This window comes from Schistocerca americana, chromosome 11 (genome assembly GCF_021461395.2).
Source record: "Schistocerca americana isolate TAMUIC-IGC-003095 chromosome 11, iqSchAmer2.1, whole genome shotgun sequence".
Lineage (NCBI taxonomy): Eukaryota > Metazoa > Arthropoda > Insecta > Orthoptera > Acrididae > Schistocerca > Schistocerca americana.
The window spans coordinates 149032962-149321319 of NC_060129.1; the positions used below are offsets into that span (position 1 = coordinate 149032962).

The 288358-nt window shown below is 40.8% G+C and overlaps 1 protein-coding gene across 1 annotated transcript; it reads right to left on the bottom strand.

The window, feature by feature from the left end:
* Positions 1 to 11109: 11109 nt before the first annotated feature.
* Positions 11110 to 158118, bottom strand: LOC124553824 (DEAD-box helicase Dbp80-like). The gene is made up of 10 exons (XM_047127811.1): positions 157818 to 158118; positions 143682 to 143938; positions 113639 to 113731; positions 91254 to 91356; positions 71749 to 71863; positions 55178 to 55355; positions 33991 to 34228; positions 28191 to 28353; positions 17170 to 17361; positions 11110 to 11532 (listed from the first exon to the last, which is right to left on the bottom strand). The coding sequence occupies exons 1-10, from the start codon at positions 157872 to 157874 to the stop codon at positions 11471 to 11473; spliced, it is 1458 nt and encodes a 485-aa protein (XP_046983767.1). The 5' UTR covers positions 157875 to 158118; the 3' UTR covers positions 11110 to 11470.
* Between the last annotated feature and the right edge of the window lie 130240 nt (positions 158119 to 288358).

Genomic DNA, 288358 nt, shown 5'->3' on the forward strand with positions numbered 1-288358 from the left:
CAAATGCAGGTTTGATTTCTGCCGAGTATTAACCAAGTGAAAGCCGCTTATTTGTGGGAATAAACTAACGGTGGTAACAAGAAATGACAAAAGGAATATACGTATTGAGAGGCCAATGTCAGAATACCCAGACTCGTGAACAGAGGTCGACAAGAGGTTCGTGAACTCACACCACTAATTGCCCGAACCACCCATTTCTGAGCCAAAAATATGCTTTTAGAATGGGAAGAGTTACCCCAAAATATAATACCATACGACAATAGCGAATACAAATAAGCAAAGTAGACTAATTTTCATGTCAAACCATCACTCACTTCTGATACCATTCGAATAGTAAAAATGACAGTATTAAGTCTTTGAACAAGATCCTCAACATAGGCTTTCCATGACAGCTTACTATCTATCTGAACACCTAGAAATTTGAACTGTTCAGTTTCACTAATCATATGTCCATTCTGTGAAATTAAAATGTCAGGTTTTGTTGAATTGTGCGTTAGAAACTGTAAAAACTGAGTCTTACTGTGATTTAGCATTGGTTTATTTTATACAAGCCATGAACTGATGTCATGTACTGCTCTATTTGAAACCAAGCCTGCCTGTGAGAGTGGAAGTTGCCATAAAGGCTAAGGTAGGCTAACACCATATTGAATACCAGCATTACTGATGGGGGGCGCCACGAACTTTTAATTCATTTTCAGCGAGGTGAACAGATACTTTCGATCACGTAGTGTATACCAGTGCAAATGAGATAGTAAAATTTTAATTAACGTCATAAATGCCTGGTCCACTGGGCCAGAAATTTTTCTAAATGGCTGCTCCTCAGTGTTAAGTCTTGAAAGAGAATCTAATGTATTGTGATTTAAGAAATTCAATGGCCGTTCTGACATGTAACATAATTCATCTTGTGTAAAAGGAAATTTACTTTCAAAGTAACTCTTCTCAAACTACCATTCGCATTACTTTTTCGCAACCTGTTACAACTGTAAACAGTTTCAATTTCACGCTCATAGAAATTAGGTCTACAAGAAACGCACATCAAAAGTATTTTGTTGGTATGAAGCATTGCATAGTCTTCAAACCAGTTTGCTGTCAGCAAAAGCTTGTGTGTTTTGATGATGTAAATGGTGCATTTTCAAGTTTCATTTCAATGTTATTCTCACACTTCTGTTTTATTGCTGCAGTATTAGTCTGCATTAGTGGGCTACTTCTTTGCCTGAGTATCAGTTCTTAACCCTGAATATTACACAAAAATTTAAATGGAAACTAAAACAATGAAACATCAACTAAATCCACTAATTCCCAGGTTTATCCCAGATTTCTATTGGATGAAAAAATTTCCGGCTTTCTCCCCGTTGTCCCCGTGTGTGTACCCCTTGTAAAATTACATTACACGGTGTATGCAATAAAGTTTCTTTTCATTTGCTCTTTAAAAGGTTGTTTTGCACTGTATTCTAATTTTTTATCACTATTACCGAAGCACTGAACATATGGTAATCCATCAAATACCTTCACCTGTTGTTTACCTTGTGTGTCTTACTCCGTACACTACTGTTTTTAGATGACATTCAGTAACATGGCATTTTAGTAGTGTGGCACTGTTAACATCTTGAAGGTACTGGGTTAGTGGGTTTCTACTGTACCTCTAGCTCTCACGCATGTAGCCACAATTATCTCCTGCCGCACAGGTGGTGCACACCTCTCACTGCCCAGCAGTAGTCAGTCTGAAGCATTTCCATGTGTATTCTAAGAACAAACACCTTATGGCAATACATAGGTTCTACAGGCTACAGAAAGGACAGCCATAATCTGATTCACTCATTGGGGGGCACTCGTAGGGGCTGGATGCAGTGCAGTGTTCTAGTACAGAAGGGTGTCCGGATCCACACCATTCGTAACAGCCTAAATATTCAGAAGAAAAAAGAATTGTTAATTCAAGCGTGTGAAGGAAACACCAGTTTAGTCTTGATGTCTTTGTAGAGGGTTCTCATTCTTTTTCTGATCTGAAAATTAGGGCCTATGAACGTACGCATTCTAAACAGAAAACAAAAGAGGCTGAAAATTTAAGATAAAATAAATTTTTACTAATACCACAGTTTTTTATTTTGCAAAACCAACTAAAAGGCATTATGAGTCACTTTAAAATATATATTTTATAAGTACATTTTATTTTATACACACACTGTACCACCATCAAAACACACATTAATTATAAATGTATATTGTAATTATTCTAATTTACTTTCACGTCTTTTAGCACTGATTCAATTTTAGTGTTTAGTCCTGTCAATTCTTCTTTTCCTTGCCTGATCTTCTGAAACTGTTTGATTGGAAAATATATTTCGTATCTCCCATATTTTCAGTTTTTTTCTACCAAATCATCAGCACATTTCTCTAGATCACTAATAGCAGCTTCTAAAGTTCTCTTTTTTGTTTTCAGTCCTGTTTCATTTACCAATGTTTTTCTTTTGGAATCTAGAATTTCAGTTTGTCTCAAATTTTTCTGTTCTTCAAGATACATTGTATATTTTTGCCTGGCAATAGCAGCACATAAACAAAGTTCCTTGCCGACTTCAAAATTAGCTAATCCCCAGGATGTTTTACGTGATCAGTTATTATACTCTTTGGGCAATAAATGTTTCACTTGTCATATTCTCCACTTATATTAATTTGTTTGATGAGAAACCTCTTTCTACATCTGGTTGAGCATGAGTTAAAATCAATACTTTTTGATGACATTGTGCAGCTTTAAAAAATTTGGAGTCAAGAACTTACTTTAAAAAAAATTTAAAATCAAGCCTTTCCTCTGAAGGACTGAAAACTTAAGAGAGATTCCTGCTCACTTAGAAATTTCACTAATGGAATCAAAAAATTACAATCATCAGATCTTAAATTAAAGATACCTTTCTCTGGGACTTCTTCCTCAAAAAGTAAATTTTCTGTTATTAACTTTCCTAAAAAGCCTAAACTAATTTTATGAATTTCTGCATGATTAGATTTATCTTCCAAAACAAAATTTTATTGTTTGCCGAGAGCAATTTACCTGTGCAAAAGAACCTTATATCTAGCAACAAAGTCATGGCAATTTATAGGATCTGGAAGAAACTCCTCATACATCAAATTTAAAACAGTTTTTATGGTATCTGTTAATGTGAATGTTCGATATATTTTGCTTACAGTGGAACATGTTGATCGATTGCTAGTTTGTTTACATTACTGCATTAACGAAAAGAGTGACAAATTAGGAAAAATATATTTCTATATAGTCTTTGTCAAAAAAAACCTGTGGAAAAGAAACTAGCATTTCCAGACAGAATACAAATTACTTCTTTAAATATTCCAGTTCTTTTCTTTTCTTTTTTGGTAATAGGGTGACTGACACGAGGAACGAGCGCCAAAATAATAATATCTTACACTTACACGAACCAGAAACTACGCAGATTGGTATTTTACATGGAAACAATGAGAATGATTCGACTTACTTTCCATGCGTTTTGTTACTCATCATATATTGCAATAATGTTTTCACTTACAAGCGAACGTCAGCGAGCTAGCACGAACCAATCAATACACGATATCACAAGCAGGATATCTCGATACCCTCGTTGTCTGTGGAAATACCTATAATGTTTGTAGCATCAAACAGAAGCGATATTTCGGGGTCTCTCTTCCTAATCTGGTATTATCTTAAGTCCTTAATCGGTGAGCACCAACCAATTCTGGATTTGAGAGGTTGTTCTGTATTAATAAATATTATCACAAACTTATTCTGCAGTAAAACATTATTCACCAAAACAACATATACATGTGGAAAAATATGTTGTTTTAAGGATGATTCTCCCATCTTTCCAAGCACAAAATCTTCGTTGCACACAATGCAATTTGCTTTGAATTTATTATCAGATGGTATATTGGAATTTTTAAATTAATATTTTTTTAACCAAAGACGATTAAAAACACATTTACACTTTATGGACACTTGGCAGTAACATTCAACAAACGACTCAGCGGAGGGGAGGAACTCTGGTTCCGCAAAATTCTGCCCTGACATCACATGCATAGATGGAGATTGAAGACACTGTGGGCATGCACATCTATTCTGTCTTGGCTGTAGTTAACATATAATCCGCAGTGCCCGCCAACAAAGAATAGGCACTGGTCTTTGTGACATCTTTGATCTCCCATGCAACTGATGCCCGGGCCGAGTCTCGTGTAGCTACCTAATGCTTCCGACTATCGACCCCGAGGATGATTAGAAACTCATTTGCCCATTATGGCATTTTTAAATTTTCACTCAAGGGCTGTAGCACTCAACAAAATCTGTGTAAAAGAGCTAAAAAAACACTAGCTCACAGAGTACTGATCAAAAGGACCGAACGGAAAGACATACATGATTCAGTACAACATTTATTCTTGTCATCACACATAAAATCTGTTGACTGTCAACTGAAAACACATGCCCTCCTTACTAGTCAAACTATGCCAGCAGTAGCAATACGAAGAAAACCACTGCAAATGGGCAAAAGAAATGCAGTGTCACGCATTCCAGCAATTCACCGTTGACTTCGGCACGTCCTCAACAGCTCAAGTACGGAAAGAAGGCGGTTTGTTCTTCGTATAATGTCAGCATGTTTAGTTGACTTCCTTGTCGTCTGTATTCTAGGCCCCATTGTAGCCATATGCCACACTCAGTGATCTAACAGTGGTGGATGTTTGAGATCGTTGAATTTCAACAGTCTTAATTTAGACTTTTTGCTACAAAAAAGTCCGATACTGCATCTGACACTCACCGTCTATATAAAGCGTGCGAACTCTTCTTACAACCGTGAGTACAATATATCGTAGGTACTGTACGGTACGAGGCGCACGCATCCGTAAGCTGCTAGCACTGGTCCTTCCACAGTGACCGTCTGTGCATCCCTTTTCCCCACACAGTATCCACCTGCCTTCTTTCCATAGACAAATTGTATATGGGCAGTAACCTTTTGCTTTCCTTCCTCACTTCTGTCTCATACACAAACGATTATTTCCACAAGTATACTGAGAGAAAAAGTAATGAAACTTTAAAAAAGGCTTTCATACAATTTTTGGGCTTAAACTTTAAAATTTGGCATTTTTAGAGGTCCCTACAAAGTATTTTGGAGATTATGGCCTTTTTAAGGTACTTGACAAACCTGTTGTAGTTTTGTGGTTTATACAGTGTGTTACAAAAAGGTACGGCCAAACTTTCAGGAAACATTCCTCACACACAAAGAAAGAAAATATATTATGTGGACATGTGTCCGGAAACGTTTACTTTCCATGTTAGAGCTCATTTTATTACTTCTCTTCAAATCACACTAATCATGGAATGGAAACACAACAACGGAACGTGACTTCAAACACTTTGTTACAGGAAATGTTCAAAATGTCCTCCGTTAGCGAGGATACGTGCATCCACCCTCCATCGCACGGAATCCCTGATGAGCTGATGCAGCCCTGGAGAATGGCCTGTTGTATCACAGCCGTCCACAATACGAGCATGAAGAGTCTCTACATTTGGTACCGGGGTTGCGAAGAAGAGAGCTTTCAAATGCCCCCATAAATGAAAGTCGAGAGGGTTGAGGTCAGGAGAGCGTGGAGGCCACGGAATTGGTCCGCCTCTACCAATCCGTCGGTCACCGGATCTGTTGTTGAGAAGCGTACGAACACTTCGACTGACATGTGCAGGAGCTCCATCGTGCATGAACCACATGTTGTGTCGTACTTGTAAAGGCACATGTCCTAGCAGCACAGGTAGAGTATCCCGTATGAAATCATGGCGGTGAATCGAGGATGTACAGTACATACTGACGAAACTGAAATAAGCTCTAACATGGAAATTAAGCGTTTCTGGACACATGTCCACATAACATCTTTTCTTTATTTCTTTGTGAGGAGCGTTTCCTGAAAGTTTGGCCGTACCTTTTTGTAACACCCTGTAAATGGAGATCAATTGTGTAATGTAGTTGCCAGTGTCAAATAGTGTAACTAAAGCAAAATCCGATAATACAGATATTCATATAAATAATCTCTCTCTCCATTCTTTGCATTATCTTTCCAATTTCAACTATTTCTCAGAGAATTTTTCTTCATTTAGTGGCTGAGCAGTTCTAGGCGCTTCAGTCCGGAACTGTGTGACTGCTACAGTCGCAGGTTCGAATCCTGCCTTGGGCATGGATGTGTGTGATGTCCTTAGGTTAGTTAGGTTTAAGTAGTTCTACGTTCTACGGGACCGATGACCTCAGATGTTAAGACCCATAGTGCTTACAACTGTTTGAAGTTTGATAAAAATACAGGTGCAGGGGGCAGTCCATTTATTCATATCAAGTAAATATCAAATTTATATTTAAATTTAAACAATTTGCAAGGCAATATTAATTTCATATTCCAATCAACATTGAATAACCTAAATGGTACAGGTACTTAAGTCACATAGCAACATAATAATTTAAAATATTAGAAAGTATGAAAAGTGATGCAATAAATTTACTAATATTAATGGTTTTCTGTGAGAAGACACTGACCATACAGAAAAAAAATGAAGTTAATGGAAGAGTGGAAATGGAGAATGTTCCTAGTGCTATTTTTTTCCCAAGAACACTTCTTCAGTGCTTTTTTGTTCTCAGTACTCCATCGCATGTTCCTAGATTTGTTTCAAGTGTCACATTATGGACAAAATGTTTCAAACATTTGTTACTACGGCCAAGTCCCTTTAAGAAGATCCCCGACAGTTGCAGTGGCAGCTTCAAGCAGGAGCTCAATAGATGGCTCCTGTTTTGTCTGCAGCCATTTGGGGCTCACAATCGTAGCTTGCAACAGAGTTGCCAGCTGCCAGGGATCAACATACGCTAACTCGAGTACGGAAGGTGCCGAGCAGTGCTTTGCTCAGGAGTTCCGAAAGCTACAGCTATGAAATCACTCCATGTAATTACAGTGCATAGAACTGACTACTCTGATTTTAAAGACACTACAGAAACACTGCTGTCAAAGCAGGCATGTAAGATCCCCAAATCCACTATGAATAAAGTGTCTCTTACTCATTCATCTCAAATAGCTATTAAAAATCCTTACTCTGAAATAGAGAAATGTCATTGTACCCAAAAGAGACAATCATGGCAGAGACATGCCGTGCTACTTCATGTGAAAGACCAGCACAGAAACCTTTATAGCAAACTTTGCAACATCTGATCTCAAGAACGGAGTTGTGTAAGGAACAGAAGTCAATACTGAGGGAATCTTTTTTCATGAATTGAATTTTGTTATTCACTTGTAAAAAGTGTCCGAAATGAGAAATGGTTTTTGTTGACTACACCTCTACTACACTCATGCTCATAAATCAAGGATAATGCTGATACATGGTGAAACAATGCTCTGGTGGGCAGTTTGTGGGTTTACATCACCCCGGGGTATGAGCATGCGGTGAATTTGACCTGCGGTCGTCGCACGGTGACGCTGGCAGCAGTCCACATACGCAGAGGTGTGTTGGTGCATGTCAGAGTACGGTGCAACGAGTAAGTGTGCAGACGTTTTCAGACATGCTAGTGCTGACTGTGTGTTGAAAATGGCTCAAAGAACACATATTGATGACTTTATTAGGGGTAGAATACTAGGGTGACTGGAGGCTCGTCAAACAGCAGGTCGTAGCACGGGCCCTCTGTGTGCCACAGAGTGTGATCTCAAGGTTATGGTAACGATTCCAGCAGACAGGAAACATGTCCAGGCGCTACAGTACGGGACGTCCACAGTGTACAGCACCACAAGAAGACCGATACCTCACCATCAGTGCTCGCAGACAGCCACGGAGTACTGCAGGTAGCCTCGCTCAGGACCTTACTGCAGGCACTGGAACAGTTGTCTCCAGACACAGAATCTACAGATGACTGAACAGACACGGTTTATTCAATCAGAGACCTGAAAGGTGCATTCCACTGACCCCTGGTCACAGGAGAGCCCATAAATCCTGGTGTCAAGAACACAGTACATGGTCAATGGAACAGTGGTCCCAGGTTATGTTCACGGACGAGTCCAGGTATGAAGTCTGAACAGTGATTCATGCCAGGTTTTCATCTGACATGAACTGGGAACCAGATGCCAACCCCTTAAGGTCCTTGAAAGGGACCTGATGGAGGTTGTGGTTTGATGGTGTGGGTGAGATTATGATTGGTGCACGTACACCCCTGCTTGTCTTTGACAGAGGAATTTTACAGGTCTGATGTATCGGGACGTCATTTTGCACCAGTATATCCGCCTTTTCGGGGGTGCAGTGGGTCCCACCTTCCTCCTGATGGATAACAACACCCGGCCCCACTGAGCTGCCAGCATGGAGGACTACCTTGAAACAGAAGATGGCAGGCGAATGGAGTGGCCTGCCTGTTCTCCAGACCTAAACCCCATCAAGCACGTCTGGGATGCTCTCGGTCGACGTATCGCTGCAAGTCTTCAAACCCCTAAGACACTTCAGGAGCTCCAACGGGCACTGGTGCAAGAATGGGAGGCTATACCCCAGTAGCTGCTCGACCACCTGATCCAGAGTATGCCAACCCGTTGTGTGGCCTGAGTACGTGTGAATGGTGATCATATCCAATATTGATGTTGGGGTACATGTGGAGGAAACAGTGGCGTTTTGTAGGACGTGTTTCAGGATGGTTTTCTCAACTTATCACCAATACTGTTCCGTATGTACCTATGCTATTAGTGCCAGTTTCGTGTAGTGCCGCATTGTGTGGCACCACATTCTGCAATTATCCTTAATTTATGAGCATGAGTGTAGTTAAAATAATACTGTGGTATTTTTGTAATTGCATTATCTCAAATAAAACTCTCAGTTTCCTTGTAGGGCTATTAGAACATTTTAACAAATTACTATATTTTCTAATCTGTGTCATTTCTTAGAGTACTGGAGAGTAATTCTGCCTTATGTGAGACACCTTTGTAGTTTTGTTTTCACCTAGACACATATAAAACTTGTCTGGGTGAAAAGAAAACTACCAAGGTGTCTTGTGTAAGACCAAATTCCTCCCCAATTTTCTTAGCATGCACAGACATATGAACTGCAAAATTCACAAGATGACTATTGTCTCATTACATTCTGCAGTGACGAGGTGGACAGCACAATTCTATGGCATCAGAATAGCTTCAGTTTTTTGGTTACAAATAAATTTTGCACAAGAAGAGAGAGAGAGATACTGTTTTTACCTTTTCCTGATTAATGTGAGCTTTGGCAGTTAGAATGTTTTGTATTTCCACTCTTCAAATGTCCTACGATATGGTAAATAATGTAAAATTGGTATAAATTAGCAAAATATTGCCGCTGTCAATTACCGAGTCAGAGTCTGGTTTGCTTAGTAACTATTGATGTAATGACAGTAACAGTTATCTTGCCTGGAGAAAATAAAATCAAATTTGGAAAAAAAAGTGTGTTGGATTATTATGAAATAAAAACCCAGGTCTTGTTAAATCTGCGTGTAAGATAGAGTATAAGCTATTGATGTGATAAGTGCTTTTCATTATTTGTCTAACAATGTCCACTTTATCACTGATGTGATGATGCAATTTAAATTTTGGAAGGAATTGCAAATGGTGGAGTTAGATTTTACGTTAAGAAGCACTGTAGGAAAACAAGTCTCACATTGTGGCCGTACTACGTCCCAGGAGAACACATCACAAGTGAGTAACTGTGCTGCTCATTTACACACCAGTGCAGGAACTGAATACCATCACTGCCCACATTTTACTTAAGTGGTAGCATAATTCAAATTGCAATAATCAGTCTGTACGTACGTAATACCATATTTACTCGAATCCAAGCCGCACTTTTTTTCTGATTTTTGTAATCCAAAAATCCGCCTACGGCTTAGAATCGAGTGCAAAGTAAGCAGAAGTTCTGAAAAATGTTGGTAGGTGGCAGCACAACTAACTTCTGCCGTCGAATATATGTAGCGCTTCACAGGCATGCATGCTTTGGAGGCACAAAGATAAATACTGACGCCAAAACCTCTGCGTCAGTAAATAAATTAAAAGAAAAGGTAGAAAAACATTGTGCCATGTATTCTTTCTTGTTTGCTGCTATCTCATTTAAATCCTGTATGCCTAATAAACTATGAAACTAGAGTGAGACAACAGCAAACGTGGAAGATTATACATATCATGTCATGTTTATATTCATATTATTCTTATGCTGAATAGTGATACAGTCAGAAATGAAGCATGGCAACTGACTAGATTTTTAAATCTAAGATGACTAATTTCTATGCAGAATGCAATGTACTAGAGAGGTGTCTGCAAAGATTTTCAAATGGAGAAAAATAATCAGTAAACTCTCGTTCAGAAGATCTTCTATCATATGCAGTCTATTATTTTTTGGTTGTTGATGATCATCAAAGAAAACAGCAGTGTAAGTAACAACAAATAGCAGTCTCTTGCCATTGTTTCGCTAATGAGACAATTCCTCTTTTTTTATTGTAAGTGCCGGTAGCGCGCACAAAAGCAAGCCACGCCGCAAGCGGCAACAGGTCGGAAACACTCATCATCGAAATGCGACAAACAATGCATAACACAGTACAATAATGCATTTTTAGCTTAGATGTGACGTAAACACCTGTAACAAAGAGAACGGCACTTATCAGATCAAAGCAAAATAAGCAATCGATTCGAACCAGATGAAGCACGTGAAAAAGGAATGTTACCCGTATAAATATGAACGGAGCGCCTGACACATAGCATTGGCAACTTGGTAAAGCTTAACTGTTAAGCTTACGAATCGAACCAAACTACTATTGCTGTATCTTCATCCATTCAACCTAAATTGTGTCTCATGTTACAATGGACCAACTTTGTTTCGATTTGGAGGTGCAGTCAAACTTTTCTCTCCCCTTGAATTTCCAGTCTCAAATTTCGGGTGCAGCTTAGATTCGAGTGCGGCTTATATTCGAGTAAATACGGTAGCTGAAAGACTATGGCACCATTTGTCGCCTGGACTGTACCGCTTCTCAACTGAGGACACTCCTCTGACAAGACTACAGGGAGCATGCTCAATTCTGCAAAAAGGTATTACTGCAGCAAGGAAAGCCACTTGAATAACTGTAAACAAAATTTATGCAAATAGCTTTATTTACATACATCATATCTTTACTACTCATTACAAGCTGAATGGTGAGAGCTGTGAAGCAACAATCCATAGAACGAATTGTTCACACGAGTCCAGAATAAAGAAGAAGGCATTACGGTGGGTGGAGCAGGAGAACATAGGAAGGTAGAGGGGACAGAGGAGCATATAAACATCACTGATACGTAAATGTCACTGACACAAAACACACTGTTCTGCTTCAATTCACTGTATTCCAAAATTTAAAAAAAAGTAACTTTTGCACGTTCAAATCACCCAGAACTGGCCACGTAATGCCACACCAGGCTCGTAAAGAGTCAGTCATTGTACAGCACACGTGGTGACTGCTCATTGGCCTAGCTTCTCAATCTCGTCGACATCCTCTGCGTCGAGCAGTGCTATCTTCTTGCCTGAAAGTGAGAATGAGACAGATGAGTGTGAAGTAAACAGTTGGTAAAATTCCACCAAACCACAAAATTCTGCTGACAGTAATATTACATTGCAATAGTAAGAATGTTTAAATAGCAGCTTTCCCCCCCCCCCCCCCAACAAACAAACACACAAGATCAAATCTAAATGGTGAGTGGCGTAACGTTTCGTTTGGTGTCATCTTTCCATAACATTTGTGCTTTTCTTGTCACATCCAAACCAAATTTTTTTTATCAGATCCCAATATAAAATTATAATGTCCCAAAAAGATACTTCAATATTATTCATATACATCTGATTGCATGTTATTAATTCCCCCCCCCCCCCCCTACATATGAACTACAAATTAATCACTTAAAAACTATTTTTCCTAAGCACACAGTTTGAAAGTTTGGCTTGTAGAAACCCCAATGTAAATTGTGGTATCTTTGGAAAGTGCATGTATCTCAAGCTGCAGCTTACATCTACGATGCCGGGAGTTAGTCATAGCTAGAAAAAAATGTATCGTAATATAATCAAAGAGAGTTCACAAAATTTAATCTTGAAGACAAAAATACAAGCGAAAGCTTCTTTGGCATGTGCAAATTATCCATTGTTTTGAAATAGCATGCACTCAATCTTTAATTTTGTTACAGTTAGATAAGAATGAGTAGTTTGTATCATAAAAAATACATTAAAACTGCTGTTTACACAGGAATCACTTCATTAATAAATTAAATGGCCTTGCCTCTACCATCAACATGATAACATAGTACGAAGTTAATGTCCTTTCAATCAGCTTTTAGACACAGTGTAATTTTCTAGGACAATTGTGACATATGAATCCTATTAATAATTCAATTTTCAAATAGTATTTAAAAATCTGAATAAAACGATAACCCACTTTTTGAAATTTTGTATTTTCTTATGTTCTGAACATAGGCAGAGAAATGACTTAGTGGTATAAAAATATAAAACTTCTCGTAGCATACTCTAGGGAGGTATTACAGCAAATCAGATGCGACATTCAGGCCATCCATACATATAGCAAAGCAGCAACTTTGTGATTGGGTGATTGGACAAATGAGTTTCAGGAAGTACGTGACACACTGAGCTCTAGGGAAGAGGAAGCAGAACATCAGATGCAGATTAAGGTGGGATGCAGAAAGGTAGTGAATGATGGAAAGGTATCCACCAAAGTTCAGCAACAAGACCAGGAAACTAAAGCAAAAGCAAACAGAGACGCAAAGCAATTTGATACAGAACGGAATACTCCCTGACAATCAAATGCTGAATGAAGTACAAAGAGGTCTAAGGACAACGATGATATGCATATAGCATATGTGTCAATAAAATGAAGACTGGAAAAAACGTCTGCCTTCTGAAGAGGATATGTCAAAGAAAATGACAAAGCATTTTCTACATTTGACCATGCAGATGTGAATATGATAGACAACGAAATGCGAGAGCTCAAATCACTCAATCATGGAGAAGATCATAGGACGCAATGGCATGCCTGTCACATTCTACACTTAATAAGGGATGGCAATGCCCATCTTCCAGCATCTGTTTACCAGTGGTCACTGGAATGACTGAAGTTGCCACACTGGAAAAAGGAACCAGGAAAGGAAGACTTGTGCACAGAACTGTATAGCTATTTAACTACAGAGTACTGGTGCGTGGCACACAAAAACATATAATAGAATGCAGTTAACACTAGCTTTTGAGTTCTTGCTCTTTTTCCATTAGAGCACACACACATTCACACCGAACAGGCACCCAAACGTATACACTCACGGAAATGGCGAGTTAACGCGATTGTGTACGTTTGGGTGTCTGTTGGTGTGAATGTGTGTACTGTTACAAAAAAAAGATAACGAGCTCAAAAGGTAAGGTTAACTGTCTTCTATTCAGTGTTTCTAAAAGTGCCACACACCACTCCTCTACAGGTAAGTCACAGACCAGACATATTTTTTGCAAAATCACAAAACAGACAGCAAAACTCCTATTATAGGAAACAACACTGCTTATGGGGGGGGGGGGGGGGTAAGAGAGAGAGAGAGAGAGAGAGAGAGAGAGAGAGGACGTTAAATCCATGGAACATCAGCACAGATACACGATTCAGTTGAGGTATTGCTCGTAGACACAACTGAGTGTGTTGTCATTAATCAGGTGGTGTCACCAGGGGCCCAGGCTGTGCCATTTGCAGGCAACACAGCTATGTGCAAGCAGCTGACCTGGTGCCATCAAAAATGCAGACAATCTGTGTCCAGTGCAGAGATCAGCAGTCGATAACTGCCAGAGTTAATGCACTTACACACTTCAGAAATAGCCTACTTTTTCCAGAGGACAAAATAAATTTGAACTGGTGAGACAACGATTCACTGGATGAAGTTAAACTGAGAACTTTCATTAACTTAATCAAAAATACAATTTGTGTAGCGTTTTTGAGAGTAATTACAAAAGTGAAGATAGAAGAAAATTAATTTTGTACATCTACGTCCATACTCTGTGAAATTCATGGCATGGCAGAGTTACTATTAGTTATAAGTCCTCTTCCTGCTCCATTCACGTAAAGTGTATGGAAAAAAAGGATTGCTTAAAATCCTCTGGGGCGCTGAAATTAGTTTAATCTTGTCATAGGAATCCCTATGGGAGTGATATGTACAGTAGTTTTAGTATATTCCTAGATTTGTCACTTACAGATGGTTCTTGAAACTTCAGTAGTAGGCTTTCTCTGCACCTACTTTGTGTCTGCCAGTTCAGTTTCTTCAGCATCTCCGGCTTAGCAAACATGCGACCGTTTGGGCTGCCCTCTTTTGTAAAAGTTCAGTATCCCTGTTAGCACTGTTTGGTATTTGAACAATATCCTGGATGGGTCACACCCTTTGTCGACTGGCTGCATTTTCTGAAACAGTACTGATGTGCCAGCAATTGGGCAGCCACTATGCACAAGATTTCTCATGCAGAATCCCTAGCACTACAACTACTGTGGTAATAATGGAGTTGTGCAACACAGTGGTCACATGGTGCATATGCTTTCAGTCAGGTGAAACAAGTCTGAATAACAAAGAACAAAATGGCAGACTGCCTCTGTGAAGAACTGGGAATCTCAAGAGAGGAGGGGCCTTTGTGTGTGTGTGTGTGTGTGTGTGTGTGTGTGTGTGTGTGTGTGTTTCAATCAAAGCGATAGTTCATAATATCACTTTACCGTAATATAACTTACGTAAGGTGGCCACAGTTTTTTTTTTTTAACCAGAGGGGCTCTGTCATAGGTTCACAAGTAGTGGGTTACAGTGTGAGATTTGCGACAAAATCGCATGATATCTAGCAACAATAAGTCAACAGAGGACCAGGAGTGTATGATCTGTGCCATTAAGGTGCAGTTAGAAAACATAAGGGAGGAGGTAGATAGGATGAGGAGGGACAAAGGGGCTGGGGAATGGTAACTGGCAGTTGGGAAGAAGGCTGCCAGGAGAAGGGTATATTTAGACAGTTTCATTTGGTGTATCCCCAACAGATATGACCAACTGTCACAGTTTAGAGGAGAGAGCTTTCTTGTAGCTGTAGATGTAGGAAACATGCAGCAGGCTACAACAGTTAAGAAACCAACATTAGCTGTAAATTGAAATAGAAAGAAGTAGTTTCTGCTGTTAGGTAGTTCTCGTGGCAGAGGCGTACGCCAACAGCTGCAGGATACATGGCCCGTATCTCAACAGCTATGGGCAGCGGATGTTGGTGACAGTGTAGTGGAGGATGGTGGGGCTCACTCATGGGAAAATTCTGTATGATAGCTGTTGTATTACATTGAAATCAGCTAATCAGTATCCCTCCTTATGAAAAATCTCTCTAACAAAGGAAACACCTTCAAAAAGGTCAGATATCTAAGTAGTCAAGGACTTAACATATTTCACCGAAGTATAAAAGGGATTACAGATGAAGATAGTGAACTGCTTGTTGGTATTAATGGACATTATTAGCATATTGGAGCACCACTTAAACAATGTGACCCTACTTCAGGGTACAGATTAGCTAGCCATTTTTCAAGAAGCTCTTTGCTGTATGGGGAATGGCCAGGTACATGAAAAATTGTATTCCATTTGAATCTAATGACATATCAACACACTGCACTGACTGCTGTGCATGAGTAGTTGAACTTAGTGGGTCTAAACTTTTAATTACAGTTATCTAGAGATCCCCGAACTGATTTCAGGACATTCCTTTTACAGGAAGTACAAATATTGGTTAATGAGGTGATTTTAATATAAGAGATTGTGTATGAAAAGAATGTTGGAAGATTTCTTAAATTCACACCATCTGTGCAAACTGTACTCTTTCCAAGTCGAGTAGTGCAACTATACACAAAATTTTTGTTTGTTCTTCCTTACTACACCAGCATTTTATTATTATAAGGGTAAATGGCTTTTCAGAACACGATACACATATTTTAATACAAAATGGACTTTTGCACATTTGCATACATATAGTTGATGTGTGGTATTACTTGTTTTTTAGTGCTGTCGTGTGTTCTTTGAATTTAATCTCAAATGATCTACTTGTCTGGCTTATGCAGACACAACACAGTCTAAATATTCAATTTTGTACTGTGAGTGTTTCTACTAGGGCCATACAGGTCGATCATTTGAGATTAGATTCAAAGAACACATGGCAGCAATGAAAAACAAAAATACCACATCAGCAATAGCCACCCACATGCATGAAACAAAACACAATGTCAACAACACAAGTATCAGCATTTTACATATCCAACCTGAAGGCAAAAATCTACACATCCTTGAAACATTTCAAATATACAGACAGCAAAGAAAACAACATGAATCCATCTTAAATGACAATATTTACACTAGTATTGTCTCTGTTCCCAATAACATACCTTATTACATTTTCAATGCGTGTGTGAACGACACCCCCCCCCCCCTCTCAAAAAAACAAAATACACACACACACACACACACACACACACACACACACACACACAAAGCCACCATCCCCATCATATTTACCATAAATAGTTATACCACCATGAATTTCCCCAAATGAGCAATGCAATGGTCTCATTTACAAATATACCATTGTACCAACAACTTGTACCTGAAGGGTATGCTAATTCCTGTGTTATATATGGTCATAGCTTGTCATCTGCATAGGATTTGAGTATGTTTTATTTTACCTATTATTATTCTTCTGCAGTTACTGACTTGTACTGACTCATTCCCTGACCATGGAGATTTGCTCATCAGTTTGGTCCTACGGAGCAAGACGTGTAAAAGACTACACACACACACACACACACACACACACACACACACACACACACACACCTGGAGGATGTCATCTGAAAATTAGCAACATTATCAGCCTCACCCACACATCTGTTGACTGTACTTTTCATCAATTACAGGGGACGTTGTTACCTCTGCCCCTTCCCTTATTTTTATTTCAACATTGACAGAACAGATTTATGAGCTCAGAATGTGGTGCAATCACACATCAAGTCAGAGGATAAAGCCTGAACACTGGAAACATCATTGCTCAGAACGAAGCTGTGTCTCCCCATTAATAGTCGCGAGTCGCTACCCTGCCACACGTGACAAACCAAACCACACATTCGTCCGTACCGAAGTGCTCCTCGATCTGCCGCAGCAACCCCATCGCCTCCTGTCCGTCAACCAGGTTGATAGCGATGCCAGCCTTGCCGAAGCGACCTGTCCGGCCGATCCTGTGGAGGTACGTCTCGCAATCCGCCCGCCGGTTCACCAGCACTGGCAGATCGAAGTTCACCACAATCGTCACCTGCTCGACGTCGATACCTGCAGAAAGGATAGTGTAACTTGAAACTACACACCTGTACACATAACGGCTATGTTTTCAATACAGACACAATGAGAGAATGCTTCTCAAAATCATTTGAATAATCAGCATAGTTTTTTACTGGCATTTGGTATTCATCCTAACAGTCAGCACGTTACCACACAAATTGTACATCTGGTGACAAAAAAATTGTGCAAGAACATACAGAGAATATAGCAGTTATAATAAACTGTAAGACTTATGTCCTGCTACCTACTACTACATACTGACCATCCAAAAAGATCCGGAACTTATTCTATTCCTGGAATAAAAGATATGTCAGAAACAATAATGGCTGCTTGAACTAACAAATGGAAACAACAGATTTGCATTTGACCCATCAGTTGTTAGCAGGCAATGGTAAATAGTAGCTGTGCAGCTCAACATTGTCGTGTCACAAATTTCAATAAAGCAACAAACTGACCACTTGTATCTCAACTGTTCAAGACATTCTCTAGAACATTTTGAAGATGACAAAAGTGTGTACCAAGTTAGTCCCACATACCTCAACTCCTAAACAAAAATGACAATGCATGGACACTTGCTGTGACCCCACTGAACAGAAAAACCCAGAAAATTCTTTTCTGGGAAAAAAAATCACCATGGGTGATGATGCTTTATGTTACTGACAAGAACCTATCACAAAATGAAAAAGTCCACAGTGGACCTCTCACAGTTTTCAAAGATCAACAAAGGTGTAAATGTGATGCTCAAGTTGAATGACATCCTAAAGGAGGACTTTTCTGACAGTTTCCCATGGTTGTATGAATGTCCTTTGTGTTGCACTCAACTGTGGGGAGATATATGTCTCCAGTCTTGAAACTTTATGGACAGATGGGGTATAGGGTAAGGTGGGATAAAACCGACTTAGTAATTTCTTGTGGCTATAAAACGCTTATCTAAGGTCGTATCTTTACTTTATATAGGTTAAATTATAGGTAATATAAAGGAACAACTGTTTGCAAAATATTTTTGTTATACGATCAATAGTTTTTGAAATTGTAAGAAACATCCATTTTTGCCATTTGCACAAATGGTGGGGTAAATCCAACCCCTATTTGATTGACTAATTTTGCACAGAAATAGTTTTAAATGAACGTTTTTCTTTTTCTTTTTCGGGGTGGGTTGGGGGGGAAATAATGATTAGTAATTTTGTTTTTTACATAAATGAACAAAATGTATTCAAAAAATAACAATGTTTAGAGTACTAAACGTACTGAAAGTTATGTGAATGTAAATTTTAATTGAAAAAAGATGATTTCATAGCACAGCAGTGCAACAGCAATCTCAATCTCGGAATGATACAATCACGAGGGATCGTAAAGACATTCCCATTTGCATTGCAGCAACTGCTCGGCGAATATCATTTTGATTACGTTTCGTCGTTTTTCGTTTGTAATTTTGTACCATTTTCCTAAAAATAAACAAAAACTCACTTTGTTTCCATAAATTAATAATTCCATACACAAACAATAAAAAATATGTGGTCGGATTTACCCCACCATTTAGTAGTAGGCTTTACCCCACCATGCCATTTTTCCATTTAATACACACAGAAACAAATTACACGAAATTTTAGACAAAAACGATACATACACTGATGGGTCACCAAATGCACAACAAAATCACTTACCGTTTGTTTTGCAATCGTTTTATTTAATAACGGGGTGTATACGTGGACAAGCAAAATAAATTCCTGGATTTTTCCTGGTTAAAAATACACTTTCTCCCAGATGAAAATACACCTTTTCCGTGTATACTCTTCCTCGGCACTGTAAAAGTCATCAATCCTTTGAATGTTAATGGTTTTATATACCGACATATAATTTCCCGGTACTTTAGAAAACGAAACTCAGGGGAAAAACACGTTTCGAAAGACCTTTGATGTGCAGCAACATGTACGCTGTATATTTTCGTATTATGAAGGTATGAATTTGAATACCACCAAATATCGCATGTCACTTTCCGAAGCATTGAAATTGAGATTGCGATGTGCTTTTGTAAGCGTCATAGCTCATTCACGTGATCTCGCCAGTTGATGACAGCAATAGGATACATGATGTAGTCAGCCAACAGCAAGATCACTCTTAAGTAGCGCGAATGCACAAATAAGAAAAGCTAATGGCTTAAATTAATACACATAGCATTCACATATAATATTGGTTTCGAAGATTAATAAGTTGGAAGAGAAGCTAAGCTTCCACATATAATGTTGATCTTTTTTGCGCGTGTTGCATTTAAGGTACACACACAAATGTGCCAGTAAAATTTTTAATAACGACGCAAATGTCTCATCATCTGGGCTTTAAATACTTCTAAATGGTCGTCCTCAAAGAGTTGATTTTTAAATGAGAGTCAAACGCTTTGTGATTTAAGAAATTCATCGTACATTCTCGCACGTAGTCCATCTTGCATAAAAGGAAATCTGCTTTGAATGTAATGCTTTTCAAACCACCATTCGCAATATTTTCCCGCGACCTGTTAGAAATAGGTTCGTTTCAGCAGCTGCAAGAAAGCGCCAGATAACAGGTGTCACCGCGCTCGCGCAGCTACGATGACGCAGGAAGACCATATGTTCGTATGTGTAAACCACTAAAAGATCTTACATTATATCATAAAAGAAAGAAGACATCAAAGGATACTTCAAGAGCGTCGGGATTTCGCAAACCATACTAAAGTGCACAACTCACCTTAAAATGCACATCCGTATGTAAATTTTCTTGGAGTACCAGTACTCATGTTTGGTTCTTTAATATAGCATAATACCATACGTGCACTTGAAATGCAGCGAACGGTTGAAACTAGCCAATAGTGTGAAATTAAACACTTGGTTTCAAATAAATTGACTGCCTCAGTAGAAAGGATTAATAAAAGCCAAGTCTCTTTAGCAAACCGGCAAAAATAACTTCATTGTTCTGTAAGGCGATTAATGCTTGACTGTCAAAGGAGAAAATAAAATCTGAAACTATTAACGTATTTTAGCCTTCCGTAATTATGCGAACGTATTTTAATTCATTTGATAGCTCCCGGCCACAAAAATCCATTTTGTTATCATTTAACGTGAGAACAATAAATGAAGAGGAAACAACTAAATCACTGAACGTAAACACAGACCACGTGGAGACGACCCACCTCCCCACCACAACTCGGACTGCTCTGTGCATCAGCCCCGAATCTACGATATTTCCGAACCGGGGCAATATTAAGTAGTGGTGCCCAGCCACACTTCGTAACCAGAAGCGGGAGAAGGTACTACTCATACGCGACTCAACTGCGCATGCGCAAGAGCCCGCCTGCAACTGCTCAAACGTATCTAATTTAAACAGTTGTCACGTCACGCTCATCGGAGGCAATTTGTTGTTATAAAGCATTGCATAGTGTTCCTAAAGCCTCTGACACACTTAACTGTTGGCAGACGCTTGTATGAACGCTGTTTTGTTGTTGTATACGGCGCATTTCCTTTGCAACTTAAATTTTATTTTCGTTTTCTTTTTCTCCCGTTCATGTTTTGTTGCTGCAGTATCATTCTGCAGTAGCGGGATACAATAATATCCTTTGTTAGAGTATTGGTTCTTACCAGTCAAAATCACAAAAGTTTAACTGAAAACTAAAACAATGAAAAATTCCTGGAATTCTAAACAATTCCCACTTTTCTCCTGGATGGAAAAATTCCCAGGTTTTTCCCGGATCTCCCGGCTGTCCCGGGTCGTATACACCCTGAATAAGGAAAATGTAGTAATGCAATTTGCACAAAAATGAAATTGAATCAATCAAAAACACACTTCTTGTCTTTTGAGTGTCTAAATATCAAATGCGGCAAAGCTGCCAAGGTGACATTTTCGTTATTTCGAATGCTCTATATAGTAACGCTAATGCTAAATAGTTCCGCTTTGCCGTTTCTCACAAACAGAGGGCGGTCGGGTTTACCCACCCGGCCGGATTTACCCCAAGTTACCCTACTATCTGTCATAGGAATTGTGGAACAAGCTTACATCTGCTTGACAGTAAACAGCTTAACCTTAGTCTTACAAAGATTAATATTATGCAGTTCCACAGAAAAGAAAAAGCCTTACAGGTACTGTCAGTGGATATTACTGGTGCACACTGGATGTGGCGCCACAAGTGAAGTTCTCCTGCATTCGGACAGATGATGAACTACAGTGGCACCCGCATGTGGGTAAATTAACCAAGCAGCTCAGTTCATCCTACTAAACACTCAGAAGCCACTCTCACTGCGTCGGCCTGCAGACACGGCTGCCAGCGTAGTTTGCATACTTTCACTTCTTACTCTCCTACAAAATAAAGGGGTTGGACAAAAATATGGAAACGCCACGAGGAATGCATTCTTGAACAAAATTCAGATGCCAGCCCGCCTGCAGGTTGTGCTGTCGTATTTGATCACAAACAGCATCTGTACAACATCTTCAATACGTTGCATCAGTTGTAGTCAGCGAAGTATTGTATGTAGCTGAGAGAGCATTATGTCAGAACCAAGTGATTTGGGAAGCATATAAACTGTTGGCATTCGTACAGTGGGTGCTTCTGTAACCAAGGTAGCTGAAGTGTTTAGCATTTCAAGAGGCACCATACCAAACATTTCTAACACATTCAGGGAAAGTCAAAAATCGTCACCCACTAAGTAACAACACGAACGAAAGTGTATGTCGAGTGATTGTGAAAGATGTCATTCAAGAAGATTAAAAAAAAATTATGAGGACAACAGCTGTAAAGGTCACAAAGGAATTGAATGCTGAACTCTGAAATCCTGTATGCAACAAAGCAACACAAAGGGAGCTGCACAAGCTGCGAATTACAGGGCGAGCTGGAATTGCAAAACCACACATCAATTATACAAATGCCTGGAACAGGGAAATGGGTACAAAGCCATAAAACCTGGACTCTGCAGCAATGGAAGAAAAAAAATGATTTTGATCGGCTGAGCCTCGGTTGACACTGGTTCCAACTTCTGCCCCAAGAGAGAAACACGGTAGGGATTTGGTGGTGATTTGAGCAACTGTTTCGCGACGTTCCACGGGCCCCACAGGTTCTATTTTGTCTCGTGGCAGTAAAGAGAGGAGCAGTTTCAGCCTCACTCGTATTCTCTCGGGAACACTCGGCTGGACAGCAGTCGGTGGTGCACAGGTACTCTGACAGACGAGCGAGTAGCAGTGCGGCTCAGCTGAATAGAACGATGTGCACATACTGCCGGCAAGTTGCCAGATTCCCTGTTAAGTAGGAATCTCAACACTGTAGGAAAAAGACAGATGGCTACTTATTAGATTAGATTTACTTTCATTCCAATTGATCCATAGTGAGGAGGTCCTCCACGATGTGGAACATGTCAGAAAAACAACAATACATGACAAATATTTACAATTAAAACAAATAAGCTAATGTACCATTCCACAGGTCCCAAGTGGAATGATCGTCATTTTTTAATGAACACTACATGAAAGTCATTTCACAAATACTAATGCACTGAATTTAAAATAAAAAAGTTTTTTATTTATTTATTTATTAGGTAATAAACATGTAATACAACTACTATAATACTTATTTACAACGAACACATTACTGCACTTAAATTGCACAAAAGTTATATATATATATATATATATATATATATATATATATATATATATATATATATATATATATATATATATATATTAAAAAAAACAAAGATGAGGTGACTTACCGAACAAAAGCGCTGGCAGGTCGATAGACACACAAACAAACACAAACATACACACAAAATTCAAGCTTTCGCAACAAACTGTTGCCTCATCAGGAAAGAGGGAAGGAGAGGGGAAGACGAAAGGAAGTGGGTTTTAAGGGAGAGGGTAAGGAGTCATTCCAATCCTGGGAGCGGAAAGACTTACCTTAGGGGGAAAAAGGGTCGGGTATACACTCGCGCGCGCGCGCACACACACACACACACACACACACACACACACACACATATCCATCCACACATATACAGAGACAGCAGACATATTTAAAGACAAAGAGTTTGGGCAGAGATGTCAGTCGAGGCAGAAGTGTAGAGGCAAAGAAGTTGTTGAAAGACAGGTGAGGTATGAGTGGCGGCAACTTGAAATTAGCGGAGATTGAGGCCTGGCGGATGACGAGAAGAGAGGATATACTGAAGGGCAAGTTCCCATCTCCGGAGTTCGGATAGGTTGGTGTTGGTGGGAAGTATCCAGATAACCCGGACGGTGTAACACTGTGCCAAGATGTGCTGGCTGTGCACCAAGGCATGTTTAGCCACAGGGTGATCCTCATTACCAACAAACACTGTCTGCCTGTGTCCATTCATGCGAATGGACAGTTTGTTGCTGGTCATTCCCACATAGATTGCATCACAGTGTAGGCAGGTCAGTTGGTAAATCACGTGGGTGCTTTGACACGTGGCTCTGCCTTTGATCGTGTACACCTTCCGGGTTACAGGACTGGAGTAGGTGGTGGTGGGAGGGTGCATGGGACAGGTTTTGCATCGGGGGCGGTTACAAGGATAGGAGCCAGACGGTAGGGAAGGTGGTTTGGGGATTTCATAGGGATGAACTAACAGGTTACGAAGGTTAGGTGGACGGCGGAAAGACACTTTTGGAGGAGTGGGGAGGATTTCATGAAGGATGGATCTCATTTCAGGGCAGGATTTGAGGAAGTCGTATCCCTGCTGGAGAGCCACATTCAGAGTCTGGTCCAGTCCCGGAAAGTATCCTGTCACAAGTGGGGCACTTTTGTGGTTCTTCTGTGGGGGATTCTGGGTTTGAGGGGACGAGGAAGTGGCTCTGGTTATTTGCTTCTGTACCAGGTCGGGAGGGTAGTTGCGGGATGCGAAAGCTGTTTTCAGGTTGTTGGTGTACTGATTCAGGGATTCCGGACTGGAGCAGATTCGTTTGCCACGAAGACCTAGGCTGTAGGGAAGGGACCGTTTGATGTGGAATGGGTGGCAGCTGTCATAATGGAGGTACTGTTGCTTGTTGGTGGGTTTGATGTGGACGGACGTGTGAAGTTGGCCATTGGACAGGTGGAGGTCAACGTCAAGGAAAGTGGCATGGGATTTGGAATAGGACCAGGTGAATCTGATGGAACCAAAGGAGTTGAGGTTGGAGAGGAAATTCTGGAGTTCTTCTTCACTGTGAGTCCAGATCATAAAGATGTCATCAATAAATCTGTACCAAACTTTGGGTTGGCAGACTTGGGTAACCAAGAAGGCTTCCTCTAAGCGACCCATGAATAGGTTGGCATACGAGGGGGCCATCCTGGTACCCATGGCTGTTCCCTTTAATTGTTGGTATGTCTGGCCTTCAAAAGTGAAGAAGTTGTGGGTCAGGATGAAGCTGGCTAAGGTAATGAGGAAAGAGGTTTTAGGTAGGGTGGTAGGTGATCGGCATGAAAGGAAATGCTCCATCGCAGCGAGGCCCTGGACGTGCGGAATATTTGTGTATAAGGACGTGGCATCAATGGTTACAAGGATGGTTTCCGGGGGTAACAGATTGGGTAAGGATTCCAGGCGTTCAAGAAAGTGGTTGGTGTCTTTGATGAAGGATGGGAGACTGCATGTAATGGGTTGAAGGTGTTGATCTACGTAGGCAGAGATACGTTCTGTGGGGGCTTGGTAACCAGCTACAATGGGGCGGCCGGGATGATTGGGTTTGTGGATTTTAGGAAGAAGGTAGAAGGTAGGGGTGCGGGGCGTCGGTGGGGTCAGGAGGTTGATGGAGTCAGGTGAAAGGTTTTGCAGGGGGCCTAAGGTTTTGAGGATTCCTTGAAGCTCCGCCTGGACATCGGGAATGGGGTTACCTTGGCAAACTTTGTATGTGGTGTTGTCTGAAAGCTGACGCAGTCCCTCAGCCACATACTCCCGACGATCAAGTACCACGGTTGTGGAACCCTTGTCCGCCGGAAGAATGACGATGGATCGGTCAGCCTTCAGATCACGGATAGCCTGGGCTTCAGCAGTGGTGATGTTGGGTGTAGGATTAAGGTTTTTTAAGAAGGATTGAGATGCACACCCGTACTCTCTGCTGGAAGTATCACTTTGCCACGAAGAAAAATGATCCTAATCCTACTCCTAATGATCCGACTTCTCAAGACACCATCCAAATTGAACCCTGCCTGGAACAGTTCCGTCCTCCGTCACAGCGGGACCCACCTCCTCTTCCTCAAAATCACCCTCTCCTTCCAGGAATTTCTGACTTCCAGCCTTGCATCTCAATCCTTCTTAAAAAACCTTAAGAAATGTGCAACTTCAGAGGATAGATGTGAAAGCATCCAAAACCGGTAACAGTCAGAGGAACAAAGTTTTTTGAATTACAAGACACTTTTGTTTTGTTTTAGGGCACAAAAAACAAATGGGGTCATACACACCCATATAGAGCACAAACACAGACCAGGGAAACGACTATGTCAGTCCCAATGGACAGAATAGGAGACAGCTAAAAATAGCATGTGGAAAAAGTGATTATATATACACACACAATGGAGGTCCAAAACTAAAAATTAAATGGTCTTCACCATATTGCATTGCACGTCATTCGCTAAGACAGCTGATAAATCTTACGGCAAACCCAAACTGGAACGTAAATTGCTAAAAAGAAAAAAAAAAAAAAAAAAAAAAGAAAGGGGCATTCCTGCAGGAAGTGGCGGACAGTTAAAATTTGGGTGCAATGCATACATAGTGGTGGGGTAACGCCACTAAGCAAATGATGATGGCTAAAAAGGCAGTGCCCAATACACATCCGTTAAAATAATCTCATCCCAGCGGGAGGGCCGAGGACGACGTCATCCAAGGCGCGGGGTGAGGCTTAATACGCCAAAGCTTATTCTCATGAAGGGAGGACTATTGGCAACGCCAAAGGGCAGCCCCTCCTGACAGACAGCAACGTAGAGATAATCAGAGGGAATATAGGTATTCACAGGTTGAGGTACGAGGATTGCAGCCTTGACAGCAGCATCAGCAGCCTCGTTTCCAGGCAGATCAACATGATCAGGGACCCACAGAAACATGACATTGGCTTTACCAAGAGTGAGCAAGTGACAGTTTTCCTGAACCCGCTGCACTATGTATGGGCGATGTACAGCGCACAGAGACTGTGAAGGGTGCTGAGAGTCTGAGCAGAGGACACAACTGAAAAGGCTGTGTCGCTGGATGTACTCTGTGGCCTGATACAGGGCGAAGAGCTCGGCTTTAAATACTGAGCAGTGTGCCAGAAGCTGATATCGAAAGACACAGGTGCCAATGGCGAAGGCATACCCGACCTGACTGTCAGTCTGAGAGCCATTAGTGTATACAAAGGTACCGTTGCAAAGTTCCATGCGAAGGTCGTGAAACTGGAGGCGATAGACCGAGGCTGGAGTAGTGTCCTTAGGAAGCGAATGAAGGCCGAAGTTAACATGGGCCGCATCACAAAGCCAAGATGGTGAAGGGTTCACACCCACTGGGAAAGTTGCAAGTAGCGTGAAGTTAGGCTGCCGTAGCAAGTGGCGAAAGCGGATTCCAGGAGGTAACAGAGGAGAGGGACGAGCCCCATAATGATGATCAAAGGAATCATCAAAGAAGGAGGCATAGAATGGGTGGCCAAGCAGGGCAGAAAAACGGCACGCATACCTGCCGACGAGAAAGTCACGGCTGTAGGACAGTGGTAGTTCAGCAGCTCCAGCATACAGACTGGTGTAAAAAGCGCCCGTGGCCAAACAGGTGCCATGATGATGGATAAGTGTTGAGATGACGTAAAAGGGATGGGCGTGCAAATGCATAAACAAAGCACACACAGTCGAGCTTCGATCACACAAGGGACCGGTACAAAAGGAGGAGGGTGGTTCATTCGGCACCCCAGGAAGTACTATTGAGGACATGTAGGACACTGAGGGACCGTATACAGCGGGCTATCAGGTAAGATACATGGGAGGACCAAGAGATTTTCCTACTAAGCACGAGCCCCAGGAATTTCATAGTGTGTGTCAACGAATGGAAGGGCAACAGGCCGAAAATTTAGAGATGGTGGGAGAAACCATTTGTGCCGCCAGAAATTCATACAGGCAGTTTTGTCAGTGGAAAAGCAAAAGCCACTGTCGATGCTCTAGGAGTGAACACGATCAGGACAGTGCTGAAGACGCCACTCCGTAAGACAGCTCAGTGGAGAACTGCAATAGACAGCAAAACCATCGGTACCATACCAACATTTATTAATAAACCACGATAATATGGGGCAGAAGACACCACTCTGTGAGACATGTCAGTAGAGAACTGCTATAGACAGCAAAACCTTTGGTACCATAACAACATTTATTAATAAACTACGATAATATGGGGTATCACACACAATTCCACACTGGATTGAGGATTTATTGCTAGAAAGGATGTAGCATATTATCTTGGACAGAGACTGATTGACAGATCTGGAAGTAACTTCACATGTGCCCCAGTAAGTTGTGTTCAAACCCTTGCTTCTCATGTTGTACATTTACAATTTCATAAACAATGTAACTAGTAATCCAAGAATTCTTGTAGACTGTTCAGTTACCTATAATTAAGTACTATACAAAGATAGCTATACAAATATCGTGTCACACTTTGGTAAGACTTCAAAGTGGTGCAAGGATTGGCACTTTGTTCTTCTCAAAACAAAGAAAAACAGGATTCAACGACTACAACTGCCAGGTGTCCCTCGGAGGTGCTCCCACGTGCCCACGCCTACGCAGACACAGACTTAGGCAATAAACAGGTCACTCGGCCGTATCCAAACCGATTAACTCGACACGAGATTAACGGCAGACTCACCCCTGGCGAGCACGTTGGTGGTGATCAGCACCTTCTCGATGCCTTCCCGGAAGCGATCTAGAACCGCAATCCTCTGCTCCACCGTCAGCTCTCCCGTCAGCAGTGCCACTGCGTGCCCATCTCTGGACATCTTCTCAGACAACCACGATGCGATCTTCCTTGTCTGAAACATTTACACGAGTGGCTACTGTTGAAAATAGCAAGACAAACACCTTATAATGTCCAAATAGGATGTATCCAAACAACTAAACACGTTGCAGTACTGCAATCGGGGTGTAATGATCATAGGAAGAAACTAAAATGAACATTTAATGTGACACACTGAAACTGACACCTTTGCCGTACGGACTCACGGTGATGCTGACCTGTTAAAATTCCCGGAATCTCTAAATACCTCCTGCCAATTAAAATTTCAAACAGTCCTATTCCGAATCCCACGCCATTTTCCTCTATGTCGATCTCGTCCTCACCGAAGGCCAGCTACACACTTCCGAAGACCCGCTAACAAACGACAGTACTTACATTTTGACAGTTGCCATCCTCCGTGTCAAATGTTCTCTCCCGCGCAGCCTCGGCATTCGACGCAAATGTATTTGTTCGGATGCAGACTCTCTACAGCAATACACTGCCACTCTCATTTCAGCCTTCACTTGACATAACTACCCAACAGCCTAGTCCAAAAGCAGATTTACCAGGCCATCACATCCCATCCTGGTACTGCTGATCCCTGCAAAAAACAACTTCGGAGCACACAACTTGTCACCCAGTATAATACTGGTCTCGAATGTATCAGTCAGCTACTTTGACAAGGCCACGATTTCCTAAAATCGTGCCCTGAAATGAGGCCCATTCTGTCAGATTTTGCCTACGACACCTAGAATCGGTTTTCGTCGCACTACCAATATCCACAATATTCTTGTCAGACGCTACGCTCCTTCTACACCCATCTCCCTACCCTATGGCTCCTACCCTGTGACCGTCCCCAGTGCAACCTCCTGCCACCACCTATTCCAGCCCTGCAACTGGCAAAACATATACTACCAAAGAGGGAGCTTGAAGCTACCGTGAAGTGACACGTATCATATACCAGCTGTTATGCATACACTGTTCAGCCTTTAACATTGGCATTACTATCACCCAGTTAACAGTCAGGTTGAATGGGCATAGGCAGAGGGTGTACACAGGCAACAAACAATATCCTGTTGCAGAGCACGCACTACAACACGACAGTCACGGCCTCTGTGCCAGTTTCACCACAAGCGCAATCTGGATTCTTCCCCCAACATGTCCTTTGTTCTCGTCACCCACCTGGCCTTAATATGCAGCAATTCCTTCTGTCTCAGCATTTATTCACAGTAACAACTTATTTCTTCACTCCATTTCTGTTTTCTACATCTTTCATTTTCTGACTTTCCTATTTTTTGCCCCCCCCCCACCTCTGTTATGTACAATGCACTTAGCTTTTCACTCTTACTACCTCAGTCCCCAAACATTCAGTCTTTCCGTCCTCACCGAAGGCCAGCTACACACTTCCTTCTCATCTTGTCTGGTAAATCTCCCGACTCGTGGTTCTGGATGACTTTTCTAAACTGTACCCCTTTCCCTAAACCTCTCCAGTCCTTTTCCTTCACTGCTCTTCCATCCCCTTCGAATCTTCTGCCAGAAGAAGGAGCCACTGGATCTGGAAGCTTGTGAAAGTTTAATCCTTTTGTCTGTATGTTCCCTCGCTTCCACGTGGTAAGTAGATTTGTGTCTCCATTTATATTATACTATCAATAACTGATTATTTTTGTTGTTATAAAATTAAGTTTTCGTTCGTCTCGATGCAATTCTGGTACACTCTGCAATCATTACGAACACAGTACCACACCACGCCACTAAAGGAGACAAAATAGAGTGGCACAACAGACTGATAAAGTCAGGTACTGTGGAGCAATTTGTTTTCATAATCAGGAGACATACATGAAATGTATTCCCAACTGCGAATATGGACAACTATCAGCTGTATAATGGAATGAGAACAATGAAAATGCAGACCACACCAGGAGTGGAACCAGAATTTCCCACTTACCGTGAGTAGTCACCTTATCATTAGAGTATCCGAGCACAGCATAGGGGAGTTATGTAGGAATTTTACGAAGGAGTATCAGGTAGTGATAGTGGGTGGAGCAGGGTACAGTCTTGATAGGGACCGTGAATATGATGTAGGTGGTGAACTGGTAAAGGTAACTACTCAAACTGGTGGCACTAATGTGGATTTCATCCAACTTTTACAGCATCATGATTCGTCTCATCTTAATGTGGCTGTTAGGTGCGTTAACATGGGGCAGGAGAAGGCACTGATGGCAGAGTGCACGAGTCACATTTCAGTGGTGCCAATTGAGTCTATCGGTAGATCAGGTTTCACTAGGCATGGCCTGCACCTCAATAGGTATGGGAATGGGAGGCTGGCAAAGCTTATAGGTGACAATGTAGTGGGCGGTGGTGGGATCACTCGTGGAAAAATTCCTGTAGTAGTTGGTGTTACAGTTGCACTTTTTTTAGATTGAAGTCAGCTGATATGTATACCTGCTTAAAGGAAGTCCCTCTAACTAAATGCTCACCTTCAGAGGATGTCATGTTTCCAAGTAGAGAAGGAATTAGCATATTTCATCAAAATATAAGAGGTATTGGAGATAAAGTTAGTGAACTGCTTATAGATGTTGACTCTGAAATTATTGATATATCGGAGCACCACTAAAATAAGTTGACAATTCAGAGGCTTCCTTTACCAGGACACAGATTAGCTGGCTGTTTTTCGAGGAGTTCCTTGTGGGGTGGGGAAGTGGCTACGTATGTAAAAAAAACAGTACTCCATCTGAGTCCACAGACTTATCACGGCACTGCACTGAACAGATATTTGAATGTTGTGCAGGGCAGTTGAATTTAGTGAAACTACACTTCTAATTATTGTTGTTTATTGGTCCCCTAATGCTGACTTCAGAGTATTTCTGCTCAAGCTAGAGAGGGTGCTTGATTCACTTTATAGGAAGTACAAAGTGAAATACCAGAAATTAGTTATATGTTGTCACTTCAATATAAAATATGTATATGATAGTGCAAGAAAAAGGTTGCTGGTAGAGCTCCTAAATTCATATGATCTGACGCAGACTGTGTTTTTTCCAAGAAGGGTGCAGGGGAACAGTAGCACAGCCATAGACAATATTTTTATTCATTCTTCATTACTAGATGGGCATTCTGTTAGTAAAAGGGTGAATGGCCTTTCAGACCATGACGCACAAATTTTAACACTAAAAGGCTTTTGTACTCTAACAAATGTCACGTATAATTACAAATTATGTAGGAAAGGTAATCCAACAGTAATAGAGTGTTTTTTAAACCACATCAAGGAACAAGAGTGGCAGGATGTTTATAGTACCGATAACATAAGATGATGGATATAATGCTTTCCTTAACACATTTCTCATGCTCTTTGAGAGTTTCTTTCTATTAGAATGTTCTAAATGGGGTACTAGCAGTAATAGGCAGCCCGAGTGGCTGACTAGTGGAGTAAGAATATCATGTAGAACAATGGGGGAAATATATCAAAATGTTAGAAGTAGTCACAATCAAGCGACAGCAGGCCCATTACAAACAGCATTGTAACATGCTTAAAAATGTTATTAGGAAGGCAAAGAGTATCTGGTATGCAAATAGAATAGCTAATTCACAGGAAAACATTAAAACCATGTGGTCAGTTGTGAAGGAAGTGTCTGGTTAGCAGCACAACGTTGACAATATATAGTCAGTACATAGTAAAAATGTATCTGTTACTGATAAATCGGGATTTAACAATAATTTTCTGAGTAATGGTGGTGAATTAAATAAAAATTTAGTTTCTACAGGGAATCATATAACTTTCTTGGCAAATACCTTTCCGAGGTTGATGTCTGAAATACTCCTCTGCGATACAGACGAGGGGGAGATTGAGTCAATAATTAAATCACTGAAGACTAAGGACCCTCATAGTTATGATGGAGTGTCTAGCAGAATATTAAAGTTAGCCCTGTATTTAGCCATATTTGTAATTTTTCCTTTAAGAATGATCAGTTTCCTTAACGATTAAAGTACTCATTATAAAGCTGCTTTATAAAAGGGGAGAAAGGGATAATGTAGACAATTTTAGACCTATTTCTATGCCATCAGTATTAGCTAAAGTTCTTGAAAAGGCTGTCTATGTAAGGATAATTGATCATTTTATATCACACGATTTGCTATCAGATGTACAGTTCGGCTTTAGAAGTCATTTAACAGTTGAAAATTCTCTTTTCTCTGTGAAGTGGTGGTTGGCTTAAACAAAGGCTAGGCATATTTTTTGATGAAACTAAGGCATTAGATTGTGTTGATCACAAAATATTGCTCCAGAAGTTGGACCATTACAGAATACAGGGAGTAGCTCACAATTGGGTCAGCTGTTACTTTAGCAACAGACAGCAAAAGGTCATTATTCACAATATTGATAATGGCTGTGATGTGGGGTCTGAGTGGAGTACGGTATTGCTGCATCCATTTTCAACAAGCTACTGCTAGAATTCAAAAATATTAGCAGTAATCAACATGCTTTCTAATTGAAACTGAAGAGTTTCCTCAGGGGTCACCCCTATTCTGTCGAGTTCCTTCAAAAATCGAGCCGATTCTTATGTTATTCGGTTGAGTGCGTGTACTTAAACTTATGGCTTGACCTTTTTTTCAGGTTCATAAACATTTTATTTTTATGTGTTATTACTTTTATATTGTAATTTCATGAACCGACACGTTCCACGACCTCCGAGATTTGTTCCTAAATTTGGTCCTACGGAACTTCACGTGTAAATAAATAAATTAAGTAAGCAACTTACGGCAAGACTAAAACTTCCATATGTCGTCAATTGTCTGACTACAACCTGCATTCTTACTCCATTCATTGTGTATATTCCTAGACAGGGGAGACATTTTAATTGAAAGCTGGATAAATAGGATAACTGTGTAGTTCAGAAATATAATGCAATGTTCCTTCAGACATGCACGCAATAACCGGAAAACCCGACACAAATTTTCTTTGTCATTCCATCTTACAGCCGACAGTTGGCCATACTCTCAACTGCAAACACATTTAACGGAAATAACGGCTGTACTCACTCCAGTGCCCGTTCCGTGCATCATTTTCCTGAACAACACGTGCACTCATCCAATAAAGCCTTTCACGACTGGATGTTTCAGCTGCTGAGAATTTTTGTGGGTTGTATGGCCGTGGTCCATGGAACTCTTCAATCCCTCAGTCAGCACAAACAGGAGTACCTCCGAAGATGTCCAACGTAGCCTTGGACGAAACGTCAGGGATTGAAGAGTTCCAGGGACCACGGCCATACAACCCGGAAAAATTCTCAGTAGCTAACACAGGCACTGCACTACCCAAGCAGGAGAAATGCTGTGATTTCTCAAGCGATTTGGATTTGTCTCACAGAGCTGTAAGAATCCTGCTGCTGGCGAAAATGAGTTACCGCACAACACTCTACTTTATCACAGGCTTCTACCATTTCATTTCGCCTCTTCTAGTGCCACGCTACAGTACTGCTGCAGTGCGAGGATTTCAATGTACACCAGGACTGCGGACAAACAAAAACTGTGTTATGCGATTCAAAATGACAATTATTACTTTATGACTATCCCCAATAAACTGAAGTCTCACAAAATTGGGCACATTTATCACTCGCCACAGTCGTCTATTTACAGAAGAATATGCAGTTGCAGCAGACGAGACACCACCCGCTGCAGAGCTCACCTGGCAGAAAATGATGGCCTGTCCGATAGTGACGACACCGTAGATGTTGCTGATGGCACGGTACTTCTCCTCGGCATTGCGGCAGTTGACGTAGTACTGCTTGATGTTGTCCAGGCTCTCCTCCTCGCGCTTCAGCCGGATGATCACCGGGTTACGCACAATCGCCTCTGCGAATGTCATCACGTCCTGCTCGTACGTCGCCGAGAAGAACATCATCTGGCACGACCGCTTCAGCATCCTGCACGTAATTGTGTCGGTGGGGTCAGAAATGGGCACAGAATGAATGGCTCTAGCTCGAAAACAGAATAAGGTAAGAATTAAGGTAATTTTAGAACAGAGGGGGCATCTGTCATACGCCATTACAAAAACACCCTTCAGACGATGGGAGCATAATTTCTCTTGAATGAAAATCAAGCCTTCCAGCCTAAACATGAAACACGGTAATACTTATTCTGATAAAACTTTAGAGACATATAGACATTCATTTTTCTCTCCCTCTAAGAAATGGCTAGTAGTGGTACAATGTATCCTCCACCACACACCATATACAGGCTGCTGAGTTTGTATATATGTATGTGAGTATGTAGATATAGAAACCAGCAGTCAGCAGTGGCTGATATTTGCAGTAATCATCATTCTGCAGATAAAAGCCTGTGATCACGCAGATATGCAGGGGTACATCTGCAATAGTAGTATTAGTATTAGTAGTAGTACAATAATCTGCCACTGCAGGGTTAGGCATAGGGCCTGTTCCGGCCTCACTATCTCATCTCAGCCTCAGTTTTCCCTTTGTTTCTCTTGCCCCACATTTTATAATCCATTGTCTTTATAGTGACGTACGAAGTACACATTCTCTCCTTTCTCTCTGTACCGGATTGCCTTTTGGGTGATTGGCTGCACCCCTGATTCTTCCTTTGTTACTTTGTTTCTAATTTTGTCTTCCCTAGTTCAGCCTGTGACAGATCCTAGAAATTTCATGTCTGATGTTCGTAACTGCCGTAAATCTTTATTTCTCAGGGTCCAGCTTTATGCTCCGTATAATAAAGTACGAATTGCCATGACTATACAAAATTTCAGTTGTTTGTCTTTCCTTTTCTTACCAATAGGTATTCTCCCTATTGTGCCAAATATACAATGGTACGTATCAATTTTTTCTCTGTAAGCATATCTCCATCACACGGGATGTCGTATTCTAAATATTTCAAATGGGTTATCTGTTTCATCGATTTACTATTGAGATCTATTGTTTGTACTGGTTGAATACCTAAAAAGACCATAGATTTAGTTTTATTTATAAATACAGTCAGACTGTAGCTTGCACTTACCTCACTTAGTTTACGTAATGCCATTTGTAATTTATCTTTGCTATCTCGTATGGTAATTTGATCATACACAAATAACATCGCGTTAATATATCTATTCCTCCCAACAGACGCACGATGGTGTTCTCTCTATTTTCCATACTCTGGACTGTCATCTAAGTAGATACTAAATAATTTTGGTGGCACGCTACACCCCCATTTTACTCCTCGATTTGTTTGTATATCAGGTTTTAATGTAGCAAATTATTACGAGTTGTTGTCCTGAGTTGAAAGCGTAGCTTGCCACAGAGTTGGGAGGAGAGCAGCTGTGTGGTTCTCACACTGGCCACTGGGTCGAGCAAGCTGTGTACTTGATTAATGCTGGGTGCAATTTGTTACACATACTTTCTATGAATCTGAAAAACTACCATATAAATTTTTTCCTAAAATACCCAATAATCATGCTGGCATTGGGAAACCGCGTTAGGGACTGCAATGTATTCATCTATAGTATCAATTGAAACTACAACCAAGAGGACAGTATCATATAATATAATTTTCTGGAATTTTCTTCAGTTTCGTTACCAGAGACTTACGATAAAATTAAAAATACACTGTAGAACTATTATTTCAGTGTGTTCTGGTTATGCGAGTGTTTTGGAGAGAAAGCGAATGAATGGAGCACATTCGTAAAGTGAGAATGTGATATTTTATTAAAATTATGTAAGTGTATGAGTGAGAAAGTTGTGCAATAGGGAAATTTGCGATGTACGTCACAGAGACCCCGATTTTGTAAAGGCAGCCAGAAGGGACACGGAGTATTACGTTTACAAGTAAATTATTTTGTGGACAGGAATTTTATTGTGTGTTTATTAAACTGTATTTAGTTTCAGAATTACTAGATTTCTAGCATAAATTACTTGTGGTAATCTGCTTGGAGGACATTAGAAATACCATGAGTATAGAAGTGCTCATGATGATCTGACTGGCTACTTAATATACGAGCCAATAGGAATTCAGCATTTCTCACGGTTTTCAGTAAGGCTTTGTGCCTCAGATCTATGACACGAGAGTTATCATGTCGCTGATGAAGAGTGACTACAGTATTGATCATTTTTGAAAGTTTGAGTCTTGTGAGTCAGTCATTTAAGGAGATATACACGTGTGAACACTTCATGCCATCCAAAAATTCCATTTGATGTGCTCTGTGCAGGTAACGATAAATTATGGTGAACACTTTCTCACAAGAAGCCTACTCAACAAATATATACATCAACTCACAAGTAGTCGTGACTGACTGGTAAGTTTAAAGTACCACATCATACTAAATATCTTCTGGCTGCTTTTGAGTATGAACCTGTTGAGAGACAGTGAGTAGCATTGCATAATTTATGTCGGGATATTAAATTGACTTTATAGCCATTTTCCTTGTTTTAAAAACAATAAACCAAATAAAAGAAAATTTTAGACTTTTTTTTTCAAACGACTCGTGCAAGGATTCTGAACGCTTGATAGTTTAACTAACTTTCAGCTACTACCGATAGACTGGAGTCATATGGCCTTTGCATGGTAAGTATTTAGTTGGTTTTTCATCAACGCTGCTTTTGTTGGCTAAACCAGCATATACCATCGCAGAGTGAAGGGTGAGACAACCTGAAGCCTATCCAGGTAGGTGGACAGATTGTTTGAAGGGTAATGACAAGCCAATGCACTACCACATTTGGTGTATTTAGCGGCCAGGAAAAGTAAAGTTCAGAGCTGAATGACCATTAATAGCAGCAGCATAAAACCTGTGTTAGAAGAACCCACATGTGTGCAGATATACTTCTGAACTGAAGAGATAGGAGGAGGATTTAAACCCAGTCCAGATATTGTGAACATTATTAACGGAGGGACAGGACACAGCAGGCAGAGAGGTCAGCGAACTACAGGAATGCCAACAGCGCACCGTGGAGCAGCGAGCAGTAGCAGACCAGCACAAGGAGCAGTTGGCTGCTGTGGGGTCCCAGAAACTGGACCAGTGTTGGCACCCTGTGGCAGACGGACTCACAGTAGCATCTCGGTGTACTGACAATGTGGAGAAAAAGCTAAGTAGTGTTTTTCTTCGTTTGGTGTGTGAGTGTGGATAGATTTAGTTTTAATGTGCGTCAAATTGAAGACGGTGGTTATCAAAATTCAGCATCCGATACTTATGGGTCAACTAATGAGCAAAACAAGGTGAAAGCTAATGTTAAGTTAGCACCGGGTCTAACGAAGGAAGTAATAAAAGGGACAGGATTTGAAGTTGATGAGAAAAATGTAAGTACTGCAGGTCAAGAAATAAGTAGGGAACAGACACCTGGTCTGAATGTTAAATTGGTACCATTTACTGTCACTGAAGTGAAAATAGAGCCAGCATTAGAGGCTGGTGAGCAGAAAGTTAGCATTGCAACAATGTTCCAAAACAATGGGGATATTGGCAGTATAATGAAGGGAATGAATACAAAAACAAATGAACTTCGGTCTGATGTGGATAGTAAAATAAGTGGGCTGGGTAATTAAACAAATAGTAAAATAAGTGGATTACTTTCTCAAATTAATCAGTAATTTATAGATCAGTAAGAACAGTCTGATAATAAATTGAAAAATTTTGAAGAGGAAATTCTGTAGGAAATTGATCACAGAATTTTCTGTGATTCTGTAAAAAATGAGTTATCACAACTTAACGAAAGCGTGAGAGGGCAAATATGCCATGCGTAACAAGAACATAAGAATTATATTGTCACAGTAAAAGGTGAGCTAACTACCCATATAAAGCAAGTTACTGAAGGTAATGAACATCTAGGTGAACAGTTAAGTGCTGACTTGAATAAAGTACATGCTCAAGTAGATCATGTTGATAAACAGTGTAACGAGGATCATAAATTCTGGCTATAAAATTGAGGAGGAAAGTGACAAAAAAGAACTGTTTGGAGGGCATGTGTGTGCATGAATAAATTATTTAGAAAGTAACTGGTCACAATTTAGTACAGTAGTAACTGATAACCTAGCATGACATTAGACTGACAAATGTAGAACAGAAAATTACTGACAGTAGTGGTCATGTAATGATAAATGGTGTTGCAGTGTCCTCAAACTGCCTTTGTTAACCACAGATAGTTTCTGAGCTCTGATCCCAACAAGATTGTGCATCCCAAAGCATTCTGGAGTGATTTTGAAGACGCTTTGTGTTATCTAATCTTATGGTAGACAAGGATGACAGCATGGAAAGTTTTAGACTTTCTTTGGGGAATACTGAGGGAAGAGAGAACAGATGGACGTATTAAACAGCTTTTGGTCAGGTGAAAGTTTAACCCAAAGAAATATACTATTATGAGGTTTGTCAGGAAGTGGTAACTATTTTGTATTACATGGCTACCAAGTTAGAAACGGAACAAATTATAATGGGATTAGAAAACGAATCACCTTTGTACTGGTGAAAGAAAGTAACTTCTGCGCCCAGAGGCGACATTAACAAGCTCATTTTATACTTGAAAAAGGGTAAAGAATATTTGGAAAGAAGAGGAAAATAATAGAGATTATAGGACTCCAACTACGCAAAAGTGAAGTGCAAGTAAAAAGGTGCGCAAAGATCCAACATCAGAGAGGAATGTCCAAAGGACAAGGGGGGTTTTACTGGCTGGAGAAATTATGGGTACATGAATGACAGTTATCAAAATCAGCACTCACTTGAGACAGCAGAACAGCATCCCAGACAGCCAAATTAATGGAATGCTATGGCTAATGGAAGAGTAGGCAATGAGGAAAACTAGCAGCAATCTGTAAGGAAGCTAGCATTTGCAGACTTCCAGAAATAGGTTAAATCCACTAGCAAAGCCCTTTGTAAGCCAGCAACCAATGAAACAACACATTAGTGGTACAGGTACTATAAACCTACCACAGGAAAGGGAGGAGATTCTGTCTGATAGTGATGGACCAGTTTCAAATGTCAAAGAAGGTGTCGGCAGAGTTCAAAATGGTTCAAATGGCTCTGAGCACTATGGGACTTAACATCTATGGTCATCAGTCCCCTAGAACTTAGAACTACTTAAACCTAACTAAACTAAGAACATCACACAACACCCAGTCATCACGAGGCAGAGAAAATCCCTGACCCCGCTGGGAATCGAACCCGGGAACCCGGGCGCGGGAAGCGAGAACGCTACCGCACGACCACGAGCTGCGGACGCCGGCAGAGTGGAAGAAAGCTCATTGAATAGTGATGCAGCAACAGAAGTAGATAAAGTTGGGGTTTTTTTTTAAATTCTGACAACATAAAAGGAAGTGTTGCAGAATCTGAGAGGATTAGAGAAGGTGAATGTTTCAAGAAATGTTTTGATTTGTCACTAGTAGACAAATTAATTAAAGCTGCCACAATTAAAAAAGAAGTAGGCCTCTAAATGTGTGTGTTATTTCCGTAGAAGGAATAGGATTCAACAGACATGAGGTAGTGCGGGATTTACTGGAAGAACCAGATCCTGGAACTGTTGAAGAATCATCAGGTGGACTGATAACAGAGGTTACAGTTTTTGGTGAAAAAGTTCCTTTCTTAATTGATAGTGGTTCAGATGAACGTGCAGTGTCAAAAAATTTTGTAGATGCTATTGCCAATTGGAAAAAAATAGTTATTATGCCCTCCTCAACAATAAAAATTTTAGTAGCACAGCTAAAAGTAAGAAAGCAGTAACTCATGAGGTAATGTTACCTGTAAAGATTCAGTGTGAGTAATTGTACCAGAATTTCCTGATAATTTTCAGGTTCAGTGTGGAGATGTTGCTTGGGGCACATTTTCTGCAAAAATACAAAGGGAAGATAGATTTTGGGAATAATGAAGCTGTCATTACTGTACATAGGAAGTGGCTGACTGCCATCTGCAGGAAGAAGCAGTCTCCAGCAGGTGAGCAATGTGGTGTACCTATACATTGCTGCAGGAAATAGGAGGGTATTGTGGGATACGATGAGTATGGAGAAAGGGAGGAAATAGGTCCTGATGAAATAAGAAACATCAGGGTCCGAATGGAACAAAAGGTAGTGGAGTTATCTAATTTGACAGAGATGCAGAAAAATGAGATAAAACGGGTTTTAAGTAAACACCAGGATGCATTTTTGGACCGGCCATGACTAATCAAAGATTACCAATGTTATCTAACAGTAAAAAATTATGCACAGTTAAAAAAACACTGTGATTGTGGAGGCGCATAAAGAAGCAATAAGGGAAATGCTCCAGAAAATGCTTAAATGGAACATAACCAAAAGGGGCATTAGTGTATATAATAATCTATTAGTTGTGGTCCGCAAAAAATACCTATTGGGCTTGTTTTGGATGCAAGAGCTTTGAAGAAAATAAAGTTATGAGCCCAAAAATATAGATGAACTATTACAGAAAATTAACGGCATGAAATTTTTCACCTCTATGGATATAATGGCAGAAGTACAAATCCTTTCTATTTGAGGGACAATATTACCAATGTAAAGTAGTTCCCTTTGGTTTGAATATCATTGTTTGTCCTTTCATCAGGGTGATGTCCCAAGTATTAGGTGATGAACTGTTGAAGTGAATAACTGTGTTTATGGATGATGTGTTAATTTCAACTAGCAGTTGGGTAGAACATTGCATGTTACTGGATCGAGTTTTGGAAACCACAGTAAGTGGTGGAATGAAGTTGAAATTAGACAACATTGAGAAAGAAATAAAATATTGTCAATGGAGAAGGGATAAAGCCAGATCCTGAAATAGTTGGCAGCACCTACAAATAGGAAAGTTTTACAGATTTAAAGGGAATATTCAGACTATTTGGTTTTATCAAAAATTCATGGCGTGACAATTATTCAACACAGCTTGTTTAAGAGATTTACTGAAAAAGAATGCAACGTAGGTGGACAAGGGAGTGTCAAAGACCCCTGAAGAACTTAATGCAGCTTTGATAAACAGTCAAATTTTGAATCATCCCAATTTCCCCAAGCCTTTCTGCCTAGCATCAGATGCATGTAAGTATAGTCTGGGGATGGAATTGTTTCAAACTGAAAATGAAGGAGAAGAGCAAGTCCACAAAACAATAGTGTTTGCTAGTAGATCTTTGTCACAGGCTGAGAAGAATCATGGTATATCCAAACTAGGAGCTCTCAACTTTATATTTGGGTTAAGGAAATTTCAACATTACTTATTAGGTCATAAAATAATCATATACAGTGACCACCTTTAGGCAAAATTTATGTAGAGCACCCAAGACTAACAAGGTGGGCATTGTATTTACAGAAGTCTGATATAGAAATTAAACGTATTAAGGGCTCTGAGAAGCAATAAGGGAAATGCTCCAGAAAATGCTTAAATGGAACATAACCAAAAGGGGCATTAGTGTATATAATAATCTATTAGTTGTGGTCCGCAAAAAATACCTATTGGGCTTGTTTTGGATGCAAGAGCTTTGAAGAAAATAAAGTTATGAGACCAAAAATATAGATGAACTATTACAGAAAATTAACGGCATGAAATTTTTCACCTCTTTGTTGTGTATTATAGAGGTAAACGAAGAGAAAATATAACCAACGCGAGATCATCTACATCTACATCTACATTTATACTCCGCAAGCCACCCAACGGTGTGTGGCGGAGGGCACTTTACGTGCCACTGTCATTACCTCCCTTTCCTGTTCCAGTCGCGTATGGTTCGCGGGAAGAACGACTGTCAGAAAGCCTCCGTGCGCGCTCTAATCTCTCTAATTTTACATTCATGATCTCCTCGGGAGGTATAAGTAGGGGGAAGCAATATATTCGATACCTCATCCAGAAACGCACCCTCTCGAAACATGGCGAGCAGGCTACACCGCGATGCAGAGCGCCTCTCTTGCAGAGTCTGCCACTTGAGTTCGCTAAACATCTCCGTAACGCTATCACGGTTACCAAATAACCCTGTGACGAAACGCGCCGCTCTTCTTTGGATCTTCTGTATCTCTTCCGTCAACCCGATCTGGTACGGATCCCACACTGATGAGCAATACTCAAGTATAGGTCGAACGAGTGTTTTGTAAGCCACCTCCCTTGTTGATGGACTACATTTTCTAAGGACTCTCCTAATGAATCTCAACCTGGTACCCACTTTACCCACAATTAATTTTATAAGATCATTCCACTTCAAATCGTTCCGCACGCATACTCCCAGATATTTTACAGAAGTAACTGCTACCAGTGTTTGTTGCGCTATCATATAATCATACAATAAAGGATCCTTCTTTCTATGTATTCGCAATACATTACATTTGTCTATGTTAAGGGTCAGTTGCCACTCCCTGCACCAAGTGGCTATCCGCTGCAGATCTTCCTGCATTTCGCTACAATTTTCTAATGCTGCAACTTCTCTGTATACTACAGCATCATCCGCGAAAAGCCGCATGGAACTTCCGACACTATCTGCTAGGTCATTTATATGTATTGTGAAAAGCAATGGTCCCATAACACTCCCCTGTGGCACGCCAGAGGTTACTTTAACGTCTGTAGACATCTGTCCATTGATAACAACATGCTGTGTTCTGTTTGCTAAAAACTCTTCAATCCAGCCACACAGCTGGTCTGATATTCCGTAGGCTCTTACTTTATCAGGCGACAGTGCGGAACTGTATCGAACGCCTTCCGGAAGTCAAGGAAAATAGCATCTACCTGGGAGCCTGTATCTAATATTTTCTGGGTCTCATGAACAAATAAAGCGAGTTGGGTCTCACACGATCGCTGTTTCCGGAATCCATGATGATTCCTACATAGTAGATTCTGGGTTTCCAAAAACGACATGATAGTTGAGCAAAAAACACGTTCTAAAATTCTACAACAAATCGACGTCAGAGATATAGGTCTATAGTTTTGCGCATCTGCTCGACAACCCTTCTTGAAGACTGGGACTACCTGTGCTCTTTTCCAATCATTTGAAACCTTCCGTTCCTCTAGAAACTTGTGGTACACGGCTGTTAGAAGGGGGGCAGGCAAGTTCTTTCGCATACTCTGTGTAGAATTAAATTGGTATCCCGTCAGGTCCAGTGGACTTTCCTCTGCTGAGTGATTCCAGTTGCTTTTCTATTCCTTGGACACTTATTTCGATGTCAGCCATTTTTTCGTTTGTGCGAGGATTTAGAGAAGGAACTGCAGTGCGGTCTTCCTCTGTGAAACAGCTTTGGAAAAAGGTGTTTAGTATTTCAGCTTTATGCGTGTCATCCTCTGTTTCAATGCCATCATCATCCCTGAGTGTCTGGATATGCTGTTTCGAGCCACTTACTGATTTAACGTAAGACCAGAACTTCCTAGGATTTTCTGTCAAGTCGGTACATAGAATTTTACTTTCTAATTCACTGAACGCTTCACGCATAGCCCTCCTTACGCTAACTTTGACATCGTTTAGCTTCTGTTTGTCCGAGAGGTTTTGGCTGCGTTTAAACTTAGTGTGAAGCTCTCTTTGCTTTCGCAGTAGTTTCCTAACTTTGCTGTTGTACCACGGTGGGTTTTTCCCGTCCCTCACAGTTTTACTCAGCACATACCTGTCTAAAACGCATTTTACGATTGCCTTGAACTTTTTCCATAAACACTCAACATTGTCAGTGTCGGAACAGAAATTTTCGTTTTGATCTGTTAGGTAGTCTGAAATCTGCCTTTTATTACTCTTGCTAAACAGATAAACCTTCCTCCTATTTTTTTTTTTTTTTTAATATTCCTATTAACTTCCATACTCAGGGATGCTGCAACGGCCTTATGATCACTGATTCCCTGTTCTGCACTTGTTGTTGTTGTGGTCTTCAGTCCTGAGACTGGTTTGATGCAGCTCTCCATGCTACTCTATCCTGTGCAAGCTTTTTCATCTCCCAGTACCTACTGCAACCTACATCCTTCTGAATCTGCTTAGTGTATTCATCTCTTGGTCTCCCTCTACGATTTTTACCCTCCACGCTGCCCTCCAATACTAAACTGGTGATCCCTTGATGCCTCAGAACATGTCCTACCAACCGATCCCTTCTTCTGGTCAAGTTGTGCCACAAACTTCTCTTTTCCCCAATCCTATTCAATACTTCCTCATTAGTTATGTGATCTACCCATCTAATCTTCAGCATTCTTCTGTAGCACCACATTTCGAAAGCTTCTATGCTCTTCTTGTCCAAACTATTTATCGTCCATGTTTCACTTCCATACATGGCTACACTCCATACAAATACTTTCAGAAATGACTTCCTGACACTTAAATCAATACTGGATGTTAACAAATTTCTCTTCTTCAGAAGCGCTTTCCTTGCCATTGCCAGCCTACATTTTATATCCTCTCTACTTCGACCATCATCAGTTATTTTGCTCCCCAAATAGCAAAACTCCTTTACTACTTTAAGTGCCTCATTTCCTAATCTAATTCCCTCAGCATCACCCGACTTAATTAGACTACATTCCATTATCCTTGTTTTGCTTTTGTTGATGTTCATCTTATATCCTCCTTTCAAGACACTGTCCATTCCATTCAACTGCTCTTCCAAGTCCTTTGCTGTCTCTGACAGAATTACAATGTCATCGGCGAACCTCAAAGTTTTTATTTCTTCTCCATGAATTTTCATACCTACTCCGAATTTTTCTTTTGTTTCCTTTACTGCTTGCTCAATATACAGATTGAACAACATCGGGGAGAGGCTACAACCCTGTCTTACTCCCTTCCCAACCACTGCTTCCCTTTCATGTCCCTCGACTCTTATAACTGCCATCTGGTTTCTGTACAAATTGTAAATAGCCTTTCGCTCCCTGTATTTTACCCCTGCCACCTTTAGAATTTGAAAGAGAGTATTCCAGTCAACATTGTCAAAAGCTTTCTCTAAGTCTACAAATGCTAGAAACGTAGGTTTGCCTTTCCTTAATATTTCTTCTAAGATAAGTCGTAAGGTCAGTATTTCCTCACGTGTTCCAGTGTTTCTACGGAATCCAAACTGATCTTCCCCGAGGTTGGCTTCTACTAGTTTTTCCATTCGTCTGTAAAGAATTCGTGTTAGTATTTTGCAGCTGTGACTTATTAAGCTGATAGTTCGGTAATTTTCACATCTGTCAACACCTGCTTTCTTTGGGATTGGAATTATTATATTCTTCTTGAAGTCTGAGGGTATTTCGCCTGTCTCATACATCTTCCTCACCAGATGGTAGAGTTTTGTCAGGACTGGCTCTCCCACGGCCGTCAGTAGTTCCAATGGAATATTGTCTACTCCGGGGGCTTTGTTTCGACTCAGGTCTTTCAGTGCTCTGTCAAACTCTTCACGCAGTATCATATCTCCCATTTCATCTTCATCTACATCCTCTTCCATTTCCATAATATTGTCCCCAAGTACATCGCCCTTGTATAGACCCTCTATATACTCCTTCCACCTTTCTGCTTTCCCTTCTTTGCTTAGAACTGGGCTTCCATCTGAGCTCTTGATATTCATACAAGTCGTTCTCTTATCTCCAAAGGTCTCTTTAATTTTCCTGTAGGCGGTATCTATCTTACCCCTAGTGAGATAGGCCTCTACATCCTTACATTTGTCCTCTAGCCATCCCTGCTTAGCCATTTTGCACTTCCTGTCGATCTCATTTTTGAGACGTTTGTATTCCTTTTTGCCTGTTTCACTTACTGCATTTTTATATTTTCTCCTTTCATCAATTAAATTCAATATTTCTTCTGTTACCCAAGGATTTCTACTAGCGCTCGTCTTTTTACCTACTTGATCCTCTGCTGCCTTCACTACTTCATCCCTCAAAGCTACCCATTCTTCTTCTACTGTATTTATTTCCCCCATTCCTGTCAATTGCTCCCTTATGCTCTCCCTGAATCTCTGTACAACCTCTGGTTCTTTTAGTTTATCCAGGTCCCATCTCCTTAAATTCCCACCTTTTTGCAGTTTCTTCAGTTTTAATCTACAGGTCATAACCAATAGATTGTGGTCAGAGTCCACATCTGCCCCTGGAAATGTCTTACAATTTAAAACCTGGTTCCTAAATCTCTGTCTTACCATTATATAATCTATCTGATACCTTTTAGTATCTCCAGGGTTCTTCCATGTATACAACCTTCTTTCATGATTCTTAAACCAAGTGTTAGTTATGATTATGTTGTGCTCTGTGCAAAATTCTACCAGGCGGCTTCCTCTTTCATTTCTGTCCCCCAATCCATATTCACCTACTATGTTTCCTTCTCTCCCTTTTCCTACACTCGAATTCCAGTCACCCATGACTATTAAATTTTCGTCTCCCTTCTCAATCTGAATAATTTCTTTTATTTCATCATACATTTCTTCAATTTCTTCGTCATCTGCAGAGCTAGTTGGCATATAAACTTTTACTACTGTAGTAGGTGTGGGCTTCGTATCTATCTTGGCCACAATAATGCGTTCACTATGCTGTTTGTAGTAGCTTATCCGCATTCCTATTTTCCTATTCATTATTAAACCTACTCCTGCATTACCCCTATTTGATTTTGTGTTTATAACCCTGTAGTCACCTGACCAGAAGTCTTGTTCCTCCTGCCACCGAACTTCACTAATTCCCACTATATCTAACTTCAACCTATCCATTTCCCTTTTTAAATTTTCTAACCTACCTGCCCGATAAAGGGATCTGACATTCCACGCTCCGATCCGTAGAACGCCAGTTTTCTTTCTCCTGGTAACGACATCCTCTTGAGTAGTCCCCGCCCGGAGATCCGAATGGGGGACTATTTTACCTCCGGAATATTTTACCCAAGAGGACGCCATCATCATGTAATCATACAGTAAAGCTGCATGCCCTCGGGAAAAATTACGGCTGTAGTTTCCCCTTGCACTTACAGAGTCGAAAAGTCTGTTTGTTATCAGTAGGTCCAAGATGTTATCTCCATGAGTTGGTTCTCTGTTTAATTGCTCCAGGTAATTTTCGGATAGTGCACTCAGTATGTCACTCTACGCTCTGTCCCTACCACCCGTCCTAAACATCAGAGTGTCCCAGTCTATATCTGGTAAATTGAAATCTCCACCTAAGACCATAACATGCTGAGAAAATTTATGTGAAATGTATTCCAAACTTTCTCTCAGTTGTTCTGCCACTAATGCTGCTGAGTCGGGAGGTCGGTAAAAGGAGCCAATTATTAACCTAGCTTGGTTGTTGAGTGTAACCTCCACCCATAATAATTCACAGGAACTATCCACTTCTATTTCACTACAGGATAAACTACTACTAACAGCGACGAACACTCCACCACCGGTTGCATGCAATCTATCCTTTCTAAACACCGTCCGTACCTTTGTAAAAATTTCGGCAGAATTTATCTTTGGCTTCAACCAGCTTTCTGTACCTATAACGATTTCGGCTTCGGTGCTTTCTATCAGTGCTTGAAGTTCCGGAACTTTACCAACGCAGCTTCGACAGAGGATGCCCACATTTTTAATATAACAATCCACACTGAAGAGGAGGGACAACTGAAGAGAATTTGTAAAGACATTAGGAGAGAATAAAACCAAGATGATAAGCTGAAATTACTTAAAAGCACATTAGGCCATCAAAATTTTCCAAAATTAGCAGCATATTACAGATTGCATCAAGGTGTACTATTTACTCAAAGAAAGATATTAAGGACTGGCAACTTTGCTTTCCAGAGCAACATGTTGATTTATTAACAGACTATATGCATCAACAATATGGCCATTATGGGGACAGAAAATGCATTCAAAAATTGAGTGAGAAGTGTTTGGCCAACTGCCTGCTTCAGGAAGGGGGAGGGGGGGGGTGGTAGGTGTTGTGAGTACATATTTTTACTAGTCGATGGGCTCACTAAGTATGTTACATTTTACCCGGATGAAAGACAAATCCCAGAGTAATGGAATAAACTGGAAAAAGGACTATTTTGTGACCATTGGTGTACCAAAAGCAACAATGGGCCACAATTTGTATCTAAGGGTTTGAAAAGTATCTGAGAAATAGAAATATTGAACATATAAAAGATTTCTGTGTATTTCCCTCGAGGTAATATGTGTGAACGAATAATGAAAGAGCTTAATCAACTTTGCAGGATATACTGTCATAAGAAGCACTCAGCTTGGGCCAACTATCTTCGATATTTTGAAGACGTGATTAATCACTTACAAGCATGAAGCCATTGGATTTCCACCAGTCGAATTGCTGTGCGGGATTAGACCTAATAATTTATTTTTCAAGCTGTTGGAATTCCCTAAACTAACAGAAGTGGCTATGGAGCACAAAAAGAAAATAGCAAAATAGAAAGAAGGCTTTGCATAGAAACAGAAGACATGATACTAGGGCGCCCCTCACAAGTTTTCAGATTGGAGACTTGGTACTGGTTACAATTATGGAAAAGTCAAAAAAACTATCTGCGGAAACCAAGAAATTCACAGACGAATGTCAGAGTTCCTTCATAATAGTGAACAAGCCTCAAGTGAAGGCCTATACGCTATAGTATTGTAAGACCCACAAACTGTTATGACTATACAACAACATTGACCTAAGGAAGTATATACAGAAAGAGGATGGTGACAGTGGTAACTAACTGGCCTCAGGAGACACACATTCTTTGCTACATCAGGTGTTTGGCAAACACCAGGCATCCTGAGTTGTTGGCAATATTTCATTTTAGTTTTCATACTGTCAACCTCTCTCCTTCATTCAGAAATTTTGCTTTCGTCTGTTCTTTCTTAACTATCTTGTGGGTATATAGTGTACATAGTGTGTTGTAGGATGTAAGAGTTATTAACAAACCATTTTTGAATGCATTTCAGTACTAAAGACTGTATGAACATACTGAACAGTGGATGAGGAATGAGTGAGGAGAACACGTGAAAGTTTTGTAGAATAACATAATGTAAAATGTAAGTGTGATGAAATGTGACTACACCTGTTTATGTATAAGTTTCAGAACAGAGGCAGTACTGTTATGGCCAACAATGTACAAAGCCAAGAGATTTTGTACATAAATGAAGATGAACATCATGTATACATTATGACAACTGCAAACTGAGGAGTTACTGTAAATATTTTCAGTGATTTTTTTCATTCGGAGTGTATTTGTATATATTATTTAATATTTTCTAAAAAGTTCAGAAATGTATCTACTAGTATTTCAGAAAGTAGTAAAAAATTTAAGATCAGAAACAAAGAACTTACATAGAAAAGAGAAATGTTTTTTAGCAGTAACTTGCTTGAGTGAATTTGTGTCTGACGTGCCTAATAATGACTGATGTCTGTAGTTTGAACTGGGTAAAGATAGGGACAATTAAGAGTAACATTTACTTTTTAATTAGCAGAGGTTAGTTTACTTTTTAGTGAAAATTATTTTTTTCTGAAGAAAAATTTACACTGAAAAATACTGCAGTGCAGTAATGTTACAACTAAATATGTACAATCATACCCAGAAAATTGTCTTTGTAAACATAACAATCATGATAAATGAACAGTGTACGTATTTGAAGCAAACAAGTTTAACATTCTTCTTTGTAGGAAGAAAAGTAATGATTGTTTGGCTTAGACTTAAGGTATTTTGCAGGTATGCCCATAATGAAAACTGGATATGAGACTCACTTCTATCTGACAGGCCTTCAACACATTTCACTGATGGCAGTCGCTTGTGTGTGCACAGTGTTTGTTGTTGTAAAAAGTGCATTTCAGTTGCAACTAAAATTTTATTTTGGTTTTGTGTCTCGTTTATGTTTTATTGCAGCAGTATTATTCTGCAGTAGCAGGATACAGTAGTATTCTTTGTAAGAGTATCAGTTCTTACCAGTCAAAATTTAAAAAATTAACTGAAAATTAAAACTATGAACAATTTCCCGAATTCTGAAAAATCCCTGGATTGTTCCAATTTTCTCCTGGATGAAAAAAATTCTCAGGTTTCTCCCGGATTTCCTGGTTGTCTCGGTGCGTATACACATCCGCCAGGCGGATTTGATCTGGGGTCAGCATGCCTACCCGAGTCCAGGAAGCAGCGGATTAGCGCTCTCAGCTAACCCGGTGAATGGACACACACACACACACACACACACACACACACACACACACACACACACACACACACATCAGATACCTTTTGAATAGTAAAAATGGCGGCATTAAGTCTTTGAACAAGATCCTGAATGTGGGCTTTCCACAACAGGTTACTATCTATCTGAGCAACTAGAAATATGAACTGTTCAGTTTCACTTATAATATGCCAATTCTGTGAAATTAAAATGTCAGGTTTTGGTTAACTGTGTGTTAGAAACCATGAAAACTGAGTCTTAACTGTGATGTAGCATTAGTTTATTTTCTACAAGCCATGAACTTAAGCCACGAACTGCGATGTTTAAAACTGAGCCAATGTTGCACACAACATCCTTTATTACCAAGCTAGTGTCATCAGCAAACACAAATATTTTAAAGTTACCCATAATACTAGAGTGTGTATCACTTATATAAATAAGCAACAGGAGTGGCCCCAACACTGATCCCTGAGGCACCCCCCCCTCCCCCCTTCACCCAATTGACTGTACCCCACTCAAACCCTACATCACAGCCATTCTCAACATTTTGGATAATGACCTTTTGCCGTCTGTTCCTCAAGTAAGAGGTGAACCAATTGTGAGCTACTGCCTGTATTCCGTAATGGTCGAACTTCTGGAGCAATATTTTGTGATAAACACAAACAAACACCTTAGGTAAATCAAAAATTATACTCGGCATTTGAAACCTTTTGTTTAACCCATCTACTACTACAGAGAGAAAAGAGAATATAGCATTTTCAGCTTTTAAATGACTTCTAAAGCCGACCTCTACATCTGATAGCAAATTGTGTGATATAAAATGATCAATTATCCTTCCATACACAGCCTTTTCAACAGCTTAGCAAACACTGATGGCATAGAAACAGGCCTAAAATTATCTACATTATCCCTTTCTCCCTTTTTATAAAGCAGCTTTGTACTGAGTACTTTAATTGTTCAGGAAACTGACCATTCCTAAAGGAAAAATTACAAATATGGCTAAATACAGGGCTAACTTGTGCAGCACAGAAATATTCTGATAGGCACTCCAACATATACGTGAGAGTCCTTAATCTTCAGTGACGTATTTAATTCTAAGGATGGACAAACAAGCTATTAAGCACGTGGTCATAGTGTTTTGGCTCATCTGTGTATGTTGTGGACTTTTTATCTCCAGATATATAGACAATACTTTTGCTGTCCAACCTCATGGCACTGAGAATCTGAATGACATTTTAGAACACCTGAATTCAAACCATCTGAATATTTCTTTCACAATAGAGGCGAAAAAGGATGGTTGAATTCCCTTAACCTTCCCCTTCCTTGATGTGCTGATCAGGACGAAGGTGGATGCTTTGTTGGTACATTCAGTTTATTAGAAGTCTTCTCACACCGACTTATCTACAGGCCCACAGCTGCCACCATCTGGCCCAGCACGAAAGGGATACCGTACTTTGTAAAGGGCCCAAATCATTTCAGATCCTGAGAGTTTGTCTGGCTGAGTTACCCATCTTGATGTCACCTTTCAGCCACCAAAGTCTATTTCTTTTCACTTTATGCAGGGATCATTTCAAACACGATAGCTTGAATTTTGCAGAAATTTGCGTTAAATGTGTTTTTTTGGCCACCGTCAAAGACCAGGGTCCTCTTAGGTTCACTAATGAATGATCGTGGCTTTCATCAGGTAGGTGTCTGCTTTATTCCTTGCAGTTGTGCCATGTCATATATAGGTTAAGTATCAGGACTGTGGAGGGTCAGTGTACTGAGTGTAAGTGGCACACACGCTTACAACAGCTGAGCAAATCCGCCAATGCAGAAAATTGTCTTGGCACGGGTCACCCTATGGAATATAGCAAAACAGAGATTCTGGCGTGCACTTCCATCTAATGGGATGGTGTTATTAAGGAAAAAGCTGAAATTAAATTAGCAAATAACCTTACAAACAGAGATGGCAGTTTTTGTTTATATTCTGCATGGAATCCTGCTCTCCCTCTTGTCGCAAAATGGGGGGTGGTGTTACAGCTATCTCACCCACCGATTATTAACTTCACTAGCAGTACTTCAGACACCATTTATCTTTGGTTTATGACAGTGAGGTTTAAAATTACCTTGTACAGCGTATACTTGCTGCAGTTATGCCTTGAAAATGGCAGGGTGAGCTGCTGTTGAAATATCAGTGGTTGTTGACAACATCACCTGGCTGCATTCCTGAAAGTTATTTGAGTAAGGCAACAGCTGTTTCCACAGGGCTGCACACATGCACATTCCCCATTTGACAAATACTCGAGCACCCTATCACACCTCGAACAGCCCACTAAATCACTCTATGTTACGCCTATAAAACATATCTGGAATTACCTGGAACTGTGGGTGAAACATGGCAACTAACATCGCCGCAGTTTGGTATCTACATGCAATCTGATCATTAATTAATGACTTCATCAGGATATTGCAGGCCTGAAGAAACCCTGAGACATGTCTCCTCACCCATCTCAAGCCATTACCAGTGCTGTTGGCGATGTTACATTGTATTATCATTATATTTCCTGCGGTGACTCACTATTTGTCCAGTGTGCTCCTGTAACGAACATACATAACACTTTGCAGACCAAGTGTGGAATGCCCTCTAGTTTGAAGGTCACATCAGAGGAATGAAACAGATACAATTAAACTGAAGGCTGTGAAACTGTCAAGAAGGAACAAACAATAACACAACTGCACAAAACAGTAAACTTTTATCACTGATGTGTCATTCACAAGGAGATGATCAGATTGTTACTGACGGATTTTAATGAGTCTTGGGTATTTTGTGGAGGGACGTGCCCCATATACCAACCTAGCAAATTTTACACAAAATTAGGGGATGGAGTTACTGCTACCTCACCCTAGAATATCGATGTCGAGGTTTTATGCACAGTTCCTATACCTGCACCATTAGCCAGATTTTCATAAAGTGAGCACAGCACAGCTGTTAAGGTTCACAGCTACCATGCTGGTGGTGAGGGTTCAAACTGTGCCTGTATATTGTCTTTCTGATTTCATCATTGAGAATATGATTAAATAATATATGTGGTGCCAGTGAGGGACAGTAGACAACGAGGTGAGGTCATGTCCAGCACATGCCAAACACTGACAAAATATTTGGAATTTTAACTATGAACCATAAATGGAATACACATTTAAAGAAAGCATGCCGTAACAATTGATTTATTAATGAAATTATTATAGCAAAAATGTCTATTTTTGAATAATTTTGTATGATATATGCTATTAAATGATATTCTATATGACTGGAGTGTGTATGTACACAGGCACAATTTGAACCCTTGCTGCCAGTGTGGTGGCTCTAAACTTTGGCCATTGTGTTACATTTATTTGAACATGACAGGTAAAGGAAATATTCATAAAATACAACATTGATTTTCTCAGAAACTAAGGGCCATCATCACACGAGAATCCACTGGCCAGATATTTGGGGCAGGTCCCTCTATAACATACCTAAAACTCATCACAATCAATGAGTAACGGGTCTGATGGATTCCTTATCAGACAGAACTAATGTTGAGATAACTACTTCCTGCAACAGCGAAACTCAGAATGTGCCAAACAACCAAACTTTAACATACAGCAAATAAATGCTATAGAAAGCTGTTTCTATTTAATAGGTTTTGGGTTTTGTAACTTTACATTGAGATTCTCTGTTTATGAGTTTTGTTGCACAGGACTGATTTATAATGGGGTTTCAGCTTTGAAACTCATTGAGACTGAAGAAATAAGGCAATATTATTTTTTAACTACCCGACTTGGCAAATTTTATCTCTCAGTTCAGGATACAACATCGTTATTAGAGTGATATTTTCACTCTGCAGTGGAGTGTGTGCTGATATGAAACTTCCTGGCAGATTAAAACTGTGTGACGAACTGAGACTCGAACTCAGGACCTTTGCCTTTCGCGGACAAGTGCTCTACCATCTGAGCCACCCAAGAACGACTCACGATCCGCCATCACAGCTTAAATTCTGCCAGTACCTCATCTCCTACATTCCAAACTCCACAGAAGCTCTTCTGCAAACCCTGCACAACTAGCACTCCTGGAACATTGTTATTGGTTTCTGTTGAAAGACTGTTTTGATGCACCTCTCAAGTTATTCCTGCCAAAGCTGCTGCGCTGTCAAAGAGGCTCCTCCTCTGAATAATAACAGCATTCTACAACCATTTGAACCTGCTTATTGTAGTCAACCGTGGTCTCCTCCTACAATTTTTATCTCCCCCATCCCCCTCACCCCCTTCCCCCCACCCCACTTCCCTTCACTACCAAACTGAAAATTCCTCGACACCTCAGACTATGTCCTAGTTACAGATCCCTTCTTTCAATCAAGTTCTCCCAAAAATTTATTTATTCCCCATTTGATTTCAGTATCCCATTAGTTTCTCGGTCTACCCATCTAATCTCCAGCATCGCTCTGTAGCACCACATTTCGAAAGCTTCTATTTTCTTCTTGCCCCGACTTTTTGGTGCCACATTTTACTTCTGTACAAATCTAGACCCACACAAATAAGTACAAAAGCTACACCCACAAAATATCTTCAATCTTTAAATTTAAAGACAATGGCAGATGATTTTTTTTTTTTTTTTTTTTTTTCCTGCTGTGCCAGTCTGCATTTTTCATCCTCTCTAGTTAAGCCCATGCCAGTTATTTTGCTGACCGTATGGCAAAAGCTCACTACCCAGCTGTTTTGCACTTCCTGAGCGCACAAGCTCACAGTACAGCCCGTGCCGATGCAGCACATACCATTTTGGCAGGCAGAAAATGCCACTGTCCTCTCTCCGCACTTCCTGCCGCACCACCAGACGTGCAGTCCCGACAGCTGCGGCACTCACTCACTTGTGTATCCGGAAGCTCTGGTCCTGGTGGCCCTGGGTGGCGATCATGATGTCCGCCTCGTCCAACACGAACACCGAAATGAGGCCCAGGTCGAAGAATTTGAACTTCACCCCCCAGTCCAGCACTTTGCCAGGTGTCCCGATGATTATGTGCTCCGTGATTTTGGTGCCCCTGGGAACTGAATAATGATGGCAGTTTGTAATTGCACTATAGTCAGGTCGCACTTACTGCAATAGTAAAGAGTTGCAGACAAGTCAGTATAAAATATTTAAAAACTTAATGTTCTCCAGACACGTGAAGTAGAATTGAATTTTGAGTCACTGGAAATGAAGTTCAATAACAGCAACTAACTGTAATAGCTAACTCAATTTGTAAAGGTCTGCTCTAGTTATGCTGTAATGTTCACTGTTCAAGTGTTGCTGGATTCCAGTTTCAATAAATTTCACAGTTCACAGTGAAGGTTTCCATGAAGAAAGTTCAAAATAATTTCAGAGTGAAGGAGACAACCCACCAAACAGGAGAAGAATTAAGTAGTTGGCAGAGACAGAAAAAACTGGACGAGTGGAAGTAGGACTCGCACACCGAGGGTTCCCAACCAACTTAATTATGTATACAGATAGTTTATCCATCCCAGGAGTCGAGAATTGCAACTATCATTTCCTGTTTATGACATTGATAGAGACAATATATCAGTCCCAGGAATTCCAAGAGCTTATCAAAATCTCTACAATAGTTCATGAGACTAGCCCCGACATATAAAAAGGAGTGGGGGGGACTTCAGTTTATATCCTTAGAGAGAAAAGACCTTGTAAAATGTTTTCATTTACTTACTAAAACATAACTACACCTTACATTTTACATTTCCATTCATAATATTTTTATTATGCTTTTGACAGATGATAAATGCATTAAGCTCTATTTTTTATGAAATATTATTACAATTTATCAATTTTCAGATTTTTCTTTTACTTTTACTGTGAAACCTTTTTCTCAACACATTTTACGATTCTAAGTCAACGGGATGCACCCTCTAGGTTGTGATGGGGCCTGCGAATACCAAAATATGTGGCATAAATCTCCATACAGTTTGACTGCATTAACTTTGAAGTTTAAATGTTTTACACGGCCAAGGGACTATAGATCTTAGTAAGTGACATAAATTTCAACTTGGTACGTCTTCTTGTTCCTAAGAAAAACTGTTCATAACAGACAGATTTTAATTTCGATATATTTACCTAAAGACATGTGGCACTTACACAAAAACCTCAAATTCTCATTTAGACTGGACTTTTCTATTCAGGTTATTGTCTCAACTGTTAACTGAAAATCTCAGGTTCCGGACTTTGATTACATACTATTAATGCCCTAATTTTTCTGTACAAAATGACATATACCACCAACTGATTAACTTAATAATTAAAAATGTAATATTAACAATATAAGGAAAAGATATATTGCTACTTAACATAAAGATGACACTAAGTTTCAGACAATGTTCAGTAACTTTTGACTTTTACTGGCACTTATGCAATAACAAATTTAATCAGTTGATGCATTTCTGAACCCTATGACAATATAGCAATTATATCTCATACTGAAATAACAATTTGCTGCCCCACGGTGAATTCTAGTCAGACAATTTAATAATTTTATCTCGTACTGAAATAATAATTTGCTGCTCCACGGTGGATTCTAAGTCGGAGACATACCAAAGGTACCTTCATTAGCAGAGAAGTGTTATTCACAGTCCAAAACTAGGATCTCTTGTTATTAGTAACAACACACTGACGGGAAAAAAAATTGAACACCAAAAGATAATTAATGTAGAGTACTGAAATTTCGGGAATAAATTGTCTTGGTAACATATTTAAGTGATCAACATTGCTACATCACAGGTTAATGCAAGCACCAGATAAGCCATTGCAAATGTGAAATGCTGGTACATTAATATCACTGTAACTGCTAAAACGTTGAATGCAAGCATGCAAAGGAGCATGCACTGTGTTGCATGGGTGCCAGGTGTCGGTTTGTGAGATGGAGTTGCACACCTATTGCACTTGGTCAGTCAATACAGGGACAGTTAATACTAGTTCTGGGTGACGGAGTTGTCATCCGAAGATGTTCCACATGTGCTAAACTGGAGACAGATCTAGTGATTAAGCGAGCCAATGCGACATGTCTACACACTGTACAGCATGTCGGGTTACGATAGTGGTATGTGAACGAGCATTATCCTGTTGGAAATTGCTGTCCGGAATGCTGTTCACGAATGGCAGTACGACAGGTCAAATCACGAAACTGACACACAAATTTGCAGTCAGGGTGTGTGGGATAACCACGAGTGTGCTTAGCTGTTGTCATACAAAATCACACCCCTGACCATAACTACAGTGTGTCTAGCACACAGATTGGCTGCAGGCTCTAAACTGGCCTCCTCCTAACACACACATGGCCATCACTGGCACCAAACCGGAACCAGCTTTCCCCACAAAAAACAACAGATGTCCAACCTGCCTCCAATGAGCTCTCGCTTGACACCACTGAATCTGCAAATGGCAGTGGTTTGGGGTCAGTGGAATGCACACTGTTGCGCATCTGGCTCAGAGTTGTCGTTGAAGTAACTGATTCGTAATATTGACAACGTCACAATGCTGCCAACTGCAGCTCAAATTGCTGCTGCAGATACGGTGCAAATATGCCAGAGCCATACGCTGAACACAATGGTCTTCCCTCTTGCTAGTGCCTTGATGCCGTCCATAATCTTGTCTTCTTGTGACCATACATTCACTAGACCACCGTTGCCACCGACTACGTATAGTGGCTACATTCCTGCAAAGTCTTTCTGCAATATTGCACAAGTAATATCCAGCTCCTCGTAGTCCTATTATACCAACTCATTCAAACTGTGTGGGGGTGTTGATAATAGCACCTCTGTTGCCTTCTAGATATTCTTGGCGAACATCAACTCCCCGTATCCAGTCTCTAAGGTAACTAACGAGCACAGCTGTTGACAACATGTATTTAAGCAAACCTGACCTGCATCCTCACAGTGGCGCTAATAGCACAACTTTCGATCTGTTACATACTATCTGACATAATGTAATCAGCACATTACGTGCACTCCTGTTCCAATGCTTCTGACAGCTGCTGTCACTGTAAATTACAAGCATTCAATACTAGACGGCGCGATACAAGGTGCCGACTTGCTAACATATTCTTGCTCAAATATAATGAGGTATCTTTAACGGAATGACCTCCACAATGCCAACCAGCACGGATTCTGAAAACTGTCTATCTTATGAAACCCAACTCGCACTTCTCTCACATGACATACTGAAAGCTTTGTATCAAGGCAATCAGGTAGATGCAGTATTTCTTTACTTAGTATGACACCTATGCTCATTGTTACAGGTATGATCATATGTGGGTATCAAGGGAAGTTTGTGACGATTGAGGACTTTCTGGCAGGCAGGATGCAGCATGTTATTCTGGATGGAGAGTCATCGCCAGATATAGGTTCAAATGGCTCTGAGCACTATGCGACTTAACTTCTGAGGTCATCAGTCGCCTAGAACTCAGAACTAATTAAACCTAACTAATCTAAGGACATCACACACATCCATGCCCGAGGCAGGATTCGAACCTGCGACCGTAGCTGCCACTCTGTTCCAGACTGTAGCGCATAGAACCGCACGGCCACTCCGGCCGGCCCAGATATATGAGTAGCTTCAATTGTACCCCAGGGAAGTGTATTGGGACATTTGCTGTTCATGTCGTATATTAGTTGAAGACAATATTAATAGCAATGCCAGCCTTTCTGCAGATGATGCACTTATCTATAATGAAGTACTATATAAAGAAGCTGTACAAATATTCAGTCAGATTTTAATCAGATTGCAAAGTTTGGTAACTTGTTTTAAATGTTCAGAAATGTAAAACTGTGCACTTTACAAAATGAAAAAAGATAATATCTTATGACTATAATATCAATAAGTCACTGTTGGTATCAGCCAACACATAAAAATACCTGGGTGTAACACTTTGTAAGGGTATGAAATGAAATGATCACATAGACTCAGTCGTTGGTAAAGCTTAGCAATCACTCGTGTGACTGGTTCTACAATAATGCTAAAGTGAGTGGGACCTGTAACAAATAGGACTAATGGGGGATACTGAATGTATACAAAGAAGGGCAGCACGAATGATCACAGGATTGTGTCGCAGAGATACTGAAGGAACTGAACAGTAAGAGATGACGATAAATGCGAACTATCCCGAGAAAGTCTTAAAGTTTCAAGAACCAGGTTTAAATGATGACTCTAGGAATATGCTACAACTCCCTAAGTATCACTCACATAGGTATCATGATGGTAAGACTAGAATAGATACTGCACATGCGTGCGCGCACTCGCTCACACACACACACACACACACACACACACACACACACACACACACACACACACACAATCATTCTTCCCGCACTCCATACGAAGAAACCCTAGTAACTGGTACAGTGGAATGTACCCTCTGTCATGACCTCATAGTGGATTGCAGAGTATAGACGTAGATAAAAATTCTTTTGTAGCATTTTCTATTCACATGTTGAAATAACAGGTTATCATAAATGATCACTTTTATGTCACATATCGTACAAGACCTTATGCACTTGTACCTCTTTACTTCCAAAATATTGAAGATGATGAAGTAGGTTACCTGTTTTCTATATAATGCATTATTATTGATTGTTAGCAATCAAGGTATCATCAAATTGGTATTTAGAGTTCCAACAAAACATTTATGTTACGCTGCATGAACTCCATGCCACTTTTGACTTACAACAGTGAAACAAAATAGGAAAGACTACTGTTCAATGCGTTACCACATTATGGAAAATATTTCACACCACCTGGGTCACTTCACTCATCACATACCACAAAAAGGTTAATAGATAATATAAAACATAAAGCAGCAGTATAACCCTGTCTAGTAACCGTAATCCGACACGACCAGGACACGCAGGCCAACTGGCCGAGGAAGTCAACGGTGAGTTGCCAAAACACACAGCAAGGCAACAGCTACGGATGGATACAGCACAATGTAAAGTCCGAAGAGTGAATCAAACTAAGCAAGATCAGGAACCAAAGAACGACGGGCACGACATGCAATACCAGAATGCAGTCGGAACATGCCTGATTTCTGAGCCCCTGCACTGCCGGCTTTGAACTTAGAATAATGATTCACTTTCCCAAAAAAATCCAGCAATGCCGGAAGATTTTGGGGCAAGGAAAGAAGTCAACAGCAGAAATGCTACGGTCAGTGGGCAGAATCCCATCTTCGGTGAGCGAGTGGCCAAGTTAGTCTGCTGTTCCTGGAAAAACTGGCATTTGTGCCAACATCACTTTAACTCTGCAGCACACAACATAGGAAAGAGGATACGGAGGTTATGCAGGAGGTTTTGCCGTGTAGTACTCGTGACACTTAAGTCATCATGGTAGTAGGTGCAAGCTGGGATGGACATTGTTAACTGTTCCAGGCATCTCCGGAAGATATGCTAGATCAGACTAGCTTCCAAAAGGCAAACACTTGTATCTGTATAAGCGAAACAGCCTATCGATGACAACAATGTATTACGATTTCTCATCTAGTGGAATCTGTAAGTAACCCTCAGCAAAGCCTATTTTGGAAAATAGCTATGAGAGGAGGTTCTCTCGATGGGGGTATGGGGTAGGTTTCCACCAGAGCTTGGGCACTGATCGTCGACTTAAAATCTCCACAAAGCTGGAGAGCACCATTCGGCTTCTGGAGCACGACCCGGGGTGTAGTCCAAGCACTAATTTTAACTGGTTCTATGACCCCAGCATTGTGAAGGTAACCAAGTTCATGTTTAACAGCCATCTGTAAGGAAACGGAAGAGGATGTGCTCAACAGAAATGGGGCACTGCATCTAGACATAAGGAAATGTGTGTCTCAAAATTGATGGCACACCCCAGGCCAGGCTCAGACAGACACACGAAAGAAGCACAAAGGACACCATGTTCCTGGAAGGGGGCTGTGTCTGAGATGACCTGAACTTCATCCACAATAGAGAACTTGAATAGAGAGAAAACATCCAGGCCGAAAATGTTGCCATACTGGTGAACTGACTTCTGAGGGGAATAGAGCTGTCACTATATGCAACCACCTTGCGAGAGGGCGGGACCGATGCCGGGTAACCCAGATGATTTTGTCACAAGACTGAACAGGGTAACAGTGACTTCCATGTCAACTTGGAAACGAATGGCCTGACAAGCAATCGTGAGATCAATCAACAACTTGGGGGCACAGTGATTGCCCTGGGAAACGATGGCCGCAAGTTCGTGCATCGGCCCATGACCCAAGTTAGGAGTGGGGTTAGAGTTACCCGACAGTTGATGGCAGACAATTCGGAGATGTCCATCCTTGCCACAACGGGTGCAGTGCACCCAATAATCAAGGCAGTCTGCCCACTGTTGCATCATGAAACGGTCAGGGCAAGAAGGCAGACCCTGCTGTTTGCACCGAGACAGCTGGACTGGCTACTCAGAGGTCACCGACACTTCCAAAAGTGATGAATCACAGCGACGCCATCAGGATAAAGGCTTGTGAGAATTCCATCCCCAGGGCCATGGTTGAGCCACAGCAATCTGGGGGCAGGCCATAAAAAGTTCATTTGCTTCCTGCACAATCTCATTATAGTGTACGATTTTCATTATGTCATCCAACGAAGGAGGGTTGAAGTGCGAACCCCTGATCGGGAGCCAACTGGACCACTACGTCACGGATCATGGAATCAGTATATGAGGTTTTGCGAGATGGGTTGACCCAGGTAAAATCATGTTGTCGACGATACAGACCTTGCATATCAGTCACCCACTGTCAATAAGACTAGCCCATTTGCTTGTGGTACTGATGGAACTCTAGGTGCTGTGCAACCATGTGGAACCATTGTGACTAACAGATTGACAGCAATGAACACATAAGGAGTGCAAACGGATTTGAGAGGGGAGCCAACTTCTTAAGTAAGAAAAATGTCTCCGAGGAAGTCCAAGAAAGGAAGAGCAACTGTTGGAGAGCGTCATCAAAAACCTAAAATGTGGCGAAATGCTGTTTCAGCTGTTGCAAATACGTGTCTCGATCCTCCTTGGTATCGTTAAATGGCGGAAATGTGGGTGGGCGGGACTCCGTCTGGGAGGTGACCACAACGTAGCACGTTGTGAACCTTGTACCGGTAATCGGTATGAACCAGCTGAATTTCCTGATGCAAAAGATCCATTTGCTGCTGGAATTGCTAATGGAACTGTTATTGCAATTACTGCTGCAGGAGCAGCTTTTGCTGTTGCTCTTGCATGAGCTGTCCAAGTCTCGCGTCCATAATGCACTGGTGACATCCCATCCTTATCGCCAATTCTAGTAAGCAGAATCCAACACAACGAGGAAATGCAGGCCGACTAGCCAACGGCATCAGTGGTGAGCTGCCAAGAAACACAGCTATGGATGGATATGGCAGAATGGAAAATCCGATGACTGAACCATATCGACAGCCTAGACGTCACAAGATCAGGAGCCAAAGAGCATCAGGTACAATGTACAATACAAGAGCACATTCAGAGCACAACTGACTTTTGAGCCCCTGGACTGCATGCTTCACAGAGACCACATAAGCACCAATAGGCTGGATGGCAAGCAAAATCTAGCATTCCAATGGTTTGAGGACTTGCTACAATCAACCCCATGGTACCATACAAGCAGCTTATTTGCCAAAAATGTAAAGGCCTAGCCATATTATTTGTACTGTACGATCACATCTGCAAAACACAAGTAACATGTGAAAATCAACACTAACCACTAATAAAAAGAAGTTTACATTTATGCCATAAATGAAATGTAGATTCAAATGTGTGTGTTCTTAATCGCAAAAATAGGAACACCTGATATTTGTCAATTACAGTGTCAGCTTCCACTAATGGGGATCAATGCTTTGAATAAAACATACATATGTTTTGGTGTAGAATCCAAATATGCAATAAAAATTGGGGTGGCAGGCAGGAGTTCCCTTAAAATACAAAGTTGAATCCGACCATGCGGAACAACGAAGAACTCCCAGAACCTTCCCAAAAACTCCCAGAACCTTCCCAAAAACTCCCAGAACCTTCCCAAAAACTCCCAGAACCTTCCCAAAAACTCCCAGAACCTTCCCAAAAACTCCCAGAACCTTCCCAAAAACTCCCAGAACCTTCCCAAAAACTCCCAGAACCTTCCCAAAAACTCCCAGAACCTTCCCAAAAACTCCCAGAACCTTCCCAAAAACTCCCAGAACCTTCCCAAAAACTCCCAGAACCTTCCCAAAAACTCCCAGAACCTTCCCAAAAACTCCCAGAACCTTCCCAAAAACTCCCAGAACCTTCCCAAAAACTCCCAGAACCTTCCCAAAAACTCCCAGAACCTTCCCAAAAACTCCCAGAACCTTCCCAAAAACTCCCAGAACCTTCCCAAAAACTCCCAGAACCTTCCCAAAAACTCCCAGAACCTTCCCAAAAACTCCCAGAACCTTCCCAAAAACTCCCAGAACCTTCCCAAAAACTCCCAGAACCTTCCCAAAAACTCCCAGAACCTTCCCAAAAACTCCCAGAACCTTCCCAAAAACTCCCAGAACCTTCCCAAAAACTCCCAGAACCTTCCCAAAAACTCCCAGAACCTTCCCAAAAACTCCCAGAACCTTCCCAAAAACTCCCAGAACCTTCCCAAAAACTCCCAGAACCTTCCCAAAAACTCCCAGAACCTTCCCAAAAACTCCCAGAACCTTCCCAAAAACTCCCAGAACCTTCCCAAAAACTCCCAGAACCTTCCCAAAAACTCCCAGAACCTTCCCAAAAACTCCCAGAACCTTCCCAAAAACTCCCGGTCTATTCCCAGTTTTCTCGTGGATGAAAAAATTCCCAGGTTTTTCCTGGATTTCCCAGTGTGTATTCACCCTGAATTATGAGAGTCTAGATTGTTAATATACGTTTATTCAAATTTGATCGATTTTGATCATTACATAATCATGCAGCAGTTCCTGCTCCATACACAGCCACTGCCCACCAAAGTGGCTAGGTCTGAAGATGATCATCTAGTGACTGAAACCAGTCACCTTTAAATAAATGTGCATTGGGTTCTAGACTGTTGTAATTATTTTCAAAAACTATAGCTGGAACACTGATACCACCAACAATGTTTTTGAAATAATAATAATAATAATAATAATAATAATAATAATAATGTAGAAGAAGAAGAAGAAGAATAAGTCTGATCTGTTTAGGGAAAAAATTTGAAGGAATTAAAGTCAACTGCCTGGCCTTTGCAGATGACTGTGCAATATTCTCAGAAAGCCCAGAGAAAGGGACTGCCCAGATCAGCTTCCTGCAAAGGATTGCCAGCAGAACAGGGCTGAGGATCACTACAGACTTGTGATAAATGGTAAATATGGACCAAATTTCCTTGAAACACTCATAGATCAGATTATAATGGCAAAGAAATTCAAGTCCCTTGGTTACACCATACCAGAAAATGGACTACAAAAAGCTGTGATAGATGACCAGATCTCAAAAATGGAGAGAGCATATGGACTGACAATCTTTTACAACAAAAAGGACATCTCCTACGACATCAAACTAAAACACTATAATACCGTGTATGCCTGTATGCCAGTGAATCCCTCACAAGCAAAAAGCTAAAGAAATTGGAGATGCTGGAAAGGAGGATCCCATCAAAGATCATGAATGCAATCTAGACTGAAGCCAGCTAGGAACTTTGGAGCAACAAAGAAGCCAAGCAGAATGTGGAGAAGATTTCTCCAAAACCATCAAGACAAGGATGCCAGAATTTCTTGGATACTGTACAGAATGGGAAAACATATACCATTCAAACATTTGATTACTTCTGGAACAAGAAGTGCACCACAATGTGAATTAAAGAAGCCCAGAAATACATAGAGAGGTCCAAAGCCCCAGAAGCCCTCATATAAGAATGGGACATGTTTTAAACAGAATACAAAGCCTGGATGGGTTTCAAGGCAAAATAAGAATACAAAGACTGGAAGAACAAGGGCAGAACAATAAAGAAAGAGCACAGGAACTGTATGAAGGAGTATCGGAAACAAGAAACTCTGGACAAATAAGAAAAAAAAAGTTGTAGCATGATCTTAAGTGATCAATTTGCAGATAAAAACATTAATACAAGCCTGCAATTTTTTCAGATGATTTCTCAAAAACAGATTTCTAGAATCAGTTTGTAATTCTGATTCTGAAAGTTTCTGTCATTTTGTTTTACCACATCCGAATTTTTCATAAGATGATCTCATTAGTTAAAGATTTAAGAAAGTGAAGCACAAATATTGAAACAAAATTTCAATTATTGTCTATATTTTCATAGCATTTGTTTTATCTTTTTTAGGTATATGAGGTCTGGTCCAAAAATTCCAGAACTTTGCCCACAAGATTTTTCTACGCTTACCTTTTAATTACTGTGTATGCCCTCCTTCGAAATACTCTCCTCCACAATTGATACACCACTCCCAACACAGTTTTCACTCCCGGAAGTCTCAGTACACCTCTTGCTGGACTGCACAAAGTGTCGTCTGCAAATTTTCTTTCTCTCATCTATTGTTACAAATCTTTGTCCTTACAATGGGATTTTCAACTTTGGAAAAAAAGAACAGTCTGAAGGGGTAAGGTATGGTGAGTACAGAGGATGAGGCAGCATAGCGATTTTGTTTCTTGTGCAATATTAACGCACTAACAGGAATGAATGTGCAGGTGTGTTATCGTGGACAACAGCCATAAAGTGTATCGTCACATTTCAGACATTTTCCTTCCCCTATTTTGTTGCAGGTGTCACATGTCCCAATAGAACTATCAATTAACAGTTCATCCCTGTGGCACAAATTCATGATGAACTAATCCTTCAAAGTCAAAGAAAACCAACAACTTGGCTTTGATATTTGATCTGACCTGCCAAGCTTTTTTTAGTCTCTGAAAACCTTTCCCGACCCACTGCAAAGATTGAATCTTGTTCTCAACATCACAATAGTAGACCCACCTATCACCACAGTAATGATTCTCTTAAGGAACATCTCATTTTCATTTGTGCGATATAACAGCTCTTCACAGATTGTGAGGCAATGCTCTTCCTGGTCTTTACTCATGAGCCGTGGGATGAACTAGGCGGCAACATGATGCATTCCAAGATGCTGTGTCAGGATATCATGACACAATTCAACTGAAATGTTACATTCCTCAGCAACCTATCAGTCAGTCCGTCTTCGATTGGCACACACAATTTTGTTGAGGTTCCTGATATGAGCATCATCAGTAGACATCGAAGGGCATCCTGAATGAGTCATCTTTAAACCATGTGAACCATTCGTAACACTGAGTACAGAATAAGCACTCATCACTGTAGGCTTCCTGCATCATTTGGTGTGTGTCTGTATAGGTTTTCTCGAGTTTCACATAAAATTTAATGGAGATGCATTGCTCCATCTCAAAATTGACAAACTATGCAAAACAATGCTGTACTCAGTACAGTAGTGAACAATAACTAACATGCGACAATGAAACTTTTGTCAGTTACACATTAAACACAGGCGTGAGCAGGAATGCCAAACAAATTCTCTTCAACACACCATTGGCACGAAATTGCAAATGTTCCGGAATTTTTAGAACAGACCTTGTATACTGAAAATATGAAGAAAGCTCTCTTAGTCACATTATACGGATACTGCTACACCTTTCAAACTTTTATCATTTTAGATTTCATGACAGGAACTTCATCTTCATTGCACTCTTCAACATCCAACACGTGTCACACAACATACTTTCTTCCATCTTCTCTGGTATCTCTTCTCCATCTCCGTAATGTCCTGGTGAAAGCATTCTCTTCACTTTTCAGAAAAATATCAGAGACTTTGTGGGAAATAGTCAACATGTGGGTGTCTGTTGTGAACTTCCACACCTGTGCAAAAACTGGGTTTTTGAAATTTCCCCATGTTTTTATTCACCAGAAAGTTTTTAGTAACAGACTTGAAGGCAGTCCTTTTATCTTTTTCTGTATCATTTACTACATTTATTGATCTATAATCCACCAATTTGCAAATCTGAGATCAATAAAAATTTCAGCTTACAATTTTTCCTTCACTGATAAAGGGAAATATCACAGAAGCTTTCTTAAAAACAGGATTGATGTTGCAGTAGCTCTCTTACAAACCATATCACATATCATTGAGCCCAATTTGATTGTTAGTGGCAGGTGCAATATTTTTTTGTGGTCTACAAGCAATTTGTGCAAGACATTTTTAGTCATGGGCACAAAAGTCACAAATTTGGCCAAACCTTTACATTCCCAACACTTTTGCTTTGCTCGGCTACCCAACTGACATAAAAATCATGTCATTGTCATGTAGACTGCTTGCTGTCCTAATAAGTTCCTACAACTAAATGTAAAATAAATGCTATTCCATTGTGGAAAAAACTGTACATGATAGATAAAAACTAAAATAGGCAATTAATAACATTTCTTTTCAATCAGCTGATATCCTGCAGACTGGTCTAATAATAATAATTTTCTTCTCCTTCTTCTTCTTCTTCTTCTTCTTCCTCTTATAATAATAATAATAATAATAATAATAATAATAAAGTGAAAATAGAAGGAAACAAAACCAAACATTCAACACAAACCAAAAGAAATTTTACCAGACAATAGATACACACACACACACATTAAAATAGGCAATCCACCAAACATAACAGACATGGAACACTTCTGGAGCAACATATGGTCAAACCCGGTACAACATAACAGGCATGCACGGTGGATACAAGCAGAAACAGACTCCTACACGATGATACCACAAATGCCTGAAGTGATAATTTTGCAACATGAAGTCACCCGAGCAATTAATTCTACGCACAATTGGAAAGCCCCTGGAAATGATAAAATAGCAAATTTCTGGCTAAAGAAGTTCACCTCAACACATTCACATCTAACTAAATTATTTAACAGTTACATTGCAGACCCATACACATTCCCTGATACACTTACACATGGAATAACCTATCTGAAACCTAAAGATCAAGCAGACACAGCAAACCCAGCTAAATATCGCCCCATAACATGCCTACCAACAATCTACAAAATATTAACTTCAGTCATTACACAGAAATTAATGACACATACAACACAGAACAAAATTATAAATGAAGAACAAAAAGGCTGCTGCAAAGGAGCACGAGGATGTAAAGAGCAACTGATAATAGATACAGAGGTGACATATCAAGCTAAAACTAAACAAAGGTCACTACACTACGCATACATTGATTACCAAAACGCTTTTGATAGTGTACCCCACCCATGGTTACTACAGAGATTGCAAATATACAAAGTAGATCCTAAATTGATACAGTTCCTAAACATAGTTATGAAAAACTGGAAAACCACACTTAATACCCAAACAAACTCTAATAATATCACATCACAGCCAATACAGATTAAGTGTGGAATATACCAAGGAGACTCATTAAGTCCTTTCTGGTTCTGTCTTGCTCTGAACCCACTATCCAACATGCTAAATAATACAAATTATGGATATAATATTACTGGAACATACCCACACAAAATCACACATTTGCTATACTAGGATGATCTAAAACTACTGGCAGCAACCAATCAACAACTCAACCAATTACTAAAGATAACAGAAGTATTCAGCAATGATATAAATATGGCTTTTGGAACAGACAAATGTAAGAAAAATAGCATAGTCAAGGGAAAACACACTAAACAAGAAGATTACACATTGAATAACCACAGTGACTCCATAGAAGCGATGGAAAAAACAGATGCCTATAAATATCTAGGATACAGACAAAAAATAGGAATAGATAATACAAATATTAAAGAAGAACTAAAAGAAAAATATAGACAAAGACTAACAAAAATACTGAAAACAGAATTGACAGCAAGAAACAAGACAAAAGCTATAAATACTTACGCTATACCAATATTGACCTACTCATTTGGAGTAGTGAAATGGAGTAACATAGACCTAGAAGCACTCAATACACTTACACGTTCACAATGCCACAAGTATAGAATACATCACATACATTCAGCAACAGAAAGATTCACATTAAGCAGAAAGGAAGGAGGACGGGGATTCATTGACATAAAAAACCTACATTATGGACAGGTAGACAATTTAAGAAAATTCTTTATAGCACGAGCAGAAACTAGCAAAATACACAAAGCAATCACTCATATAAATACATCGGCTACACCCCTACAATTTCATAACCACCTCTACAACCCTTTAGATCACATAACATCAACAGATACGAAGAAAGTAAATTGGAAAAAGAAAACACTACATGGCAAGCACCCGTATCATCTAACACAGCCACACATCGATCAAGACGCATCCAACACATGGCTAAGAAAAGGCAATATATACAGTGAGGCAGAAGGATTCATGATTGCAATACAGGATCAAACAATAAACACCAGATATTACAGCAAGCATATTATTAAAGATCCCAATACCACAACAGATAAATGCAGACTTTGCAAACAACAAATAGAAACGGTAGATCACATCACAAGTGGACGTACAATACTAGCAAATACAGATTACCCCAGAAGACATGACAATGTAGCAAAAATAATACATCAACAGCTTGCCTTACAACATAAACTCATAAAACAACACGTTCCCACATACATGTATGCACCACAAAATGTACTGGAGAATGATGAATACAAATTATACTGGAACAGAACCATTATAACAGATAAAACAACACCACATAACAAACCTGACATCATACTCACCAATAAAAAGAAGAAATTAACACAACTAATCAAAATATCCATACCCAATACAACAAATATACAAAAGAAAACAGGAGAAAAAATTGAAAAATACATCCAACTGGCTGAGGAAGTCAAGGACATGTGGCATCAGGATAAAGTTGACATTATACCAATTATACTATCAACTACAGGAGTCATACTACACAATATCCACCAGTACATCAATGCAGTACAGCTACATCCAAACTTATATATACAATTACAGAAATCCGTAATTATTGATACATGTTCAATTACCCGAAAGTTCCTAAATGCAATATAACATACACCGTACAGTTAAAAGGAAGTGACGCTTGATCAAGGTCCGCGTCACTTTCCATTTTTAACCAGACTTAACGCCTGAGGAAGTAAAGAAATAATAATAATAACAACAATAGGGTCACTCCAGAAGAAATGCAAAACATTTTTCAAAAATTCAACCTTTGTTCTACATATTTACTATTCCCACTTCTACTAAAATTTATTTCAGACCGTTTCCTCTATCATGCTGTTGCAGCATTCTGTCAAGATAGCTTCTAAACTCTATATTTGTCTGAAGCTATGTGCTGTTACACAGTTCCTGTTTTCTCGGAGTGAGACAGCCACAAACAGTCCCACGAGACTGGAGATGGTATACTGGGATGACACTGTCGATCACAGCACAGTAGCTGTTTGGCAAGAAGACTGCTGATAGTGAACGTGCCAATATTCAAGACCTCCTGCACAGCAATGGACCGAGCACAGAACAGGCTTCAGACATGGCTCTTTAAGATGAAAAAGTTATGCAAGAGGTCAGTTACAAGACTGTTGACAAATGATCACAAAGACACACACAAGACAAGGTGCTGCACGCTTTTGGAACAGGTCAAGAATTCTGCATTTGACTTCCTCGCAATAAAGTGTGACAGGAGATGAAAGCTGGTTGCGCCACTACAAACTGGAGATGAAAAGCAATCAGTGGAATGGCATCGTAGAAGCTCGCCAAAGAAGAAATTGAAGTGAGTGCCTTGAACAAGAAAGGTGGCGGTTACTGTGTTTATCGATTAGGAAGAACAGTTGCTCGGGCACATCATGCCATCACAGCCCTATCAATTCTGATGCATATGTGGCAACCCTTAAAGTTAACACTCTAATGTGTTGCATCTGACATTATCTGCAAAAAACACACTGCATGATAATGCCCAGCCACATTTCGGTCATTACAAAGCTTGGATGGGCAACACAAACACTGCCCTACATCAGTGATCTGCCACCTCTTTACCAAACTGAAGGAATTCCTTCACAGGGCAAGATTTGAAGGTGGTGACTCAGACTGCTAAACAATGGCTGAAACAAGCCGGTTCTGACTTCTACGTGCACGTATAAGAGGCCTAAGCTCATTGGTGGCATAAGGCAGATCAAAGGGTTGGAGATTATGGGGAAAAATAACATTTTGTCTTTCAAGACTGTATCAATATGCAGTAAAAATAACAAATGAATGTGAAATAAATGTGATGTTAAAAAAAAAAAAAAACACACAACACTGAATTTCTTTTCAACTTTTTCTTGTAGTAGTAGTAGTAGTAGTAGTAGTAGTAGTGAGTGTGTCATTTAATTCAGTTTCAAAAAGTTTTTGCACAACTTTAAACACAGGTGTGAATACATCAATCACGTATTTATATACTGACCTTCCTCGCCGCGGACAGCATAGCGCAACTTTATCTCCGGACAGTACTGCGCCATCTTCACAGCCACCTCACCCGTCTGGATTGCCAGTTCATACGTCGGAGAGAGGCACAGCACCTGAAACACAAATCACGAGGCTGAGCAGGCGACTTTTATTCTTCCCCATCACCCTCCTTTCCTTCTCATACGAGGACTCCAAAGTAGGGCACTGTACAACGGGGCAGCTGTACTGGTGGCTGCAGGGGCAATTATAGAAGACACTCCATCCACATCCTCTGCACGCTTCCAGAGTTGCATTCTCACCGTATGCACCAGTCATTACGAGTCGAAAGCACACGACAACCGGAGCCGGGAAAACTGTGGCGGCCTACACTGCTCTCTGGCACATGCATACACAGTGCATTAACACACACTCACATGAAAAATGACAGGATAATTGGAATCAGTAGATGGTACACCGCAATAAAAGTTTTATAACCAGAAGCGACAATTCCTTCTTTTAAACACATTTTTAAGGTTGCTAAATCGTACAACAACGCAATTTTTATAAAATATTACAGTGAGATAGCAGCCACACCTCTATCCATCGGCCTTCGAATATTTACCACTTCAGTTTTTACTACATTAACATTACAGCATTCCACAACTTTGCATATTAGTTCCAACCTCTTCACCAGTAATACTAACAAGACAGCACAGGCAGCAATATGCCCAGTTGTTGTTCTGCCTCATGCTGATGGAAGGAAAGAATAAAGATTAGTGTTTAACATCCTGTTGACAACAATGCCACTGAAGTGAACATCCACAAATTTGTTCTCAACAATTTGTGGGAAATCACAGAGTACCTAATCTGGATGGTCAGATGGGGATTTGAACCGTTATCCTCCTCAGTGCAAGTCCAGCATATTGACTATTGCACTCACTTCTCACAGTCATAGCCATGCATGTTTGGGAGGGGAGAGAAGTGGAAGAGGACAGGCAGTGGAGTGGAGTGGACAGAGGGAACAGCATTTACAACACTGGGGAGGGGACTGAACAAGAAACCACTGCCACCATCTTCATATCCTTCTAGCAAGCCAGCTACTGTGCTTATGAACAGTTTGTCTCCATTTTGCTCTACCTAGATATTCTTCTTGTGTTTATATTAGATCTGTTTTTGGAAAAGGTCCACCTTGAGCAAAACCCAATTTGTATTCCCCAGGCAGGTTTCCCTGAAGTTTAACCATCATCAGCGATTTTTTAATATGCTTCTATAAAACAGGAAAAATGCTCTTTACTACTTTTACACATATAAATTTGAGGTTTTAAGAAAGTACTTACACATTTGATAACCAGATGAAATTTTGTATGTTTACCTTGTTAGCACATGCTGTGGACTTCCTGGATTGTATGTTATTTAATGTAGTTATTTTGTTTCACAGTTTGTCACCAGCAACCATATAGAACTTGATGTAGAATAGTTATTTACTCCAAACTTTTATGACTGGGGATGTTATGGTTGCATCTACCATTACTAATATTATGTGAAAGAGTGTGTGGGGGTGTGGTGTGCGTTTTTTTTTTTCTCCCCCTCCTTCTTCTGTGCAGTTACAGACAACAAACTGTTATGAAACAAAACAACTGCATTAAATAACAAAAACCCAGGAAAACCACAACATGTGGCATACATACAAAACTGTCTTTTTTTCAAATACGTAAATAGTTTAAAACCTAACATTTGTGTGTGTACAAGTACTAAAGAGCATTTTTTCCTGTTTTATGGGAAGATAATAAGAAGTTTACTGACAGCCCTGAAACTTCAGTGAAACGTGTTTGGAAAATAAAAGGACAAATAAAAATTATGTTTTGTTCAAAGCAGGCCATCACCAGAAGCAAATCCATTTGTAAGCATACACTGACAGGAGAGCTTCGACCTCGGGATGGGTGGATGGATACAGTTGCTCAGTTCTCTCCTCTAAGCCACAAATGTTCCTTAATCTGATCCAGCCATCTTTTTCTGTATCACCCTATTGGTCTTTTCTCCTGTCCATTTTATACAGTTATTGTTTCAGCAGGCCGTTATCGTTCACCCCCTTTGCTGAGTAACTCCTACAAAACAGCATCCTGCAAACCTGAGACACACTTGCATCACACGGATGGCCGCACTTTAAGCATCATATGAAGCAACAGGCGCAGATGCCTGCAACCCAAAAAATGAACTGCACTCATCCCGCACGTCGCTAAATGTTCTCAACAACGATATCAACAACATGCCGATCTGCTGTCCCCCGAGTGTCTGGCAGCAAGCACAAGAGGCGCTGAGCCCGTTGTCAGTGGAGAATACTTCTATAATCACATTGCTGTCATCACAGACAATATTTTCCTGTCGCCAGCAGGGTGCAACAGTGTGCAACACGATCATGAGTTCGGTCTTAACTACTACACTAGTTATTCCTTCTAGCTCTCTGGGCCAGGTGGCAGCTGTATCTGTAGTCCACCAGTCAGAAGCTCACTAAGGTACACTATGTAATCAAAAGTATTCGGGGATATATGGCTGAAAATGACTTACAAGTTCGTGGCGTCCTCCATCGGTAATGCTAGAATTCAATATGGTGTTGGCCCACCCTTAGCCTTGATGATAGCTTTCACTCTCACAGGCATACGTTCAACCAGGTGCTGGAAGGTTTCATGGGAATAGCAGCCCATTCTTCATGGAGTGCTGCACTTAGGAGAGGTAGGGCCTGGCACAAAGTTTGTATTCCAAAACATCCCAAAGGTGCTTTATAAGATACAGGTCAGGACTCTTTGCAGGCCAGTCCATTAAAGGGATGTTATTTTTGTGAAACTACTGCACCACAGGCCATGCATTATGAACAGGTGCTCGGTTGTGCTGAAAGATGCAATCGCCATCCCCAAATTGCTCAACAACAGTGGGAAGAAAGAAGATGCTTAAAACATCAATGTGAGCCTGTGCTGTGACAGTGCCATGCAAAACAACAAGGGGTGCGAACCCCTTCCACAAAATACATGACCACACCATAACACCAACACCTTTGAATTTTACTGTTGGCACTACACACACTGACAGATGACATTCACTGGGCATTCACCATACCCACACCCTGCTATCGGATCGCCACATTGTGTACTGTGATTCGTCATTCCACACAACGGTTTTCCAATGTTCAATCGTCCAATGTTTACACTCCTTACACCAAGCGAGGCATCGTTTGGCATTTCCCAGTGTGATTTGTGGCTTATGAGCAGGCGCTCGAGCGTGAAATCCAAGTTTTCTCCCTTCCCGCCTAGTCATAGTACTTGCAGTGGATCCTGATGCAGTTTCAAATTCCTGTGTGATGGTCTAGATACATGTCTGCCTATTACGCATTACGACCCTCTTCAACTGTCGGTGGTCTCTGTCAGTCAACAGGCAAGGTCATCCTGTGCACTTTTGTGCTGTACTTGTCCCTTCACACTTCCCTATCATATTAGAAGCAGTGGATCTAGGGATGTTCAGGAGTGCGGAAATCTCATGTACAGGTGTATGACAACTGACACCAAATCACCTGACCACGTTCGAAGTCCGTGAGTTCCGTGGAGTGCCCCATTCTGCTCTCTTACGATGTGTAATGACTACTGAGGTCGCTGATATGGAGTACCTGGCAGTAGGTGGCAGCACAATGCACCGAATAAGAAAAACATATGTTTTTGGGTGTGTCCGGATACTTTTGATCACATAATGAATCACTGAGAGACAGTTGCTGTGCTGTGCTTATGAGCTTAAGAGCGATTTTATTTAAGACTTCGAGCTTATACTGATCGTATGATTAACTTCCGAACAGTTGCAAGTGGTAATCAGCACTTAACTTGCTCCAGTTGTTTATTAGTCAATCTAGAATTTAACCTTTTGTTACTCTAAGTCATTGTTTCTTTTCCTTGCAAATAACTTATTTCATGAAGGAACTTTTGTTCATGTTCTTTAATATTCAAATAAAGTCATTCTACACTGTTTACCTGAGCAGCATTCTCATTCCATCTCAACCAGCGCACAACACATCACTCTTCACACGCTCAAACCACTTGAGTTGTGCAGTGCTCTGGCTCTCTGCCACTGACAGAGCCACCTTTATTTCTCCTACGATGTCCTTATTCCTGATTTTCTCTCTTCTCGTGTTCTGCAAGGCTGATCGCAGAAACTATTTTGCACGTTCATAACTTGCACAAATCCACCTCGTTAATTACACGGCACTCCTAGCTGTAAGTCATAACCGATAGAAGAAGTTTTAAACACAGGAACGCCCTTATGCCTCACAAGGTTGTACACTTTATGAAAAAATTAGATCCTTTTCTTCCCCTGTTCCGTACATCTAGTTTGACAGTCCCATTCCTTGGTGCTGTTACAAAATAGGAATGTATTATGAGCAGATGTAAAATTTTCTCCAAGTCCTCTCCATCAAGCACCAAGACAATTCAAGCCAGGCCAATGACCCGTGTAACAATCAAAACAAAAAAACAGGCAAAATACTGACATTGCAGAAAGCAGAGCAAACCCCGAAGATATTGTCTCACCTCACACAAGCAAGAGTGTTTGAATTTTAAACACAGCAAAATGACATCAGCAACAGAAGACATCCTGTCATTCTCACAGCACAGTGTGATTTGGTGAGAGAGAGAGAGAGAGAGAGAGAGAGAGAGAGAGAGAGAGAGAGAGAGAGAGAGAGGAGTTAATTTTATAAGAACACTTATTAGATTGCTGCTGGCAGAAGGGCAACAAGCTGAAGCCCTGAAAGCTATTCTTTCAAAACAAAGAGATGGTGAAGACTGCTGATGAAACTGGAAAAGTATGCCCCATTTGGTACTGCCAGCCACATACGATGTATTGCTTCTGACATGAAGTCGTAAATACTCAGGATTCTGAGCCTCGGCCTCCATCTTTAAGTTGCAGTATACCAGTTATGAAGCAAAATCTGTGATATGCTGTTAACATTAGCCAAGATATCTTCCCCCTTCGAAGCGGCTACCCCTCTGGTCTGACGCACCAGGTCGCTGGGAGCTGTCGACCTTGAGGCCACTGGTGAGAAGACTCGGAGACTTCTACCTCCAGCTTGCTGAGCCGAACTGATTGTATCTGGAACATTATCCACCTGTCACAATATTTGGGAGGTGTGATAACCGCTGCTGCACCCGACTAGTATCCTTAAGCAGTCACTGACATCTCTAGCCTTCTTCGGTGGAAAAACTATGCCGTTGCTCATCTCCACACCGTGCAGAGCTGGTGAGAGATTACTCGAGCACACCTCTTCTTGTGTAAAAGCACGGTCTGTCGAGCAGCGAGGTTTATCGTACAGGCTAAGCCGATACCCAGTGTGACCTGCCACTTGCCCGACACCTCAGTTATTCCAGATTGACGGCTGCCAGTGACGGCTCAGACAGTGTCAGTGAGTCCCGAGGCTGTGCACCGCACTCCCACTGGCCCGAGTACCGACACAAAGAAGGATACACGATTGTAAAATTTACTTAATAAACTATTATTCTGCTAATGTTGTATCATTAGTGCCCAGTGCACTTTCCAGATACACACAGTTCTTCAGAATGGGGCAATTAAACAATAATAAATTGCATTAAATGTTAAATTCAGAATAGTGCAGTTGTGCCATTATTTTCTATTACATGTATGGATGTGATTTTAAAGGAAATTGAGGAGATAGGAAATGGTGATCTCCACGATTCTGTCTTTGCTAATGACATAGTTATTTTGGGAGAAACAGAAGTAGCTGTACAGGGGGATTAGAAGAAAGGAACTCCTCCACCACACTCCATATCCCAACACCGTAATGGTCTCAATATACGCTTCTGCAATATTGTACTTCCCAGGCAACTGAAAGCTCCCACACATTCAATTCTCTCTCCATATACTATCAGGTTGCCATCGGTAGGTGTTCTGCTCATAATCATTGCTACAGTTTTGCTCTTGATTACTGTCAGCTGTTACTCTCAAACTTTGAGTTCCTTTCTTCTAATCCCCCTGTACAGCTACTTCTGTTTCTCCCAAAATATCTGTGTAATTAACAAAGACAGAATCATGGAGATCACCATTTCCTATCTCCTCAATTTCCTTTAAAATCACATCCATACATGTAATAGAAAATAATGGCACAACTGCACTACTCTGAATGCAACATTTAATGCAATTTATTATTGTTTAACTGTCCCATTATGAAGAACTGTGTGTATCTGGAAAGTCAGTATCTAAGGAGTCAATGACAATGCTTTTGATAAAATTCTCTCTGGTACCTTGCTTCAGATGATCATTTCCCTGCAAATTTTCAGAATGGCATAAGCATTTAATCCAGACTTTCATAGTAAAGTCAATGGCTTTCTCAAGTAAATTTTGCACATCTTTCATTTTAAATGTGACCTTTCCTTTCACTAGTATCCACACATTTTCTATCGGGTTGTACTGGCAGTGATTAGGGGGTGGCTTCACACCTTTGTGGCCCATTTCTGCTGCTAAGCTGCCAAGTTCAAATTCACTGTAAATATCTTGCTTTCTTATACCAGCTCCAAATTAAAATAGTTTTCTCTTTTACCCGCTGCGCCGTTTATTCCTTCTTAGTATTTGAATTATAGAACTTCCACCCACATCCTCTGACTCCCACTGTGTAACTGCTGTTAACAACACTAATAAATCACAAAGTAAATCCAAAAACCAGTGTTCAAATACATCAGTGGCAGTCTCTTGATGATAACAGAAGGCTGTAAATTTAAGCTCTGCACTTTCGATAAAGCTATACTCTGACAATGAGTCAGTCTCCTCTACCAGTGCACTCTTTCAAATTCTGAATGCCAGGTGTGCTTCCTGGCACAGTTCTGAGTGAGCCAGGATTCAGCGAGATGAATAGAAGGACAATTTCCAAACAATGGAAAATCCAGGATGGAACTTAACAATGTTATGAAAGGGATAGCTGCTACTCACCACATAGCAGAGATGCTCACTCACAAACAGGCACAAGAGAAAGACTGTTAGAAAATGAGCTTTTGGTCAACAGAGCCTTCGTTGGAAATAAATAAATTCACACCGTGTGTGTGTGTGTGTGTGTGTGTGTGTGTGTGTCCACACGTGGCGCCCACTTGTCTATTTCCGACTAAGGTCGTGTTGCTCGAAAGTTCACTTTCAGAGAGTCTTTTGTTGTGCGTACCTGCACCTCAGCATCTCCAACAACAGTGAGTAGCAACTATCCTTTTCATAATATTAGGACAATAGTGTTCTTTTCTGAGAATGTGCATCTTTCTCAGCTGCTAGAACAACAGGGATTGCCATCACAATGCACCTTCCATTATTTTGTTTTCCGTACCTGAATGCTACGGATTCCAGAGTACTTCAATTCTACTGGCGACCCCATGTGAAAACAACCTATCCTGTAAAATTCTGCCACCTTTGCCTCATGGGATACTCACCAAAGGTGTCAAATTCCTATACAATACGACGAACACCACCTTTCTGGAAATCATCCAAATCTAACAGTTCTTCTCTCATTAATATCTTCTAATTGGAGATGGAAACTTCCTTTCTTGTCTACAGGTTTCCATTCCCATGACTCTCTACAAAATAGCTGTACTGTTTGGAGTGAGACACCATAAACCTTCTATGCAGCAGTCTGCAATGCCAATAAGATTTTCTCCCTTCTGGCATCGTCTTTCAACATCATGAAGAAATTTGCACACCTCATATGAATACCTTTGTGTCTCTTACCAGTCATCTTAACTTGCCAACAATAACAGTAATACTGTGCAAAGAAAATCACAGATCTCTTGATAAACTAACACCTGCACATAGCAGATACATACAAATGACACTGTGGTAACAGTCTGCACTCAGTGCAGCGGACAACTTGAACTGGGTCAAAATAAATGTTGCATTTTGCTGTATTGTCAATACTGGGCATCATAGGAAACAAAACTGATTTCGTTCTGACAGATAGTCAAAAGAAAATAAAAATAACAATATTATGAAAAGGATAGTTGTTACTCGGCACGTAGTGGAGACACCGAGTTGCACATAGGCACAACAAAAAGACTGTCACAAAATGAGCTTTCGGCCAACAATGTCTTTACCACTGCATACAGTACAGTTCCTTCTGACTCATGTTGGGTAACGCATTGTTTATCAACCAACGGGCTCTCTTCACAATTGGACACTTTTGAATGCAGTTAAGCATACTTCTTATCAAAATGTGCAGATTAGCCTGTAGGAATTGTCCCATTCATCCACAACAGTATCTACAATGTCCTGTAGTGTCTCTCATGGGACTGTATGGTTTCAAATCACTCTTTTTAGCTTGGCCCATGCATTCTCAATGAAGTTGGAATATGGAGAATAAGGGTGACATTCCATCTGACTGATTCTAGGAAGGTTTTCTGTGTTCACAAGATTGTGATGATGGGGCATGCGCTATCGTCCATATACGTGAATCCCGCACCAATGCGTTCCCCAAAAGGAGCCACAATGCGTGCCATCCTACGATGCAATCCAATGGGGTGGGGGGGGGGGGGGGGGGGTGGTTAGTACTGTCCGGGTCGAGACTGATACGGATTTCATCAGAAAAGACTGTCACGTCCCAGCGCTGTCTGGTCCAACAAGAATGGTTTCGTGCCCATTGAAAGTAGCCCCTCTCCAAACCTGATTTAGTGGAGGAGCTTTGAGATTTTTTTTTTTTGGCACTTTAATTCCTACTCATGATGGAGCCCATTTTGCACAGTTTTTTGTTGATACCTGCAGCCCTTTGGCTGTTCGGAACTGCCATCTTAAGATACAGAGCATTGTGCTGAGGCTGTTCTATGCGGATATCGGTCCTGCACACCTGTTGTTTTTCTTTAGCAGTCACTTCTGTGACAATTCTCAACAGCGGCCACTTCTGTGATGATCCTCAACTGGTCCTGTCACCAGAAACTTGCTCCATATTCTCGAGACATTCACTATGATGTTTGCCTGTCTCATTCCCTGATCTAGATGAGTGACTGTATGGATCCTCTCATATGGTACTGTTGTCCGGACGATCCTGAACCAACCCAACTCTCATAATGACACACAGCAGAAATATTTCAATGTTCACAGATGACAGGGGTGTCATATACTGCACATACTGCCGCCTAACTGTAGACACATGGATAGTTTCCGATAGAATTATGTTACAAAAAGACCAATGTATTGATATGGTACCATATTGCTGGATCACAACATTCCATATTAAAGTTTTGGCCATATGCAACATTTATTTTGATCACTGTATTTTAGTGGTTGTCACAAATTAAGGCAGGGCAGGCAGTTTTACTGCTCTCCAGTATAGAATGGGTGAAAGGAGCAATAATTACAATGTTTTTATTGTTTTACACTGTATGCCAAGTAAGCAGAGATGGGAAACGACACTGGTTCATATGACAGTAACCACGTCTTTAGAGAGACATTTAGCCGACTGCCAGCAACCAGAAGAAGATACCACAGTTTTGTTCTCATTTCTTGTGACCATTATTAACCTAACCTTAACTTGTGCCAGTAGAACTAGCACTGTGTGTGTTTTGTACAAACTTAATTACGTATATAGATACTTCACCTACATGTTTCAATGACGAGTTTTCACGTATCAAAATACGTGACAAATGGCCCTGTCTTGATTGCATTGACTCAGAAGCTCAAAACTTTTACTGCCAAGCAGACAGCAATCTTAGTATTTGGGGGGGGATCAACTATAACTATGCTTGTTCCTTTTAAAAAAGGTATCTTAGGAGACAGATTGACAGACAGGCAACAATGCAATCCTATAAGGTTTCGACTTTTACATGTAAAATATGTTTATATTTAATGCTCAGTCTTCACACTGCATCTCATAAAAACAGGCTGTCCAAAATATTATCAAACAGAAGCAAGCCAAAGTACCCTGTAAATGCTAAGTGTAGTAGTGCAGAGGCTAATAATAAACCATTTTCAGTGGAGAGAAAAAAAAAACAATAATTCAATCATGTGACTCAGTGTCTTTATCTGCTAAGGTCTAAAAATTTCATTGTAAGCGATTTTACAGTATTTTGTTAAACTACAAAATATGAGGTGTGATCAAAAAGTAATGAGAATTTTTGTTTTTCTTAAGGAATTTTTATTCATCAACATCAACTTTGTCCTTTTCACAATAATACCCTCCCCCAACCCGGATATAATACACTTGTGCCAGCACTTTTTCCAATCCCGGAAGCACTTTGGAACTCATTTTCATTATGGTGTTCAATTTCTTCAGCGATTCTGTTTTTATCTCATCAACAGCGTCAAAACAATGGACTTTCATTGTTCTCTTTGGGCTCGGGAATAGAAAGAAGTCACTGGGAGGCTACCTCTGGCTAATACGGTGGATGGGGCAACATAACAGTTCTGGTTTTTTTTAATGGTCAAAAAATCACAATCAAGTACTGAGGCATTCAGGAGCATTATTGTGATGCAATTACCACAAGTGATTTTGGCACAATTCTTGTCATTTTCATCGGATTGCTTCACATAAATTACACGTAACTTCCAGGTAGTATTCCTTATTGACCAAATGATTGTAAGGCAAGAATTCATGATGCATACCCCACTTTAATAAGAAAAAACACCGAGAAGAACCTTCACAAGTGATCGACCTTAAATTTTTTTGGGCCTTTGTTCTTCAGACAGCTTCCATTGGGGCAACTGAGCCTTGGTTTTGACGTCATACCCGTATACCTATGTGTCATCATCTGTTCTAACCATCAGGAAGTTCTGGATTGTTGTTGACATTATTCAGCAATTCCTGAGCAATGTCTACGTGACATTGTTTTTGGTTGAAATTCAACAATTTCTGAACAAACTTTGCTGCTACTCGATACATGCTCAGAACATCCAAAACAATTGCTTGGCACTAGCCAAAGGATATGCCGACACTATCAGGAACCTCAATGATAGTGATTCGGTGATTTTTCAGAACTATTTTCTTCACTACTTCCACATAGTCATCAATAATTGATGTGCTAGAGCATCCAGGGCAGTCATCATATCCAAAGTTTTCTCATCCCTCTTTGAAATGTTTATACCACTGAAACTTTTGTCTTACTCATAGTAGATTTGATGAAAGCCACAGTGAACATTTCAAATGTGCTGCTGCGCTTTATTCCATTTTTCAAGCAAAATTTAATGCAAATTCTTTGATTCACCTTTCTCAAAAGTAAAAATTCGCCGATCATTCAAAAACACATATCAGCTTTTCGATTGTCAACAATAAACTAAATATTCAAAACAGCTGAATATGCAACTGTACATCAGGAACGTGTGTGCCAACAAATATTTTTAAAAAATAAATTGAAAATCTGATATATAAAGCCCACAAAATATTGTTTGCATAAGCTTCCAAAGGTACAGTTCAGTTCTTTCAGTAGCTCTGGCACACTCTCCCGCAGATCAAACAAATGTGTGAACATTCAGGCTGCCCTTCTCTGCATACGTTCAATATCCGGTTAGTCCTATTTGGCACAGGACCCACATACTTTAGCAACATTCTAGAATTGTTCGTACGAGCGATTTGTACGCACCTACTTTGTAGGCTGATTGCACTAACCCAGTATTCTACTAATAAACCGAAGTCTACTACCTGCCTTACCCACTACTTGAGCCTATGAGATCATACCATTACATAATCCTACAAGTGTTACATCCAGGTATCTGTACAAGTTGGCCGATTCCAACAGTGACTCACTGATATTATAATCATACGATATTATGTTTTTTTTAATTTTGTGAAGTACACAGTTTTACACTTCTGAACATTTTAAGTGCGTTGCCAGCCTTCCAGCTGGTTGAAATCTTAAATCAAGATATGAATGAATATTTATGCAACTTCTTTCACCCAGTGCACCATAGATAATTCTATCACTTACTACAGGTCTGAGATTACTATTTATATCATCTGGAAGGTCATTAAGATATAACATGAGCTGCAAGGATCCCAACACACTGAAGTTACTTCTACATCTGACGACGAGTCTCCGTCCAAAGTAACATGTTGTATCTTCCCTACCAAAGTCCTCAATCCAGTCACAAATTTCACTTGATACCTCATATGACTCTACCTTCGATAATAAGTATACTTTTGTCCTGAGTCAAATGCTTTTCAGAAATCGAGAAATACTGCATCTACCCGACTGCCTCGATCCAAAGCTTTCAGTATTTCAAGTGAGAAAAGTGCGAGTTTTGTTTCACATATCGATGCTTTTGGAATCCATGATGGTTGGCACTGAGGTGGCCAGAATATGTTCCAAGATCCTACAACAAACTGATTTCAAGGACACTGGATGGTACGAGGGCAGTTCAATAAGTAATGCAACACATTTTTTTTCTCGGCCAATTTTGGTTGAAAAAACCACAAATTTCTTGTGGAATATTTTCAAACATTCCCGCTTCGTCTCGTATAGTTTCATTGACTTCCGACAGGTGGCAGTGCTGTACGGAGCTGTTAAAATGGCGTCTGTAACGGATGTGCGTTGCAAACAACGGGCAGTGATCGAGTTTCTTTCGGCGGAAAACCAGGGCATCTCAGATATTCCTAGGCGCTTGCAGAATGTCTACGGTGATCTGGCAGTGGACAAAAGCACGGTGAGTCGTTGGGCAAAGCGTGTGTCATCATCGCCGCAAGGTCAAGCAAGACTGTCTGATCTCCCGCGTGTGGGCCGGCCGTGCACAGCTGTGACTCCTGCAATGGCGGAGCGTGCGAACACACTCGTTCGAGATGATCGACGGATCACCATCAAACAACTCAGTGCTCAACTTGACATCTCTGTTGGTAGTGCTGTCACAATTGTTCACCAGTTGGGATATTCAAAGGTTTGTTCCCGCTGGGTCCCTCGTTGTCTAACCCAACACCATAAAGAGCAAAGGAGAACCATCTGTGCGGAATTGCTTGCTCGTCATGTGGCTGAGGGTGACAATTTCTTGTCAAAGATTGTTACAGGCGATGAAACATGGGTTCATCACTTCGAACCTGAAACAAACGGCAATCAATGGAGTAGCGCCACACCCACTCCCCTACCAAGAAAAAGTTTAAAGCCATACCCTCAGTCGGTAAAGTCATGGTTACAGTCTTCTGGGACGCTGAAGGGGTTATTCTGTTCGATGTCCTTCCCCGTGGTCAAACGATCAACTCTGAAGTGTATTGTGCTACTCTTCAGAAATTGAAGAAACGACTTCAGCGTGTTCGTAGGCACAAAAATCTGAACAAACTTCTCCTTCTTCGTGACAACGCAAGACCTCACACAAGTCTTCGCACCCGAGAGGAGCTCACAAAACTTCAGTGGACTGTTCTTCCTCATGCACCCTACAGCCCCGATCTCGCACCGTCGGATTTCCATATGTTTGGCCCAATGAAGGACGCAATCCGTGGGAGGCACTACGCGGATGATGAAGAAGCTATTGATGCAGTACGACGTTGGCTCCGACATCGACCAGTGGAATGGTACTGTGCAGGCATACAGGCCCTCATTTCAAGGTGGCGTAAGGCCGTAGCACTGAATGGAGATTACGTTGAAAAATAGTGTTGTGTAGCTAAAAGATTGGGGAATAACCTGGTGTATTTCAATGCTGAATAAAACAACCCCTGTTTCAGAAAAAAAATGTGTTGCATTACTTATTGAACTGCCCTCGTAGTTTTGTGGATCACTTCTACTGCCCTTCTTGTAGAAAGGTATAACCTGTGGTTTTTTCAAAGGGCTGGGGACAGTTTTTTGCTCGAAGGATATATGGTAAGATTATGGTTAGAAGAGGGTATAACACAGCCACAAATTCAGTAAAGAATGTGATAGGGATTTCATTGGGCCCTGGAGCTTTGTTCAATTTTAATGCTGTCTGCTGTTTCTCAACGCCACTGACACTAATACTTATTTCATTCATCTTTTCAATGGTACTATGATTAAACTGGGCAATTCTCCTGGGTTTTCCTTTGTCAAGGAACATTTGAAAACGGAGTTAAGCATTTCAGCTTTTGCTTTGTTACCCTAAATTTCAATTCCTGTCTCATTCATTAGGGACTGGATACTAACTTTGGTGCCACTAACATACAACCAGAATTTCTTTGTGTCTTGTGAAATATCATTTGACAGTATTCTGCTACGGTAATCATCGAAGACATCATCACACATTGCTCTCTTGGCAGTACATTTCTCTCAATCTTCTCAGTACTGACAGCTCACTTCCATGCACCACTAACGTTATAGCTGCTGTCCCAGTTCAAGTATTATCGGTGATTTTAATTTCTACTAGACCCTTTAATAACAGAATCTCAGCTACTACTTTTTGTAACAAGGACCAACTGGGTTCTGGAATTGATCAGCTGACATAGATGTTCTAAAAGAACTGCTACAGCATTAAAGATGTATAGTTAACAAATTCCAAGAAACAAACATGTGAAATATTAAACAATTACATGATTAACTATCTATTGTACTTCTTCCACTCTGGAGCTGCATTTACACAACTATGTAGGGTCCTGGGAACAAGCCGCTTAAGAACCACTTTCCAACCACTCTGGTAGAAGGAGAAGGTGCTACGCCATGTTAAGTCTCTGTCTCAGGGAGCTTGGGATTTGTAAGATTCCTTGCAAAAACAACTACACCGTCCAGCCTATCTGTACTGTTGCTAGCATCTGTGCATAACACTGTAGGGGGGCGGCAGGGGGGGGGGGGCGGTAAGAGAAGCTGAATAATTAAAGTTTCTAGGCACACTCTCAGAAATACACACAAAATAACATTTGATCAAACTGAAACCTTGCCTCAAACTTCCATATGATCTGATGAAAGTATCTGGACATGTATTAGTGGAAATTAATATGGTGTGTGTCCACCCATCACCTTTTGCCAGCCCGAACCTGCCTTTTGACAGTTCGAACTCCACTAGAGGTACTTTCAATACTGTGTCTGAATTTGTCTGGAGGAATGGCAGCTCCTCCTTCCTGAAGAGCCAAAACCAAAGAAGGTAACAATGTTGGATGCTGGGTTCTGGAGTGAAGTCGTGATTCTAATTCATCCCATAACTGTTTTATTGGATTCAGGTCATCACTTTGGAAAGGCCTGTCCATTTCAGGAATGTTATGGTCCACAAACTATTGCCTCACAGATGTTGCTTTATGGTAGACTGCAATGTCATGCCGATGCAATCTTACTCTCCAAACAGTTCCTTTCTGTACGCACTGCACATTGATGTATTTTTGTGTTCATATCCATCCACATTTTGTGTTTTCTTAAGCACAATAATGGGAACACACTAATTATGAAAATCATCTCTATACCATAACACTATCTCTTCCATACCTCACTGCTGGCACTATACACGATAGCACATTAACATCCTCCCAGCATGCAAATTCTCCAGGCATTCCCCAAACCCTTATATCAGATTGCAGGTGCAGGATACAGCACGATTCGTCATTCTGAATCATTTGTTTCCAGTCGTCCCTGTCCAATGGTGTCACTTTTTCCACCACCTACAGAATCACTTAGCAGTGACCAGAAATGTGTAGCTCATAAAGAGCTGCTCACTGTATTGGATTCTTTTTAAATCCCTACGCACAATCCTTGTGTTAAATGGGCTGCTGGTAGCACACTGGTACTAATGAGTCACTCCTTCCACTTACTGTGTGTAATTTATAACCACCCTTCACAATATTCCACAGTTCTTGTCAGAACATGAGTTTTCTGTTCAGCTGTGGTTATTTCTTTACATTTCCACTTCGCAATTACAGCAACAGTAAACTTGGGCACCTTTAGAAGGGTTCAAATGCCCCTAATGGATTTGTCACTCAGGTGACATCTAATTACTAGCTCACATTCGAAGTCACTGAGCTTTCCTGACTGACTCGTCTAGTTGTTACTGCTTTTCTACTGACAACACAATAATCTCATCTCGTTTTATACTGGCATGTCCACCTCTAGTGACATTCAGTGCTCAATCCTGCATCACATAGGGGAGGTCCAGATACTTTTGATCAAATAGTGTACATACTGGGTCGCTACAGTAGAAACTCGAATCTACGAGAACAACTTCAACCGATACAGTGTACCTCTCACCCGTCACGGTAACAGTTACAAAAACAGAATCACGCATTTCCTCTAAGAAAACAGGCCCGGTAACAGTAGATGTGGTAAATCCAACCCATACCGTGACTCTCTCGTCGTGCAGTGGAGTTTCCACGACAGTTATAGGATTTTTGGTAGCCCAAATTCTGCAGTTGTGGGCGTTGACAGACCCTCGGAGCATGAAATGAGCTTCGTTGGTCCACAACACGTTACTCAACCAATCCTCATCTTCCGCCATCTTTTGAAATGCCCACACCACAAATGCCCTGCACTTCACTAAATCGCCAGGTAACAGTTATGATGCCGATGGATTTTGTACGGATAGCATCGAAGGGTACGCATAAGTGCCAACCAATCAGTAGTGTATGGAATGCCGGTGCGACGTGCGACTGCACGAGCACTGACGAACCCGCTACAGTCTCCATTTCTTCCTGAACTATCTCAGCAGCATTACGCCTTGTGCTCGGTCGTCCACTACGAGGCCTACCGTCTGAACAACCCATGGCATCGAACTTCGAAAACATTCTCGCCACAGCTGCATTCGTCAACCGACCTTTACCCGTTCAAATCCCCTTCCTATGGCGATAGGATCGTAACGCTGATTTCTCTCTCTCGTTACAGCTCCTTTTATACATGACTGTCATGTGCAGCCACTGACTTTTGCTGTCCAGCGCCATATGTCGGACATTTTGTGAACTTCTCTCTATTTACATTATTCCATGGTTTATTAAGTTTTCAAATTTATACATACTTTCTGATCACCCAGTATATGAAGTTAAACACAAAAAAAGGCATCGTGTGGACACACCTTTAGGATTAAAGGTGGAAGGGAAAGAAACCTGGAGAAGTAACGGCACACCAAAGACACACCAAAGGCACACCAGAGACCAAAGACAGAAGGATACAGGGAAATGATAGCATGTCTCCGGTAGGGCAGGCAGGAGAAGAGAATACTGAAGAGCTATGAAGGAGAGTGCAATAGAAGAAGAGAAACGAAGAGGTTTTGGGAGGAGGATAAAGTGTAAGCCACAAAGGGGCTACCCATGATCGTGATGAAAGAAGAACAGTTCACTAGATCACTAGTTCCTAACCTTTCTGAGACCATTACTCCCGAGTTCAATGAGATAAAAACTACTACCCCTCCACCCCGACCATCATCACCATAAGCCTAAATAAACTTTAGAATGGAAAACCAATTTCCTTCAACACTCCCATTTTTAAAATGATAAAAGATAAATGATATTTTGTTTTTGTAGCTTTTTCTTAAAAAAACCGTGAACTATTGATCAATGAGATAATTGGAATTGTTTATTTCTAACAACACTTATTTATATAATGACAAAGCAATTCTCAGTGAATTCTCAAGGCATTTAAAATTAACGAAATTTAAATTCGTGCACTACATTTCTTGTTGTAAATCACTTGATCGCAGGACTCCTTACATCCAAACTGGCAGAAATTTGAAGTCTTCAAGCAGCGAATGCTTTGCATTTGACCACCACCACTACTAATAACAATTAGGACAATAATAATAATAATAATAATAATAATAATAATAGTATGTAGGCACTACTGCATTGTAGTAGCCATTACATACAATGAGGTGACAAAGTCAAGGACCTCCACCTAATATCATGCCAGACCTTCTTTAGCGTTAGTGCAGCAACTCGATATTGTACGGATCCAACAAGTCTGAAGTCCCCTGCAGAAATATTGAGCCATGTTGCCTCTAACTGTCCATAATTGCAGAGGTGTTGACTGTGCAGGATTTTGCACACAAACTGACCTTTAAATTATATACCATAAATGTCCGATGGGATTCATGTCAGGCAATCTGGATGGCCAAAGCATTCACTTTAACTGTCCAGAAAGTTCTTTAAACCAGTTGTGAATGATTGTGGTTCACTGAGACGGCACATTGTCATCCATAAAAATTCCATCATTGTTTGGGAATATTAAGTCCACGAATGACCGCAAATGGTCTCCCAGTAGCTGAACATAACCAGTGATCAGCTCAGTTGCACCAGAGGACCCAGCCCTTTCCATGTAAACCCAGCCCATACCATTACAGACCCACTAACAGCTTGCACAGTGCCTCTTGACAACTTGGGTCCATGGCTCCGTGGGGTCTACTCAACTGGAATCTGGGCTCATCTGAGCAGGCCACGGATTCTCAGTTGTCTACGGTCCAACTGTTACGGTCACGATCTGAGGAGAGGCACTGCAGGCGATGCCGCGCTGTTAGCAAAGGCACTCACGTCGGTCGTCTGCTGCCATAGCCCATTAACATCAAATTTCGCCACACGTTTGTCGTACGTTCCACATTGATTTCTGCAGTTATTTTACACACTGTTGCTTGTCTGTTTGTGGAAAATGGGAATCCCTGGAAGGCAGAAGGCATTCTTTTTGCAAAATAGTGCTGACTAAGTCTAGAGAACTGGCATTTGGGCCCGACTGCACAACATTCTACTGACAAGCGTACATCTCTTGTAGGGATTACGAAGACAAGATAGGGGAGAACAGGGTTCACATGTAGCATATACACACACTTGTTTTTCCCTCAGTTCATCTGCAAGTGGAACAGTAAAGGAAACTAATAGCAGATACCCTCCACCAACCACTGTACAATGGCTTGCAGTGTATGTATATAGATTTATAATAGAGGGAAACATTCCACGTGGGAAAAATATATCTAAAAACAAAAATGATTTGACTTACCAAACGAAAGCGCTGGCACGTCGATAGACACACAAACAAACACAAACACAAACATACACACTAAATTCTAGCTTTCGCAACCAACGGTTGCTTCGTCAGGAAAGAGGGAAGGAGATGGAAAGACGAAAGGATGTGGGTTTTAAGGGAGAGGGTAAGGAGTCATCCCAATCCTGGGAGTGGAAAGACTTACCTTAGGGGGAAAATAGGGACAGGTATACACTCGCACACACACCCATATCCAACCGCACATACACAGACACCCTTGTGTGTCTTTCCGCTCCCGGGATTGGAATAACTCCCTACCCTCCCCCTTAAAACCCACATCCTTTCGTCTTTCCCTCTCCTTCCCTCTTTCCTAATGAAGCAACCGTTGGTTGCGAAAGCTTGAATTTTGTGTGTACGTTTGTGTTTGTTTGTGTGTCTATTGACCTGCCAGCGCTTTCATTTCGTAAGTCACATCATCTTTGTTTTTAGATACATATAGATTTAGATTTATATACGTATTTTTGTTACTCACTGCCTCCACTGTATGATAAAAGTTTGTTCCTAGTATTGCACAATTTGTATTTCACTAATTTATGGGACAGTCCCCCTCAAACCAAGGGTAAGTATTGCTTACATCAAGAAGAACACCTACTGACACAGAGGCCACTACAGTTACAAAGGTGAGAGGGACGTGCTGCCGACTTACCTGAGGGTAGTTCTTAGAAGGGTCCACCCTGCTCAGCATCGCCAAGACGAATGCCGCCGTCTTCCCCGTACCGGACTGCGACTGTGCGATCATGTTCTGGGGGCTGAAACATGTACAGAAGCAAACTTTCAAAATGTTCTCCGAATGCTGTGAGTGTAAATCCTCAGCTTTGTAGAGAACTTCACACACTTACTGTTTACTACTGCCATTATTTTCACTATGCAGACGTAAATGTAATACATAAATAACAGAGGCCAGCTTCAATTTATTATTTTAGTTGATTCTGTCAGGTTTTGGACCCAACTCCTCAGTTTGCCACTGCTGCTGAGAGCCACCCTCACCCCGAGAGCAGTGAGAGCGCAAACCGGTCAGCCTGTGTGTTACAGGATACTTCCTGAGAAAGAGGGTCACTCTGGAATTGGAGGACAAGAGAGTAACTGACCGACATCACGTGTACAGGACAGGCAGCAAAAACTACTTTCTGATGTAAACAACAAATAGGTGGGAAGTGTAGTGACTGAGTAATGATACATTATGGAGTCCCTCAAGAATCTGTCCACGGTCCTTGCAACTTCTCATACACATTAAGGATCGGATTGGATTGTATGGGGGAGGAGACCGGACAGCGAGGTCATCGGTCTCGTCGGATTAGGGAAAGACAGGGAAGAAAGTCGGCCGTGCCCTTTCAAAGGAACCATCCCGGCGTTTGCCTGGAGCGATTTAGGGAAATCGTGGAAAACCCAAATCATTATGGCCGGAAACGGAATCGAACAGTCGTCCTCCCGAATTAGAGTCCGGTATACTAGCCACTGCGCCACCTCGCTCAGTCATACTCATTAACAATCCACTTCTGTCCGCTGGCAGAGTGAGCAACTTGACCACGTTTGCAGAAGTTACGAGAATTCCGATTTGCAATCAAATGTTTTGTGCTCCTAGAGACAGACGTCAACTAATTTGTTGCACATATTTGGATCTGGTTCACGGTACATTCACTAACAGTAAACCTTAGCAAAACCCACTACATCCAGCTCCATTCTAACGACAAAAGGGCGTGAGACTTTGTTATTACGAACAGACGTCAGTAGATACAGAGGGATATTGCTCAAAACTCTTATGCAGCAGGCTTAGTTGGGAACCTCACATCCTCCCTGTCTTGAAAGGGCTTCACTCAGCATTTGCCATCAGAATAACTCACAATATTGCAGGGAGCAGTATCTCAAAATCTGCATATTTAGGTCATTTCCATGCAATAAGTAAGTGCTAGGACATCTTGTTAATGTTCTGTTTTAATCTTGTCTTAAGTATAATAAAGTCTGAAAAAGTATTGATTGTACTCTGTTCTTTGAATGATCAAACTTGCACTGGCTTATTCATATTTATCAAATTACGTATGCAAAGAAAAATTTACAAACTTATTAACTCACAGGAAATTAACTTAGGACTTTACAAATAAAGAAATTGAATATCACAATTTGTAATAAAGCCCGATACCAAGAATTTTAATTGAAGCAAATTTATCTCATAACACCAATTCATCATCCCTACCCAACTGCTACAATACTTGCCAAAAAGGCATAAAGCAGGTGGCAGTGTTGCTGCCCTGAGGCAGAGCACACAGAAGAATACTTCATATTGTAGACTTTGTAAATGGGTGGATTAGTAGAAGGCTACACAAGGAAAACCATAATTGAATTTACCATGTATTTCACAAGTGAGATCTTTAGCAATGCAGTTGTAGCTGGCTAGTGCACTGTATCAATACAGTGATGTAATTCCTGCATGACTGCCTATTAAAACTTAGCAACCAAGTACAACTATTATTCAGGTCACAACAGTACATTCAAAAGACCACGACAGTGTATAGCTCGAGCCCCGACTGTCAACACATGAACCACCTATCGCTCAAAAACTGAACTTATTTCGTATGAGAACAATGTAGAGATTTCTCGCTACCTGCCCCTTCACAGGTGCTGCCTTCTTCTGTCAATTTCTTGAATTACTTTGAAAGGAAAACACTGCACACGTAAGAGAATTTGTCATGACTGTTTGAGCCAATGCACGTTTTCATAGTCTTAAATCTTGCCTGTGTACTTGTTAGGTTTTGCAGTTTGCGGTTATTCCGATACAAATATGTCACATCTGTAGAGTGACCAAGAAACGTACGAAGCTCAAGAGGAAGAATTCAATGATTCTGGATCGGCGGGAGGAATACCTCATTGGCATCAGGCTGGACAAAATTCATACCTAGGTATGCTGCAGTCTGTTACAATTATTTGTTGCTAATAGTGTTGCTACAGATACTGCTGCTGTAATTCTATTTGTTTTATTGGTCTTAAATAATCTTTTTTACAGGCAAATCTATTGATGAATCATCCAACACGGGTTTCAAAGACTTGTTCCAAGAAGACAAGACAATTCACTCACCAAACAAACAGGAAAAAAACTAAATGGTATCGCCCTGAATGCAACATACCTCTCTGCATGCCAGAATGCTTCAGCTTTATCCATACAAAAGCCAATTGTGCATAAAATTGGAGAACTCACCTCAAACCTTTTTGGCATTAAGGAGGGGGGGGGGGGGGCAGGGAGGCAATAATTGTATTTTTGACATCATTATAAAATTTTTAATCTATCAATGAACTACGATAAATATCAAAAATAATCCTCGGAGCTTGTATTTTTTTTGGCTACATTATTCTTTACGATAGATCGAATGCAAATGTGCCAGTAATGATTTAAATGACAGCACAAGTGCCTGGTTTTCTCAGGCCAAATTTTTCTATGCGGCTGGACCTCAAAGTATTGATGTTAGAATGTAGGCTTTCATAGCCAATGTTTACTTCAGTCAAAATGTCCATATCAAGAGGCCACGAATGATACACTTAACTATTCCCTCACATTTTGCCTCTGACTGCGAGAGAGATCTTCAGAGGGTAAATAGCAAGTGCAGTAAAGTCTTGATGGCGATGCTGAAATTTAGAGGGCCACATAGAGGCCACCACCATCTGTCACATAATGACAATTGCGTGATGATCTCTGGCTGGAACCATCGTTTTCAATTAAAGCACTCTACCCTCATCCTATTGGTACAAAATTGACACCCACATCTGATCTGACTTGATGTCTTCTACTTTTAAGTTAACACGTTCACTGCCACTGTAATTGGCCTTGCTTTGCCACGTAACCAATATTTTTCTTAATAGACTCTGAAAATATATTGCTAAAAGTAATATAACATGTATTTATTTTATAAGTACACAATCAAATTTACTCTCGTGAATCAAAGTTGTTTTGGGGCGCACTAAGGCGTCAGTGGCATATCAGGCCATATTCTGTAGCGGGTGGCCGTGGACGCGCCAATGCGTCTAGTGTATTGTTCCTGGTTAGTGTGACAGTTTAGGTTACTACAATTTCATTTTATATTCATAAATGAAACGAAACATCCTACTGACAAACGACATATTTATTGGACAAAAAATATAGTAGAAACATTCAAATACAAACACAAGATCTCGAAGAAACTTCTGAAATAAAATGTATGTCAAATCTAAGAAAAATACAATCTAGAGCTTTATCCATTACTCTCAAACAAATAAAATAAATACAAAGTTTAAGAATAGTACCGACACATAACTGTCGAAAAATAAATGAGCAACGAAAGTGCTATCTGCCTTTAGAGGTGGTGAATAACACAACAATTCAAACAATATCCTGCTTTATTTGGGCAATCTAGGCACTCGTAAATCGTGTCTGTTCGTTGTCCACGGCTGGCGCATGATCTGCACTTTTTTCGCGGTGTTTTTGATTTTCCATTTGATTCTCGTTTTACCACAACATGTTGGGGATTTCTGACTGGCCGTTCTACCTGCTTTCGTGGCAATAGTGCTCTTATAATACTGAGTCTAAATTCTTGGAGGGGCATTTTTGTGCCACAATATTTATTGTGTAGGGCATGTGCGTTTGTCAGTATCATTTCCACAACGTGGATAAAAAGTTTCTTGTACCAGCGTATGGTTTTGCGTTCCGAGAGGTAATATGATAACATCTGATCGTGCCGATCAACTCCCGCCATAAATTTATTGTAGTTTACAATGGCCAAGGGCTTAGATTTCTTCTCCTTTCTTTTGGTTTCAACCTCAACCATTTCATTTGTAAATGCATTAGAAATGTAGCAAACCTCCCTCTTATCACGCCACTTACCTATCATAACTCCTTCCGCAAATCTGGCAACGGCTTCACCTTTTCGTAGTTTTGCTTCCTGTATTTCCTTGGGTGTATCCTTCCTATTCGCCCTCAGAGTTCCCGTGCAGTGGGTCTTCTTATCCAGGAGCAGCTTTGCCAATGCGAAGCTGTTATAGTAATTGTCCATGTACACATGGTGACCAGCATTCAACTTTTCATCTAGTAAATGAAGAACAATTTTTTGCGCATGGCCTCTTCCTCCTAAATCGTCCAGCATGCCAGTGTATACCGCGAATTTTAGGACCATTCCAGTGGGAGTTGTCAAAATATATAGCTTTATGCCATATTTGTGCTTTTTGTTTTTGATGTATTGGCGGAAAAGTAATCGTCCACGCCAAAGGATCATTGATTCGTCCAGAGACAGTTCCCGTCCAGGGTAGTAAACTTGGCACATCCTTTCATTGAAAAAATTGATAACGGGACGTATTTTATACAACCTGTCGGATGGTGTTGGTTTGCCCTGTTTTGGATTTTCAGAAAAGTGTAATGCACGTAGTATTAGCAGAAAACGATTTCGTGAAATACTATCGGCAATTCCTTTCACGTTGAATAAAGCGTCCTTTTTCCAATAGTCCTGCAAATTCCTCATCTTTACATTTCCCATGTGCAGGAAAACTCCCAAGAACACTAACAATTCGCCAACAGTCACATCTTTCCAACAGTTTATTCGTGATTGTCCTTTGGTTCCCGCAGAAAGGAATAATTCAATCGCGTTTCGATTTGTTTCTTCTACAACTGTCAATAGAAATTCGTCCGTCAGCAAAAGACGAAAATAATCTAAGGGAGTGTTTTCCGTCGGTTGAATAAGCAGTCCCTCATTTTTTATAAATGGGCAATTTATCATTCCAACTGGCTCTCTTTCCCACGCAACAGTTGTATCAGCTGCGTTATCTCTTGTTACCACTCCTTCTGCCATTTCCCTGTCGCTAGGATTCACAGCCATTTCTACAGTCTCATCTAAAACAAACTCGGCTCCGTCAGACTCTTCACTGGATTCCACGCCGTCCTCCTCACTGGCCAGTTCCGTTTCCGAATCGCTTTCTTCTAATATTCGTAATAATTCCGCATCCGTTAGTTTTTGTACGTTTCTTGTGTCCTGTGTTTTACGTTTCTTAGGTTCTGAAGGGCCCGCCGTGTCACGATTGTCTTCCATTTTCAGTCCCACAACAGAGAAAAACTGTAGGGAAAACACACGAACCGCACCCGCAAAAATTGAAAACAATACGTTCTTAGAGTGCCTGCGCAATGAACCACACCGAATGGCTGTGCCCGACTAAACTGTGGCGCTGAGAAACAGCTGAGTGTCTCGCCGCGCAGGCGCGTCGACGGCATATGCACTAGTATCGGCCGGACGCGCTGGTGCGCCGATGGCAGTGAACGTGTTAAAATTACGATGTCAGTTAATTTCTATTTCCCCCTATATGCACACATGATAATGCACTGTCTTTGCTAATATGTCTGTCTCACTGCATTTTATTTTGTCTCCCCTATATCAGACAACAGGTTCTTTGTCACTACGTCCCAGAGCAGGTTCCTTTTGTGATCAACTAACTGGTTGTTAACACTTTGTCCAAGTTGATAATGTATATCCATCCAAAATCAAATTTTTTAAACCCCAGGTGTCATTAGTCAGGTGGTTCTGAAGATAATCTTAACTCCATACTTGGCCAATACTTTCCTGTTCCAATCTAGTTAATAAAACAGGAGAAAAACTTTCCCAGACGAAGGCTGCTGTTGCTTACGAGTCCTGGCTTCCACTCTTTGTGGACAGCGTGTTCGATCCATCTCGTTATTGGAGAGAGAATTGTTCTGAATACCTAATCTTGTAAGTTAACTGGCTCTTAAATTTTGTTAGACCTGTCCGCCAAGGTTCTTTTTTGTCTTGACAACAGTTGGATTTCTTACTGAGGTTTCAACCAGTGTGTGTTGCTATACAGTGCACCTCGTAGCTTGAAGTCCCATGCACTCATTTGATCACGGATACATCAATGCTCTCCTTCTCCATCGTAAGTTGAATTTCTGTATTGATATTGTTGAAATGTCCAAGAAAATACCCAAACACATCTTCACCCTGTGTCCACAGCACAAAGGAACCACCAGGGTTAGAAGTATGAAACCGGAATTTCCCTATATATTGTGCTAGCTGTCAGTGTAGGACCCGTACGATTGCATCTGCAGTGTCGTCTGCTTCCTGTAACAGCTGACGATGTATGTCAACACACAATAACCCAAGTTCCATAAACTGGTATCCGTTTCAAACCCGTAAACATGGCAAATTTCGTGCCCATGAACTACGTTTTGCAGACAGCATTGGTTTTCTGTTACCATTTGAAGAAAACTGCTGCAGAATCACATCGAATGCTTGTCGAAGCTTTCAGAAAACATGCTCTACAGAAAACGCAGTGTTTCAAGTGGTTCAAGAAATTCAGAAGTGGTGATTTTGACGTGAGAAATGAGCGCAGAAAACCATATTAAAGTTTGAAGACAACGAATTGCACATCTTATCGGATGAAGATGATACTCAAACTCAACAGGAACCTGTGGAGCAATTCATTGTGATCCAGAAAGCTGTTTCTCTTCAGTTGAAAGCTGTGGGAAAGGTGCAGAAAGTGGGAAAATGGGTTCCACATCAACTGAATGAAAGACAGCAAGCAAATCAATAAACCATTTGTGAAATGCTGCTCGCCAGATACAAATGAAAGTCGTTTCTCCATCGAAGAGTGACAGGTGATGAAAAATGGATATATTTACAGAACCCTAAGTGTCAATAATCATGGGTGAATTCAGGCAAACTATCAACATCCACTGCAAGACCAAATCGTTTTGGAAAGAAGACACTGCTATGTGTTCATTAGAATCAGAAGGGTGTCATCTATTGCGAGGTGCTAAAACCTGGTGAAACCATTAACACTGATCGCTACTAACAGCAAATGACCAATTTAAATCTAGCATTATGTGAAAAATGACCAGAATATGAAAAAAGGCAACACAAAGTCATATTGCTCCAGGACAACGCCCCATTACACACAGCAAAACGAGTCAGGGGAATGACTGAGGCATTCAGTTGGGAAATACTAGGACGTGCGCCTTATTCTCTGGACTTGGCTCCTTCTGATTATCATCTATTTGCATCATTGGGACACACTCTCTGAACAATGCTCCAATTTGTGTGACAATGTACAAAAATGGCTCGCTGACTGGTTCGCTTCAAAAGAAGAACATTTTTGGTGTGGCATTCATCACCTATCTGAAAGATGGGAGAAATACATACATAGCAAAGGAAATTATTTTGAATAAAATATTGTTTATCAGTTTCAAACAACAGATGTGTAATTATTGCAACCAAATTCCGGTTTCATACTTCCACACCTGGTATACACACAGCGGCGCCACTTAGCTAGTCTTTTATTGACTGTCTGTAGTGTCCACAAACAAACTGGCAACAGCTGGTAAAGGTCTGCCTGTGGCCACATCATCAATTTGGTCATCATGCTCATTGCTGTAGTTTGTAATGGGAGTGTCTAAATAAAGCTATTATAGGAATCAGAAAAAATATCTGCTGTGTATGAAGTAGCTTCATTCACAGTAATCATCATAAATATATTTTTCAACAGAACTCTCAGTTTTAACAAGGTACAGCTGCACCAATAAGGTCAGATATCTGTCCATCTCATGTGGGAGACTCTACAGCACTCTCAATTGACCACATAGGAACCTATGGCTTGTGCACTTTTTGTAAGCCATACATGCTAGGCATGTAAGATTCTGCTCTGCAGAGTTCTCTCTTGTCCAAAGAGAAATACCACACTTATAGCAATTGAGTGGTAACTTAAGACTTTCATTGTAGGACATTTCAGAAGCTTCTTACGAACTGTCAGTTCCAAATCATAATTAATCTTCTTATGAGCATCATCTTTCTTCTCATTACTTTTTTTCAGCGGTAACAACAATGGTATTATCCCCATCGATTATCTTCAGCAATGAATTTTATGAGCAAATTAATGAGGTGTCTATGAGCAGCCCTCCTAGTCCAGCTGTTGCAAAATTGTTTATAGACTTTTCAAACAGGCACTGCAGACAGCCAATGAAGGACCAGCTAGTTAGTACTGCTGTGTGTGACAGTTTTGTAGTTTGAGCACATGGCAACACCTAGTGTTTACAAAATTCCATGCAGTTGCAGGCAAGTACACACAAGTACTACAAGTGATAGTACCAACACTCGCTTAGCCAAACACAAAAAGAATTGCCGCCTGGGGCATATTGATAAATAGGCTGTAGCAGAACATTTCTTCACAGAGAGGCCGTGGAGATTCACAAACGCCATAATACTTTCACCATAAAGTAAGAAGGAAGGAGACATTAAGTTAGATAAAATATAGATGTCAACTTTGTGCCACTAGAATGAAGAGTGATTACTTTTAATTGAGAAAGATGTCACCAACCAGAGATAGACAAGCAATTGGCAACAAGTGACAAATGGTGTTGACCTCTATGCGGTTCTATAAATTCAGGCCCTGCCTCCACCCCTCCTCCCACAAAGTCCTCATTGCGGTTGCCATTTTACCTCCATAGATGTGTCCTGCAGTCAGAGATCAAACATTACGGAATAGTTTTACACAACCGTCAGGGCTTAGACTTAACTGAAATACCTTAATGTTTTCACAGTTTCTCTTTTTCACTGCACAGTGTTATGTTCAGCATAAAATCTGCTTCCTGAAACAACAACAACAACAACAACAACAATAATAACCTCGTATTGTTAATAGTTACAGCCATTCTTCCTTAGTTGCTCCTTCAGTGCTATTTCTTTAATATTAAGAATAAATTTTACTCCTCATTGCAACAGAATTTTTACTATCCTTTTTTACAAAGCATTTATCACCTAATCATATTAGGCATAATCCACAGGTATCCTATATAATTATGTGAAATGTTACTGAATAAAAACAATAGCAACAATTCAGTGGCAAAGGAAGGCAAAAATTATTCTCTTCCAGACGAACAGCAATAATGAGCTTCACGGACACAAAGTTCAAAATAAAATTTCAGCGACATTGCTCTTAACCCTTTCATGTCAAAACTGAAATTCAACAGGAAGGTGCACTCTCACCACTCTTCAAATCAGTATTTGGAAAAACAAAATATTAACAGGGCAGGAATTAGAATGTTGGAACCTGCTTCAAATTTTAAGCACTGAGAAAAATTGTGTCGACACTATTCTGTTCACTGGTTAGCTTCTCCAGAGGTTATAGCCATAGTGAGAGAGGACTTTGAAACATTGACACTATAAAATATACTGAAAAGAAAAATACGAGGGTTATTCCAAAAGTAAGGTCCGGTTATAAAAAAAAAAAAAAAAAAAAAAAAAAAAAAATCAAAACTAAAATGTTTTTTCAAAACAATTGTTTTATTTACATTCCTTACATCTTTATCTATTTTTCTACATAACTTCCATACTTATTTAAACATTTGTCACATCGTTCAACAAGCTTTTGAATGCCCATGTTATAGAAATCGGCCGCCTGTGACGATAACCAGTCCTTAACTGCTTCTTTCACTTCATCATCTGTGTCGAAGCGCTTGCCGCCGAGAAACTCCTTTAAGTAACGGAACAGGTGGAAATCACTTGGCGCCAGGTCCGGACTGTAAGGAGGATGGTCCATCTGTTCCCATCCAAATTTCTTGATCAGAGCTTGCGTTTCATTTGCAGTGTGGGGTCTGGCATTGTCATGCAACAACAAGATTCCAGACGACAAAAGACCACGTCGCTTATTCTGGATTGCACGTCGAAGTTTAGTCAGGGTAGCGCAGTAGGCGGCTTTATTAATCGTTGTTCCTCTCTCCATAAAGTCGACTAACAATACTCCACGTCTATCCCAGAACACAGTCGCCATAACCTTACGTGTTGAGATTGTCTGCTTTGCCTTGACCTTGACTGGCGATGACGTGTGACGCCATTGCGTTGACTGACGTTTAGACTCTGGAGTGATGTGAGAAACCCATGTCTCATCCCCTGTGACAACATTGTCTAAAAGACTGTCACCTTCCTTATGATATCGCTCCAAAAAATAAAGAGCAAAAGCCATTCTTTTCATTCGTTGGGGCTCAGTAAGCAGCCTGGGAACCCAACGGGCACACAATTTGTGAAACTTCAAATGTTCAGACACAATTCTGTACAAAGTTGTTCTCCTCACATTCGGAAAATGCATGTCTACGTCTGTAATAGTGAATCGGCGATCTTCACGAATTTTTTTTGTCAACCGCATTGACCAAATCGTCTGAAATCACTGATGGTCGGCCACACCGTGGTTCATCGTGCACATTATCCCGTCCTTCATTAAAAGCTCGCACCCACTTGCGCACTTTACTGTCGCTCATTATGTTAGGACCGTACACTTCAGTAATCTGCCGATGGATTTCCGCCGCTGAATTGTTTCTTGCAGACAAAAACCGTATCACTGCCCTTACTTCACAATCGGCGGGCTGATCAATTGTCTTAAACATTGTAAAGTGACACTGTGAACTACACTCAGCAACAGTAACAAAGCGAATGGCGGCGTTTGACGCGCAAGGCTTGCCGGGAGTCGGCGCGCATGCGTGTTTTGTCATTGGCGCCAAATTTCAATAGTTACGGCGAATCGGACCTTACTTTTGGAATAACCCTCGTAACATAACACATTTGCTTCCATTTGGGTGGGGAGGGGGGGGGGGAGAAGAAGCAGAACCAATTTCAATATCCAGGATCAATTTAACCCAGTTAAACACCAGATACACACCAACACAACTAATGAGTGGCTTCCAATATGTGGGTGAATGGGTTACAGTGGAAATGAGCTAGGTACAGAAGTCCCACAAGCAAGAGCCACATAAATGGAAACAATTTTCATAACACACAAAACATTTGGATCCAAACAGTGCTTTACCATGGATACGAGGCGTGTCCGGATAGTACCACTTCGTTCTACCATCGCCACAGCACACGTCACAGTTCTGCACATTACCACTCATCTATGGTTCACCGTCTTTCCACCGACACCATGACAGCTGAATTGTGTTTTGTTTATATCTATCAGTGATCACTCAAATCGTCTAAGGTAATCTCCCAGCCCACTGACTGAAATGCATTCTGTAATACGGTCTTTGAATCAAAGAATGTTAAGCAAGCTCAAATTCGAGGTCAACTTTTAGAGATTTATGAGAAAAATGTAATGACTGATGCAATGGTGAAAAAAATGGGTGAGACAATTCAATGAGGAATGTTCATGATGAAGCACAGAGTGGGCAGCCTTCTGTTGTCATTGAGAGCTCATTAACAATAAGAATGCCTTGTGATGATTCCCACAAATTTCAGAAACAGTTTTGCACAACTTTGTCACAAATCACTTAAATATTCACAAACTGTGTTCACGTCGGGTCCGAATACACTCACGGATGTCCACAAAACAAAGAAATTTTGCTGTGATTGTGGACATTTCTTAACACAATACAGTAATGAGGGAGAAAAGTTCTTAAACTATATGTGACCAGTGATGAAACTTTGGTTTGTCATGTCACTCCACAATCAGAACAGTCTGAGTGGAGGCACTTGTGACCCCCACAAAAAACAAAAATTCAAAGCAACATTTTTCAGGGCCCACAAAAAACAAAAATTCAAAGCAACATTTTTCAGCACAAAAAAATCGTGTTCACTGCCTTTTGGGACAGACAGGGCATCCTGCTTGTTGAATGAAACCACCAACGCAGTACAATATTGTGAAACATTGAGAAAACCTTGGCACACAATTCAAATAAATGGTGTGAAATGCTCCGTTGAGGCATTGTGTTGCTTCCTGACAACACACCTCCCGATTCTGCTGCTGACACTCAAATATTTACTCAACAATTCTGGAATTGGGAACAGTTTGATCACCCACTGTACAGACCCGATCTCACATTTTCTGACAAACTCGTAACTGAACTTTAAGCACGATTTTGGAGTAAGGTGCTTTGACAGCAATGACGACTCAAAAAGAACAGTGTTCCTCGGTGGCTGTCTTCACTGGCGTTAGCTTTCTATGAAGAAGAGACAGATAAGTGGGTCTCCCATTACGATAAATGTCTGAGCAATGGTGTCAACTATGTAGAAAAATTGATTAAGAAATGCTCTTCCTTGTAAAAATAAATTTTGGTTTGAAAGAAATATTTTTCTGAATCTTTTTTCTCAAAATGGTACTTACTTTCCAGACGTGCCTCATACCAACAATGTTGACTGGAATACTCTCTTTCAAATTTTGAATGTGGCAGGGGTAAAATACAGGGAGCGAAAGGCTATTTACAATTTGTACAGAAACCAGATGGCAGTTATAAGAGTCGAGGGGTATGAAAGGGAAGCAGTAGTTGGGAAGGGAGTGAGACAGGGTTGTAGCCTATTCCTGATGTTATTGAATCTGTATATTGAGCAAGCAGTAAAGGAAACAAAAGAAAAATTCGGAGTAGGTATTAAAATCCACGGAGAAGAAATAAAAACTTTGAGGTTCACCGATGACATTGCAATTCTGTCAGAGACAGCAAAGGACCTGGAAGCTTAGCTGAATGGAATGTACAGTGTCTTGAAAGGAGGATATAAGATGAAGATCAACAAAAGCAAAACGAGGATAATGGAATGTAGTCGATTTAAGTTGGGTGATGCTGAGGGAATTAGATTAGGAAATGAGGCACTTAAAGTAGTAAAGGAGTTTTGCTATTTGGGGAGCAAAATAACTGATGATGGTCGAAGTAGAGAGGATATAAAATGTAGACTGGCAATGGCAAGGAAAGCGTTTCTGAAGAAGAGAAATTTGTTAATATCGAGTATAGATTTAAGTGTCAGGAAAAGTCATTTCTGAAAAGTATTGGTATGGAGTGTAGCCATGTATGGAAGGGAAACGTGGATGATAAATAGTTTGGACAAAAAGAGAATAGAAGCTTTCGAAATGTGGTGCTACAGAATAATGCTGAAGATTAGATGGGTTGACCACATAACTGATGGGGAGGTATTGAATAGAATTGGAGAGAAGATAAATTTGTGGCACAACTTGACTAGAAGAAGGGATCAATTGGTAGGACATGTTCCGAGGCATCAAGGGATCACCAATTTGGTACTGGAGGGCAGCATGGAGGGTAAAAATCGTAGAGGGAGACCAAGAGATGAATACACTAAGCAGATTAAGAAGGACGTAGGTTGCAGTAGGTACTGGGAGATGAAGCTCGCACAGGATATAGCAGCATGGAGAGCTGCATCAAACCAGCCTCTGGACTGAAGGCCACAATAACAACATTCAAAAACACTGACAAGGCATATACAGAGTTGCTGCAAAACATTACGACCACCTGTTTAATAGCATATTCAACTACTTTTGGATTGCAATACAACAGTGGTTTTGCCCAGTACAGATCTGTAAAGTCGTCGGTAGGTTTCACAGAGGTATGTGGCACCACACGTCAACACACAGGTCATGCATTTTCTGTAAATTATGGGCACAGCATCCAAGATGGGTTCCATCAGGTTAAAAATCAGGCGAATTTGGTGGCAAGGCATCAACATAAGTTCATTACTCTGCTTCTTAAACTACTTTATCACAATTCTGTGTCTTGTGACATGAAGAGTTGTCCTGCTGGAAGATACAACCACTGTTAGAGAAGACTCAGTGTGAGAGGATACAGGTTGTCCACTATGATGTTCACATAGTCTGGAGCAGTCACAGTGCCTTTGAGGGCTGCCAAGAGTACTACAGAAGACCAAGTGAATGTCACCCATAACTTAGTACTGGCCCCCAGCCCACAGCTGTGGCACAGCACCTTTTTCGAGCAGCCGTTCACCGGGATGATAATATCCCGACACGATTGTCAGCCTGGTGTAACAAGAAATACAATTCGTCAGACTACAGTTTTCCGTCGGTACCCACTCAAATTTCAATTATTCTATGTCCTTTTAATTCTAATTTATCATATTTAGTCAGAGGGTTGTGTGCTGCAGACCACACGTTCATAATGACACTGACAGTGTGCTCTGAAATGCTTGTGACTGCTCCAACATTTTACTGCTCATCAGACCTGTCACAAATTGCTGCCTATCCTACTTTACAGAGCAGTCAAGCCACTGACACCTACATTCTGGGATGAGGTACAGAAATCCTACAACTTGTCACTTATTCACAGTTTCATTGTCCTTCCACCATTTTCCAAAGATGCTCGCAACAGTAGCTTGCTAACTGCTGGCCAGATTTGCAATTTCCATGATGCTCCACAGGCCATTAAAAAGTCACTTATGTCACCAGATTTCCCCTTTCTGAGGCCCATATCACCACTAGACTGATTCCCCATTTCTCTCTGTTCTACTTATATATGAGGGCAAATCAAATATAAATATGATTTTTGTTCTGGAGCATTTAAGATTAGTAGGACTGGGGCCATATTTCTAATATGCTTGGGAGGTGGCAGGCAGGGGTGTAGGTTGGCATTAGGAGTGGGGGCCACTGGCAATTTCACACTCACAACCAGTTTGTCAATAGTGTTCATGATGTTTGAGCAGCAAGCGCACCATTCTGTTGTGCAGTACATAATTTTAAATTTTGCACTCGAGAATGAGTTTGAGTGATGGAAATTTTTCAGAGATTCTCTCCACAGTTTGTGGTGTTTGCCTGGCAAACACAGTCTGAGGAAGGGAAAAAAAAAAAAAAAAAAAAAAAAAAATGAAATCAGGAACACGATCGCCGTCATCAGATCAACATTTTGGACTACAACATTCACGCTTTTTAAGACATTCTGGAAGAAGATCAATTGGTGAGCATATTTGAAACTGCAGGACGTGTCAGGCAAGTTAAGGAAGCTACCAAGCAATCATCGCAAATGAACTTCAGTTCTGTTAAGCGTGTGTCAAGATAGGTCTTTGTCTTCTAACTGCAGATCAGAAGCCAAGATGTTTGGAGGTCTGTCAGAAGCTTACAGTAAGATCTGCGACAAAGTGCTGAATTTTTGAGTGGAATTGTCAGCTGCAATGAAGTGTGGATCCATCACTGCATTCCCAAGTTAAAAGAAGCTAGTCTACAGTGGCGGAGGAAAGGCGAGAACCCTAGTGAAAGCCAAGAACCGACTGTCAACTGCCAAGGTCCTTTCAACCATTTTCTTTGGCCAACAAGGCATTTTTCTCACAGATTTTTTTGCGCGAGCAACACACAATCGACACTGCTTACTACTGCGAGCTGTCAAACAAGGTGAGGGCTGCGAATTGCCGAGAACGACGAGACTGACCAAATCGAGAGGTCAACCTCCTCCATAACCGTGTTGGGTCCTGTATTGAAGCTCCAACAGTCCCAAAACTTGAAGAATTGCACTAGATTCAATTTTATCATTCTCCCTAGACTTCAGACATATCACCCTGTGATTTTCTTTTATTTGGCTAACTTAAAGGAACTCTAAGAGGGCAATGATTTGAAGGTGAAGAAAGTGGAGAGATCTGTACTCAATCTGTTCTCGAGGCAACCAGCTTAACTATGGCGCTGGTATAAGAAAAAAAAAACTTCCTTCTCACTGGGAAAATTGTATTTCAAAAGGAGAAAACTAAGTAGAAAAATTAATTATATTTGTTTTGAATTAAAAACAGTCTTGGCTGCAATGTATACTTTTTATAAACAACATGTTTCAACTTTGTGGGGCATCTCTAGTTTATCTATAGGGATAGTAAAGTAAGCAAGTATTAGGGTACAGTCCTAGCATGGATGATTCTAAATGTAAATATGTAATTGTTACTAACCTTAAAATTATCCTTCTACAGCTTTTTAAAAACCATGAAAAAATTGTGTCAGGACTTCCTGTTTTAAGAATTTTTTCATCCCTGGTTACTGGGATGACACCCATATTTGTTGGTTATTTTACAGTTTTATTTAGTTGTAGTTGGTGTTACTATTTTATACATTTGGAATAATTTTAAGCTTTCTTCATGTGTGACAACATTCTGATTAATTGTAACCACTTAATTTTATTATACTCATTCAATCAGTTTTAGGTGTTTTTAGTGAACATTAAATATGCTTTGAATGCTGTATAGGTGTGTCCTCTGCAGTCGCTGTATGCCTGCCTCATTCCATAGCGCATCAGTGTCAGCAGCTGACACTCCTGCCTTGGTGAAGTTGCAGCGGTACCTCTGTGTATTAGGTTTAAACGATTATACTTCTTTGCAAGTGTGGTCCTAACATTGCACCATTCTTGTCTACTGGTAAAACTTTATGAAGGTATGTTTTATTCATTTTGATTATTTATTTAACATTCTATCTCACAGTTACCCAATATTACATTAGTTGTTTTTCTCATCTGATTCCATGCAAGCTTCAATCCAGCACAGAGCCGTTTTATGGTTTTTAAAATGTTGTGGAAAGAAAATTTTAAGTTTAGTACAAATTCCTTACTCACTTTCAGAACTGAGCATGCTAGGACCATTCCCTAATTTTTGCTAGTTTTGTTATCCCTATAGACCCAATTTGAAGATGCCTCACAAAGGCAAAACAAGTTGTTAATAAAAGAACAAATTGCAACCAACACCAATTTAATTCAAATATTCTGCATATTGTTGCTGTAGCAGATGACGTAATGGAATGGGAGATGTATTTGCCTTTTATTTTTCAATAAATAATTATTTTAAGTAAAATCCCATTTGTGTGATTCGCCCTCACACTTCCATGCCAGCAATACCATCACGTGGCTTTAAATTGCAAGGCCAACAGTCAATGTTTTGGCTAATAGTACAAATTGTGGATACATGTTTAAACACAGAGTACAATTTGATAGCCACATACAAAGTGTCAGCGGCAACTAATGAACAAGATGCATCTTCAACATAGTTGCCTCTAAACCCTAAACAAGAATATCTGTGCAAATGAACATCAAAAAAGAACTACAGTAAATGAGCATATAAGCAAAAGACACACCAAACTGGAAATCTTCAAAACAACTACATTGTGATTGATAAGGGAATAAGCTCAGTGGTAGGAGACACCCACGAGCCACTCACAGATCTTTCTCGAGTGCCACATGCTCGTTGTACAGCCTATTTTGCATATACAAGCACAGAGCCTCATTGGGCACGCCTGCCTGCATATCGCCAACACTGTCTCCCCACCTACTGACCACAAAGTTATTCTATTAAGCGCAATTTGGGACTTTCTGACAGGAGAAATGGCCAATTGGTGCCAAGTGCTCAGATGTACACAATGCTATACAAAGTGAACTGATGAAAAATATTTGCCTTAATAAAAAAAAAAAAAAAAAAAATAAACGAGATCAAGCTGTTATTACGGCAGTAGCAAGCTTACTGTAATCCTTAGATGGCCTACAAATAAAATAATTAAATAACACACATTGTAGTACTAAATTCTACATTTATTGAGTTAATATTTATTTTGTACAACATTACTGGCCAGGAGACCCCATTTGCACTAGTTTGGCTACCTAGTCAAGTCTTTTCACTTAACGCCACTTTGGCGATTTGCACATCAATGACAACAAAATGATGAAGAGGACAACACAACACCCAGCTGCCAAGCAGATCAAATTGATCCTGGGATCTAGAGCAGTTATTCCTAACTTTTATTGAGACCATTACCCCTGGGTGCAATCAGATATTACCTAGTACACCCCCCCCCCCCCCCCCCCATCCTTCCCAGAGATCACCAACATTAGTGATCAACAAAACTTTAGAAAGAATTTTCTTTGAACACTTACTTTCAAAATGACAAAACATAAATAATATTTACTCTTTATAGGCATTTTATTAAACAACGAACTAATGAGTCAACACAATTGGTACTGTTTATTTCCACCAACATTCTTAACAGAATGATATAGCTTTTCTCAGTGCATCACAAGTGGTACCTACAGCTCCTTTTCACAAAAGGAAGCTATCTATCTACATTTAGGGTTGTTACAAAACCGAGCAAAGTGGCGCAGCGGTTAGCACATTGGACTCACATTCGGGATGACGATGGTTCAAACTCATTTGGCCGTCCTGATTCAGGTTTTCCACGATTTCCCAAATCCCTTCAGGCAAATGCCGCGATGGATCCTTCAAAAGGGCCCAGCCAACTTACTTCCCCATCCTTCCCTAATCTGTTGGGACCGATGACCTGTTTGGTCCCAATCAACCAACAGGCTTGTTACAAAACATGTTTTCTCTATAGCATGCCTCTCCCTCTCAACACTTGGTTCATCCCTGTGTACAGGCAATCCAGTTAAAAACCATGCACTATACTTACTGTTTGTAAATCACTCAACTGCTGGACTCTTACTTCTGAACTGGCAGAAAGTGAAAGACTTCACTCTGCCAGTGATTTGTGTCTGACCAGATGCCACTAATAATAATAATAATAATAATAATAATGCGGACACCTTACAGAAGTGGAGTAGCAATTATAGAGTTACTGTCTAGTTAACTGTCAGTTACTTCACTTATTCTTGTGAAGCTAATAATGAAATTACTGGTGTACTGCAGCAATTTTCATGAGCTATTTACACTGAAGAGCCAAACAAACTGGTACATCTGCCTAATATTGTGTGAGGCCCCCGCGGGCACACGACGTGGAATGGACTCGACTAATGTTGGAAGTAGTGCTGGAGGGGACTGACATCGTGATTCCTGCACGGCTGTCCATAAATCTATAAGAGTATGAGGGGATGGAGGTCTCATCTGAACAGCACATTGCAAGGCATCCCAGATATGCTCAATAATGTTCATGTCTAGGGAGTCTGGTGGCCAGAGGTGGTGTTTAAACTCAGAAGAGTGTTCCTGGAGCCACTCTGTAGCAATTCTGGACGTGTGGGGAATCGCACTATCCTGCTGGAATTGCCCAAGTCTCTCGAAATGCACACTGGGCACGAATGGATGCAGGTAATAAGACAGGGTGCTTATGTATGTGTCACCTGTCAGAGTCGTATCTAGACGTATCAGGGGTCCCATATCATTCCAACTGCACACGCCCCACACCATTACAGATCCACCACCAGCTTGAACAGTCCCCTGCTGACATGCAGGGTCCATGGATTCATGAGGCTGTCTCCATACCTGTATACGTCCATCCCCTTGATACAATTTGAACTGAGACTCGTCCAACAAGGCAACATGTTTCCAGTCATCAACAATCCAATGTTGGTGTTCAGGGGCCAGTGCAAGGTGTAAAACTTGGGCCGTGCAGTCGTCAAGGGTACACAAGTAGGCCTGCGGCTCCTAAAGCCCATATCGATGAGGTTTTGTTGACTGGTTCACATGCTGACACTTGTCGATGGCCCAGCACTGAAATCTGCACCAATTTGTGGAAGGGTTGTACTTCTGTCACATTGAACAATTCTCTTCAGTCATCACTGGTCCCATTCTTGGTGGATTTTTCCTGGCCACAGCAATGTCAGAGATTTGATGTTTTCCACAATTCCTAATATTCACGGTACACTTGTGAAATTATCGTACTGGAAAATCCCCACTTCATCGCTACCTCAGAAATGATGCATCTCATCGCTCATGTGCTGATTATAACACCACATTCAAACTCACTTAAATCTTGATAACCTGCCATCATAACAGCAGTAATCGATTCAACAACAGCGCCAAACACTTGTTGTCTTATATAGATGTTGCAGACGGCTGCACTGTATTCTGTCTGTTTACATATCCCTGTATTTGAATACACATGCATATACCCATTTCTTTGGCACTTCAGTGTAAGTGTGTGTTTTGTAAATGTCTCAATTTTACTATCACGGGTGCACGGTACAAAGTATGTGTGTAGCATGTGGACTAAGCGAGGAAGATATTGTGCTTACATTCATTTCACCAGCTGTAATCTTCATCACATTGCGTCATGCATTATTGCTGATATTTGAAAAAAAAAAAATTAATGTTAATTTATGTAATCAATAATACGTCTTGGGAAATAGATAGATTGATGTTAGATAAAGTGGGAATTAGTGAAGATCGGTGGCAGGAAGAACAGACCTTCTGGTCAGGTGAATACAGGGTTATAAATACAAAGTTAAATAAGGGTAATGCACAAGTGTGTTTAATAATGAATAAACATAGGAATGCAGTTACGCTACTACGAAATGCACAGTAAACGCATTATTGTGACCAAGATAGACACGAAGCTCACACCCAACACAGTAGTACAAGTTTATATGCCGACTATCTCTGCAGATTATGAAGAGATTGTCGAAAGTGTGAGACAAAATAAATTATTCAGACAGTTAAGAGTGACAAAAATTTAATTTTGATGGGTAGGAAAAGGAAGAGTCGGAATAATAGGTGAATTGGACTGGGGGAGAGGAATAAAGAAGCAGTTGCCTGGTAGAATTTTGTGCTGAGCATAATTTAATTGTTAGAACTTGGTTGAAGACTCACGAAGGTTGAATATCTGTAAGAGATCTGGAGACACCAGAAAGCTTCAGACTGATTATATAATGGTAAGACAGGGATTTCAGAACCAAATTTTAAACAGCAGGACATTTCCAAGGGCAGATGCTGAATGACCACAATTGACTGGTTACGAAATGAAGAGTAAACCTGCAGAAATTGCAAAAAAGGTTAGAAATTAAAGAGATCGGAGCTGCACAAGTTGAACAAACCAGAGATTGTTAAGTTTCAGAGGGGCATTTGGTAACAATTGACAAGAATAGGAGAAAGGAATACAGTAGAAGAAGAAGAAGAAGAATGGGTAGCTTTAAAAGATGAAATAGTGAAGGCAGCAGAGGATCAAATAGGTAAAAAGACAAGGGTCCAGGCCTAATACAAATCCCTCGAAAACACAGGAGATACTGAATATAATTGATGAAAGGATAAAATATAAAAATGCAGCAAATGAAGCAGGCAAAAGGAAATTAACATATAAATAATGATATTGGCAGGAAGTGTAAAATGGCTAGTATGGAATGGCTCGAGGACAAGTATTTAAAAGCATATTTCACTAGGGGACAGATATGTCAACAAGAGAGAAATTTATCCTCTGTGGCACTACTGAAGCTGACATTCATACAAACTATAAATGAGAAGAATAAACAAACACTAAAATTAGCTCTGCAAAGTTCTCACTACACTATAGATGCATAATCTGCAAGCTATTGAAACAAAAACAAATCACGCTACTGACAACAGATTTATCACCAGTTTTTTCCACAAGGAAGTCCCTCACATAAAAACCAACATATGAAATAAATATGCAAGCTCTTAGAAAATGTAGACACACACTAGTCAATCATATGAAAAGACATAATATTGACGTCTTCATAGGAGTTATTGAGAAAAGCACTAAACTAAACATTGTGCACTAACACAAAGCACTTCTGCTGCTGCTGCTTGCTGCTCCCTCCTGCTCGGCTGGACCTATAAATTAACACGAAGTTTCATACCGAGGTGATAATTCATAGCATATGTATGTAATGCACCATCAAACTATTCAGAAAAAATATAGCAAGCAAACACCCTCCACAAAAATCTGAAAGCTCAGCAAATTTCATGTGCACCAACTCTTCAGTAAATGCTACATGGCAATGACCGTCTTTACACAATAAAGTGTGAAAATAGCAAGAACGCAGAGCTACTCGAGGTTCTCCATACCTTGCACGCAATTTTTACATTTTACAAGTAATGTGTACAAAGATGCCAAAGAAACAAACACTAACATTTTCTGATATTAACAACTTTCATTAACTGGGAAAATTCAGTTCCGGGTCAAGATTGTATTTGTACTCCAAGCTTCCCTCCTTGCATTGGACAGATGACCTAGTCATATGCTAACGTACTGAAAATAACTTTTCTTTACACTGGTCTCACGCATCCCCTGGGAAATCTCTCTCTTGCAGCAGAGTCAAAATCACGAAGGATCTGCACGGGAAATAACTAACAACTGCTTTACTCTAATTTCACACAAATGCAATTTGTCCCTCACGAGGAGACTAATATCTAACTGCTATTTAAAATTATGCCTTTCTAGAGCAAATGCAGTCACTGATCTCCATTTCCTCTACCCAGAAAACAGCAGTGTGCCATTTAATAAAAACCTAATGTAGAAAAGATAAAATGTTGCATATTTAGCTGCAATTAAACTCTGTAGAGGACAGAAGAGACCCTCCAAATTGAAAAAGAGACTTACGGTTCTGCAAGCAGGATCGGCAGGGCAGCTTCTTGTATTCTGGAAGGAGCATTGAAGCCCATTGCGTACACACCCTTCAGAAGGTTTGGCTTGCTGCAACAAACGCAAAATTTAGCAATACCCATCACAGACAATGACAACAGAAGTCTACTTCATACAAACAACAATAAAATTACATGCAGAAATATGGGTTATGACATGTCTCAAATGCAAAGTTATGAAATGGCTGAAAAAGAAAATATGCTAAAGAATAAGGGGGACAGTTAACAAAACTGGCTAAATGACCTGTGCTAAAATACTGGGTGCATCATAAGTCAGTTAACCACTGGGCATTTCTGTCCATTGTCAAATGGTTCAAATGGCTCTGAGCACTATGGGACTTAACTTCTGAGGTCATCAGTCCCCTAGACTTACAACTACTTAAAGCTAACTAACCTAAGGACATCACACACATCCATGCCCGAGGCAGGATTCAAACCTGCGACCATTGCGGTCGTGCGGTTCCAGACTGGAGCGCCTAGAACAGCTCGGCCACTCTGGCCGGCTGTCCATCGTCAAATTTTAGCTGATTAATATCACACACACTGAAAAATCTTTAAATCTGTGGGCAGTAAGATTGATTTAAAGAGGTTGGTTTGTTATTAACAAGTGACAATCTGATCCTTGACGCCATTTGAGGGTTCAATACAAATGTAAAATCTGTACATTAGAAACCGAAAATTGTCTATAGAACAGTGTGTGTGTGTGCTTTACAGATGTGGTGGAGATTTGGATGAAGTTATGGAGATGTAAGATGGTAAGATGGTCTCTTACTAAAAAGTGAATCTTGCTGCTTACGAGACTGCAGCAAGTGGCGAAAGATGGCATTTGCGTGCCCCTGAGTGAAAACAAGCCACCTTTTCACACAAATCACATTTTATTATCCTTCCAGCACACAGCCATTAGCGTGTACAGCCCTGCAACGATGTCTCAAGGGTCCAGGCCAGAGGACGGAGACTAAAGGGTGTGGGTAATCTTTTCATGGCATTCCCTGCATGATCTCATCATTCTGGAATGCACAATGGATCGACACAAGAATGCCTGTACTCTTGGGGACTATGTCGTACATTCAGTTTGTTTTCCTCGGCACAGCAGACAATGTAACACGTCAACCAGCTTAGAGTGCACGCGCATGGTTCGAAGAGCACCAGGACGATTTTATTATACTCCCCTGGGCACCAAACTCACAGATATAAACCCCGTTGAGAATAAGTGGGCCCACGTCGATCAGGCTGTTTGCGCCCTATATTCTCAAAGGAGAAACCTAGTGCAGCTGGTCATGGCAATGAAGTTGGCATAGCTCCACATCCCTGATGGTAACTTCCATAAACTCACTGACACACTTCCTGCACTGCAGAAGGCGGTTTTCAGGCTTTTGGCGGGTGGTCACATTAAGGTGATTGGACCGTGTCTTTTGCTAGCCCCTTCTAGCGTGGCATGTCACTTGACCGTTAAGCAATGAAATGCATTATAATAACTCATCATCACAATACTGTTATCAACAAAGTGGTTCTCCGATTCACTTGTGACCTGTTTACAGTAACGAGTGAAATAGCAAAAGGGCTTAGTACTATGGTGTGTGTACATGTAATAACACTTGACACAAAACCAAGCACACAGTTGATCATTTATATTAAAAAATTCTTTGAACACCAGCAAATTGATATCTGACTGTAAACAGTAGGACATGGACATGGTAATGTCAATAAAGGAAGCATCCATTTCAAATGAAAATGCAGAAGCCATCTGCTTCATAGTTCTCCAAAAGAATCTAGACTTCAGATATTTTAAGAATATTTTACCTGTGTATTTCCTAAATCTGCAGCCGCATACATGGTCTACACTGTGAACCACTGAAGTGTGTGGCAGAAGGTACTTAGCATGGCACCCCATTCATTCTAATCCATACTACTATATACAGACAAGCTGATGTTTAATGTTGTTACCAAAAATCTCGAAAAGTTCTTTGCCGATTAACTTCAAATTTTTACACAATACTCCAATAAATGTTTGGATGGACACAGGCTGCATATCTTTATGAAACAAAGGTTTTCTTTTAAAGCCGACTGCCACGCTATATTTTCTTTATTGCAGTCTGGTTTAACTATGAAAGAAGAGAATTTAAACCATTGCAAAAACTGTTTCTCTCATATTTCCTCTTTCTCCTTATAAATAATTTTAAACAATTATATACACAGATATGAGCTGTTTTGTTTTTCCTCATAGTCGTTTCTAACAGAAAACAAAGTTGTATTTACTGCTTACGGGTTTATGATTAGAATACCACTAGAATCTAAATTTTCTGAAACTTTGTAATGCTACCCTTCACAGACAAAGTAAACAAAAAAGCTGTCACTGAAGCTACTACCCTTACAGATCCAGGATCAGGATAGCTCTCTTATCCTGTATACCAATAACATTCATCGATTTACCCATTTACTTCAATCCTCAGTTGCCAATCAGGTTTCATCCGGAATAACAAAGCTTTACATCTGTTTAAGACTCTCCGTCCCAGATAACTCGTTATGTCCTCCCTGCCGTACCTCCTCAATCCAGTCTCAAATTATGTCCGATACTTCAAATGGTCGTATTTTGTTAATAAATGTTGGTATAGTTCCAGTTTTACAATAAATCAGTCTCTTTCAAGATGTAAAATAAAACTCATGCTAACACTGACTTGCAATATTTGCAAAGTAAATCTGTCCTGTTGATGTGATTGCATTGCACTGCACAGAAATCAAGCATTCTCATACATTTATTACATGCTGCACGGGTCAAACAGAACAACCGTGGAAATAAAAATTAAGTAATGACCCAGAAACCACTCACTTTTTTTGTTTTGGGTTTTGGGTATTTTCACATCTACCTTCTGCAGTGGTGCGTTTCTTACCACATCCTAATGCATTTTATATGTACTGAAATATTCGTTACTGTCTACCACTATTAGTCACTGCTTCTTCATCTTCATAAAAACTGCAGCTCTTTTCTTAACCTTTCTGCAAGCACCTGTGATTTCATGCACTGGAAATGTAAAGTAGCATATAAAATTTTGGAACAGCTGCAGCGATTGCACGCTTAATACGACATCTGCCGCACATACAGTAATGTTTACTGTCGTGTCAGGCCACACCACAGCGTCAGGTGCAAGCTCAGTTGTGCAGACTTGTTTGAAGCTTTGCATTGTCACGGAGAATGAGAAGTTCGATTGCATTTTTGTGGCGACAAACATGCCGAATTCGTTTCTTCAGCTTCCCGAGGGTCTTCTGTTTGGCGGCAAGCAAACCAGCGGGCAAACACCTTCGAATACTCCAACTGCCAGCGGCAGCCTCTTGGCAGCCAATGTGTTAAACATTAAGTTAACAGTGACAGCTGCATTTGCATAGTGTTAATATTTAGTACTCCACTGTAAAGTCGGAAATGTGATGGCAGTGTTCACGTGTCACACTCTTACTCCTCTGAGTCGCACTGCCACTCATTCCTCTGCCCTAGTACCTGTCTGCACTGCCAACTTCAGCTCAGCCAAGCGCTCTCGAGACAACTTGGGGGACATCGTATCTACGTCTACATCTATACTCCACAAACCACCAGACGGTGTGTGGCGGAGGGTACTTTGAGTAGCTGCTCCTCACTTTACTGCCCCGAGACAAGTCTGCTCCACATCCCTGTCCGAACCTTCCACAACCCCACTGACACTCTTTCTCCACATTTCAGTTGTCCACAGAGCAAACGATGGATATTCAGGCTTCTGACGGGTGGTTACATTAAAGTGACTGAATAATCTATTAACATGCCAATTGTCTGCAGCCACAGGCAGTGTGTTGTTGTACAGTGGCAGTTGCAGTACTGTTTAATACTGACAGAACTTTCCTAAATACAACATTAATAGTCTAAGGAGATGAAAGAGAACCGGTATAGGAAATCGAGGAGAAATGTACTAAAGGCTATTAAAGTTAGTGGATGAGAAACAAAAACATTGAGGATCGCCAATGACCTTTTAATTCTATTGGAAGCAGCAAAGGACTTTGGAGAGTGGCTGAATGGAACAGATAGGATCGAAAAGAGATTATAAAATTAACATCAGCAAAGTACAGCCATGGTAATGGAATACAGTCAAATTAAATCATGCAATGTTGAGTAAATTACAGTAGTCATTCAATAAGTAATGGAACTTTTTTTTTCTGAGATCGGATTGGTTTTATACTGGATTCTAATACACCAAATTATTCCCCGCTCTTTAGGCAAGAAAACCCTCATTTTCAATATAATCTCCATTCAATACAATGGCCTTAAGTCACCTTACTGGAAAGAGTGTATGCCCACACGGTATCACTCTACTGGTCGACATCGGAGCCAGCATTTTGTTGCATCAATAACCTCTCCATCGTCCACGTACTGCTTTCCACGGAGTGCCATCCTTCATCGGTCCAAACAGGTGGAAGTCAGAAGATGGGAGATCCGGGCTGTAGGATGGATGAGGAAGAACAGTCTAATGAAGTTTTGTGAGCTCCTCTTAGTTGCGCAGGGTCGTTCGAGCCCTCGTTTTGTCTACGTAGGAGGAGAACGTTTGCGTTATTGTGATGACAGGCACAGTGAAGTCATTTCTTCAATTTCCTGAGGATCTTCTGTTAGAGGTAGGTGCCCACTGGGTTACTCGCTGCCTGACTAACACAACTAGTGGATAAGTGTGTCAGCACTACCAACAGAGGCATTCAGTTGTGCAGCAAGATGTTCGATTGTGATCTGTTGATCATCTCAAAAGAGTGTCTCCATGTTCCAACATAGGAAGAGTCACAGCTGTGTGTCTTCTGCGAGATCTGACAGGTTTACACAACCTTGTTGAGATGATGACAGACACCTTGCCCAACAACTCACCGTGCTTTTGTTCACCACCAAGTGTCCGTAAGACATTAGTCAAGTGCCTACGAATATATGCAGTGTTCCGATTTTCCACCATAAGAAAGCCATTTTGAAGGCTACGCATAGTGCCGCCAGCTATCTGAGCTTCGTGAAACTATAGGGGCTGACACGGGAATATTGCACCATGTTCCATAGCAAATTCTGCATTTTTTCAACAGATATTGGCCAAGAAAAATAAATGTGTTGCATTACTTATTGAGTGCCCCTGGTACATTAGGAAAAAAGATACACTGGAAGTAGACGGATTTAATGCAGATTGGCAAGAGCAACAAAAGCATTTCTGAAAAAGTGTAATTTCTCAACATCTAATGTCAATTTTTAAGTATTAGGAAGTCTTTTCTGAAGGTATCTGTCTGTAATATCACCTTACGCAGAAGTGAAATGTGTGGGATAAACAGTTCATACAATACGAGAACAGAAGCTTGTGAAATGTGCTGTTCCAGCCAATTAGACGGTCAGACTGAATAATACCGTAACTGAAAAGGTACTGAACTGAATACTGGAGAAAAAAGTGTTATGACAGAACTTGACTAATGAAGTGACCTGTTGGTAGGACACACCCTGATGCATTGAGGAAATTAAGAAATTGATAATGTGGTAATAGAAGGAGGCATGCAGGGAAGGGGTAAAAAATGTAGAGGGATATCAAAACAGTCAGGAGGTCCAAGTGGACATACCTTGCAGTAGTTATGCAGAGAAGCCGCACAAGCACAAACTGAGGAAAAATGAGTGACAAATTCTGTTACTTTTTCTAAATTAACTATCTTCACATTTGCCTGGTCCAATATAGGAAAATGTAAATCTGCACACCCGAACGGGATTTAAACCACCACCACCCAGTATGCGAGTCCAGCATCTCGCTGCTGCACCACCTCACTCTGTATTTGAAAAGGAAACTGAGCTGTGTCCAAAATGTTTGTAGCAACCCGTAGCTTCAAGGAAAGTGGACATACATTATCTGTTCAGAAGTATCTGGACACCCCTATGTAACGTGGAATTCACCACCGCGAGTATGAAAGGAGGCAGTAGAGAAGCAATAACAGCTGAATGTGACGCTCGGTAGAGCTCGGCAGCTTCGAAAGTGGACTAGTCACTGGACGTCACCCGAGCAAGAAATACACCAGGGAAATATCAACTATTCTAAAGCGTCCAAGTCAACTGTTTGTGTTGTGTCTGAGAAGTAGATATACAAAGGAAGAACCACATGCGACCAGTGGAGGAATCGCTAGAGTTCCAAAGTTCTATCAGCAGTCTACCTAACAGAATGACTGTGTTGTTGCTGTGGTCTTCAGTCCAGAGACTGGTTTGATGCAGCTCTCCATGCCACTCTATCCTGTGCAAGCTTCTTCATCTCCCAGTACCTACTGCAACCTACATCCTTCTGAATCTGCTTAGTGTATTCATCTCTTTGTCTCCCTCTACGATTTTTACACTCCACGCTGCCCTCCAATACTAAATTGGTGATCCCTTGATGCCTCAGAACATGTCCAACCAACCGGTCCCTTCTTGTCAAGTTGTGCCACAAATTTCTCTTCTCCCCAATTCTATTCAATACCTCCTCATTAATTATCTACCCATCTAATCTTCAGCATTCTTCCGTAGCACCACATTTCGAAAGCTTCTATTCTCTTCCTGTCCAAACTATTTATCGTCCACGTTTCACTTCCATACATGGCTACACTCCATACTAATACTTTCAGAAATTAATAAATTCCTCTTCTTCAGAAACGCTTTCCTTGCCATTGCCAGTCTACATTTTATATCCTCTCTACTTCGACCATCATTAGTTATTTTGCTCCCCAAATAGCAAAACTCCTTTACTACTTTAAGTGTCTCATTTCCTAATCTAATTCCCTCAGCATCACCCAACTTAAATAGACTACATTCCATTATCCTCGTTTTGCTTTTGTTGATGTTCATCTTATATCCTCCTTTCAAGACACTGTCCATTCCGTTCAACTGCTCATCCAAGTCCTTTGCTGTTTCTGACAGAATTACAATGTCATCGGCGAACCTCGAAGTTATTTCTTCTCCGTGGATTTTAATACCTACTCCAAATTTTTCTTTTGTTTCCTTTACTGCTTGCTCAGTATACAGATTGAATAACATTGGGGAGAGGCTACAACCCTGTCTCACTCCCTTCCCAACCACTGCTTCCCTTTCATGCCCCTCGACTCTTGTAACTGCCATCTGGTTTCTGTGTGTAGGAGTTAAAAGTAATGGGGTGCAACTGTCATAAACCACACATTTCTGTACTGCTAAGTGACACTACTGAACAATTGATGATGAAAAGAACAACTGAGTGATAAATTGTGGTATATCCTGTGTCAATCTGATGTAAGGGTCTGAGTGCGACAAATGCCTGGAGAACATTACTGTACGATGTAAACTATTACTTAGCATAAGGTTTAGTGGGAAGTTATGAGATACAGAACCAAGTACCACTTGGAGGACACCAGACTTTGTTCACACAGTTGTGCTGCTGCCAAGAAGTGAGCAACCACAATGACAAAAGGCAAACACCAGTCGAGAGGTCAGCCGGAGACACTGGCACGGGACTGCACAGCTGAGCAATGCGGTTTTAGGGAGTGACCATTCACACCACACAATCCAAGCCAAACAGGCGATGCAGCTGGATCCTGTGGATACCCTGCAGATGGTACATCTGCACCTATTTCTGCACAGATACTCCGCAAACCACACTGAAGTGCCTGGCAGGGTTCATCGAACCACCCTCGCAATAATTCTGTATTATTCCATTCTCAAATAGTGCCACAGAAAAAAAAAACCACCTAATATTTCTGTGCAAGCTCTGATTTCCTTTATTTTATAATGATGATTGTTTCTCACTATGTAGGTCTGAGTCAACAAAATATTTTAGCACTTGGAGGAAAAGTTGGCAACTGAAATTTTGTGAGGCGATTCTCCCGTAACTAACGCCTTTGTCTAAATTATGTCCAGCCCAAATCCTGTATCATATCAGTGACACTATCTCCCCTATTTTGCGATGATACAAAACGTGCTGCTCTTCGTTCTTGGTGTACTGTGTTAATCCAATCTGGTAAGGATCCCAGACTGTGCAGCAGTACTCCAAAAGAGGACGGACAAGTGAAGTGTAGGCAGTCGCTTTAGTAGATCTGTTACATTTTTTAAGTGTTCTGGCAATAAAACACAAGTCTTTGGTTTGCCTTCCCCACATTTTTCTGTGCATGCTTTCCAATTTAAATTCTTCGTAATTGTAATTCCCAGGTATTTAGTAAAATTTATGGCCTTAAAATTGCGTAACCCAAGTTTTAACAGATTCCTCATAACACTCGTGTGGATGACCCCCACACTTTTCGTTATTTACGGTCAACTGCCAATTTTTGCACCATTCAGATACCTTTTCTAAATAGTTTTGCAATTTGTTTTGATCTTCTTATTTTATTAGACAGTAAAAGACAGCATCATCTGCAAATAACCTAAGACTGCTTCTGAGATTGTCTCCTAAATCATTTACATAGATAAAAATCACGAATCCAGCCACATAACAGGCGATGTTGCATAAGCATGCAATTTCACTACACGCCGTTTTTGTGGTACAGTATCAAAAGCCTTTTGGAAATCTAGAAATACATAATAAATTTGAAAGCCCTTGCAGAGTGTATACGCAGACAAAGGAAAAAATCCCGGATTTCCCGGCTAAAAATACGTTTTCTCCCAGGTGAAAACACGCGTTTTCCGTTTAAGTGACTATATTTTCCTTTATCAAACCTCTGAATGGTTATGGTTTTATACACGGGGATAGACTTTCCCGGCACTTTAGAAAATGAAGCTCAGGGGAAAAAAAGACACCGTTTTGGAAATATCTTTGATGTGCAGCAACATGTACGCTGCGTATTTTCGTATTACGAAAGTATAGATTGGAATTCCACCAAGCACCCCGTGTTACTTTCCGAATCACTAAAACAGAGATGGCGATGCGCGTTTGTAAGCCAGTCATAGCTCATGTCACGTGATCTCGCCAGCCGATGGCAGAGGATATTCAGAGCATAGGACACGTGATGTAGTCAGCCGACAGCAACATCACTGTTGAGTAGCACGAACACACAAAAGGGAAAGTTAATAGTTTAAATTAATATACATAGTGTTGCTACAATAAAAGCAAAGCTTTCACACATAATATTGGTCTCTAAGGCTAAAAAGCTGCAAGAGAAGCTAAGCTTTCGCAAATAATGTTTATCTTTTCTCCGCGTGTTACACTTAAAGATATCACACAAATGTGCCAGTAAAATTTTTAGTAATGTCTGATCTTCGGGGTTCGAAATTCTTCTGCATGGCTCGTAGTCAAAGAGTTGATTATGAGAGTCAAACGCTCTGTGATTTAATAAATTCATGGTACATACTCGCGCACTGTTCATCTTGCGTGAAAGTATATTTACTTTGAAAGTAACGCTTTTCAAACCACCATTCGCAATATTTTACCGCGACCTGTTAGAGATAGGTTCGTTTCTACAGCTGCCAGAGAGCGCAGGTAACAGGCGACACCGCGCTTGCGCAGCTATCATGACGTAGGAAGCCCGTATGTACGTACTTGAAAAACATTAAAAGATCTTACATTATGTCAATAGAAACAAGACATCAGAGGATACTCCAAGAGCATCGGAATTTCGTGAACCATACTAAAATGTGCACATTTAAAGTGCATTCTTAAAGTGCACGTTCGTATGTCCAGATTCCCAATGCAGTAGACCTTGATCTGATATCAAGCTTTTCAGTGTGGTTTTCCAGACGTCAATTTTCTTGGAGCACCAGTACTGTATCATATCATGTTTGGTTCTTTATTATGACAAAATGCCATATGTGCTAGAAGTTGAAAACGTGCACTTGAAATGCACTGAACAGTTGAAACTAGCCAGTACTGTGGAATTAAACATTTGGTTTCAAATACATTGACCGCCTCTGCGGAAAAAGTTCATAAAAGTCAAATTTCTTTAGCAAAACAGACAAAAATAACTTCATTGTTCCGCAAGGTGATTGATGCTTGACTATCAGAAAAGTGGAAATAAATTAAAATCTGAAACTAATGAAAATTTTAGCCTTCCGTAATTATGTGAATGCATTTTAATTCACTTGATAGCTCCCGGCCACAGATATCAGTTTTGTTTTCATTTGACGTGATAGCAAACGAGGGGGAAACAGCAAAATCAGTAATTGTAAACACGGGTCACGTGGAGACACCCACTATAACTCAGACTGCTCTGCGCATCAGCCTCGGATCTACGATATTTGCGAACCGGGTCAATACTAAAAGAATCGAATTTTCAAAAATATGTTCATCTTGTAGCGCATATCTTTCTGAAAAGTCTGAAACAAAACATATGTGTTCGATGAGATGTTAAGACATATTATTTGGTCTTAAGTGAGCCAAAGTGCACGCATGTTCATAAAGCATTCATCTACCGCACGTCACTGTATTTCGCTCTGTGGAATTTAAACGTGTCTATTTTGGAATGGATGCCATCAAACTATATTCAGGACACTGGAAATTGAAATGCCTGTGGTGCCTCTCCTGCTCCCACTCGGCCGGTTTGACAGCCAGCTCCTCTTTAAAACATATCTCGTAATTAATAGCGGATGGGATTATTTGTAATCAGGAGAACAAGAACTCTTCAGAAAATTTGCACTCTTTATTGCCTATTAACTTCTGTGTGATATAAAATTAAATATAGGATACATAAAACCAATAAAGACATAAGCAAGGAAGTACACATTTGTTCAATCCTTAGCTCCTAGCATTTTTTCCTCTCTGATCTTGCTACAGCTTTACATGGAGTGCTTTCCTTTCTGCGAAAGAATCTATTACCTCATCAAAGTTCGTCAAACGGTTTGCTACATGAAAAATCGAAATGTCGTTGTCTAATACTGAAAAAAAGCTGTTAACCTAAATAATACCCAAGACTGGTGTTGTTTCTCGATCTGATTATGTCTATTTTGTCACTGTCTGCTAGATAAAACAAAACAGGCCTTTCTAATAGTGCAGCACTTATGTAACACACACCAAATAAACGAGACAAATTTGGCACATATGGCCATTTTTATAATTTATATAATTCACGAAGTACCAATACCAAATGCCTATTAGGCCTACTACAAGCAAAAAGCTTTTTGTTAGGAAATAGTTTCACATTTCATTCATACGCACCGGCTTCTCAAGCACGAGATCGAAAAGTAGTATTACGAAAATTTTATATAAATTTTGAATCGTTTTGTTCTTCCATAATTTGTGTGGTGTCCCCGTTTCTTCTCCTTCCAAGTTCTAACGAACAACCTTGTCATCACTAACTCTGTAGCTATTCCTGCCACTGTCCAAATTTCTTCGCCGATTAACTTAACTATCCCTGCCAGAATCACAGGTGATTATTTTCCGGTTAGGCCCTGCTACGTGTTCGTACAACACATTTCCCGCGTTACTTCCAAAATAGAACTTAAGCGGCTGCTAGCCGGGGACTGTACAACTGGTCCTTACTAGTATAGCGATCTGGCCAAAAATTTTCTGTCAAAATTTCACTTTCTTGGATAAAAATGGCTCTGAGCACTATGGGACTTAACATCTATGGTCAAAAGTCCCCTAGAACTTAGAACTACTTAAACCTTACTAACCTAAGGACAGCACACAACACCCAGTCATCACGAGACAGAGAAAATCCCTGACCCCGCCGGGAAACGAACCCGGGAACCCGGGCGTGGGAAGCGAGAACGCTTTCTTGGATACACCGAGAAGATGATACGTAATCTTTCTCATCCGTTACTCCTGTCAGTAGTTTATTTCCACTCTGGTAGTCTGAATCTATAGATTTCGCTAGTAATTATAACAACGCTATCATTCGCAAACCCTATCAACCACATAATCAGACAACGATTCGCATTCATCCGTTCGGCTTCACTCCGCTCAGCTCGTATAGCCCCGTCTCCTTTTGTCTGCGGGAAGTTTATTTCTAGATGCGACGAGAATCCTCCTGACAGAGACATCACGTATTCAAAAATCAACTTATCATTCAGAAATCAACTTAAAATGTGTTCAAAAATGTTCAAAAACCAACAGGGCAGCGTTTCAAAATCATATGAATAATCGACAGACAAACGTGCGCTGGATGCTAGGCGCTTTGTGAAACAAGTTCTTTTCCTCAAGAATATGAATTTGGTGCCCCCTTTTCCCGGTAGCACTTAGCTGCTTGCTGCGACTGCTTGCACAGCCAACAGCTGTAGCCACAAGCGGGAGAATCTACCCACTCCAACGCGACTCGACTGCGCATGCGCACGAGCCCGCTCGTAACTCTAAAACGAATCTAATGTAAACAGTAGTGACTTCACGCTCATCGGAGCAATTTGTTGTTATGAAGCACTGCATAGTCTTCCTAAAGTCACCGACACATTTTGCTGTTGGCACACGCTTGCATAAGCACTGTGTGTCGTCGTTGTATATGGCGCATTTCCTTTCCAATTTGTTATTTTCGTTTTTTCCTCGTTTATGTTTTATTGTTGAAGTATTATTTTGCAGTAGCGGGATACAGTAACATCCTTTATTAGAGTATCGGTCTTTACCAGTCAAAATTACAAAAGATTTAACCGAAAACTAAAACAATGATAAAATCCCAGAATTCAAAAAAATTCCCGAGTTTTGCCCTGTTTTCTACAGGATGAAAAAATTCCCGGGTTTTTCCCGGATCTCCCGGTTGTCCCGGGTAGTATATAACCTGCCTTGTCAAAACAGCTTGTTGTGTTTCACAAGAATGTTGTTTTCTAAAATTCGTGTTGACTGTGTGCCAATAGACCGTTTTCTTCCAGGTAATTCATAATGTTTGAACACAATATATGTTCCAAAACCTTGCACTGTGCAATTTTCAACTATTTGGGTATGAATATTTCTCCGAGGAAGTGGTTGTATATGGTTGTTAAGTATGGAGCTATTCCATCAGCATACTCTGAAAGGAACTAAGTTGGTATAAAGCGTACATCAAAAGACTTTTTTTTATTACACGAGTCAAGTTGCTAAACTACTTCACGGATATTTACTTCTACACTACTTGTGTTGGCAGCTGTTCTTGATTAGATATCTGCAATATTTATTTCGTCTTCTTTGCTGAAGGAATTTTGAAAGGCTGCATTTAGTAACTCTGCTTTCATGGTACTGTCGTCGATAGTATTTCAATAGCGATCACGCAGAGAAGCATTGACTGTGTCTTGCCGCTAGCATACTTTACATATGACCACGATCTCCTTGGATTTTCTGCCAGGTTTACAAAGTTTCGTTCGGGAAACTGTTATAAGACTTTCTGTAAAAGATCGCCAATATTTGAGATTTTGCGTTCGTTTTAAATTTGTCACGCTTTTTTTTTGTTGGTCTGCAACAGTGTACATTACAGCAGCAGTGAAAGTCGCAAAGTAGGTGTGATTGGAATGATTTTCCCGGTTTGAGCTCTGCCTATCAGGTTTTGGTGATGGTAAAATGAGTGCATGTTTTCCACAGGCAGTTTACAAATTACTGCAACACCAGTTTGAAATCTGGTATTTTTTATAACACAATGAAGCACCTGACCAGAAAGTGATAACCATTGCACCAGTTGAAAAATCAGCTATTTTCCCACACTTCAGGCAGAATAGAAACAAATTCAGCTTTCACAGAGAGTAAGAACTTTGTAGACAGCCTCCCACAAAATGCTGGCCGGAAATGGAGATTTTACATGCCAATAGTTACATGGCTGATTACCTTGAGCCAGAGCCAAAACAATGTCTGAAAACTTTTGGACACAGTGTACTGTAACATATTAGAATGGATTGAAAAATGCAGCACCTATTCTTTGCAAAATCAACGTCTCTCTCTTTTTTTTTTTTTTTTTTTTGCAAAATTATAGGCAGAAATGACAAGGCACTTAGCATAGAAACAGAACCGAAAATAACTCTAATCAAACATTGGGCAATGAACTTCAACACAGTCGAAAAATGCGACTTTTTTTCCCAATCATTATAGTGCCAAGTACAGACACATTATAGAGGCAACTTGACATAAGCGTAAATAAACTAGAATTTTTAGCACCCGAGGGGGAGTAGCAGCACAGGGAAGCAAGCCCTGTCTCCTTCAGGGCTGCAGCCTACACCTGTATCCTGCAAAAGTAGAACTGACACACTGTCACAGGGATTGCCAATCCATTCTTGGGTTGTTAGGATCCCAATCGAAATGCATGACGGACCAGAATTAGTCACGTCATTCTTTTCAAAATAAGAATAGAAAGTAATGAGCAACACACAACACAAAGCATTCAGGAAAGTCTAATGCACAATTGCTGGTTGATGTTGGCAGAGTATTGGTGACGAAGCAGTTCAGGTTCGACATCTAGCAGTATTCGACATAATCACCATTCAAAACATCCGACTAATTTGCCAACATTTAAAGTGTCCACATTACACCAACATTTGAACTTAAGCTAGCAAACATAAGTATTTCTTTGTTATAAAATACTAGGTCCCACAGCTGAGTACTATGTTGCATTGCACAGTATGTATCTTATAAACAGACCACTCAACAACCCACAATTGGGATGGCACTAGAGAATCAATTCATTGATGTGTTATTGTGTTTGTGCACTTTTTTTATTTTGCAAACGGGTTCTACGGTACATTATCTTTCCACACCGGCTTTGCCAAATGTTATATAACACCAGTAACTGAAAATTAATTCAATTTTTGATATTGATATGCCAAAAATAAAGCTATTTCAAACTCTCTTTGATAAAATAGTTTCTCGGGATACAATTTGCTATTAAATAACACCTTTTAGGTAATTTTGGCATTTCGCATTTTGAGGCAGAATTCACGTCTCTCTTGCATTTATTGCAAAATCCGAATTTTCCTGTCCCTACACATTAGTGTTGGGACATCTGTCTTTTCCATAAAAATTACAGAGAATGTAAAAGGAAGTTCCAAATTTTTACCAATGTGCAAGCAATGAAAATTAGAAGCCGGCACATGTGCGGGAACAAACAACTGAAAGTTACATGCTGCAAGAGAAAATGCAGTTCCCATAAACAAGGCATTTGGCACAATAGATTTTTAACAACTGTTGTTCTGCAATCAAGATGCAGAGACAATTTCATCAGCAATACAATAGAGCACTTCCAAATGCTAAAGTTCACACGCGGCATCGGCAGTTCGAATTAACAGGATGTTTGTGCAAAAGAGAAAGCACTAGCCAGCCATGCATATCACAGCACAAAATGTTGAAAGAATTCCTCTTTCTGCTGAATGTAGTCCACAGAAATTGACATACAAAGCCAGCAGACAGCTACAAGTGCCAAAGACAATGATTTCACACATCCTCAAAATGAAGCCAAAAATGAAACAGTATATAATTCATATTCTAGCAACAAGGCAATTTTCCATGTAAGTGGCAAAGTTAACTAGCACAACACTCAAATGTGAGTACACTTGTAATTCAACATCAGCTTGACTCATCGAAAGATAATGTATCCTGTGCAATGACAGCACAAAAACTGTATGGCCCATTTTTTTCGGCACTGAGCTAAGTGGACATGGCTGAGCAATCTTTGATGCCACAGCTCAATACAGGTACTGTTAATTACACATTTCACCAAGATAGGACAACCTCCTTCCCCCCCCTTTCGGACGTCTGCATGTTTTTAAATAGGCATTTTCCAAACTATTGGGTATGACAATGCTGTGTTCTGATCCTAGTCACTTAGCTCTCCAGATCTAAAACCCACGGATTTTTTTTTTTTATGAGATCATGTGAAAGACCTTGGGAAAACAGTTTTTTTGCCGAAAAATCCCAGATCTCAAAATGCACAATTCTAATGTCCCCGCCTTTGGTGAATCCACATGCACTTCAAAATGTATTGTGTGAAATCAGCTGTTACTTAAATTCTGTGTGTGACCAAGGGAAGTTATACAGAATGCCAGAACACTTTTTTTTTTTTTTTTTTTTTTTTTTTTTACGAAAAACAATTTTCTTTAACGTACTCCTTGATTCTTAACAGTGTATTGCCATGCATTGCATTTGTAATCATTATATCCATTTTCAATTTCCCTGTTTGTATGATATATTTCTTTGTAATGTACAGTATTCACTGTACTGCAAACCTATGGTTTTTTCCCTTTTCCTTTGTTTCATGTGGGGTTGCTGAGTGTGTCACATTTCTCATTTGAGGCAGTCCTTTACCATGCTAGACAATGCATCTCTTAATGGGCAGTCACTCATTGCAAGAAGATGGCAATATCTTTGCCACAATATCTTATGCTCTTCATTGTAAAAATGAACGGAAAGAAATCATCACTCCTTGTTGAACTTTTCAATATGATGTACAAAAGTGTTGGCACATTTCATATTACAAAAGTTACAAATCATGCCTTATATTGTATTGTATTGCAATGTAAGTTATTGAAGCTGGTCAATTTTTTGAAGAAATTACTTTACAGAACTGAAAACTGAACTGCCAGAGTTTCAAAGAAACTATGATCCACAGAGTACTATTGGCACAAATTTATTCTACAGAGTGCAGACTGCAACATATATGAACAATTATTAATATTTTCCAATGACAAAGTATATTCATTCCAGGATATTTTCTTTATCAAACCACTTGAAATGAACCTGCAGTTCAGGAGGAAAAAAGCAAAAAACTGGTAATAGGTACAAGTGCAATTTATTTTAGTGGTTAACACAAAGAAGGAAAAGCTGTCAAACCACAGGTTGTTTTGAACATTACAGTACTTAATTAGGGGCAGTACTACTATAGGTTTTATGCCTCTGCGTTCCTACAATCTCCGAGTTGATTTATGCAGCCAGTTATAGGGGGACATACAGTATGATGCCAGGCCAGTCAGCACCTTGGCATTTTATACATTGTAAAATCAATTCCACATGGGAAATAATGAGAGTCATAAAAATTGTAGGACTTACAGTGGAATATCAACTAAAATTACTGTTATTTTCTTAGTATTAGCTACAAAGTCTACAAGAGGTGTAGTCTGCCTTCAGAAAACAGTATTAAACCCTTACACAGAGTGTCACATATTTCTACAGGAGGTATTATTGGTCACAAATGTACAGAAACCAACAACTGTTGAGATATAGGACATTTTACTTCTGAGGAACAAAGTTTATTTATAGGTGAGGCAGGCTTCATAACAGATGGCGTAATTGTTTGTTTGTTTGGTTTTAGGGCGCAAAAAACAACTGAGGTCATACGCGCCCAAGTCAAAACTAAAGAACGAAAACAAAGAGAGAAGGGAAACGACTATATGTCATTCACAATGGAAAGAATAGGAGACATCCAAACAAGGCATGCAGAAAAAGGGCTTAAAAAACCATACAAAAATGGAGATCCAAAACTAAAAATTAAATGGCCTTCACCATATTGCTTCAGCAGATACAAAGTAAACCTCAGGCAACAGCCTGCGTGTCATTTGCTAAAACAACTGATAAATCAGATGGCAAACCCAAGATGGAACATAAATTAGTAAAAAGAAAAAGGCATGCCAGCACGTAGTGGCGGACAGTTAAAATTCGGGCGCAATGCGTACAAAGTGGTGGGACAGCACCATTGAGCAAATTACAATGGCTAAAAAAACACAGTGCCCAATATGCAGCCGAGTTAAAATAATCTTCTCCCGGTGGGGAGGGTCGAGAGTTGGTCATCAAAAGTGCCGGGAGAGGCTCGAGAATCCGAAGCTTATTCCCGTGAAAGGAGGACCACTTACGATGCCAAAGGGACACCACCGCGTGGCAGACGACAACGCAGAGATCATCGGAGGGAATAGAGGTCGTGGGCTGAGGTAAGAGGACTGTGATGGCATAATTAATTACCATAATATGCATGTGAGGGCAGATGAAAGTCCTCGAGTAATCGTGGAGGTGGAGCATCGGGATAACTTCGATATCAATGTATGGGCAGGAATTGTAGGTGACAGACTCTTAGGGCCATATATTTTACCAAACAGATTAACAGATGTTGTATATCACCAATTTCTGCACAATTAATTACCAGCACTGTTAGACAACATCACCGTTGCAGAAAGGCAATACCTAGTTTATGCACAAAGAAGCACCACACCATTTTCTATGGAACATGCTACTATGAGTCAAACGAAAACTAAACACTCAACACATTAGTATGGTGCAGTTAGACTCAAACCTCAACATCTAAAATAAAAGTTTCCTTCCCGCTCCAAACTGTTCTATACAGTCCACATATTGTTTGGTAAAAAGTTACATCATTTTAAGTGGGGGGGGAGACGTTGGTAAATTAGTAGTTTTTCTTAAATATTTCAAAAACTATGTGGCTTGGTGCAAATAGTACCCTATAAAAAATAATCTACATTTTTTAATGTGAACAAAAATGGCCCTATGCATAATCTTGCTAAAGTGAGTGGTTCCAGAGTTATGGAGGTTTTGAATAAATATGACATTATCACTAAGGAAACAAATTTCTTTTTATACATGATTGTGTTTTGTAAAAGCAAACTGTGATTTTAGAGGCCATGATACGTTAGTGATAGGTCCTTGTAGGAATGACAACTCCACCACCTTCTCAAGGGGCGCTAGTTTTGAAGGGAAAAGAGGCTTGTGAAAAGAGGATTCTGTTCCTCAAGCCCATAAATAAAAGTTTACAAGTCCTTGCAATTTCTTTTCTGCCTTGCCTCTCTTAGCTCCACGTGCTGCTCTGGTTAGACACTGCACACACCTGCAAATTCTTCCATTGCTTCACACACCCGAGAACAAGCTGGCATGGAGTTCATCTACATCTACATCCATACTCCGCAAGCCACCTGACGGTGTGTGGCGGAGGGTACCCTGAGTAACTATCGGTTCTCCCTTCTATTCCAGTCTCGTATTGTTCGTGGAAAGAAGGATTGTCAGTATGCCTCTGTGTGGGCTCTAATCTCTCCGATTTTATCCTCAAGGTCTCTTTGCGAGATATACGTAGGAGGGAGCAATATACTGCTTGACTCTTCGGTGAAGGTATGTTCTCGAATCTTTAACAAAAGCCCTTACCGAGCTAGTGGGCGTCTCTGTCTTCCACTGGAGTTTATCTATCATCTCCGTAACGCTTTTGCGATTACTAAATGATCCTGTAATGAAGCGTGCTGCTCTCCGTTGGATCTTCTCTATCTCTTCTATCAACCCTATCCGGTACGGATCCCACACTGCTGAGCAGTATTCAAGCACTGGGCGAACAAGCGTACTGTAACCTACTTCCTTTGTTTTCGGATTGCATTTCCTTAGGATTCTTCCAACGAATCTCAGTCTGGCATCTGCTTTACCGACGATCAACTTTATATGATAATTCCATTTTAAATCACTCCTAATGTGTACTCCCAGATAATTTATGGAATTAACCGCTTCCAGTTGCTGACCTATTTTGTAGTAAATGATAAAGGATCTATTTTTCTATGTATTCGCAGCACATTACACTTGTCCACATTGAGATTCAATTACCATTCCCTGCACCATGTGTCAATTTGCTGCAGATCCTCCTGCATTTCAGTTGCAATAATAGTTGCTGCTGTTATTGATGTGCGTCCGGTCATTCCACCAATGCTACTCAAGAATCTCATCAAAACCTATTCGAAGGTCATGTCACTCCAGACCAAAACTTTTCAGTATGTCGGATGGTGAAACAACCACAATTAATGAACAAATTGTTTTTTGGGCTCACTGAGCTGAAAAGTTCCAGCAAGTCTTGCACATAAACACGTGTAGATTTACCATAGTTTAAGTGACCACATGCGCAGAAAATGGGAGCATTTGATGGACACAGTGAAGGTGAAGGTGAAGGTGAAGGAGAAAGTCCCCACTCCTCTCAGCTCTAACAAACATTCAAATAAGCTCAATCATTTCTATGAAGTGAATCCACCATTTTCGTGTCTGTCCCGATTCTTTTGAACATTGAAGATGGTTTTCCAAAATTTGTACAGAGCTCTTCACTGTACATGACTATGTAATCTTATCACAAGATGCATTACCACGCTTGAAAGTTGGATAGACAGAACTGAGCTCATCAGGATTGCCAGAAGTGTCTCCAAGTGAAATTCCCCGATATCCAGACAAGTTTTCGCATTTTTCCCTGGCCAATTTTGTGATCTCAAGGGTAAGTAAAGACATAAGTTGACAAAAAAAATGTAATGACTTCTGTATTTTTCCCCTATGTGAATAAAAATCTTAAGTACTAACATCTTTTGTAATGAACTGTTTTTAGACGTAGAAAGGAACCCAAATGTATGCATGTTCCATTAAGACCACTGTTATTTTATTTCAATAAAACAAAACACATCAGGTGGGGTGGGGGGGAAGCATTTCCTTGGAGTCACAAGACAGATTTAAAATACCCTACAGAAATAACCTCAGAAAAAAAGTTGGCCTCTTGAAAGAAGTGTATAAGGCAGAGAAGAGTTGTGTAAACCAACCCTATAGGTGACCGCCAATAAAATATTTGTTCTACTACGTTCGTTATTGTCTGTTATTACCCACTGTGTTACGTCTATTATTTTACAAGTATTGTGAGATTTTTTTCCGAGAAATCTATGAGTATATAGCATACAAATTACCAGCAACTGCCACAATTTTCTTCTTCTTCCGATTGTCCGTACTTTCTGAAGTGTCAAATGTACTACAATAAAAAATATCTATACAATGCCACACTGTACAATGTGCTTGCGGTGTGACAGTCACAATTCCTGGAATCCATTACCCACGGCCTCTGATCTCCCAGGGCGCATCTCTGTCCTGGATCCACGGACAAACCCCGAAAATCTACCACATTACGCCACGGGCAGATCGGTGATCCAATGAGCAGGGCCTGACATTAGCTTCAGATCAGCAGATCCGATCCATTAGAGACGCCCGCAGTTTTGGCCACTCGTGTGCCCACTTATTCACACGTCACAGACAGCATGTTGATGAAATAAGACTGTGGTGATCAATCCATGCAACATGTAACTTGCACAGATACTCTGAGAATCAATACTAATGAGGATAGGCAGCAACTCCCAGTAAAGATGATCGCTGAGCCACAGACAGGCACGTAGAAAAGACGATCACAATCTCACAACTAAATCTTTGGCCACAGCATTTGTCAGAAAATGAGAGCACACACACATTCACAAAATCGCACAGACAAAACTCATGCACACACGACCACCGTCTCCAGCCGCTGCATCTACAATCTCTGATAATTAGATCCAAACACACCACTCCTCATGCCTCCCTGCCTCTCATCGGCAGCTGCTAGCCAAGTGGCAAGAAATGGTGGCATCACTGACTGCAAGCGACAAGAAGTGGTTGGAAGGGGAGAAGCAGTAAGAATGAGGGAGCAGGGAAACGGCACATCTTCTCAGCTGCACACAGCAAGCGACGATGCACGACATCTTAGTAAACAAACCATTTCATCTACTGTGACAAATACCAGATTCTTTGAGTGTCTCTCCCCCCCCCCCCTTCTTCTTCAAATTTCCCCGTTTTCCCTGACATGTTTGAAATTCCCTGATTTCCAAACTTGTGGCAACCCCGCTCACCTTTATCCACACTAATGACAGCTTTACTAGTTTTCAAAATTACAGTAATGAGTGCCTCTTCGAGTAAAAAGAGAGAACGACTGACCATGGAATACGCTTTCCCGTTCGTCATTTGTTGAACACTGTTTTTGGCATAGACAGTACTATATAACTCCTTCATACCATTTCCTGCCAATGGCTGACAAAAAGGAAAACCTCCTAGTCGAATGAAGAGTGACTTCAATAGGTGTCATCAGGTGCTCCTGCTGCTACTGCGATTTCATGAGCTTTAATGTACGAAGGCTGATCAAAAGTCACCACTGTTATTCTTTGTCCATTGCTGGTCCCTTTTGTGGCACCTTGAAGAAGAACTGTATAAATTGTTGATGGATTTCAAGGAGCCAAGTTGATGCATGGAAGAGGGACTATAGCGGAAGTATGGAACATTCTCGTTGCATACAGCATTTCCATGCAGCAATTTCCAACCAGATTTACATTCTTCTGGGCCCTCCAACCAGGTACCACTCAACCAAAACAAATTAAATGTTTGGCCATGTTCATGTGACAGTGGTTTTATTTTCAGGGAAGCCATTTGTGTAGCAACTATTTTGGAACAGCCAGATGTACTAGGGGCTCTGTAAGGTTGCAAATCAAACAGGTCTCGTTTTTCAACAGCAAGAGCAGTAACATTCTTTCAAAGACATCGTCCTCTACCTGAAAAGTGGCTTTAGGTGTTATGCAAGCAGTTCTACCCACGACACGAAATGTGTTATGTCAGGGGCGGGCAGGAATCCTGCACGTGTGCGGTGCACTTGCACGCGTGCAGTTAACAGGTGTTCTGCGTGCACACAGGGGCAAGCTGGCCACCCGCTTATCTCCCCTCCCCACCATAACTTCTGTCCGCTCCTTCCTCTGCAATGCGCTTTGTTTTCTATCTTGCTTTATTGAATGAAGGAATAAGGTTAGTAGGAATGCTTGAAAGATATCGTGGTTTGAAAGAGTACCTATTACCTACGATACGTTTTATTTAATTATCGTAGGTGGAGTGGAACAAAATTTCTACATACAGACAAACGCAAACAGTTACTTAATGTTTCATCACTGATATCTGCTCTTAACCGAGACTTACTAATTCAGCAAATGGTTTTCCACCTCTCGCTATATAAGTGCAATCTCGTAACTTGCACGTACTGCTGGGCTATTATTGTTGTCGTCCTGAAAAATTGAAAACAGTGCTCCATAAAATGTTAAATCAGTTAGATGAAAGGCATGACGAAAGAAAGTCGCAGATCTCTCGTGACAACAGCAACTACGACAGATTCATTTAGTATCGTCAGATCGCTCTTCTTAAGCTCAGTCAATTTCCCCATCCGCTCAGAATCCGACAATAAATTGTACTCGTCCTTGTGAAATTTGTTATAATGGCCTTCAATACTAAACTTCCACTGACCAGCAAGAATACTACCACATACTAAACATTTCGAATTTTCACGTTTTTGCACAAAGAAAAAATGATTCTCCCATTACTTTTTAAAAGATAGCAAATCTCCACTTCTCCATTTCCTTGTTTCACTCTGCATTTTCCGGTTCTTGAAATACAACGTTCACTAAGTAGTGGTCGCTTCGTATCAACGTCCACAGCTTAGCCTGGCACTACACTGCCGCAACCTGCCGGCTGTCGCCACTGTCCCAGTGGACGATTGCACGCGAGCAGCACAATGCAGCGCTGTGTGTTCATGAGCCGCGTGCAAGGTTTGCCCGCTCCTGTGTTATGTCCATCCACATTGTGGACACTGAAGTCCGCATCACCGAAAACAACTTTGCTTCCACTGTTTGCCGATAGGTGGCGACAACAGTAAGCAGCAGTCGAAAGAAACCAATCGCAGATTTCAGGCACTTAGCTTTGACCTCGGTCAACATTAATCTCATTCAAACACTACTCGATTTGTGTCTACATCAAAGTTGTTCTTGATTGAAAAAGTCTGTTTACGAGCCTAATTCTTGTCATTTGCAGGAGGTGTTACTGTTTTGTTTCAATATGAAGAAAACAGCAGCTGAGTCTCATTGAATGCTCTCAAGTACGTATGGTAAGAACACTATTAGTGAAAGAATGTGTCGTGAGTGGTTTCAACGCTTCAAGAACAGTGATTTTAACATCATAGTCTGGCATAGTTGTGGAAAAGAGAATGTTTTCTAAGATGCAGAACTGGAGGCATTGCTAAGTGAAGACTCTCGTCAGACTTAAGAAGAATTGGCACGTTTAGTGGGAGTGTCACAGCAAGCCATTTCAAAACGTCTCAAGGCTATGGGAATGATTCAGAAAGAAGGAACACGGGTCCCTTGTGAGCTGACACCAAGAAACATTTAACGGTGTGTGTGTGTGTTTGTGAACAGGTGCCTCAGAGGCAAAAACGGAAGGGATTTCTGCATCGCATTGTGACCGGGGACGAAACATGGCTTCATTAAAATAACCCTAAATGCAAAAAATCATGGGGACATCCCGGCCATGCTTCCACATTGACGGCCAAAACGAATATTCATGTCTCCGAGACCATGCTCTGCATTTGGTGGGACCAGCTCGGCATCATGTACTATGAGATGTTAAAACCGAGTGAAACAATCACAGGTGCTCATTATCGAATGCCATTAATGCGTTTGAGCAGAGCACTAAAAGAGAAACTGCCACAATACAGCGAGAGACACAATAAAGTGATTTTGCAGCACGAGAACGCTCGACCCCACGTTGCAAAAGAGGTCAAAACGTACTTGGAAACGTTAAAATGGGAAGTCCTACCCCAGCCGCCGTATTCTCCAGACATTGCTCCCTCTGACTCAGCTGTTTAGATCAATGGCGCATAGCCTGGCTGGCCAACACTCATAAACTGGATTGATTCATGGATCGCTTCAGAAGATGAACAATTTTTTCGACATGGGATTCATCCACTGCCCAAAAGATGGGAGAAAGTAGTGGCCAGTGATGGAAAATACTTTGAATGATACTACATGTGTGACAAAATTGTTTCATTAAAGCTTTAAATGTTGGGGAAAAAACGGCGGAAGCAAAGTTGTACGCCTCATATCTGTTCTCCTTGGGAAGTGATTAATCTCTTATCTTTTAAAAATTCCTTGTAAGGTACACAAACACCCAAATTGCACAAAATATTGATCAATCTCTTTGAACCAAATTTTCTGTGCAATGAAATACCCATTACAAGTTGGACAAGGGACAAAAGTGATCTTAGATGTGCAGCACTTATTATGCTGTGACATATTGAAGTTTTTTCCTTCAGTAATTTGTTTTGTCCTTTGAATTTTTTCCGGTGTTTGACTTTTAGAAGCTGGCTGTATGATTCCAGTTATCAAGACACTGAGCATTTCATGTACCAGTTCAGTGCCTCCCTTACAAATTTCTTCAATCGTTGGAAACAGAATAGTAGTAGCTTTTGGACTTGACCTCATGTTCAATAACAGCTGCTGCAGTTTTGATCACATTCAATTCCTCCAGAGCTTCGTTATCAGAGTTCCGATTTCTATATCAGTTGTCTGATAAAATATTAGTAGTTGCTCCAGAAAAACGAACCACACTTCTTTTCCCCTGGTAAAACTGTAAAATTCAAATTATTACCATAGTGCTGGATAAGTTTTCTTTTCAAATGTATATCAGGATATGGCTCAACTTTGGGACTCAGTTGAAGGAACATATTTTGTAATTCTTCGAAAGCCTACTGACATTCCTCATTTTCCTTCAAATAATCACACAGATTTTCAAAAGCATCTTCTCTTTTGGCATCAGCACTTGATCCACCTTTGGTTGTTGCTGCTCTCTTTTCGGGCCATGATGATCCTGGCTTTTGAAATGTCTGGTAACAATGCCAGTGATATCTCCCATCAGAACTGACAAGATCTACGACCAGAGAGAGCCTCACACTTACCTCATCTCCCAACTTTTTGTGCCTGTTATTTGCTTCCTTTTGGATGTTTTCAATCACTTCAAGTTCCTAGACTAAACTTGTACTTTTCTTTAGCTGGATTCCTATACATACTACATCTACATACATACTCTGCAATCCATCATACGGTGCGTGGCGAAGGGTACCTCGTACCACAACTAGCATCTTCTCTCCCTGTTCCACTCCCAAACAGAACGAGGGAGAAATGACTGCCTATGTGTCTCTGTACGAGCCCTAATCGCTCTTATCTTTGTGGTCTTTCCGCGAAATATAAGTTGGCAGCAGTAAAATTGTACTGGAGTCAGCCTCAAATGCTGGTTCTCTAAATTTCCTCAGTAGCGATTCACGAAAAGAACGCCTCCTTTCCGCTACAGACTCCCACCTGAGTTCCTGAAGCATTTCCGTAACACTCGGGTGATGATCAAACCTACCAGTAAGAAATCTAGCAGCCCACCTCTGAATTGCTTCTATGTCTTCCCTCAATCCAACCTGATAGGGATCCCAAATGCTCAAGCAGTAATCAAAAAGAGGTCTGTGTGTTTCATAAGCCGTCTCCTTTACAGATGAACCACATCTTCCCAAAATTCAACCAATGAACCGAAGACGACTATCCGCCTTCCCCACAACTGCCATTACATGCTTGTCCCACTTCATATCGCTCTGCAATGTTACGCCCCAATATTTAATCGACGTGACTGTGTCAAGCGCTACACTACTAATGGAGTATTCAAACATAACGGGATTCTTTTTCCTATTCATCTGCATTAATTTACATTTATCTATATTTAGAGTTAGCTGCATGTTCGAGAATCCTGCAACAAACCGATGTTAAGGATATTGGTCTGTAATTTTGAGGATCTGTCCTTCTACCCTTCTTACATTTGCAACCACAAAGAAAACATACGGTTTTAAAATCAAATGATTCACATGGAATCTTTTCTGGAGGTTCCTTTTCTTTTCGAGGTGACTTTGGACATAACCTATACGTTTGTCGACACTCACCATGTACTTGAAGCGAGTCATTCTGCAGGAACTTTTCTAACAGCATCTTTACAAATTTCACTGCACTTAATTATTTTGTTCACCGCTCTTCTAGTCAGAGTAATTAGTTCACCACCCACATCCAGCCTGCTGCTGCGACTGACGGCGTAGCGGGGGTCCGGGCCCATCAGCAGCCAGAGACACCACACGAGCAACGGTCGGCCAGCCGCACCGACTGTCGCTGCGTCAGCAGTTATACTGTGGAAGGGACCGAACCCCATTATTAAGCTTGCATGCGTAGCGCGATTGTCTTGGTGTTAGACGATTTGGAAGCTTCACACGGGACACGTTATCTTTGTGTGAATTCATTTTTAGTGCAGAAATGAGTAGCTCAGACTAAGAAGAACTCCTCCTCGTACTAGCGATACGAAATGGCACCAAGATGAGGTGGTGTTGGGTGCACGGCATTAATAGCAAGAGAGAAGCTTAGGAGAATACCATCGTCTGCATATTGAACTAGTGTCTGACGAAGGTAGGTTCTTCAAATATTTTTGTATGTCGCGAGGAACTGCATTGCCTGATAAAAACGTAGCACCGAGAAATGCACAACGAACTGGAGAAAGTCAACTGATACAAGGCATAGACTAGCCATTTGTTTGGGGTAAGTTTTACCATTTGTGGCCTCTTTGTGCTTCATACAGAACTCATATAAATTATTCCGTTTCAATTTTGCTGTATCATATGAAAGGTTTGGCAGAAAAAAGTGCTATCCCACAATTTAGTTACAAGTGGAGTGATAAATTTATCTGCAATGTTTACGAATACAGCAAACGATAGTAACATCTAGTTCTGTATGTCCTGCTAGAGAGAACTTCCTACTAAATAAATTGTTTTGTTTCATTGTATTCATAAAATTGTCATTGAATTTAAACAAACATATCTTTGTTCATTAACTTATCTATTCGTTCTATTGGTATAATTTATTTTAATCTTTTCCAGGTACTTGGCTACAGCGACAGTCACCAGACCATAGCTTTTTCTTTTCAGTTAGGACATTCAACAGTCTCAGAAATCGTGAAAGAAGTGTGCCAGGCAATATTGGACTGTTCTACAGCCCAACTATTTACCTAATCCTACAACACAGATGAGATGTGGAAGAAATCTGAAAAAGGATTTCTAGAACGTTGGGGGTTTCCGAACTGCCTTGGAAGCACAGACAGAAAGCATATCAGATTAAAATGCCGGAAGGATAGTGGATCCCAGTTGTTCTGTTATAAACAATTCTTTTTGCTAGTTCTCCTGGCGATCATTGGTCCATACGAACATCACAGTGACAACACTATTTTCGAGAATTCAGCTTGCTACCAAGAGCATATCAAGGACAAAAGTATTCTACCTCCAAATCAGGATTGCATGTATCATACACAAAGTTGTACTCTCTCACCTCCTCTTTAAGTCTTTCTGTGTCCATGATGCACGCACTATGAGCTGCAAGACAAAAACTGCCTGCTGCTTTCAGTGTGACAGCACAGCAGTTGAATGCACCAACAGAGGCAAGCAGCTGCTCCGGCCTGCGGCGAATCCGTGACAACCCGGCAGCGGCCGGTGCGTCAAAGCCGCACGCCGGAGCGTCAAAGCCACACTCTGTGTGACCTTTGCCATACAATAACAAGCGATTCAACAGTGCGGCCTGCCGGCTGCGGTTCAAGGCCACAGGCCAGACGGCCAGGACGCATTCTGTATGGCCAGGCCTTAAAACTGTTTAGTTATTTCTGCATAATTTCATTTTTCCAAAAAAAATCTAAAAAACGCAAAAAAGTTCTACTTTTACGCTTTCCATAACACTAGAACCGTTCACTTTAACAAGATTATGCACAGGGTCATTTTTGTCCACAATTTAATGTAGATTATTATTGTATATGGCACTTTTGGTACTAAACCGTATAGTTCTCAAAATATTTAAGAAAAACAGATAAAAAAACACTTGCCCCCTCCCCCAGACCTGACGCTTAAGATGATGTAACTTTCTACCAAACAATATGTAGACTGTATAGAACAATTTGGAGTTGGGGGGAAACTTTTACTTTGGATGTTGAGGTTAGGCCACTTTAGGACTAATTGCACTGCACTACATTGGGGCCACTAAATGGCTCCATTCAAAAGTACTCACCACACACATTAAGACATTTATCCCACTGGGAGATGAGACAAATTCCTGTTTCGTAGAAAGTGGTCGATCGCTGATGTACCCACAATCACATCTACTCTTGCACTTCCTAGTCCAACGCACGTATTTCTTCAGGTCGCCAAACATGTGAAAATCACACAGTGAAAGATCCACACCGTACAGAGTATGTTGCAGTGTTTCCCAACCAAACTGTTGATGCAAAACCTTTATCCAATTGGCAGTGTGGGAGTACGTGTTATCGTGCAACAGAGTGATTCCATCTGACAGCATTCAATCAGCCTGTGGGCAAACTGCAAACCCAACAATGGAAAAATCGTGCATCTCCCCCACCAAAGAAATTCAAAGCTGTTCACACAAGTTCCAGTAAGGTCACGATAACCTCTTTCTCATACCATATGAGCCCTACGCTCAGAGTTTGTCAAGGGTGAAACCACAGTCAACGCACAGTGCTACAAACACACTGTGCAGAAACTGTGATGTGCCATAAAGTCAAAATGTCTGGAATGACGTCTGACAGAATCATCCTGTTGCACAATAACACCTGCCTCCACACTGCCAATCGGACCACGGCTGGGAAGCACTGCAATGTCCTCCATACAGTCCGGATCATTCACACTGTGATTTTTCACATCTTTGGCCACCTGAAGAAAGACATGTGGGTGTGATGAAGGAAAGCAAAACTGGGTGCACACGTGTGGACCGTCAGCAGGCGGCCACATTCTATAAAACAGGAATTGATCGTCTCGTCTCCCAGCTGAATAAATGTCTTAAAGTGTTTGGTGATTACTTTTGTATGAAAACATTCCACGGTCCCATTGTGGCAGGTGTTCCGTTTTCATTTGACTGTCCCTTATACTTCACTACAATGTTTTGTGGGCAATGGACAGGTCGAGGAGTCCAGTAATGTGGCCTCCCCATTCACTGGACCTGAATCCATCGGATTTCTGGCTATGCAGACATTAATAGGCACCGGTGTATCCCAACCCATCAACAGCACGCAAACATTTAAGGAGCATGTGACCAATGCAAATTGAGCTAGCTGTATCTGAAAGTGTACGACATTGCAAAGAAGGGTTGAAGAAAGTGTCAAAGATTGGTAATCATTTACAGCAGTGCCTACAGTGTCTACTTATACGTAACAGGCAGATGGAACGTTAGGACATACTGGTCCATATCTCGACAGGTATTGTTGGTATCTGGACGCATCATTATCCAAAGTTCTAGTTTTGACCAATACTATATCTTATTGGAATATGTGACACATATTTTAAACACCCTGTACATATAAGGAGAGAAGGATTCTGACATCAACAGGTAAGAACACAAAAGGCTTACTATCTTCTGACATTTCTCCTTCAACAGTGTTTAATACAGTGTAAATGACAATACTGATAAGAAAAGTAGAACAATCCCTACTTACAGGTGAAGGGCTTCAAAAGATTTGATGGAGAAGAGAGGCGACGACGGATCCTTTCTCTGAATCTCAATGTCATTCTTATTTTCAACGAGCCCCCTCCGTATGATCTTCTGCAGCAAGGAGCGCTCGGCAGGCGTTATCTGCTCGTCTCCCTCGTCGTTAGGAGCGTCAGGTGCTGGCGATTTAGAATCGCCGCTCCTCTCTGTGGCAGGGGACACATTATTGGCAGGCGGCTCTTTCTTGATTTCCACACTCTTCAACTGAAACAAAACCAAGCAGACCAGTTGTAATTCCAGCAGATCATTAACGAACACAAGAAGAGACACCAGATTGTCAAGTTTCAAATAAGTTCCATAGGAAATTATGACACTGTACAGAGTAATTATTACTAAAATACAACATTTACTTAGTAAATTCTTTAGAATTAAATTTTATTTGCTCTTCTTGTACACAATTGTATTGTGTCATCCCGCAAACTATAAATGCGAGTCCTTTAAATCAGAAGGGGCATTTTATGCACATTCCACCTTGGACTTCATAGTTTATGTGAATCCAAAGTCTAAAAGCCTAAGTTAATGGAATAAAAAATAATTTAACAGCCAACTATTGGATCTAACTAATAACAGAACCTGGACACGTAGGAGTCAAATTTACCACAGATGATACTATAGTTTGGGTTACTGAGGCAGGTTGAAGGCTAGTGAAAGGTGAGTGTTTGTGAAGTAACTGTAATGATCCACAAAGAAGACATTCTAATACTTCACTGGATAGGACCAAGTTTGGGTCTCAAGAGGAATTAAAACGAGATGGCATTAATAGCATCTATAAAGAGGTACACCTTACCTTACCTCTCCCCCCCCCCCCCCCCCCCATGAAACATGGACCTTGCCATTGGTGGGGAGGCTTGCGTGCCTCAGCGATACAGATAGCCGTACCATAGGTGCAACCACAACGGAGGGGTATCTGTTGAGAGGCCAGACAAACGTCTGGTTCCTGAAGAGGGGCAGCAGCCTTTTCAGTAGTTGCAGGGGCAACAGTCTGGATGATTGACTGACCTGGCCTTGTAACACTAACCAAATCGGCCTCGCTGTGCTGGTACTGCGAACGGCTGAAAGCAAGGGGAAACTACGGGCGTAATTTTTTCCCCGAGGGCATGCAGCTTTACTGTATGGTTAAATGATGATGGCGTCCTCTTGGGTAAAATATTCCGGAGGTAAAATAGTCCCCCTTTTGGATCTCCGGGCGGGGACTACTCAAGAGGACGTTGTTATCAGGAGAAAGAAAACTGGCGTTCTACGGAGCGGAGCGTGGAATGTCAGATCCCTTAATCGAGCAGGTATGTTAGAAAACTTAAAGAGGGAAATGGATACGTTAAAGCTAGATATAGTAGGAATTAGTGAAGTTTGCTGGCAGGAGGAGCAAGATTTTTGGTCAGGCGAATACAGGGTTATAAATACAAAATCAAATAGGGGTAATGCAGGAGTAGGTTTAATAATGAATAAAAAAAATAGGAGTGTGGGTAAGCTACTACAAACAGCATAGTGAACGCATTATTGCGGCCAAGATAGACACGAAGCCCACGCCTACTGCAGTAGTACAAGTTTATATGCCAACTAGCTCTGCAGATGAAGGAATTGATGAAACGTATGATGAGATAAAAGAAATTATTCAGGTAGTGAAGGGGGACGAAAATATAATAGTCATGGGTGACTGGAATTCGAGAGTAGGAAAAGGGAGAGAAGGAAACATAGTAGGTGAATATGGATTGGGGGTAAGAAATGAAAGAGGAAGCCGTCTAGTAGAATTTTTCACAGAGCATAACTTAATCATAGCTAACACTTGGTTAAAGAATCACAAGAAAAGGTTGTATACATGGAGGAATCCTGGAGATACTAGAAGGTATCAGATAGATTATATAATGATAAGACAGATATTTAGGAACCAGGTTTTAAATTGTAAGACATTTTCAGGGGCAGATGTGGACTCTGGCCACAATCTATTCGTTATGAACTGTAGATTAAAACTGAAGAAACTGCAAAAAGGTGGGAATTTAAGGAGATGGAACCTGGATAAACTGACGAAACCAGAGGGTGTACAGAGTTTCAGGGAGAGCATACGGGAACAATTGACAGGAATGGGGGAAGAAAATACAGTAGAAAAGAATGGGTAGCTCTGAGGGATGAAGTAGTGAAGGCAGCAAAGGATCAAGTAGGTAAAAAGACGAGGGCTAGTAGAAATCCTCGGGAAACAGAAGAAATATTGAATTTAATTGATGAAAGGAGAAAATATAAAAATGCAGTAAATGGAGCAGGCAAAAAGGAATACAAACGTCTCAAAAATGAGATCGACAGGAAGTGCAAAATGGCTAAGCAGGGATGGCTAGAGGACAAACGTAAGGTTGTAGAGGCTTATCTCACTAGGGGTAAGATAGATACTGCCTACAGGAAAATTAAAGAGACCTTCAGAGAAAAGAGAACCACTTGTATGAATATCAAAAGCTCAGATGGAAACCCAGTTCTAAGCAAAGAAGGGAAAGCAGACAGGTGGAAGGAGTATATAGAGGGTCTATACAAGGGTGATGTACTTGAGGTCAATATTATGGAAATGGAAGAGGATGTAGATGAAGATGAAATGAGAGATGATATACTGCGTGAAGAGTTTGACAGTGCACTGAAAGACCTGAGTCAAAACAAGGCCCTGGGAGTAGACACCATTCCATTAGAACTACTGACAGCCTTGGGACAGCCAGTCCTGACGAAACTCTACCATCTGGTGAGCAAGATGTATGAAACAGGCGAAATACCCTCAGACTTAAAGAAGAATATAATAATTCAAATCCCAAAGAAATCAGGTGTTGACAGATGTGAAAATTACCGAACTATCAGTTTAATAAGTCACGGCTGCAAAATACTAACGCGGATTCTTTACAGACGAATGGAAAAACTAGTAGAAGCCGACCTTGGGGAAGACCAGTTTGGATTCCGTAGAAATGTTGGGACATGTGAGGCAATACTGACCCTACGACTTATCTTAGAAGCTAGATTAAGGAAAGGCAAACCTACGTTTCTAGCATTTGTAGACTTAGAGAAAGCTTTTGACAATGTTGACTGGAATACTCTCTTTCAAATTCTAAAGGTGGGTGGGGTAAAATACAGGGAGCGAAAGGCTATTTGCAATTTGTACAGAAACCAGATGGCAGTTATAAGAGTCGAGAGGCATGAAAGGGAAGCAGTGGTTGGGAAGGGAGTGAGACAGGGTTGTAGTCTCTCCCCGATGTTATTCAATCTGTATATTGAGCAAGCAGTAAAGGAAACAAAAGAAAAATTCAGAGTAGGTATTAAAATCCATGGAGAAGAAATAAAAACTTTGAGGTTCACTGATGACATTGTAATTCTGTCAGAGACAGCAAAGGACTTGGAAGAGCAGTTGAATGGAATGGATAGTGTCTTGAAAGGAGGGTATAAGATGAACATCAACAAAAGCAAAACGAGGATAATGGAATGTAGTCTTATTAAGTCGGGTGATGCTGAGGGAATTAGATTAGGAAATGAGACACTTAAAGTAGTAAAGGAATTTTGCTATTTGGGGAGCAAAATAACTGATGATGGTCGAAGTAGAGAGGATATAAAATGTAGACTGGCAATGGCAAGGAAAGCGTTTCTGAAGAAGAGAAATTTGTTAACATCGAGTATAGATTTAAGCGTAAGCAAGTCGTTTCTGAAAATATTTGTATGGGATGTAGCCACGTATGGAAGTGAAACATGGACAATAAATAGTTTGGACAGGAAGAGAATAGAAGCTTTTGAAATGTGGTGCTACAGAAGAATGCTGAAGATTAGATGGGTAGATCACATAACTAATGAGGAAGTATTGAATAGGATTGGGGAGAAGAGAAGTTTGTGGCACAATTTGACCAGAAGAAGGGATCGGTTGGTAGTACATGTGTTGAGGCATCAAGGGATCACCAATTTAGTATTGGAGGGCAGCGTGTAGGGTAAAAATCGTAGAGGGAGACCAAGAGATGAATACAGTAAGCAGATTCAGAAGGATGTAGGTTGCAGTAGGTACTGGGAGATGAAGAAGCTTGCACAGGATACAGTAGCATGGAGAGCTGCATCAAACCAGTCTCAGGACTGAAGACCACAACAACAACAACAACAACAACAACAAAGAAGTACAGATAAGTTATCTGAATATGTTAATCATCTCATGTTGTGCCCTTTAATAAAAAGACTGGTTAGCTGTAGCTCTCCACACTAATGTATCCTTTGCAAGCCTCTTCATCTCTGCATAACTACTACAACCTGCTCCCATTTGAACATGCTTACCGTTTTCAAGCATTGGTCACCCTCTACAATTTTTACCTCCCATACATCCATCCATTACCAAATCAAAACAATTTCTCAATCCCTCGCGTGAATGGAGCCCTCGATTCAGTCAGATTCTGCCGTAAATTTCATTTTACTCAGGTTCAGTACCTTCCTCTTTCTTATTCAACTACCCATCAAAGCCGTGTTTTTTAAGACCACGTGCAGTACGCGTCAATCTTAGTTTCACGAGTTTTTATCCCATCTGTCACAATAAAATTAGTTACGGGAGCTGCCTTTAGCTCTTTGTTTTGTGTGTTCTCAGAATGTGACAGTGTGCTTTATGATTTGTGATGGCGTACTTTATGATTTGTGATGGTGCACGTGACAAGGCTGGCAAGTCATAGAGCCTTACATCATTTTTATTCTCTGTACTATCTTAGTGCCCACTGCTTCACTCACATAGACTGAACGGTCTGCACAGATTTTGTTTAGTTTTCCTTTAATCGAATTTTTATGGTTTTTCACAGATTGCAATACCTTCTAAACTTTTCATGTTGATTAAGACCGAAGCACTATTTTTTTCAGATGTGCTTCTGACCGAAAGGCAATTCTGGTAGCTGGAGCCTGAGGTTTTTGTTAATCTTACCTTTTCTGTTCTTGCGGTGATACTGCCATAGAAACTTTCATCGCTAAATACATACTTCTTTATTTCTAATCGAGAAGTGAATATCAATTTTCACGAATTTAACTTTAAAAATGTTTTAATATAACCAAATATTTTTTTTAAATATAATAGAGGGAAACATTCCACGTGGGAAAAATATATCTAAAAACAAAGATTATGTAACTTACCAAAAGAAAGCGTTGGTACATTGATAGAGACAATAACAAACACACACAAATTTCAAGCTTTCGCAACCCACGGTAGCTTCATCAGGAAAGAGGGAAGGAGAGGGAAAGACAGAAGGAAGTGGGTTTTAAGGGAGAGGGTAACGAGTCATTCCAATCCCGGGAGCGGAAAGACTTACCTTAGGGGAGGGAAAAAGGACAGGTATACACTTGCGCGCGCGCGCGCGCGCGCGCGCGCGCACACACACACACACACACACACACACACACACACACACACACACACACACACACACACACACACACACACACACACTCTCTCCTGGGATTGGAATGACTCCTTACCCTCTCCCTTGAAACCCACATCCTTTCGTCTTTCCCTATCCTTCCCTATTTCCTGATGAAGCAACCGTGGGTTGTGAAAGCTTGAAATTTGTGTGTGTGTTTGTTATTGTCTCTATCAACGTACCAACACTTTCATTTGGTAAGTTACAGAATCTTTATTTTACAAATATCTTTTAAAATTTTTTAAGACCCATTTCACCCCCTTAGGGGCTGAATTTCAAAAAACACTGTACTGTGTATTTTTTTATTTTCAACCAAGAAGTCAAAAACTATTCAGTTATCAACCTGACCACAAGCTCAGGATGTGGAATGATTTTAAAAAAGATCAGCAAATACCGCCCATTCCAAGAAATGGAGTAGAGTTATTTAATATACGAGCAACAAAAAAATACCGAACTACATTCTAAGCTCTTTCAATTTCAACACTAAACACACTGTCTCCCTATGATTACATAAAACTGTCCAACTGTTGGCTGACTACATGAGCAACCCCTTTAATCCCAAACCACAATCTAATTCCACTACACGAGACTGCAGAAATCCCTCATTGCATCTGAGAATATAGCTTCAGATGGCAAGAACACCAAAGAAATCCCAATACCATAACAACAAGAGAAAGTGACTACAATGAAATGTTTTTACAAGCTGCTCACTTTTTTTAACAAAAGTTGCACTAGTAATCAAATAGTAGGAGCAGTCAAAAGTTGTAACTATCGCCTTACAAATATAAAGTTATGTAATTAATAACGCTGCATCAGTTTCCAGTAGACCCATTCCAGAAAACAATTCTAAATTGGTGGTGCTTCAGGTAAAAGTTACATAGTGGTATCCGCATGCATTTTTTTGCAGTTTATGTACGATATAAGTACAAAGGGCGTTCAAAAAGTTTTACACAGTCATCTTTTTTTTTTAAGGAGGAGAATGACATTGTCTGTGAACATACTTGGAACATTTAGCTACAAGTTGGCATATAAAAGTATTTTCTTTTATTTACAGGTGAGCCATAATGGACCGCGAAGCAGATGTCAGGTTGCGACAATGGTCAGTGATGGAGTTCCCCTTCAAGCCCGGCATCATTACCCAGGATGAAACATGGTTATTTCTGGGTTCCCCTAGGAAGAAGAAAGCAAGACTTTCACAAACAGCAGGCCGAAAGATGAAAGCCTCCTCCTCCTCCTCCTTCTGGGATCAGTGTGATGTAATTTTCATTGACTTTTGGAACCTGGCTCCACAATTGACGGGGACCGTTACTGTTTGTCACTGGACAAGCCGCGACGTGCCATCAAGAACCACAGACCACAGCTTCAGGGTCAGTTGATCAGACTACACCATGACAATGCCAAACCCCACTCAGCCCTTATGACACAGGAGGAAATCAGGAAAATGGCTTGGAAAGCTTTTCCTCATCCTGCCTACAGTCCGGACTTGGCTCCGTCTGATTTTTATCTCTCTGGTAATCTGAAGGCCCACCTGCACGGTAAACATTTGATAGTGAGAAAGATCTTATTTCCTGTGTCAAGCGATGGCATAAAAGTCAATCCCCAGAATTTTACCAAAGTGCATTTACATCATTGAAAGAACATTTGGCCAGATGCATCACAGCTGATTGAGGCTACATTGAGTAGGCTCAATATATAGCAAAATGTTCCAAGTACGTCCGCAAAAAATTTCATTCTCCTCCTGCAAAAAATAATCAAATTATAAATGACTGTGCACAACTTTTTGAACATCCTTTGTACATACTATGCTCCAAAGCTTTACAGGGGACTTCTATATTATCTAATACACTGAGGTGACAAAAATCATATGATAGAAATATGTACATATTTAGTTGGTGGTAGTATCGAGTATGCAAGGTATAAAAGGGCAGTGCATTGGCAGAGCCATCATTTGTACTGAGGTGATTCACATGGAAATGCACAATAGCAATTAACAGAATTTGAACATGGAATGGTAGTTGGAGCTAGATGCATGGGACAGTCCATTTGGAAATTGTTACGGGATTCAACACTCCAAGATCCACTGTCTCAAAAGTGTGCTCAGAACACCAAATTTCAGGCATTACCTCTCACTACGGACAACGCAATGGCTGAGTGCCTTCACTTAATGACCGAGAGCAGTGCCATTTGCGCCGGGTTGTCAGTGTTAATAGACAAGTAACACTGTGTGAAACAACTGTAGAAATCACTGTGGGTTGTACGATGAACGTACCCGTTACGATAGTGGAGCAAAGTTGGTATTAATGGGCTACAGCAGCAGACATCCAAAGCGAGTGCCTTTGCTAACAGCATATCACCTGCAGTGCCTCTCCGGAGCTCATGACCATATCAGTTAAACCCTAGATGACTGGAAAACTGTGGCCTGCTCGGATGAGTCCCATTTTCAGTTGGTAAGAACTGGTGGTAGGGTCTGAATGTGGCACAGACCCTATGAAGCCACGAACCCAAGTTGTCAACAAGGCACTGTGGAATTTGGTGGTGGCTCCATAATAGTATGGGCTGTGTTTATACAGAACGGACTGGAAGTGGTTTAAGTTCGGCTACTTAGTGCCAATACATTGTGTCACCAGACCACAATTTTTCACAACTAGTTTGAAGAACATTCTGGACAATTTGAATGAATGATTTGGCCACCCAGATTGCCTGAAATGAATACCACGGAACACTTATGGGACATAATCAAGACATCAGTTTGTGCACAAAATGCTGCACTGACAACAGTTTCATAATTATGGATGGCTGTAAAGGCAGCACAGATCAAAATTTCTGCAGGGGACTTCCAACAACTTGTGCAGTCCATGCCACATCAAGCTGCTGCATTACTCCAGAGAACAAGATCTCCGTCACAATATTAGGAAGCATCCTGTAACTTGTCACCTCAGTGCAAAATGCAGATTGTCAATAGCAGGAAAAACTTTTCTGATAAAGAGAAATGTGGTAACAATGAATATAGATTAAAATGTTGGGAGTCTTCTCTGAAAGTATTTGTATGGAGCACAGCCTCGCATGGAGGCAAAATTTGGGTAATAAATAGTGCAGACAAAGAGACTCAAACTACCTCAGATATAGAGCTATAGATGAATACTGAAGATTAGATTGGTAAATCGAGTAATTAATGAGGAGGTATTGATTCAAATTGGGAAGAAAAGAGCTTTATGATGAGTAAAAGAAGGGAACAGTTGATAGGACACATACTTAGGCATCAAGGAATTATAATTTTAGTATTGGTTGGAAGTATGGGGAGTAAAAGTTGTAGAGGGACAGCAAGAGATGAATACAAGTAACAGGTTCCAACGGATGTAGGTTGCAGTACGGTAGTTATGTAGACATGAAGAAGCTTGCACAGGATGCATTGCTTTGAGAGCTGCATCATTTCAATCTTTGGACTGAATACTGGAACAACAACATGTTTTCATCCCCATGTATATTGTGGACCCTGAGCATGTAACTGAAATTGGTGCATAGAAAGCATACAATCATTTTACATTCTTGTGCCTGAAATTTCAGTTGACACAAATCGTTCAAACAAAGTTCACGATACCACAAAGCTACATATCGTTCCAAAACACAGATACTGAAAAATTCACTTGACTTATACAGCTCACAAAGTCCACAATACCAAAAAATGAAAACTCACTAATATAATTATTATCAAAAACCTACACATAGGCTACAGTACCTACAAGTAGTAAAGGAAAGCATCCCAAAGGATGAACCAAAAATGGTAGAAGAGGAATGGGGTTGATTCAAGGGAACATTAGGAAGTGTGGCGGAAACAATATGTGGGAGGACAAGCAACAAAAAGCGATGGAAAAAAAAACACCCTGATGGAATGATAAAACAAGATACAGTACAGAAGAAGAATAGAGCCTTCAGGGCATGGTTCCAGAAGAGAACAGTAGAGACAAGAGAAGAGTATCAGGCAAGAAAGAAAGAAGCAAAAAGATTGGTAGTGGAGGAAAGAAGAAAGTGGATGGAACAGTGCACCAGAATGATGGAGGAGGATAGTGAAGATTCAAAAAAGGTGTTATATGGGATGATTAAAAAGTAAGAGGAAGAATGGTATGACAGATTATGCTCGAATGGTGAACAAAAGTGGACAAGAAGTAGAGAATACAGAGGAACTCAAGAATGTGTGGAAGGAGTATTTTGAAGAACTCCTGAACCCGAATGGAGACCTGGATGAGGAGGAACAAGCCGAGGAGAAAAAAAGAGGAGGAACAGCAAATAGAAAAAGACCTTACATGGGGAGAAGTGGAAGAGGCATCAGGAAAGATGACGGGAGGGAAGTCACCAGGTCTGGATGAGCTAAGTGTAGACAAGGTGAGAGCAGCAGCAGGAGAGGTTGGGATACAATGGCTATATTGAGTAATGAAAATTGTGTGGGGACAGAAGATGACCCCAGAAGACTGGAAGAAGGGAATAATTGTCCCAATCTTTAAGAAGGGAAACAGAAAAGAGTGCAAGAACTATAGGAGGATAAAACTGACGAGTCATTGTGCAAAGATTTTTGAGAAAATTTTGGAAGCATGAATTCGGACAAAATTAGAAGGAAGAATGAGAGAAGAGCTACATGGCTTCAGAACAGGAAGGTCCACGGTGGATCTAATTTTTACTGCAAGACAACTTCAGGAACAGCACTATGAATATGGAACAGACGAAAGCTATGGTGTTTGCAGATGATCTGATGCTTTGGAGGAATAGGGAGGAAGAAGTACAAGAGCGTTGGACATATGGGAACGAACAGTACAAGAATACGGGTTGAAATTTAGTATAAGTAAGAGTGAGGTGATTATCACAACAAGAAAGGAGAGAGGAACAACTGGAACAACAACTGGTGGGGAAAGATTGAGGAGAGTGGAGAGTTTCCAGTACCTAAGAAGCCCGATACAGGAAGATGGAAAAAACGACAGAAATAAACAAGCAGGGGAGAAAAGCAAAAGCATTTCGGAAGAGAGTCAGAAGCCCGATATGGAGCAAGGATGTACCCCATATCAGTAAAAAAGGTTATATACTGGACAAACTATGTCTCTATCCGGACATATGCCTCAGAACGCTGGGCTATGAAAGGAAGAGAAAAAAAGCAAAGTACAAGCTAGAGAGACAAAATTCTTGAGAAACAGTATTGAGTGACAAAGATGGACAGGTTAAGAAAGGTGAGGATCAGAGAGTTAATGAAAGTGGAACCACTACAGGAGGAAATAGAGAAATCAAGGCTGAGATGGTACGTACATGTTAACAGAATGGAGGAGAAGAGAATAACCAGGAGGATACACGAGATGAAACTGGAAGGAGAGAGACCAAGAGGAAGACCGAGAAACAGCTGGTTGAAAGGAGTAAAGGTATGTGTCCAGAAGGAAGGAGAAGACTGGAACAAGGTGGAGATGGAGAGATGGTGGCATGACAACAGAAGACGATGGGGAGGCCAATGTTCCATACACACTCGGGCAGAGGCTGGAAACTGTCCAAGATGATGATTGATGATCAAAAACTTACAGTGACAGAAATAGCTAGAACAAACCCCAAGATACCCACTAATCCATTAGTTACTATTACCATCAACCAACAACACAATGAAGAGTTCATAAAAAATTATACTGATGATTTAATTACACAATTAACAATTACACACAAACCATAAAATACTACAAAAAATAAAACCATATTTCCAACCCCAATGAGCCAACGCACAAATCTAGGGTGTCACATGCACACTATAAACCTAAAACAATTAAAGTCTCGCATTTCTCACACACTAGGACCACCTCTAAATAGTTCGCCAAAAACTATCATGTCAATGTCATACAATCATTCACGCTCAGACACAGCAACTTTAGTTAATCTGCTAACTTTGCCAGAAACATGGCATTCACCTACTCAGCAATCAATCCACACAACTGCAAATACTTGAAAGTTGTCGTCACACCAATTGGCACTGCAGCACAGTGACCTGTTGGTGAACTTTGTAATCATGCCCGTAACTAACAACAAGCAAAAAACAAATTTAATCTTCAAATGTGGACACCACATCGAACTACTAATTCCAAAGCCAAAACGGAAGCTGTAATCAACAACCACGGACATTAAAATAACACACTCACAAGTCATCAAACACACAATTCACACACAATTCCAATACAATTCCTAGCAAACAGCACTCCAGTCCTAAGACTCAATAACATCACTCAAAAACATTTTCCAAACATCAATGCTCAACACGGACTATGAAATGCCCTCTAAAAAAATCATCCACATCAAATATTTTAAATCACTGATTGCTGTTATCCCATAAGACATTATGTCTGTTTTTGCAAAGCACATCAAATATGCCATGCAACCATGGCGTCATATAACACAATACTGTTGTAACAAGTCAAAGCCGATGGCCAGTATCATACATTTTGAATGACTCATTTTCTTCTGCAGAATCAGTATCTGTGATATGCTCCACCAGAAAAATTTACCACACAGATTCAAAGTAACTATAATATGCAATGTTTTGCGTATCATTTTGATAGGAATTCAAAGTGCGTTGGCAGATTAAATTCCTGCCTAAATTTAATCTGAGGCATTTGACGAAATTGACTACTTCATTATAAGAATTATTATTGGTCTTGTATTTTCTTATTTTAATTATTAAAAACATCTTATTTGAACTGAGAATAACTTGGGAAATGTTTATGTCAAGTGATATGCAATGAAGAGTGGTGTACTGCGCACGCACACACAGCAATCAGATTCTATGCTCTAATTAAAATTACTTTGTGTTTCATGCTTCAGCGAGTCGAGTGATGGTGGCCAGCTGACAACCAACCATAGGCTTGCTGTGTTGCTTGTTTTGTAGGTACGTGCAGTGCCTTGTGAAGCGTGTTAGCCGCATGACAGTAACACTGCCCCCTGCCACTGCAATCTGTCGATTACAAGGTAATTTTAATCAGAGTATGAACATACCAATAAAGAAAACAAACTCTTTTTTTTTTTTTTTTTTTTTAAATGGCTGTGTGTATGACTACAGTCACAGTAGGGTGCGACCACCACTGCATGGACCGCAACAGACTTGCTTCCACTAAGACATGAAGCATCAATACAGTACACAAACATCTGTTGGCGTACACTGTAAAATTCGAGCAACTGCACATGCAAACAGAGCATTGTGAGAAGATTCAAAACCTGATAGGTCAAAAGAGCTACAGAGGATTAAATCTCTAACATTTGCTATCTGATGCTTAACAACTCAGCTGCCACAACCCCTTCATTGCAATTTCACCTACTTTACTTAGAAGATTAGCTTAACTACTTTTTTAAAAATCTGTTAGTACTTATGAACAGTGTTTCCAAATGATGTGGTCTTAACACTGCTACTATGGAATAATCTACAAAAAAAATTGTAAATGTAATGCTTTCACTCAACTTGACCACAAAAGGTATATATGGAAAAGAATAACCAGCAGTCTTTACCAGGTAACAATTAATCATGATTACACAGTGAAAAATTACACATCAGCAGCTCGTAATACACATAGCTTCCATCACAGATTCCTACACAGTGCACTCAAAGAGAAAAAAAATATTTTCCCAGCAAGTACTGCACGTCCTATCTTCAGTCTTTTCATATGAGATGTGAGGTTTTACTTTTCACTACAGTTTCCATCATTTAACCTAAGTCTGAAATTCCATAGGATATGATATGTATATATAGTACTGACTGACAGCATTCCCAACGGCAGAAAGTAACCGTGATATGTGGTTGGTTTGTTTGGGGAAGGAGACCAGACAGCGTGGTCGTCGGTCTCATCGGAATAGGGAAGAATGGGGAAGGAAGTCGGCCGTGCCCTTTCAGAGGAACCATCCCGGCATTTGCCTGGAGTGATTTAGGGAAATCACGGAAAACCTAAATCAGGGTGTCCGGACGCGGGATTGAATCGTCGTCCTTCCGAATGCGAGTCCAGTGTCTAACCACTGCGCCACCTCGCTCGGTCGTGATATGTGCCACAATAGAAAAAGTGAAATGACGAAATATATTACCCCTCCCCCCTTCTATATGAAGATCTGAAGAATTTTCTGTTCAGTGAAACCCAAATTGTGTGTGACACAGTTACTGTACACAACAGCATTACTACAAAGTACTACTACGCACGAATTTCACTCTTCTTAATACTTCATAAAGCAATTTCAGACAGGCAGGTGGTTATTCGGTCGGTCGTTGTGGACTATATGCACTGGACTGACCCTCGCTTACAATCTATTTAAATTACTTGATGGGCTACTGTTGTGTACGTGATGTTTACTGCAACGTATCAAGAGGTCGTGTGGCCAACACGTAACAATACTCTATATAATTCAACAACATTAGAGAGAAAAAATGAAGACTAAACTGCAGCGTACAAATAGTGAACTTATTTCGGTGTTCCTTTGACATTAGTCACACCTATACTTGCAGTAACACACAAATTTACGAATGGATTGCAGGTTATGTTGTTCACATACCGTCCACCTGTTAGAAGCAAAAAACTACGATAGTCCTGTTATTGAACTATCACAGTTGGCTGAGAAGAACGAAGTGCCATGATCTGAGCGGATTCTTCCAATTACTATGTAAATACAAAAACACACGTGAAACCTTGTGACATTCTTACCTTCTCCGCCAACTTTAATTCTTCCTCTGTTGCTTCCTCCCAGCTTACTTTACTCATAGTTAACTCCTGTGTGAATAATGCAATTACTTTTTTGTATTTTTTCGACTGATTTATCACCTTCGCGCTTCATGTACCACAGTTGCACATGAATGTCTATCATACATCTCTGCTTTTTCCATCTGCCATTTTTATGTCGAAGTATGTAAGGCCAAAAGCGTTGTATCCACAGAACTGGATGCAGTTGTTCACAATTCGTTCAATATTTAATAATTGTTCTGATAGCCAGAAAACAAACTATGTTCTTGAAGCATTTCCTGAAAAACCAAGTCAGTGTTTACACTATTTTTTACAAATCAGTTCGTATTAATTATTCGCTTAACAGTCGATAACATCAATATCTCTGATTTCCTACCAGAGCGGCAGGTAGAAACAAAACAAAGGTGAAAGTCGTAAACACCAAATGCACTTGCAAGTTTGGTTGTAGTGTAGATGTTATTGATTTGACCAATATATTTAATCAACGAGAGTTTGTAGCTGTTAAATATAATTGTGAATACAGTCTTCTTTTTCTCTTTTAAATTTATCTTTCAATATTGAACAGTATAACTATTCTCGGCTTCCGCCAACGAAAATATTTCTTCGTTTTCTGTGTACTTTTATTCCCTTCCCGAAAATCAGTCGTCCGAAATAACAGTCTTAAGTCATCGTGAATATCATACAAGCATGCATTCAACCGATCTCGTCCAAACCCCCAATTTCACAATTTAGGTATACGTAGACAAAATAATTAACGTCTATATGCGTTATACCTCCTGACCCATATTATTCACTTCTTTCCAAAAATAAACTGTGCAAACTTTCAGAAGAATTGTATTATGTGTCTGAAACTTTAACAGCCTCCTCCTTTTCTATCCTATTCGACAACAGTTTGTGCTAAATCGTATTTCATTCTTTTGTGTGCCACATCAGTGTTTAATATAACACAAATCTTGCTGTTTCTTAACGTGTCTCGATTATCCATTATTATTAACATCGTTAACAATTACTGTGTATTTCATTAGAAGTATGCTGTACTGCTGGTTTTGTGTCTCATTCTTACATGTCCACCCTTTCTCAATGAGATGGACTATTTTCTGTGTTATACACTTTTCATTTGTCTCTACTTTCATTGTACCTATGTAAGTCTACCCTGCTGTAAGTATTTACTTTGTTATCACATTCTGTCCATCTTCTAGTGAACTAGTCTTCATGATTTTGCTTAGCTCGTTGCTCATTCTCTTGCTGAATTTCCATTTTACGTTTTAAATATTGTACATCACTTTGTTAGGTGCTCCTTGTCTTTATTCTTCTGTCTTGAAACCCACTGACCAGCAAGCTATTGTTGGAATCTATAATTTCAATTTAGTATGCTTTACGGTCCAGTATTTGGTTCCTACATTTTTGTGCAATCGTTATGCAAACAATTTAAAATATTTCATCAGAGTCTGTCTTTTCCAAGTATGCCTCCTCGACTACATATTTTCACTTGTTTAATCTCTGCTTGGAATCCTGCTCTCTCCCTTGTCAAAAAAACAAAAGGACAGAGTCAATGTTACCTCACCTGCTAGTTCGTAGTACAATTCCTGTGAGTTGTTTGAAAATTGTATACACCAGGAGAAACTCAGGTCTCACATTTCTAGGTTTCACATTCTCAGGAGAGGAAGAACAAACAGCTACAGAATCTAGTCCTTTGTTAACAAAAAACATGTCTAGCTTTGACATTTGACCCAACACTTCCTTTTCCATCTCCTCTTTTTTTCAACTTACTTTCTGTATCTGCACATTCCTTACCATTCATATTGATGTTTGCCTTATATCAGAACTTCACGACTTTAATAAAACAGGGGCAAATGTGCACAAACATTAATAAAAGCACCAAGCTGATAACACCCAACATTTTTCCCGCCCTCAAAAATTTGTCACCCCTATAATTTGCTATCCTGGGCCCAGGCCCATGCATAAATATGAGGTTGCATGCATAGGTTGAGCAAGAAATTAGTATAAATAATCCATACAGTAATAACACATGTATTTATCTTCATATATTACATGTTGCAATAGAGATCCTGTAGCTTACAATTCACTGAGTGACTACAAACACTTACGTAATTGGGAAACATTTTATCTCCTTGTGGAACAGTTTTGTTTCACAAGTTCTCAAACTATGTGGTAGTTTGTTTAACCACATTTTACCGTTAATGTAAGGACTATTGACAATTATTTTTAATTTTGTCCTCCACCTGAAGTAGCTGCCCTTAATTCTAGCATCTAATTATATGTGTCGCTACACTTGTTTACACTGTTTTTACTACACACACAAGTTATAAGTTTATACAAATATAAAGAATATATTACACTGTTTAACCTACACGCAAAAATTGTAATAAGTTTATACAAATATAAATAATACATTTTTAAATATTTATGCTGCGCAAAGGTTTCATGATGCATTAATCTAACTGCTATTTTCAGTAATAATATTCTATTCAGGTGTAGGTCTACTGTACAGCCCCACAGCTCAATATCATAACTAAGAAATGGATAAATTGTTCCACTGAACACAACCTTTAAGGTTTGACTTGGAACTATTTTTGCCAGTTGGCCTATCAGGTATAAGCGATTGCTGTTTTCCCTCACTCTCAATTAATGTGATTTAGACAAGGAAGATTCTTTTGTCCAGGTGAATATCAAGAAATTTAATGTTACCTGTTTCACCTGATGTAATGCAACATACTTGTACGTGTTTACGTTGAGGTGACAAAAGTCATGGGATAGTGATATGCACATGTACAGATGGCAGTATTATCACATAGACATGGTATGAAAGGCAGTGCACTGTGGAGCTGTAACTTGTACTCAGATGATTCATGTGAAAAGGTTTTTAATGTGATTATGGCTGCACAGCAGGAACTAACAGACTTGGAATGCAGAATGGTAATTGGAGCTAGACGCATGGGACATTTCAATTTTGAAACCAATATTCAGAGATCTATACTGTCAAAATTGTGCCAAGAATACCATCTTTCGAGCATTACCTCCCGCCATGGACAACATAGTGGCCAACAGCCTTCACTTAACGCCTGAGAGCAGTGGCATTTGTGTGGAGTTGTCATTGCTAACAGACAAGCAACACTGTTTGAAATAACAACAGAAATCAATGTGAGATTTATGACGGACATATCAGTTAGGACAGTGTGACAAACTGTGACATTAATGGGCTATGGAAGCAGACACGCGTGCCTTTGGTAACAGTGTGACAACACCTACAGTGCCTCTCCTGGGCTCGTGACCATGTAGGTTGGACGCTAGATGACTGGAAAACTGTGGCCTGATCAGGTGAGTCCGATTTCAATTGGTAAAAGCTGATGGTAGGGTTTGAGTGTGGTGCAGATCCCATGAAGCCATGAGCCCAAGTTGTCAACAAGGCTCTGCACAAGCATTTACATGAAATGCACTGGATCCTCTGGTCCAACTGAACCAATCATTGAGTGGAAATGGTTATGTTTGGCAACTTGGAGAACATCTGCAGCCATTCACAGATTACATGTTCCCAAACTCCGAATCCATGTCACTGGGCCACAACTGCTCTCAGTCGGTTTGAAGAACAACAGTTTTGAAATTACAGACGGCTACAGAGGCAGCATTTATCAATATTTCTGCAGGGGACATCCAATAACTTCTTGAGTCCATGTCACATATCACATTTTGCACTATGCCATGCAAAAGGAGGTCCAGAATGATACGTGGGTAATCCCAAAAGTAAGGTCTCCTATTTTTTTATAAGTAAAGAATTCTATGTGTGTGGCAGGTGGTCACACTGTTATGAAGAGTGCTTCACATGCTTGATGTAAACATATGCACACCACGCTGAGGTGCTCAGTCTTGGCTTGGCAGCCATTGAGAGTGGAGCTCCCGTCGGATGTTACCGCCAAGTGCGAATTGCATGCAGTTATTCGGTTTTTGAACGCAAAGGGCACTGCGCCGATTGAAATCCATCGCCAATTGACGGAAATGTAGAGTGAGTCATGCATGGCTGTCAAAAATGTTCGTAAGTGATGTAGAGCGTTTGCAGCTGGTTGGACCGAAATTCACGACGAACAAAGGAGCAGGAGACTGTCAATTTCTAAGGAGATAGTGTTGAAGGTTGAGCAAAGCATAAATGAAGATCGGCGGATCACCCTGGGTGATCTATGCATGTTGGTTCCTGAGGTTTCCTGAAGCATCGCTCACAGAATGGTAACGGAAACATTGAACTACCGGAAGGTGTGCGCAAGATGGGTGCCACACATGCTGACTGAGGACCACATACGGCAACAAGTTGATGGTTTCCACGCATTTTTCCATCGCCTTGCAGCCGAACAAGAAAACTTTCTGGGTTCAATTGTCAAGGGTGACAAAACCTGGGCATACCACTTTACACCTGAGACCAAGCAACAATCACACCAGTGGTGGCATCCTTCACCAAAGCCGTGGAGCTGGCGGTTAGCTGGTATGACGTAGGCATACAAAAACTGCCACACCGTCTACAAAAATGCATCGACAGAAATGGTGATTTTGTCGACAAATAGCTAAATGTTCAAGCTGTAAACTGATGTAAACCATTGTAGAAATAAACAGGTCTATGTACTTATAAAAAAAATAGGAGACCTTACTTTTGGGATTACCCTCGTATTAGTTGGCATCCCATGACTTTTATCACCTCAGTGTATTTCAATCTCATGAGAGCTGACTGTTTTAAATGATAGTAGCTGGGATTTATTGATATCAGTGTTTAGGCCTTGGTGTATAAAATACATGGTTACTTCCATTACATCCTTAGTTGCAACTGACTGTAATGCCTCAGAGTCCTTATCATAAAACAGAAGGAAGGCATCATCAGCATAGCTTACTAGATGGGAGTTGAAAGGTCATGTTGTGTCATTGGCATAAAGAAAGATACATCATTGACATAAACAAGGATTGACCCCTGTGACACCACCATGGATTACTATATCTCTAGAAGACTGCAAATCCATGACCTTATTACCTATTTGGGATGAAAGTTTAGTGCACTACTTATGATTTGTTAGGTATGTGGACAATAACTGCATAGAATATTCATTGACGTTGCATGCCTTCAGTTTCTTAATGGGCAGCCAACAGCTGATTGAGTCAAAGGCTTTGGAAAGATCTAGAATATGCCTGTCATCCTTCCTTCATCCAAGAGGGTGTACACTTTATACATAAATTCAGTAACTGCAGGTTTTGTACAGCAATCTTTCCTAAAGCCATTACCTTTTTGTAAAATAAGAAGAGATCTGAGACGAGATCATTCCTTTTATCCACATCATATTCTCCAGAGACACCGTTTTCCCCTTATTTTCCCTAATACCGCATTCAATCATCCAAAAGTAGTAAAATTTCACCACCCTTCATATATTTTATCAGTTTCTCAATTTTCCCATATTATTGTTGTTGTAGTCTTCAGTTTAAAAACTGGTTTGATGCGGCTCCCAATACTAGTGTATCCTACTTAGTGTGTTTAAGCCTTAGTGTCTCTCTAACATTTTTATCATCCACACTTCTTTCCATTTCAAAATTGACAATTCTTTGATGTCTCATGATGTAACCTATCAACCAATTCCATCTCTCAGTCAAATTGTGCCAAAAGTTTCTTATTTCCCAAATTCATTTCAGTAACTCTTCAGCTGTTACTTGATCTATCTACTTAGTCTTCAGCATTCTTCTGTAGTACCTTATTTCAAATGCTTCTTTTCTCTTACTGTCTGGACTGCTTATTGTCCACAATTCGGTATGAGACTAGACTCCATATAAATACCTTAAAAATACTCCCTAACACTTAAATTGATGTTAGATGTAACAAAGTCCTTTTTTTCATAAATGATTTTCTTGCTATTGCCTGTCTGCATTTTAATCCTTTCTTCTTCAGCTACCATCAATCTACAACTTAGTTTCTCATTATGTATTATCCTGCTTTAAATGCTTACATGCCATTACCTTGTTTTACTTTTGTTCATGTCCATCTTATAAACTCTTTCCAAGATGCTATCCATTCTGATCAGCTAACAATTCTTCCAAATCCATTGCCATCTCTGACAGAATTACAATGTCACCAGAAAACCTAAAAGTTTTTACCTCTTCTCCATGAACTTTAATTCTCTTTCAAAATTTCTCCTTGGTTTCCTTTACTGCTTGCTCAGTGTGCACTGGGGATAGGCTCCAGCTCTGTTTCTGTCCAATCTTACCACTGCACTCTTTGACTTCCTTTGAATCTTTACAATTGCATTCGGCTTTCTGTACATGTTGGAAATAACCTTTCCCTCCCTGTATTTTATACCCGCTGTCTTCAGAATTTCAAAGAGTATACCGTAGTCCCATCAACAAGTTGTAAAAACATTGCTTAAATTTACAAATGCCGTAAACATAGTTTTGCCTTTCTTCTACCTGTCTTCTAAGACAGGGGTTCCTAGACGGTAATGCGTTCCTCTGGTGGTAGCAGGGACATTTCAGGCGGTACACACACAAGTAAATAAAACATATACGGATACAAGTCAAATTATTCTTTTACATTACAGTAGAGCGTCGATTATCCGAACGTCAGTCAACCGAACGACCGCTTAACCGAACTGTGTGCTCGCTCGCACCTGTTACTCTCCCACCCTACCGTCCATCATCCCCCTCACTCCCAAACCAAGTTTCCCACAGTAGTCGCCGCACTGGGCCACTGCTGGCGGAACATTGATTCTAATGGGGCCTTCACAAGGCACTGCAGAACGGCCAAGCCGACAGTCGCTGTGTTTCAACAATCAGCACACTTCTGTCGGATTGGCACTGGCAGGAGAAGTAGCGGAGTATCAAAGCAACAGCTGCGCTGGCTTAGAGTTGAGGTGTGCCGCTCCGCGCAGTTTGAAGGATTGCGTGTCCCCAAAAAGAGCAAACAGTCACCTTCTGTTCTCTGTTACGACCACTTGTGTGCTGCTGCGTGAAGAAGTGAACTTGACGATACAAAATGCTTGAACGTAAACATGTTGTCCTTTCTATGAGGGACAAGTACGAGATAATTAAAAAGTTAGAAGAAGGTGAATCTGCAACCACTTTATCCAATTTTAATTTTGTATACTGTGTGTATTGTTCATGCAAAATGCGTATATTATATGTATATATTTTTGTTTAATAAACTGTGCCACATACTATATATTCCTACTGAAGTTGCCTTTGTATGTTACTTTGTAATACGAAAATAAATACTGTACAGTAGTTCTTTTTGGCAAATAAACATGTATAGTTCGATTATCCCAACAAACCAGTTTTCCGAACACCCATGCCCCCCAATTACTTCGGATAATCGACGCTCTACTGTATTTTATTTTTAAAGCAAAATTATAGTGAGAAAAATGACTGCTACGTAGCATCTGTATAACGTTAAAAAACGTATTTACTGCAGAATGTTCCAGACTGTATGCAGGACACAGGAAGCTTGTATTGTACTTTCCCCACCACTACCTTCATTAGTCATTTGGTCATGAATGATTCATCTTGATTTCATCAGGTCTTGTCATTGATTATTCGAAAGTTTTCCAACCACTTTACAATTGCTGCCAACTTATGTGGTGAACCAATGTGTGGCGCTGCAGTAGTTGATTTGATTTGATTTTTTATTTGGTCCAGTTGATTACATATTGTACAAAATAGTGTACTACTATTATAGGACAAGTCACGTGAAATAATACAGTATTACAAGAACATTTGATATATCACATATATACCATTTTACTTATTTTCTAAGAACAATTCGTTTCTTATAATATTAAACCCTTCAGTTTACTGGTATAAGTTTAAGTGAATGGTTGAAATAATAAAAAAGATGAAAGTACATATTTCATCCTAATCACTTACATAAATAAAAAATTTACATTTTTCAAATTAAAATATGAAATTTATCCTGAGGGGACATATTTTTATTCTAATTACATAAATAAATTTATATTTTATCACTAGAAACCAAGTTAAAATACAAAATATTGTCTTCGTGGCATAAATATCACTTTTTTTTTCTTTTAAGACTGTGTTTTCACCTAAAGTGGTTTCCTCTGCTGTTACAATAAAGGATGCCTTATAGCTCTAAGTATTCATTCATTTCATAAAAATTTTCTTCTATGTGTGAACAGTTTATTGTTGCTATTGTCGCTTTGTTGGGTAATACGTTAAATGGCATATTGATACAAAGGACATTTGGGTCTGGAACAGGAGTATGCGTACTAAAGTGAGCTAATTCTTACCTTGAGGGGCAGTCAAATGAAAACCGAACACCCATCACAATGGGGCCGTGGAATGGTTCTGTTCAAAACTAATCACCACATGCATTAAGACATTTGTCACACTGGGAGGCGAGATGATCTCTTCCAGTTTCACAGGACATGATTGACCCCTGACAGATTAACAACTGCACCCACTCTTCCACCTCCTCATTCGACATCCACACATCTTTCTCCTCTTTGCCTAAGATGTGAAAATCACCCAGTGAAAAATTAGATTCATGCTGTACAGAGGTGGTGCAGTGGTTCCCAACCAAATCACTGAATCGCAGCCTTCATCTCATTGGCACTGTGGGGGCGGGTGTTATCATGCAACAGGATGATTCTGTCCAACAGCATTCCTGGGAATTTCGAATTTACGGTATGTCACAGTTTCTGAAAAGTGTGTTCATAGTGCTGCACATTGATTGTGGTTCCATGTTCAAGGAATTCAATGAGCAAATGACCCCTGCAGTCAAAGAATAAGGTCATTGTGACCTTACCCGAACTTATATGAATACCATCGAATTTCTTTGTCAGGGGAGATGTGGGATTTTTCCATTACCGACTTTGCCATTTGCCCTCCAGCTCGAAATGGTGGCACTACATTTCGTCTCCTATAATGATACGGAACAGAAATGCATGCTCTTCCTCATGGTACCACAGCAGATGACTCAGTCTTGAGCAACTCTGTCCATCTTTTGTCCCTAACTCACTTGGCGCGGCACCTACTGTACGCAAATGTTATGGTATTGCAAGTGGACTTTGATGACGGCATGCATAGTGACATGGCTAATGCCGACCTGAACACAGATTTCCTGCTCCGTGATTCGTCAGGCTCCTCGGATAAAGCCATAAATTCGCCTCATCACATCAGAGATAATGGCTCGACGGGCCTGTCCTGAATGCAGATTACCTTGCAACGGTGTGCGCCTTTTCTGGAATCTCCTCTGCCACTCATGCACACACATCAGGAACATGCAACATTCACTGTACACCTCTCTGAGAAACAGCTGGACAAACACACTAAACCACTCCATCAACAATGGTCATAAACCAACAACTGCGTGCATCTGTGATGTGGCACTACGCCGTTCCCTACCACAGTGGTGACAGTATCAAAATGTAACAACGTGGGGGGGGGATGACCTGTGGACTGTGTATTATGGCAGGTGTTTGGTTTTCATTTGATTGTGCCTTATACTGTAAATTGTGATGTGAAGTTTAATGTGACTATGTGAGTTATTAATGACATGTGTTTTAAGTTAACCAAGAAGCTATTTTTAAGCCAGAAAGCTCCTTCTATGTTCAATAATGTAGTTAAAAAATCTTAACATCTCCTAACTCAAATATGATGAAAGCTACTTACTACTTGGCTTTATAGTATACAGAAACTAGAGATAAGCTATTTCCCCAATGCATTGTATGCTTAGAAATGCTTTTAAGTCAAAGCAGGCAGCCTTCTTTGTTAAAAAATCATCAATGTTCTAAGCACTCTGAGTTAGGTGGTAAACTTTTTGACTTGTTAGATAGGAAATCTGAGGTTTTTAAAAAAGAATCCAAATGTGTGGCAAATTTTATTAAGACTGATATGAACTCGATAAAAGCCTCAAACCTGGCTAGTTTTAGAATTGCAAAGGACAGAAAATGTCACACAACTGGTGAGTGTGTCTTGCTGTCCGTGGCTAGAATCATGGTCTAAGCAGTTTGGGGATAAAGCAGCCAAAGAAATATAGAAAGTTCCATTATCCACCAATTTTGTAAAAAGGAAGTATTCAAGATGCAACTTTCATTACTGAAGAAACACTGTCATTGCTATTGCAGCAGTGCAATTATTTCACTCTTCAAATAGACAAGGGTACAGATGCTGCGGCTTCTAAGGATAAGCCCAAAGTCTTCATATTGTATTCGCAGACACTGTAAAAGTTATTAACTGCATCAGGGAAAGGGCTCTAAACTCACAGCCATTAGCACTGTTGTGTTAAGATATGGAAGGTAAACTTAAAAAGTGTGTTTCTTCACACTGGTGTAAGATGGCTCTCTCATGGTAAGATTTCAGACTGAATATTTGAACTGAGGTTTGATGTTTTTATTTTTATCGTTGACAAAAAGAATGACACACAGAATTTTTTTGTTGATGGCCAGCGTTGTGTTCTACCCACTCATCTAATATTGGGTGCCTAGTAAAGCTGCTTTCTCAGATCACTAGACAACAATTCAAGCAAATCGTATTAATGACATTTATTACAGTATGATAAATTGCTTATTCACAAAGGTGTGTTGCAAGCAGATGGCGACATGCAAGTAATCAATGTCCTTTGGTATATACAATTCCTATGCAAGCAAAACAATACAGTTCATAAGTCACTGCTGTAGCGTTCGGAGGACGGTTCTTCTTCAACTCCGGCTGCGGCTGGGCAGTGCGGCGCTTATATTCTCTTCGTGTAGAGACCACTCCTGTCTCAGTGTCACGCTAGAGGAGGAGTCCGTGAGCATACTATTGGCTGAGGTCACCTCACAACCCCCTCTGCCATCCCTTTCTTGCTCGACGTGCCGGTGCTTGACATTATGCCGGAAAAGTCAGTGGTTTTCAAGATTGGGCTGATATCTTTGAAAGATTTTACATTTTTAATATGGGCCTACAAGAAGGAGGCACAACAGCTTTTTAGCGGATAATAAAACATTTTCTTTCACATAAAGTTACTCTTTTTAGTTTGCAAATGCTGAACACTAACTTTTTCGCATTCCCAATTGTTGCAACAACGGGAACTGTCGTCACTTTGTGTGCAGAGGGCTGAGCACAGAGTGTGGGAGAGATGCCCAGAGTTGCTAGAAACACTGCAATATTTGTAATGACACTTATTTGCAGTGATGGGCAGGCATACAGAGTAACGAAGCTGCTCAGTGTGTCGTACAGTGGCTCTGCCTCAGTGCATGCTGTGAATAAACACTCGTGTGTCTCCTTAGCAAGTAGTGCTGTGAGAGCTGAAAGTCAGTGTGCCACTGCCAGTGTGTTTTTGTGCAGGCAGCAGTGTGCAGTTGATATATGTTATCTGCTCCTGACAATCTGTGGTGCAGTGTGGCCCTACACCTCAGCAATCTTGTAGGCAGCCTGTCACACACTTAGATAAGGATAACATTTCACTCAGTACCACACCCATACTTACAGTCAAAAGTGCAGGGTGAGCACAAAGTCTTGCCCTGATTACAAAAATTTGTAACAGAATAACTGTTTGACATAATAATTTACAGTTGATGCCGTTACATAGGTTAGTGTTACTAGGTTTTTTTTTTTTTTTTTTTTTTTTTTAACCTCAACGTGTGCTCCCTCGGTAGCTCGGAGAATGTCGAGGCGATATTCCAGTTCCCGCCAGGTGTTTCGCAACATGTGTTCTGTCACAGTACCCACAGCAGCTTGTATCCTAGCCTTCAGTTCATCATCAGCAGCAACTGGTGTGATGAAGACACTGTTCTTGATATAGCGCCAGAAAAAAAAAGGTCAAGGGGCGTTTCCGGATTGGTGGATTGGAAGGAACAGACCAACACCCTGGCCACCCCGCTCTCCAGACATTACACCCCTTGATTTTTTTTTCTGGCACTATATCAAGGACAGAGTCTTCGTCACACCAGTTGCTGACATTGATGAACTGAAAGCTAGGATACAAGCTGCTGTGGGTACTGTGACAGAACACATGTTGCGAAACACCTGCCTGGAACTGGAATACCGCCTCGACATTCTCCGAGCTACCGAGGGAGCACACATTGAGCTTTACTAAAGTAAGTAATCTTAGAAAAAACTAGTAACACTAACCTATGTAACAGCATCAAATGTAAATTATTATGTCACATGGTTGTTCTGTTATAAATTGTTATAATAGGGGCAAGACTTGCTGCTCACCCCGTACAATTATATGGGGTCTTAAGTGAAATTTGTGACTTGATTGACGACTTTTTTGGTAGGGACGATGCAGCATGTTATCTTGGTTGGAGAGTCATTGTCAGACATAAAAGTAACTTCGGCTGGGGGCCCTTTCTCTTAATGTTGTAATCAATGACTTTGCAGACAATATTATTAGCAACCTAAGATTTTTTTCAGATGATGTAGTTACCTATGATGAAGTAGTGTCTGAAAGAAGCTGCATAAATTTGCAGTTAGATCTTGATAAGATTTCAAAGTGGTACAGAGATTGGCAAGTTGCATAAAATATTCAGAAATGTAAAACTGCGCACTTCACAATGTGAAATAACATATTATCCCATGACTATAATATCAATGAGTCACTGTTGGAATCAGCTAACTCGTACAAATACCTGGGTGTAACACTTTGTAGGGATGTGAAATGGAATGACCACATGGGCTCAGTTGCGGGTAAAGCAGGTATATCGGTAGAATACTAGGGAGATTGCTTACAAATCACTTGTGTGACCCATCCTCAAATATTGCTGAAGTGTATGGGATCGGTATTAAACGGGAATAACAGGGGATACTGAATGTATACAGCAAAGGGCAGCATGAATGGTCCCAGGTTTGGCTGATCCAAGGGTAGTGTCACAGAGATACTGAAGGAACTGAACTGGAAGACTCTTGAAGACAGATGTAAACTATCCCGAGAAAGTCTATTAACAAAGTTTCAAGAACCAGCTTTAAATGACGACTCTAGGAACGTACTGCAACTCCCTATGTATCACTCATATACAGATGTGAGGATAAGATTAGAATTATTACTACATGTACAGGGACATTCAAACAGTCATTCTTCCCACACTCCATATGTGAATGAAACGAGAAGAAACCATAACAACTTGTACAATGGTATGTACCCTTTGCCATGCACCTCATGGTGGTTTGCAGAGTAGGGCCTATAGACGTAGATGCAATGTGGTCCAGGATATGTTTGTTGTGAAGATTAGGTCCTGGTCACCCACCACAGGTCGACTGAGACTGCAGCAGATGTTTACAAGTCAGCCAGGGCCCTGCGCAAACACGCCACACCTAGATTGGGAGATGACAGCTGGCAGGTCATCCGCAAATGGGAGGGCTGGCAGCACACCAATCCACACCTCATCCATGATGTCCCAGAATGTGGCAACAGCAAACCACGGGTATTTTTATCAGGTTGGCTGTATCTCAGCATCGAAATCGGCAACTCGGTAGCAGGCAGACCATCACCAATTGGATTGTTACGGTTTCACTGGAACTCAACAACCATCATTCTCTCTGTCTCTGGCGACACGGACAGAAAGGTGGCATAACTGAATGTGTCTTTGAGCTTTGAGAGCCCAGTTATTTAAAGAGCTGAACCCACACCTGTGACATAGTATATAACGTAGCAAGCAGCTAGTTTGACTGCCCCAGGACAGACTGAATCTGAAACGTCAGCTATTGGCCAGCGTGAATGTTTGTTGGGGCTGCCAGCTGTCAGACGGACTGTGACAGGCGAGCTGAGTGCAAGTAGAGGTGGCTAGTGAGACATGAGGCCCAGAGGTCATTCCAGGCAGAAAGAGGGGTGTGTTCCAGCAGCAGGACGAGCTAGATGCAGGGGACTGTGACTTGGAATTTCGTCAATAATATAATTTTAACAAAAATATGTAAAATTTGTTATAAGCATTTTGGAGAAAACCCAACAACAGTTATGGAACCGCAGTAATAGGATGAGCTCACTGACAATAAATCCATGTCCAAAGCCTTAATAATTAAAAAGTTATTAACATTATTACAATTATTTTTTATTATAAATTGTAAGACATGAACCCATCATGAAAGTCACACTTGTGAAACCAGATGAAAGAGGATAATGCTTGCAAAATAATGAACAGATTATTTAGCTCATAAAACAAATATAAAACATGTTACAAACATCTTACTTTCTTTATGTAAATAGTGCCGTAACTATGGAATCCTGCACGCAGACACAGATGATCTTAACAGCATGAGTTTCCTTCTTTAATATTCCAGTAAATTATGACGTGTATTTAATTTTATTTGCAATTTTTAAAATGGGTCAAATTAGTGCCTCAATTCGAGTGCTGGACATCTGACATTTGTTAAAAATTGCTGAAGTAACATATGAGTGAGTTTACTAAGAGGTTGCAAAATGACTGCAAAGATTTCTCTATGTTTTATGATAAGTATTTATGTGAAACCATTGTTAAAATCACGAATGGTGGTCAGGATGAAATTATCTGCACTGAATAAATAAGTGTTCGGGGCACAGTTTGTGGTGTTTTGTCTGTTGTCCTGGATCTGGAGTTTTGGTGAGGTATTTAGTGTCTCGGTTTCATGTTGAGTCGGTAAAGTTCTGGGCGGTATGTACGCCACAAATATTATTTTTGTGTGGTGGGACTTGTGTGTTATTATTTAGCACATGATGCTGGATGTAAATGCTATGTTTGCACAAAGTAATTCCAAATTTTGCGCTGCTGATAGGTACTGAATAGTTGAATTTTCAATTTGAGAAGACAGAAGGAGTGATCTGTTTAACTTGCTAAAATAATAATTTAAAGGCCATGTTATAGCAAGAACAAACACGGTGTATGGAACATAGTACTTTATAGAGCAACATGTAAGATATAAATTGACAGGACAACAGCAATACACCATAAGCAATAGGCTGAGCACTCATTTGTGGTCACTTAAATAATGCTGTTTCTTCGGCAGCTCACCAGAGCATGCAAGGGGGCCGAGCCAGGTGCTCTCTAACAGTGGACCTGTGAACTGTCTGGGCATGCACTCTCTGAAATTGATGAAGGTACATCACTTCTCCCTGGGGTGGGAAAACCACATGCATACTTACATAAAAACCACTGCATGGTACAGAAAAAAAGCACTGGTACCAGAAAAGTATTGGTACCATGAAAAAAAAAAACCACTGATCTCCCAAGGCACTGAGATTACCAGTCACAGAAAACTCCAATGATGGCACTGACGTCCATTTCATTGCCCAATGATGGTGTCTGCTATAGCATCCCCCCCCCCCCCCCCCCCTTGCTTGTGAGAGGCCACAGGGCAGGACTGGGGACAGCGTAACCATAGTGAAGTCCTTATCAGGATCAGCAGTCAGTGCCAAACACATCAGCAGAGGTGTCAGATACGACCACCTCACAGACCCAGCAATGGAGGTGGCAGAGGCTGCAGTGTTGGGGCAGCAGGGGCTGCACCAGTGACAGCGGTTGAGGAGTGGGGCCGGAGGCAGGAACCCCACAGCCGTCTCTCTCTCTCTCTCTCTCTCTCTCTCTCTCTCTCTCTCTCTCTCTCTCTCTCTCTCCCCCCCCCCCCCCCCTCTCTCCCTCTCCCTCCCTCTCTCCTCTCTCACCATCTCTCTGCTATATGGTTAGTAACAATCTATGCTTTTCATAATACATAGTAGTTGTTCGGCATGACACAAGACACGTGTGTGCGTAGTCAGCACTGAGCAAGATAGTAAAAATTATAAATTATTCCTCCCTCATCCTGTTCCTCTCCCCCGTCACAGTTGTCGTTCAACACCTCCACACCTCCCTCACCCCCGTCCACTCCCCTGCCATAATACACATCTCAGTGTTCATTAAGAAGTGAACAAGCTATAGTGGTACACCCAAATTTCCAAAAATATCAATGGTATGCCATGACAAAAAGTCTGGGAAGCCCTATTCTAGGATAAGGATAACTCTGTTCAGAGATTTTACTATAATTAACATGAACATTTTGTGAAAAAAGATGATATTAAATGAAAATCAGTATGTACACTACTATGACTAGACACTTATGAAGGATTGACAACTACAGAATAACAGTAATAACAAGAAAACTTCTTCATATTCAAATAATTGCTCCTCTTTCTCCAGACATCTCTCTAATTTTCCTATGGGTGGCACGTATATTTCCCCTAGTTATGCATGCTTCTACAACCTTGCATTTTTCCTCTAGCTACTCCTACTTAGCCATTTTGCATTTTATGTCACTCTCCTTTTACCTGTCTCATTTGCTGTGTTTTTATATTTTCACCTTTCATCGATTAAATTTAATATCCTGTGTTATCCAAGGATTTCTACTAGACCTTGTCCTTTTACCTGTATTATCTTCTGCAGTCAATCATCCAGACTATTGACACTGAAACCACTGGAAAGGCTACTGCCCCTCTTCAGGAAACACGTTTATCTGTACTCACCGATTTGTGATATTGATGTGTTGGTTTTTGATTTTTCTTGTTCTGATGCTCCCTCTGACACTATTGACATCATTTGGTTATTTCTATTTTTTTCTCCCATCTCTTTAATTTTCTCATTTTTTGCAGTTTGTTGTTCAGTTTTAATCTGTGGATCATAACCAGTAAATTATGGTCAAAATCCATATCTGTCCCTGGAATCATCCTACAGTTTAAAATTTGATTTCAAAATCTTAGTCTTGGCATTATATTATCAACTTGAAACTTCCCAGTCCCCAGGTGGCCTCCCTGTACAAAGATTCTTAAACCAAGTGTTAGCAATGACTAAATAATATTCCATGCAAAATTAACCAGGTGGTTTCTTCTGTTATTCACTTCCCCCACTTGATGTTCTCCTACTATATCTCCTTCTCTTCCGTTTCTTATTACTGAATTCCAGTCACCTATCACAATTAAATTTTAATACTCTTTCATTATCTGAATAATTTCCTTTCTCTAACCATAAATTCTTTCAATCTCTTCGTCATCTGCAGAGATAGTTGGCATATAAACTTGTGCTACTGTGGTAGGTATTGTGTCTATCTTGGCTATAGTAATGTGCTGAAAGTAGCTTACTTGCATTCCTATTTTCTTATTAATTATTAAATCTACTCTTTCATTACCTCGATTTGATTTTTTGTTGATAACTTCTACCTAGTTACCCAAGTAATGTTATCTAACATACCAGACTGCTCCTTAGAATGTCAGCCGCACTCCCACCCCCTCCCCCTTCCCCCATTGTCAGTATCCCCCTGAATTGACCCTGTCTGGATATTCAAATAGGGGCTATTTTACCTCTGGAATATTTTACCGAAAAGGATGTAATCAGTTTTTACAGCACAGTAGAACTGCATGCACTGAGGAAAAAGTAAAGGCTGTAGCTTTGCCCTGGCTTCAACCATTCGCATGATCAGCACAGTAACGCCATACAAGCTAATGTTACAAGGCCAGATCAGTCAGTCATCCAGACACTCCTACTACTGAAGAGGCGCTGCCCCTCTTCGTGAACCACATGTTTGTCTGGCATTGCCATAGATTCCCCTCCATTGTGAATGCACCTATGATACATCTGTCTGTATTGTCGAGCCATGCAAGCCTTCCCACTTCAGCAAGGTCCACGGTTCGTGCAGAGATTTTCTCATATAGCCCCTCTATATTTTGTGATGTGGACACGTAAACTTGTATAATGGTGCTTGGCATTGGCTTTCATTTTATCGCTAATGGAAACTTGTTCAATGTGATTAAACTAATTAAGAGGTTCAGTTCAGTTAAGCATTCTTTATGCCAAGAAGCAACTCCAATTGTGTAGACCTGTGGATGGGGGTGTTTGCTTATTTTGCATATTTTCACTCTCTTATGGAGTCATCTTCTGGGGCAGGGCAGCTAGAGTATTTGCTTGGTGCAATTTTGTTTTACAATTTGATATTTCAATTGATGTGGGTTTATTAATCAATTGTCATTTTTTATTTGTAGTTCACTGTTGTTATCTCAGTTTAAATATTGCCGTTTGGTTATTTGGAGATAGTAAATGTAGCTATGGATGCTATAAAATGGAATGCCAACTGGAGAAATCAGACCACTTGCAACATATTCTTCTGTCTGAGTTCAATAGAAGGGTGACAGAAGCCGAGGCAGCCATTTACACTGTGTTATGAGATAATGCCACTGGACAGGGCTCTGGAAGGAAATGATTTTTTTCATTTTAAGGAGGATCATTTTGACATAAGTGACTCACCACATTCAGGATGACCTTTGGGGTTTGATGAAGATTGTTTAAGCACATCAATCCACAATGATTCACATCAGTGTACTCAAGAACTGCCAAACGTGAAAAACTGTGTCCATTCCACCATTCTGTGACATTTGGACCCAATGGGTAAGGTTGAAAAATCAGATGTATGGGTACTGCGTGCTCAAAGCCATGAGTGGTCACATGTGAATCTCTGCTAGCTCGTCATAAATTGGCTCATGAAATGCACTGAACATTCCTATCATGTATCGCTACTGGTGACAAGAAATGATGTCTTTGTGCTAACATAAGGAAAAGAAAAGAATGATCGAGCCTAAACAAAGCAGCAATTCCCTGTACAAAGACTTTCATCCATCTACAAAAGATAATGTTATGCATCTTGTGGAACAGCAACGGTGTGGTGTACTATGAATTTCTTTCCTGAGGTGTAGCCATCACTGCTGACATTTATTGTCAACAACTGAGATGTTGTGCAGATACAATTCAAGAACAATGACCAGAAAGACAGCTATTCCATAATAACGCCCTCCTGCATTCTCCTAGACTAACAAAAAAACACCATACATGAGTTGGGTTGGCATGTCAGTCTGCACCCATCTTATTCACCTGATTTTGTGCTCTCAGATTTTCACCTCTTCCACTTTCTGCCGAACAACCTTTGAAGAATTATCTTTCCAGATGAAAATGGACTGCGAACAACACTCAATGAGTCATTCACCTCAAAACCACACGAGTTCTACAGCTGCGGAGCTGGAAAGTTTCCTCACTGTTGACAGAGTGTTGTAAATAGTGAACAATACATTATTGATGACTAGAGTTATTGCTATGTGTATTTGTTGTGTTTATTACTCATATGGAAAAATGTAATGGAATTATGCACCAACCCAATAAACAGTTTTTATAGATATGATGCAAGATGCAGAGATAGTAACCATATTCTGCCTGCGTATCTAGGGTTCAGAGTGCAGTTACGTCATCTACTCTGATGCAAAGTACTACAAGCCCCCATCTAAAATAAAGCAAGGAACTGGGAATCTCTTATCAGTTTGAAAGAAAATTAAGAACATCAGTATAAGTGTTTTATTTGTCCATGGTTCATTTTACAATGGTATAGGGTCTGTCATCTTAATACAAGGAAAAGATGTTGTTGTTGTTGTGGTCTTCAGTCCTGAGACTGGTTTGATAAGATAAGTCATACATATAAACATACACTATGTGATCAAAAGTATCCGGACACCTGGCTGAAAATGACTTACAAGTTCGTAGCACCCTCTATTGGTAAAGCTGGAATTCAGTATGGTGTTGGCCCACCCTTAGCCTTGATGGCGCCGATAGAAGAGTGTTGTGACACATCTCAGTCCTCAAAAAAGGTTAAATTAAATAGTTCATCGTGTAGGGAATGTTCGAAACGCGTCATGAAAGGCATCTTTTGTGTGAAGTGTAACTACTGGTTTCATGAAAAATGCGCGAAAGTGAATTTAAAACTCATAAAAGACGAGTTTCCATGGTCGTGTCGACATTGTTTGCGTATGGAGACGGCCGAACTCGTAAGTACCGTGAACTCAAAAGAAGAAATTATTAAATTGCTTCAAAGTGACATTGAAGCGCTGAAGGCGGAAATTTTAGCATTGAAACAAGAAAATTCTGAACTGGTTATTGAAAGAAAATCCTGCGTGTGTAGAAATCAACCCATTACTGAACAAAGTGGCAAACATCCGCATTTGTGTAATACGGCAAATAATACAACAGAGAACTCTGTCAGTGAAACAAGTGATAAGTATAAATGGAAAACAGTTTCCTATAATAAGAAGGGCAAACGTAAAAGTGCAACGAACAAAGAAGATGACAAAAACGATTTTCTGTTAATAGGTGATTCTATATTAAAAAATGTTATTGTGCCGGACTGCAAGGTCGATGTTCGACCTGGAATCCGATCGCATCAGCTCAACAAACACTTTAAGAATGCATTGTCCACGAAAAGAAACACGGGCGAAACTGGTAACAAAACTTTAAGTACCGACGATTACAGAGGTGTCTTAATCCACGTGGGCACAAACTCCATCCGCAGTAACAGTGAGGAAGAAATCGTGAATGAACCGCGGAATCTGATTAGATCGGCGAAAACTGTATACCCAACAGCCAGGCTGGTAATTAGTGGAATCATTCATCGAAGATCGGTAAGTGATACTTACATCAACAGGATAAATACCGGCATTAGGGAACAGTGCAACAGACTCGGTGCAGTATTCATTGACCCAAACAAATTCTTAAACTGCAAGTGTCTGGGAAAAGACGGCCTGCACTTGAATAGATTAGGCTCTGTGAACCTTAGTAAAATGTTCATAGACGTGTGTAAAGTCCTAAGAAGCAAGGGAAACTAATTCATTGTGATAGGGGTGACAAAGAAAAAATTCAAACTGAAAATAAAAAGTTTAGGTACCAAACAAAGGATGCACGCGAAATAACTAAAAGAAAAAATGATCTATTGATGCACTTGAATATAAATGGCTTAGGGGCAGAACTACCAAATCGTAAATTCTCAAAAATCGACGAACTAAAAATTCTGCTTTCAGAATCCGTAAATATTAAAATAATCTGCCTAAATGAACACTGGTTAACAGAAGATAGTATAAAAGTACTAAATAGTATTAATAATTATAAGGTAGCTGCTAGCTTTTGTAGAATAAGCAAATCTCGTGGAGGCTCCTGCATTCTTGTCAATTCTTCCATAAGTTATACAGTAAGAGATAGTTTTAATTATTTAAATGAAGAGAGCGTGTTTGAAAGTTGCTCTGTAGAGCTGAGTGATCTGAATACATTGGTTATAGCAATCTACAGAATTCCTGGATGTGCGGTAACAAAAGTGTTTTTAACCAAATTCGAATGCCTCCTGGAAAAACTCCAGAAAGAAAGTAAGAAAAAAGTTGTTATAGCAGCAGACTTCAACTTAAATGTCTTAGTTGAAAGCAATGATTCCACAAAATTTCGTGACTCAATTCAGAAATCTGGTTTCAAGCTAAATTTTTCTGAAGGCACTAGGGAAAACAGCAGATCAGTGACCTGCATTGATAATATTATTACTAACTACATATTTGACAGTGGAAATAAGCACAAATACTGCTTAGACTTGGGTATTTCAGATCACTCAGCTCTGTTTATTGAGCTCCCAAAAGCAAATAACCTAAAGTCTCCAGAAGTGTGTATAAAAAGGGATCTCAGTAAAAGTAAAATGGATTTATTCCGCAGTAAATTAAGTATAATAAGCTGGCCTGTAGACTACAATAGTTCAAGCTCGATTAACTATGACAAATTCTTAAATTGTTTCTTAGAGGTATTTAATGAATCATTTCCTCGTAGATATAAGCAAAAGAAGGTTAATGGTAAACTCAAATGGATTACAACAGGACTAAAGATCTCTAGTGCCAGAAAGAGAGAGCTCCACAATGAGTTAAAATCAAACAGAAATCCAGATTTTGTCATTTATGTCAAACAGTATAAAGCTGTATTTAGGAAAGTTGTAGCGGCAGCTAAAAAAATGGCAAATAATAAATTCATACGAGAACACAGTAATAAGACAAAAGCAGTGTGGTCAGTTGTTCAGTCTGAACTAGGAGCCAAAGTAAAAATTCATGAGATTTTGAAAATTAGACATGAAAATGAAATTATAGTAAACCCTGTTCAGATGTCAAGTTGTTTCAATGAATTCTTCCTAAACGTAGTAAGATCGGATGTGGATATGACATTCTATCAGGGCATCACAAATTTGGAAAACAGCCAGAACACATCTTTTAAACAATTTGAAAAAATAACCCAAAGGGATGTGGAAAAGGAAATATTGTCTCTAAAAAACAAAACCTCACATGGGTGGGATGAAATAACAACATCTGTAATCAAGTATGTGTATGATATTATTTCCCAACCACTGTCAACTATTATAAATCAATCTTATGAACAGGGATGCTTTCCAGAGGTATTGAAATATGGTGAGATCAAACCTCTATTCAAGAAAGGATCGACAGAAGATATGGGGAATTACCGCCCTATCTCTCTCTTGCCGGTCTTCTCTAAAGTGTTTGAAAAGATTGCAGCAAAACAAATTAATAACTTTCTTACTGTAAATGATATAATTTTTAAAAACCAGTTCGGATTCCAACAGGGTAAAAGCACTGCGAATGCTATAAATGAGTTTATCCAAAAAATATGCTCCACGTTAGATAAAGGTAGAAAGGTCACAGGTATTTTCTGTGATCTGACTAAAGCTTTTGATTCAGTGAACCATGCATTACTCCTCCACAAATTACAGATGTATGGAATCAGAGACACTGCTTTAAAATGGTTTAGCTCTTACCTGTCAGGTAGGAAACAAAAAGTAATTTTAACTTCAAATGGAACCAATTATTCATCAGACTGGAAAACAGTTCCCCAAGGAGTCCCACAAGGTTCGATATTGGGTCCCTATCTGTTTCTTTTTTACGTAAATGACCTACCACTTGCTATTGATGTTCATTCAGTCTTATTTGCTGATGATACATCAGTTCTAATTGAAAATGAGGTATCTGAAAATATTCCAGAAAAAGCCAAAAACACTTTAGAAAAACTTGAATCTTGGTTCTATCAAAATGGACTAAAACTAAATGTAACTAAAACCAAAATGATGCAATTTGAAGCTAAATCAGTAGAAAGGAGTGAAATAAAGATAACTTGCAATGATCAGGATATCACAGAAGCAAATCACGCGAAATTCTTAGGCCTAAATCTTGACAAAAATTTAAATTGGAAGGTACACATAGATTACTTAGCAAATCAACTGAACAACTTAGCATTTGCAATGTGTATTTTGTCAGGTGCCACAAACATAGATACCAGAAAGATAGTTTATCACTGCTACTTTGAGTCAGTTATTCGTTATGGCATAATCTTCTGGGGAAATTCAGCAAATGTCACTAGGCTCCTAGTATTACAAAAGAAAGTAATTAGAAACATGTGTGTTGCAAAAAAACGGGAATCCTGTCGACCACTGTTAAAAAATTTAAAAGTACTATCTATCCCCTCATTTTACATATATGAGATGGTGGTGTTCCTATATAGAAATCAACATACACTAGACAATTTCCGTTTTGACCACAGCTACAGCACTCACCACAGAGATAACTTCAAACTTCCAACACATCGTTTAAAACTTTATGCCCAAACGCCAGAGTATATGGGGTTAAAAATTTTCAATAAAATAAAAGGCAGTAATATATTTAAAATGGAGATTGGTTCACTGAAAAGATTGCTCTTTACTCTCCTGGTGGAAAAGTGTTATTATTCTGTCGATGAATTCATTGAGGACAGCTTCACAATCTGAACACAGGGATTGTAATACATTTATTATTTTATGTACATGTGTAGCTGTAACTTAGAAATGTAAAATATAATGTAAACTTTTGTAGTTCTCTTGAAAAAGTGAAAAAAGTTTCTTTTGTAAACCTTGACATGTCTCCTGTACATCAAATCAAATGATTTGAAAATTGTATGTAATGAGATGAATAAACCACATAACATAACATAACATAACAGGCATACATTCAATCAGGTGCTGGAAGGTTTCTTGGGGAATGGCAGCCCATTCTTCCTGGAGTGCTGATTGAGGAGAGATGTCAATGTCGGTCGGTGAGGCCTGGCAAGGAAGTCGGCGTTCCAAAACATCCCAAAGGTGTTCGATAAGATTCAGGTCAGGACTCTGTACAGGCCACTCCAATACAGGGATGTTATTGTCACGTAACCACTCTGCGACAGGCCATGCATTACGAACAGATGCTCAAATGCGTTGAAAGATGCAATCGCCATCCCCGAACTGTAGTGTCCTGCGGTCGGCAGGAAAGAACTATCCGTCAACTTGAACACACTTTATTACAATTAAAGAAAATAATGCCTTCTTGGCATACACTAAGTTGTAAATGCAAAACTCACAACACTGTGGTAGCAAACAGATACAGAAACCAAGACAATGAAAGAAAAACACGGACCAAAACTATTCTACAAAATAGAACTTGCTACAACAAGACTACGGCGAGTGAGTACACAGTTAGGGCTGGTGTAAGTACTGGTGAGAGCTGTTCCTAGTGGTTGGTAAACACTGACGGTCTGACTGTTTAGGCGTGCTTATAAAGCCAGGTCAGCGGAGTGCTACAGCGGTCATATGAGTTCAGATTGGTGGAACACTTGTCACATGTTGACCAGCGAAGTAGTTCCATGTTTATTTTGAAAGGCTGTTACTGTTTTTGTCTGCTGGCGATGTTTCTCTCCGCGCTGCTGATAAGGGGTTAGCAACCCATCTTGCGCGTCGGTTCTGCGGGCCCTCTGACAATAAGGGGCCGCTATGACACAAACTGCTCTTCAACAGTGGAAAGGAAGAAGGTGCTTAAAACATCATTGTAGGCCTGTGCTGGGATGGTGCCATGCAAAACAACAAGAGGGTTGCAAGCCCCCTCCATGAAAAACATGACCACACTATAACATCACTGCCTCCGAATTTTACTGTTGGCACTACACACACTGGCTGATGACGTTTACCGGGCATTCGCCATACCCACACCCTGCCATCGGATTGCCACATTGTGTACCCTGATTATCACTCCACACAACATTTTTCCACTGTTCAGTCATCCAATGGTTACACTCCTTACACCAAGTGAGGTGTCATTTGGCATTTACCGGTGTGATGTGTGACTTACGAGCAGCTGCTCAACCACGAAATCCACGTTGTCTCACCTACCACGTAACTGTATAGTACTTGCAATGGATCCTGATGCAGTTTGGAATTCCCATGTGATGGTCTGGATAGATGTCTGCCTGTTACACATTATTACGCTCTGCAACTGTCAGCAGTCTCTGTCAGTCAACAGACGAGGTTGGCCTGTATGTTTTTGTGCTGTAAGTGTCCCTTCACATTTCCACTTCAAAATCACATTGGAAACAGTGGACCTAGGGATGTTTAGAAACGTGGAAATCTTGTGTAGAGGCAAGTGACACCCAATCACCTGACCAAGTTCAAAGTCCTAGAGTTCTGCAGAGCACCCCATTCTGCTCTCTCACAATGTCTAATGACTACTGAGGTCACTGATATGAAGTAACTGGCAGCACAATGCACCCAATATGAAAAATTTATGTTCCTTGGGGGGGGGTTCCGGATACTTTGGATCACACAGTGTATGAATACATATGTGTTTAACGAGAAGAGGATGGGACAAGTAGTTGGCAGTAGCCTTGTTAAAGGAACCATCCTGTTATCTGCCCAAGGGGATTCAGGAAAACCACGGAATACCTAAATCGGGGTGGCTGGACACTGCAAGCAATTGCATTCCCTCAGTTTATACTGGCCACCTCTGGACCACATTATTTTAGTTGCACTCTTCCTTGTCTTTGCAGCACAATGTCTTTAACTCTAGCCCATTACTCCCTGCATTTATTTTCTATGCCATTCCTTCCTTGCTTCAGTATGTAAGGAATCCCTTCTATTCAGGTCACATTTTGTTTCCTGATTTTGCAGTTTTATATTTTCGTATCGCATCTACAGATATAGTATAGCATTCTGTGAGTAATGCTGCACTGCAGAATGCACAGTCGGGAGTAAGACTTCCATTCCCACACTGGCTGAAGGAGCCGGTGGACAATAAGGCATTGTCAGGTGTCGGTGATGTGAGGCACTGTGGCTAGACGTGAGAATGTCTGTTACATCAGCAGTGAGGTACGTTGGGAAAGCTCAGTTATTACAGCAGGAAGGAAGTCATCTTGCTTAATAAATATTTGCTAATGAAAGTCATTTTTTTTTCAATACAGATGTAAGGAAAAGCTTACAAGTCATAAGTAAAATAACATTACAATGCCAGAAATTGATCATCTTAATAAATAAATGAATAATGTTTAAGCTAATGAAAATGTACAAATGTCTACAAAATATCATCAGTTTATGGCGTTTAGTAAATACATCATAATGGCATATCTTTTGAATGTTATTCCAAATAATATAGCTTCCCACTTCATCACTTAGAATCACAGAAATTAGAATTGCACTTTACAGAGAATCTGGTGGCACTGATACTGCATCTGTGAGGGACATAAACTTCGAGAGCTTCTTGGCGAAACAGGGACACAATGGTTCACTAAGGTAATATGAGGAGGGATTGTCTTAATCTCTGCAAAAACCAGATGGAAAACATGGCCAGTCACACTGTACGCCTCATACCATTCTCTATGGACTCAATGGCTAAACTGAAACATTTCTGGAGGTTTAGTACAAGTGGGGATTCTTGAAGTAAATGTTTTGCCAGTTTTTGGTTTTGGCTTTTCTTGGAAACAGGTGCTCTTGTAGTTTCTTTTTGAGCTAAAGGCATTTATGGATATCCTCCCGAGTTATATTCACTTGCAGGTCTTTTCCTACCTCAGTGAAGCACGGCTCCTTTGTTTTCTCATTGCTCAACATTGTAGCACTCGTATGGGCAATGTGGCTGTAGAAAGCAATCTAGTACCCATGAACAGCATCTGGGGTATTTCTCACAAGTGTATAGTGTTTGTGGTTGTGATGTCTCCTGAGTTCACCATTTTCCTTCAGATATGCCTTCACCTTATTTCTAATTTCTCGATTAGGCCTCTTCCATTCATAGTGAGGCATTTTGTGCCGTACAGGGTCTCCAGTTGTAACAGAGCTAGGCGGGGTCATCTTGCTTGCTCTTATACCACTCCTGACATGATTTTTTTTCTATTTATTTAATCTCATTTTGTTAATAGCACACATACCACAGTTACATAATATAACTACGTTCTTGTTCATGAATTATTTAACTGAATGTTACTACTAACTCAACTACTGATGAAATTATTATAGTTACTTCACATGGAAATAGATATTCATCTAAACACCACAGTGGGGATTGTAACAGAAACTCTTCAATCCACACCAGTACCATGGATGTCAATACTCACCAATATTGCCCCATCAATTCTCTAATGACAACAAGCAATAACACATGAATGGAAGATACTCAAAATACCCAAAGATTTACCAATTTACCATGCACCCAACTAAAACCCGGAGAACCCATCTGGGTAAACAGTGGCCAACTTGCCCCAGAAAACTACGATCTAAGAGAAGGATGGAGAAATCAGTAGACATCTTGCCACACTCATGAGAAGATTGGTATGATAAATCTGACCATCCAGCTCCCAGGAGCCAACTAACCATGAAAAATAGAGCTCCCGTAACCATTCCAAAACTGCTGTAAATGGGATATGATTGATGATGATCATGGAATTATGGAACATTAGAACAAACACTGGACCACATTCTGCATGAGTTCCCTATACAAAAATGCAATGACACCTAGAAAGACTTTGCAGACAAAACACCTGCAGCAATCAAGTGGCTGGAGTCTTTAGATTCCACTTTGATGGGAAATGGCTCAATTTCTTATCTTGTATCAATTAATGTATGTTCTTGTAAATTGTAATTGTGTAAGTCACATACTAAATAAATAAATAAATAAAATTGGAAGTATTTTTTCTAAGAAAATACCCATAACTTATGATCCATAACATACACATGGAGGTGAAATTTTCTCTGGACAAATAGCTGTTTGTTTCTAAATTGATAGAGATCATTTAAAAGGCCCCCCTTCTCTTTTCAACAAATGTTTAACTTTTTCCAATAATTTCCTGCTTGAAAAGTTATTTACATTCAAAAATTGTGTATTCCAGAAACTTTGAATCCCAAATATTGATTACCTCCAGAATCCAGTACTACAGTTTTGTAGCCCACATTTTTCTGATTTCATAAATACCAACTTTCATTAAAATAATTTATTATTAGTTTGCTAATTATTCAATTTGCAAAGTTTCAGCTTCTACAAACATTTTAGCAGGTTTTGCAAAGCCCCACAAGTAGAAATATTTTTCCTAAAATACTATATATAATTTTGCCTTTTTTTGGGTTATGCTGTTTATACTCAAACAGTCCTGCTCTTTAGCTTATTATAATTTTGTGTACACTAATTTTTTTATCTTTTATGTTAATATGTATCAAAATAATAAGCAGTCAGTTGCATAAAAGAAAGTTAATATGAGGGTCACTCCAAAAGAAATGCACACTATTTTTGTAAAAATGCAGTTTTCATTCTGCGTGTGTGAAAGTTTTACAGTGTGTAGATACATCCTTCCTGCTTGTTTTCAAGCTTAGTTCAACCTGTTCCCATGAGTGGCGCTGTTACAGCACATCTTCAAGATGGCTGCTACACTTGACGTTCGTCGGAAGTAACGTGCTGACACAGAATTCCTGTGCTGTGAAAACGAGACAGTGGGAAACATCCACAAGAGATTGAAAAAGGTTACAGAGATGCTGCTGTTGATCACAGTACAGTTAGTCGGTGGGCAAGCAGGTTACGTGATGAAAGCGGGCACGGCAATATTGGGGATTGTCCTCGCAGCGGCAGGCCTCGTACTGCACACACTCCAGACAATGTGCAGAGTGTTAACGAATTGGTGGCTGCTGGCAGACGCATCACAGTGAATGGATTGTCACGCTGCATTGGGATAGGGGAAGGAAGTGTTTGCAGAATACTGAAAGTATTGCCGTTAAAAAAGGTTCATACCAGGTGGGTTCGCAGGATGTTGACAGTGGCTCACAAAGAAATGAGAAAAACTGTATGCAGCGAACTTTTGGAACAGTACGAGAATAGTGGAGATGAATTTCTTGGAAGAATTGTGACAGGTGATGAAACATGGCTCCATCATTTTTCACCAGAGGCGAAGAGGCAATCAATGGAATGGCATCATGCAAATTCACCCAAAAAAAATAATTCAAAACCACACCTTCTGCTGGAAAAGTTATGGCTATGGTGGTTTTCGATTCTGAAGGACTCTTGCTTGTGGACATCAAGCCAAATGGAACCACCATAAATTCTGATGCATATGTGATGACACTGAAGAAACTTCAAGCTCGACTGAGTCGTGTTCAACCACATCGGCAAAAGCAGGATGTTTTGCTGTTGCATGACAATGTGTGGCCAAATGTCAGTCAGAAAACCGTGGAAGCGATCATAAAACTCGGATGGACAACACTGGCATGGCTCCATGTGTCTATCATCTCTTTAGGAAACTGAAAGACTCTCTTCGTGGAACAAGGTTTGAAGATGATGACTCCCTTGTGGATGTCGCCAAACAGTGGCTCCAACAGGTTGGTCCAGAATTTTACCATGCAGGTATACAGGCGCTGGTTCCAAGATGGTGTAAGGCGGTTGAGAGGTATGGAAATTATGTGGAGAAATGAAAATATTGTTCGTAAGGGATGTATCTACACACTGTAAAACTTTCAAACATGTACAATAAAAGATGGATTTAAAAAAAATAGTGTGCATTTCTTTTGGAGTTTCAGGCACTTGGTGCCCTTCTTCAGAAGGTTATAACTATCACATTATTTGCGAGTGTCAACAATAAGATGCATGCATCACATTGCTGTTGTCATGAGGTTCATAATGGTTATGTTAATATTAAAAATATAATAATTTTATTTTTAATCATGTGTACATCTATGAAAATAGCTACACAGGGCAATGATTAACTCAGTTCTAGGTTAGTCGTCAAAATGTATAGTTACTCTGTGAGAGTCAGTCAATGGTAAAGTAATGTAAACTTCCTTGTAAATCAGTCAGAGCCAACATCTACACATAGCTACGCACCAGTTAGTTTGTGTCCAACTATTAAAATGTTAACTTGCTTTGTCACTTAGCCATAAAAAATGTAGAGTTTATGTTCAGTAGAAGTGAATCTACATGCCACTGTATAAGTGAGTAATATAGTGTCTGCAGATGCAATCATTCACATGGTTCATATCTACAAGGGTCGTTCAGTAAGTGATGAAACACATCTTTTTCTGAAGGTAGTTTAGTTTTATTCGGGATTCCAATACGCCATATTATTCCCCATTCTTTTGCCTCCAAAACCATATTTTTCAACATAATCTCCATTCAGTGTGTGGTATACCACCTTACTGGGAGGGCTCGTATGCCCTCATATTATCACCGTACTGGTTAAGGGAAGGTTTACTATCTTTGCCCCGAAAAAAGCATGTTGTTCTAGAATTTTTTTCTTGGGATGTGTTATAGATATCAATGTCAAATTTGGTCAAAATGTTTACTAATATTTCCTCTACAAACTGGAATTTTTTCAACCGGAAATGTCAAAGAGCAAAGGCGGAAGTGCCGTCGGAACGAAACAAAATTTTGATGTAGACCTCCACGTGCGGCATGTCACAGGTCATCCGGCTCGTCTGAAATCAAAATTGAATTGACATTGGCGAAGTATATAAGATTCTTTACGAGTTGTACCTCGCTTAATTTATTTAGACCATAGGAAACAAAATGGCGGCCATTTGAAACAAAATAGGTTTTTTTTAAATCGATTTTTCAACTTCATGAGCCAAGAAAAAATATTTATTGTTGGAAACAAAGAATCATGCCAATCAATTCCGTAGATCTGAAGTTACCATACCATGTGATAAAAGAAAGGTCATTTCGAGAAAAACGCGTTTAAGTTTTGACTACATATAAATGCAATATTATGCAACTTACATTCAATCTGCCATTCCAGGTCCATAAACTAGTCCTTCCTCTTCCTCACAGAGGGCGTTCAGCTCAATCTGGGCCATCCTGCACTGCTCCAGAGTCGCTCGTACAGCCAGTGACAAGCGGTTGACAGCCGCTCAAATCCGGTGGTCGTCCGAATGCTTGTCGAACTGCGTCGAATAGAGTCCCAGGGCGACGTCCATCGTTGTCATGTTCTTCAGAATTTCTGAATACCCTTCATTGAAGCTGCTCACTTCCAGGAAAGTCACAATCTCCACAGTCTTCACACCAGAATGCAAGTGCTTGGGGGGCTAACTTCCAAACACCCACGTTCAAACTTTCATTTGAATATTTGTGTTTCCTCCCAAGCATCAGTACAATAACACGTCCTCCGAAAGGGCCTCGTAGATCAGATGAATCACTTTTTGGACTTCTTTGAAGAGCGGCTGGTCGTGTTGGTATTCCTCCAGATATCCGGTAGCCTCTGCAATGCACCACTTGCACCAATTAGTTTCCCCAGCCAGACAATTTTGGAGTTGTGGGTGGTTATCCGTCGAACACTTGTGGAAATACATTGCTCAAATTGCCTTCTTCATCTGTTCCACTGAATTGGAATGCCATCAGATTGCCAAGCCATAGTATGTTGTAAGCTCCTTGATCACTTGATACTTGGGCAAGCACATAGAATAATTTTTTGTGGCTACAAAGTCGAAATTCCCGAAAAAAAACTGGTGCGTGAAAAAGGCCAATTTCAGGCAGGTGCATTTTTTTGCTCAACCATGAATTACAAACATTTCTGTTCTGTATTCAGAAAGATCTGGTTGGTTTTGGGGGAAGAGACCAAACAGCGAGGTCATTGGTCTCATCGGATTTGGGAAGGACAGGGAAGGAAGTCAGCCGTGCCCTTTCAGAGGAACCATCCCAGTATTTGCCTGGAGCGATTTAGGGAAATCACGGAAAACCTAAATCAGGATGGCTGGACGTGGGATTGAACCGTCCTCCTCCCGAATGCGAGTCTTCAGAAAGATCGTTTCAGGGATGGGTTCTAAACACTTTTGTGGATCCAAAAATGCAATTTTAAAAAATCTATTTTTTGAAACAAAAGATAGTAAACCTCCCCTTAACGTCAAAGGCAGTATCTTCCTGCTTCAATAACCAATCAGCCATTTACTGCTTCCTGGCAGAGTGCGTACTTCATTGGGCCTAACAGACAGAAGTTGGAAGGTGCAAGATCTGGGTCGTAGTGCAGTTGACGAAGAACAGCCCAATAAAGTTTTGTGAACTCCTCTCAGGTGCACAGACTCGTGTGAGGTCTCGTGTTGTCATGGAGAAGGAGAAGTTTGTTTACATTTTCATGGGAACAGACATGCATGTTCCAATACTACAGCCGTCACAGCTGTGTGCGGCCAGCCGTCATGTGGGAGATCGGACAGGTTTGTGCAACCTTGTTGCAGTGATGCAGATGCCTTGCCCAATGACTCCTGTGCTTTTGTTCACTGCCAGGTCTCCAAAGACATTCTGCAGTTGTCTATGAATATCTGTGATGCTATCGTTTTAACAAAGGAAACTCAATGACAGCTTTCTGCTTGGAATGCACCTCCAATACAGACACCACTTTGAAGGTTACGTATAGAGCTGCCACCTATTGGAACTTCATGAAATTATAGGGGCTCCAGCGGGAATATTCAACTACGTCCCACAATTAATTCCGCCCTTTTTCAACCAAAACTGGCCGAGGAAATAAATGTGTTGCATTATTTATTGAATGCCCCTTGTACATAACTAAATGTGTAAACGAGGGCACAGTCATCCTGTCACATTTACATCTACATCTACATCTATACTCTTCAAACCACTGTGATGTGCATGGAAGAGGGTACATCCCACTGTACCAGCCCATTCACATATGAAGTGTGGAAAGAACGACTGTTTGAATGACTCTGTGTGTGCAGTAATTATTCTAATCGTATCCTCATGATTCTTATGTGAGCAATGCATAGGGAGTTAAAGAAATCCCTAGTGTAATAATTTAAAGCGGGCTCTTGAAAGTCTGTCAATAGATTTTCTCTTGGTAGTTTACATCTATCTTCAAGATTCTTCCAGTTCAGTTCCTTCAGTTTCTCTATGAGGCTGTCCTGTGAATTAAACAAACCTGTGACCATTCATGCTGCCCTTCTCTGTATATGTTCAGTATTCCCTGTTTGTTAGTCCTATCTGGTATGGGTCCCACATACTTGAGCAATATTCTAGAACCAGTCTCACGAGTGATTTGCAAGTAATCTCCCTCATAGAATTATTGCACTTCCCCAGTATTCTAACAATAAGCTAAACCCCTGCTTTACCCACAACTGAACCTATATGATCATTCCATTTCATATTCCTACAAAGTGTTACACCCAGGTGTTTGTATGAGTTGGCTGACTCCAACAGTGACTCATAGATAGTATAGTCATAGGATACTAAGTTGTTTTTGTTTTGTGAGGTGCATAATTTTACATTTCTGAACATTTACAGCAAGTTGCCAATCACTGCACCACATTAAAATGTTATCAAGAGCTGACTAAATATTTATACATCTTCTTTCAGTTAATACTTCATTATAGATAACTGCATCATCTGCAAAAAGATGATGGAGGATGGAGAGGGTTGTATGGGCGCACGACGGCAAGGTCTTCAGTGCCCGCACAGTAACAGATTGAGACGGGTGTCAAGAAAAGACTCAGAACAGTAAGATAAAACAGAACGTAAAACACAGGTAACAAGTGTGGAAAAATATGTGCCTACCCACACTGAAGCGTGGGACGAAGCATGCCGCCAGCAGTAAAACATGGACAACCGAGGAAGAAACTGGTAGAGGGAGCTAAAACAATATAGCAGATGGAAGTGGCTGGCTGACTGCAAGGAAAAAAAAGGAGGAGCCAGCCACTCTGCAATACACTAAAACCTCCAGCCTAAAAGTTTAGGCCAGAGTCCAGACACATCACAAAACTTTAAGAACCTAGACACACGTCTCGTCATTAGCTAAAACACAGGACAGATCCCTATCAACTTTTCCTTCTGCCCCTGCATCACGGTATAAAATGCAGTCTGTTAAAATGTGGTGGACAGAGATGTGCACACCACAAGCATCACAAAATGGGGGAGCCTCTTGCCATAGTAAAAAGCTATGTTTGAGAGGTAAGTGCCCAATTCGAAGATGTGTGACGGTCACTTCATCCCACCTGAGCATCTGGCAGGAGGAACATCAAGGCCAGGTTGTTGACTTCACCAACCGCAGGTTATTGGGCGTAACCGCCAGCCAAGCACTTCCTGTGTAGTGCAGAAACGTCAGCCTGCATGGGAATAGGACACTGTGCCACATCCTGTCCTCTACAGGCCTCCTTGGCATCCCAATCGGCTCCTTCATTTCCCCAGATCTCTACACAACCTGGCACCCAGCAAAATGAAATCTGCTTACCCCACCGTTGGAGGGAGTATAGTTGGTCATATATCAGCTGGGCCAACAGGTTCTGTAATGATTGTAAAGCACTAAGGGATTCAGAGCAGATGAGAAACCGTTCGTCCCGAATACGAAGCATCTGCTCCGGTGCCTTCAGGATCGTGTGGAGCTTCACTGCGAAAACAGTATACCGTATTTACTCGAATCTAAGCCGCACTTTTTTCCCGGTTTTTGTAATCGAAAAAACTGCCTGCGGCTTAGAATCGAGTGCGAAGTAAGCGGAAGTTCTGAAAATTGTTGGTAGGTGTCGCCACAACTAACTTCTGCCGTCAAATATATGGCGCGCTACACAGGTGTGCTTTGCAAGCACAAAGATAAATACTGGCGCCGAAACCTCTGCGTCAGTAAATAAGTTAAAAGGGACAAGAATGTAAACATTATGCCATGTATTCTTTCGTGTTTGCTGCTATTTCATTTAAATCCTGTCTGCCTAATAAACTACGAAACTAGAACAGCAAACGCGGATGAATATACGTATCATGTCATATTTATATTCGTATTATTCTTATGCTGAATAGTGAAACAGTCAGAAACTAAGCACGGCAACTGACTAGATTTTTAAATCTAAGATGACCCTAATTTCTGTCCAGAATGTAATGTACTAAAGAGTCGTCTGCAAAGATTTTCAAACGGAGAAAAATTTTCGCTAAACTCTTGTTCAGAACATCTTCTATCATACGCAGTCTATTATTTGGTTCTTGTTGATCATTATCAAAGAAAGCAGCAGTTTAAGTAACAACAAATAGCAGACTCTCGCCATTGTTTCGCTTATGAGACAATGCCTCTCTTTTTTTTTTTTACTTTTTTTTTAAATTGTAAGCCGCGGTAGCGCGCACAAAAGCAAGCCTCGCTGCGAGCGGCGACAGGTCGTAAACACGTATTATCAGAATGTAACAAACAATGCATGACACAGTACAATAATGTATTTTCAGCTTAGAGTGACATAAACACCTGTAACGAAGAGAACGGCACTTATCAGATCAAAGCAAAATAAGCAATCGATTCAAACCAGACGAAGCACGCGAAACAGGAAGGGTACCCGTATAAATACGGATGGAGTGCCTGACACATAGCAATGGCTACCTGGTAAAGCTTAACTGTTAAGCTTACGACTCGAACCAAACTACTGTAGCTGTATCTTCATCCATTCGACCTCAATTGTGTTTCACGTTACAATGGACCAACTGTTTTTCGATTTGGAGGAGCGGTCTAAAACTTTTCTCTCACCTTGAATTTTGATTCTCAAATTTCAGGAGCGGCTTAGATTCGGGAAAATTTTTTTTCCTTGATTTCGAGTCTCATTTTTCGGGTGCGGCTTAGATTCGAGTGCGGCTTAGATTCGAGTAAATACGGTACTCGTCAGGAAGCCGAATCTTGGTGACATGATCAGGGAACACTACAGAACAGCCAAGGGAATTCCCTTGTTTGGAGCCATCAGTGGAAACTACTGTGAAACCATGATGTGCATCTAAAATGTTAGAAAACAGAGACTGGAATGTAAAATCAGGAAAACTATCATTATTCAAATGAGTCACGTCTAAAATAAGTCTGGATCTCTGGAGGAGCCAAGGTGGAAATTGCTCCAACCTCAACACATTAAGGGCACCCACAGCCCTCTCTAAAAGGCAATCCTTTGTGCTAATCCCATAGGGCGTCATTGCTTTTTGCTGGTTACAAAAAAGCCATGCCAATGGAGACCAAGCAACAATATGGTATGCAGATGTGTATGGTGTAGACAGTGTTTTATATTCCTGGTGCATCATAAGTAACCGTTGCCTGACGTGAAGTGGTGGTTCACCAGCCTACACACAGAGGCTTGGTATGGGGCTTGTTCTGAATGACCCAATGGCCAACCGAATCCCTTCATCGTGTGCCACATCCGACATCTTTACACAAGAGTGTCTCGTAGACCCATACACAGTGTACTCATAATTGAGCTGAGATTGTACAAATGCCCTGAAAAGCAGAGCAGACAAATTCTGCCTGCTCCCCATGTACTGTGGCTAAGACATTTTAAAATACTTAGAGCCTTAAGTGACCATTTTTTCAGGTCCTTAAGATGTGGAAACCATGTGGGTTTATAGTCAAGTATAAGACCCAAGAAACCTCACAATGTCTTTAAAAGTAAGAATAGTGTCCCTCATCTGCAACTCAGGCAAGGTTAAAATGGAATGAGAATGGATAAAAAGAAAACACACAGGCTTCTCAGTTGAAAACTCAAAACCCTTGTACTGTGCCCATGCATACAAATGTTGAAGAGTTAGTTGTAACTGGGGCATTGTTGTTCCAAGGCTTGAAGAAGAGCTATACACAGAGATGTCATTCACAAACAAAGGACACTGGATAGAACTTTTCATTACTGATGTGATGCTATTAATAGCTATGGCAAAGACAGTCACACTTAAGACACTATCCTGAGGGACACCATTCTCCTACTCGAAGCAATCAGCCATGACACCACTGACTTGGTATCAAAAATACTGCAGCGAGAGAAAGAACCAAATAAAAATGAAAAGACATCCACAAAAACCCCATTCGTGAAGCTGCTCAAGATAAGATGCCTTCAAGTAGTATCGTAGGCCTTCTTGATATCAAAAAACACACCTAAAAGGTGAAGCCAGCACAGGAAAGCCTGTTGCATATCTGCCTCCAGGAGGGCCAGGTTATCGAAGGGGGAGCAATACCTCCGGAACCCACACTGAAAGCGACTAAGGAGTTGCCTGGATTCTAAGATCCAGACAAGGTGCCAGTTACCCATCCACTCCAGAGTCTTTCCAACACAGCTAGTGAGGGCAACACTACGGTAACTACTCTGGAATGTACAGTTTTCCCCAGATTTTAAAAGTAAAAGAGGAATTAAAATTGCTTCAAGCCACGGCTTGGGAAAGTGACCTGATGCCCAACTGACATTTTCTATATCTCTGTTTTGTCTTGTGAGATACCATAAAGGATTCTGTCATGACCAGGGGTTGTGTCACAAGCCACATACAATGCAGAATCCGGCTCCCACGTGGAAAACAGGCAGTTGCAATTTTCATGAGTGGTGGACCAGAAGTCCAAACTGCTTCTCTCAGCATCCACTTTAAGGTGCTGGAAACCTGTATCCTAACTGGCAGTTGCAGTAACTGTGGCAAAATAGCCCTCCGTAGTCTGGGCAATGTCTCGTGGAATGGTTTGGAGAGTGCCATTCCCCACTACAGCAGCCATGGGGCACCTCCTTCCTCTCCCAGAAATGGTCCTGATGGACTCCCATACAACAGAGCTCTTTGTGGAACGATTAATGGTGTTCGGGAACTGTCGCCCCGACCTCTTCTCGCCCTCTCAAATAATCCGGCAACACTTTGCCCTCACCACCCAAAAGGCAGCAAGATTCTCTGCAGTTGGCCGGCACTCAAACCTACGTGAACCGCACACCTAGTCCTGATTGCAGAGTAGCATTCATCTCTCCGCCAAGGGCAGGCTGCCTCTTCAGTTGTCCTGAGGAGTGCGGAATGGATGCTTCGGTGTTGTGGTGGATCATTTTGGTAATGTTGTTGTTGTTGTTGTTGTTATTGTTGTTGTTGTGGTCTTCAGTCCTGAGACTGGTTTGATGCAGCTCTCCATGCTAATCTATCCTGTGCAAGCTTCTTCATCTCCCAGTACCTACTGCAACCTACATCCTTCTGAATCTGCTTAGTGTATTCATCTCTTGGTCTCCCTCTACGATTTTTACCCTCCACGCTGCCCTCCAATGCTAAATTTGTGATCCCTTGATGCCTCAGGACATGTCCTACCAACCGATCCCTTCTTCTAGTCAAGTTGTGCCACAAACTTCTCTTCTCCCCAATCCTATGCAATACCTACTCATTAGTTACGTTATCTACCCACCTAATCTTCACCGAGCAAGGTGGCGCAGTGGTAGCACACTGGACTCGCATTCGGGAGGACAACGGTTCAATCCCGCGTCCGGCCATCCTGATTTAGGTTTTCCGTGATTTCCCGAAATCGCTCCAGGCAAATGCTGGGATGGTTCCTTTGAAAGGGCACGGCCGACTTCCTTCCCCATCCTTCCCTAGTCCGATGAGACCGATGACCTCGCAGTTTGGTCTCTTCCCCCAAACAATCCAATCCAATCCACCTAATCTTCAACATTCTTCTGTAGCACCACATTTCGGAAGCTTCTATTCTCTTCTTGTCCAAACTATTTATTGTCCATGTTTCACTTCCATACATGGCTACACTCCATACAAATACTTTCAGAAACGACTTCCTGACACTTAAATCTGTACTCGATGTTAACAAATTTCTCTTCTTCAGAAACGATTTCCTTGCCATTGCCAGTCAACATTTTATATCCTCTCTACTTCGACCATCATCAGTTATTTTGCTCCCCAAATAGCAAAACTCCTTTACTACTTTAAGTGTCTCATTTCCTAATCTAATTCCCTCAGCATCACCAGACTTAATTCGACTACATTTCATTATCCTCGTTTTGCTTTTGTATATGTTCATCTTATATCCTCCTTTCATGACACTGTCCATTCTGTTCAACTACTCTTCCAAGTCCTTTGAGGTCTCTGACAGAATTACAATGTCATCAGCAAACCTCAAAGTTTTTATTTCTTCTCCCTGGATTTTAATACTTACTACAAATTTTTCTTTTGTTTCCTTTACTGCTTGCTCAATATACAGATTGAATAACACATCATGGAGAGGCTACAACCCTGTCTTACTCCCTTCCCAACCACTGCTTCCCTTTCATGCCCCTTGACTCTTATAATTGCCATGTGGTTTCTGTACAAATTGTAAATAGCCTTTCGCTCCCTGTATTTTACCCCTGCCATGTTCAGAATTTGAAAGAGAGTATTCCAGTCAACACTGTCAAAAGCTTTTTCTAAGTCTACAAATGCTAGAAACGTAGGTTTGCCTTTCCTTAATCTTTCTTCTAAGATAAGTCGTAAGGTTAGTATTTTGGTAATATGCTCCACATATGCCTCCACATTGGCACAATGGTCAAACTAGGCTAGGTGACCCCAAACTGGGGTGTACGGATTATTCGAAACATTGTTGGTACTGCTCCGCCTCCAACAATACATCCCATTATACTGTTGCATTGTTGCCGCCTCAGTCTGTGATGCATCAGTAACACGTTAGGAATGAAGTATTAATGTCTTCAAACTTGTTAATTATGTCTACAAGTTCTCGTTATCACTTGTACACTGCTAAAGAAAAAGTGAAAATTATTGAAGAAGCCGAGAATATTGGAAATCGTGCAGCAGGAATAAAGTATGATGTGAATGAGAGTTGTATTCACGACTGGTGAAAAAATAAAATGCAGCTTCAAGAAACTAATAGTAATCGCCGGGCATTTCACGGCCAAAAAGCGAAGCATCCGGACCTCGAGAAAAGGCTCTGCAATTATGTAGATGAGAAGCGACAATACGAATGTGCGGTGACGAGTAAAATGTGCCAACTTAAAGCATTGTCTTTAGCCAAAGAAGGAGGCATTACCAGTTTCAAAGCTAGCTGGGGGTGGCTATCAAGATTTTTCAACTGAAATGGTTTAGGATTTTTGAGGAAAACTACTATCGCTCAGCGGCTTCCAGGCGATTACGAGGAAAAAATATTGAATTTTCATCGTTATGTGATAAATCTGCGCCATAAACAGTCCTAGATATTATCGCAAATTGGTAATGCGGATCAAACGCCAGTCTATTTTGAGATGCCGCGCGGACAACACAGTGAATAGGAAAGGAGAATCCAGCATCATGATACGAACTGGCAGCAGTGAGAAACTAAGATGTACAGTGATGTTGTGTGTGTAACTGGCGATGGACAAAAGATACCACCTTAAATGATATTTAAAAGGAAAACTATTCCGAAAATATCAGTAAAAGGCATACCGGTATTAGTGAGAGTGAATCCGAAAGGACGGATGGACAATGAACTGATAATTGCCTGGGTGATACACGTTTGGCAATGTCATCCTGGTGCGTTACTGAATTTAAGCAACCTGTCAGTCCTGGACAGCTTCCGCGGACATACAACTAAGGAACTGCGAGACAAATTACAAAAAGGGAAAACTGACTTGGTCATTATTCTTGGAGGCCTAACATCCATCCTACAACCACTAGATGTGTTATAAATCGGCCATTCAAAGCTGCACTTAAACAGCAATACACGCAATGGATGGCTGATGAAAACCATAAGTTCACACCTAGTGTAAAAATCAAACGGCCGGATCTGTCCCAGATTTGTGAATGGGTGAAAAGTGCGTGGGACTCCATTCCGCAAGCACTGGTGGAAAAATCCTTCAAAAAATGTGGAATCACAAATTCACTGGATGGAACAGAGGACGATGTTCTATGGGAAGATGGTGAAGACGACAATGATTCTCCTGCCAGTGATGACGATGATGAAAGTGATGAATAAAGTGGTAAGAAAGGAAACGTACCAGTATTGACTAAAATATTTTATTGCATGTACCATATTAACAAATTCTTAAACAAGATAATTCACATTTCTTTTTCTGCTATTGTAGGTACGTGTAGAGTCCCGGCTGGCGGTGATAATGTTCCCCGGCCGCCCGCCCGTCTAATGGGCAAGGCGGCCGACTGCACGCCGCTGAATCGGTTGCGTTTTAACAATGTATCAACCTGTACAGTGTGTTAACTGCAAGACGACAGAGTTGTGAGGGGAGTGCGGGGAGAGGAGGAAGCAAGCATTGGCTGGCGAGGGGTGAGGAGCCGTTGGAGGGAGGGGGGGGGGGGGGGGGGGACAAGGCACGCCTACCAGTTGCAGTGCTGGCACTACAAATTGCGCGTCATGCTTACACGAAAGCAGACGAAAGGCTTGGAAGTAAAACTCGCTTTAAATGTTGTTCGTAAACGAAATTGAAATCATCATGTACATTAAAATCTATAAATGAATGTATGTATGTTTGTCTACTATGCGCTCACAAACCATTCATCCGATAATTTTGCGAGCATCGCTACGTAATACTGGTTTCCTTCTAACCGTAGGCCTACCGGTAGGGGTTGTTGGTGACTCCCGAGATGGGCCAGCAACTGCCTCTTCACCCATTTTGATAATGTTTAGCACAACTGCACAATAAAAACACGCAGAACAGAACAGCGCAAAACAATAACGAAGCAGACGACAATGGCTACCTTGTAAAACACAGTCAGCTACGTAATATTGGCAGCAGTCGAAACTGCGTGCCTACCGAAGCCTCCCGACGTTTACCGATTTCTACCGATTCAGGACTAGGGAGAGATCTGCCATCTAAAAGTTTACACACTGTACAGCAGTGTTGCTTCAAACCAGTAGATATTATACATACTTTTGAACACATTATAACGTCGGAACAATTTTTTTGTAAATAAATAAATTAAAGCAAAAAATATTTTTTTTCCCCCTCTTCCTCAAAATTGGGGTGCACGGATTATTTGAGGGTGCGGATTACTCGAGTATATACGGTAAAGAGAAGGGCAGCTCAAATGGTCACACATCTGTTTGAGGCATGGGAAAGTGTCATAAACATGGTGCAGACACTCAACTGGCAGATTCTTGAAGATAGATGTAAACTAATCTGAGAATGTTTACTAGCAGAGTTCAAGAAATGGCCTTGAATGATGATTCTACAAATATATTACAACCCCATATGTATCACTCATACAGGGACTGTGAGGGCAAGATTAGAATAATTACAGCACACACAAAGGCATTCGAAGAGTCATTCTTCACACACTCCACACGTGAAAGGATTGGAATGAAACTTTAACAACTGGTACAATGGAACATACCCTCTGCCATGCACTTCATGGTGGTTTGCAGAGTACCGATGTAGATGTAGGCAGGTTGAGAAGTTCCACGGATCCTCAACCTCTCACACTGTATGTAGGCTGTCTGCTTCCAATTGAGCTGGCAGCACTTCGTGCAACATAATGCCAATTATAGCGTGGCAGAGCATATTTGGATGATCATTGCACAAACTGAAGGTTATCGTCAGGAGTGAATCACCTAGTGCCAAGTACCTGAAAACATCAATTTATCAGGAATAAAGTACCATACAGAAAAAACTATCTATCACAAAAAAAATTATGAATCTTAAACTCCAAGAACATGTTGCTAAATTTTACAGAACATGACAGACAAAAATATACAGGTGTTCATTCAATTAAAGTTTTAAAAACTTTTCCAAGTCTTGTATTTCCAATTCAGAGAGAATCATTAATCTACAGTGTAGTGTATGACAGTGTACCATATAGCAGATAAAATTGACATTAAATTACATGTCTATTCTTCCACATCAGTAAAATAATTATAAAAATTTGTGGTTGGTTGAACACACTGATACCAGACATCAGATTTGGCCTGTAACATAATGATACTGTGGCACGTGACAGACTTTTGTGCAAGAAAATAGAAAGAATAAAACACAGAAAATAATTATTTTTTTAGAATGTTGGTCACAGAGAACACTGCAAATGTGAATACGAAATATTAGCTGAGGTAAGATACTGACATGCAGTGTAGCCTCATATCAAGGTTAGACTGAATGGTGAAAGTTTAGTTGCAAGCTGGTAAAGCCAGTGAATAAATACATTAAAATGTCATACAATTACAGTTGTTATAATCCTTATCGGCCAATATATTTAATCACAACATTCTTGAATAAGTGGTTTATCTCTACCATTTTGATAACATCACGGCACAGAGCAGGAAAGCGGTTAGCAGTTGATTAAATATTCCTGAAAGTTGCTTCAGATACAGATATGCAATACTTGATCATAAGTTTAAAGCTGATTAAGATATAGCCATGTGCTTAAAGCCATCCACTCATAACACATATTCAGGAACATCAGTATTGTACTGGCAAAAAACTGTTACACAGTGTGAAAGTATTCCCCTTTGCCCACAATTGTGAAGAATGTCTTAATACACTCCTGGAAATGGGAAAAAGAACACATTGACACCGGTGTGTCAGACCCACCATACTTGCTCCGGACACTGCGAGAGGGCTGTACAAGCAATGATCACACTCACGGCACAGCGGACACACCAGGAACCGCGGTGTTGGCTGTCGAATGGCGCTAGCTGCGCAGCATTTGTGCACCGCCGCCGTCAGTGTCAGTTGACGGACTTTTAGCGAGGGCGTATAGTGGGCATGCGGGAGGCCGGGTGGACGTACCGCCGAATTGCTCAACACGTGGGGTGTGAGGTCTCCACAGTACATCGATGTTGTCGCCAGTGGTCGGCGGAAGGTGCACGTCCCCGTCGACCTGGGACCGGACTGCAGCGACGCACGGATGCACGCCAAGGCCGTAGGATCCTACGCAGTGCCGTAGGGGACCGCACCGCCACTTCCCAGCAAATTAGGGACACTGTTGCTCCTGGGGTATCAGCGAGGACCATTCGCAACCGTCTCCATCAAGCTGGGCTACGGTCCCGCACACCGTTAGGCCGTCTTCCGCTCACGCCCCAACATCGTGCAGCCCGCCTCCAGTGGTGTCGCGACAGGCGTGAATGGAGGGACGAATGGAGACGTGTCGTCTTCAGCGATGAGAGTCGCTTCTGCCTTGGTGCCAATGATGGTCGTATGCGTGTTTGGCGCCGTGCAGGTGAGCGCCACAATCAGGACTGCATACGACCGAGGCACACAGGGCCAACACCCGGCATCATGGTGTGGGGAGCGATCTCCTACACTGGCCGTACACCACTGGTGATCGTCGAGGGGACACTGAATAGTGCACGGTACATCCAAACCGTCATCGAACCCATCGTTCTACCATTCCTAGACCGGCAAGGGAACTTGCTGTTCCAACAGGACAATGCACGTCCGCATGTATCCTGTGCCACCCAACGTGCTCTAGAAGGTGTAAGTCAACTACCCTGGCCAGCAAGATCTCCGGATCTGTCCCCCATTGAGCATGTTTGGGACTGGATGAAGCGTCGTCTCACGCGGTCTGCACGTCCAGCACGAACGCTGGTCCAACTGAGGTGCCAGGTGGAAATGGCATGGCAAGCCGTTCCACAGGACTACATCCAGCATCTCTACGATCGTCTCCATGGGAGAATAGCAGCCTGCATTGCACTGTACTAGTGCCGACATTGTGCATGCTCTGTCGCCTGTGTCTATGTGCCTGTGGTTCTGTCAGTGTGATCATGTGATGTATCTGACCCCAGGAATGTGTCAATAAAGTTTCCCCTTCCAGGGACAATGAATTCACGGTGTTCTTATTTCAATTTCCAGGAGTGTATATACTGGAAAGCAATACTGATTTACAGTATTTTATTTGACTTTCTTATCAGTCAACACTGAAGGAATACATTGCAGAAAGAAAGAAAACATATCTTGTTGCATGTGTTTTACTTACAATTTTTCATATGGAAAAGTGCAAAGACAAACTGAGAGTAAAGCTGATGTGGCATGCAGGAGTTAAAATTAAGATTCATGATACAAATTTGCAGTGTCGTCAAGTATTCGTAGCAGTGAAAGAAATATTGACCACTGCAGAGATACTGTGCAGCTAAGTGGTATCACGAGGCACCAGTGATATGCTAGGAAGAAGCCGTGCCTCCCGTATTTCCGATGTGCCACCACCGTACCTTTGCCCTGAAATAGTGTCACCAGAGGTCAGGAGGGCAGTTCTGTTCGAGGTCGGATTCTGCTCACTCTCAGGATGTTCCTGTCGGAGTAAAGTCACTGTGCCGCCTGCTCGCCATGACACCACCCGTGTCAACCGTCACACACCAAAGAGACTTCCGTCTCCTGTGAACTGTACCTACGCACCAATACTATCAGAATCGTGTCAGCAAGTCTCTACAAAACTGTGTTTTCTAGTGACTAGTGAAGCCACAGTACAGCCATCCTGAACTTGTATCAATTCACCACACTCAGTAATTGTAGCTTATTTAGTGTGTTCTGAACTGCATGTCCACATATGCAGTTTCACAGCTACAGCTGAGCCTGGCGAGCAAAGATAAGCTTTGTTGCAATTAATAAAGTATTACTGATTCTGAGTGTTCTAATTAACTGTATTATTACTAAGCACACGAGTGTCCAATAAGTCAGACACAGCCAAATTTACGACAGACAGCAGGTAGCAGAAGAATGGGCAAATACAGTTCAATCGCTTAAAAACTTCCCAACTCAACTTACGTTATGTACACCATTAGCTTCTGTCGTGGTGATATTGGATACGTAATAATCTTGCATTTCTTTACATATTTCTTGTTTCTAAGGAATGCAATTGGTAAAGAAATTTTACTAAGATATTCTAAAATATCAGGAGGAGCATGATTTCCACTCTCCCAGCTCCATGTTTGTGGAACCCTCCTTCTCAGTCACGATGTTTTAAGACCTTGCCGAACCCTGCCCTGCATTCTTCTTCCTCTGCACTGTTGCCCAGCAATGTTTGTACTCTATGGCAATAAATTTCCAGGCCACAAGTGTTTACAAGTAAAGTATGACCCAGGGTGAAATAATGACAATATTATGAAAAGGGCAGATTGCTATTTGCCATATAGAGCAGATGTTGAGTCACAGACAGGCACAACAAAGACACTGCAATCTTCGTTGATCCATTATGGACCGTGGGACAACGGCTGGCATGTATTTCTTGATGCAGTAGTTTACCAACAGCCATACGTATTGTAGAAATTTATTTTATGAACTTCTTATGTGCTACCAGTTTCGGCATTACATTGATGCCACCTTCGGGCCCCACACGTCATAGTCGTAAAATCGTTACACACGGAAGGAGCCTTATAACTGGATCCGTGAATGAAATCGTTATGCAACAGCTCTTTGAGTCTGTATCGCCTGCCAACCGAGAGCTGTTGCATAACGATTTGATTCACGGATCCAGCTATATCGTTCCTTCCGTGTATAGCGATTTTATGACTATGACATGTGGGGCCCGAAGATGTCATCAATGTAATGCCGAAACTGGTAGCACATAAAAAGTTCATAAAATAAATTTCTACAATAAATACAGCTGTTGGTAAATTATTGCATCAAGTAAAACACTGCAGTGCATGGCCTCAGTGGCGACAGACATTGGTCACGTGTGTGCGAGTTCTGCTTGTGAGAATGTGTGCGTGGTTTCTACATTAGAAAATGGTCTTTTAGGCAAAATCTCATGGGTATAACAGTCATTTTGATGTGTCTCTTCATGACAGAATCTCCTCTATATGGTATCGATCTATCCTTTCATTGATAATGTGGTGACAAAGGTCGATGTGACCGTGGTCACACAGTGGGAATTAATAATGGAATGGAATGCAATGGTAGTTGGAGCTAGACACCTGGGAATTTCATTTTGAAAATCATTAGGAAATTCAGTATTCCGAGATGTACAGTCTCAATAGTGTGTCGAGAACACCAAATTTCAAGTATTAGCTCTCACCACAGACAACACAATGGCTGACGGCTTTCACTTAACGACTGAGAGCAGCAGTTTTTGCATAGAGTAGTCACTGCCAACAGACAAGCAACACTGTGTGGAATAAATATAGAAATCAATGTCGGACATATGAGGAACATATCTATTAGGAGAGTGCAGCAAAATTTTGGCATTAATGGGCTATGACAGCAGGCAACCTATGTGAGGGCCTTTCAGCACAACATCACCTGCAGTGCCTCTCCTGGGCTCCTGACCTTATCAGTTGGATCCCAGATGACTGGAAAATCGTGACCTGGTCAAGTGAGTCGCAATTTCAGTTGGTAAGAGCTGACTATAGAGTTAAAATGTGGAGAAGAGTCCATGAAGCCACGGGCCCAAATTGTCAACCAGGTACTGTGCAAGAGTGGCTTCTCTATAACGGTATGGGCTGTATTCACATGGGTCCTCTGGTCCAACTGAACCGATCATTAACTGGAAAGGTTGCATTCAGCTGCTTGGAGACCATCTGCAGCCATTCGTGGGCTTCACGTTCCCAAACAATGATATCATGTCACAGGGCCACAACTGTTTGTTAATGGTTTGAAGAACATTCTGGATAATTGAAGTGAAAGGTTTGGCCATCCAGATCACGGGACAATAATCGCACTGAACATTTAAGGGCCATAACTGAAAGGTCAGTTTATGCACAACAAGCTGCACTGGCAGCAATTTTGCAATTACAGACAGCTGTAGAGACAGCATGGGTCAATGTTTCTGCAGGGAACTTCCAACGACTCGTCACATCCGTGCCGCATCAAGTTGCTGCAGTATGGCAGGTGAAAGGAGGTCCAAGATAACAACAGGGGGTATCCCATGTCTTTTGTCACCTCAGGGCCTTATTTGTTGAAGGAAGTGTACAAATCACCAGTACATATTTAGTGTGTCTGTAGCACATAAAGGAGAAATGGCTACGGTCAAATATTGAGAAAGTGTGTTTTCCGACATGCCGTGGCCATATTCGTAATTCAAAACAAGCAGTTTTTAATGTACTTTCATTTACTGCAGTGAAAAGTAACAGTTATATGCTATATACAGTTCTTGTTACACAAACTGTATGAAGCAAAATGGAGGTGGATAAACAGTTCATGCAATCCATTTTAGTTGCTATAGCTCCAAAATAAGATCTGACAAGCTGTTTTTCTATAGTATCTTGAATACGGTAAGTTGGGGTTACTTTGGCCCTTTACTGGCAACTGTGGCCCACTCGCTGAAAAAAGTTTAAAACGCTTTACATCATTAGTGGGGAGAAAACAGTGCAGTACGCATTCACAACCTGTGAAGAATTATCTGGAAGATTGTGAATTCCATGCAGTACTACTGTGTTGGCAGCATTGGACTTAATGTTGATCATAAAAATGTTTTAGCAACTAAATAACTTCCACCTGGAGGGTTCACATCAGTTAAGCTGAGAATATGGTGAGTGTAATTTTGTATTCTGTCAGTATTAGGTAATAAGATGAGAACCTGACATTTGTGTGAAACACAATTTAGACAATATATTTAACACTTCTGTAAAATGGTGCACATTTCTGCAAAACATAGGGATTACTTTAGCCTGAGCGAACGTAACCAAAATGGAGATGAAATGGTGCTAGAATATGATGGTTATTCTGAAAGTTTTTCTGATGTACAAGATGATGTCCAACACCAAAAAACGTTTAAAGATAAATTAGCACTTAGGAAATATGTTACAGTTTTATACAACAACAAAGGAAATTCCACAACTGGTACTCTGTTGAGTGACAAGGCTCCTAATTGAACCATGTGAGAAAGACAAATTGCTACTGTAAATGGCCAGAACAAAAGGGTAAACTATTTTACTTTTCAGAGGATTTAATAAGAATTATTAGTCCAATACACCTACCAAAATGTGTTTATTTTAAAGTACCAAAGCCTTAGTAATTTGCATAATAAGGGCCATACCATACTCTACAGTATCCTTGACATATGTTCTCTTTCCAAATATTTGCCAACTTGGTGAAATATACTAAACTTGTATATTTACTGTATCATTATCTGCATTAAGTTCAATATTTCCTGCTCTTGCCTTCAAAAGTTAGTGTTTTATTTGTTCCTCATACTCCTGGATGCCTACTCTAGAGATATCTACTGAGTTTACTTTATCCCAAGACTCCATTACCACTTTTTGTGAACACATGACTGAGTGGGTCAATTAGCCTTGACTGCAGGTGGCATTGGGTCAGTTTTTGAAATGGTATCATAGCAAGAGATGTGATTTATTTTGTTTAATATCTTTTTCATTGTGTTACAAGTCTCTGAGAATAAAAGATATTTATTTGAAATTTTCTATCTGTCCCTATCCTTTGTTTTCTTGCCACAAATAAAAAGACAAGCAAAAATAGTGCCAAAGCAACCACAGTTTATGGTCCTGATTATGGCTTGAACACCAGGGGGGGGGGGGGGGGGGGGGGTAAGAAAAGAGGGAAAACATGGCAGAAGTTAGAGACAAAGCAGAAAAAGTTACTTTAGAGGACTGTGAACGGAAGAAGAGCAATGTAAATGGTATTAATGGCAGATGCAAAGGAGAGGGAGTGGTGGCGGAAGGAGGCCATACTTCTTTCTATGCATACATGTCACTTAATCATGTCTCAGTTCACAACACCATTGCACGTAATTGGCAGTGCATATTTTTCTTCTTCTTTATTTATTTATTACAAAGTGCTTTCCTCAGTGATACTCTGATAGATATTTGGAATTGTTAGGCCATCATATACTGCCATTTATAATTATTTCTTTATTATAAAGTTTTTAGCTTCTGTAGGGGCTTTCAAGCTGATGTAGGTACACTTCAAGAGTTATGTCGGCAACACTACCAGTGGCAATTAAAATACGGCTGAGGTGACCGACTCCAGTGCTTCCTTTGTCATCTGTTGCACAAGATCATAGACTAGGTTTTATGAATGATTTGTATTTCCAACTTATTGTCACACTTCTTCAGTTATACTAAAGCTGCCTCCAAAAACCTGCCACTCTGAGCAATGGCACACTTCACCACCCCTCTACCCCCCCAAAAGCCGACCCTGCTTTTGATTCATAAAGAAGTTTGATGTACCTCTTTAAAGTGTGCTTCTTATTGACATACCTCTTGGTACCAGGTATTTGTAATGCTTTGGTGGAAGGACTCAAGAAATTAATTTATGCAGTTTGAAAAACAATTAAATATTTATATTCTTATTTTATAGTGGTTCAACAGGAAAATGGTATACCTACGAATGGGTTATTCCATGTCAAACAATGGAAAATCCAGGATGGAATGTAACAATATTGTGAAAAGGAAACTTGCTACTCGCCCTATGGTGGAGATGCTGAGTCCCACGTAGGCACAACAAAAAGACTGTCCCAGATGTAGCTTTTGGCCAGTAAGGCCTTTGACAAAATTAGACAACAAACACACACATACACACTCTTTTCTGACAAAAGATGCTCAACAATGTAAAAAAAAAAAGGAAATTGGATTTTTGACACACAGAACAATATTGATTTGTTCACAACCTGTGTTCTAATTAAACTAGAACAATGCAATTGGTTCATTTGAAGGCTCTTTTAAAGAGTTTTTGTATGACATAAAACCTAACTATTTGAACACACATTGAAAACACACACACACACACACACACACACACACACACACACACACACACACACACACACACACACACATTTTTTTAATTTATTGAATTATGACACACTGTAGTTTTAAAATTCTAAAAAAAAAGTCAAGGATACTGTTTTCCTCTACATAATCTGAAAGTTTCAACTTAGGATGAGTATGGGTCCACTATCAAAAGTAATTTTGTGTTCATCACAGTTCTGTAAATGTCATTCAGGTCACGATTTGTTATTGTTTTTATTTTGCTACCTATGACAATTTGACAAAATCATAGTTGGATTTATTGTCTGGTCTACGAAATTGTAGTTTTATACAAATAAATGTGTGTTAAAGCATAGTAATAGCTACATTAATAACGCAAAATATACAGGATGTACAAAAATTGTGCCCAAAATGACAGGAATGACAGAGTAAAAAACAAAGATATTTCATAAAGCAACTGTGTCTTGGAAATGCATATTGTTGGAGTACTGATTATGCAGGAGGCTACTGTGTGTGGTTGAGAACATAACAGTGTTAAATGCTTTTCATTGCTTTATGGTTCTGGTAATTATTACATTACAATACATGAACACCATTAACCTCAGTGCAGAGTCAGTATCACTGTAGCAGAAAGACCCATGTTCACTGGAAAATGTGTGCTGTGTGCTGTATCTGTATAGCTGTTGCAAGAATTCGTGCAACCAATTCTGCCTCCGAGTCAACAGGGTTGAATACACCTCGGTTTACATGTGGCCCCAGAGAAAGAAGTCTAATTGGGTGAGGTCCAGGGATCTAGCAGACCAATGTACAGGTCCTCCTGGGCCAACCCACTGATTGACAAACGTACTGGTTATTACTGTTCTGGCTGGTTCTGTTAAGCGTCTCACTGTGTGGGAACTACATCATCCTCCTGATATCTAGGAGTACCTCCTCTAATAATGTCAGCAGGTGGACTCCCGAAAACACTCTACACATCAGCCACCTTTGTCGAGCAGGCAATATGCAAGGCCCAAGAAAGTAGTCACTCACAATAACGGCCCACACGTTAACTGCAAATGTCTCCTGCGACCTCACACAACAGTAATACGTGAGTTTTCATCTGACCATACATGTGAATTGTGAGTACTGTAAATGCGTTCCCGAGTAAATTGAGCCTCATCTATTAACATAACTTCCAGAAAACAAGGGTGTTCACTAGCCTATTACAGGCACCAGTGTACATACTCATGATGAGGTGGACAGTCATCTGGTCTCACGGTCTGTACTCTAATAGGGCGATAAGGATGAAGCAGCTGTTCGCAACACGTCCCACACTAAACTACGGTGACTATCGAGCACAGCAGCAATTGCTCATGTACTTGTCACTGGATTGTACTCAAAGTGTAACGATGTCAAAGTTAGCGTAAGGAGGGCTATGCGTGAAGCGTTCAGTGAATTCGAAAGTAAAATTCTATGTACCGACTTGACAGAAAAGCCTAGGAAGTTTTGGTCGTACGTTAAATCAGTAAGTGGCTCGAAACAGCATATCCAGACACTCCGGGATGATGATGGCATTGAAACAGAGGATGACACGCGTAAAGCTGAAATACTAAACACCTTTTTCCAAAGCTGTTTCACAGAGGAAGACCGCACTGCAGTTCCTTCTCTAAATCCTCGCACAAGCGAAAAAATGGCTGACATCGAAATAAGTGTCCAAGGAATAGAAAATCAACTGGAATCACTCAATAGAGGAAAGTCCACTGGACCTGATGGGATACCAATTCGATTCTACACAGAGTACGCGAAAGAACTTGCCCCCCTTCTAACAGCCGTGTACCGCAAGTCTCTAGAGGAACGGAGGGTTCCAAATGATTGGAAAAGAGCACAGGTAGTCCCAGTCTTCAAGAAGGGTCGTCGAGCAGATGCGCAAAACTATAGACCTATATCTCTGACGTCGATCTGTTGTAGAATTTTAGAACATGTTTTTTGCTCGAGTATCATGTCGTTTTTGGAAACCCAGAATCTACTATGTAGGAATCAACATGGATTCCGGAAACAGCGATCGTGTGAGACCCAACTCGCTTTATTTGTTCATGATACCCAGAAAATATTAGATACAGGCTCCCAGGTAGATGCTATTTTTCTTGACTTCCGGAATGCGTTCGATACAGTTCCGCACTGTCGCCTGATAAACAAAGTAAGAGCCTACGGAATATCAGACCAGCTGTGTGGCTGGATTGAAGAGTTTTTAGCAAACAGAACACAGCATGTTGTTATCAATGGAGAGACGTCTAAAGACGTTAAAGTAACCTCTGGCGTGCCACAGGGGAGTGTTATGGGACCATTGCTTTTCACAATATATATAAATGACCTAGTAGATAGTGTCGGAAGTTCCATGCGGCTTTTCGCGGACGATGCTGTAGTATACAGAGAAGTTGCAGCATTAGAAAATTGTAGCGAAATGCAGGAAGATCTGCAGCGGATAGGCACTTGGTGCAGGGAGTGGCAACTGACCCTTAACATAGACAAATGTAATGTATTGCGAATACATAGAAAGAAGGATCCTTTATTGTATGATTATATGATAGTGGAACAAACACTGGTAGCAGTTACTTCTGTAAAATATCTGGGAGTATGCGTGCGGAACGATTTGAAGTGGAATGATCATATAAAATTAATTGTTGGTAAGGCGGGTACCAGGTTGAGATTCATTGGGAGAGTGCTTAGAAAATGTAGTCCATCAACAAAGGAGGTGGCTTACAAAACACTCGTTCGACCTATACTTGAGTATTGCTCATCAGTGTGGGATCCGTACCAGATCGGTTTGACGGAGGAGATAGAGAAGATCCAAAGAAGAGCAGCGCGTTTCGTCACAGGGTTATTTGGTAACCGTGATAGCGTTACAGAGATGTTTAATAAACTCAAGTGGCAGACTCTGCAAGAGAGGCGCTCTGCATCGCGGTGTAGCTTGCTCTCCAGGTTTCGAGAGGGTGCGTTTCTGGATGAGATATCAAATATATTGCTTCCTCCTACTTATACCTCCCGAGGAGATCACGAATGTAAAATTAGAGAGATTAGAGCGCGCACGGAGGCTTTCAGACAGTCGTTCTTCCCGCGAACCATACGCGACTGGAACAGGAAAGGGAGGTAATGACAGTGGCACGTAAAGTGCCGTCCGCCACACACCGTTGGGTGGCTTGCGGAGTATAAATGTAGATGTAGATGTAGACTTCTTCCTTAACATTAGGTAGCCACACCATCTGTGGTCGGCCCTACATTGGCCCTGCTTACTGTCAATGCACCGGTATTTCACTCTCGAGCGTGGATTGTACTAAATGTGTGACAAAGTAGACAGTTGCGTGCAGGGAAATGTTCGCCATACTTTTGCCGGGCTGTTCGACTATTGCCTTCTGCCGCATCATAAACAAAGTGCCCAGCTCACAGTTCTCCCCATGTTTAGTGCCCGTGTTGACACCAACTGTCACACATGTATTTGTGCTACCTGCTATTTACTGGCTCAGTGTCGAAGAGCATGATATCACAACATACTGCATACCTCAAACTAACATTTGGTCCAGCAACATCAGACACAATCACTTTTATCTGCTCCACTAGTGTATTACCAACTCATGCTCAGTGCTCATGCAACATGAGTTTCCAACACTCAGTTGCCTTGCAAAATATATTTGTTTTTGTCTCCTTAAAATTGTCGCCTAGTCGTAGATATTGCTATAATTGCACTATTTCACTCCCATTAACGGAGCTTGTTAGCACTTGATCTTAGGTTGGCGCCATTAAAATGCATTGTGGTAATCGCTGCTGCTTGCTGGGTCACTGATGTGTCTCGATGCTAATGCTGGCTCTAAATCTCATTGTCTAGGGGTAAAAAGATTAGGTCCTATGTTTTTGATGTGCTTTTGATGATAAATAATGAGCAAAACCAACAAATATTTAAACTTCAAATATTTATTACTCTGGTGGCCATCTTAATTCCACTGTCCACCAATGATAATGACGCAACACAAAGTAGCACTTCTTTTACATGTTCTCTGCAATGTTTATCCACCTCGAACAATAACACACATACACTTTACCAAAGTGACATTCAGACTCCGCTCCCGACCCTTCTTACTGCTTGTATTTATAACCCTGTCAAAGAACTACTAAAAAGAGATATAGTTTATAAGTCACACGTACATATGTTATCGTAATTTGTGCAGAAAAGTTATTAATTTATATCGAGTGACATAATTTAACAGGTTATTAAAATGACAGACAGATTTGTTGACTTGACAGAATAATTCTTTGCTACTAAAAGGCCGTTTTTTAGAAGTTTGTCAATTGACTTCTCTAATTTGCATAAATAAGTAAATAACATGAATTATTAAGAATTACATTGGTTTTCATCTAAAATAGGAGTGTTTACGTGAATACTGAGTGAAAACGGTCCTAGTGAACAAATAGGTTTCACTGGGTGATTTTTATTTAAGGAGGTCCAAAATCCGTAAGTTGGCCACTATTTTTCGTACTTCATATTAATTATTTAAGATGAACTTAGTGTTTTTACATGATGACATTTGCTGTATCAGTGATCAAGTGATATTAACTTTTGTGTGGGTCAGTTATTCAGTATAATTTAATGGGTTGACTGTTTATGGAGACATGTTATGCAATCATTGTTAACATACACAATAACTTTCCTATAATCATAAATACTAGTTGAACTGGTTGAATTTGGAGGATATCACATACTTTGGTAAAGCAAAGCCTTTAATAGGTTCCGTTACATCCTGTGTCACCCCTGTTAGTTTGGGTGCTGAATTTTTGAACAACCCGTATATCTTAATACAAGTGAAAAATCCTCATTTTAAAGGCAGTATACAAAATGGTTGGTTGGTGTGACTGTCTCCCATCCCTTTAGTATTTCGTCACTGGATAATACTCATTCATCTGTAGTCAGTCGTTGGTGAAAGTAACGTGTACATTTTCCTTAGGTGTGATATAGACTATAAAGTGAGGTAATGATTAATACTGAAATGTGTCTCAAAATTAGCTTAAAGACACTTTTGTACAATACTTACATAAGCATAGATGTTTATATGCTTATTGCAGGATGTGAAAAAATGGAAAAGTAATATTTTGTATTACTAAATACAGCAAGCTGGCTGGTGCACTGGACTTTGAAAACATTTCATAAAAATTACACAGTTAATTTGAGAATGATACACAATGCCTCAAATTTCAGCTTTGTGCTGTAACATTTATAATGAAAAGGATCACAATAACCACGAGCATAACTTGCATCCGGTTTCTCAATTGATGACAGAAAGAAAATCTTTCTTACCATTAAGTTAGAAAGTATGTGACAAGTGCTGGAAAAAAATTTCACAAGTAGAAGTTTCGATATGTCTTGCACAGAAAATGATGATGATCTAGTGTGTTCTGAGGTCAAACAAAAAACTGAAAAGATGTTAAGCTGTAGTGATGAACAAAACATTGGTGCATGTGCAGCCCTAGAAACTTTGAATGCTTCTTTGCAGTCTGTTGATGAATCACCAGCTAAGAAAAAAACGACTATGTGAGGCAAAATATCTAAAAAGCAAAACTAATAAAAGTAGCTTCAGAAATTCAAAAAGAGGTACTCTTGCTGTCTTCTGGTGAAAAGAGTTATATGATCACTCACAATCAGAGATGACTGTTCAGGTGAAAGAGAAACTTAGTACTTCCACGGCCTGAGGTAAACAGACGGAAATTCTCACCATTTTACCTAAAAGATGGAGTGTTAAGAAGATTTAGGAGGAATTTAATATAATTAACAATATGGCTAGAAAAGTAGATTTAGTGATGGCTAGGGGTATTTTGTCTTCTCCCAATCCAAAACCTGGCTGCACTCTTAATGAAATGACTGCTGATTTTGTAAAAAAAAAACTTTTGTTTTTCTGATGAGTTAAGCTGGTCAATGGTGGTAAAGCAGATTTTGTACTCATAAGAATTGAATGAGAGAAAACTCAAATTCAAAAACTATTAGTTTTACGTAATGTGAAAGAAATTTATACTCACTTCAAAGACAGCTACAGAGGGCTCCACATGGGATGTTCAAAGTTTGTTGCGCTATGACAGAAAAATTACATTTTAGCTGGAAGCAAGGGTAAACATAATGTTTATGTGTGTACTACTCACCAAAACTTCCAACTTTCACTGGCTCAGTGTAAGTGTCCTCAGCTGACAATGAATGATGATACTTCAATGAAAACCTACAAAGACCGCTTTGCAAGAGGTGCATAACTCATGGTTAACAGCCTGTCACTTTGGTGAATACAAAATTGTTAAGGCTTTCGTGGCCACTTGTTGACAAGCTGCCTATTTGCTTGTGTCTCGGGTTCGGTCGAAGAACCTGAGATAGAAGCAAATAGGCACTTTGGTGAATGTCAGTTCTGTCCAGGAGCAAAAACACTTAAAAAGTATAAATAATTCAAAAGCCAAGATCGCTTAAGTACCCTTTACTGGATAACCGGTTTCAACAGACTGAAGGTGCCATCATCAGATGTGAATGTACATTAACATTTATAAACCATTTGGATATAACGATACATGACGCAGACCAACTGATACAAAATCAGTCACAAAAAATGAAAAACAACTGCTCTCACGGTCATTATTTTCCATAAGATATGTAAAACCGAAGATAAAACTATTTGGTACATGACCGCTGCTCGACTGACAACGGTCGGTATTGTTGTCAAACTTGAGCACATAAGTCTTGTCATCATATCAAAATTCTTCACACAATACTGTTGCTGTGCATCTGTTCCAGTCCTGCTCCACTGTCTTCCTACAAAAAAATTTAATAAAAAATCAAGTAAAATATACACATAAAAAAAAAGTTTTGCATCGCCTCACTGCCGAGAGTTCCAAAACCTGTACAGAAAATTGGAACAGAGATACACATAAACATCATTTCCGCCCTTTTTATTGCACATGAAAACCACACATTGAATGTTGTACCACCATACTGCGAGACCTTCAGAGGTGGTGGTCCAGATTGCTCTACACACCGGTAACTCTAATACCCAGTAGCACATCCTCTTGCGCCAATGCATGCCTGTATTCACCACAGCATACTATCCACAAGTTCATCAAGGCATTGTTCGTCCAGATTGTCCCACTCCTCAATGGCGATTCGGCGTAGATCCCTCAGACTGGTTTGTAGGTCACGCCGTCCATAAATAGCCCTTTTCAATCTATCCCAGGCATGGCCAATAGGGTTCATGTCTGGAGAACATGTTTGCCACCCTAGTCGAGTGATATTATCCCGATTGAAGTCATTCACAAGATGCGCAAGATGGAGGCACAAATTGTTGTCCGTGAAGATGAATGCCTCACCAATATGCTGCCGATATGGTTGCACTATCAGTCGGAGGATGGCATTCATGTATCATACAGCTGTTATGGCGCCTCCCATGACCTCCATTGGTGTACGTCAGCCCCACATAATACCACCCCAAAACATCAGGGAACCTACACCTTGCTGTACTCACTGGACAGTGTGTCTAAGGCATTCAGCCCGACCGGGTTGCCTCCAAACACGTCTCCAATGTTTGTCTGGTTGAATGCACATGCGACACTCATCGGTGAAGAGAATGTGATGCCAATTTTCAGCAGCTCATTTGGCATGTTGTTGGGACCATCTGTACCACGCTGCATGGTGTCGGGGCTGCAAATAATGATCTTGCCATGGATGTTGGGAGTGAAGCTGTGCATCCTGCAGCCTATTTTGCACAGTTTGAGTTGTAACACAATGTCCTGTGGCTGCATTAAACGCATTATTCAACTTGGTGGCTTTGCCGTCAGGGTTCCTCAGAGCCATAATCCATAGATAGCGGTCACCCACTGCAGTAGTAGCCCTCGGGCGGCCTGAGCGAGGCATGTCATTGACAGTTCCTGTGTCTCTGTATCTCCTCCATGTCCGAACACATAGCTTTGGTTCATTCCGAAACGCCTGGATACTTCTCTTGTTGAGAGAGCTTCCTGGCACAAAGTAACAATGTGGACGCGATCGAACTGCGATATTGACCATCTAGGCGTGGTTGAACTACGGAGAACACGAGCCATGTACCTCCTTCTTGATGGAATGACTGGAACTGATCGGCTGTTCAGCCCCCTCCATCTAATAGGCACTGCTTGTGCATGGATGTTTACATCTTTGGGCAGGTTTAGTGACATCTCTGAACAGTCAAATGGACTGTGTCTGTGATACAATATCCACAGTCAACGTCTACCTTAACAAGTTCTGGGGATCGGGGTAGGCCCATGCATAACTTTTTTCGATGTGTGTGTATTATTTCTCTGATGGAGCAGCAGCTCAGTATACAAATAGAATATACTTCATCAACCTGCACTATTGTGCAGTGGCATTTCTCAGACAACTCTCACGGTAAACGAGCTAGCGACGGGTGTTGGTGGAACAGTCAAGCAACTGGCTGTCCGAATTCATCTGTAGTGCCTATACACTGACCAAATGATGATAGCCCACACCTTTATGCGCTTGCCACAGATAATGTAGAAGGGATCAACTATGAGTATGCCACTATGGAAGATCACGAAAATGGAGAATTGAAACTTACAGAGAGATTTGAGGAATGCTGCACAATTGCAGAGACACAAAAGCTTCACATCCTTATTCCCCTAAGCGATAGAAAAAGTGCTTTCGGATGCTAGTGAAAGCAAAATTGGACTGATGACAGTTGCTAACACGGATCCAGTATTGTCTGATGAGATCAAAGCATATACTAATCGTGAATATAATGGACACTGTTTGGGATACTCTGTACTTGGAAAAAAAAAAAATCAGGAAAAGGCTGAATTCAAAATTAGTTTCTTACATCCACATGGACCTTCCACAGCTTTCATATTCCCCAGTCATGCAGGCATTGTTCCTGTAAGCAGCATGGAAGTAAAGGCAGCCTTGAACCTTCAAACTGCTACTGGGTGAACATACACATTATCCCATGCAGAAATGATGATGTGCAACAAACTGATTGGCTACAAGCATGATGAACTGGACTGATGACTCAGCTCAGTAACAAGAATTAATAACTACTTGATTTGAAGCCTCTCTCTTGCATTCAGCTGTACTATTTTTTTAAAAAAAAGTTTGCAACTTTTTAAAATTAAACAATAATACAGGAATTAACGGTTTTTCGACTACCTATTATCAGCTGTTTTATTTTGATGTCCATATTTAGTTATATGGTAACACATAACTGATTAGAAATATACCTGATATTTGAAGCAGATTATTTTTGTTGTTTTACAGCACCATATTAAACATAAAATTACTTTTGATAGTGATCCCAACGCTCATTCTAAGTTGCAACTTTCAGAATATGCAGAGAAAAATGATATTTTGAGAATTTTGAAATAGTTTTTCAAAATTCAATAAGTTCAATACTGTAACGATTTTGCACTCAATACTCTGATAGCCTTTCGCCAGATAGATACAGAAAAACAGTTTTGATTTACTATTTAGGAATTGTAATACCATGGAATGGCCCGACTTTCATATATGCGATACATCTACGACCAGAGTTATGGGACGTAAAAAAAAACACAGAGCAAAAACTTTATTATGTCGTACGAACCTTTACAGAATAAAATTTTTTCTAACTACTGTAGATCTTCCACTAATAAGGTAGCAGCAAAAATTTGATTTTAGTCTTTGTACATATTAATTTCTATGTTCTATACGTAAACGCGCTATCTTTCGAACTGAACAGATATAATCAGTGTTGCCAAACGAATATAAGCTAGATTATATGGATATTTCATCACATTTATCGGTGTTAAACGGCGTGCAATTAAGCGATACTTGTAGGAAACACATTATTTATCTACCACACATTATTAATAGCATACAAGTTAACAAAAGTGCTGATTACCTTAATTAAATTTAGAATTCTGTAGAATCATCAGGTTCAAATTCGTGTACTACGATCGACAGAATTAAATGTGCGCCAGCAGTCGTGTTCGAAATATATTTAACTCTCGAAGATACAGTTGAAGCTGTTGGCGGAGTATCTCAGTCACATCGCTCTTGTATGTAGCCTTAGTTCCTATTATGCATAATACTTCTCTTGAATATTTGTAGCTTTACAATACGGTCTCATCCGACTACTGACGGGTACCTCATGCCAGAAACGGAGGGTCTCAGAACTTTCTTTACATTTAACAAATGCTAAACTTTGCCAACGATTTCCTGTTTTCGTGATCGTTTCACTGGAGACTTGGCAGATGTTTCATTATTGTTAAAAGTGATTCTTTGACTACTGCGAAGAATTGAAAAGTGACAACAGTGACATATTTTTCGAAACTGCTGCAGCTTTTATTAAACCCAGTTTCTTCCTCAGTAGAGGCGAGGATAAAATGATAATTGGCTCCTTCTAGACTCATTTCCAGATAATCGAAAACTTTAGAGAAAACCTCACTTCAATTGAACGCAAGTTCCCCCAATATGCCGTAATCACATCCAACAAGTAATTGGAAAAATTACAGCATTGTTAGTGGTGGGTGTAATAAGACATCCTATGAGACATTACTAAATGCCTTCTCTGAGAACTACTTCGAACAAGATAGTTCGGGACCTCACTCATGACGGAAATGCATTAGCTCTAATGGCAACAAATAGACCTGACCTCCTTGAAGATGTCTGCATCGAAACTGGTATCAGTGACAATGCCGCGCTCGTGATAACAATGCTCACCAAATTGAAAAGGACAGCTGAAACAAGCAGAAATATATGCATTATGTTCAGTCAACTAGATAAAAAAAATAAAGTCATACATCAGTGAGGAAATTGAAACTTTCATCAGAACGCAGGAGCATGTAGAATTATGGATCAAGCTTAAAAAATAGTTGACCATCCATAGGTACAGAAATGTACCCAGTACATAATGGGAGGGAAATCTCCATGGTATAGACACTGTAAGGCAACTTCTAAAGAAACCGAGATTACTGCATAATAGGTGTAAAATGGTCAAATGGTCTTTTCAGAAGCCAAAGAAATTCTGGTGGTATGTAAAGGCAGTTAGTGGCACCAAAGTTAGTGTCCAGTCCCTAGCGAATGAGAAAGAAACTGAAACTGATGGCAACAAAGCAAATGCTGAAATGCTTCATTCCGTTTAAAAACGAAAACACAGGAGAAATGGCGCAATTTAATCCTTGTACCCATGACAAGATGAATGAAATAAGCATTAGTATCTCTGGTGTTGAGAAACAGCTGAAATCGTTAACATAGAACGAAGCTCCAGGGTCTGATAGAATCCCTGTCAGATTCTATACTCAATTTATGGCTGAGTTACCCCTCTTGTAACTATAACCCATCGTAGAGCCCTTGAACAAAAAATTGTGCTCCATTCTTGAAAAAAAGGCACAGGTCACATACGTCTACAAGAAGGGTAGGAGAAGTGATCCACAAACCTACTGTCCAGTATCCTTGAATCGATTAGTTGTAGAATCTTAGAACATATTCTGAGGTGAAACGTAATGAGTTATGTCGAACAATTCTGTTCTCCTCAATGCCAACCAGTATGGACTTCGGAAACATCGATGATGTGAAACCCAACTCACACTTTCCCGCCAAGATATCTGAAAGATTCGATTAAGGCAGTCACGTATATCCAGTATTTCTCGATTTCTGAATAGTACCACACCAAAGCTTATTGTCAAAAGTACTATCACATGGGGTATCAAGTGAAATTTGTGACTAGATTGAGGACATTTGGTAGGGAGGACGTGGCATTTTATCTTGAATGGAGAGTCATCATCAGATATGGATGTAACTTTGGGTGTGCCCCAGGGAAGTGCGTTGGGATCTATGCTGTTCATATTGTATATTAATGAATTTGTGGATAATATTAACTGTAAAATCAAGCTTTTTGTATCTATCTACACTGAAGAGCCAAAGAAATTGGTACACCTGCCTAATATCGTGTAGGGCCTTCGCGAGCATGTAGGAGTGTCACTAATGTCTGAAGTTGTGCTGGAGGGAGTGGACACGATGAATCCTGGAGGGCTGTCCACAAATCTGTAAGAGTACGAGAGGGTGCAGATCTCTCATGAACAGCACGTTGCAGTGCATCCCAGATATGCTCAATAATTCGTACACTGCCCGAAGGATGGGAGAAAGTAGTGGCCAGCAATGGAAAATACTTTGAATGATACATGTGTAACCAACTTGTTTCATTAAAGCCTCAAATGTTGGGGAAAAAACGGTGGAAGCCAAGTAGTACACCTTTTAATATTCATTAAATTATATAAAAACCGTTATTTTTACAGAACTTGTGGGAATAAGAACACCGTTGCAGGTGATCTGATTACAGTGATAACTCAGTCTCCATCTGGAAGAAGTACACTCGTAAGACAAGTGTTAAAAGGACAGCTGGCACAATCTATACCCAGCATGCCTGACGCGGATGAGATGTTTCTCATGTCGCAGCTTCCTGTGATTAGGATACTGAAACTGCAGGTCAAACTTGACTTTCAGTTTAAATTTATTCAGCTTTTAAAATCTTATGTAATGCCCAAGCCTTCCTCTTGACTGTTACGAAGTCAGCGCTGGCACGCCAGTCGGGAGTGACAGGGAAGAGAGGGCTACGAGAAGAGGAGAGCCAATCGCAGGCTGACCGACCTCCCTTCAGGACAACAATGCTACAGCAGCGGCTCCTATGTGAAGGGGACATAAGCACCGCGCCCGACTGGTGGGAGCCCACTGCGATAGCAGCTTCTACGTTAGCCACTTTGTTAGGAATCTCTGTGTAGCACAGACTTCTGTTTGTCTATTCCGAAGAAGACTGATTATTTTGTATGCCGCCCTTTGCTTGTGGCACATCTATCAAAGTTAAGTATTGTATTTGTTTTGTTGCAATAAAACTCTTTAATACGAGTTGTTTGATTGTTTATCTAGCGAACCGAGTATGCAGGATTTCTAGACACAACATTCACCATATTCACCAAGTGGCACCACAGTTAAAAAGCATGCAGTACGACAGTAAGGAAGCAGTGTATGAAATTGTACTGAACAAGGTGAAGATGAATGTTTTGTTACTCTTTTTGAGCATTAATTGAGCTTTAATTATATTCTGTAAATTCTTTGGGTTTGTGTACTTTAACATTATGCACTAATATTAACTAAAATAATTTTAGCAATCATAGACACAATGATTAAAAAATAAAAAATGAGACATACCTTAAAGTAACTGCGAGTGTTTCTTGTGCACTGATACATCGTCTCATAGATGTAGATGTGTTCCTTTTAAATTCCATCTCTTACCATGCTCAGAAGCATTTCAAATCAGTTAAGAGACATGCTGTAGTATTCGAAAAATTTGTCTGGATTTGCCTTCAGTTTTCTGTGTAGAAGCACAAATTTTCCCTTTGTCGATCTCTCGCTTAGCATAGGATGAATCCAGTGGTTTTTCTCATTTCGTCGTTTCCGGCGCCTGTGGACAACTATTACAGCACATCGTGCGAGAACCACATTTTTATTCGATCAAATTCCACTCATAGTTCCAGGAGATGTTTCCGCAGCTTGCACCGACGCACTGCTGATGGGATTTCCCTAGGCTTCACACTGCGTGAGAAGTGCGCCCTGCGGCTAGCACTGAATAGTCTTTCGTACTGCGTGAATTACGTCACAGACGCGGGTGAAAAACACGTTCGTGTGGCCGTAGCCTTAAGCCTAGTTTACACGACGACACTAGGTTGCAGGCAAATGCACGCCGCGCGTTTGCGCAACTCGTCGGATAAACTAAACAGTTTCGGCGTGTTCCAACTTTGGCGACACTAGCTGTGTTCGTACAGTGTAGACAATCTGAAATATGAAGTGGAGAACGCAGAATAATTTTCGGTTTTTCGATATGTATGCTTTGCATAGGTGTTTGTGGAATTTCAGTGATGCTGGTTCCAAAAATAAGCAACATATTGCTGCTCCTGAGACCGTCACGTGCGATCAGAACTTAGATAGTTTGACAATAGCTGCAAGGCAAAATTTATTGAATTAGGAGCACATATACAACTGAATTAAGAAAAATACAAGCAAGTGTAATTCTAGCTGTAGAAATGCTCGGGTCTACAAGACTAAAATGCCATCATTCGATTTGGCCCACTCTATTTTTTTAAGGAATATTCTTGACAGGAGGGAAGGCTAAACAAATCAAGAAGCTACATTCTTTACTCAATATTCATCTATTTAAAGCGTCGCTGCAGTGTTCGTCACTCACAATGTTTGAGTTTTGAAATATTGCCACTGTACATAGAGTAGTTTGCAAATAATTATCTTCTTAATGCGGCCCGCTTCGAAAAATTACTGTTAATAATTATTGGTGTTAATGAAAAAGCGTCATCACCAACTAAAACCGCATCTTACAGCACGCCGAGTGTTCTCGATTGTAATGCATGCAATGTGATATGAAATTTCAGGTCTCCCGAGAGTGCTTCATGCATTACAATATCTGTATTACTTATCGCATAATTAAATCTATTTAGAAGAAACGTTAACAGTTCTGGTGACATTTATGAAACGTCCCCTTAGAAAAATTAATTAATTACTGTGCTGATAAACCTCTTACATTATTTGATTTTCAGACAGCTGAGCAGAACTGAACGCACTCAGACATTTCGCTCTTTACCTATTCTGATCAACCCTAAACCGACATACAATATTTTTAGCGCAACGCAATCTGACTTTCAATAATCTCTACAAAAGAATAGCCCTGACTAACATTAACCTATACCTTTCACGAATCACTCACCTCACAAAAATCTTCGTTACTCGAATAAGTGCAATACAGCGAGCGCCAATACTGCCAGCTAAATAAAAGATTCTAACTACTGAAGGCACTAACTACTGATAGGCATAGTTAGCAAATGAAAGATTTTGATGGAGAACAAACAATGTATTTACCTTAATAGTGTTCTAAAGTCATAATGTATATAGATAGCACTTCATGACACCCAGTCTTACAAATTTCAAAACTCCGCCATTTCTCTCCCCACATCTACCACTGCTGGCGGCTCACCTCGAACTGCGAAACGCTATTCGCTGTTAACAGCCAACTTCCCAACACTACAATGGCCAACAACAATGCAAACCAGCCACAGACTGCACACAGCACAGCCAGAGATTTTCATACAGAGCGCTACGTGGCGTTACCAATATAAAATCCTAAACAGCCAACTTACACATTCTAAGATAATTAAAAGAACTACTTGGGTCTTCAATTACAAATTATTTGAGCAAGGATGCTCAGCAACCGAGCTGACGTCTTTTCTTCATCCAGTAACGAGTCGAAACATGTTTCTTATTCTTTTCTCATGCAGCGATTCCACGCAACAAGCTTTAACTCTGTCACAACTCGTGCAACGTGCAGCTGCCAAAACTTTGATTTCGGACACGACTCAGGAACCTACAAAACGGCGAAACTGAAGTATATACTGCTTTCGCTGCGTCTACAGTCAAATACGAAACCAACTCAGTCCACGCAACGAGTGGCGCAACCCAATGCCGTCGTGTTGGTTGTTTTGGGGAAGGAGACCAGACAGCGTGGTCATCGGTCTCATCGGATTAGGGAAGGATGGGGAGGGAAGTCGGCCGTGCCCTTTCAGGGGAACCATCCCGGCATTTGCCTGGAGTGATTTAGGGAAATCACGGAAAACCTAAATCAGGATGGCCGGACGCGGGATTGAACCGTCGTCCTCCCGAATGCGAGTCCAGTCCGTCGTGTAAACTGGGCTTTAGAGCCTACCATTTTCCTCAATAGTTTTCTCTCTTCTTTCTCTAGTTGTTATACACCATTTCTTCTTAGTGTTGCGTCTCAGCAGCGTATTCCAATGTTTCAATTTTTACCCCATTTTTGTGCTATGTGATTTACTATTCGCAATCTCTTAGCTGCAAGTTCGTTGATTAACGTTGTAGGTACATATCTACACCTACATCTACATGGATACTCTACAAATCACATTTAAGTGTCTTGCAGAGGGTTCATCGAACAATCTTCACAATTCTCTATTACTCCAATCTCATATATCGCGCGGAAAGAACGAACACCTGTATCTTTCCGTACGAGCTCTGATTCCCTTAATTTTATTATGGTGATCGTTTCTCCATACTCGTAGGTCGGCGTCAACAAAATATTTTCGCATTCGGAGCAGAAAGTTGGTGATTGAAATTCCGTGAGAAGATTCCGCCGCAATGAAAACGCCCAAATCCTATATCGTTTCAGTGACACTCTCTCCCCTATTTCGGGATAATACAAAACTTACTGCCCTTCTTTGAACTTTTTCGATGTACTCCATCAGTCCCATCTGGTAAGGATCCCACACCGCGCAGCAGTATTCCAAAAGAGGACAAACAACCGTAGTGTAGGCAGTCTCTTTAATAGATCTGTTATGTTTTCTATAAAGAGCAGTCTTCGGTTAGCCTTCCCCACAACATTTTATACGTGTTCCTTCCAATTTAAGTTGTTCGTAACTGTAATTTCTAGGTATTTGGTTGAATTTACAGCCTTTAGATTCGACTGATCTATCGTGTAACCGAAGTTTTAGGGATTCCTTTCAGCACTCATGTGGATGACCTCACACTTTTCATTATTTAGGGTCAATTGTCAATTATCGCACCATACAGATATCTATTCTAAATCGTTTGGCAATTTGTTTTGATCTTCAGATGACTTTATTAGTCGGTAAACGACAGCGTCATCTGCAAACAATTAAGACGGCTGCTCAGACTGTCTCCCAAATCCTTTATACAGATAAGGAACAGCAAATGGCCTATAACATTACCTTGGGGAACGACAGAAATCACTTCTGCTTTTTCTCAATGACATTCCGTCAATTGCTATGAACTGTGACCTCTCTGACAGGAAATCACGAATCCAATCACATAACTGAGACGATATTCCATAAGCATGCAGCGTCAAAAGTCTTCTGGAAATCTGGAAATACGATATCAATTTGAAATCCCTTATCAATAGCACTCAGTACTTCATGCGAGTAAAGAGCTAGTTGTGTTTTAATATTACTAAGAATTGCAAATAAAAATGTGTCAAAAAGAAGGAAAATCCAGGAATGTTGAGTTCAAAACACTAGACAGAAGTATCATTCAGGTTTCGACCCAAATTTGGATGCGTTCGAACCTGTGGGTGGGAGACGAGCGGGGGGGGGGGGGGGGGGGGGCGAGATAAGTACCCTCCCCCCCACCCACCCACCCACCCTCCGCAAGCGCGCCGGCAGAGAGGGGGCCCAAAAGCTGACCGCCAAATATTAATACTAACAAGACTGTTTAGCCGTGCAGTACTGCACCTATGCGCAATCCTCCTGAACTGGAGAACAGTATATCCTAACTATAAGAATCATTAAATATTAAGGAAATGCAGTTGCAAATTGCGAATGCGATTGTACAATTACTGTCGTCTTCGTCTGCTTCGTTTGCTTCGTTGCATCCACATTCGTCTCGTCCTCCAGCGTCACTTTCGTCGTTACAAAAAAAGTCGGTCGAGAATCTACTCGTACGGTAACTTTTTCACAGCCATTTGCAGCGAAACTGTTTGATAAAATAAAGAAAACTCTATCATTCACCCCTTGGACTTGTGTAAGTTATAATTATTAAAAGTTCCTCAGCTTTGCACTTTGGACTTATCTTTTAAATTCGTTCCTATTGAGTTCTTGGGTATGAAGTTATGTGCACTGATTTTCTGCTTGTACATGTAATAGTCAGTAGGTCAACTCCGACTTATGTAAAGTCACTTCGGGTGTCAACTTGGCAACGTATTTTAGATTGTCGGATTCTGTTGACGATGTGGAGGATTTTCTTGGTCAAGCGAGTCATCCACTCTTGCTGTATGACCGTAGAATTCTATGCGTCTTTTCGGTGCAAGTGAGGTGAACAACTCAGTCAGCGAATACAGTTCTTCCGAGCTTTTGCGTTCCCTGATATCATTTGAATTTTGGGTCTAAATATTTCCTATTTTGTCGTTTTATTTCCGTGTCTTTGACATCGGTAGGCGTCTCCGTCGCGTGGAGCACTTTCGTGAGGCCGACCGTGTGGTGGTGACAAAGGTTGGCTTTGATGGGTAGCGACTTCTTTTTGTACATATACCACGTAACTGTGCAGGCTTGCGCAGTTTTTGTACACTTGTTTTGTAAGATACTGTTTCGTTGCTAGTGTTTCCAGCATTTCCCTCCAGGTACTTGAAGTGTTCAACATGTGTGGTGTTACCATACTTGGCTGCAAGTCGTGAGAAATTTGGGCTCTTGGAGTCTATGTATTGCGTTTTTTCGTAAGAGATTTGGAGTCCGGTCTTGATGGCAGTCTCACAGCGTGGCTGGCTTCCTTGTTAGATCGACAACAAAAACAAGGCACTTGATGTTCATTTGTTTACCTTCCGTTCCCATATTTATTCCTGGTGTTTATCTCTCCCGAGTTTGACGATCTTATTGAGTACTGCTGAATAGGAGTGGAGATAGTCCAGCTCTAATTTGAAAAGCTTCGAATATGTCGCCCATGAATTTTACTCTAGAGATGTATCTGTCAAGGCCTGTTCTGTTAAAGTAGTCGTCTCGTTATCCACACCGTATTCACGAAGTGTATTAAACAGGGTGATGCGGTCGAACGAGCCGTATGCTTTTTTGAATCTAAAAAAGTGGGAACTTTGCGGTTTGACTTTCGGTGTTGCAGTCTCGTCTTGAGGTTCCAGATCTGTTGTGCACGTAGTCGGCCAGGTCGGAAGCCTGCCTATCAAGTGGTCTGTCTGTTGCTCCAGTCTGGTAAGCTGGGCACGTGAGAAAATTGGTAGAAGTGAAATACACTCCTGGAAATTGAAATAAGAACACCGTGAATTCGTTGTCCCAGGAAGGGGAAACTTTATTGACACATTCCTGGGGTCAGATACATCACATGATCACACTGACAGAACCACAGGCACATAGACACAGGCAACAGAGCATGCACAATGTCGGCACTAGTACAGTGTATATCCACCTTTCGCAGCAATGCAGGCTGCTATTCTCCCATGGAGACGATCGTAGAGATGCTGGATGTAGTCCTGTGGAACGGCTTGCCATGCCATTTCCACCTGGCGCCTCAGTTGGACCAGCGTTCGTGCTGGACGTGCAGACCGCGTGAGACGACGCTTCATCCAGTCCCAAACATGCTCAATGGGGGACAGATCCGGAGATCTTGCTGGCCAGGGTAGTTGACTTACACCTTCTAGAGCACGTTGGGTGGCACGGGATACATGCGGACGTGCATTGTCCTGTTGGAACAGCAAGTTCCCTTGCCGGTCTAGGAATGGTAGAACGATGGGTTCGATGACGGTTTGGATGTACCGTGCACTATTCAGTGTCCCCTCGACGATCACCAGTGGTGTACGGCCAGTGTAGGAGATCGCTCCCCACACCATGATGCCGGGTGTTGGCCCTGTGTGCCTCGGTCGTATGCAGTCCTGATTGTGGCGCTCACCTGCACGGCACCAAACACGCATACGACCATCATTGGCACCAAGGCAGAAGCGACTCTCATCGCTGAAGACGACACGTCTCCATTTGTCCCTCCATTCACGCCTGTCGCGACACCACTGGAGGCGGGCTGCACGATGTTGGGGCGTGAGCGGAAGACGGCCTAACGGTGTGCGGGACCGTACCCCAGCTTCATGGAGACGGTTGCGAATGGTCCTCGCCGATACCCCAGGAGCAACAGTGTCCCTAATTTGCTGGGAAGTGGCGGTGCGGTCCGCTACGGCACTGCGTAGGATCCTACGGTCTTGGCGTGCATCCGTGCGTCGCTGCGGTCCGGTCCCAGGTCGACGGGCACGTGCACCTTCCGCCGACCACTGACGACAACATCGATGTACTGTGGAGACCTCACGCCCACGTGTTGAGCAATTCGGCGGTACGTCCACCCGGCCTCCCGCATGCCCACTATACGCCCTCGCTCAAAGTCCGTCAACTGCACATACGGTTCACGTCCACGCTGTCGCGGCATGCTACCAGTGTTACAGACTGCGATGGAGCTCCGTATGCCACGGAAAGCTGGCTGACACTGACGGCGGCGGTGCACAAATGCTGCGCAGCTAGCGCCATTCGACGGCCAACACCGCGGTTCCTGGTGTGTCCGCTGTGCCGTGCGTGTGATCATTGCTTGTACAGCCCTCTCGCAGTGTCCGGAGCAAGTATGGTGGGTCTGACACACCGGTGTCAATGTGTTCTTTTTTCCATTTCCAGGAGTGTACCTCGGTAATTGTTTGGGTCTGTATCATCCACCTTTTTGTGTAGTGGGTGGATCAAAGCAGTTTTACAAAGCTGATATGATGCTGTTTTCCCATATATTCGCAATGATGGCTGGTAGTCTGTAAACCAAGAGTTCGCTTGCGATCTTGAGCATTATTATTATTATTATTATTATTATTCCAGAATGAGATTTTCACTCTGCAGCGGAGTGTGCACTGATATGAAACTTCCTGGCAGATTAAAACTGTGTGCCGGACCGAGACACGAACTCGGGAACAGGTCCCGAGTTCGAGTCTCGGTCCGGCACACAGTTTTAATCTGCCAGGAAGTTTCATTATTATTATTATTATTATTATTATTACACATGTTACAGGCCTTTATCAGACCACGCGAAGCATTTATCACTAATTGTACTCCGGTTCTTCCAGTACTCTTTCATTCGTTCCCTAAAGGGCCTTTTCCTTTCTTCGGTCCACTTTGGTCTCTGGGCTTTAGGTGCTCTCTTCTCTGACATTACTTCTCACTTGTGTATTTTGTGTCTATAGACGCTTTTGTCTATGATGTCCGCTGAATCTAACTGTGCTTTTTCCAGATCAATTTTGACTTGTGCCATCCAGGGTGCAGTGGTTTTGAGCCTCTGTATGTATCTGAGTATTCTGTTGGTGAGTCTGTTCTGTGGGAGTCTGTTGATGAGGCCGTAAAATTTTAGTCACCTTTTTCTGATGTCTGCTGTGAGGTTGGAGAATTTCTCTGTGGTGTCTCTGGAGTGTAGCCTGTATCCTTTGTCTGTGAGTTTCGGTCCAATAATTTTTCTGATAATTTTTCTTTCCTCTGTGAGTATCTTCTCTAGGTCGCCTTTTGTGTGTAGCGTCAGTGTGTCGCAGACGTATAGCACCTCAGGTTTGATTACAGTATTGTAGTGACGAATTTTGATGGAGGTTGGACAGGCATTTTCTCTTGTAGATACCCATGTTATGTATAAGGCTCTCTTCATCTGCAGTAACTTGGTGTTCTGCGTGATTTTCTCTTTTCCTGTCGGTTGGAGCACTTTCCATAGGTATTTAAAATGTGTTACTCTGTTGATCTTGCCATATTTTGTGCTTCAATTCAGTATGTTGGCTTTCGTGCAGAAGAACTCTGTTTTTTGGAAGGATATCTGTAGCCCTACTTTTTCCGCGCACTCTTTGGGTACTTCTTGCTGCCCGATTGCTGTGGTCTCGTTGTCTGCAAGTAGTGCCAGGTCGTCCGCGAAAGCTAAACAGCCAACTTCCAGTTCATCCTTGGGTCGTCCTAGTCGCACCGGTTTCCAGTATCCTTATAATTTCAGGTCTTTCTCCCATTCCTTAATGACTTTGTCCAACACTAGGTTGAAGAGGGGTGGTGAGAGACCATCACCTTGACACACGCCTGTCCTGATCTCAAACAATTCAGAGATTTCCGCCCTAAATTTCACTTTTGATGTCGCGTTTGTCAGTGTCTGCTTGACCAGTCACAGTGTCTTGTTGTCCAAACGTTGTTCGTACAGGATTTTGAATAATGACTGGCGGTCAACGGAGTCGTACGCTTTCTTAACGAAAGTGCATATGACTGGCGTATTTCTGAGGGCTTCCATTTTCAGCGTGGTTTTCAAATTGAAGATTTGTTCTGCACAGGAGCGACCAGGCCGGAAGCCCGCCTGATACTGGCCGATCTTGTGTTCCAGCTGGTCCTGTGTCCCTCTGGGTAGGAATTCTGAAAGGATCTTGTATGTGACTTGTAGCAGGGAAATGGCCCTGTAATTGGTTACGTCTGTGTGGTCACCTTTTTATGTAATGGATGAGTCAGGGCGCATTTCCAGTCATCTGGCAGCTTTTCTGATGTCCAGATGTCTGTGATAATCTGTGTGAGCTCTCTAAGTGCGTTTGGTCCGAGGTTATTCAATAGTTGGGCCACTATACCGCCTTCACCAGATGCTCTGTTGTTTTTGAGTTTGAGGATGTGTCTGTGGACATCCTCTTGTGTCGGGGGTAGTGAGTCTGTGTGCTTCTCTGTCGGTTCTTCCTCTATGAATCTCTATGTGGGTTCTGGGCAATTCAGAAGTTCTCAGAAATATTGTGCCAGCACCTTGCAGTTATCCTTATTTGTCAGTGCCAATTTTCCATCACTTTTCCTGAAGCAGAGGTTCGGTGGCGTGTATCCTCGGATTTGCCCTGAAATCGTCCTGCAGAAATCTCTTGTGCTGTATTTACGGAAGTTGTCCTCTATGAAGTCCGACTGTTCTTTCATGAATTTCCTCTTGGCTTGTCTAATAATTTTTGTGGTTGTTTTTCGTGTTTCGTTAAAAGCGTATTATTATTATTATTATTATTTATTGAAAAACTGGTACGGTTTCATATTGCAGTAAAAAACTACATAAAAACGGAAATGTGGAAAGAAACACTTAATAGCAACACTATGCTGGGATAGATGGTATCTGAATAATGCTATATCTGATAGTGAAAAACACAACAATTTCAAAAAAGTTTGCACCTGCTACTGGGGCGTAACCACGTAAAGTCTTGCGGACCGTCGGGCGAATACCCACAGTGAGTACCCCTCTGCCTCCACCCCATTGCCAACTAAACAAAACGTCACACACACATTATTTCTCGTCCCTGTATCACGTTTATACCAAAAAATTTGTAGTTATTCTTAACGGTTTTGAAATACAACCCTGCTGTTTGCTTCACCACTGAGACACTGCAGCACCTGTAAAGACTATACGCCACTCATGATAAATGCTCCGTCATAGTGTTGGTCAGTCCGCAGCTCGTGGTCTAGTGGCTAGTGTTGCTGCCTGTGGATCACCGGACCCCGGGTTCGATTCCCGGCAGGGTTGGGTTTTTCTCTGCCAGGAACTGGGTGTTTGTGCTGTCCCCATCATTTCATCCTCATCATAATCATTCGTGACTGTGGCTGATGGGACTTTGTACGGGCGCTGATGATCATGCACATGAGCGCCCCACAAACCAAACATCACCATCATTATGTTGGCCGAAACACTTGCTCACGTCTTCTACATCTACATTTACACTCTGCAAGCCAGCCAACGGTGTGTGGCGGAGGGCACTTTACGTACCACTGTCATTACCTCCCCTTCCTGTTCCACTCGCGTACGGTTCGCCGGAAGAGCGACTGCCGGAAAACCTCCGTGTGCGCTCGAATCTCTCTAATTTTCCATTCGTGATCTTCTCGGGAGGTATAAGTAGGGGGAAGCAATATATTCGATACCTCATCCAGAAACGCACCCTCTCGAAACCTGGACAGCAAGCTACACCGCGATGCAGAGCGTCTCTCTTGCAGACTCTGCCACTCGAGTTTGCTAAATATCTCCGTAACGCTATCACGCTTACCAAATAACCCTGTGACGAAACGCACCGCTCTTCTTTGGATCTTCTCCATCTCCTCTGTCAACCCGACCGGGTACGGATCCCACACTGATGAGCGATACTCAAGTATAGGTCGAACGAGTGTTTTGTAGGCCACCTCCTTTGTTGATGGACTACATCTTCTAAGGACTCTCCCAATGAATCTCAACCTGGCACCCGCCTTACCGATAATTAATTTTATATTATCATTCCACTTCAAATCGTTCCGTACACATACTCCCAGATATTTTACAGAAGTAACTGCTACCAGTGTTTGTTCTGTTATCTTGACCCCCTTCGTTCTATATACTGAGTTCACTAATGTTCGAGATCGGTTTCTGACCTAGATGTAAGAGGTAAAATTCTGATACTTTAGCCGCTGAAAGATTTCCAAGACAATGGTGCCAGTTGAGTCTATCTATAGATCGGGTTTCGCTAGGCGTAGCGTGCGTCTCGATAGGTGTGGGATGAGGAGTTGGCGAAACTTATAGGTGAATGTGTAGTGGGGGAGGGCGGGATCACCTGTGGGAAAATTCCCGTAGTTGTTGGTGTTAGAGCTTTTTTGGATTGAAGTCACCTGATGTGTATCTCTGCTTAAGGGAAGTCTCTCTAATGAAGAATTCACCTTCAGAAAAAGTCAGGTATCTAAGTAATGAAGGGATTAGCACATTTCATCAAATATAAGAAGTAACAGAGTTAAAATTAGCGAAAAGCCTATGGATGTTGACTCTGCCATTATTGGTATGTCAGAGCATTACTTAAATAATGTGACAGTTCATAGGCGTCCTTTACCAGGATACAGATTAGCTGGCTATTTTTCAAGGGGGTCTTCTCGGAGTGGGCTGTGTTCATGTACGTGAAAACGGTATTCCAGTTGAGTCTGCTCACATCTTAAAGCAAAGCACCATAAATGTCTCCGAGTGTTGCGCGGAAGCAGTCGAATGTAGTGAAATTTAAGTTTTAACTACAGTTATGGATAGGTCCCCTAACTCTGATTTCAGGACATTTTCGTTACAGCTAGAGAGAGCTCTTGGATGACTTTACAGAAAGCACCAAAAATTAGTTTACGTGGTGACTTTAATATTAATTTTACAAGTGACTGTGCAATGAAAGGAATGCTGAAAGATCTCCCAAATTCACATCATCTAATGCAGATTATATTGTATGTGGCCAGAGTGCAGGGGAACGGTAGCACAACCAAAGACAACATTTTGGTACATTCTTCATTGCTAGAGAGGCATTCTGTTTGTGAAAGGGTGAATTTCCTTTCAAAACATGATGCACAAATTTTAATACTAAAAGAAATCTGTGCGTACACTAATGTTAAATATAACTGCAAACTATTTAAAAAAGTTAATCCAGCGGCAACAGAGGCTTTTTCGAACCTCATTAAAACACAAGAGTGGCAGGACGTTTATAGTGCTGGTAACATAGACGACTGACAAATAAAAGCTTTCCTTATCACATTTCTCATTCTGTTTGGAAGTCGCTTTCCATTAGAACATTGAAAACAGGGTACTAGCACTAACAGGCAATCTAGGTGGCTGACTAGTGGGAATTTATAATGTTAGAAACAGCCACAATCGAGTTGCAGTAGCCCATCACAAAGAGAATTGTAAACTGCTTTAAAGTGTTATTTGGGAGGCAAAAAGCGTGATATGCAAATACAATACCGAATTCTGTGGATAAAATTAAAACCACATGAGTAATATGGCAGGTGAATTAAACAAAAATTTAGTTTGTAAGGGGAATGACGTAACTCTCACAGAAAACGGCTTTTCAAGACTGCTCTCTGAAACACGCCTCAGTGATACTGACAGTCCATAATTAGATTAAGGGCTCTCGTAAATATGATGTGGTACGTAGTGGAATACTAAAGCACTGTGATGCGTATGTTATGCTAGTAATTTTTCCTTTAGGAATGGTCAGTTGCCTGAACGATTTAAGTACTCTGATGTGAAACTACTTTATAAAAAAGGAGAAAGGGATAATGTAGACAATTTTAGACCTTTTTGTACGCCATCGATGTATGCTGAAGTTATCGAAAAGACTGTACATACAGGGTGTTTCAAAAATGACCGGTATATTTGAAACGACAATAAAAACTAAACGAGCAGCGATAGAAATACACCGTTTGTTGCAATATGCTTGGGACAACAGTACATTTTCAGGCAGACAATCTTTCGAAATTACAGTAGTTACAATTTTCAACAACAGATGGCGCTGCAAGTGATGTGAAAGATATAGAAGACAACGCAGTCTGTGGGTGCGCCATTCTGTACGTCGTCTTTCTGCTGTAAGCGTGTGCTGTTCACAACGTGCAAGTGTGCTGTAGACAACATGGTTTATTCCTTAGAACAGAGGATTTTTCTGGTGTTGGAATTCCACCGCCTAGAACACAGTGTTGTTGCAACAAGACGAAGTTTTCAACGGAGGTTTAATGTAACCAAAGGACCGAAAAGCGATACAATAAAGGATCTGTTTGAAAAATTTCAACGGACTGGGAACGTGACGGATGAACGTGCTGGAAAGGTAGGGCGATCGCGTACGGCAACCACAGAGGGCAACACGCAGCTAGTGCAGCAGGTGATCCAACAGCGGCCTCGGGTTTCCGTTCGCCGTGTTGCAGCTGCGGTCCAAATGACGCCAACGTCCACGTATCGTCTCATGCGCCAGAGTTTACACCTCTATCCATACAAAATTCAAACGCGGGAACCCCTCAGCGCCGCTACCATTGCTGCACGAGAGACATTCGCTAACGATATAGTGCACAGGATTGATGACGGCGATATGCATGTGGGCAGCATTTGGTTTACTGACGAAGCTTATTTTTACCTGGACGGCTTCGTCAATAAACAGAACTGACGCATATGGAGAACTGAAAAGCCCCATGTTGCAGTCCCATCGTCCCTGCATCCTCAAAAAGTACTGGTCTGGGCCGCCATTTCTTCCAAAGGAATCATTGGCCCATTTTTCAGATCCGAAACGATTACTGCATCACGCTATCTGGACATTCTTCGTGAATTTGTGGCGGTACAAACTGCCTTAGACGACACTGCGAACACCTCGTGGTTTATGCAAGATGGTGCCCGGCCACATCGCACGGCCGACGTCTTTAATTTCCTGAATGAATATTTCGATGATCGTGTGATTGCTTTGGGCTATCCGAAACATACAGGGGGCGGCGTGGATTGGCCTCTCTATTCGCCAGACATGAACCCCTCTGACTTCTTTCTGTGGCGACACTTGAAAGACCAGGTGTACCGCCAGAATCCAGAAACAATTGAACAGCTGAGAAACCCAGTTCTAAGCAAAGAAGGGAAGGCAGAAAGGTGGAAGGAGTATATAGAGGGTTTATACAAGGGCGATGTACTTGAGGACAATATTATGGAAATGGAAGAGGATGTAGATGAAGATGAAATGGGAGATAAGATACTGCGTGAAGAGTTTGACAGAGCACTGAAAGACCTGAGTCGAAACAAGGCCCCGGGAGTAGACAACATTCCATTAGAACTACTGATGGCCTTGGGAGAGCCAGTCATGACAAAACTCTACCATCTGGTGAGCAAGATGTATGAGACAGACGAAATACCCACAGACTTCAAGAAGAATATAATAATTCCAATCCCAAAGAAAGCAGGTGTTGACAGATGTGAAAATTACCGAACTATCAGTTTAATAAGTCACAGCTGCAAAATACTAACGCGAATTCTTTACAGACGAATGGAAAAACTGGTAGAAGCGGACCTCGGGGAAGATCAGTTTGGATTCCACAGAAATGATGGAACACGTGAGGCAATACTAACCTTACGACTTATCTTAGAAGAAAGATTAAGAAAAGGCAAACCTACGTTTCTAGCATTTGTAGACTTAGAGAAAGCTTTTGACAACGTTAACTGGAATACTCTCTTTCAAATTCTGAAGGTGGCAGGGGTGAAATACAGGAAGCGAAAGGCTATTTACAATTTGTACAGAAACCAGATGGCAGTTATAAGAGTCGAGGGGCATGAAAGGGAAGCAGTGGTTGGGAAAGGAGTGAGACAGGGTTGTAGCCTCTCCCCGATGTTATTCAATCTGTATATTGATCAAGCAGTAAAGGAAACAAAAGAAAAGTTCGGAGTAGGTATTAAAGTCCATGGAGAAGAAATAAAAACTTTGAGGTTCGCTGATGACATTGTAATTCTGTCAGAGACAGCAAAGGACTTGGAAGAGCAGTTGAACGGAATGGACAGTGTCTTGAAAGGAGGATATAAGATGAACATCAACAAAAGCAAAACGAGGATAATGGAATGTAGTCAAATTAAATCGGGTGATGCTGAGGGGATTAGATTAGGAAATGAGACACTTAAAGTAGTAAAGGAGTTTTGCTATTTAGGGAGTAAAATAACTGATGATGGTCGAAGTAGAGAGGATATAAAATGTAAACTGGCAATGGCAAGGAAATCGTTTCTGAAGAAAAGGAATTTGTTAACATCGAGTATAGATTTAAGTGTCAGGAAGTCGTTTCTGAAAGTATTCGTATGGAGTGTAGCCATGTATGGAAGTGAAACATGGACGATAACCAGTTTGGACAAGAAGAGAATAGAAGCTTTCGAAATGTGGTGCTACAGAAGAATGCTGAAGATAAGGTGGGTAGATCACGTAACTAATGAGGATGTATTGAATAGGATTGGGGAGAAGAGAAGTTTGTGGCACAACTTGGCTAGAAGAAGGGATCGGTTGGTAGGACATGTTTTGAGGCATCAAGGGATCACAAATTTAGCATTGGAGGGCAGCGTGGAGGGTAAAAATCGTAGAGGGAGACCAAGAGATGAATACACTAAGCAGATTCAGAAGGATGTAGGTTGCAGTAGGTACTGAGAGATGAAGAAGCTTGCACAGGATAGAGTAGCATGGAGAGCTGCATCAAACCAGTCTCAGAACTGAAGACCACAACAACAACAACAACAACAACAAGGTGTTTGATTGTGATGGTCACAAAATGTAATTACAGAAGTTGGGCCATTATGGAATAACATGAGTAACACACAACTGGTTCCACTCATCTTAAGAACATACAGCGAAAGATGATGTGTCCGCAGTAATAAGAACAGTTATGACATTGACTCTGACTGGGAGACATACCTTAATTGTGACCGGTGCTTCTGAGATATTCCTGTTTACTGATGACACTAACTTCATAGAGAAGGATGTTGAGTGCAACATAGACAAAGTATCAAATGGTGCAGTTCAAGACTTAAGTCCATAGTGTGTAGAAACAAATATGATGCTAAATCACAATAAAACTCAAATTTTTCAGTTTCTATCACACAGTTCAACTAAAACTGTCGTCCTGATTACACAGAATGGACATATGATAAGTGAATCTAAACACTCCAAATTTCTAAGAGCTAAGTTGTCATGGAAAGTCCATGTTCAAAAACATACTTTTGTTGTTGTGGTCTTCAGTCCAGAGACTGGTTTGATGCAGCTCTCCATGCTAATCTATCCTGTGCAAGCTTCTTCATCTCCCAGTACTTACTGCAACCTACATCCTTCAGGATCTGCTTAGTGTATTCATCTCTTTGTCTCCCTCTACGATTTTTACCATTCACGCTGCCTCCAATGCTAAACTGGTGATCCCTTGATGTCTCAGAACATATCCTACCAACCGATCCCTTCTTTTAGTCGGCCTCTGCCACAAATTTCTCTTCTCCCTAATTCTATTCAGTACCACCTCATTAGTTATATGATCTACCCATCTAACCTTCAGCATTCTTCTGTAGCACCACATTTCGAAAGCTTCTATTCTCTTCTTGTCTAAACTATTTATCGTCCACGTTTCACTTCCATACATGGCTACACTCCATACAAATACCTTCACAAACGACTTCCTGATACTTAAATCTACACTCCTGGAAATTGAAATAAGAACACCGTGAATTCATTGTCCCAGGAAGGGGAAACTTTATTGACACATTCCTGGGGTCAGATACATCACATGATCACACTGACAGAACCACAGGCACATAGACACAGGCAACAGAGCATGCACAATGTCGGCACTAGTACAGTGTATATCCACCTTTCGCAGCAATGCAGGCTGCTATTCTCCCATGGAGACGATCGTAGAGATGCTGGATGTAGTCCTGTGGAACGGCTTGCCATGCCATTTCCACCTGGCGCCTCAGTTGGACCAGCGTTCGTGCTGGACGTGCAGACCGCGTGAGACGACGCTTCATCCAGTCCCAAACATGCTCAATGGGGGACAGATCCGGAGATCTTGCTGGCCAGGGTAGTTCATTTACACCTTCTAGAGCACGTTGGGTGGCACGGGATACATGCGGACGTGCATTGTCCTGTTGGAACAGCAAGTTCCCTTGCCGGTCTAGGAATGGTAGAACGATGGGTTCGATGACGGTTTGGATGTACCTTGCACTATTCAGTGTCCCCTCGAAGATCACCAGTGGTGTACGGCCAGTGTAGGAGATCGCTCCCCACACAATGATGCCGGGTGTTGGCCCTGTGTGCCTCGGTCGTATGCAGTCCTGATTGTGGCGCTCACCTGCACGGCGCCAAACACGCATACGACCATCATTGGCACCAAGGCAGAAGCGACTCTCATCGCTGAAGACGACACGTCTCCATTCGTCCCTCCATTCACGCCTGTCGCGACACCACTGGAGGCGGGCTGCACGATGTTGGGGTGTGAGCGGAAGACGGCCTAACGGTGTGCGGGACCGTAGCCCAGCTTCATGGAGACGGTTGCGAATGGTCCTCGCCGATACCCCAGGAGCAACAATGTCCCTAATTTGCTGGGTAGTGGCGGTGCGGTCCCCTACGGCACTGCGTAGGATCCTACGGTCTTGGCGTGCATCCGTGCGTCGCTGTGGTCCGGTCCCAGGTCGAAGGGCACGTGCACCTTCCGCCGACCACTGGCGACAACATCGATGTACTGTGGAGACCTCACGCCCCACGTGTTGAGCAATTCGGCGGTACGTCCACCCGGCCTCCCGCATGCCCACTATACGCCCTCGCTCAAAGTCCGTCAACTGCACATACGGTTCACGTCCACGCTGTCGCGGCATGCTACCAGTGTTAAAGACTGCGATGGAGCTCCGTATGCCACGGCAAACTGGCTGACACTGACGGCTGCGGTGCACAAATGCTGCGCAACTAGCGCCATTCGACGGCCAACACCGCGGTTCCTGGTGTGTCCGCTGTGCCGTGCGTGTGATCATTGCTTGTACAGCCCTCTCGCAGTGTCCGGAGCAAGTATGGTGGGTCTGACACACCGGTGTCAATGTGTTCTTTTTTCCATTTCCAGGAGTGTATACTCGATGTTAACAAATTTCTCTTCTTCACAAACGCTTTCCTTGCCATTGCCAATCTACATTTTATATCCTCTCTACTTCGACCATCGTGAGTTAATTTGGTCCCCAAATAGCAAAACTCCTTTACTACTTTAAGTGTCTCATTTCCTAATCTAATTCCCTCAACATCACCCGATTTAATTTGACTACATTCCATTATCCTCGTTTTGCTTTTGTTGATGTTCATCTTATATTCTCCTTTCAGGGCACTGTCCATTCCGTTCAACTGCTCTTCCAGGTCCATTGCTGTCTCTGATAGAATTACAATGTCATCGGTGAACCTCAAAGTTTTTATTTCTTGTCAATGGATTTTAAATCCTACTCGGAATTTTTGTTTTGTTTCCTTTACTGCTTGCTCAATATACAGATTGAATAAATACACTACCGGCCATTAAAATTGCTACACCACGAAGATGAGGTGCTACAGACGCGAAATTCAACCGACAGGAAGAAGATGCTGTGATAAGCAAATGATTAGCTGTTCAGAGCATTCACACAAGGTCGGCGCCGGTGGCGACACCTACAACGTGCTGACATGAGGAAAGTCTCCAACCGATTTCTCATACACAAACAGCACTTGACCGGCGTTGCTTGGTGAAACGTTATTGTGATGCCTCGTGTAAGGAGGAGAAATGCGTACCATCACGTTTCCGACTTTGATAAAGGTCGGATTGTAGCCTATCGCGATTGCGGTTTATCGTATCGCGACATTGCTGCTCCCGTTGGTAGAGATCCAATGACTGTTAGCAGAATAGAATCGGTGGGTTCAGGAGTGTAATACGGAACGCTGTGCTGGATCCACGGCCTCGTATCACTAGCAGTCGAGATGACAGGCATCTTATCCGCACGGCTGCAAAGGATCGTGCAATCACGTCTCGATCCCTGAGTGATTCGGGTGAATCCAGGTTCTGTTTACAGGGTCGTGATGGTCGCATCCGTGTTTGGCGACATCGCGGTGAACGCACATGGGGAGCGTGTATTCGTCATCGCCATACTGGTGTATCACCTGGCGTGATGGTATGGGTCGCCATTGGTTACGCGTCTCAGTCACCTCTTGTTCGCTTTGACAGCACTTTGAACAGTGGACGTTACATTTCAGATGTGTTACGACCCATTGCTCTACCCTTCATTCGATCCCTGCGAAACCCTACATTTGAGCAGGATAATGCCCGACCGCATGTTGCAGGTCCTGTACCGGCCTTTCTGGATACAGAAAATGTACGACTGCTGCCCTGGTCAGCACATTCTGAAGATCTCTCACCAATTGAAAACGTCTGGTCAATGGTGGCCGAGCAACTGGCTCGTCACAATGCGCCAGTCACTGCTCTTGATGTACTGTGGTATCGTGTTGAAGCTGCATGGGCAGTTGTACCTGTACACGCCATCCAATCTCTGTTTGACTCAATGTCCAGGCGTATCAAGGCCGTTATTGCGGCCAGAGGTGGTTGTTCTGGATACTGATTTCTCAGTATCTGTGCACCCAAATTGCGTGAAAATGTAATCACATGAAACTTCCTGGCAGCTTAAAACTGTGTGCCCGACCGAGACTCGAACTCGGGACCTTTGCCTTTCGTGGGCAAGTGCTCTGCCATCTGAGCTACCGAAGCACGACTCACGGCCGGTACTCACAGCTTTACTTCTGGCAGTATCTCGTCTCCTACCTTCCAAACTTTACAGAAGCTCTCCTGCGAACCTTGCAGAACTAGCACTCCTGAAAGAAAGGATACTGCGGAGACATGGCTTAGCCACAGCCAGGAAGTTTCATATCAGCGCACACTCCGCTGCATAGTGAAAATCTCATTATGTAATCACATGTCAGTTCTATTATAATATATTTGTCCAATGAATACCCGTATATCGTCTGCATTTCCTCTTGGTGTAGCAATTGTAATGGCCAGTAGTGTGTGATGCTGCTGTATTTACTATTAGAACAGTATCTACAATAAGTGGTAGTCGAACGTGGAAATTAGTCTACTTTGTTTATTTTCATTCATTTATGGCATATAATATCACTTTCTGTGGGGGAACTCTTCCCGTTCTCCAAGGCTATTTTTGGCTCAGAAATGGGAAGTTCGAGCAAAATGTGGCACACGTTCGCTGTTAACAACATGAGCCTGTTCCTGAGAAATAGCAGCTTTCCGCTCGGTTAATACCAGGCAGAAATCCAGTCTGCAATTGGCCTGCACCTCCTTTACTCCTGCGCAGAAAGGCATGCAGTACTCCGGTGCCCGGGTTCCCGGGTTCGATTCCCGGCGGGGTCAGGGATTTTCTCTGCCTCGTGATGACTGGGTGTTGTGTGATGTCCTTAGGTTAGTTAGATTTAAGTAGTTCTAACTTCTAGGGGACTGATGACTATAGATGTTAAGTACCATAGTGCTCAGAGCCATCTAATTTTAAAGTACTCCGGTGCATCCATCTTCAGTAAGCTGCCACAAAGTAAACAGCTCACTCCTTCTAGTGTGTCGGGGAGTTCCTGGACAATAGAAAGAAAATTCGTGTGTTATATTGTTGATTATGCTACTTTTTGCCCATCAGCTTGTAATTTGCATACGGTTCGCGCAGATGTTATCTGTTGTCAACGTTTCTGTTGTTAATTTTATGTACTGTCTCGTTCCTTGCCCATTGAGATTTGCTCGTAAATTTGGTCCTAATCAACTAGACACGTAAAATAAAATAAAAATAAATTAATTAATTTCCAGAATGAAATTTTCACTCTCCTACGAAGCATGCGTTGATGTGAAATTCCTGGCAGATTAAAACTGCGTGCCGGACCGAGAATCGAACTCGGGACCTTTGCCGTTTGCAGGCAAGTGCTCTACCATCTGAGCTACCCAAGGAGGACTCACGATCAGTCTTGACAGCCTTACTTCCGCCAGTACCTCGTCTCTTACCTTCCAAACTCCACGGAAGTCCTCCAGCGAAACGTGCAAGAGCGGCACTCCTGGAAGAAAGAAATTTGCGGAGGCTTTGCTTGTCTTCAGCCTGGAGCTGTGCCGTGTCTCCGCAGCGTCCTTTCTTTCAGGACTGCCGTCTTGCATGTTTCGCTGGAGGACTTCTGTGATGCTCCGAAAGTATTAGAAGAGGCAGGAAGTAAGGCTGTGTGGGCACTGTTTGCGGCGAAATTGCCCCGGACAGCACAGCCCATATACGCCTCCTGTAATCATACGGCGGTAATTGTCCTCATAACCTCTTGGCGTAAACAACAGCGATCGCGACATGACGCTGTTTTCAACAATACAGGAGTCTCTTTGACGTCCGGTGTCGTGTCTTAGCAACAGTCTGAGACGAGTCGAATGGCGAGCAACACGAATGGTCCTGTCCGCGTTCAGCAAAACCTTAAAAAACCGTGAAATGCTGTAGCGGCACGGGCAAGGATAGCCGTCTCTGGTGAGTCTTGAACCAGCTTCTGTTTTCCGCCAATCCTTGGCAGCCAAAACACAGGCGTTAAATCGCTGCACGATTCCGCGGGCGCGTAACATTAATTCTCACGTCACGTATGTTGAGTGAATACGGTCTTCGACACAGCAGTTATATTCGAGGTAATTTAGTTTTGCGAAAAGGGCGTCCGGACTTTTTAGTACGGTTCGTCTCCAAAGCAGTTTGTGTCGGAGAACCGTTAAGTTAATACATCTTGTAATCAGAGTAAGCTCGGAATTACTACAAATTGTACATGGTGCTACGAAGATCCCCATGCGAAGTGCTTGCTGTATTCACTCGTGTGGACAACGTGACATGTTCAGTACATCGCCGTGCTGCCGTGAAAACAACAATTTCCATGGCGATATCGTAAGAAGTAACGTATTTTAAGTACTTTCTAACGTATTTTAAATGAATTTCGGGCATTAAGTTCTATTTCGAATCAAATCTAGTGTCCGTTTCTACCTGTCAGCTTTGACCAATGACATCCAGAGTGCAGGACGCCATGAGTTTACGATGTGTAAGTGGGTTGTTATTAAATTTTATCTGTGGTTGTCATAGTGTCTGACGTAAACTACGCTGTTTATTACAAATACATGGCGATTTCCCAGGTTGTGGTTAGGCAGGAAACTTAGTGCACAGCTTAAGTTGCTGCGTACGACTCAAGTAGCAATCGTATTTATAATCGTAGTTCTGGTAAATGTATATCGCTATTTTTTTCCGAATATGGCTGAAATTGCTGCGTGTGAGACGATCCGCATTTATATGCATAATCTTGCTTCTCACAAATATTTGGCGTTTTTTTCAGTGTGCGCCACGATTGCCTGACAGGACACTTATATAGGTTATTTCTAGTTTTCAATCCCATGGTTCGTTTTTTTCGTGGTTTTTCATTAAGTGTTCGTTGTTATTTTTTTAGGAATATTTTTTTATTTTTTTGTGTCTATATACAGTAGGTGAAGTCTAGTTGTCGATTCCGACGTTAGTTATGTTTTTCGTTCTTCCAGTAGCATAGCAAGTGAAACGAGAAAATTAAACCCTTGACGAAATAATGAACAGCCAATAAAAATCATGAAAAATAATAGAACGTGGAATCAACAAATCGAGTGACACTATACGTGGCAATACTGAAAGAATGGACAGCTACAGCAACAATAGTAGTACCAGAAGCAACACCAAAACAAAAATCGCATAACAAACGATTGCATAATCCTGCTATACACTCTTTTAGAATTTTCAAGTCGGTACGCTCTAGTTGTTGACTCCACGTTCCTTTATAACGTAATTTTCAGTTGGCGTGAGTCCCTAGTTCTTTTAAGATTTACCTGTACTCCGTCAATTCTATCCCACACCGCGCAACAGTATTCTAAAAGACGGCGGACAAGCGTAGTGTAGGCAATCTCTTTAGCAAACCTGTTACATTTTGTGTCCTGCCAATAAAACGCAGTCTTCGGTTAGCCTTGCCCACAACATTTTGTGTGTGTTCCTTCCAATTTTAAGTTGTTTGTAATTGTAATTCCTAGGTGTTTAGTTGTTACGGCCCTTGTATTTGACTGATCTATCGTGTAACCGAAGTTTAACGGTTTCCTTTTACCACTCATGTGGATGACGTCACACTTTTCGTTATTCAGGGTCAACTGCCACTTTTCGCACCATACAGTCATACACCACGACCACTACCTACGGCACCGTTAATGTTTCAGGCTGCCCTCTATTGCACTTCTTGTTCTACTGCCGTTCACTGTATCTATTTTGCTTTTTTTTCCACAGTTCAGTACACCCTCCTCCTGTTTTCATGCTTGGTCTGTGTTCAGTTTTTGACGGGCTATCCTATCCACTGGGCCATCTCACCACTAAATATGACGGGGGAGCGATGGGGAGTTAACGTTTTAAGTAGCGACTTTGACTTGGGTATGACGTCATTTGTGGAAGCCGACAGGTGGAAACGGAAGCGAGAATTTATCCTCTATTTTCGACAGAACGCTTATTTGCCATTTAAATCATAGCTGCCTAGTTCATGGAACGAAATGCCTTTCGAAATTGTTTTTCTGCTTAAGGGTCCCTGCCTATCTAACCATGTTAATTTAGGCCAGTATTTGACACATTTCTGAAAAAAACTATTTAATGCAGGGCTGTAATATTTTTATTGTAAGTTACATGATGCTAATAGACTCAATTGTACTAAAATCTACTTTATCCATTTTATAGTTTTTAAGAAATACTTTTTTAAATTTATTAACAAAAAATATTAGGTTTTTTTTTCAGAAAATATTTTTTTGTGACTTCCTAATGGGGGAATATTAATGAATGTAGTACCAGAGGTGGCTTTTTATGTTATGCAGAGTTTCTGAAAATTTCATTCATTTATCTATGATAGTTTCTGATATAATGGGGCATATGTACTGAAAATTTTAGTTTGCGAGAAATTGACTTTAAAGAAAAAACTTTTGAAATTTGTTATATACAGTTAATTAAACTGTTCTGCTGCATATGCTGGCCCTTCTTTGGCCTCTAGCGGGTCTTCCAGCTTCTTTTTCACCTTCCTGGATGTTTGACTTGCTTTCTTGGCCATAGCAGATGCAGACCTGTCTGCATAGGCTATCCTCATTTTATCACAATGTTGCAGACCAGTGATCATATTTTCACCAGGATTAATTCCCAGCTTTTTCAGTACCCAACACTTTCCAATATTACCACAATTGAATGTAATAACAGCATCATGAACTCCTAGTTTCATTGTATGCATGCCTACAAATACAGTTATAAGAAGGCGGTTCCAAGTTATGCTGTTGAAACATTCATTTGGGGGTTCTGTGTCTGCCCATGCAGACATTTCTTTAGAAGGTCAGGATGAGCCAAGTCTCTGAAAACAGGTTTAATTGCTGTAATAACAGCAGCAGGAAGAGAATGCTGGTGAGAATAAGATTCTCCAGTTGCCTGAGCCCTATTGTATTTGCACCACAAATTTTCTTCTGATGGACACAATCCATGACTTGGCTTATTATCGGTAGAGGACTTATCGATAAATATGGCCCAAACATTTCTCTTCATTGCCTCCAGATTTTCTTTATTTCTCCGCCGCGCGGTATTAGCCGAGCGGTCTGGGGAGCTGCAGTCATGGACTGTGTGGCTGGTCCCAGCAGAGCTTCGAGTCCTCCCTCGGGCATGGGTGTGTGTGTTTGTCCTTAGGATAATTTAGGTTAAGTAGTGTCTAAGCTTAGGAACTGATGATCTTAGCGGTTAAGTCCCATAAGATATCACACACAATGATCTTCATTTCTCCTAATTGCCTGCCCATAGTCTACCTGCAAGTTTTCTATAACAACTACTCGCAATCACACTTGAACAAAACTAACCGCGAGTTTGAAAGTGTGTTGTTTACAAACAGCAGAAACAAAAGAGTACCGACCGTTGCATTCCAAGGATAGCCAACACACTCGAGAGTAAAAAAAAAATAAAACCAACCCTAACGTGCAATGTAGGGTATATGAAGATCTAAAATATATGCAGAAAAGTGGATGACAGAAAAGTGGGCGTGGCACATAAACACACGTGGTAGGAATATGCTTGAAAAAAAATTATCCCACTATTACACGTTGTCTAAGGGTCGATATTTCTGGTAAAGCCTACAGCTTTGTTTCATCACTGAGTATACCCAGGGGGGCGCAGAAAGCTATGCGCAGAAAGCAACGCATTTTCTCAGTTGTGCGCATGACGTCACGGTGGAAGCAACTGTGCCAAACAGTACACAGTTCGAATTGTGTGTGATTGTTTTTCTTGTGTTGTTTTGTGTCTTTCTTCTGAGGTACTCGGTCAACAGCGGAAACATTCGGAATTCGGGAGTGTTAACGGTTTTTGCTGTAATTGTTATTTGATTCGGAACTGAAATAGTTAGCGACAGTGGACAGCGGAATCAACATTGTGTTCGCCAGCTCTATAGTTTATGGTTCGTCCTGTGAAATTCTTATTGGAGAATCTACAAGTGAGTGAGAAAATTAATTTTTACAATGCCAGGCTGTGCTGTAACGGGCAGTTTTTCCTACAACTGGAGCACAAAGGGAACTGACGTAATGTATCACAGTTTCCCGCGTAATGAAACATTACAAAAACTATGGTTGTCGAAATTTTGTAGGAAAGACAGTGTAAATGTTGCGCATGCAAGAATATGTTCTCGCCATTTCGCAGAAACAGATTACTTAAGGGATTTTCAGTCTGAATTGCTTAATTTGCCCCGAAAAAGAATGCTCAAGCCAGATGCAGTTCCTTCGTGCAATTTGCCGTGCAGTAGTGCGACTGTCAATGTGTCACCCGCAACAGAAGACAGAACCAAACGGTATAAGAAACGAGAACTACACAAGAAATCTCTGGAAACTCTGGAAAAGCTGTCACCAAATAAGAAACATCATAATAAGAGCACATGTACAGATGACAGTTTTTTTTTCAGACACAGATAAAGTTACTTTGATGAATACTATAGCGGCTTTAGAAGGAAGGAATGCTGTTCTTACAAACAAGTGTGTGCAACTTCGAGCTCTTAAGTAAATTCATTTCAATGCGATTAAATGAATAGTTTCTGATTTATTTGAGCCGAGGTTTCGAATTTCAAGTGTGTGTCAGTGTGGTTGTGATCTGACATTTTACCGATGTGTGAGGCCTAAGCTGCGAAAGAATATAACTCATCAGTTTTAACTGTAATATTTTAGCAGCAGAAAAGCAGTTTAGACATCTCATTTCTGGTATAAACAAAATCTTCCGCCAAAAACTTGACGTAAACGCGCATGCCGTGTCGTCTGCTTGTGAGCGCTTGCTTCCACGCTGACGTCACTAGGCCAGCCAATGGCAGAGCAGAGCGCTTACTGCCCAACCTTATTATTTAGTAACCTTGAGTATACCATCTTGGAAATAAACAACAGTCTAATGGCGGCACTGGCTTAAAAGAAATATATTGTGACTGTGGCCCCGCATTATGAAAAAAAACAAAAAAAACAGTTAAACATGTTTTGGAATGTCCCCGGTTGGAAACCGTAAAATATCAACTATGATGGTATTCAAATTTAAGTTATTTACTCTTCTTTCTCCTGGCCTGTGGCCCCATATTTTCACGGGGTCAGTATATTAATCTGTTAGTGGTATAAGGTGACAGGATTAATTACCTCTGTCAACTTATATGTCTTACAACGAATTTTATGCTGTCCTGCAAGAATTGTTATTAGTTAATTTTCCTCAAAACTGCCCGGGAACGAAGTGCTCACCACAAGTCAAACCTCTTCATGCAAAATATGTTTTTTTTTAATTTTTTGCTAACTCATGCGCATTTTTAAGTCATAATAGCTAGGAACTTATACAGGACAGGAAAAACCTGTAAGTACAAGCTTACAGCAAATATTACACTCTACAAAATCTATTGTGCCTGCTTTAACCGAAATTTCCAGTGGAAAGGAGATCGATGGGGAAAAAGATTTTGTCGCGATTTCTGCTGGTTTTATCATCACGGTCGATGGAACCATCGGCAAAAGAGACATAGAAAAGGGCAAAGAAGTGTGTGCTGTCTTCATAGACTTCGAACAGGCCTTTGATAGAGTGTAGTGGGATAAGCTGTTAGATATCTTGAAAAAGAAGGGAGTAAAAGTGGAAGGAGAGAAGACTGATCGCAAATATGTACCTGAATCAGAAAGCTCGGGTACGAATAGGTAATAGGATCTCTGAAGACAGCAAGATTGGGAGAGGTATCAGGATTAGTGGATCTTACAAAATCGCGATCTGATCTTCTTGGTTTGTCCCCATCTACATTACATTCAAAGCCGCGCCAAGGATCCGGGTTACAGGGGAGAGAAGGTCGCGATAGTTTCGAGGAACAGGTATCATTTCTTAATAAAAAAACAGTAAACTAGTGAAATTCTGTTTTGATTAATATTTTAAACATAAGAATGCACTTTCGTAACAATATAACTCTTTAATTTAGTGATAATCTTCTCGGATTTCTACATCTAAATCTACATCTATACTCTGCAAACCACCGAGAGGTGCATGACAGAGGGTACGTCACATTGAACCAGTTATCAGGATTTCTTCGTGTTCCATTCACCTATGGAGTATCACACATGGAGTGTGGGAAGAATGATTGTTTGAATGCCTCTGTGCTTGCATTAGTTATTCTAATCTTATCCTCACGATCTCTCTGTGAGCGATACGTAGAGAACTGTAATATATTCCTAGAGTCATCATTTAAAGCCGGTTCTTGAAACTTTGTTGTCTATCTTCAAGAGTCTTCCAGTTTAGTTCCTTCAGTATCCCTGTGACACTCTCCCACGAGTCAAACAAATCTGTAACCTTGCGTGCTGCCCTTCTCTGTATGTGTTCAATATCCCCTGTTAGTCCTATTTGGTACAGGTCCCACACACTTGAGCAATATTCGCAAGCGGGTAGCACGAGTGATTTTTAAACAATCTCCTTTGTAGACTGGTTGCACTTCCCCAGTATTCTACCAGTAAACCGAAGTCTACCATCTACTTAACACACGACGGAGCCTATGTGATCATTCCATTTCATGTTCCTTAAAGTGTTACACACAGATATTCACATGAGTTGGCCATTGTTTCCAACAATGACTTATTGATATTATAGCCACAAGATACTACGTTATTTTTTGTTTTGTGAAGATCATATGCAGAAGTAACTTCGGGTGTACCCCACGGAAGTGTTTTGGGACCCTTGCTGCTTATCTTGTACAGTAATGACCTTGCAGAGGGTATTAATAGTAGCCCGAGGCCTTTTACAGATGATGCAGTTGTCTATAATGAAGTACACTACTGGCCATTAAAATTGGTACACCAAGAAGAAATGCAGATGATAAACGGGTATTCATTGGACAAATATCTTATACTAGAACTGACATGTGATTACATTTTCACGCAATTTGAGTGCATAGATCCTGAGAAATCAGTACCCAGAACAACCACCTCTGGCCGTAATAACGGCCTTGATACGCCTGGGCATTGAGTCAAACACAACTTGGATGGCGTGTACAGGTACAGCTGCCCATGCACCTTCAACACGATACCACAGTTCATCAAGAGTAGTGACGCGTATTGTGGCGAGCCAGTTGCTCGGCCACATTAACCAGATGTTTTCAAGTTGATGAGAGATCTGGAGAATGTGCTGGCCAGGGCAGCAGTCGAACATTTTCTGTATCCGGAAAGGCCCGTACATGACCTGCAACATGCGGTCGTGCATTATCCTGCTGAAATGTAGGGTTTCGCAGAGATAGAATGAAGGGCAGAGCCATGGGTCGTAACACATCTGAAATGTAACGTCCACTGTTCAAAGTGCCGTCAATGCGAACAAGGGGTGACCGAGATGTGTAACCAATGGCACCCCATACTGTCACGCCGGGTGATACGCCAGTATGGCGATGACGAATACACGCTTCCAATGTGCGTTCACCGCGATGTCGCCAAACACGGATGTGACCATCGTGATGCTGTAAACAGAACCTGGACTCACAAAAAAAAATGGCGTTTTGCCATTCGTGCACTCAGGTTCATCGTCGAGTATACCATTGCAGGCGCTCTTGTCAGTGATGCAGCGTCAAGGGTGAGCTGATAGTCTATGCTGGTGCAAACGTCGACGAATTGTTCGTGCAGATGGTTGTTGTCTTGCAAACATCCCCATCTGTTGAATCAGGGATCGAGACGTGGTTGCGCGATCCGGTATAGCCATGCGGATAAGATGCCTGTCATCTCGACTGCTTGTGATACGAGGAATTCAGCACGGCGTTCCGTATTACCCTCCTGAACTCAGCGATTCCATATTCTGCTAACAGTCATTGAATCTCGTTCAACGCGAGCAGCAATGTCGCGATACGATAAACCGCAATCGCGATAGGCTGCAATCCGACCTTTATCAAAGTCGGAAACGTGATGGTACGCATTTCTCCTCCTTACACGAGGCATCACAACAACATTTCACCAGTCAACGCCGGTCAACTGCTGCTTGTGTATTAGAAATGGGTTGGAAACTTTCCTCATGTCAGCACGTTGTAGGTGTCGCCATCGGTGCCAACCTTGTGTGAATGCCCTGAAAAGCTAATCGTTTGCATATCACAGCATCTTAAATTTCGCGACTGTAGCACGTCATCTTCGTGGTATAGCAATTTTAATGGCCAGTAGTGTACTATCTGAAAGAAGCTGCATGAACATTAAGTCAGAGCTTAAGATTTCAACGTGGTGCAGAGATTGGCAACTTGTTTAAAATGTTCAGAATTTTCAAGATTTGACTGAATATTTATGCAGCTTCTTTCAGATAGTACTTCATTATAGATATCTGCATCATATGCAAAAAGCCTCGTGTTCCTATTAATATTGCCTGCAAGGTCATTAATATACGACGTGAACAGCAACGGTCCCAACACACTTCCCATGGTACAGCCAAAGTTACTAGTGCATCTGCTGATGACTCTCCATCCATTCTGAATACACAGGCATTGCACGATCGTATTAACCGTTCTATACTGGGCAAGCGACTTTCAAGTGAAATGTCTCCCCTGTGTGGAAATATACACAATGGATGTACAGGGTGTTTCAAAAATGACCGGTATATTTGAAACGGCAATAAAAACTAAACGAGCAGCGATAGAAATACACCGTTTGTTGCAATATGCTTGGGACAACAGTACATTTTCAGGCAGACAAAATTTCGAAATTACAGTAGTTACAATTTTCAACAACAGATGGCGCTGCGGTCTGGGAAACTCTATAGTACGATATTTTCCACATATCCATCATGCGTAGCAATAATATGGCGTAGTCTCTGAATGAAATTACCCGAAACCTTTGACAACGTGTCTGGCGGAATGGCTTCACATGCAGATGCGATGTACTGCTTCAGCTGTTCAATTGTTTCTGGATTCTGGCGGTACATCTGGTCTTTCAAGTGTCCCCACAGAAAGAAGTCACAGTGGTTCATGTCTGGCGAACAGGGAGGCCAATCCACGCCGCCTCCTGTATGTTTCGGATAGCCCAAAGCAATCACACGATCATCGAAAGATTCATTCAGGAAATTAAAGACGTCGGCCGTGCGATGTGGCCGGGCACCATCTTGCATAAACCACGAGGTGTTCGCAGTGTCGTCTAAGGCAGTTTGTACCGCCACAAATTCACGAAGAATGTCCAGATAGCGTGATGCAGTAATCGTTTCGGATCTGAAAAATGGGCCAATGATTCCTTTGGAAGAAATGGCGGCCCAGACCAGTACTTTTTGAGGATGCAGGGACGATGGGACTGCAACATGGGGCTTTTCGGTTCCCCATATGCACCAGTTCTGTTTATTGACGAGGCCGTCCAGGTAAAAATAAGCTTCGTCAGTAAACCAAATGCTGCCCACATGCATATCACCGTCATCAATCCTGTGCACTATATCGTTAGCGAATGTCTCTCGTGCAGCAATGGTAACGGCGCTGAGGGGTTGCCGCGTTTGAATTTTGTACGGATAGAGGTGTAAACTCTGGCGCACGAGACGATATGTGGACGTTGGCGTCATTTGGACCGCAGCTGCAACACGGCGAACGGAAGCCCGAGGCCGCTGTTGGATCACCTGCTGCACTAGCTGCGCGTTGCCCTCTGTGGTTGCCGTACGCGGTCGCCCTACCTTTCCAGCACGTTCATCCGTCACATTCCCAGTCCGTTGAAATTTTTCAAACAGATCCTTTATTGTATCGCTTTTCGGTCCTTTGGTTACATTAAACCTGTGTTGAAAACTTCGTCTTCTTGCAACAACACTGTGTTCTAGGCAGTGGAATTCCAACACCAGAAAAATCCTCTGTTCTAAGGAATAAACCATGCTGTCTACAGCACACTTGCACGCTGTGAACAGCACACGCTTACAGCAGAAAGACGACGTACAGAATGGCGCACCCACAGACTGCGTTGTCTTCTATATCTTTCACATCACTTGCAGCACCATCTGTTGTTGAAAATTGTAACTACTGTAATTTCGAAAGTTTGTCCGCCTGAAAATGTACTGTTGTCCCAAGCATATTGCAACAAACGGTGTATTTCTATCGCTGCTCGTTTAGTTTTTATTGCCGTTTCAAATATACCGGTCATTTTTGAAACACCCTGTACGTGTATAGGCTGTAGACACCTGACTGACAACATATGGAATTTTGGGGTCTAGTGAAGCACGGGATACAACCCGTCGGCTTTGACAAATGATGTCAGAATTTGCCAGAGTTTGTTTATTACACAGTTGTGACAGCTGACAAGAGTGTTCAGAAACAAAAGAACACGAAAGACAAAAAATATGCTTGACATATGTCAAGACAAGTAATATTTTCACGTTAAGGATACCGCGTGTTTGAATCGTATTATTTCTGTGTAAAATGAAGGGGGAAAAATGGATGGAAATTTTGGGAGCATAGAATACCTCACGTCACATATTCTTTTTCGTTAACATTGTTGTTCAGTTGAAATATATAGGTCAACTGAAGCACGGGATACAAATTTTACGTGTTTTTTCTTTCGCCTCCTCTACCACTAATAGTCTGTTCTTACGTAGATAGTAGTACTACCGATGGCAGAGGGAGCTACCTACGTACATAATATATTTATCCCATACTTCCGTTGACCTATATATATGTACACTGCTAACGAAAACGTGGAAATGGACGTACGTTACATTTGCAACCTGTACCTCAGTTGAACTACTCGAAGAGGCAATAAGATGACACGTATACAATTAGTATCCCGTACTGCACTATGGGGTAGTTCTTTTTCTCGCCTTCGATGCTAATAGTATCGACTGAAAGTTACAGTTTTGATCACAGCAGTACAATAGTATCCCATTCTTTAGTTGAGCTATATAGCTATACACAACGTTTTTATCCTGCTCTCCAGTTGACATATATAGGTAAATCTCATCAATGTTACATATGTCGTTCTTTTCGAATAGATAGTGTCAATGTAAAGGTCAACCGAAGGACGGGATACAAATTTTAGTTTTAGCCTTTAATATTGCTAGTACAGATTCGGAAAAATCGTACCGATATTAGTGCTGGGAAACGAAAGAAGAACAACTCCGAATTTTCTATTACGTACTGGAGTACACAAAAACATACGTAATGGTGTAATTCAATAATGAAATACGTCAAAATAGTCAAATGCAGTAAAAGAAAAAAATGGAAAACTGAACTTACCACACGGGAATTTCTTAAAAGAACCGAAGCTCGCCTAGAAAGACATCAACAAAAATCACATAGCTACATACACAAGAAACAAAACATTACGAAAACACACACACACACACACACACACACACACACACACACACACGCACACACACACACACATACATACACGCACAGACACACACATTCACACCCCCACCCCCCATCAAATGTGAAATTAGCTAACATATTTCGGACGGTTCTTCTGCCCAAGACGTTTAACAAAACATTTAAACGGGCAATATGTTTTGGGAATACTACGCCTCCATGAATAATTGTCTAAGTGACTTTGAAGTGTGGAAATCCGGCGTTTCCCCTTCCCTACAAGAGATTTCACAGCTGCCCAATAACCCCATATGCTATTTGTGCCGGCCGAAGTGCCCGTGCGGTTAAAAGCGCTGCAGTCTGGAACCGCAAAACCGCTACGGTCGCAGGTTCGAATCCTGCCTCGGGCATGGATGTTTGTGATGTCCTTAGGTTAGTTAGGTTTAACTAGTTCTAAGTTCTAGGGGACTAAAGACCTCAGGAGTTGAGTCCCATAGTGCTCAGAGCCATTTGAACCATTTTTGCTATTTGTGCAAGCCCCTGTGGACTAACTACAAGCCCCTTGTGATTAACTACGAGATGCTGATAACCCCTTTCCCCTGAATCCCTATATGAAGAAAAACCATCTGAAGTTACAATGGAACCCTCTGCAACGTGTTCTTCAATTAAGCACTCACGACATGCAACATACTCGGCAACGAGACCACACATTTGTAAAAAAACACATCGTGGCCAACATGTCTACGCCCATAGCCTCTCTCAAATCATCCAGGTTCATCGGAACAGATAAACCCATACCTACAAACGAAAATGAGATACTAAAAATTGTCCTAAAATAAGAAACCAATAGCCCAGATCACCTCAATATCACTAAGAATGAAATTAAGTACCGAATGAATTGCAAACAACCAATTATTTAAACAAATGCACACGAAGAATATTTTGAGCAATATGTAGCGCTCTCTTTTAAAATCACATTCAATTATTTTAATGTACAATGATAGCGCTTATCTGGAACACAGAACTGTTTTTTTATCTATAGCTGAAAGTGAAGACATTATTATCTATGAGTAATGTATGACGTCATTGGTCAAAGCCGACGGGTTGTATCCCCTGCTTCACTTTAGGTGTGACTATGCCTAGCATAGCCAAATAGTAAGGCGATAAGCGGCTAATCCAGGTTCGAGACCCAGTCCCGACCTAATTTTCACTGCCATCACTCCATTATACAGCTGATCGTTGTGCATATTCACAACTGTGGATACATTTCATGTAGAGGGTGTACATATAGTCCGGGAACACTTTCAGTTATTTATTGCACAAGAACCAAACATTGTACAACATAATATATATGTCATTTTGAAAAGAAACCTTGAAAGTTTTTTTTTTTCATGTATACCGCAACTTCGTAGTTTGGTAATTTGCTGATAGTCAGCGCTAGTTGCAAACATGGCGAGTTCAGGTGCGGAGCGAGCTTTCTGTGTCTTGGAGTTCGTCTACTTGGACTTTCAGAGTTTCTCTTCAAAATGCAATATGTATGACGTCTGTACAATGTTTAGTTTTTGTGCAATAAATAATTGAACGTGTCCCCAGACTTTGTGTACACCCTGTATTTCGTAACGGCGTAGTCGGTGCAGTGCATTTGCAGAGGAACATTGAATCGTAATTCGGAGTACCACAGGCGTTGCCACTATCGTACGAACTGCTAGTTCCAAAACTGCTGAGTACTTGGCTATTGTCTGTGGAGGCAAGACGACCGCCAGCTTTGTAATGGCTAGATGCAACTGATATGTAGATATTCTCGTTGCGTGTCTAAAGCCCTCACAGTCTCTGGGAAATGTTGAGAAAATTTTTCCGACCATCTCGTCTCACACATTCGTGATAATCTGGAAGCATATTTCTAGCGTGTAGTCGATTCTCTAAAAGAACGTTTATAGCGTCCTTTACGGTGACAAAAGTATTCGTAATTTTCGGTACTGCGTTTGCACTGTTACCCGTAAGGTTGAGCCTCGAGCAAAGAAATTCTGAGGATCGATAATATTTCTTTCTGTAAATTGCCTGCACACCGTTCTCTCTGCCTGGCATTGCAGAACAGCCGTCGAAGACAAATTGTACACTATCTCCTGCGATGTCGGCGCGAAACTTGTTGCTCCATTGCGCAACGGTAGTTTTCGACAGACATGTGCGGGCCTATACACATTCTCCATTCTCTGATGGATTCCTACCGGCGTTTGTCCTTCAGCAGCGAAGAAAAGAATGGCTCTGAGCACTATGGGACTTAACAGCTATGGTCATCAGTCCCCTAGAACTTAGAACTACTTAAACCTAACTAACCTAAGGACAGCACACAACACCCAGCCATCACGAGGCAGAGAAAATCCCTGACCCCGCCGGGAATCGAACCCGGGAACCCGGGCGTGGGAAGCGAGAACGCTACCGCACGACCACGAGATGCGGGCGAAGAAAAGAATAACAGCGCGTTGTTCGTATTTGGACGCATTTGGTGATAACGTCGTCATAGTTCACGTTTCGGCATTTATTACACGCATGTCAGAAAGACATGAATGTCACACCAATTCCTCGCTTACTTGTTCGTGCTTATATACCCGCATCGGAGTCGCACTACGTTGCGTTCGCTCTGCAGTAACGCCTTCAAACGGAAAATTTTTGATCGGACCTTGTATAATGCTAATTTTCCGGAGAGGTGGCATATTTCTCGTTTATGCTGATGTTGGCTAACTACAACAGAGCACATACTCTGAGCATTATAGAAAAGCCCTTAGTAGGCCATTAACTAGGTTATCATTTAAACTTACGGAGGCACCACTGGATAAACAAATGTGAGTTATAAATGATGCGGACTGCTGAGTGTACTCTTTTGTCTTTGACACATTTCCAAATTCCTGATAACACCTCTTGTAGTGAGACTACTTCTAAAAACCACATACCGAACAGGAATAAATCATGAATTGTTCAGAATCGTGTGTAAATATTGCTTTTGTGTGAATGAATAAAGGGTTTAGCAGAAGTTGATTTCTACAGTACGCTGATCTGTAACAAACAAAGAATAAGTAATATTCATAGTTCTTTTGCGTGCATTTGTAGCTCTCTGTATGATAAACTGTCTGCTAAAAACTTCAGGCTGCAGCTCCGATTCCCAGAACTCCTGAAGATAGACGTTGACTGTGTGTATTGTATCACAGACACAGTCCCTTTGACTGTTCAGAGATGTCGCTAAACCCACCCAAAGATGTAAACAACCACGCACGAGCAGCGACTGTTAGACGTCGGGGGTCCGACAGCCGATCAGTTCCAGTCATTCCATCAAGAAGGAGGTACACGGGTCGTGTTCTCCGTAGTTCAGCCACTCCTAGACGGTCAATACCGCGGTTCGATCGCGTCCACATTGTTACTTTGTGCCAGGAAGCGCTCTCAACAAAAGTATCCAGGCGTCTCGGAATGAACCAAAGCAATGTGTTCAGACATGGAGGAATACAGAGAGACAGGAACTGTCGATGACATGCCTCGCTCAGGCCGCCCAAGGGCTACTACTGCAGTGGATGACCGCTACATACGGATTATGGCTCGGAGGAACCCTAACAGCAACGCCACCATGCTGAATAATGGCTCAAATGGCTCTGACCACTATGGGACTTAACATCTTAGGTCATCGGTCCCCTAGAACTTAGAACTACTTAAACCTAACTAACCTAAGGATATCACACACGTCCATGCCCGAGGCAGGATTCGAACCTGCGACCGTAGCAGTCCCGCGGTTCCGGACTGCAGCGCTAGAACCGCACGACCACCGCGGCCGGCTGCTGAATAATGCTTATCGTGCAGCCACAGGACGTCGTGTGCGCAATAGGCTGCATGATGTGCAACTTCAGTCTCGACGTCCATGGTGAGGTCCATCTTTGCAACCACGACACCATGCAGCGCGGTACAGATGGGCCCAACAACATGCCGAATGGACCACTCAGGATTGGCATCACATTCTCTTCACCGATGAGTGTCGCACATGCCTTTAACCAGACAATCGTCGGAGACGTGTTTGGAGGCAACCCGGTCAGGCTGAACGCCTTAGACACACCGTCCAGCGAGTGCAGCAAGGTAGAGGTTCAAATGGCTCAAATATCTCTGAGCACTATGGTACTAAACATCTATGGTCATCAGTCCCCTAGAACTTAGAACTACTAAAACCGAACTAACCTAAGGGCGTCACACAACACCCAGTCATCACGAGGCAGAGAAAATCCCTGACCCCGCCGGGAATCGAACCCGGGACCCCGTGCTCGGGAAGCGAGAACGCTACCGCGAGACCACGAGCTGCGGACAAGGTAGAGGTTCCCTGCTGTTTTCGGATGGCATTATGTGGGGCCGACATACACCACTGGTGGTCATGGAAGGTGCCATAACAGCTGTACGATACATGAATGCCATCCTCCGACTGAGAGTGCAACCATATCGGCAGCACATTGGCAAGGCATTCGTCTTCATGGACGACAATTCACACCCCCATCGTGCACATCTTGTGAATGACTTCCTTCAGGATAACGACATCGCTCGACTAGAGTGGCCAGCATGTTCTCCAGGCATGAAGCCTACCGAACACGCCTGGGATAGGTTGAAAAGGGCTGTTTATGGACAACATGACCCACCAACCACTCTGAGGGATCTACGCCGAATCGCCGTTGGGGAGTGGGACAATCTGGACCAACAGTGCCTTGATGAACTTGTGGATTGTTTGCCACAACGAATACAGGCATGCATCAGTGCAAGAGGACGTGCTTCTGGGTACCGGTGTGTACAGCAATCTGGACAACCACCACTGAAGGTCTCGCTGAATGATTGTACAACACGCAATGTGTGGTTTTAATGAGCAATAAAAAGGGCGGAAATGATGTTTATGTTGATCTCTATTCCAACTTTCTGTACGGTTGCCGGAACCGAGGTGATGCAAACTTTTTTGATGTGTGTAAATAGCATCATATCAATGGCTGGAAAAAATTTGTAGGATTATTTCTGTAAACATACAGGTTGACAGAGGGCTAGCGCAATCGGCGGTGCTATTTACAAAACAATACATTACTTCAGTTAACATATTTTATTTTTAGCTGATGTCAAAATTCTGCACGACTGATGCGCAAATTTCAGTCATGTTCGCTGCGAGATTGTTTTTCCCGCCACGTATTATTTACTCTCTGAGCGTTTTCCCGCGACGAAGAATTGCTCTTTGAATGGCGTTGTATACGAGCAGTTGTCCGTTTGCGACGCTTGGCTTGTTGCGCCGCCTTCGAGAGTCACATACGACGCGAATTCAAAGCTTACAGAATTCTGTAAAAGAGTTCTATAACAGAAGCTTTTATTTTCTGTTTCCAGCGTCCAGCAGAAAATTCTCTCGGCGAAAAGGTAAGAGATACTCAACTTTTGCAGCGCAAGATGAAACTGTCGCGTAATCAATAGCGATTGTGCTCGTAGGTAGTTGCAAAAATGTATGATGTTTGTGTTCTTCTAGGATGTTAAGGTTTTTGTGTGTTTATTAGACATGCCATCATATATTAAAAACACACATGGTCTAACTGCACGCAGTTTCTCGTGTTCTGCAGCTTCCGCGACAGTCATTTCATTCCTGATCACCCGTAAGCAAAATCGCTGCGATGACTGAAATGGTGTTTCTTTTGGTTGTCAGTGGGTTGGAATAGTAAAAAACTAGCTGCGTGTGTCTTTAGTGTCGCTGCTCCGTAGTAAGTTCCTGGTCAGTTTTATGTTCAATATCTACTGTCTGTCGAGTTAATGTTCGAAACTTGCATACGTTCTGTTGATGGCAATGACTGCCTTGTACGTTTAGTACCACTCAGCTGGTGCTATAGTTCCGTGAGGCGTTTTTTCTAGAATGCGTTTAGTCAGTCTTGGAGCTCTGTGCAATAAATGTAAATTATTTGTTAGCGGGTTGAGTAAAAGTTTCATGCGTTCATTTTTGACAGTGTATATGAGCGCGCAAGCTCGCGCATGCGCACACCTACACGCTCTCGCACGTGTGTGTGTGTTTGTGTATTTTAATAAGTGTTTATAGAAATTTTGCGCTCCCCCACCCCACCCCCTCCCCAACAAACACACACACACTCCCCTCTTTACGGTGTAACATCAGATTCAACTTCAACGGCATTTAAATCTAAAAATTCGGATTCCTCTGTTACAAGTTTCAGGTCACAAATATAATGCGGGTTTCTTTCAGTTACGTAGTTTCTTGTCATAATATAATAAATGGTACTTGTCTTATGTTTAGTGATCATTTCTGAGACTTGAGGTTTTCCTGCCGAGTTGTAAATTACATCATGAGAACTTCAAAATGGCTCTGAGCACTATGGGTCTTAACATCTACGGTCATCAGTCCCCCAGAACGTAGAACTGCTTAAACCTAACTAACCGAAGGACAGCACACAACACCCAGTCATCACGCATCATGAGAACTATTGGGACACAAATTCTGCTTTATCTCCATCCAGACTGTCTACTCTGATCATTCTGATTTAGTGACCGTTTTTTCTCAGCAGTTGTCGACTGAAGCGTATAACGTTTCTGAACGGATATTCAGATATACCCGATCTGTGTTGGTCAGATGGAATCTTTCAAAACAGATACACCAGAGTTCGTATCTCGGCAATAAGTGCCGGCCGCGGTGGTCTAGCGGTTCTACGCGCTCCGTCCGGAAACGCGCGACCGCTACGGTCGCAGGTTCGAATCGTGCCTCGGGCATGGATGTGTGTGATGTCCTCAGGTTAGTTAGGTTTAACTAGTTCTAAGTTCTAGGGGACTGATGACCACAGATGTCAATTCCCATAGAGCTCAGAGCCATTTGAACCATTCGGCAATAAGTGCAGAGCGCACCTATACGCTCATTGTTAACTGCACACTGCAAAGCGTCCCTCTGCAGTAATTGCTGATCACAGTCGTAGCGAAATCTTCTTTGTGTGACCTGATGAACGCAGTAGAGTTTCTTCTCGATAATTCTAAACCACAGGTTATTAGAAACCTTAGGAGTTCCCGTATTTACAGCAAACGCGGCAGGGGCCTATGGAAACCAGGAAAGAAAATCGAGATCGCAGTAAAGAAATGGGCGGCGAAAGAAGCAGCGATCTTTCAGGTAGGAATACGTCCTCTTCGTAGTACAGTCAAAAAACTTACAATTGTAAAACGTAGTTTACTGTGCGAGGGATAATGTTTTAAACGGGGTTGTGGTGGCTGTTCCAAAGAGTGAGGCCCCGACGCTCGATGGCCTCCAACCACTTATGAGGAAACGGGTGTGCAACACCTTCGGCAAGCGAAACTCGACGTCTACGGTGAGTGAACTTCGTTTGATAATCGAACTTCTGTCCCGTGTAGGTCATCATGAAATAATCGCCCTATTTTATCTACGTGCTGCAATAACCATGGGGCGAAACGTCTGCACAACATTTACACTATGTGATCAAAAGTATCCGGACACCTGACTGAAAATGACTTACAAGTACGTGGAACCTTCCATCAGTAATGCGGGATTTCAATGTGGTGTGGGCCCACACTTAGCCCTGATGACAGCTTCCACTCTCGCAGGCAGACGCTCAATCAGGTGCTGGAAGGTTTATTGAGGAATGGTAGCCCATTCTTCACCTACCTTACATACAAAATGAACTGATCTGCTTGTTCTCCACAGCAGGGTGACATGGTCGTATGGCAGGAATTCTTAATGTCTCATTGAATGGATTACTGTACGAAACGAGACACCACCTCAGCCATACAAACGACGAAGATTCTGGACTGCAAAACTTCTTTCTTTTGGTAAGTCTTCCTCGTTTTATGCTTCTTATTGTAAGACACTGTAGACGAGATTTGACGAACTGCGCTATTTCCAAATTGATCTATTCTGTTTGTTCTTAACAGCCGGGGGACATGGTCGTATGGCAGGAATTCTTAATGTCTCATTGAATGGATTACTGTACGAAATGAGCCACCACCTCAGCCATACGAATGACGAAGATTCTGGACTGCAAAACTTCTTTCTCTTGGTAAGTCCTACCTCGTTTTATGTTTTTTATTGTAAGATATACTGCTAGACCAGATTTGAACGACCTACGCTATTTACAAAATGAACTAACCTGCTTGTTCTTCACAGCAGGGTGACATGGTCGTATGGCAGGAATTCTTAATGTCTCATTGAATGGATTACTGTATGATACGAGACACCACCTCAGCCATACGAATGACGAAGATTCTGGACTGCAAAACTTCTTTCTTTTGGTAAGTCCTTCCTCGTATTATTCTTTTTTTTTTTTTATTGTAAGTTACTTCTAGTTCTGATTAGAACTACCTACGTTATTCAAAAATGAACTAATCTGTTTGTTCTTCACAGCAGGGTGACATGGTCGTATGGCAGGAATTCTTAATGTCTCATTCAATGGATTACTGTACGAAACGAAACACCACCTCAGCCATACAAACGACGAAGATTCTGGACTGCAAAACTTCTTTCTTTTGGTAAGTCCTTCCTCGTATTATTTTTTTTTTATTGTAAGTTATTTCTAGTTCTGATTAGAACTACCTACGTTATTTAAAAATGAACTAATCTGTTTGTATGTCACAGCAGGCTTACATAGTCGTATGGCAGGAATGCTTAATGACTCATTGAATGGATTACTGTACGAAACGAGACACCACCTCAGCCATACAAACGACGAAGATTCTGGACTGCAAAACTTCTTTCTTTTGGTAAGTCTTCCTCGTTTTATGCTTCTTATTGTAAGACACTGTAGACGAGATTTGAACGAACTGCGCTATTTACAAAATGAACTAATCTGTTTGTTCTTCACAGCAGGGTGACATGGTCGTACGGCAGGAATTCTTAATGTCTCATTGAATGGATTACTGTACGAAACGAAACACCACCTCAGCCATACAAACGACGAAGATTCTGGACTGCAAAACTTCTTTCTTTTGGTAAGTCTTCCTCGTTTTATGCTTCTTATTGTAACACACTGTAGACGAGATTTGAACGAACTGCGCTATTTACAAAATGAACTAATCTGTTTGTTCTTCACAGCAGGGTGACATGGTCGTATGGCAGGAATTCTTAATGTCTCATTCAATGGATTACTGTACGAAACGAAACACCACCTCAGCCATACAAACGACGAAGATTCTGGACTGCAAAACTTCTTTCTTTTGGTAAGTCTTCCTCGTTATATGCTTCTTATTGTAAGACACTGTAGACGAGATTTGAACGAACTGCGCTATTTACAAAATGAACTAACCTGTTTGTTCTTCACAGCAGGATGAAATGGTCGCATGGCAGGAATTCTTAATGTCTCATTGAATGGATTACTGTACGAAACGAGACACCACCTCAGCCATAGGAATGACGAAGATTCTGGACTGCAAAACTTCTTTCTTTTGGTAAGTCCTTCCTCGTATTATTTTGTTTCTTTTTTTTATTGTAAGTTACTTCTAGTTCTGATTAGAACTACCTACGTTATTTAAAAATGAACTAATCTGTTTGTATGTCACAGCAGGGTTACATAGTCGTATGGCAGGAATGCTTAATGACTCATTGAATGGATTACTGTACGAAACGAAAAACCACCTCAGCCATACAAACGACGAAGATTCTGTACTGCAAAACTTCTTTCTTTTGGTAAGTCTTCCTCGTTTTATGCTTCTTATTGTAAGACACTGTAGACGAGATTTGAACGAACTGCGCTATTTACAAAATGAACTAATCTGTTTGTTCTTCACAGCAGGGTGACATGGTAGCATGGCAGGAATTCTTAATGTCTCATTGAATGGATTACTGTACGAAACGAGACACCACCTCAGCCATAGGAATGACGAAGATTCTGGACTGCAAAACTTCTTTCTTTTGGTAAGTCCTTCCTCGTATTATTTTTTTTTTTATTGTAAGTTATTTCTAGTTCTGATTAGAACTACCTACGTTATTTAAAAATGAACTAATCTGTTTGTATGTCACAGCAGGCTTACATAGTCGTATGGCAGGAATGCTTAATGACTCATTGAATGGATTACTGTACGAAACGAGACACCACCTCAGCCATACAAACGACGAAGATTCTGGACTGCAAAACTTCTTTCTTTTGGTAAGTCTTCCTCGTTTTATGCTTCTTATTGTAAGACACTGTAGACGAGATTTGAACGAACTGCGCTATTTACAAAATGAACTAATCTGTTTGTTCTTCACAGCAGGGTGACATGGTCGTACGGCAGGAATTCTCAATGTCTCATTGAATGGATTACTGTACGAAACGAAACACCACCTCAGCCATACAAACGACGAAGATTCTGGACTGCAAAACTTCTTTCTTTTGGTAAGTCTTCCTCGTTTTATGCTTCTTATTGTAACACACTGTAGACGAGATTTGAACGAACTGCGCTATTTACAAAATGAACTAATCTGTTTGTTCTTCACAGCAGGGTGACATGGTCGTATGGCAGGAATTCTTAATGTCTCATTCAATGGATTACTGTACGAAACGAAACACCACCTCAGCCATACAAACGACGAAGATTCTGGACTGCAAAACTTCTTTCTTTTGGTAAGTCTTCCTCGTTATATGCTTCTTATTGTAAGACACTGTAGACGAGATTTGAACGAACTGCGCTATTTACAAAATGAACTAACCTGTTTGTTCTTCACAGCAGGATGAAATGGTCGCATGGCAGGAATTCTTAATGTCTCATTGAATGGATTACTGTACGAAACGAGACACCACCTCAGCCATAGGAATGACGAAGATTCTGGACTGCAAAACTTCTTTCTTTTGGTAAGTCCTTCCTCGTATTATTTTGTTTCTTTTTTTTATTGTAAGTTACTTCTAGTTCTGATTAGAACTACCTACGTTATTTAAAAATGAACTAATCTGTTTGTATGTCACAGCAGGGTTACATAGTCGTATGGCAGGAATGCTTAATGACTCATTGAATGGATTACTGTACGAAACGAGACACCACCTCAGCCATACAAACGACGAAGATTCTGGACTGCAAAACTTCTTTCTTTTGGTAAGTCTTCCTCGTTTTATGCTTCTTATTGTAAGACACTGTAGACGAGATTTGAACGAACTGCGCTATTTACAAAATGAACTAATCTGTTTGTTCTTCACAGCAGGGTGACATGGTCGTACGGCAGGAATTCTTAATGTCTCATTGAATGGATTACTGTACGAAACGAGACACCACCTCAGCCATACAAACGACGAAGATTCTGGACTGCAAAACTTCTTTCTTTTGGTAAGTCTTCCTCGTTTTATGCTTCTTATTGTAAGACACTGTAGACGAGATTTGAACGAACTGCGCTATTTACAAAATGAACTAATGTGTTTGTTCTTCACAGCAGGGTGACATGGTCGTATGGCAGGAATTCTTAATGTCTCATTCAATGGATTACTGTACGAAACGAAACACAACCTCAGCCATACAAACGACGAAGATTCTGGACTGCAAAACTTCTTTCTTTTGGTAAGTCTTCCTCGTTTTATGCTTCTTATTGTAAGACACTGTAGACGAGATTTGAACGAACTGCGCTATTTACAAAATGAACTAATCTGTTTGTTCTTCACAGCAGGGTGACATGGTCGCATGGCAGGAATTCTTAATGTCTCATTGAATGGATTACTGTACGAAACGAAAAACCACCTCAGCCATACAAACGACGAAGATTCTGTACTGCCAAACTTCTTTCTTTTGGTAAGTCTTCCTCGTTTTATGCTTCTTATTGTAAGACACTGTAGACGAGATTTGAACGAACTGCGCTATTTACAAAATGAACTAATCTGTTTGTTCTTCACAGCAGGGTGACATGGTAGCATGGCAGGAATTCTTAATGTCTCATTGAATGGATTACTGTACGAAACGAGACACCACCTCAGCCATAGGAATGACGAAGATTCTGGACTGCAAAACTTCTTTCTTTTGGTAAGTCCTTCCTCGTATTATTTTTTTTTTTTATTGTAAGTTATTTCTAGTTCTGATTAGAACTACCTACGTTATTTAAAAATGAACTAATCTGTTTGTATGTCACAGCAGGCTTACATAGTCGTATGGCAGGAATGCTTAATGACTCATTGAATGGATTACTGTACGAAACGAGACACCACCTCAGCCATACAAACGACGAAGATTCTGGACTGCAAAACTTCTTTCTTTTGGTAAGTCCTCCTCGTTTTATGCTTCTTATTGTAAGACACTGTAGACGAGATTTGAACGAACTGCGCTATTTACAAAATGAACTAATCTGTTTGTTCTTCACAGCAGGGTGACATGGTCGTACGGCAGGAATTCTTAATGTCACATTGAATGGATTACTGTACGAAACGAAACACCACCTCAGCCATACAAACGACGAAGATTCTGGACTGCAAAACTTCTTTCTTTTGGTAAGTCTTCCTCGTTTTATGCTTCTTATTGTAAGACACTGTAGACGAGATTTGAACGAACTGCGCTATTTACAAAATGAACTAACCTGTTTGTTCTTCACAGCAGGATGACATGGTCGCATGGCAGGAATTCTTAATGTCTCATTGAATGGATTACTGTACGAAACGAGACACCACCTCAGCCATACGAATGACGAAGATTCTGGACTGCAAAACTTCTTTCTTTTGGTAAGTCCTTCCTCGTATTATTTTGTCTTTTTTTTATTGTAAGTTACTTCTAGTTCTGATTAGAACTACCTACGTTATTTAAAAATGAACTAATCTGTTTGTATGTCACAGCAGGGTGACATGGTCGTACGGCAGGAATTCTTAATGTCTCATTGAATGGATTACTGTACGAAACGAGACACCACCTCAGCCATACAAACGACGAAGATTCTGGACTGCAAAACTTCTTTCTTTTGGTAAGTCCTTCCTCGTATTTTTTTTTTCTTTTTTTATTGTAAGTTACTTTTAGTTCTGATTTGAACTACCTACGTTATTTAAAAATGAGCTAATCCGTTTGTTTGTCACAGCAGGGTTACATGGTCGTATGGCAGGAATGCTTAATGTCTCATTGAATGGATTACTGTACGACACGGGACACCACCTCAGCCGTACAAAAGACGAAAATTCTGGACTGCAAAACTTCTTTCTTTTCGTAAGTCCTGCCTCGTTTTATGTTTTTTTTGTAAGACATACTGCTAGACCAGATTTGAACGACGTACGCTATTTACAAAATGAACTAATCTGCTTGTTCTCCACAGCAGGGTGACATGGTCGTACGGCAAGAATTCTTAAAGTCTCATTGAATGGATTATTGTACGAAACGAGACACCACCTCAGCCATACGAATGACGAAGATTCTGGACTGCAAAACTTCTTTCTATTGGTAAGCCCTACCTCGTTTTATGTTTTTTATTGTAAGATATACTGCTAGACCAGATTTGAACCACCTACGCTATTTACAAAATGAACTAATCTGCTTGTTCTCCACAGCAGGGTGACATGGTCGTACGGCAGAAATTCTTAATGTCTCATTGAATGTATTACTGTACGAAACGAGACACCTTCTCAGCCATACGAATGACGAACATTCTGGACTGCAAAACTTCTTTCTTTTCGTAAGTCCTGCCTCGTTTTATGTTATTAATTGTAAGATATACTGCTAGACCGTATTTTAACGACCTACGCTATTTACAAAATGAACTAATTTGCTTGTTCTCCACAGCAGGGTGACATGGTCGTATGGCAGGAATGCTTAATGTCTCATTGAATGGATTACTGTACGATACGAGACACCACCTCAGCCATACGAATGACGAAGATTCTGGACTGCAAAACTTCTTTCTTTTGGTAGGTCCTTCCTCGTTTTTTTTTTTTTTTTTTTTTTTTTTTTTAAATTGTAATTTACTTCTAGTTCTGATTTGAACGAACTGCGCTATCTACAAAATGAATTAATCTATTTGTTCTTCACAGCAGGGTGCATGATCGTATGGCAGGAATGCTTAATGTCTCATTGAATGGGTTACTGTACGAAACGAGACTCCACCTCAACCATACATGCGACGAAGATTCTGGACTGCAAAACTTCTTTCTTTTGGTAAGTCTTCCTCGTTTTATGCGTCTTACTGTATGACACAGCAGACGAGATTTGAAAGAACTACGCTATTAACAAAATGAACTAATCTGTTTGTTCTTCACAGCAGGGTGACATGGTCATATGGCAGGAATTCTTAATGGGTCATTGAATGGATTACTGTACGAAACGAGACACAACCTCAGCCGAACGAATGACGAAGATTCTGGACTGCAAAACTTCTTTCTTTTGTTAAGTCCTTCCTCGTTTTTTTTTGTCTTTTTTTTTTTTATTGTAAGTTACTTCTAGTTCTGATTTGAACTACCTACGTTATTTAAAAATGAACTAATCTGTTTGTTTGTCACAGCAGGGTTACATGGTCGTATGGCAGGAATGCTTAATGTCTCATTGAATGGATTGCTGTACGAAACGAGACACCACCTCAGCCATTCATGCGACGAAGATTCTGGACTGCAAAACTTCTTTCTTTTGGTAAGTCTTCCTCGTTTTATGCTTCTTATTGTACGACACTGTAGACGAGATTTGAACGAACTGCGCTATTTACAAAATGAACTAATCTGTTTGTTCTTCACAGCAGGGTGATTTGGTCGTATGACAGGAATTCTTAATGGCTCATTGAATGGATTACTGTACGAAACGAGACACCACCTCAGCCATACGAATGACGAAGATTCTGGACAGCAAAACTTCTTTCTTTTGGTAAGTCCTACCTCGTTTTATGTTTTTTATTGTAAGATATACTGCTAGACCAGATTTGAACGACCTACGCTATTTACAAAATGAACTAATCTGCTTGTTCTCCACAGCAGGGTGACATGGTCGTACGGCAGGAATTCTTAATGTCTCATTGAATGGATTACTGTACGAAACGAGAAACAACCTCAGCCGAACGAATGACGAAGATTCTGGACTGCAAATCTTCTTTCTTTTGGTAAGTCCTACCTCGTTTTATGTTTTTTATTGTAAGATATACTGCTAGACCAGATTTGAATGACCTACGCTATTTACAAAATGAACTAATCTGCTTGTTCTCGCCGGCCGAAGTGGCCGTGCGGTTAAAGGCGCTACAGTCTGGAACCGCAAGACCGCTACGGTCGCAGGTTCGAATCCTGCCTCAGGCATGGATGCTTGTGATGTCCTTAGGTTAGTTAGGTTTAACTAGTTCTAAGTTCTAGGGGAGTAATGACCTCAGCAGTTGAGTCCCATAGTGCTCAGAGCCATTTGAACCATTTTTTTGGTTGTTCTCCACAGCAGGGTGACATGGTCGTATGGCAGGAATTCTTATTGTCTCATTGAATGCGTTACTGTACGAAACGAGACACCATCTCAGCCATACAAGCGACGAAGATTCTGGGTTGCAAAACATCTTTCTTTTTTCAACTCCTTCCTCGTTCGATACTTTTTATTGTAAGATACTTCTAGTTCTGATTTGAACTACCACCGTTATTTACAAATGAACTAATATGTTTGTTCTTCACAGCAGGGTGACAAGGTCTTATGGCAGGAATGCTTAATGTCTTATTGAAAGGATTACTGTACGAAACGAGTCACCACCTCAGCCATACAAACGACGAAGATTCTGGATTGCAAAATATCTTTCTTTTGGTAAGTCCTTCCTCGTTTGATACTTTTCATTGTAAGATACTTCTAGTTCAGATTTGAACTACCTACGTTATTTAAAAATGAACTAATCTGTTTGTTTGTCACAGCAGGGTTACATGGTCCCATGGCAGGAATGCTCAATGTCTCATTGAATGGATTACTGTACGAAACGAGACACCACCTCAGCCATCCAAACGACGAAGATTCTGGACTGCAAAACTTCTTTCTTCTGGTAAGTCTTCCTCGTTCTATGCCTCTTATTGTAAGACACTGTAGAAGAGATTTGAACGAACTGGGCCATTTACAAAATGAACTAATCTGTTTGTTCTTCACAGCAGGGTGACATGGTCGTATGGCAGGAATTCTTAATGTCTCATTGAATGGATTACTGTACGAAACGAGACACCACCTCAGCCATACAAACGACGAAGATTCTGGACTACGAAACATCTTTCTTTTTTCTAGTCCTTCCTCGTTTGATACTTTTTATTGTAAGATACTTCTAGTTCTGATTTGAACTACCTACGTTATTTAAAAATGAAATAATCTGTTTGTTCTTCACAGCAGGGTGACATGGTCCCATGGCAGGAATTCTTAATGTCTCATTGAATGGATTACTGTACAAAACAAGAGACCAGCTCAGCCATACAAACGATGAAGATTCTGGACTGCTAAACACCTTTCTTTTGGTAAGACCTTCCTCGTTTGATATTTTTTATTGTAAGTAACTGCTAGTTCAGATTTGAACTACCTGCGTGATTTAAAAATTAGCTAATCTGTTTGTTCTTCACAGCAGGGTGACATGCTCATATGGCAGGAATGCTTAATGTGTCTTTGAATGGATTACTGTACGAAACGAGACACCACCTCAGGCATACAAACGATGAATATTCTGGACTGCAAAACATCTTTCTTTTGGTAAGTCCTTCCTCGTTTGATATTTTTTATTGTAAGATACTGCCAGCTCAGATTTGAACTACCTACTTTATTTAAAAATGAACTAATCTGTTAGTTCTTTACAGCAGGGTGACATGGTCGTATGGCAGGAATGCTTACTGTCTCATTGAATGGATTACTGTACGAAACGAGACACCATCTCAGCCATACAAATGATGAAGATTCTGGAATACAAAACATCTTTCTTTTGGTAAGTTCTTCCTCGTTTGATACTTTTTATTGTAAGATACTGCCAGTTCAGATTTGAACTACCTACTTTATTTAAAAAGGAACTAATTTGTTTGTTCTTCACAGCAGGGTGACATGGTCGTATGGCAGCAATGCTTAATGTCTCATTGAATGGATTACTCTACGAAACGTGACACCACCTAGCCAAACAAACGACGAAGATTCTGGACTGCAAAACATCTTTCTTTTGGTAAGTCCTTCCTCGTTTGATAATTTTTATTGGAAGATACTGCTAGTTCAGATTTCAACTACCTATGTTATTTAAAAATGAACTAATCTGTTAGTTCTTTACAGCAGGGTCACATGGTCGTATGGCAGGAATGCTTACTGTCTCATTGAATGGATTACTGTACGAAACGTGACACCACCTAGCCAAACAAACGACGAAGATTCTGGACTGCAAAACATCTTTCTTTTGGTAAGTCCTTCCTCGTTTGATAATTTTTATTGGAAGATACTGCTAGTTCAGATTTCAACTACCTATGTTATTTAAAAATGAACTAATCTGTTAGTTCTTTACAGCAGGGTGACATGGTCGTATGGCAGGAATGCTTACTGTCTCATTGAATGGATTACTGTACGAAACGAGACACCATCTCAGCCATACAAATGACGAAGATTCTGGAATACAAAACATCCTTCCTTTGGTAAGTTCTTCCTCGTTTGATAATTTTTATTGGAAGACACTGCTAGTTCAGATTTCAACTACCTATGCTATTTAAAAATGAACTAATCTGTTAGTTCTTTACAGCAGGGTGACATGGTCGTATGGCAGGAATGCTTACTGTCTCATTGAATGGATTACTGTACGAAACGAGACACCATCTCAGCCATACAAATGACGAAGATTCTGGAATACAAAACATCCTTCCTTTGGTAAGTTCTTCCTCGTTTGATTATTTTTATTGGAAGATACTGCTAGTTCAGATTTCAACTACCTATGTTATTTAAAAATGAACTAATCTGTTAGTTCTTTACAGCAGGGTGACATGGTCGTATGGCAGGAATGCTTACTGTCTCATTGAATGGATTACTGTACGAAACGAGACACCATCTCAGCCATACAAATGACGAAGATTCTGGAATACAAAACATCCTTCCTTTGGTAAGTTCTTCCTCGTTTGATTATTTTTATTGGAAGATACTGCTAGTTCAGATTTCAACTACCTATGTTATTTAAAAATGAACTAATCTGTTAGTTCTTTACAGCAGGGTGACATGGTCGTATGGCAGGAATGCTTACTGTCTCATTGAATGGATTACTGTACGAAACGAGACACCATCTCAGCCATACAAATGACGAAGATTCTGGAATACAAAACATCCTTCCTTTGGTAAGTTCTTCCTCGTTTGATTATTTTTATTGGAAGATACTGCTAGTTCAGATTTCAACTACCTATGTTATTTAAAAATGAACTAATCTGTTAGTTCTTTACAGCAGGGTGACATGGTCGTATGGCAGGAATGCTTACTGTCTCATTGAATGGATTACTGTACGAAACGAGACACCATCTCAGCCATACAAATGACGAAGATTCTGGAATACAAAACATCCTTCCTTTGGTAAGTTCTTCCTCGTTTCATAATTTTTATTGGAAGATACTGCTAGTTCAGATTTCAACTACCTATGTTATTTAAAACTGAACTAATCTGTTAGTTCTTTACAGCAGGGTGACATGGTCGTATGGCAGGAATGCTTACTGTCTCATTGAATGGATTACTGTACGAAACGAGACACCATCTCAGCCATACAAATGACGAAGATTCTGGAATACAAAACATCCTTCCTTTGGTAAGTTCTTCCTCGTTTGATAATTTTTATTGGAAGATACTGCTAGTTCCGATTTCAACTACCTATGTTATTTAAAAATGAACTAATCTGTTAGTTCTTTACAGCAGGGTGACATGGTCGTATGGCAGGAATGCTTACTGTCTCATTGAATGGATTACTGTACGAAACGTGACACCACCTAGCCAAACAAACGACGAAGATTCTGGACTGCAAAACATCTTTCTTTTGGTAAGTCCTTCCTCGTTTGATAATTTTTATTGGAAGATACTGCTAGTTCAGATTTCAACTACCTATGTTATTTAAAAATGAACTAATCTGTTAGTTCTTTACAGCAGGGTGACATGGTCGTATGGCAGGAATGCTTACTGTCTCATTGAATGGATTACTGTATGAAACGAGACACCATCTCAGCCATACAAATGACGAAGATTCTGGAATACAAAACATCCTTCCTTTGGTAAGTTCTTCCTCGTTTGATAATTTTTATTGGAAGATACTGCTAGTTCCGATTTCAACTACCTATGTTATTTAAAAATGAACTAATCTGTTAGTTCTTTACAGCAGGGTGACATGGTCGTATGGCAGGAATGCTTACTGTCTCATTGAATGGATTACTGTACGAAACGAGACACCATCTCAGCCATACAAATGACGAAGATTCTGGAATACAAAACATCCTTCCTTTGGTAAGTTCTTCCTCGTTTGATTATTTTTTATTGGAAGACACTGCTAGTTCAAATTTCAACTACCTATGTTATTTAAAAATGAACTAATCTGTTAGTTCTTTACAGCAGGGTGACATGGTCGTATGGCAGGAATGCTTACTGTCTCATTGAATGGATTACTGTACGAAACGAGACACCATCTCAGCCATACAAATGACGAAGATTCTGGAATACAAAACATCCTTCCTTTGGTAAGTTCTTCCTCGTTTGATTATTTTTATTGGAAGATACTGCTAGTTCAGATTTCAACTACCTATGTTATTTAAAAATGAACTAATCTGTTAGTTCTTTACAGCAGGGTGACATGGTCGTATGGCAGGAATGCTTACTGTCTCATTGAATGGATTACTGTACGAAACGAGACACCATCTCAGCCATACAAATGACGAAGATTCTGGAATACAAAACATCCTTCCTTTGGTAAGTTCTTCCTCGTTTGATTATTTTTATTGGAAGATACTGCTAGTTCAGATTTCAACTACCTATGTTATTTAAAAATGAACTAATCTGTTAGTTCTTTACAGCAGGGTGACATGGTCGTATGGCAGGAATGCTTACTGTCTCATTGAATGGATTACTGTACGAAACGAGACACCATCTCAGCCATACAAAAGACGAAGATTCTGGAATACAAAACATCCTTCCTTTGGTAAGTTCTTCCTCGTTTGATTATTTTTATTGGAAATACTGCTAGTTCAGATTTCAACTACCTATGTTATTTAAAAATGAACTAATCTGTTAGTTCTTTACAGCAGGGTGACATGGTCGTATGGCAGGAATGCTTACTGTCTCATTGAATGGATTACTGTACGAAACGAGACACCATCTCAGCCATACAAATGACGAAGATTCTGGAATACAAAACATCCTTCCTTTGGTAAGTTCTTCCTCGTTTGATAATTTTTATTGGAAGATACTGCTAGTTCAGATTTCAACTACCTATGTTATTTAAAAATGAACTAATCTGTTAGTTCTTTACAGCAGGGTGACATGGTCGTATGGCAGGAATGCTTACTGTCTCATTGAATGGATTACTGTACGAAACGTGACACCACCTAGCCAAACAAACGATGAAGATTCTGGACTGCAAAACATCTTTCTTTTGGTAAGTCCTTCCTCGTTTGATAATTTTTATTGGAAGATACTGCTAGTTCAGATTTCAACTACCTATGTTATTTAAAAATGAACTAATCTGTTAGTTCTTTACAGCAGGGTGACATGGTCGTATGGCAGGAATGCTTACTGTCTCATTGAATGGATTACTGTACGGAACGAGACACCATCTCAGCCATACAAATGACGAAGATTCTGGAATACAAAACATCCTTCCTTTGGTAAGTTCTTCCTCGTTTGATAATTTTTATTGGAAGATACTGCTAGTTCCGATTTCAACTACCTATGTTATTTAAAAATGAACTAATCTGTTAGTTCTTTACAGCAGGGTGACATGGTCGTATGGCAGGAATGCTTACTGTCTCATTGAATGGATTACTGTAAAAAACGAGACACCATCTCAGCCATACAAATGACGAAGATTCTGGAATACAAAACATCCTTCCTTTGGTAAGTTCTTCCACGTTTGATACTTTTCATTGTAAGATACAGCTAGTTCAGATTTGAACTACCTACGTTATTTAAAAATGAACTAATCTGTTAGTTCTTTACAGCAGGGTGACATGGTCGTATGGCAGGAATGCTTACTGTCTCATTGAATGGATTACTGTACGAAACGAGACACCGTCTCAGCCATACAAATGACGAAGATTCTGGAATACAAAACATCCTTCCTTTGGTAAGTTCTTCCTCGTTTGATACTTTTTATTGTAAGATACAGCTAGTTCAGATTTGAACTACCTACGTTATTTAAAAATGAACTAATCTGTTAGTTCTTTACAGCAGGGTGACATGGTCGTATGGCAGGAATGCTTACTGTCTCATTGAATGGATTACTGTACGAAACGAGACACCATCTCAGCCATACAAATGACGAAGATTCTGGAATACAAAACATCCTTCCTTTGGTAAGTTCTTCCTCGTTTGATTATTTTTATTGGAAGATACTGCTAGTTCAGATTTCAACTACCTATGTTATTTAAAAATGAACTAATCTGTTAGTTCTTTACAGCAGGGTGACATGGTCGTATGGCAGGAATGCTTACTGTCTCATTGAATGGATTACTGTACGAAACGAGACACCATCTCAGCCATACAAATGACGAAGATTCTGGAATACAAAACATCCTTCCTTTGGTAAGTTCTTCCTCGTTTGATACTTTTTATTGTAAGATACAGCTAGTTCAGATTTGAACTACCTACGTTATTTAAAAATGAACTAATCTGTTAGTTCTTTACAGCAGGGTGACATGGTCGTATGGCAGGAATGCTTACTGTCTCATTGAATGGATTACTGTACGAAACGTGACACCACCTAGCCAAACAAACGACGAAGATTCTGGACTGCAAAACATCTTTCTTTTGGTAAGTCCTTCCTCGTTTGATAATTTTTATTGGAAGATACTGCTAGTTCAGATTTCAACTACCTATGTTATTTAAAAATGAACTAATCTGTTAGTTCTTTACAGCAGGGTGACATGGTCGTATGGCAGGAATGCTTACTGTCTCATTGAATGGATTACTGTACGAAACGAGACATCATCTCAGCCATACAAATGACGAAGATTCTGGAATACAAAACATCCTTCCTTTGGTAAGTTCTTCCTCGTTTGATACTTTTTATTGTAAGATACAGCTAGTTCAGATTTGAACTACCTACGTTATTTAAAAATGAACTAATCTGTTAGTTCTTTACAGCAGGGTGACATGGTCGTATGGCAGGAATGCTTACTGTCTCATTGAATGGATTACTCGACGATACGAGACACCATCTCAGCCATACAAATGACGAAGATTCTGGAATACAAAACATCCTTCCTTTGGTAAGTTCTTCTTCGTTTGATAATTTTTATTGGAAGATACTGCTAGTTCAGATTTCAACTACCTATGTTATTTAAAAATGAACTAATCCGTTAGTTCTTTACAGCAGGGTGACATGGTCGTATGGCAGGAATGCTTACTGTCTCATTGAATGGATTACTCTACGAAACGTGACACCACCTAGCCAAACAAACGACGAAGATTCTGGACTGCAAAACATTTTTCTTTTGGTAAGTCCTTCCTCGTTTGATAATTTTTATTGGAAGATACTGCTAGTTCAGATTTCAACTACCTATGTTATTTAAAAATGAACTAATCTGTTAGTTCTTTACAGCAGGGTGACATGGTCGTATGGCAAGAATGCTTACTGTCTCATTGAATGGATTACTGTACGAGACGAGACACCATCTCAGCCATACAAATGACGAAGATTCTGGAATACAAAACATCCTTCCTTTGGTAAGTTCTTCCTCATTTGATACTTTTTATTGTAAGATACAGCTAGTTCAGATTTGAACTACCTACGTTATTTAAAAATGAACTAATCTGTTTGTTCTTCACAGCAGTGTGACATAGTCGCATGGCAGGAATGCTTAATGTCTCATTGAATGGATTACTGTACGAAACGAGACACCACCTCAGCCATACAAACGACGAAGAATCTGGACTGCAAAACATCTTTCTTTTGGTAAGTCCTTCCTCGTTTGATATTTTTCATTGTAAGATACTGCTTGTTCTGATTTGAATTACCTAAGTTATTTAAAAATGAACTAATCTGTTTGTTCTTCACAGCAGGGTGTTATGGTCGTATGGCAGGAATGCTTAATGTCTCATGGAATGGATTACTGTATGAAACGAGACACAACCTCAGCCATGCAAACGATGAAATTTCTGGACTGCAAAACATCTCTCTTTTGGTAAGTCCTTCCTCGTTTGATATTTTTTATTGTAAGATACTGCTAGTTCAGATTTGAACTACCTACGTTATTTAAACTGAACTAATCTGTTTGTACTACACAGCAGGATGACATGGTCGTATGGCAGGAATGCTTAATGTCAGATTGAATGTTTAACGTTACGAAACGAGACACCACCTCAGCCATAGAAACGATGAAGATTCTGGACTGCAAAACTTCTTTCTTCTGGTAAGTCTTCCTCGTTCTATGCTTCTTATTGTAAGACACTGTAGAAGAGATTTGAACGAACTGGGCCATTTACAAAATGAACTAATCTGTTTGTTCTTCACAGCAGGGTGACATGGTCGTATGGCAGGAATTCTTAATGTCTCATTGAATGGATTACTGTACGAAACGAGACACCACCTCAGCCATACAAACGACGAAGATTCTGGACTACAAAACATCTTTCTTTTTTCAAGTCCTTCCTCGTTTGATACTTTTTATTGTAAGATACTTCTAGTTCTGATTTGAACTACCTACGTTATTTAAAAATGAAATAATCTGTTTGTTCTTCACAGCAGGGTGACATGGTCCCATGGCAGGAATGCTTAATGTCTCATTGAATGGATTACTGTACAAAACAAGAGACCAGCTCAGCCATACAAACGATGAAGATTCTGGACTGCTAAACACCTTTCTTTTGGTAAGACCTTCCTCGTTTGATATTTTTTATTGTAAGTAACTGCTAGTTCAGATTTGAACTACCTGCGTGATTTAAAAATTAGCTAATCTGTTTGTTCTTCACAGCAGGGTGACATGCTCATATGGCAGGAATGCTTAATGTCTCTTTGAATGGATTACTGTACGAAACGAGACACCACCTCAGGCATACAAACGATGAATATTCTGGACTGCAAAACATCTTTCTTTTGGTAAGTCCTTCCTCGTTTGATATTTTTTATTGTAAGATACTGCCAGCTCAGATTTGAACTACCTACTTTATTTAAAAATGAACTAATCTGTTAGTTCTTCACAGCAGGCTGACATGGTCGTATGGCAGGAATGCTTACTGTCTCATTGAATGGATAACTGTACGATACGAGACACCATCTCAGCCATACAAATGACGAAGATTCTGGAATACAAAACATCTTTCTTTTGGTAAGTTCTTCCTCGTTAGATACTTTTTATTGTAAGATACTGCCAGTTCAGATTTGAACTACCTACTTTATTTAAAAAGGAACTAATTTGTTTGTTCTTCACAGCAGGGTGACATGGTCGTATGGCGGCAATGCTTAATGTCTCATTGAATGGATTACTGTACGAAACGTGACACCACCTAGCCAAACAAACGACGAAGATTCTGGACTGCAAAACATCTTTCTTTTGGTAAGTCCTTCCTCGTTTGATAATTTTTATTGGAAGATACTGCTAGTTCAGATTTCAACTACCTATGTTATTTAAAAATGAACTAATCTGGTAGTTCTTTACAGCAGGGTGACATGGTCGTATGGCAGGAATGCTTACTGTCTCATTGAATGGATTACTGTACGAAACGAGACACCATCTCAGCCATACAAATGACGAAGATTCTGGAATACAAAACATCCTTCCTTTGGTAAGTTCTTCCTCGTTTGATACTTTTTATTGTAAGATACAGCTAGTTCAGATTTGAACTACCTACGTTATTTAAAAATGAACTAATCTGTTTGTTCTTCACAGCAGCGTGACATAGTCGCATGGCAGGAATGCTTAATGTCTCATTGAATGGATTAATGTACGAAACGAGACACCACCTCAGCCATACAAACGACGAAGAATCTGGACTGCAAAACATCTTTCTTTTGGTAAGTCCTTCCTCGTTTGATATTTTTCATTGTAAGATACTGCTTGTTCTGATTTGAATTACCTAAGTTATTTAAAAATGAACTAATCTGTTTGTTCTTCACAGCAGGGTGTTGTGGTCGTATGGCAGGAATGCTTAATGTCTCATGGAATGGATTACTGTATGAAACGAGACACCACCTCAGCCATACAAACGATGAAATTTCTGGACTGCAAAACATCTCTCTTTTGGTAAGTCCTTCCTCGTTTGATATTTTTTATTGTAAGATACTGCTAGTTCAGATTTGAACTACCTACGTTATTTAAACTGAACTAATCTGTTTGTACTACACAGCAGGATGACATGGTCGTATGGCAGGAATGCTTAATGTCTCATTGAATGGATTACTGTACGAAACGAGACACCACCTCAGCCATACAATCGATGAAATTTCTGCACTGCAAAACATCTCTCTTTTGGTAAGTCCTTCCTCATTTGATATTTTTTATTGTAAGATACTGCCAGTTCAGATTTGAACTACCTACTTTATTTAAAAAGGAACTAATTTGTTTGTTCTTCACAGCAGGGTGACATGGTCGTATGGCAGCAATGCTTAATGTCTCATCGAATGGATTACTCTACGAAACATGACACCACCTAGCCAAACAAACGATGAAGATTCTGGACTGCAAAACATCTTTCTTTTGGTAAGTCCTTCCTCGTTTGATAAATTTTATTGTAAGATACTGCTAGTTCAGATTTCAACTACCTCTGTTATTTAAAAATGAACTAATTTGTTTGTTCTTCACTGCAGGGTGACATGGTCGTATGGCACGAATGCTTAATGTCTCACTGAATGGATTACTGTACGAAACGAGACACCACCTCAGCCATACAAACGACGAAGATTCTGGACTACAAAACATGTTTCTTTTGGTAATTCCTTGCTCGTTTAATACTCCTTATTTTAAGATACTGCTAGTTCAGATTTGAAGAACCTACGTTCTTCAAAACTAAACTAATCTGTGTGTTCTTCACAGCAGGGTGACATGGTCATATGGCAGCAGTGCTTAATGTCTGATTGAATGGATTACTCTACGAAATGAGACACCACCTCAGCCATACAAACGATGAAGATTCTATACTGCAAAACATCTTTCTTTTGGTAAGTCCTTCCTCCTTTGATATTTTTTAATGTAAGATACCGCTAGTTAACATTTGAACTACCTAAGTTATTTAAAAATGAACTAATCTGTTTGTTCTTCACAGCAGGGTGACATGGTCGTATGGCATGAATGCTTAATGTCTCATTGAATGGATAACTGTATGAAACGAGACACCACCTCAGCCTTACAAATGACGAAGATTCTGGACTACAAAACATATTCCTATTGGTAAGTCCTTTCTCGGTTGATTTTTTTTATTGTAAGCGACTGCTAGTTCAGATTTGAACTACCAACGTTATTTAAAAATGAATTAATCTGTTTGTTCTTCACAGCAGGGTGACACGGTCATATGGCAGGAATGTTTAATGTCTAATAGATTGAATTACTGTACGAAACGAGACACCACCTCAGCCATACAAACGACGAAGATTCTGGACTGAAAAACATCTTTCTTTTGGTAAGTGCTTCCTCGTTTGATACTTTTTATTGTAAGATACTGCTAGTTCAGATGTGAACTACCTAAGATATTTAAATATGAACTAATCTGCTTGTTCTTCACAGCAGGGTGACATGGTCGTATGGCAGGAATGCTCTATGTCTCATTGGATGGATTACTGTACGAAACGAGACACCACCTCAGCCATAGAAACGACGAAGATTCTGGACTACAAAACATCTTTCTTTAGGTAAGTCCTTCCTCGTTTCATTTTTTTTATTGTAAGATACTGCTAGTTCAGATTTGAACTACCTACATTATTTAAAAATGAACTAATCTGTTTGTTCTTCACAGCAGTGTGACATGGTCATATGGCAGGAATGCTTAATGTCTAATTGAATGGATTACTGTACGAAACAAGACACCACCTCAGCCATACAAACGATGGAGGTTCTATACTGCAAAACATCTTTCTTTTGGTAAGTCCTTTCTCCTTTGATATTTTTTACTTGTAAGATACCGCTAGTTCAAATTTGAACTACCTTAGTTATTTAAAAATTTACTAATCTCTTTGTTCTTCACAGCAGGGTGACATGGTCGAATGGCATGAATGCTTCATGTCTCATTGAATGGATAACTGTATGAAACGAGACACCACCTCAGCCATACAAATGACGAAGATTCTGGACTACAAAACATATTCCTTTTGGTAAGTCCTTTCTCGTTTGATTTTTTTTATTGCAAGATACTGCTACTTCAGATTTGAACTACCTATGTTATTTAAAAATGAACTAATCTGTTTGTTCTTCACTGCAGGGTGACATGGTCATATGGCAGGAATGCTCAATGTCTCATTGAATGGATTACTGTACGAAACGAGACACCACCTCAGCCATACAAACGACGAAGATTCTGGACTGCAAAACATCTTTCCTTTGGTAAGTCATTGCTCGTTTTTTTTTTTTTTTTATTATAAGATACTTGTAGTTCTGATCTGAACTACCTACCTTATTTAAAAATGAACTAATCTGTTGTTCTTCAGAGCAGGGCGACATGGTCGTATGGCAGAAATGCTTAATGACTCATTGAATGGATTACTGTACGAAACGAGACACCACCTCAGCCATACAAACGACGAAGTTTCTGGACTGCAAAACATCTTTCTTTCGGTAAGTCCTTCCGCGTTTGGTTTTTTTCCATTATAAGATACTTATAGCTCTGAATTGATCTACCTACGTTATTTAAAAATGAACTAATCTGTTTGTTCTTCAATGAAGGGTGACATGGTGGAATGGCAGGAATGCATAATCTCTCATTGAATGAATTACTGTAGGAAACGAGACACCACCTCAGCCATACAAACGACGAAGATTCTGGACTGCAAAACATTTTTTTTTTTTTTGGACAGTCCTTCCTCGTTTGATACTTTTTGTTTTAGGATACAGCTACTTCAGATTTCAACTACCTAAGTTACTTCAAAATGAACTAATCTGTTTGTTCTTCAATGCAGGGTGACATGGTGGAATGGCAGGAATGCATAATCTCTCATTGAATGAATTACTGTAGGAAACGAGACACCACCTCAGCCATACAAACGACGAAGATTCTGGACTGCGAAACATCTTTCTTTTGGTAAGTCCTTCCTCGTTTGGTTTTTTTTCATTACAAGATACTTATTGTTTTGATATGATCTACCTACGTTATTTTAAACTGAACTAATCTGTTTGTTCTTCACAGCAGTGTGACATGGTCATATGACAGGAATGCTTAATGTCTAATTGAATGGATTACTGTACGAAACAAGACACCACCTCAACCATACAAACGATGAAGTTTCTATACTGCAAAACATCTTTCTTTTGGTAAGTCCTTCCTCCATTGATATTTTTTATTGTAAGATACCGCTAGTTCAAATTTGAACTACCTAAGTTATTTAAAAATTTACTAACCTCTTTGTTCTTCACAGCAGGGTGACATGGTCGTATGGCAGGAATGCTTAATGTCTCATTGAATGGATTACTGTACGAAACGAGGCACTACCTCTTCCATTCGAACGACATAGATTCTGGACTGCAAAACATCTTTCCTTTGGAAAGTCCTCCCTCGTTTGAAACTTTTTATTGTAAGATACTGCTAGTTCAGATTTGAACTACCTAAGTTAATTGAAAATGAACTATTTTGATATTTCTTCACAGCTGGGTGACATGGTCAATTGGCAGGAATGCTTAATGTCTCATTGAATGGATTACTGTACGAAACGAGGAACCACCTCAGCCATACAAACGACGAAGATTCTGGACTGCAAATTATCTTTCTTTTGGTAAGTCCTTTCTCGTTTGGTTTTTTTTAATTGTAAGGTATTTCTAGTTCTGATTTGAACTACCAACGTTATTTAAAAATGAACTAATCTGTTTGTTTTCACAGCAGTGTGACTTGGTCGTATGGTAGGAATGCTTAATGTTTCATTGAATGGATTACTGTACGAAATGAGACACCACCTCAGACATACAAACGATGAAGATTCTGGAGTTCAAAAAATCTTTCTTTTGAAAGTCCTTCCTCGTTCGGTTTTTTTTATTGTAAGTTACTTCTAGTTCTGATTTGAGCTACCTACGTTATTTAAAATTGAACTAATCTGTTTGTTGTTCACAGCAGGGTGACATGGTCGTACGTCAGGAAAGCTTAATGTCTCATTCAATGGATTACTGTACGAAACGAGACAGCACCTCAGCCATACAAACGACGGAGCTTCTGGACTGCAAAACTTCTGTCTTTTGGTAAGTCCTTTTTCGTTTGATACTTTTTATTGTAAGATACTGCTAGTTCAGGTTTGAACTACCTAAGTTATCTGAAAATGAACTAACCTGTTTGTTCTTCACAGCAGTGTCATTAGGTCGTATGGCAGGAATGCTTAATGTCCCATTGAACGCATTACTGTACGAAATAAGACACCTTCTCAGCCATAGAAACGACGAAGATTCTGGACTGCAAAACACCTTTTTTTAGGTAAGTCCTTCCTCGTTTGGATTTTTCTTATTGTAAGATAATTCTAGTTCTGATCTGAACTACCTACCTTATTTAAAAATGAACTAAACTGTTTTGTTTTCACAGCAGGGTGACATGGTCATATGGCAGGATTTCTTAATGTCTTATTGAATGGATTACTGTTCGAAACGAGAAACGACCTCAACCATTCAAACGACGAAGATTCTGGACTGCAAAACATTTTTTTTTTTGGGAAGTCCTTCCTCGTTTGATACTTTTTATTGTAAGATACTGCTACTTCAGATTTGAACTACCTAAGTTATATGAAAATGAACTAATCTGTTTGTTCTTCACAGCAGGGTGACATGGTCGTATGGCAGGAATGCTTAATGTCTAATTGAATGGATTACTGTAAGAAACAAGACACCAACTCAGCCATACAAACGATGGAGATTCTATACTGCAAAACATCTTTCTTTTGGTAAGTCCTTCGTCCATTGATATTTTTTATTGTAAGATACTGCTAGTTCAAATTTGAACTACCTAAGTTATTTAAAAATTTACTAATCTCTTTGTTCTTCACAGCGGGGTGACATTGTCGTATGGCATGAATGCTTAATGTCTCATTGAATGGATAACTGTATGAAACGAGGCACCACCTCAGCCATACAAATGACGAAGATTCTGGACTACAAAACATAATCCTTTTGGTAAGTCCTTTCTCGTTTGATTTTTTCTATTGTAAGATACTGCTAGTTCGGATTTGAACTACCTACGTTATTTAAAAATGAACTAATCTGTTTGTTCTTCACAGCAGGGTGACATGGTCGTATGGCAGGCGTGCTCAATGTCTCATTGAATGGATTACTGTACGAAACGAGACACCAACTCAGCCATACAAACGACAAAGATTCTGGACTGCAAAACATCTTTCTTTTGGTAAGTCCTCCTTCGTTTAATTTTTTTTTATTATAAGATACTTATAGTTCTTTATCTGAACTACCTACCATATTTAAAAATGAACTAATCTGTTTGTTCTTCACAGCAGGGTGACATGGTCGTACGGCAGAAATGCTTAATGACTCATTGAATGGATTACTGTACGAAACGAGACACCACCTCAGCCATACAAACTACGAAGATTCTGGACTGTGAAACATCTTTCTTTTGCTAAGTCCTTCCTCGTTTGGTTTTCTTTCATTACAAGATACTTATAGTTCTGGTATGATCTACCTACGTTATTTAATAATGAAGTAATCTGTTTGTTCTTCACAGCAGGGTGACATGGTCGTATGGCATGAATGCTTAATGTCTCATTGAATGGATTACTGTACAAACGAGACACCAACTCAGCCATACAAATGACAAAGATTCTGGACTGCAAAACATCTTTCTTTTCGTAAGTCCTTCCTTGTGACATAATTTTTATTATAAGATACTGCTAGTTCAGATTTGAACTACCTATGTTATTTGAAAATGAACTAATCTGTTTGTTCTTCACAGCAGGGTAACATGGTCGTATGGTAGGAATGCATAATGTCTCATTGAATGGATTACTGTACGAAACGAGACACCCTCTCAGCCATACAAACGACGACGATTCTGGACTGCAATACATCCTTCTTTTGGTAAGTCCTTCCTCGTTTGTTTTTTATTATTGTAAGATACTTCTAGTTCTGATTTGAACTACCTATGTTATTTAAAAATGAACTAATCTGTTTGTTCTTCAATGCAGGGTGACATGGTGGAATGGCAGGAATGCATAATCTCTCATTGAATGAATCACTGTAGGAAACGAGACACCACCTCAGCCATACAAACGACGAAGATTCTGGACTGCAAAACATTTTTTTTTGGAAAGTCCTTCCTCGTTTGATACTTTTTATTTTGAGATACAGCTACTTCAGATTTCAACTACCTAAGTTACTTCAAAATGAACTAATCTGTTTGTTCTTCAATGCAGGGTGACATGGTGGAATGGCAGGAATGCTTAATGTCTCATTGAATGGATTACTGTACGAAACGAGGCACCACCTCTTCCATTCAAACGACATAGATTCTGGACTGCAAAACATCTTTCCTTTGGAAAGTCCTCCCTCGTTTGAAACTTTTTATTGTAAGATACTGCTAGTTCAGATTTGAACTACCTAAGTTAATTGAAAATGAACTATTTTGATATTTCTTCACAGCTGGGTGACATGGTCGATTGGCAGGAATGCTTAATGTCTCATTGAATGGATTACTGTACGAAACGAGACACCACCTCAGCCATGCAAACGACGAAGATTCTGGACTGCAAAACATCTTTTTTTGGAAAGTCCTTCCTCGTTTGATACATTTTATTGTAAGATACTGCTAGTTCAGATTTGAACTACCTAAGTTATTTAAAAATGAACTAATCCGTTTGTTGTTCACAGCAGGGTGACATGGTCGTATGGCAGGAATGCTTAATGTCTCATTGAATGGATTACTGTACGAAATGAGACACCACCTCAGCCATACAAACGATGTTGATTCTGGACTGTAAAACATCTTTCTTTTGGTAAGTCCTTCCTCGTTTGGTTTTTTTTTTTTTTTTGTAAGATAGTTCTAGTCCTGATTTGAACTACCAATGTTATTTAAAAATGAACTAATATGTTTGTTCTTCACAGCAGTGTACCATGGTCGTATGGCAGGAATACTTAATGTCACATTGAACGCATTACTGTACGAAGTAAGACACTGCCTCAGCCATAGAAACGACGAGGATTTTGGACTGCAAAACATCTTTCTTTTGGTAATTCCTTCCTCGTTTGGATTTTTTTTATTGTAAGATAATTCTAGTTCTAATTTGAACTTCCTACGTTATTTAAAAATGAACTAATATGTTTGTTCTTCACAGCAGGGTGACATGGTTGTATGGCAGGAATGCTTAATGTCTCATTGAATAGATTACTGTATGAAACGAGACACCACCTCAGAAATACAAACGACAATGATTCTGGACTTCAAAACATCTTTCTTTTGGTAAGTCCTTCCTCGTTTGGTTTTTTCTTATTGTAAGATACTTCTAGTTCTGATTTGAACCACCTTCGTTATTTAATAATGAACTAATCTGTTTGTTCTTCACAGCAGGGTGACATGGTCGTATGGCATGAATGCTTAATGTCTCATTGAATGGATTACTGTATGAAATGAGACACCACCTCAGCCATACAAACGATGAAGATTCTGGGCTGCAATAGAGCTTTCTTTTGGTAAGTCCTTCCTCGTTTGATACTTATTATTGTAAGATACTGCTAGTCCAGGTTTGAACAACGTAAGTTATTCAGAAATGAACTGATCTGTTTGTTCTTCAAAGCAGGGTGACATGGTCGTATGGCAGGAATTCTTAATGTCTCATTGAATGGATTACTGTATGAAACGAGACACCACCTCAGCCATACGAATGATGAAGATTCTGGACTGCAAAACTTCTTTCTTTTGGTAAGTCCTTCCTCGTATTTTTTTTTTTTTTATTGTAAGTTACTTCTAGTTCTGATTTGAACTACCTACGTTACTTAAAAATGAACTAATCTGTTTGTTTGTCACAGCAGGGTGCATGGTCGTATGGCAGGAATGCTTAATGTCTCATTGAATGGATTTCTGTAATAAACGAGACACCACGACAGCCATACAAACGACGAAGACTCTGGACTGCAAAACTTCTTTCTTTTGGTAAGTCTTCCTCGTTTTATGATTCTTACTGTAAGACACTGTAGACAAGATTTGAACGAACTGCACTATTTGCAAAATGAACTAATCTGTTTGTTCTTCACAGCAGGGTGACATGGTCGTATGGCAGGAATTGTTAATGTCTCATTGAATGGATTACTGTATGAAACGAGACACCACCTCAGCCATACGAATGATGAAGATTCTGGACTGCAAAACTTCTTTCTTTTGGTAAGTCCTTCCTCGTATTTTTTTTTTATTGTAAGTTACTTCTAGTTCTGATTTGAACTACCTACGTTACTTAAAAATGAACTAATCTGTTTGTTTGTCACAGCAGGGTGCATGGTCGTATGGCAGTAATGCTTAATGTCTCATTGAATGGATTACTGTGTGAAACGAGACACCACCGCAGCCATACAAACGACGAAGATTCTGGACTACAAAACATCTTTGTTTTGTAACAACTAAAACGGCTTCTGACATCAAATGTAACAGTTGTGTTACTAAATGTGACAGTTTTGTCACTCAATGTAACTGGGTTTTTTTCTTTTGATGCTGTCAATTGTCAGGATGAACATTCTAAAGCATTCTGTCAGGGTGAAAATATTAAATAAATTAACTTTTCTCTCTTACAACATGTGGGCAGGTTGGGTTCTCCCTTGGCTCGGGTATGAGGTCGAATGAAACATCATTTTTACATAAGATAACTTTTATTGAAAGTTTCGTACAACTGTATCTTACTGGGACGTTCTGGTTCGGAGAGCGGCAGTCGTGTCGTTTGCGTAGCCTTCTGCTGCGGCAGCGGCGGCCTCGGCGGCGGCGGCGGCATCTGATTACGCGTAGCGGTGTGTATCTCATGTCACCGTCTCGCCCAGCTGACCGGAGACGCGCAGCGCGAGGTGGCCCGTTTAATTATTGCGAGCGACGTCGTGCATCGGATGGTGATACCTCGGATGTGGCGTCCCAGTGTTTCTCTTCTCTAAGCGGCCGCGTGTGTTGTGCGTCGACCAGCGAAGCGGCGCGGCGGGGGAAGGCCAGTGTCCCGAACTCGAACCACGGACTCCCGCTTGCCAGTCTTCGGCTGTCAGATCTTCATCCCAGCTCACAGGTAACTACTGATGTGAGGCCGTCTCCTTCCCGTCCTCACGAG

Bases quoted from the DNA above. Each gene is read 5' to 3' on its own strand.
- LOC124553824 (XM_047127811.1), bottom strand. From the start codon at position 157,874: ATGAGTAAAGTAAGCTGGGAGGAAGCAACAGAGGAAGAATTAAAGTTG. The intron at 55,356-71,748 runs GTCAGTATATAA...ATCATTATTCAG, and splicing joins TGCTGTCCGCGGCGAGGAAG to TTCCCAGGGGCACCAAAATC. The intron at 34,229-55,177 runs GTGAGTGAGTGC...AATTACGTGCAG, and splicing joins CAGAGCTTCCGGATACACAA to GATGCTGAAGCGGTCGTGCC.